Genomic DNA, 274,043 nt, shown 5'->3' on the forward strand with positions numbered 1-274,043 from the left:
CAGACAGGAACTCAATGATTCTTCACACCAGGCTACTATATAGTATATATGTTGAAGTGAAATATTCTAATGAATTCAGACCTGTCAAGCTCTCCAGGAAACAAAAAGAACCCATTTATCATTCCTGCACTAAAAGATCCACAAGATCTCAACATGCCTTTCTTGTTAAAATTTAAATACTCCATTAGCACAAATACAAACTGAAGCCATTTATGTTTCCAGGGAGACCCATAAAATTTTCTCCCTTATAATTTAGCCTCTTCTTAGAAATGTTAACTCTTCCATACCTGAATTCTTCCTATTGTTCCTTTGAGAAATTGCTGTTTCTATTTAGTGAGTATATATCTCTTTGAAAATATTCCTTATGGTTGAAAAGGCCTTTGGTATATGATCTGAGGATATTTTAGGTGAGAAGTGGAATGAGTTGCCAGAATCTTTATTCTCCTCTCTTTCTCTCTCTCTCTTTCTCTCTCTGTGTTTGATCTAACTACCTATCTATCTATATGCCCACACATAAATATTAATATATAATTATATATTATAACATTACATTTTTATATATAATATATAATACTGTATTATAATATAACATGATAATATATATGCATAATATAATATATACATAGTATATAATATAATGATATATGTCATCTTTGGAAGATAAGAAGGTTGAATAAATCTTAAAAGGGGGTAAATACAGATACTCATTAACCTAGAGGTATGTTTAGTACATTGTCATTTAACCTCCCCCAAATCTGATTGCAGACTAATGACAAACAAAAAGAATTAAATGGCTAATTGTTTAGGGTGAATTCACTACAGTGTTATACCCTGAGGTTCAGCCCCCTGCCATGAGGAGGTAGACAGTAAATGTTTGTTATTTTGGAGACTTGTCCTGGCAATTGAGGATGCTTTGTACAAGTATTCATGCATACTACCAATATAGCCATATTTTTGGGAGAAACTATGAGTACATATGAATTACATACTCTCCAGAGTTCTGAGGTTCCTCAGCCTTCCCTGGCTTGCTTTTCCTCTTTCATGTATGCTCTTGGGGTTTCCCTCTGAGCCATTGCTTTTGGGATGAGGAGGCGGAAGGAGGAGGAAGGAAGAGGCTGGGGAACAGGGCTTAGGCACAGGAAACCTCTCTCATTCCTTTCACCTCTGTACTCCTTTCAGTCTAGTGAAAGGACGTCTGATCTGAAAACAAGTTCATGGCTCCCAATTCCATCCAAGTTTTATAAAGTATAAAAAGTTAGCCAAGTGCTAGTGGCTTATGCCTGTAATCCTAGCTAATTGAGGCTGAGATCTAAGGACTGTGATTCAAAGCCACCCTGGGCAGGATAGTTAGTGAGACTCTTATTTCCACTTAACCCCACATGAGAGAAAGAAAGAAAGAAAGAAAGAAGGGAAGGAAGGAAGGAAGGAAGAGGGAGGGAGGGAGGGAGGGAGGGAAGGAGGGAGAAAAAAAAGGAAAGAAGAAAAATGCTCAAAATAAAGTTGTGGCTCAAAAGGTAGAGTGTTAGCCTTGAGCAAAAAAGGTAAAGGACATCGACCAGGTCCTGAGTTCAAGCCCTAGGATTGACACATGCATTTGGGTGTGTGCACACACACATAGAGGAATAAAAAGAAGAAAAAGTTTGCCACATTTCTTTCTTTCATGATAAGGAAATTCAGTACCGCTGGGCGCCAGTGGCTCACACCTATAATCCTAGCTACTCAGGAGGCTGAGATCTGAGCATCAAGGTTCAAAGCCAGCCCGGGCAGGAAAGTCCGTGAGACTCTTATCTCCAGTAAACCACTAGAAAACCGGAAGTGGCGCTGTGGCTTAAGCGGTAGAGCGCTCCCCTTGAGCTGAAGAGCGCAAGGACAGCGCCCAGGCCCAGAATTCAAGCCCCACAACTGACAAAAAAAAGAAAAGAAAAGAAAAGAAAATTCAGTACCACAAACAATTATGAATGAAAGTATTTCCTGCCAAGCTGGTCATCTAAAAACAGTGTCTAACTGGATACTTTGGGCATCCAATCTTGAGATCCAGCCTACTTATGAAAGATCACACCAATTCTATACTGACATCCAAGACCAAAAAACAGATGAGTTAGAAAAGAAATCCCACTTGTACACTACAAGATCATGCCACAAACAGAGGCCTGGGCTTGAGTGGCAGTCTCCACAAGGCATCTCCACCTGCTTTCTACATCACCCTGCCACCTACTAGTGGATTTCAAGAAAGCTGGTGATAGTCTGATGGCTGCTTAGTGGTTAAAGAGCTAGCCATTTTCCCATTCATTCTATTCTCTCCTAGAGGAGATAGTCTGTCATTTTCCTAATAGCTGTTTTCCTTCACTCTAACAGCAGTGCTGCAGTTACACTTTTATAAGTTCTGTCCTCACTGCTCGTCTGTCCCTCCCTTGTGGCCTGATGAAGAGACCTCCCCAGACTGCTCATTTTGTGGGGAGCCACTGCGATTTACCAAGCTCTGCAGAGAAGGATTTCCCACATCCTCCTGTAAAGCCTGAGAAATGCTTTCAGGGACCTTTTCCAAACCACTTGGAAATGACTGACTGAATGTCTGTCAACTGTCTTCCTTTTCTTCCCTAGGAATCCGATCATGGGACACAAACTTGATTGAATGCAACCTGGACCAAGAGCTCAAACTTTTTGTATCTCGACACTCTGCCAGATTCTCTCCTGATGTCCCAGGTGAGGCTTCCATTCAGTATTAGCTTAGGATTTGACAGTTTTGGGGAAAGGTCTCTGCCTGGAAAGCTTTGCCTGGGCCATGAAAATATGTTTCCTCTTATTGTTAAAGGAGCCTTTGTATTTGCTATTCTCAACTAAGCTAGCAGGTGGCCACAGTTTAAGAAAGTTGAGTCTACATTATTGTTGTGTGTTATCTATTTTGGGCATTCTTAATTTTTAAGGTTTAAAAATTTTAAAGCTTAATTAAAGTATTTCTTTCTTTGTTGCCATTTCACTGGGATTGCAAACTGTTAAAAAGTGTTTGCAAGCCAAGGGATTGCAAACTATTAAAATGTTGATTTTACTTCAGTGACTATATGAATACAAATTGGATGTTGCCAGAATCCCACAACTCCCTTTTCTAGATCATTGTGACATTTCCAAATGAAAGAACGTCTTCATCTCCTTTCTGCCCATCACTGCATGATCACCTCTCTTACTTAATGTGGGAAAAGAGTCTGATATACCAGACTACTGTAACAATAGCTTTTCTTGCAAAGATGAAAAAGAATACTGTAGAATTATTAAAGGTAAGGACACAAAATTTATCAGTGGTGAAGGTGTTCCTGCCTCCCTGGGGATGGGTCCTGCCCACGTCTCGGAGGCGGGCCGTGTATTCATGCCAACCTATTTCTTCCTTTTGTTCACATTTAGACATTATTAAATAGAGTATTTGGCTTATTAACTCTTCAGACTCAAGATGTATTTCTTAAAAGTTTGCCATTGATACTATTTTGTGTTTTATTTTCTATCAGTGGAATTTGATGCAGAAATTATTTTCTGTTTATATTTTCTTGTTCTATGAGTACTAATTTTATTGGTATCAGCAGAGCATCAGGAATGAGGTTCACACAATATTTTGGGTGATTAGATTCTATTAGATCTATTAGCCGGTATCAACTAAGATTTGAAACCACATGTATGGTTGATTCTTCATGACTCATGACTCATACTTGGTTGCAGTCATATGCCAAGAGGACTGCACACCATTCTTGCTATACATTTCCATTATTCAAATGAATTGTAGCTTTAAAGTATGGATCTGAGTGGATGTATTTAGGAAAACTTAGCAAAAATTGCTCATTTAAAGTTAAATTTGCTGCAAAGTCCTATGAAAAAATCAGCTTTTAAGTGACTGCATTGAACAAGAAAGAGAGAATGAGAATGGGCAAGAGAAAGACAGAGAGGAGAGAGAAGAGCAATGAAGACTTGTAGAGAGACAGACATATAAGGAGAGACAAGAGAAAAAGAAGAGAGACAGAACAGGAGAGAAGGAGACAGACAGATAGGAGAGAGAAAAGAGAAAGAGAGACTCAGACAGAGACAGTCAGACACAACTGTGGAGAAAGAGAGAGCATAGTGAAATTGTCACAGAGTCAAAGTCAACCTCCCCCTCCCCCATACAGAATGATCCAGAGGCTCTCAGGCAGCCCATGCTCTACTGAAAGAAGGTACAGTATATAGAGGTTTCTTTTGTTATTGTGTTGTATTTTGGTGTCTTACAAAATCTCTGTAACTTTTCCCCACACACACAAAAAAGTAAGAGAGGCACTCTTTGCCAACAAGTGTGTTTATTTCAACATGTAAAAGCCAAGCTTTTGTCCTTTCTCAGTAGGTTGTTCTGGCTACTATGCTGGTTTGTAAGACTGATTTTTTTTCTTTCTTGCTTTTGTAAATGAATCATGTTCGTTCATATTTGGAGTGTCTTTTACAATGACAACTGTGTATTACAAAAGGAAAGCCTTCAAAAACTGGTGAGAATTATCGCTTTTCGACTAAGGACCTAACTAGTACTATTCTGTGGACTAGGAGGATCAATCCTCCCAATTGCCACTTTGGGCTACTGTACCGTGTTCTCCCTTTTCTCCTGCTGTCACTAGTAGTAAGAACCGGCCACCAGAAAGAACCTAGTACCATCAGTGATGTGGTTGATGCTGTGCTTAGGGATGGGTGTCTGGATGATCAGCACCCTTAGTGTCCTTGCCCACTGCAGAGAGGGCTGATGTTAGACTGTCCCTCTCAAGCCCACATAGGTCCCAGCATTCTTCTGGGAACTACACATCAAGAATGGAGCTGTGGCAGTGATTGTTCCTTTGTGAGGAGCATGACTGTGCTACAGTGTGAATATTCTATTTGTTGTTGTTGTTGGTCATGGGGCCTGAACTCTGGGCCTGGGCGCTGTCCCTCAGCTCTTTAGCTCAAGGCTAGCACTTTACCACTTGAGCCAAAGAACTACTTCCAGCTTTTTCTGCTTATGTTTTGCTGAGGAATTGACCCCAGGACCTCATGCATGCAAGGCAAGCACTCTACCACTAAGCCAACTTCCCAGCCCCAGTGTGAATATTCTTTTTTTTTGGGGGGGGGGGTCCGGTAGTGGGGCCTGAACTCTGGGCCTGGGCGCTGTCCCTCAGCTCTTCAGCTCAAGGCTAGCGCTCTACCACTTGAGGCACAGCGCCACTTCCGGCTTTTTTCTTTTTGCTTATGTGGTGCTGAGGAATCAAATCCAGGGCCTCAGGCATGCAAGGCAAGTGCTCTACCACTGAGCCACCTTCCCAGCCCCCAGTGTGAATATTCTTTATGTGAAATTCTTGTGTCCAAAAAGCCCCAGCCTTTGCAGTTATTGGGTGTTAGAATATTTATATAGACTTTACCAGTTATCATCTCCAATTTGAAAAATCCCAATCCAAAATGCTTTAAAATCCTCATATGCTCAATCAGGTAAAAGCACAGGTCAGATCCACTTTTAAGTAAGTTGTTTGAGAAACATGTTAGAGGGCAAGAATACAAAGGGTGTATAAGGATCTTAAGATGATCTTCACATTGGGACCAAGGAAACCTTTAGGTTTTTAGGTCTAAGACCAGAGGTCTCTTCCCTACTTGGAATTCTATAACAGTAACCTTTTAATCCTCAGGTCCCCTAATGTGGAATTAGCTGAACCACTACATGTAGTGTTTGAAGAATCTTGTCAATTTAGAGGCAAGGAATAAGATGAATGATGGTTCTGTTAAAAAAAATAAAGCCATTGATATAATCAATTTTAAAATATTTCAGGGGCTAGGAAAGTGGCTCAGTGGTAGAGCGCTTGCCTTGCATGCATGAGGCCCTGAGTTCAATTCCTCAGCAGCACATAAACAGAAAAAACCAGAAGTGGTGCTGTGGCTCAAGTAGTAGAGTGCTAGCCTTGAGCTGAAGAGCTGAGGGACAGCGCCCAAGCCCTGAGTTCAGGCCCCATGACCAACAAAAAAAAAAAATCGATTTAAGAAAATATTTAAATGGCACCTGCAAAGTGCCAGGCACTGCTGGGCACAGTAGGTGAGGACACAGTAATTGAGACAAACATAGTCGCTACTTGTACTATATTCTTAGGAGAGAGAAGGTACTTAGTCGCTGTCTTGCACCTCAGTTTTCTTGTCTGTAGAAGGGAAAGATTATTTGTATCCCACAGAGTTTTCCTGCAGATTAAAAACAATTAACATATGTCAAAAGTCAAAATGATGCTTATCACATGGTAAATGAAATGCAAATTCTTATTATCGCCTTTGTTCCAAAGCTAGTTGATGTGCACTTGGTGATTACTATCATCTATGTGAGATAGATATTTGTTAGCTGTTTAGATATTTGGCTGGCTTCCTTGTGATGTTCTCAAATTTGTATTAAAGATGCTTCTCAGAGAAAACAGTTGCTTTTGGCATTCTCAGAAGGCTCAGGGCTTCTAGCCAGGTGTAGGGACAGCTATGTTCTACAGCTGGGTTTAGTAAGGTACTTGGGATGAGAACACTGTTCTGGTGGGCTGGAAGAGCAGGGTCAAGCAGGGTTGTAGGCTCTGTACAATGATCCTATTGGGACCCATGCAAGGATGCTGGAGTGTGGAGCCTAGCTGTCTTTCTCTCTGATAGTCCATCCCTGTGAGCATCCTCCACTCCACTCCCCCACTCAGATTTCTCTTCTGTTCCTTCCAGTCAACCAGTGACTAATAGATTAAAGTCAACTGTAGATATTGCCAGTTTTAAGACTCAACCGTTTCCTGTGGTTTCTTAGCTGAATAAATAGTAGGACCTTGGATTATAGAGTGAGACAGGAGAAAAAGAAGAAGAGAGACAGAACAGGAGAGAGAAGGAGACGGACAGAGAGAGAAAAGAAGAGAAAGAGAGACAGAGATAGACAAACAGACACAACTGTGGAGAGAGAAGAGAGAAGATAGTGACACGTTGTCAGAGTCATAGTCATGGTCACACACCCCCACACACTAGTTTTATAACTCTGAGATTACATTCACCAGACCTCCATGGGATGTGATTGACTTCACACACGCACACACACACACACACACACACACACACACACACACACACACACACACACACACACACACAGAGGTAGTTTTGTTTAAGAATCTGTGCCTTTTCTGTCCATAGAAGATAAACAAACCACAGCTAAGCATCTTTAGATTCATGCTGAGAGACTGGTAAAAATATCCTTCCCAGAGATTGCTTTTTGATAGAGAATTAACAGTAGCCCTTTGAATTTCAGTCATGTGAGCCCTACTCCCTTAGACATTAATGAGGTTTCAACAACTAATATTTGCCAGTAGCGTGAGAAGAAAATGGTGAAATGCTCCAAGAGAAGGTGTTAGAATATTTTTAGCCATCTTTCTCGGTCTAGGCATGTATATTTTGTCATCGTGGAGAATTATGCCTTAATTATATGTGCCTAGAATACATTACTTGATGAATGACTGGGAGTAATAGATGTATTTTCAGCCTTGCTCCTTAGTTTTGAACAATAAAACCTGCAAGCATAAGTTCCATTTGCATTGGAGGGGCTGATCTAACAACTCAGGGAACTGAAAGAAAGTGGATGCTGTCTCCTGTGTATTTTCTCTGTCACAGGTGCAAACACCCAGGTCCTAGTTCTTGCCCCTGTCCACATGACTCATCTTTTTCATGGTGTGTGAGGTGATGGAAGAAATCCTGGGATTAGAAGAAAATGTCAGAGAGCTGGATTTACGTTGAAGTAACCCGACCTCTATTTAATATCCATGGAGGTCAATGCTGCCTGCCTGGGAAAGAGACTTATTTTAATGCAAATCTCTAGCCTTTCTCCTACTTGCCCCCTGCCCTGAGCCTGCCTGGCTGGGTGGCAGGGGGTACAGCCTGATCCCACATCAGCTTCCATTCATGTTGCTGGTGGGTATCTCTTTGAAATAATCAAAGAGCTAAACCTTCTAAGGAGGAGATCTGGAGTCTTCTCTGAATCGACACAGGGCATAATTCCCCTGAGAATTACAACTTGCTCAACTTTGAGATTTGGGGCAATTCTTTTAATCCACATTCTCATATATGGATTTTTTTTTTCTTGGTGTAGGTGTGGCTAATGAAAAGGAAAAAGAAAAAAAAAAGTAGTGTTTCCTTATTTTGTTCTGCAGCCCAGCGTAGCTAACGATGGCTCATTCAGGTCACGCTAGAAATACCCATTTAATCTTCTTTCTTATTCTTTCTTTTTTTCTTTGAGTAGCAAGGATGTTTTAGTCTGCCGATGGTAATGGCATTCAAGCAGTTCATAATGGGCACTGTGGAACTCCAGATGGACAAGCACGGGCAGGAAGGTAGCAGGAAATTGGCTGCCTGGGCTCAGGAGCCATTTTAGGGAATGTCAAATCAATAACCCCTCCATTACCCTCCCTCCTCCCCTTCCCCTCCCCTCCCTCCTTCCTGTACCCATTAAGTGTGGTCCAACCCAGCCCCTAGCCCTGCTCACCAAGGACACCATTTCCACTGAATGTCAGTGCTTTTGTCTTCACTTTCAGAGACCAAAGCACTCCTGGGTTTTTTGTTTTTTGTTTTTTTCCAGTAGAGTTTTTAAGTGTGCAGGGACAACAACCCATGAGACAGCCCATTTCTGGGCTATGTAGCTCCTTCTTCTGGATCTTCTTTCTAGGGCTGGTTCAGCTTTCATGGCAGCCTGCTAGAAATTATGCTAGAGATATTGGTGGAAGATGATGAATAAAGCAAAAATGAAGTGATTCCTTGTTTGCACAAGATTTTTGAGTGCTTATTAATAAGCAAGGAAACATAGGGTTATATGGACAAGTAAGGCATCTCTGCCTTTCAGAACTTAGTTTGGAAAATATATCATTAAGAGTTTTAAAACACATTGTGCTTGTTTAGCAGAGAGTATCTTCTTAACTTACAAAGTTGTGTGTGTGCGTGCATGGGTGTGAAAGACAGAGAAAGAGGAGAGAGAGATTTACTCAAACTTCCGAAGAAGTGAGACTTCCGAAGAGGTGAGACTGGGAATTACATAAGCACTGCATAATTGATTGTCTGACCATGGACAAAGGTTACCCAGGTACCAGCACCCCACCCCCAATAGCAGACCAGGACTAACTAAATGTTACCAAGGTAACCATCAAGTATCCCCAGCCATCATATGCTGGAGCTTACCCTTTTGTCTTCTCACTGTTGTCTAAGAGTAATTTCTGTTATATGTGAAGTCAGATTCCCATGGTCCCAGAGGACTGTGAAGTTACAAGAAAGGCCCATGGGGAATTTATGCTTTAAAATGGACCACAGGGCCAGGCGCTAGTGGCTCATGCCTGTAACTTTAGCTACTCAGGAAGCTGAACTCTGAGGATTGAGGTTCAAAGCCCACCCCGGGGAAGGAAAATCCATGAAACTCTTACCTCCAATAAACTACTAAAAAGCTGCAAGTAGAACCGTGGCTCAAGTGGTTGAGCACTAGCCTTGAGCAAAAGACAGCTCTCAGGCCCTGAGTTCAAGCCCCAGGACTGGTGCATGTGTACATGTGTGTGTTCACGCACGTGTGCACACACACATACACATACACACACATGGACCCCTAGGGCTAGGGAAATTGCCATCAGTACAGGATAACAATATGATTTTAATAAAGTCTTCAATGTGGGTTAAAGGATTGTCTACAGTTAGGACTGGCAAAATAAATGCCCATAGAAAATGCACAAGAGAATCTGTACCTGACTTGAAAATAGAAGTAGGAAATTATAAATGAATACACAATGCGTAAGGAATGCAAACTTTAAAAGACTCAGACTGAGGTTGCCTACGGAGTAGCCCAAATGTTTTTTGGGGTAGGGGTGTCTAAGATAAGATAGGTCATCCCAAGAGCTGCCTTTGTTGTAGAGGAATGTTTCCTACACTTGCACTTTGCTGTTAAGCCAGGGAGTTGAACTCAGGACCTTGTGCTGTAGTTGCCTTTTTCCCTCAAGATTGGTTCTCTGCCACTTGAGCCACAGCTCCACTTCTGTCTTTTTGGTGGCTAATTGGAGGTAAGAGTCACATGGCCCTTTCTGCCCAGGCTGGCTTCAAACCTTGATCCTCAGATCTCAGCCTCCTGAGTAGGATTGCAGGTGTGAACTGCCAGTGCCTGGCTCCAGTCTTTTTTTTTTTTTTTAATAAAGGAGGTTTTCAATTCAGCTTTGAGTAGAAGAACCACTGCAGATATCCTGGTTTAAATTCACAGAGTCCCGTGTGTCTCTCACAGGGCTAGTGTGAGGAAGGACTAGCTGTGCCCTAAGCCAGGACACACTTTCACATAGACATCTCTGTCCACCCAGGACATGCTCCACACCCATATTGCTTTTTGGTTTCTAAAACGTCACTTTGGGGGATGTTCAAATTAAATTTAAGATGGAATAAATTTTGTGGCCTCAAATGAACGATTTATTCACAACTCTGGCTGAATGAAGAACCTTCTGAGTTCTGGGAATTATCTGTAGGTTGAATCTGAGGCACACTGTTTGTCATAGAGGATTAAGAATGGCCTGAATTTTAACAGGTAAGATCAACTTTGCTTATCTTGTCCTGTGAACCATCAATTAGCATAGTTAGGGATTCTTCCCTTTTTCACTTGCCCATTTAGAGATGATGGAGCAACTACTCTCTTATCTAGAATTCTAAACAGTTTCTTAGTGGAAATATTAAGAGGTTTTGGCAGTTTTTGACAGTGAAATTCAATACAAAGAGGTGATTAGTGTGAAATCCCATGAGCTCCAGAAGATGCTTAAATGATTATAATTAGTTTGGGGTGGGGTAGAGGGGGAGAGAGAGGGGAAAGGGAGGGAAGCAAAGGGAGGGCAGGAGGGAGTGAGAGAACTTTATATTCTAATCCACTGAAAAGAAGATAATCTTTCATGTAATGGTATATCTTTTTAGAAGGTGATGTTATCACTCAGTTTTTGTTCTACAGCAAGGTATAATCTGGTTTCTAGCTCTCTGAGTCATAACAAAACTTGTAAACAAATCTTGAGCTAAGAGTTGTTTACAAGTAAGTTCTTAAGTAAGATAACTAAGTTAATCTAAAGGATACATACAGGGTACAGAAAACCAAAACAGTAAAAATAGAAATAAGTGCGTACAGGACATAAGAAGAACCACTTGTTTCCAATTCTTGGAGTTCATGTGAATACACTTCATTATATATAGTCTTATGCACTTAGCAATTGGGCTATTGTCCCTGTTAAAAATAACATAGACACATTCTAGTTATTACAAACGAGGGAAACCATGCAACCTACTCTTCTTTTGGTGTGGCTTACTTCATTTAATATAATTTTTTCCAGGTCTTTCCTTTTCCTTATGAATGGGGCAATGTCATTCTTTCTGATGGAAGCATAGAACTCCATTGTGTATATATACCACATCTTCTTGATCCATCTAGCTACTGAGGGGCATCTGGGTCGGTTCCATATCTTAGCTATGTATATATGTTTATCTGATCCATGGAAGGGAAAGGGAATCACAGAAACAGCAATACAAATCTAATCTAATGCAACAATGATACGCACTTGACATTATGTTGAAAATGAATTATACAACTTGGGGTTGGGGGGGAGGGGAGTAGGGAGGGGTAAGCGGGAGAAAGGGAGGGAGGGGGTAACTGTTTAAAAAGAGATGTACTCATTACCTTACTTATGTGACTGTAACCCCTCATTCATCATCTTTACAATAAAGATTTTAAAAATTTTAAAAAAGGATACATAAACTAGAAACCTGTAAGGGAATCTCTGCCAATTGTCTTCGGGGATATTGCAAAATTATATGTGCATATAATGTGCACTGATACATAGTATCTATATAAATTGGGTCATGTCTAACAAATCCTAATTCATTAAATTATATGTATGACCTGGGAATTTTGAATCTAAAGTAAATCACAGTATTCGTTAGCTTGAAGATAACTTAAACCGAGCTGTTTGATTGAGTAGATGTTTTAACAGTTCATCTCCTGTGAGAACAGAGCTGCCGAACTGGAATGTATCTGCTTAATTTCATGATTGCCTTCCTCTTTGAGTGCTGGAAATTTGTCCATTGGCAGACTAGAAAGACACTAGGGAGAGAGTGTACAAGCATAAGGTTCTAAGGAAATTAATTTGAAATAATTGATTCACTGCTCCGAGGATAGGGTGGGCACTTTGGGGGCACCTGACTCAGCTCTTCCTTTGTCAGGAGAAGCGAGTGACAGCTATGAGTGGCTCGCCAGGACTTGTTCTTCTCTGGAGAATTCTGGCAACCTGACTCACGCGGTGACTCTCAGAGCTCCACGAGGAGTTGGTATCAGTTCTTCCCTGGAAAGTAAAGAGACTTTTACCAGATCAGGGCATGTAAACTTTATTCTGCTGCCCATTAGCTCTGCAAAGCATTATAGATTGTTGGTCATGGAAAAATATGTTGTACTGTGTGGCGTACTTGATTTTTGTGGAGGCATAAAGTATATTGCAAAAACTTGTTTATTTGTGTGTGTGCTGGTACTGGGGTTTGAACTCAGGGCCTTTTGTTCTTGCTTGGCTTTTTCACTCAAGATTGGTACTGTATCACTTGAGCTACCTGTGTACTTCTTGTTAAGCATTTTTTGTTCTTCTTGTTGTCGTCGTCGTCGGTCGTGGGGCCTGAACTCTGGGCCTGGGCGCTGTCCCTCAGCTCTTCAGCTCAAGGCTAGTGCTCTACCACTTGAGCCACAGCGCCACTTCCGGCTTTTTTTCTTTTTGGTTATGTGGTGCTGAGAGATCGAACCCAGGACCTCAGGCATGCAAGGCAAGCGCTCTACCACTGAGCCACCTTCCCAGCCCCTGAAGTATAACTTTTGACAGTCATTTCCACCACCCTCTTTCTATGGAGCCAGGTTTGGGAGAGGATTTGTGTTCCACAATTCTAAAATTTTTCACTAAATTGCCCCACAATAGAAATGTAGACAAGAACTTGTCCTACTTCAGTTACTTTTAAAATAGGTTTTTAAATGTCAATTAAATAATTTTCTTTCATTCTGTCCTGTCTACTAGGATTTTCAGTTTTAGAGGAGTTCTATGTCCTGTGGTATTGAGATTGGCTTTCCAGTCTGGCGATTCTTGGCCTTCAGATTTTCCCATCTGTCTTTACCATGCAAACAAACTAAGCAAGACAGAACTTCATCATGTTTGCACAACACCAAACACCTGCATGGAAAGTATTTTAAAAAGTCAAATTCATGGGTATTCTAATGATACCATGCCAAATGGGAAATAGCTTCATATTTTCCTCCACTAAGATGAGTGCATGCAGGTTGAAGTTTGCTCATGTTCTGAGCCTCCAATTAACTATTTTTACAGCTTTTTGGAGGAAGAGAGAACCTCATGAGTTCTGAGTGTGTTAGAAGTCCCAGGCATGTTGTTTGTCAGAGAGGATTGAGAATGGCCTGCATCTTAATAGGCTTGATCAACTATGCATATCTTGTCCTGTGAACCATCAATTAGTACAGTGTAATTTGACAAGTCGCTACATGCAGACATGAATGCCCTTGGGAAGCAATGCTCAAATAAAATTGTTACTGACAGCATACAACTTGCATGCAGGTGATCATTATCAGCAAACTATAATTATCCAGAAGGAAAAGTGACTTTTATGGTAATGCATCTTATATTTTATTGTTGCTATCTAATATCTTTGTTTGTTTCTTTTTTTCTCTCTTTCTCTCTTTTTTTTTTTTTTTTGGTCAGTTGTGGAGCTTGAACTTGGGGCCTGTTCTTGAGCTCTTTTTGTTTAAGGCTAACATTCTACCACTTTGAGCCACAGCACCACTTCCAGCTTTCTGGTAGTTAATTGGAGATAAGAGTCTCATGGATTTTCCTGCCTGGGCTGGCTTTGAACCATGATCCTTAGATCTCAGCCTCCTGAGTAGCTAGGATTACAGACATAAGCCACCAGCACCCAGCTGGTATCCAATATCTTTAAGATAGTTACTTCAATTTTCCCCATTTCTCTAATGATCATGTTTTGCAATAAATAAATTTATTCATTACAATCTAGTTGTGTTTAAATTTTAGAGCATATCAAACTTTGAAAGGAATGATTTATGTATCATATCATGAATAACAATATCTGTATAGTGACAAATCATCAAAGAGTTTGGTTAGTAGGGGATTTCCAATAAATTTTGTGGAATTATTAGTTTTCCAAGTTTAAAGCCCAAAGGAACAGTCATTTCTTTTAAACAGATATCTCAGGTTTATTTGGAATTAGTTTAGAATTCCTAAACAAAGTTTGTATATTGACCTAAGCTTTACTTACACTACTTATAGAAAACATGACCTTAGGAATCTATTATTCTTAAATTGGTACTAATTGGAATGAATTCCAAGATATGGAAAAAAAAAAAAAGAAATCTATTATTCCAGCCAGGTGCTCGTGTCTCTTGCCACCTAGCTACCCAGAAGGATCCGAGGAGATCTAAGGATGTCAGTTGGAATCTAGCCCAGGAAGAAAAGTCTGTGACTCTTGCCTCCAAATTAACCAGTAAAAAGGCCAAAGTGGGGGCTGGGAAGGTGGCTCAGTGGTAGAGTGCTGGTCTTGTATGCATGAGGTACCACATAAGTAGAAAAAGCAAGAAATGGCGCTGTGGCTCAAGTGGTAGAGCGCTAGCCTTGAGCTGAAGAGCTGAGGGACAGCGCCCAGGCCCAGAGTTCAGGCTCCACTACCCACCAAAAAAAAAAAAAAAAAAAAAGCAGAAATGAAGGTGTGTCTCCAGTGGTAGAGAGCACCCGCCTAGAGCAGAAAGTAAGAGGCATGTAGGGCCCTGATTTCAAAACCTAGTCTACCAGTATTAAAAACAAGCAAAGCAAAACCAAACCAAACCCATGATTCTCTCTCCATCTGACATATTTTCAAAGGGAAGGTATTTTGGGGAGGGAGGATAATACTGGGGTTTGAACCCAGTGCCTTGTGTTTGCCAGGCATATACTTTGCCAATTGAGGCATATCCCAAGCCCTGAGAATTTTTTTTTAAAGAGATAACACATTCTTAATTGTTCTTGGCCAGAGGGCTAGGAAGCAACCGTGAAATTGTACTGTTTAAACAAACATTGGCATTTATTTGAAGCACAAGCCAAGAAAGTCACTCTCTCATCGGAGAGGAGAATGCCCCCTCTCTTCGCTCCCCTCTCCCTGACTTGGAATGCAGTCAGAGCAATCCCTGTGAGTGCCCTCTGGGTGATGCGGGAGGAAGGCCTTTTCCTTGTACCTCAAGGTCCTCATTATGAAGCCTCGAGGTAATTACTCCGTAGATAAGCTGCGTGGCAGGTGCTCATTACTGAAACATCAGTGTGCAAAACATTTATGTTGAGGTAGCCGACTGATGGCCATCTCAATACTAATAAAATGGTATTTCCATATAGAACAAAGGCTATCTCCATTGGTTCTAGTGCAGAAGAACCTCAAATGTCTATAAGGAAAAAGGAGTATGGGGAAGAGAACATGGAAATCTTCCAGGTAACACTTTGAAGAATATTTTACCATGTTTACATTGTCCTTGTATAACAGATACCTTTCACTAAGTCCCAACTGTTTTTCTGTTCTGCTTCCTATTTCCACTTGTCTATGAAAAACATTTTTTTTTTTTTTTTGGGTCCAGTCGTAGGGCCTGAACTCTGGGCCTGGGCGCTGTTCCTCAGCTCTTCAGCTCAAGGCTAGTTCTCTACCACTTGAGCCACAGCGCCACTTCTGGCTTTTTTCTTTTTGCTTATGTGGTGCTGAGGAATCGAACCCAGGGCCTCATGCATGCAAGGCAAGCGCTCTACCACTGAGCCACCTTCCCAGCCGAAAAACATTTTTTTTAAGCGAGTTGTTTTTGAGACAGGGACTTGCTATGTAGCTTAGATTCCTCTAGAACTTTCTGTGCAGTTCAGGTTGGTCTCAAGCTTTCAGTCTCCTTGTTGAATGTTGGGACTACAACTGTTCACCTGGCTAAACATAATATTTTAAGTAATTGACGCTCACCTTGAGCTGAAGATCTCAGGGACAGCACGCAAGCCCAGAGTTCAAGCCCCACGACTGCCAAAAAAAAATTGACGTCCCCAGTGAATCATCTACCTTTATTAATAAATTAATAAACACAAAAATCCAAACAAGAAGGGAAAGGGGTGATCTGATGAAGAGGCACTGCCCTCACAAACTGACATGTTGAATTGAACCCCCTTTGCACAATTATGTACGGTAATTTTTTAAAAAGAGAGAAAAATGGGCTGGGATGGTGGATCAGTGGTAGAGCGCTTGTCTTGCATGCATGAGGTCTTAGGTTTGATTCCTCAGCACCACATAAGCAGAAAAAGCCAGAAGTGGCGCTGTGGCTCAAGTGATAGAGCGCTAGCCTTGAGCTGAAGAGCTGAGGGACAGTGCCGAGGCCCCACGGCCAACCAGAGAGAGAGAGAGAGTGAGAGAATATGTAAAAATTGAGAAGTGAAATTAACTCAAAAGCTTATTTTTTAAAAATATTATCCAATGTATCTTTAAATCCTAGGAATAGGCAAAAGTTTTGTAGCTCTTTGTAGCTATTGTGCACTACTTTTCTCCTCTCCATTGCTTTTCTTAGTGTGTTCTGTCTATACTCCAATAATAGCCTTCTTTTTATAAATAATGTTAGTTTGGGTTATTTTAACACATTAACCATGAGGTCAGTGTTTGCTTTTGAAAGAAGCATTACATTATGTATTAGTTATGCCTATTATTTTACTCTATCTTATTTTGCTTTATTTTAGACATAGAATAGAGATTATTTAGAGCCTTTGGAATAACATTCCAGCATATAAATATAATGAAATAATTTGGCAAATTAATTCATTCCCGGGGTCATCAAGAAATACAGTTCTATCATCAGCTAGAAATTTTCTATTGCTGGAGTGCTTTACTGGCAAATATATTTTCTATGTTCAGGAAGCAGACTCATAAAAAATTGGAAACTATTTGTCAAAAAATAAAAAGTTCTAATTTATGATTTAAAAAGAAAAGATTAAAAAAGAAAAAGAAAAAGAAAAACAAGCTGGGCACCAGTGGCTCATACCTGTAATTCTCACTACTCAGTAGTCTGAGATCTGACGATCATGATTCAAAGCCAGCCTGGGCTGAAAAGTCCACAGGAGGCTCTTATCTCCAAGTAGCTATCCCCCAAAACTGGAAGTGGAGCTGTGGCTCCAAGTGGTAGAGTGCTAGCCTTGAGCAAAAGGACTCCCAGACAGTACCCAGACCCTGAATTCAAGCTCCACAACCAACCACAAACAAGCAACAAATGAAAAACAAAACAAAACAACAACAACCCACATTACCCTAAGCTGGGTGCTGGTGGCTCACGTCTGTAAGTCTATAATCGTAGCTACTGAGGAGGCTAAGATCTGAGGATCACAGTTAAAAGCTAGTCTGGGCAGGAAAGTCTGAGTCTCTTCTTCCAATTAACCACCAGAAAACAGAAAGTGGAGCTGTGGCCCAAAGTGGTAGCCTTGAGCACAAAAGCTCAGGGACAGCACCCAGGCCCTGAGTTCAAGCCTTATGGCCGACAGACCAGAAAAACAAAGAAAACTGAAAGCAAACTAAACTTTCGTGGAGTGAAAAAAAAAAATAGACTTCAAAGAGTTTAATTGAAGGGGTAGATTTTGAGAATTCTAACTTTCTAAAAAGGCTTCTCCCCCCCACCCCCCCCCCCTGCAACTGACACTTGAGAAAGAAGGAATGTAGTTATCTTTTAGCCATAGAGATAAGGAGGATTGTGATAAAGAGCTTCAGGATCAGTCTGAGAACACAAGCCAAGCAGGGTGGCTGTGAATGCTGAGTGGTGGCTGGAAGAATTACTGCTATTACTTAGGTTTAAAAAAGCCAGGTAAAAAATCTTGTCCGTCATTGCTTACATTACTGTTTTGTGAGAAAACTTTAAAGTATCGCAAAGTGTTTATTTACAAACTGTCACTCAGTTGTAGAGACTTTGAGAAGAGCAATGATAAACATCTAGTCTCTTGAGAGCAAAGGACAGAGCTTTTAGGGAGTAGGGTTGTGGGGGGGAGACAGGAAATCTCAGCTCTTATTCCAGTTCTGCTAAGTAGATCTGTACTGTTGTGGACAAATTACTCAGCATTTATGAGCATTGGCATTTTCTGAACCTTATTTCTAAGTCCCTCTTATATTTGATATTCTGTTATGTAATAATACCAATCTGTAGTAAAAAGGGCTATTAAAATAATTTTTTAAATGGTTTGCATCAATAGTGGAAATGTATTTTGCTCAAGTGTCAACCTTGAGCAAAAAAGCCAGTCAAGAGTGTGAGGCCCAGCCAGGCAACAGTGGCTCATGCCTGTAATTCCAGCTACTCAGGAGGCTGAGATCAGAGGATCATGGTTCAAAGCCAGCCCAGGCAGGAAAGTCCGTGAGACTCTTATCTCCAATAACCACTCCGAAAGCCAGAAGTAGCACTGTGGCTCAAGTGGTAGAGTGCTAGCCTTGAGCCGAAGAGCTGAGGGACAGCACCCAGGCCCAGAGTTCAAGCCCAGAGCCGAAGAGCTGAGGGACAGCACCCAGGCCCAGAGTTCAAGCCCACAACCAACATTAAAAAAAAAAAAAAAGAGTGTGAAGCCCAAAAGATGGTTTTTGTGAAAAGTTAGCACAAAGATTATGCACATTATGCTAACATTAGCCAGGCCAACGTGCAGAACTAAGAAGTGGTTTTGTATAAAGTTCTTTGGTATTTATAGGAGAAGATAATTCAGTTGGCTGAGTTAAAAATATGTATACTTCATGTGTTCATTTTACAAATACAAACCATCTGACGGTGGAATTTGGTACTTTGTCAAATTCTGAGGTTTGTAACAGTAAGCAAAAGGAATTAATGAGACTGCTCCTACACCATCTCCTGTGGAGCTCTGAGCAAAATGAAGGGACAGATATTAATTAACAAATATCTGTCACAAGGACGCATCAGAGACTGCTAAGTAGGAGAGAAGAGTATATACTGCAGTTAACCAGCAAAAAGTTGGAAGTGGAGGTATGGCTCAAGTAGCAGAATACCAGCTTTGTGCAAAGAAGCTAAAGGACAGCCTCTAGGCCCTGAGTTCAAGCCCCATTACCAGTCTAAAAAGAATATTAACTGAAAAGAAACACAAAGAACATGGGAGCTAATTATTAATTAAAGGAAGTGAGTAAGAAATGTTAGCCATGCTGGGAAGGCTGATTCATCCTGACTCAGTGTTCAGTCAACTGTACCACTGGCCATTCTATAAAAGACTCTACAGTATTACTTCTGGATTGTGGTTTCTTCAAAGCATTATTGATTCACTATTGGAAGTTCCATAGAACCAGATATTTTGTTTTCTCTATTTCTAATCAGGACCTTTCCCATTTCACAACATATTAATCCTAGTCTTTCCTCCCCACCCCCTCCTCCCCCCCTTCTTCTTGGTGCCAATCCTGGGCTTGACCTTAGTACCTGGGTGCCGTTTCTGAGCTTCTTTTCTCAGGGCTAGCATTCTACCACTTGAGCCACAGCTCCACATATGGCTTCTTTTCTTTCAGTGGTTAATTAGAGATAAGAGTCTCAGAACAAAAGTCCAGGCTGGCTTTGACCTATGATCCTCACATCCCAGCTTCCTGAGTATTTAGGATATAGGCATGAGCTACTAATGCCTGGCTAATCCCTGTCTTCCTTATGTTTTCATAAATGTGTGTGCGTGTGTGTGTGTGTGTGTGTGTGTGTGTATGCGCGTGCGTGCGCATGCACACGCACGTGCCTCTCTGTTTAAATCTCTTCCTATCACTTCCATCTCCCACTAAAAGTGGTGCCACATCATTCTTACCATCAGTGTAGGAAAACTATGAATTGCAGCTTTTTCTTTAACCTTAGTATTTGCTGGATTTTGTTGTTGGTGTTGTTGTTGTTGGTGGTGGTGGTGGTGGTGGTGGTGATGTTGGTTGTGGGGCTTGAACTCAGGGCCTGGGCACTGTCCCCGAGTTTTTGTGTTCAAGGCTAGCATTCTACCACTTGAGCCACAGCACCACTTTTGATTTTTGAATGGCTAATTAGAGATAAGTGTCTCACTAGGACATTTCTGCCTGGGCTGGCTTGGAACTGTGATCCTTAGATTTCAACCTCCTAAGTAGCTAGAATTATAGGTGTGAGCCACCAGTGTCCAGCATTTTTTCTGTGTTTTGATTGATAGTTTTGTGTGTGCTTATCTTGTCTTTTGTGACACCCTCATTTGATCTGATTGAATGAAATAAATGTAATTTTACTTACATGGTTTCTTAGAGATATGTTTGTATCAGATGACCAAAGCCAGTCTCTGGTCAGTGTAGTAGTCCTTTGGTTTCTGCATTTTTTATTTATTTTTTTACTATTGTCACAGCACTACTCTACCACTGCATTCATAGATCCGATTGTTTCTCCAGGAAGGCCCAGTAGGAAGAGCTCAGCCTACCTCAGCCACCTCCCTTATCCTGAATATTAAGCCCTGTAATTACAGCAGACATTGCATTTATCTTCAGCCCCTGTGGAATGATGTCATTGCATGTCAAACAGGATTAGAATGAAGAGAGAAAGAGTCCTACTGATATTTTTATTCCCAGTAAGAATTTTGTTTTGCTTCATTGGGTTAAAAGAAACAGTAGTTTCTGCTATTTCATTGGAAAAACTTTAAAACAAAAGTAAACTAAACTAAGCAAAACCCAAAGATCAAGTAAAACTTCAAAACAGACATGCAGGCATGTGTACAGGCTGCATAAAGAGAGATGTGCACCTTAGTTCTCCTCTCCAAAAGCATCCAGGACACACAATTTGCTGGAGACATTGCCTCCTTGTCTTACAAAAGCAGAATGTCATTCTTCTCAAAGCCCTGCTGCTTGAAAATACCCTGAAAAATGAAGGCAGAGATGGAGCCACTGCTGGGTAGAAAGGGGACACAGGCAGCTGGATGCATCAAACCTCTGAAATGGTTCACTTTTTCAAGATGGCATTGATGAACTGTGTTTTCCAGTCTCGTTTGTTATGCCTCATGGTAAAAACTCAGGGCCTGAAGTAGAAGTCTAATGTCACAGATACTTTCAGTCCAGATTTGAGTGTATCAGTCATTTCCAACTCCTCCAATAAAAGTAAACAGGACAAGGGCTAGTGGCTCTTGCTTGTAATCCTAGCTACTCAGGAGGTGGAGATTTGAGGATCACAGTTCAAAGCTAGCCCAGTCAGAAAAGTCCAGGAGACTCTTATCCCCAATTAACCACCAAAAAGCCAGATGTGGAGGTGTGGCTCAAGTGGTAGGGTACTCGCCTTGAGTGAAACAGCCAAGAGGTAACACCTAGGCCCTAAGTTCAAACCCCAGTACTGACACATTAAAAACAAAAACCAACCTGGATAGGGAGTTTTCTCTCATTTGGAACAATCTTAACAATAACTCTGGATCTTTTGAGTTAAGTTCAAATACTTAACTCTGTAGTCTTGGGCAACTTAATTGAGTTGTTCTAAGGTCATCTGTTTGATAGTGTTAACAATAGCAACAGTGTCTACCTGTTTCTTTCTTGGATGATGTGAGGAAGAATGAATCTGATCCATATCAGGTTCTTCCTTGGTGATAACTTTGCATTCAGCTTGACCTGGGACCTTTCCATTTTCATTTTTGTTTTGCCTAGCAAGGTAGATAATGAGCTATGACTTCTCTTTCTTTAGGTGATTTTTGCAGGTCTAATCACCTAGCTGGTCAATGTCCATGAAGATGGTAGCGTAGGAAGAGAATTCTGAATGATGCTGGGTTTTCAGGTGTAGCAGAGCTGGATGTGATTAAAAGTCTTGAATTGCAGTTTCATGACCGTCAGTCTTCGTCATTTTCTAGGAAGGTGCTGGATATGCCAAACTCTGTATTCTAGAAAAACTAAGCCATCCAAATAATCTTTCTGTTGCCTTTGTGCAGAGTGAGTGAGTGAGTGAGTAGAGGCAGTAAGTACCTAACTGCTGTGATGTGAGCCAGGTGTTGCCCATAGCTGCCTATGGATCTGTGTTCTTATCTGAGCTTCTCCTCAGTTCTATTACTGAGTTGATGGAGTGTTGCCATTGTTTCTTCCACTCCTTCCTCAGGTACTTTGGGTTATTTGGAATAGAAAACTGCTCTTCTACCACAAGTCAGCAAGAGTCCACTCAATAGGAAGCCCACACTTGTTTTGAGATGCTGAAATTACTCTCTGGAGATGGTGGGATCTCCGTCTGCAGAATACTGAAGGGACAGCGAGGCCCATCTTCAGTTGAGTCCCCTCTAGGCTCTCAGCCTAGCCATCATTTGAGGCTCATATGTGGATTTGGTTCTATGGGATAAAAATTCTATCTCCCACACCCTCAGGACCTCCCAGCCTAGAGAGTGGAAAGGGAAGACATTCTCCGTGGCTTTTCATAAACTTTTTAATCCCCTGTCTGATCCTGACCTAACCAGACCTGACCTAATGCATTTACTCTTTTCATTCAATTGTTGGTAAGCTATTCTCTTCCCTTCCAGTTAGGAGATGTCCTTGAGTTGTTTTTATCTTCTTCATAAACTACAAACATAGAAATTTTGTTTACTGAACACAAGCTGACCTACAAGGAAAATCTTGCTTGGGAGTTGGTATTTTTCCCCCCAGTAATAGTAGCATTTATTTCTTTTTTTTTTCTTTTAGCAGTGGTGACAGGATGGGTGGGCAGGGCGGGTTGTTGGGGGAGGATTGAGTATGGAACTCAATGCTGGCCAGGTAAGTACTCTACCACTGAGATACACCCCAGCCTCTAAATGTACCCATTTTTTATTATTAAAATAGTATGCATTTGCTGGGTTCTGGTGGCTCATACCTGTAATCCTAGCTGTTAAAGAAACTAAGCTCTGAGGATCAAAGTTTGAATCCAGCCTAGGCAGACAAATTTGTGCAACTCTTATCCAGCAAAGAACAGAAAGTGGAGGTATGGCTCAAGTGGTAGAGTGCCAGCCTTGAGCAGTAAAGCTAAGCAAGAACAGAAAACCTTTAAGCTTAAACTCTAGTTTCAGCACCATAAGAAAGTAGTTGGTGTTGACTTTTCTTATATGAGAAAACAAAACAAAACATCAGCACTCTTGCTACTTTCATTATCTCTCATACCTCTTCATTTAAGCTCTCAGTAACAGTGTCATGCTTATACCAAAGAATTAAATCTGATTCTTACTATCTAATATTTTCTCAGTACTTCTACTTACTAAGGGATTCTTGGAAGTTAGTCACAGAATTAGAAAATAAACACTAGTCCCTCCGCAATACATTACATACAATACATTTTAGACTGGTTTAGAATTACCAGTAGCTTATTATAAAGCAAAGGAAAAGCAACATAACATGAGTTTGTGGTCTTTAGAACAGCTTGTGAAAATATAGTATAACAGTATACTCGTTTTTCTATTTTTAATATTATTATACAGAGGTATTATTCATGACTTTTCTTGATTAAGTGTTAAAAATTGCCCCAAACATTGACATGAAGGCATATCAAATAACAATTTTCTTTGGTATATTAAACACTTATAAACATTTAGTGTTTACAAATTTGTAATTTAATTTTCTTTCAAAGTTAATTTTGCTTTTGTCAACTGAAAAAAGAAATATGCACTTGGTTTTGAGTGTCTTACATTTGGTCATTTCTCTTTGTAAGATAGACTCAGGTTTCTACATCTCCTTCCACTCAAAGGACCAAATACCCCTTATTTTTATTGGGGGCCAGATTTCTGGTACCAAATTGACTGGCTTATAGAGGTGATTTGGGTTTTGTGTATATCAGAACTCTTAAGGACTGAGTAAAAATAATAATTAAAAAAAATCAGCCTGGTGTGTTCCTAAGCCTGGCTTCTTTTTTATGTGGGCCCTCCAACACAGGGCTTTGTGCATTTTTAGCTCAAGGTTGGTGCTCTACCACTTTAGCCATACCTCTATGTCTGACCTTTTGTGGTTTTAATTGGAGATTAGAGTCTCATGGATTTGTTTAGCAGGCCTGGCTTTGAACTGTGATCCTCACATCTCGGCCTCCTGCATAGCTAGGATTATAGGCATGAGCCACCAGTACCTGGCTGGCTTTTTACAAGTATAGTAGCTGTTCTACTTTTGTCTTCCAAGGGGTGTCAGTCCACATGATGTTGGATCTGGTACTTGGCTGCTCATATCCATCTGCATGAGTGAAACCATTGGCTGTATTTCTGTAGTTAGTTGATCATCTTGACAACCCAGATTTCTGTAGAACCTTTTCTAGATCCATTCCCAGTCATGCATGTAAGCAATGAACATGCATAATACATATTGTTTCATGTAGGCCACAAGTTAAATCCTAGTTTTCAGTCGAATTACATAAAAACTTTATGATCCTTAACTTTAGGACCTCTCTAGTCAGATCCATCTTCATCCAAAACAAAATGGCAGCAGTTTTCCTAAGTTATTTGGACAAATCAAGCAAGTACTGATTTTAAACTCTGTTGGAGAAGGTTTGTTTTAGGGATGTAGCTTTGTTAAAAGTAAATAATAACCTTTACCCCATTTATCTGATTATTTCATTTGGATTTTCAATTAGTATGATTCCTTAACACAAGATGTACATACTTATGTCTAAAATTGGCACCAGGGGCTGGGAAGGTGGCTCAGTGGTAGAGCGCTTGCCTTGCATGCATGAGGCCCTGGGTTCGATTCCTCAGCACCACATAAGCAAAGAAAAAAAAAGCCGGAAGTGGCGCTGTGGCTCAAGTGGTAGAGCACTAGCCTTGAGCTGAAGAGCTGAGGGACAGTGCCCAGGCCCAGAGTTCAGGCCCCACAACCGGACCCCAAAAAAAATAAATAAATAAAATTGGCACCAGAAGTGACTTTGAGATGATTTAGAGTTAAACTTGGCTTTCTCTTAATAGTGTTCTATACAAACACAGCCCCCCGTCCCTTGTTTAGATAGAGAAAATGTCAAAAAATTTAAGTGTGATCAACAATTCTTAGTCATAGGATCTGTGTGTATGGAATGTTGTAAATAGTTCCAATCAGCCGGTTATTCTTTGTTTCCAACGTTTAAAAATAATTGATATGGGAAAAGTATTAATGTTTCCTTCTTTGGAAACGGGAAGGAAGAATTAACAACTATTCTGATTTTTACCAGCAGGTGGCATGACTTTTGCTATGCTGGTGATGACCAACATACTTCTTATTAATGTTAAATTGTCCTATAATTAAGTCATTTCCCAAAGCATTTGCCCATATTTAAGTCAGAAGTTTAATATCCTAATTATTTAAAGAGTTCTTGCAAATAAATGCCAACATATCATCAGAGAAATGGGTGTAGGACATGAACATGCAATTGACACATATGAGACACACAATATGGTTCGTAAGTTTCTAAAGAAATGTACAACCTCGAGATGGGCGCTGATGGCTCACACCTGTAATCCTAGCTATGTAGGAGGCTGAGATCTGAGGACTGGAATTCAGAGCCATCCCAGGCAGGAAAGTCAGTCAGACTCTTATCTCCAATTAACCACCAGAAAAACTGGAAGTGGTGCTGTGGCTCAAAGTGGTAGAGCTCTAGCCTTGCACAAAAAGAGCTCAGGGACCCCAGGCCCTGAGTTCAAGCCTCATGACCAAGAAAGAAAGAAAGAAAAAAGATAAATGAAGCAGTATAAATGAACACAAGAAGATACAAATTTGAGCCTTTGAATCACAGAGCTTTTTTTTTTTTTTAAGGATCCTACTTATCATTAGCAAAGAAGGAAAGAAAGACTCCTTCATATTCTGCTGTTTGTGTAGAAACAACCCTTCTAGAATGGCGTTTTAAGATCTCTCAATGGCTTTTGTATTTTTCTTGGAAATGGAATTCGATAGTAAGTTCTGTGCATGTGTGTGGGGCAGGGGGAGGGGAGGGGGGAGATAGAGCCTGCTTGAGTCAGAGGTTAGAAAGCTCTTCTGATACTAACCTCAGAAGCCACAGATTAGTTCATAGTAGAGTAATGACAAGAGACCAAAAGCCACACATGTCAGCCTGAGTTAAGGGGTTTAGAAGAGATACAGAAAATCGTCATAAGAGGATAAAACCAAACCAAAACAAAACTCATCTAAGACCTCAGCTCTGATAACCTTGGGTTCACTGGGCACCTCCAGAGTGAATCTGCATCTCTCAAAGTCTGCTGTGTTGAGATCGGTCTTGGAAGTCTGCATTTTCAGTTTTGGCTGCTCTGCAGTTACATTTTGTACTTAAGCTTGGGCAAGTCACCAAACTCTCTGAGAACTCTTGAGTTTTCTTTCAGTATTGGGGTGGTGGTGGTGCTGCTGCTGCTGTTTGCTCCTCCTCTTCCTCCACCTCCTACTCCTCCTTGTGTTTGGAATTCTGTTATCGTTTCTGGCTCTATAGGATAAGGTGTGAGTCTGGGGGTGTCCACATGGTGTTGAGGCAGATGGAGCTTCTTTTTCTGCATTAAACCCTTGGATCTAGAGTGTCTGGAGTCCTCAGACCCTGGCCATGTTTGAGTCATAACTTACCGTGACACAAGTCCTTGGAAAGGGTGCAGTGGAAGGTGAGAAAGGTAGGTAAACTCCTGCTTGGACATCATCAATTAAAAGCAGAGGTGTGTCACAAAACACAAACAAACTCAGTGTATACTTCAATAATAGATTTTTCTTATATAAATATTTAGGTTTGAATCACCATCAGGGCTATAGATGATTGTTTTCTACTTGATCCATGAGAAGAGCTCAGTTTCGTGGATCTTATCTTCTAATCTTAAAGAGAAATTTCTATTTAGAGACATATAAGAATGTTTTGTAAACTTCTCTTTCCCTTGACCACAATACAGGAAACAAGTGGTGACCCACTCTGAGATATAAAATTAACACAGAAGTTTAACCAGACAATATCTATTCTCATTATCAACAAGGCATTATGGTAGTTTTGTAATCTACTGTATACTCACCTAGTAAAAGTACTGCTTTTGACCTAATAGTTTGATTTTATGACATGCTAAACTATTGCAACTCTATTATTGATTGATTTGTTTGTTTATGTATCTATGTTGCTGGTGTGTAGTTTGGTACTAGGGCTTGAATTCAGGCCCTGATTTGCTTACTCATGGCTGATGCTATACCACTTGACTCATGTCTCCAGCCCTATATTTTTGCTGATTATTTTGGAGATAGAGTCTCTCAGATTTATCTGTCCAGGCTAGCTTCAAACTGTAATCCTCCAGGTCTCAGCCTCCTGAATAGCCAGGATTACAGGTATGAGCTACTGGCTTATGGCTTCAACTCTCATTTTACAGAGCAGTGGTATAGAATGTTTGGAGGAGGTACCAGAATGGAAAGAAAAATTATTACATGTCCTGAGAACTGCTAAATATCACTTACAAATTTCTTTGCAGAGAAACAGGAAAGGAAAACAAATCCTTTCTCTGGTAAGCCTATTGTGATGAAGACAAAAATAACAGAAAAACCATGTGAAAGGGTTGGGGGAGGTGTAACTCAGTGATAGAGCACTGGCCTACCATGCATGAGGATCTGGATTCTGTTCCCAGTACCATAAAAGACAGAAGGAAGGAAGCAAGGAAGGCAGGTAGGGAGGTGGGCAGGCTGGCAGGCAGCAGGAAGACAGGAAAGAAGGAAGGAAGGAAGGAAGGAAGGAAGGAAGGAAGGAAGGAAGGAAGGAAGGAAGGAAGGAAGAAAGGAAGGAAGGAAGGAAGGAAAGAAGACATATATATATATATATATATATATATATGATATATGTACATATACATCAGTATTTTCAAATACGAAGGATGCCTCTGAAAAGAGGTGAAATCAGCTCTGGAAATCATCATTTCACACCTGTGCAGATAGATGAAATCATCATCAATTTTAGACTGTATGGAAAAATAAAAGAGCCAAGATCCTTGAGGGCTTGGTTTTGTTTCTCATGTTTATCTTGGATCTGTTCTCTTCTTGTGACAGCCCAGTCTTAGTGCTGGAGTTGTGAATAACACATACCAGTCAGGCAGGACCCCTGAATAATGAGTGGGTGTACTGACTACTTCCTGCATTGCTGCTAGACCGCTCAGTGGCCTTGGGTGCCTCCAGCACACCCCTGTCTCCATTCTGACAACATCCTATGCTTTCTCTGGCATCTATCTATCTCTTTCAGGGCCAGATAAGAACCTGTCAGGTCACTGCAGTATGTAGTAATCCTGAGCCTAGAGTTTTGCTCCCACCTTGGGCCATGCTACCTCCTTGGTCCCTTCCCACACTGTACTTCTGCCCTGCCCTGCCCTGTTTACTCCCATTTCTACTTCTTCTGCCTTTGTTCTGCCAGTGGCAGTAGGATTGTGGCCCCTCTGAGCCCTTTAACCCCCCTCTTGGGGGGCTTAGTGTAGTGGTCCCCATGCTTCAGGATGAGGTGGTTGGAAAACCTGGAACAGGACTCAGTAGCTATGAGCCTCTTGTGCCCAGTTCAAAAGAGATGAACAGATCTCAATTCAGAACCTTTGTCAATATGTATCTTGCCAGCAGACCCACCTTGACTCCAGGCCCCAAGGATCTCTTGAAATCATGACTACATTGCCCAAGGACCAGAAAACAGAGTAATCTTTTTCTGCTCACAGCCTGCAACATCTCTGAAAGGCTAGGCTGTGCTGTCTGTCTGTGAGCCACCTGCTTGGTCAGGCCCTGGCTCCCACTCACGAAAACGACTTTTTTCACCAAGCCCAAGAAATAGCACTTAGAAACAGTCTGTCTGGGAAGGCCTTATATGGAGAGTTTCTGAGACTATTTCATGTTTGGCTTGTAAGAGGATCACAGTTTAAAAAAAGAGAAAAGAAAGAAAAGCCTAAGGCAATGATATCATGTTACTAAAAGGCTTGGTTAAAAAATAAAATACTTCTTCCAGTCATTTCTACTCTAATTCTGGATTATGGTGGCGGTGATGGCAAAGCCATCCACCCCACTGCTTTCTGGCTAACCTCCCTCACCCCCAGCCCCCGCTTTCTGTGTCTTTGGACCAAAGAACCCTCAGTTACAGACACTGTCTGCCTGTTGGTCCCAGGGAAGCTCTGCAGGGAGGCTGTTTCTGCAAATCGGTTCTTCTTCTTCTTCTTCTTCTTCTCCTCCTCCTCCTCCTCCTCCTCCTCCTCCTCCTCCTCCTCCTCCTCCTCCTCCTCCTCCTCCTCCTCCCTCCTCCCTCCTCCCTCCTCCTCCCTCCTCCTCCCTCCTCCTCCCCCCCCTCCTCCTCGAACTCAGCCCCCATCCCTAAGTTCTAACATGCCGACAGGGCAAAGCAAAGGAGACCTGTGGAGCCATTTCATCCATAATCTGTGGTCTCCCCAACTGTGGCAGAACACTCAGCTTCACAGCCTGAAGGGGTGAGTGGTGGCAGCAGTGTCCTTCTTAAAGACGGTCAGACCTTCCTGTACCCATCCTGTGAGCTCCACCTACTCTCTTCCCCTAGGGTGGCTGGGACAGAGGGTGAATTGAAGCTCTTTTAAAGCCAAGTGAAGAGGAGTGACTTAAAGTTCCTCAGGGGATGAGTGCTGAGTCTATTGTGAAGACAAGACTCTGATGGAAATCTGTTCTGCCACTGGTTTGGGCCTGAGTTTCTACCTCCTCTTACTAGTTAGGAGGAGGGGCTAGCTATCTACAAAACTCCATCCGTGTTGCTTGACACAATAACACCCTGAACCTCTGAAACCACCTCAGTTGCTAGGAGAAAGATGGACAAACTATATGTGGGCATTTCTAGGCCAAGGTATTAGAGCTCACTGAAACATAATTAAGTGGAAGTATAAAGGAAAGCTATTAGAAGATAATTTTAAAGGTGTTTGAATCTTGTGCAGTTCTTTTCCAAAGATGATTTTAGAAAACTTAGGACTAAGTAAGGAAATATGAAATAAAGAAAAAAAAAGGGATTTCTCCAGGGGAAAAATGTTCCCCAGTGGAACAAGAGAAAATCTCTAGCATGAAACAAAGGAGAACAAAAGACAGGAAAAGGTAAACTGTCTTCAGCACATGATGTGGTACATGCTTTTAATCTCAGCACTCGAAGGCTAACGGGAAGATCACAAGCTTGAGGCTAGCTAGTGAGATCCTGTCACAAAACCAAACAAAGAAACAATCAGAGTAAAAAAAATTAATGGCTGATTTTTGTATGGGTTATAGTTCATATTTTAAAGATTTTTCACCTGCAATTTTATTTTCTGTTCCTTAATAGACGGGAGGAAGAATGTAGGCATAGAGTTTTTAAGTGATTTGAGAACAAGATATATTTATTCTAAGGCCAACTTCCTGTGTCTTCTACCAGAAATAAGATTTTCCAGTTCTTTTATAAAATCTATACTGAAAAGCTTGCTTGCTTTGGTGTCTTTATTAGAGTTCTAGTGAGTGATTCTATTCTGTGTAGTCTTTTTTTTTTTTTTTTTTAATTTTCTGTGTAGTCTTAAGAGTGTGTATGTGTGTATGTACATGTGTGTTGTATACAAGTAAAGCAAAGGGATACAAATTCTAAGTAGAGACAAATCTTTACACATATCACAGATAAGCTGTATAGTTTGTTCAAGGGTCATAGGAAAGAAGATGTATAATTTTAGTCCTGAGAATTTAGTAACAAAAGAATGTTGTGCTGACATGGCAAATATAAAATAGAATATTTAGCGCTCTCTAAATAGCAAATAAGTACATTAGAGCTGAGGGGCAGGGCAATGCTGTAAGGCCTTGTGGGAACACAAAGCAGAATCCAGCCTTCTAATAACCAAGTCAAGGTCATCAGTGTGAACCTGGTCCACACCTGGTGTCATTAACACCTCCCTGCCTTTTGGGAGAGGACTTGTGAGTTCCCAGCAGACAAGATGGCTCTGCTCTGGTTCTTTATGTCCTTCAAAAAACCTGTCCCTCCTTCCAACCTTCCTTCAATGGGCTTGTGTCTAATATTCTTCCAGTGGCCACATACAGGGTGGCTTCATGGTGACAGAAGATTGTGTAGATCAGAATCTGAAAGCAATGTGTTGGGAAGGCTGGAGCTTTCTAGAGGTTCTGAGAGAGACTGCTCTATGACTGTCTTCTAGAGTCTGGTGGCTGCTGGTCATCCTGGGTGTCCCTTAGATTGTAGAGCCGTCATCCCACTCAGCTTCCAATGTCATGTGGTATGTCCTCCCAGCGCATCTGCCCTTTGTCTCTTCTTGTAAGGACATCAATCCCTCCCACATGACCTCGTTCATTCCAGCTAGTTAGCTATCAAGACAAAATGTGATAAGATGTGATCATATTCTGAGGGTCCAGGTGGGTGTGAATTTACAGGGGAAACACTTCAGTACACTTGCCTTCGATTTTTCTGGTCTTGAATCTGCTGTAGATCACAAAATCCAGTAGCTGAGCTTATTATATACCCCATCTTCAGAGGAAGAGAAGAAAGAGGTGAAGTGTTGAGTCTTGGTGCCAGGGGTCTTCTTTGATTGACTCCTTGTGTTTTAACTCAGTGACTTGGTCTCGCTTGCTCCAAGCCTTCTCCTCCACCTCTACCCTGTTTCTGTTCTGTTTTGAAATTAGATTCTAAGATGCATTTCTTTCAGTTGGAGCTGCCAGATAAAGAACTTCTGACACAGCACAGGAAGTATTAAGCTGGGGTCTTTCAGATAGACAGTTTCAGGACACTAAGGGGACATGGGGAGGGCTGGTCCCGACTCTTCTACTCCTGACTAGGACCAAGAATGGTGGTACATGACTGTAATCTCAGATACTTAGGAGGTGGAGGTAGGAGAATTATGGTCTGAGGCCAAAAAGTGTGAGACTGGCAAAAGTGTGAGACTCTATCTGTAAAACAGATTAAAAGTAAAAGGACTAGGGACATGGCTCTAATGGGTAGAGTGCTTGCCTAGTAAGCAACAAGCCTTGGGTTCAAACCCCAGGGCCACCAAAGGAGCAAGAAGAAAGAAATGCCAGAGGACAGGGTGCATGAAAAGAGGCTAGAATACACTCCTTCTTCTGGCTGAAACACAGGTCCCTCTTTTCTCTTGGCCATCTGAGCTGCAAGAGACTGTTGCTGCTTGTATGGGATTACGGAGGGCCCATCCCTGCCTATCTCGGCCAGGCCTGTGAATTACACTCTGTTTTGGTGAAAGTCACATTCTGTCCAGCTGAGGGGGAATACTGTCTGGCACAAACTTCTTTCATGGCTCAGTTGATTGGTATTTATTTATTTATTCTTTCATGGTTCAGTTGATTGGTATTTATTTATTTGAGAACTACCTTTGTGTGGACTTACTCTGTAGTCTGTTGAAGGGCAGGAAAAGTGTTGGGAAGCCCAGCCCAAACTGCTTCCAGCCCAGGATGCAATTATAGAAAGATCCTCTTGGGGGTTTGAGATCTCTTACACCAACCTTTGTAATTCTCTGCTGAAGGAAAATGTGAAACCCCAGAGAAACACAAAGGAAGCAAAAGATATTAAACAGAATGATTTTAATCATTGGCAGCAGCTCACATCCTTTACAAAAAAAAAAAAGCCCCATTTTCATTGTCAGACACCTGTCATGACTGAATAGTTCTTTTTTTCTCTCTTGATGGATGGTAGTCTTAAAAACGTGCCATTTTTCATTAGCAAAGTGCCAGTGCTAAATGCTTTGCCGTTTTGGTGGAGTATAATGCGCAAATTGGTGTGATTATTTAGTGTTTGCATCATCAGCAAGATTTTGAAGGGGAATGTTGCACAACTTACAAGTGGCCTAATTTCACCTGACAAATACTCCATTCAGACTCCCAGCCTCTCCTCCAAGGAGCAGTGAAGGGCTGGTGGATTTCTGGATAGCCCCAGACAGTCTCTCATGAATGATGAGGTGTCTAGTGGTCCCATTCAGGGGCTTACTCTACATCTTGATGATGCTCGCCTTGATGGTACATTGTTTTAGAAATGCCATGTTTATTATGGATGAGGCATGATGTATTATTCCACTGGAGTCCAGTGATGAACCACTAGCCACACCCATTAAGCCTCCCTCAGGCTCAATTCAGACCCTGAGACGCGGGCAGTTTAGTAGACTCTTCACCAAGCCATGAAGTCCGATGGACTGAGCCAAACAAGAGTCTGTGGTTTGGGAGAGGCAAGTGGTTTGGGAGAGGCTAGCTAAGTTAACCCAGACTCTTCTTTATTTAGAGAGTCTCTTTTACAACCAAGTAGTATGTTCATTTGAGCTGTTTTAAGAGCCCTTGTAATGTGTCATTTGCAAGGAAGCCAGGCTGAATTTTTCATGAACTCATTTAAATCAATTTATTTCAGCCCAGTGTGATACTAGAATAGAGAATCTGAATAATGCCCTGGGGCTGGCTCTCAGTCACCCAGCTCATCTAATTTGGACTAGATTGTGGGTTTTTTTTTTCTTTCATTAACTCTAAAAGTAATTTCAGGCAGGTTATCTTTCCAGGGATTTCTGTGGGTGACTCATGTTCTCAGGTAGTAGTGGTTTTGTTCTCAGTAGAGTTGGTAGTATTTCAGATTGATCAATTCCCCTTGGCTATGTGAGCCCTACCTGCCCTGTTCATTATTTTCCTCCCTCATTCTTTCCTTTCCCCATTCTCTCCCCCACCCTTTCGATCCCTTCCTTTTTCTCTCTCTCTTCCTCCCCTTTCCTCCCCCCCTCTATCCCTTTTTTTTTTTATCCTCCTGCCATCTCTTTCTGATGGGGTCTCATTGTGTAGCCCAGGCTGGCCTTGAACTCAAAGACCTCATAGACTCCTAAATGCTGGGATTACAGGCATGCACCACTTGTGACTTTGACCTTAACTTTTTAAAAAAAGTTTCTTTTTGGGGGCTGGGAAGGTGGCTCAGTGGTAGAGCGCTTGCCTTGCATGCCTGAAGCCCTGGGTTGGATTCCTCAGTACCACATAAGCAGGAAGAAAAAAGCCAGAAATGGCACTGTGGCTCAAGTGGTAGAGCGCTAGCCTTGAGCTAAAGAGCTGAGGAACAGCACCCAGGCCCAGAGTTCAGGCCCCATAACTGGACCCCCAAAAAATTCTTTTTTATGATTATATCTTTAAGTAGCTGTACATATCAATATATCAATATATGAGTACAGTGCATCTTGAGCCCTTGATATTATTGAACACTCACTGAGTGCCAGGTGCTGCTCTAAGCCTTTTTACATGTAACTAATATAATCTCCAACCTCCGTCCCCCCCATGAAGTTACTCTTGTGCCTGTTTGGTCATGAGGAACCTGAGGCACAAAGTAGCTAAGTATCAAGTAGGAAGGCACACAATCAGTGAACAGGAGACATAGAGTTCAGGGCCTGGCAATCTTGAGCCAGAGCTCATTGTTCACTTTTAACGACCCTCAAATCCCCTGAGAAATTCATTGATTAAAAAAAACTCAAGTACCCCAAGGCACAGCTCCTGATGCCCTGGAGGTCTCATTCAGTGGGTGCCCAGCACAGGAATTGTTTTTACCTGCCACATCAGCCCCTTTCATAGTCAGTTAAAACCTGTTCCAAAAGCAGAGCCTGGTTGGCAGGGAGATGTCCTAAAGTATACTCTTAATACTGAATGATAGAAGAATACATTCCTTTCAAGTTTTTCTTTTTTTGTGTGTGTTGGTCTTGGGGCTTGAACTCAGGGCCTGGGTGCTGTCCTGAGCTCTTTTGCTCAAGGCTAGTGCTCTATCACTTTGAGCTATAGCACCACTTCCCATTTTCTGGTAGCTAATTGGAGATAAGAGTCTCCCAGGCTGGCTTTAAACTTTGATATTCAGCTAATATTAGCTGAGTAGCTAAGGTTACAGGCGTGAAGCCACCTGCATCCAGCCTAAGGTTTTCTTAAAAACAAACAAACAAAAAGCACAGCTTAGGACCAAACTGCTGGCATTGTTCTTAGTAAGGCTGCATCCGAAGGGCCTGGCTTTGTCTCTGGACCAACATTCAGAAGAACACCTGTGGCCCATCACCTGTTCTAGAGCTATCTGCGTCTCAGCTCGTGTGAGATATTGCATGAGCCCTTTCCAGTAATTCGAGAAAGAAATGAAGGCAGGACTCAGGTGAGCCTGCTGGGGGCCTGGAAGTCCCATGTGAGGCTGGCAGAGGACATTCCTGGTTGCACACTACTCACTGGGGGATTGGCCTAAAGTCAGGGACCCTAGGCTGCCCATCCTCTCCTGCTGCATACAGAAGGCCAGTGGTATGGCCTGGTGGCCAGCTGGGAGGGAAAGACTTAGGATAAGACATGTCCATTCCATGGCCTTGAGTTGCCGCTATTGCTTGGGACATATACTACAAGAAAATGCACCAGAGGGGATTGAGTTCGCTGTCTTCCTCTACAGATTGATATAGACTGCAAAACAAAGTCTCTTATGGTACCCCAGTGAAAAGTTAATGTGAGAAGTGAAAGGAGTCTGCAGAGTGCATTTCTTCAGGAAACTGATTTCTTTAGGCAACTAAATTCTTTCTTTTTCCTTCCTTTCTTTCCTCATCTTTTCTTTTTGGGTGGTATTGCATCTTGAACCCAGGATCTCAGATTTGCTTGTACACATGTATTCTGCTGCCCTTTGGCTTTGTTCATTTTTGAGATAGAGTTTCATTTTTTGCTTAGACCAACCTGAACCACAATTCTTCTATTTATGTGTCCTGCTGTAGCTAGAGTGGCAGGGGTACACCACCGCATCCAGATGATTCTTTTGAAATGGGCTCTTGAAGATTTTTTTTTTTTTGCCAGAGCTGACCTGGAATTTCAGCCCCTCTGGTCTCAGTTTCCAAGTAGCTGGAATTACAATGTGCACCACCACTTATGATTTACTTCTGAGGTCTGAAGTATCACTGTTCTATCAGACTTGAAAATAAATCTCCTGTTTCAACCCAATGATTTATCTTCTCTTGAAAGAATATAGTGGGTAAGCCTGTTGAAATCTTGGTAAGCAAAAGCCCAGATTTCTCTTTTTCTCAAAATAGCCATTTGTTTTTCACTATACTCTCAGCATCTATCTGATGAGCTCTGAATTTGATAGGAAGTGTTTGGCCATTTGTTGGCTTGGTGGGAAAGAGTGTTAGCTCATTAATGATACTCTTCATCCAGATTCCAAAGACTTGGAGAACTTGATTTTCCAACCAGATTGTTACAAGTCTCCTGGGAGCCTTGTGGACAGAATCTGTTTGCTTAGTGGGGATGTCTCAGTCCTCTGCTTTCTCTGCTATGTGCTTTGGTTCAGAACTATGGCCACACCAGGATGATGGGACAGGAAGCAGAGTGGGGGAGGGGCGGAGTGAAGGCCCTCCTTTCTTCTGTAGTTCCAGATGCACCGGAGATCCACAAGGAAGAAGCGGGACTAAGCAACTCAAGTAAGAACTTGAACTTATTCCCAAAGCTGACTTCTTTATGTTTCACTTTTCTTCCTAAATATTGAATACACCACAGGGAGGAAAATCTTTGGCAGGATGAAATTTATGTTAGGATTTGGCTCTCTGTGTGTGTGTGTGTGTGTGTGTGTGTGTGTGTGTGTGTGTGTGTGTGTGTGTGTGTGTGTGTGACAGAGAGAAAGAGGGAAGGAAGGAGTGTGGGGAGGAGAGAGGGGGGAGAAAGGGAGAGAGGGAGAGAGAGACATTTTCCAGTATAAGAGCTGGGCCTAAAGCCATTCCTGCATATTTTGAATACTTAGCTTTTCAACGTTTTCTTTTAAAAATTCCTGCTTAGTTTTTATAGAAATGAATGTGTTGTCTTGATAAGCATTATACGCAAACTGACTCATTTCAGACACCATCATTTTCTGGGTCTCCATGTTGTAAGTTTTTATTACATGCTAATTATTGATTCAGGGTTCACCTAATATTTTATACCATTACTATTCAAAGCACTTAATTTGACTTTTTTCTTCTCTTGCTTTAAGTTTTTCTCTGGTGATGGCTGGCCTTTGGTTTTAAGCATTAGTAACTGGCTACAACCTGTAATGCCTTTTTTTGTTTTAAAACCAGTAAGGGATAACTTAAGTCTAGAGAGAACAGGATACAGGAGGCATCCATCTCTGTGGAAATAGCCTAGAACCATAACTCCAGTGCACCTTAACTTTAGTAGAGAGTTGGCATATGGCTAGATGAGGTGTGGTGTGAGTCCGCAGTGGAGCCCATGGGCAGCTGTAGAACACTGTGTTTACAAAGCATCAGATTAGTGTGGGGAAGTTGTTTATCATAGAACAGTACATGGAAAAAACTCTCCGAAAACTTGTGTTTCCAGTTTGCATGTCACTATGTAAAAATCACCTTCTAGAAAAAAATGTGATAAAAGATGAATAATTGCTCAATGCTGGTGGCTCATACTTGCAATGTGAGCTATTCAAGAATCTGAGACCTAGAGGGCTAAGGTTCCTTAAGACCTTGGGCTTTCATCTCCAATTTACTAGCAAAATGCTGGACTGGAGGTGTGGTTGAAATGGTAGAGTATCAGCTGTGAACAAGCAAGCTGTGTGTCAGTATGAGGCTCTGAATTCAGACACAGTATCACCAAAGAAAAAGGTAGATAAGTAAATAAAAATTTTGAAGGATAAACACTAACCATCATTTCTAGTTCAAGTATTTGTTGGCTTATATAAGCTGCTGCTTCATTTGTAGCATTGAAATAAACCACAAAGAGACAGAAATTGAACATTTTCATAACGCTTAGCCAGGAGCCTGGGGCTCATTCCTATCAACCTAGCTATTCAGGATGCTGAGATCCGAGGAACACTGTTAAAAGCCAGCCCAGATAGGAAAGTCAGTGAGACTCTTATCTCCAATTAACCACCTAAAAAAGCCAGAAGTAGGATTCTGGCTCGAGTGATAGAATACTAGCCTTAAGCGAAAGAAGATCAGGGACAGTGTCTAGACCCTGAGCTCAAGCCCTAGGACTAGCACCAAAAAAAAAAAATCATAACTCTTTAAAGATTTTAAGAGAAAAAGTTGTCTCTAAGATTGAGTGCATCATATTCCCAAGCTGGTAGGGCTGAAGTGGAGAAACTGAGGCTTGGAGTCCCTCCCTCTGGGTTTTGCAGTCTCTACCGTGACATGACTGTCATTTCAGGGGACTGTATTCTTATTTTTGTATACATTTAGGTTTATAGAACAGTTGCAGAGACAGCTCTTTTCTCCCCTTTGCACAAGTTTCCTACCCTTAGAGCTCATTCTGTATCTTTTAAAAATCAAAACTAAGAAATTAGTATTGGTAGCATGCTGTTGATTCAACTGCAGATTTTGTGCAAATGTCTCTAGGTGGCAGTTCTTGGAGATGGAATCAGGCTGGAGGAATGTGTGTGGGTCACCTTCTGTGGATGTGTTTTCTGTTTCTGTTTTTCTTCCTGGAGTGGAGTGGGAGTAGAGCTAGTAGAAGGTAACCCCCCCCCTCCTGAAATAATATCTCTTGTTCTATACAACCCAGGGCTGCGACCCTGTTCCCTCCTCCTTAGTGTTCTATTAGGGAGTACATCCATGATGGAAAAACTGTAGAATAAAGAAAGTCTTTGGAAAAATTCCAAGCTATTTTTTTATTGTACTTCTTACCTTTCATTTAGAAATAAGTTTAAATGAGGAGAGCATGGTCCAACGAAACCTTTGCAAGCAGTGTGGTTGCAGCGGGGCCCTGGCCTGCGCTCACTTGCTGATCTTGCTGGAACAGAAAGCAGTAACATGGTTCCACAGGGAAACCACGAGGAAACCAAGGCCAACTGCAGTCTGAGAAGAAAGCTGCTAGGGCCCCAGGAGTGAATATAAGAAAACAAAATGTAGTCAGGAAATTGCACTGTGGCTGTGTCTGGCGTCTGGATCTATGAATTCTGACCAGACTCTAGCCAAGTATTTGCTGAGCTCCCTTGTATTTGCTTTAGATCTGTGTTTGCTGAATCGTTGTGCATAGATTTGTCTTTCTTTCCTTTCCCTTGCAAACATGAGACGACATGCTAGCTGGGCTTTGTTACCTAGCGACAGGATGTGTCGCTCTCCCTGACCAGAGTTCTCACACGGACAGCCAGGGCCCAGAGCAAGCTTCGATGTGCCAAGCCCATGTCATCTTCCTCTCTTGCAAACTGTCACAGGTATGCAGGGACCACATTTGCCTTTGCAAGAATTACTCACTGAAATTAATCGTGTAAAGGTATGAGGTCTGTTACTGGGTTAAATTCTGGAGCTGTGATAGCAATGATACTTCGCTATTTCTGTGGGTGCTAATCTTCCAGTACAATCTTACACAAAAGTAAATCAGAGGCAAGCAGAACTGATTTGTTATGGTAGTTATTTAGCTGTAGCAATAGATTAGAAGGGGGTTCTGAGGGATGCGACTTTGGTGGTGGGTAGGAAGGTATGTGCTTAGCAATATGAACCCTTCACACAGAGGGTTCAGTCACTATCTCCTCTTTATTCCCAGGTCCCCTTCTGCTGGCCTTCATCCAGGGGAGGGAGATCCCTTTCTTTGTTCAAAGACTACAGGGCTTGGAGTAACAAATGGGGTAGAAATGACCCAAACACATCCAATTTTCAGCTGTGGGACCTAGTGTGAAGTGTGTTGCACAAAGAACCCTCCAAAAGCCTGTGCTATATACACTCATGGTATCCATTTAAAAACATCTTTACTGAAAAAAAAAATAAGTAGTAAAAGCTGGAAGCAATGTGCCTACCTTACAAACTTGAGGCTCTGAGTTCAAATTCCAGTACAGTACTGCATACACACACACACACACACACACACACACACACACACACACACACACACACACACACACACACACACACTTTCTGCTGTATGTGGTAATGCACTCAGCAGACTGAGACAGGAGGATTATGAGTTCTAGGCCAGCGTGACCTATGTGGCAAGACCCTGCCTCAAAACAGCAATGACTTTTCTCCCCGGACTGACAAGATGAACAACATACAATTTCTCAGTTAAAAAAACTTAAGACAAAGCAATTTCTGACTAAAATCTGCAGGTGGAATTTGTAGATGGTTTACTGGTCCTGCAAATCTCTCCTTTGTGGAACTAAAGCAGAAATAAAACAAACTAATGTTAGTGTGGTGTTATGACTATTTTTTTCTTTTTTTATTATGTATTTTTTTATTGTGAAAATACCGTACAGAGGGGTTACAATTACATGGGCAAGGTAACGAGTATATCTTTACTTTTTTTTCCTTTTTGGTCGGTCATGGGGTTTGAACTCTGGGCCTGGGCATGCTGTCCCTCAGCTGTTCAGCTCAAGGCTAGCGCTCTACCACTTGAGCCACAGCACCACTTCCAGCTTTTTCTGCTCATGTGGTGCTAAGGAATCGAACCCAGGGCCTCATGCATGCAAGGCAAGCATTTAACCACTCGAGCCACCTTCACAGCCTAAATTATAACTACTTTTCTGTATCATTTTGCTTCGAGTCCCACTGGGGAATCTATTCTTTTTTTCTTTTTCTTTTTTTTTTTTGCCGGGGGGTGGGGGTTGGGGGGGGGCGGGGTCCGGTCATGGGGCCTGAACTCTGGGCCTGGGCACTGTCCCTCAGCTCTTCAGCTCAAGGCTAGTGCTCTACCACTTGAGCCACAATGCCACTTCCAGCTTTTTTCTTTTTGCTTATGTGGTGCTAAGGAATCAGACCCAGGGCCTCATGCATATAAGGCAAGTGCTCTACCACTGAGCCACCTTCCCAGCCTGGGGGATCTATTTTCTTTATTACTTGTTTCCTGTGCACTTCCTGTCACATCTCTGTTATATGGGGATGCAGTAGGCATCACGAATTTATAGAAAAACAGTGCCTATGAAGTGTTGACATGGGCAAAGGGAGTAGGGCTTAGGTCCAGAGACTTTGGATGGATCCACTCTGTGCCTGTGCATTGGCTTGTCTCCAGATGGATGGACGTCTCTGTGAGTAGAAGTTAGGATGACATATTTTTGGACCAGTTGAATGTTGTGGTTTTGGTCTCATTCCAGTGTACCATTAACAACTTGATCTATTTGTAAACAGACATGGAGGTAGTGGCACATTGTGAAGGCAGGATTGACAAGTTGCAGTTAATTTGGTCAATACAGATGGTTATGGGCAGGAGAGGCACAACCAAGTGTTGGAAGAGTGACATTCTTCATTCAGTGGGGTCCAACACCTGGCCCAGCCCCCTGCCCAGTGGAGGCATGGACCTTGCCAGCCAGGATTTTTCTGACTCAACAAGCAGGTCCTTGCTTGGATGGAGACATGCTTATGGAACAAGGCCTCCAGGCCTGGCAATTGTGCCACGCTTTGGGATCAGACTTGAAGCTGCTGCTTTTTTGCCAGGGCCTCCGGAGGCTCCCAGATAGATCTGGAAATTTTTTCCTTGGGCTAGGAACATGCTTCCTGACCATTCCTGTTGATCCTGTGCGTCTTGAGTGTCTTGTAAACTCTTAACTCTTCATGTGGGAACCTCTCCCTGCCAGAAATCCAGGTCAGGCCTCTGACAAAGACAGAGCCAATAGAAGACATGCAAAGATACTTTCATCTGTATGGATGTGTACCTGTATACACATACACACACACACACACACACACACACACACACACACACACACACACACACACACACACACAAGTGGGAGGGGACACTGGCTCACCCCATGCTAGCGATGAAGAAGTCCCATAACAGGTTATCTGGAGTCTCTTGGGTGTTGAAATTGTGTATCAGTCCAAGTTTAAAGACCTCAGAACCTGAGAAGCTGATAGTGTCAGTCTGAGGCTTGAAGGCCTAAGAACTACAGTGGGAATCCAGAAGTCCAAAAAGCCAGAGAGTCTAGCATTCTGATATTTCATGGCAGAAAAAGGTCCAGAGAGAGAAAGAGACAAAGAAGGAGGACCCCCCCCCCCCACTCCCCAATTTGCTTTTTTTCTGTTTTATTGTAGCGAGGTCCCAGCCCATTGAATGTACCACCCGCAGTGGGTGACTCTCAGACCTGGAGAAACATGTTCTCAGCCACCTCAGTAGAGAAGTAACACTTCATCAGTTTTCCAGGCAGTCCTTCATCCAGCCAGTCTAACACTTCAAATTAACACACTGGTGCACTGCACATCATTGAATGGCATCAGAGCAAACAGTGAGTAGGTGTTTTTGCAAGGAGACCATGACCGACTGAAGGGCGCCTGAACATTCTCATGGATGGTACATCCTCACCACATCTCTTCATTGCCTTGCCATGACCATGAACTAGCATATTTTCTTTTCTTTTCTTTTTTTTGGGGGGGGGGGTCCCGTACTGGGGCTTGAACTCTGGGCCTGGGCGCTGTCCCTCAGCTCTTCAGCTCAAGGCTAGCGCTTTATCACTTAAGCCACAGCACCACTTCTGGCTTTTTTCTTTGTGCTTATGTGGTGCTGAGGAATCGAACCCAGGGCCTCAAGCATGCAAGGCAAGCGCTCTACCACTAAGCCACCTTCCCAGCCCCACATATTTTATTTTCGCAATATTTCATAACCACAGCTGGCCTCACAAACTTAAGACATTAAACTCCTCAAGTGCTAATTCTGTGTTTTTCATGTCTGGGTCCTCCTAGGAGCTTCCTTCCTGGTGAACAGGACTTAAGTTCTAAGCTAGGAAGTGTGGATGTAACCCTGAGGGAACTGGGAGCCATGGATGGCTCTTACCCTATGGATGAATTTTTAAAAATGGAGATTGAGAATGTGATTTGAGGAGAGTGTGTTGGTAGGAAAATGGAAGCTGTGGCTTTGTGTGTTTTTGTCCCTGGAAGTTTCTAGCAGTTATACTAATAACAAAAATATGTGGTGGGTTAAATTTTTTTTTTTTTTAAAAATCTAAGTAAATAGGGTGGAGTATTTAACTTTGCACAAAGGTAATGTCCTTTATTGAGAAATTATGCCATCACTGCCTTAAACTCCTGCAGTGGGCCTTCTCCATGTCCCCAATCTCAGCAGTCATGACAATCATGATGTCCTGGTAGCCCCCGGTGGAAATTGCTGGTAACTTCCTAAATCACTTGGTAGGCTGCCAGTTCCCCCTACCTCCCCCCCTACCAACTTTAGAATGGCTCTGGGGGAAAAATGATGAAAAAATCCTAGAGGTGGTTGAAGGCTTTCATTTTGAATATGTGTGTGCAATCCTCTCCCTCCAGCTTCTCCCACTGCTCAAGATGGCAGAAGCGCTCCAGACAGGCAGGCAGACAGAAAGGCCGGCAGACAGAGCCAGACCTGCTCCCATTCCAACTTGTCATCCACCATGCTGTGATCTGCAGCCTCTCTTCCTTCTGTAACATGTTTCTTCAGCTGACTCTGGGGCTAAGCATTCAGCTTAGGAGAAAAAAAAACAGTTTTGTCTGGTTAAATGCACCATTTGCTTATGGGCTAAGAAGACAGGAAATGGAAGCCGGAAATTTCCAAAGCTCATTCTCTTAAAAAAAAAAAAACCAAAAAACGGCAACTTGAAAATGAAATGACATGGCCACAGAAGAGCCATTGTGAGCTAATAAAGCTGCAAGAGCATGAAATAGGATAAAGATGCTGAGGGACATAGGAGAGCTACTGATTTCTGATCTCCCCAAATGGTGGTTCAATTTCAGGGATATTTGTGGCAAATCACAGTTGTACAAATTCAGTTCTCACAGGTTACCTCCGTTAGGCCTCCGATTACCCTGAAGTTAAGAATCACCATTATTTCCATTGCATTTCAGGAAACCAGGGCTCAACAAGATTTAGAGACTCCAACAGGGTTCTGATTTTAGCCTCTGTGCGTGCATTGTTGCATTAAAGCATGGCCACAGCATGTTCATGGACATACCTGGGTATATAGAGCAAGAGCAAAGTGCCCAGACTTACCTCTGAGAGCAGAAAGGAGTTCTCAGCTAGCACCAACCTTGTGCCCTGTGAGCCCCACCCACTTTACAGATGAGAACTGGGAGGCAGCTGCCCTGAACCAGGCCTTGGGCCTTCCTTACCACATTGCTGTGGGCTTTTCTGTAGAGCGTCCAACTGGCCAGGGACCCAGTGACCAGCACTTAGTACTTAGTAAATGCCTGCTACACAGATGGTTGAATGAGGGATGCCTTTAGTTGTAACTCTATACAAATCAGTTTTATTTCTTTTATTCCTGTCCTGACCTACTTTTCCTACCTGAAGATGTTGTTTGCACTCAGTTTGGATCAAGTGGGAAACAGTTGTAAGATTCCCAAGACCAGCAGCTGAGAGGCTCTGAGTATTTATGAAGTACCAGCAGTGGGATGATTGAGTTACTTTTCTGTCCAATTGTGGGTTAATCAAAAGCCTTTGTCACTGCTGTTTTAAACACAAATCTCCAATTTATTATTTAGCCTGTTGCTTTTATTAACTTATTTGAAATGCAAATAGCTGCAAAACACAGGTCCACAGCTGCAGCTGTGGCTGTAGGGAATGAGAGCCAAGGGAAAAGATGGAGTAGGGATTCTGGGCTGACTGGGGACAGCGCCTTCCATTACAGGGGAAAGGGCAGGGAACAGGGCAAGTGGGTGACAGAACATAGAAGGAATTATTGATCTCAGTCCCTGAAAGTAGAGAAAAAAATGGCTAGCGAGTCCATAGTTGCTTGATAAGATTCATGGCTATCCCCTAATGGGTCTTTGCTCTAAAAGCAGTCCCCAACCTTTCAATAATTGCTTCTGGGCAGTAAGGAATGACAGAGCTGAGAGAAATAACAACATGCAAAGTGTTTCTTTAATGCCGCTTTGTACAGTGCCAGCAATGGCATTATTGAAAACATACACTAAATGTTCCTCTGGTATTTATGATCTTCCTTGTAATCAGGTGAATCGTCAAGGGTAATGGGAAGGCCTCTAAATGATGCAAATGTAGATTTGCCATTAAATCTTGGTGGTTAAAAGAGTTGGGGAAAGAGAGAGACAGAGAGACAGAGAGACAGAGAGAGACAGAGAGACAGAGAGAGACAGAGAGAGAGACAGAGACAGAGAAGTGGCCAGAAACATATGGCTCACAGTTGTAATCCTAGCTACTCAGGAGGCTGAGATCTGAGAACCGATGTTCAAAATCAGCCCAGGCAGAAAATTCCATGAGACCCTCATCTCTAATTAAGCAGCAAAAAAAGCCAGAAGTGGAGTTGCTCAAGCTGTAGAGCACCAGTGTTGAGTGAAAAAAGCCAAGTGAGAATATGAATATGGTTTCAAGAATATGGGTTCAAGCTCTAGTATTGGCAGGAGTGGGGCAGGGGGAGGGGAGAGAAAGTGTGAGAGAGAAAGTGTTTGGAGAATGTGGCAAGGCTGGGATTTGAACTGAGGTCTCCCAGTCTCTGAAGTTCTTGCTGCTGCTGGGATGGAAGGAGTCTTAATGCTATTAGGACTGAAAAAATAGAAACCAATCCCAGGCAAATGAGTACACAGAAGTGAGCATTCTTTGAAGAAGAATGTTTTGAGAATTTTAAGTAAAACCTTGTATTATGATTGAGCATACCAACATTTAGAATAGGACTCTGTTCTTTGGATTTCATTGGTCGGTGTTTGGATTCTCTTTGGGAGAACAGAAATGTCCCGAGTGTGGCGGTGAAGGGGAAGATGGGGGAGCTGTGTCCCACACTGGTGCACATCATTAACTGCCCACTTCTGTGGATTGAAGGTCACTGGCTGTCTCTTCTCCAGGCTGTGTAGATACACGTATGTGTTGAAGTTCACTAGTTGGTGTGGTCTTATTAGTAAACACCAATCTGGCTGTGATTTAAGTTGTTTCCTGGAGACAGACGCGCCTTCTCATTCTTTTAATGGGGTTGACAAGTTGGCATTGGTGGATTTTAGAGGAAGCCTTCAAGGCAGCCATTAAATGCTGGACGTAGCGGAGCACTTGGGGAGATTTGACAGGGGTGCCAGGGGCCCTCCTGGAACAGAAGGGGATTCATATTAAATTCACATTTGAGTCTGAGTTCAATTTTAAGGAGATCAGTTTTGCAGGACTGAACTGTGTGAGATCCAGGCCTTATGCATACTTTTTTGTTTCTTTTTGTTTTTGTGCCTGTCCTAGGGCTTGAACTCCAAGCCTTAACTTTTTCACTCAAGGCTTGTAACCTACCATTTGAGCCACAGCTCCACTTCTGGCTTTTTGCTGGTGAATTAGAGACAAGAATATCAAAGACTTTCCTGTTGGCCTGGCTTTGATTCATGATTCTCAGATCTCAGCCTCCTGAGTCATTGGTGTCCAACTGCATGATTGTTTAAATTGGGGGGGGAGGGGTGCAGCTTTAGCCCACTAGAAACAATGCTTTTTTTATCTTGTAGAGAACAGGCTCCATCAGAATTATACCTAACCGGGCTCCTTACCTATCACCTTAGTAAGTGCCTTCTGCAGCCAAAATGTTAAGACTCTTAGTCATTATGCAGGAGGGTAAAATGTGTTTTTGGATAATGGAAAGAAGTTTCAGCTACTTAAAAAAAAAACAACAACCCTCTTCTTCCCTCCTTTGTATTTCCATTTCCACTTTGAGTACGAATGAGAATTGAGAAGCAAGGAGAGAAGAATTTGTTTTTGTGGATTAGAGTCAGGGGACGAAGGGTGTTTTTTCATTCTATGTTGAGAAACAATAATAATAATAGTAATCTTCCCCAAACTCCAAACAATTTCCTGTAGCTACTGCACAGCCATTTTTGAAAAGGCCCTGAAGAGGAAATAACATCTTTAATCAGGAGCAATGGTAGTATTAGGTCTTTTACTACACATTCTATTTTTTCTGTGAGCCTGTGCTTATTTTGCCAGCTAGAAATAGCTGACGTTATTTAAACAACCATGACTATTGTCTAGGAAATAAGTGCAGGCTGAGAATAGACTGGCTGATTACACTGCTTGGAACTAAGCCTTCGCCGTCGTCGTCTTCTTTTTTCCTTTTGCACTCCTTTTAGGTAGGAAGTGTTGATGGTTGTCCCTGTGATTATTCCATGTGACTTCTCTTCACATTGGTTTGGTTGCCGAAAGCTATAATCATTTTATTCTATATCATTCTAAGCCTATTGTAGAGTAAGCAGGGCTAGTCCTATTCCTTGAGACAGATCAAAGTCAGAAGGGAAATCTCTAATCCTCTGAAAGCAGAGAAGTGGGCAAACAACAGGACTTCCATTCCTTCCACCTCAGGGGGCAGAACTCCTTGGTGTAGCTTGCAGAGATTCTCACAGAATTTTGTCTCTGGGATCGTCACAGATAAACTAGCCTGACCGTGGACATGGAGACTGCTCCTGCTCCTGAGTCTCTCAGTGATAACTGGATGAATACAACTGTTTAGTGTTAGGTCCAAAGAGTTGGGGATTTTCTTAAGCTGAGAAGATCTCAGAACAGAATCCTATTCTGTTGCTTAAGCCCCTGGACCTGAGCAGCACAGTGGCCCTGGGGTAAACCTGTTACTTCTTCTTAGGGTTTTAAGACAACTACCTTCAAGAATCCTAGGCAAGAGCCCATAATTCTAGCCACACTGGAGGCAGGAGGATCATGGTTCAAGGCCAGCATACCTCAAACAAAGAATAAGCTAGGTGAGATAGAACATGTGGTGGTACATAAGTGGGAGGCTTGAGATCCAGGGTTGGTGCTAGGCAAAAGCACAAGACTCTATCGAAAATATACATATATATATAACTAAAAAGCAGGAAGGGTTGGAGGTATGGCTGAAGTAAGTGGATGAGTACCTTCCTAATGAGTAAAGAGGGCCCAAGTTCATCCCATAGTATCTGTCTGTCTGTCTGTCTGTCTGTCTGTCTGTCTGTCTGTCTCTCTCTCTCTCTCACACACACATACACACACCACACACACCTCGGCAATGGAACAAAGAAGAGCCAGCTACAAGGCAGCCAGAGCAATAGAGCATTTGGCTAGTTGTGCTGAGGAACAAAGGTTTGAATCTCAACTTTGGTGCTCACCAGCAATGGAGCTTTGGAGCAAAATCTCTGCGTGCAATGAAGTCAATCATACAGCTCCTGTCAGAGATTAAAGTTAATATTGTAATACGCAAAAAACACATAATCAGTTGTCAGGAAATAGTAGCAGTTACAGCTTTTAGGAAAACTAGTACTGGCATTTCCTGTGACATTTACCATATGGGACACCATGACAGGCATAGACTCCAGGGTGCCTAACCGCTGACATTCTGTGATCAGGATTGAGGCATGCTGCTTAGCAAGCCAATGTGATTAATCAGATGGATACATGAGCTGAGGAGGAGGGAAGAACTAACACAACAGCAGTGGGTTTTATTTTTATTTTTTGTGATGCCAGTCTTGGGGCTTGAACTGAGGGCCTTGGGCACTGTCCTCTAGTTGTTTATTTTGGTTTTGTTTTGGCTTTTTTGTATGTTTCTTTTTTTCCCTCATGGCTAGCACTGTATCACTTTAGCCACACCTCCACCTACAGCTTTTTTGGTGGTTAATTGGAGATAAGAGTCTCTCAGAGTTTCCTACCCAAGCTGACTTTAAACTGTGCTCCTCAGACCTCAGCCTCCTGAGTAACTAAGAATTATAGGTGTGAGCCATGGGTGCCTGGCAGAAATGATTTCTTTCTCCCTTGTCATTATTAATATGGCAATTTGAAGATGTTTGTGCCTACACAGCTGTTTTCAAACTGACTGTTGAAAATCTTTGATGAAGGAGCTAAAGAGTAAAGATTCCCAAGGCCTTTGCTTCTCGTATGAGGTTACCCTTCTCTGGTGATCCCGGGCACTAGCTGACTACAGGCATTGTGAGCCACCCATCACAGGAGGGGCTTTGGAACTAGTAAACCAGCATCATTAAAACACACTTACTCTTCCACTTAGAGTCCTTTAAGTTTTATGAATGCACATGGGTAGAATATTAATTACAGCACAATGAGATTTTGCTCAAGAGTGGTTATACCACTCAGCTGGAAGCCTTCCTGTGGGATGTGAAAGGATTTTCATATGGCCCATCATTGGGAGTTTGCCACAAGGGGTCTCTAAAGATTAGAGAGCAAAATGTAGAGAGGGAAATAGGAGACTTAGTGGGCATGCTGGGTTAAGAGTTCCCTGTTCCCATTTGAAATCGTTTTATAAATAAGGCAGTTATATTTTCTAGAATATTCCTTTTCCAAAAGCAGGGAGGAAGTGTGACCAGCTCTAAGCCAACAGTTTTAGCCAAGAGGATGAGAGTGTCTGGTTTTGCCATTGCTGAACCCAATCGGTAATCTAAGAGCTGAGCTTAAGTTGCTTTTCTTGAAGCCAATCTGTGGCTTTCAATAAGATATTAAGTGATGTCTAGATTAAGAATGAAAGACACCTTTTATGCCACTTGAGATGATATCACTCAATAGAATGCTCCGCATTTCCCATGTGATAGAGGATAGATGTGTCTAGATCACAGCACCATAAGGTCCCCAAGTCCTGTGGGAGCCCCCTCAGTCTCTGCAAGGGTTGCTTTCAGAAAGATGGACTTGACTGTGTGATTTTGGATAAGTCACTTACTCTTTCTATTCCTTAGTATCTTTGCCTCTAAAACAGCGATATACAATGGATCCATCCAAAATTCACATTTCTAAACCCCCAGGCTTTCTATTTAGATGGCATTACCCCATCCCAGAGGAGCTGTGTCCTGTGGCTTGGCACTTCCTTGTTGGCTACTTCCTGGCTTCATTTTACCCATGAGCCTTTAGGTCCTTTCTAGATGCCATCTTATTCAGAAAGCCTTCCCAAGCCCCCCTCATCTCCACAATTTCTTCTGTCCTTCTTAAGTGCTTTAGCTTCCCTGCTACAGTATGTTCCTGCCAGAGGCAGGGGCCATCTGCCCCTTCATGTTGACCTCCTCTCCATAGAGCAAGGACGGCTCTGTTACTGTTTGGTGGGTTGAATCACACGCAACACAAAATAAATAAAGCGAGGTCTTTCCCAATTTTGTTTATCTCTTCTTACATCAGCCTCTGTTTCCTTTCCATCCTTCTTTGATTCTCTCTTTTCCTGGCATGAAGGTTTTTCTTCTTATTCTCAAAGGCTGCCTGCCTGCCTGCCTGTCTGCCTGCCTGCCTGCCTGCCTGCCTGCCTGCCTGCCTGCCTGCCTGCCTGCCTGCTTGCCTGCCTGCCTGCCTGCCTGCCTCCCTCCCTCCCTCCCTCCCTCCCTCCGTCCCTTCCTTCCTTCCTTTTTTCTTTCTGTGAAAACCCTGAATGTTTCATGTTAGCAATCCTAATGGTCATTTTGGTGGATGATGTCCCTAATTTAATTCAGGATCATTTGGAAGTTTAGAATTGTGTCCTTAGGATGCTTTAAGAAGGTGGGCCTAGGGCTGGGAAGGTGGCTCAGTGGTAGAGTGCTTGCCTTGCAATGCATAAGGCCCTGGGTTCGATTCCCCAGCACCACATAAGCAAAAAGAAAAAAGCCGGAAGTGGAGCTGTGGCTCAAGTGGTAGAGTGCTAGCCTTGAGCTGAAGAGCTGAGGGACAGCACCCAGGCCCAGAGTTCAGGCCCTACAACCGGACCCAAAAAAAAAAAAAGAAGAAGGTGGGCCTACCACTCAGTGTAGAGCAATCTCTAGAACAAAGACTCCCAATCTGCCTGACAATTAAAATCTCCCCACCCCATCTTTGAACTCCCAGACTTCAACTCTGCCCAGGGAAACTGTGTTTGGGCAGATCTAGATTAGGCCCAGCAGTACATGACTGTAACTGTCACCTATATTTCTAATGGTCTCCAGGACTAGAACCATTATTCTGTAACTGATGGTGGGTTGGCCAATGGCTTCAGTTCCATACCTGTCTTCATAGAGGGTACTTTGCTTTTTCATAAGGGGTCCAGCCCCATTTGCCTATCTCTGGCAGTATGACTAGACTGGAAAATACATTATGAATCAGATTTAGAAACCCATAGTTGAGGGGCTGGGAAGGTGGCTCAATGGTAGAGTGTTTGCCTTGCATGCATGAGGCCCTGGGTTCGATTCCTCAGTACCACAAAAGCAGAAAAAAAAAAGCTGGAAATGGTGCTGTGGCTTAAGTGGTAGAGCACTTGCCTTGAGCTGAAGAGCTGAGGGACAGCGCCCAGGCCCAGAGTTCAGGCCCCACGACCAGCCCCCCCCCGCCCAAAAAAAAAGAAACCCATAGTTGAGGTAAAATTTAGCAATGTATTTGATGACTAGATTAAACCAGAGTAAGTGGAATCCTAGCTTGGGTGGGATATATTTATGTACCTATTTTAAAAATATCAACAATGACTTTGAATCTGTGTCTGTCTCTATTCCCATCTGCCTCATTTGTAATCCATTTATATAATCAATATTATTGTACTTGTTTCAAAACATTCAGCCACAGCATCAGTTAAGAAGGCCTTTCCTCATAGTTATCCTCACTGATGAATAATTAATAAATGGCACACATCTATTTGTAAGAAAGCACCAGATGCCATCTTGAGATTTGATCTCCAACATCAGAGCAGTGTGGTATTTGTGCAAATAAGAATGGCCCCAGGTGCTCCAAGGGACAGGGCTTGGGAGGGTTCTCAGAAACCTGGACAAGTAGGGACAGCCAAAAAACAAAAACAAAAACAAAACACATAGGAAGAGATGCGGATTCTGGGTAGAGACCACAACATGTGCAAAGACCCAGAAAGACCAGATGGGATAAAGAAACTTCTGGGAAGTGCCAACAGTTTTCTCTCTTAATGGGGATAAGAAGAAGATGAGGTAGAATGGGTGGGCCAAATCATGAGTCTCCTCTCATGAGTTGTATAAATGAGTTTAGCTTCATCATACATTCAGATGTATGTATCAAGTCATGGAATGTTTCTAAGGAGAAGAGGGAGAGAGTGATGATGAGAACCATTAAACATAATGGTTGTACCTAACACATACATGGTGCTAACACTTTTTAAGAACCATCTTCTATTTACATACTACAAACAACTGCTTATTCCTTATCTCACCCCTGTGAGGGAGATATTATTATATGTAGATGAGGAGATGAAGTTATTGAGATGGTGTCTCTTTCCTGATGGTAGAGAAATTTGAACCCATAAAATCTCATTCCAGAATCTGAGATCCTAACCATAAGTAAATGCACACACAGAAAAATCTTTCTGGCTGTAGTTTGTAGCTTTAATGGTATAGACGCAAACCAAGAGACAAGAAGACAGACAAGAGGCCATGAAATACTTACCATGCAGAATATTTTTTGATGTTTTAAACTGTGGACCTCTAGTGTTCTGTGAGATACCCTAATTGGGTGACTGTTATTCTTTAAGTCAAATAAAAACAAAGCCAGATATTTAGAGAGTGATTCCACTTATGAAATTAGAATACAAAGACTTTTTATATTGACAACAAAATGGGGCAGAGAAGAGCAATATCCTTTTCCTTTATCATTAACACGTAAATCCTGAGTTGAAGTCCTGATAACTAAATTTTGCATCTTTCTCCAGTAACCCTTGATTCATCAATTTCAAAAAACAATGTCATTTATCCTTTAAAGCAGTTTTATAGATATTAAACATTTAGAAAATTTCATGATAAATTTGAAATTTCAAATAAATTTAGATACGAGTTTTTCCTTCCCAAATCAAACTACCGGTACACAGAAGATGCTAACCACACAATTGCATGTTAATTGGGAAACCCCTATGGGATCTAATGAAATCTCCATTTCTGCCATGTGTTGGTTGCCTGAGGGTGGCTGGGCATATTGTTCTTTTTTTTTAAGTGCTGTGTTTTGAACCTGGGACCATTGAACCATACCTCCCAACTCCCAAGACTCCTTTTGAGAAACTAAACTTGAGGCAGAAAGAGCAGCTGGGACTAGGATTTTGGTCCCATTTCAGTTAGGAACATGCTTACAGAGATGGATCAAGAGTAGTGAAGTCATGAAGGTTCTAGAATCTCTTCATTGACACAGAGGTCAGGTCCCACTGGGCTTTCCTTGTAGTAAGAAGAGCAATGGTCCCTTTTCTTCAAGAATATAACTTGCAGAATAACTACCTAGACTACAGTCACCCTTTACCTGGCTGTCCATGTAGGATGGCCTTGGGCTGAAGATTCCCAAAACAGGTTTAGAGAGAGTGCCAGGTACCTCTCAGTGTAGTTGGAAGCCCCCTGCATTGTGACCAGCACTCTCTGGCCTCTGGTCTTCTGCATATCAGTCTTACAGTCCGGATTGTAGCAGAGGGTTCTCTGTCCCTTTTAGAAAAAATTCCCAACCTCAAATGTAGCCCATGGCACAGGTCACACTTTCTTGGCTTAGAGTTCTTTTGTCCTTGAATGAACTAGAGCCAGGGTCAAGGTTAGGTTTTCCCAGTTAGCTGGGGAATCTGTGAAAGCAGGCCAAGCATGGACCCTCCTGTCTACCCTCTCTCCATCCCATTCTTGCTTCTCTGCCAAGGTGCCCAGAGATGAAGGCCCTCCACTTCCTCAGCTCCCGCCTTTCCCATCCTAGTTTTGATTCTCTGTGTCTTTCAGATGTGTCCTTTCTTTTTCAGAGCTGGCTTGCTTACCCATTGGCATTTTTACAGAGAGAAAATGTATGATACTTTATATGACAGAACAAAGAGTAATGAATTATGAGAACTTTGATTGACTTAATACAGATATTCACATACATTCCAGGTATATAAAATATATCCAATAACCAATTGAGGAACATGTAAGACATGTAGAAAGTAATTTATACATGTTCTCTTTCTTATGAGAAATTGACATGGAAATTATAATTCAGGGACTTCCTCATGAGTAAGTTTTTCCCAAGTCCCCAGATTATTTTCCTCTTTCATTGAACTTATTCTAACCTGAAATTTCAGCCTGCCTCCTCCTTCTCTCTCTTCTTCCTTCCCTCCTCCCCCCTTTCCTCTCTCTCTCCTTTCTTTCCTCCCTCTGGAAGTGCTGGGAATAGAACCCCACACCTGCTAAAGCCTCACATCTGCTTGGCAAGCTGTACCACTGAGCCATATCCACAACCTCAGTCTTTCTTAAAAGAAGATGGAAAAGGTTAGAATTTACTGGACTCCCTTGAACCATTTTTGCCTCAGGTTTCCTATCCGTGACTAAGAAGAGCTAACATGCCGGGCGCTGGTGGCTCACGCCTGTAATCCTAGCTACTCAGGAGGCTGAGATCTGAGGATCGCGGTTCAAAGCCAGCCCGGGCAGGAGATACCGTGAGACTCCTATCTCCAATAAACCACCAGAAAACCAGAAGTGGCGCTGTAGCTCAAGTGGTAGAGCGCTTGCCTTGAGCTGAAGAGCTGAGGGACAGCGCCCAGGCCCAGAGTTCAAGCCCCACGAACGACAAAAAAAAAAAAAAAAAAAGAAGAGCTAGCATCTGTTGGCTCAGAATACAGTACTCACTTAAAGATAAATTTTAAATAAATTATTACAGTAAAAAAATGAACCTTCAGCAAAACATATGTTTTGGGAGTATGCTGTGGAACCCCCCCCCCCCCCAAGAGTGACCTTGTTAAGACCTTGTACTTGAGTATAAAGTCAAAATGAAGCCTTCCTTCATTTGGGAACTGAAAAGGAAGGGCTGACTGAAAAATGGGAGGCAGTATCCAATGTGTTTGTGAGGGAGCCAGATAAACATAAATCTCTCCTGACATCTCTGAATATTTTAATTTGGGGGTCTTAACCATGTAAAAAGACCTGGATATTATCCAGGAACCAGTGGCTCATACTAGTAAGGAGACTGAGATCTGAGGATTCAGGGTTCAAAGCCAGCCTGGGCAGGAAAGTCTGTGAGACCTTTATCCTTAATTAACCACCAAAAAGCTGGAAGTGGAGCTGTGGCTCAAATGGTGGAACAATAGCCTTGAATGAAAGAGCTAAGGGACAATGCACAGGCCCTGAGTTCAAGCTCCAGGACCAGCATACACAAAAAAACTGCTCAGTGTTGTTTGAAACGAGACAGTGACACTAAGGATGGCACATGAGTATGTTTTTGGAGTCCCACAAGTAACCTTCCAGTCAGCTCACTTCTGAAGGTTGTTTGCACTCTTAGGGTAATCCTGTTCAGAAATGGGATGGATTGGGGTATAACTGAGGTAACCATATTTTTGGTTGTCCTGTTTTGAAAAAGGCTAGGTTTTAGAAGGCTCTGATCTAGACTTGGACTTATACAGCAATTGTTACCTTCTCAGGAAATTCAAGTAAGACACTGTATGTAGAAGTATGTGCAAGTATTTTGTTAACTGACATAATTTTGTTGGAGACAATAATTAGTGTAAAATTTTAAGCACCTTCTACTCAGTTATGTGGTAGAGATAACTTAACCACTGTCAGAATTGTGAGCAAAGAGAAAATTGTAGACGTTCGAGTGGCTAGAGTGATATTCCCAGAGGAAATAGCATGTGAGCTGGATCCATTAAGAATGAATTCAATTTAAATAGGGCTGATGTCTTAATTCATATTATCATCAAAAATGCCCTGCAAGCAGCCTTCAAACAAATGATCCCACTCGGGTAAAAACATGTATGTAATGGTGAATCGGCATTAATAATTGATTAGCATATAATATTATAAGTTACTGGTTTATTTCACGTAAGCTATTAGCATGCCTCATTAAAATGATATGGTGTTAGCTAAAAAAGGAAAAAAAACCAACAACTCAGTGGGTAGCTAGGCTCTGGTGGCTCAAACCTATAATCGTAGCTACTCAGGAGGCTAGATCTGAGAACTGTGGTAGCCAGCCCAGATTGTGAGACTCTCATCTCCAGTTAAACAACAAAAAATCCCAAATAGAGCTGTAGCTCAAGTGGTAGACTGGCAGCCCTGAGCAAAAAAGTCAGACAAGAATGCAATGCCCTGAGTTTAAGCCCCATCCCCAGCCCCAGTTAAAACAAAACAAAACAAAAATAAAGCAAAATCAAACACCCTCCCTCCCCCAACACATACACAAAACTCAGTGGCTAACTTGAAGAGTCAAAAGCTTCTATTTGAGCACCAAAGTCTACTTCATCATGGCCCTGAGTTGCAGCAACCTGGATCCTGTCTTTCCTCATTTTCTCTAAAAACAGTAGAAAAGGGCAAGCAAGAAGCTATACTCTGCATGGGATGTTTCTAAGAGAATACTGCATTTGTTCAAGCAATAGCTCCCCTTTACCATCTTAGAAAAAATATTTTACTGCTAAACTACCAGGTTGGATTTAGCTAACGGAGGAGAGCTGAGTTGTTCCATTAAAATTTTCCTGCCTCTTTGCCCACTGAGAGGAACTAGAACTACTTCCTATCATACACAGTGGCTCAGTAACTAAAAACACGGTCAAAGCAGCTACTTTGCAAGACTTTGTTGTAGGGTCCTCTTTAATGTTTAGTGAGTAAGGCCAAAATACCCACCTATGGTTTTTGTTTGTGGAGCTTATCAAGTGTCCAAAACATATTACACTTCTGCTGCCACTGAAGACAACATAGAGAGTAGGAAAGGTAAAGCGGAAGTGGGAGGGGTGATTTATTTCTCTGCTTAAAATAAGACAAAGGATCAACTGGATGTTCAAGGCTCACACCTGTAATGCTAGCTATTCAGAAGGCTGAGATCTGAGGACAGAGGCTCAGTCAACCCAGTCAGAAAAGTCTGTGAGACTCTGCTCTCCAATCAACCAGCAAAAAGACAGAGTGGGGATGTGGCTCAAGTGGTGGTAGAATGCCAGCTTTGAGCACAAAAGCTAAAGGACAAGTGCACAGGCCCTGAGGTCAAGCCCTGTTACTGGCACAAAAGAAAGGGAAGAGGGGGGAAGAGAGAGGAAAAGGGAGAGAAAGAAAAAGAGAGTAGTAGAGAAGAGGAAGAAAAGGACAATAGGAAGGAGGGCAGTGTGAGCGATGCGATGGTTTTTCTAGGACTGTCTGTGAGACTAGCACAGTAAATGATAGAACCTGAGGTGCAGGAGAGGTTGTGAAAGACCGTCCATAGGCCTTGGGTTTAAAGAGACAGGATTAAAGATGGAAGGTTCATGCTTGGAATTCACTCATACCCTACTGAGAGGAGTTGAGAGCCAGGCTGCAGAAGGAAAATGAAAGGAACCAGGAGGAGCTCTATTTCTGGTGTGCTGAGAATCACCTTTCAACCCTGGGAAAGGGAAGGCCAAGGTCAGTGAGAACCAGGAGTGCTTTGTTGGGCAGCCAAGCATCCAGCCATGAGTGAAGGGCACAGGCATAGTGCCGTGTGCAAATATCAGATGCCGAGTCAGTGCTCATGAACCAGTTAGCCATCCCACTTGACCTTTCAAATGTGGGATATAAATAAACACAACTTAAACAAACAACAAAAATCACAGGCCCTTTGGACTGAGCCTTCACGTGAAATGTTTTGGAGAGATGACCAGGTTTATTCATCTTGTCTGGAGCCCAGCCCTATACATTACCTGTGGCAGATGGCAGCCCCCAAGCCCCCACTGGGAATAGATCTCCAGCCTTTTGAGTGTCATCCTTGATCTTTAGAACTCCCTTTCTGGTGAATTGCTGTGTCCAGCTTCAAGTCACTACTGCAAGACTTCATTTCAGCCCATACTATTTCTCCCTGGTCCAAGGCCAAAGGTCTCCCAGGGATAGGTAATCGTTTAATGTGTATTATGTCAGCTTTGTTTGTTTGTTTGTTTTTGCTTTTCAATAGCTAAGGCCAGCTTGTCCCTGCTCCCCTAATTCCTCCCCTCAAAAAAAAAAAAAGGCTAATACAGTTTCTGTTTTAAAGGCTTTGGTTGTGAGAAGAACAAATGAAAGCAAAAGGTCAACCATTTCCATGGATCTGCTCAATGGCAGGAGTTTGATGGCAAATTAAATATCAGATAAACCTGTCAAATGATTCCAAGAATCAATACTTCCTAGAAAAATAATGTGGGGGGCGTTAATGACCACATTGCCTCCCAAGGGAAATCATTCTAGAGAATGTTCAGGCATTAGGATAGTCATATACAAAAACAGTGTGAGAATGATTTGAAGCAAAGCCACTTACCATGTTGTTATTGTCAAGAGAGAATTTACCTTCACACTGTCTTGTTTCTCGAAGAAGAGATCCACAGGTCCATGAGCATCACTGAGAGGTTGCTGAAATGTAGAGTCTCAAGCCTCCCCCATCCTGCAGAATCCAGAAAGTGTGAGGGTAGGCCATGCAGATCTGCGTTGGCGTGCCTCCGGTGACTGTGGGAAATACTTGTCTGAGAACTTCCACACTGGTTTTTCTCCACCCAGGTCTCTAACGGGAAATAAAGCTAGGCCCAGATTCCAGGTAATGTGTCACAGCAGTGTAGATGAAGGTCAGACCAAGAGTGTTTAGGGATCCCAAGTTTGTGTTTAACAAGGATGGTCTTTAAGACTAGGTATGAGCTGGGTGCCGGTGGCTCACACTTGTAATCCTAGCTACTCAGGAGGCTGAGATCTGAGGATTGCGGTTCAAAGCCAGCCTCGGCAGGAAATTTCGTGAGACTCTTATCTCTAATAAACTATTCAAAAAAGCTGGAAGTGGTGCGGTAGCTCATGTGGTTGAGTGCTTGCCTTGAGTAAAAGACAGCACCCAAGCCTAGAGTTCAAGCCCCAGGACCAGAAAAAAAAAAAAAAGACCAGGTATGAGTTCTCATTAGACTATTTAATGTCTGAAATGTCTTGCCTCAAGTCTCCTCCGTGCAGAAGTGATGTTAGCGTAGGGAACAGGACAGCACTGCAGGTCCTGGTCCCCTTGGGGTGGGGCAAAGTGAACTTGATTTGTCTCCATCACCTTGCTTTTGCCTTCCCTTTAGGAACATTTCCCAAGGCTGTGTTCAGCAAGAGGTTCTTCCTTTGCTCTTCAAGGGCATCGATGAAAGCACATCTTGCTTCTGACCCAATCTGTCATCTAAGCAGGCACATTTTTGCCTGTCCACAGGACCAAGTCTTCTGGGTGAGGCCCACAGGCCTCAGACCTAGACTGCCCCACACCAAAGTCACTGCCATCGGCCTACTTTCCTCCCTCTTAAAATGGCAAAGCCAGACCTGGTGGTTCAGGCCTGTAATTGCAGCAGAAGCAGGAGGACCATACGCTCTAGGTACATGTAAAAGGCCACCCTAGGCTACGTGGTAAAGGCTGTGTCTCAAAAACAAATATACAATAGAATCATGTCTCCACTATGATCCTGGGCTATACAGCTGGCCACCAATTCCTGTCTTAGCCCCATGAGTGACTATGCAAACCTTTGAATTGGGGTTGCTTCCCAGCCCTGTTTCCCTCATCTATAAAATGAGAGGACTGTCTTTCTGATCACACGTTAAATGAAGATGCAAACACACAGCCATCTTAGGTCAGTGTTCAACCCAGGACTGGTGTCCAATATAGCATAACCATTTTTATTATTCATTCCTTTATCAAATATTGATTGAGCTCTGCTGAGTATCAGACTCCATTTCAGACTAAGATTTCCTGACTTAGAAACAGACAAAACACTGAGTCTCCCCTTTTAAGCAGTATTCCTTTCAGGATGAGCATAGTGTTCCATTCATACTTTAACCTCTGTACTGTTTATGAATGTGGCACTCACTCCTGAATTAAGTTCCAAAATACTGTGGCTTCGTTAAGTAATTCACATTCTCTTGACAACATCTCAATACAAAGGTAGGAGAAGACCACTGAGATTTCTAAAACTTTCTCTGAAACCTACTGTAATCTCCAGAAAATTAGATCTTGGACAGGTACAGTCGTTCACAATTATAATACCAGGGAGGAGAAGCAGAGACAGGAGAATCAGTGTTTAGAGGACAATTCCAGCATAGTTATTGAGACCCCCATCTCAAGAACAAAATACAAAAAAGGGCTAGGGCATGGCTCAAGTGGTAGAACTCTTGCCTACTCCTACCTGTCTTCACTCCCTAACACCATGGGGGAAATTACTTAGGTTTAATAGTCAACCCATAACTATGTTGGTAATGTCCTGGTTCTGCTTAATATGTGGCAAAGTACCTAGCAAATGCTAAGTGTTCCTCAAAATAAAAATAATATATATATATATATATACATGTACATATATAATATATATATCCCAAATTCTGGAATAAAATATCTCAGAATTCTAATGAAAATATCTGAGATAAGTCTTATTTTTAAAAAGTGAGGATTTGGAGCTTGGATACCCCTAAAACCATCTGAGAAACAGTAGGGACAATGAAAGGCGTGGGGATAAGGTGTCAGTGGGCATGGGTTGAAGACCTAGTTTCATAATACATGGTATCTCTGGGATCAAGACAGTCAGCTCCCCTTAAACAGCCTGCCCGCCAGCCTCAGTTCCCCAGCGCTAAATAGGAAGAACATGCAAGTGAGGTCACATGCCCATCAAAACCATGTGACTTATAAATCACAAGGTGTACCACAAGGGTAGGGCTTGAGCTCCTCCCCCATGTAGAAGAACCTACATTTGTAGGAAATGCCTTTGGCAGTTTGTACAAATACAAGATTGTCACTTATGTCATCTGTGGCCACTGCTGTCTCTGGGGCTTCCTCTTCTATAGACACACATACACACAGACACACACACACACAGACACACACACACACACACACACACACACACACACACGGAGAGGGAGAAAGAGGGGAGGAGGATGCCACCCCCAGGCCTTCCTGAGGGCCCCATGTTGTGAGTTGAGGAAGTTGTGATTGCTTACACTATTGAGTGACTACTTCTGTGGAGGCTAAGGTCGGAAGAGGGAGCTTCCTTCTAGGCTGCTGAGAAAGCAGAGGAACAGGAACATTTTCCTTTGTCTCCAGAAGTTTTGTTTAGAGAACAGGGCACTTACAGTTGTCTCAGTTGAGGAAGCCTGTGCAGAGTGAAGCTCGTTGTTTGTAATCACTAAGTGAGAAATAGGCCCTGATCGCGTTAATGAGCCTGCGGCTGACTCCCCTGGCCGGTTAAACACCTTTCTGTACCAGTGTGCTTAAAAACAATTATAGTATCTATATATTGTCGAAGATCTGACCTGTAGGCTGTTTCTATTAGCCTCAACTGGTGCCCATATTAGTTTTTCTTTATTTTTTTTCATTTTTTTAAATTGTGAGAATACCGTACAGAGGAGTTACACTTACATGGGCAAGATAACGAGTACATTTCTTATCAAGCATTGTTGCCTCCTCTTTGTTTCCCCTTCCCATCCCTTCCCATACTCCCTCCCTCCCCTTACCCGATCCTCCCCCACCACCAAAGCTGTAAAGTTCATTTTTCGACATAACGACTTGTACATCTCATTGTTGCAATGGGTCCACCTGTATCCCTAGTTAAACGATTTATTTTTGCCCTTCCCCTCCACAAATTATATCAACATCAAATACAGTGAAAGCAGGGGTTACACCGTGGGGGAGGGACATACAAAGCAACATATAAATCATCTTATAAATATGTTAGAAACAATTACATGAAAGGAAAAAAAAGGAACATTTGAATACTTATCTTGGGGTTCATTCCCCTAACATCAACTTATCTGACATACTAGTTTTTTTTTTTTTTTTTTCTGAGACTGGGGCTTGAACTCAGGGCCTCACTCTTTCCCTTGGCTTTTTTGCTCACATCTTGCATTCTACCACTTGAGCCACCTCTCTCTCTAGTCCAGCATTTCAATGGTTAAATGGAGATAGAGTTCCTCAGATTTATCTGCTCAGGGTTGCCTTTGAACTCAGTCTCCTTAGTAGCTAGAATTACAGATAAAAGCTACCAGTGCTTGACTTGGTGCCTACGTTGGGCATTCTTCGTGTATTCCAGCTACACTTTTATTTTTACTCCTTCATAGTCTAGATTCTCATCGTTTTGCCTTGGGTCTCTTAAAAAAAAAAAAAATACAAGCCAGGCATCAATGGCTCATGCCTGTAAGCCTTGCTACTCAGAAGACTGAGATCTGAGGATTGTGCTTTGTCAGCCTAGGCAGGAAAGTCCATAAGACTCTTATTTCCAGTTAATCACACACACACACACACACACACACACACACACACACACACACACACACACACACACACACACACACAGCCAGAAGTGGAGCTGTGGCTCAAGTGGTAGAGCGCTAGCCTTGAGCAAAAGAAGCAGCTCAATGACAGTGCCCAGGCCCTCCTTCAAACCCCAGTACTGACACCAAAAGAAAAAGACAGGAGAGAAGAACCTTCCAGGAATATCAGGAGAAAAGGCTGGGGAGAACTTAGCTGGTTGTTTAGCAAGACAAAGAAGACCTTGGTCGGTGGTGTGGAAAAGGCCAGATACCTACGGTTCAGCAAGTGTTAGCTGCTTGTGTGAGGTATTATTGTCAGGAGGTCTTGCCATCAGCAACTTGAAAATTTTGAGGTTGGGCTGGAGTGCATCGGGAGGAGAAAGGGGGTGTGAGATAGCAGAATAACAAGAATCTCAGTCTTGTTTTCATCAGAGCTTGAAACTCAGGTCTGTGGGTTTGCAAAACAAAGTGATGAAGTAGAGAGAATAAAATATGCACCTTGTACACTTTCTGTGAGATTAAACATGGCCCCATCTATAGAACCAAATGCTCAGAAAACCCTAAAGCGCTTGAGTCTTTGTTTTCTTTTCAGTATTAGGGTTGAATTCAGTATATCCTCACCACCCAGACATTTTGCTTTTAGTTTACTCTTATACGCTTGCTCAGGCTGATTCTCCTGCTTCTGCCTCCAGAGTAACTAGGATGATGGGCATGCAGTACACTTAGTTCTAAAGCAGCTTTCTTGTGTGAGGTTTTATTGTAACATTTTGTTGCTGTAGTCTCAAGATGGACTTTCTGTTGTCACTAACGCCTTCCCTGTATCAGCAACTTAAAAGATGCTTTTGCTGGGCCCTGTGAATTAACTGAACGTTTTCAACAGTTGTTATCTGTGCTGTTTGATCTGAGCTTTCTCTGTTGCAGTCACTTTATTACCAGTTTGGGCTTCAGAAAAGAGCAAATCCATCAATAATTATCTTGTATGGAAGACAAATTCCCTCTCTGGCAGCTAATGCATGAATTCTTCCTTTTTATTTTAAAAATTATCTTTAAGTAATTGTACGAAGAAGTTGCCGTTTAATGAAGCAGCTTATGAATACAATTTATCATCCGTTCCAACATTCTCACTCACTCCTCTTCTACCTACCCCACCCTGACTTCTGAATTTTGTAGAATATACATTGCATTCTCCCCCTGTTCCCTTCATTTGTTCACCCCTTTTCCCTTGGCCCACCCCACTCCTTTTGAAAACCTGTTTCCAAGTGTTTTATTTTAATGAACTTTGCCTTGGCCTTTCTAAGGAATTATACTATTTGAGTTCTTTCTTGAATCTACTGTCTTTCAGTTAATACATTGTACACACTTGCATACCCTATTTACACATGTAAGTTTATAAATGAAATCCGGCTTCCACATGTAAGGGAAACATGCTTTCTTTGTCTCTCTGGGCCTGACCTACTTCACGTCACATGATTTTTTATAGGTCTTTTCATTTCTTTACAAATGGCACCATACTATTCTTTCCCTCCCTCCCTCCCTCCCTTCCTCCCTCCCTCCCTCCCTCTCTCCCTCTCTCCCTTCCTTCCTTCCTTCCTTCCTTCCTTCCTTCCTTCCTTCCTTCCTTCCTACCTTCCTTTCTTCCTTCCATATTATTCTTTCTAAGGGACAAGCCAAATCCTCTTATCATCTTAAAGAAAACATCCAAAAGCTCAAGAGATCACCCACTAAGCCTCTTGTCCCAATGGTAAACTGATGGCAACATGTCCCAGTTGGAAAGTGATCACAACATCTCTGAAACTTCTCTAGAGACAAAGACTGAGCGAATAGTTTACATGTTGCTCAAGACTGTTTTAACTGTGCATACTTTCTTCATCTTTTACCCTGATTCTCCTTGTTTAACCTGAATTCAATGTCTGTAACCCCAGAAGTTGGCTGAAGATGTACTGAAGCGCTATCTTCCCATGGCTGCCATGTATAAATCTCCTTCACCAAGTCTCTTTATTTGGCATATGGGAAAGAGTGGCCTCTGTATGGGACTCCTGGATTTGGGGCCTGGAGTCTGAAAGCCAGGTTTTACTATTGAATTACATTTTGATCCAGGTAGGCTGACAGCACCCACATAAAAAATATTTCTACGTAAGCATCCCTGTAAAGTGGGCATGCCCAACAGACTATATGTGTTCTCATGTTTACCTGTGGTCCCTGTCACCTCTGAAACACCAGTCAGAAAATGTTGTTTTCTAAGTCTCAGGCTGGGAGCTGAAGGGTAGATAAGTGGGAAAGGTTGAACAAAGTGACTTGAAGTCACCTAAACTCCCTTCAGGGTTAAGAGCTGTGTGTCCCTAGAGATGGATTCTGTGTAATGAGCTCCCCATTTTCTGTGTTGATACTGTTGGTCTTTGGGGATCCTGGCAATCAAGAGATACCAAGTACCCTAGCACCTTTCTGTATCCCCCAGAGCATCAGTGGCAGGGATAAAAAGACTTCGTTGTCTGCCCTGCTCATAGTCCTGCTATCCCTTGGGGCTGAGGTGACTTCTTGCTCCAAGGAACAGGGAAATTGCTTCTGGGAAGAGTGGGTTGCCTCAGCCTCTCTCCTAGATGCTTCTCCTGAGCCCTAACTCATGTAGCCTTGGTTACCAGGTGTCCTATGTTCACTTTCCTCTCTGATTTTTTGCTCACAAGTGCTGCGGTGGGCAGAGCTCAGGAGAACCAGGTTTGTCATGGCTCTCCCATGGCTCTTCCCTGCCCCTGAGAAGGGAACTTAGGGACCTCTTCCTGCCTGGCCAGGGTCTGCGCTTTGTCGCCCATTTTATCCCTCTACACTGCCTCCATTTCTGTTCCCACAGACCATGTATTTGCTATGTTCTGTGGGTCCCTGCAGAAAGGATGCCCAGGGATGATTTCAAGTAAAAAGCTGTAATTAAGAGCTTCTCTGGTCAGGGGCCAGTGGCTCACGCCTGTAATCCTAGCGACTGAGGAGGCTGAGATCTGAGGATCTCGGTTCAAAGCTAGCCTGGGCAGGAGACTCTTATCTCCAATAAACCACTAGAAAACCAGAAGTGGCGTTGTGGCTCAAGCGGTAGAGCACTCGCCTTTAGCAGAAGAGCACAGGGATAGTTCCCAAGACCAGAGTTCAAGCCCCATGACCGATAAAAAAAAAGAGCTTCTGGGGAACCTGTTGGTAATTACCTTGGTAATTTTCAGTTTCTGCACAGCACACCTTTCATTTCTTGCTTTTATCCAGTTAGCTCAATTTTACCTAGGGAGTGTAACTGTCCTAAGATTTCTGGAGTTTTGCTGGTATTGAATCCCAATATCAAGTGCCAGAGAATCTGCTCTGATTTTCACTGGGAAAGAGGCTGGAAAAGGTGGTAGCAAAGGCAGATAGCAGTGGCTGACAGAGCGCCTCCCCCTCAGTCCAGGTCATCAGTGAATCAGGACCTTCACCTTTTCTTTTCCCTGCAGAATAGAAATTGAAGGCTTTCTTTATTGTCCTCCAAATGCTATTTCTATATTATGCTTGCAAAGAAAAGATTATTTTTTAGGAAAAAAAAGTTGTAGAAATAAAGTTTAGGCTTGTGATCAGTCATGGAAAAGGAATGAAAATATTCATTCTTAACACCAATGGTTACTATCCTCTTAAGGGCAGTAGTTCCTGTTTTCTCCAGAGTTGGCTCGAGCTCCAGTCCCTCCTGCCTTGGAGCTGGCCTGTTCTCTTTTGCTCTGGGCAGTTGCATTAGCAGTCGCCTGTATTGACACAGAGCTGCTCTGGCCCCAGCCCAGAAGTCTCCCAGCTGACATAATAGTCTAGCCGAAGTTAAGGTCTTCCAGCTACTGTGTTCTGGGGCTGCTGTGTGTGAGAGAAAAGTCAGCCATGTGTACAAGACCACCAAGTTCTCAGGTTGGTGGGGTTTTGGTTGTGGCTCTGTGTCTGAATCAACTATAGTCAGCTTCTAAAAGAGTGTGGGTATATAGATGAATCTGAAACTCAATGACAAAGAGAGACCGTAAGAGTATCTTAGACTCTTATAGACATAGGACATACCATTTGGCTTTAAGAATTTTTTTGATAATTTTTTAATCCAGTGATTCATTTATTTGTTCACCTATTCAACTGCTTGCTTGCTTTATTTATTTATTTATTTGTGTGTGTGTGTGTGTGTGTGTGTGCGTGCGTGCGTGCGCACACGCGTGTGCACACGCTCATATGCCAGTTTAAACTCAGGGCCTGGGTGTTGTCTCTAAGTTTTTTTGCTCAAGGCTAGTATTCTACTACTTGAGCCATACCTCTACTTTTGGTTCTTTGGTGGCTAATTGGAGATAAATATCTAATGGTCTTTACTGTCCAAGCTGGCTTTGAATCTCGGTTCTCAGATCTCAGCCTGAATAGCCTGGTCTATTTAGAGCTATGTGCAGCAACATGTAGATATCTGTAGTTTACCAGACGTCAATATAACTAAAGGGCACATACAACATTTTCCCAGCTTATCTTTGTTAGGGGGATTTCATTGTTATATCTCTGCACATGTTTACACTGTGCTCCGAATAATCTCATCCCCTCTATCACACTCCTGGCCCCCACCCCCAGTAGCATTCCCAACAGGCCTGCTTGTTTTGTTTTCATAGATGGAGCTAATCTATTTCTACAATATTCAGCCTCCTTTGTCCTCCCTGCTAGCCCAACCCTCTCCCCTAGACCCTACCCCCATCCCCACAGTTTATTTCTCCCCCAACCCCTATTGATCATCAGCTTTTGTTGAGTTTCCCTATGCTGCTCTCATGTGTATTCCCAATGTGTTATTCATTTGTTTTCCATTCTTCTCTCTCTCTTCCTGAGTAGTCTCTTAGCTTGCTTCATGTTTTATGTTTAATAGTATAAATAATTAAATATATTACATATATATGTAGTATGTATGTGTTTTTTATATGTACACACATATACATATCTTAAAATATACACACATATATACACATATATATCTTAAAATAATCTGGATAGTGAAACATTACTAAAATTGCCCCAACTTGAAAAGATTCATCTGTCAGATTTTCAACAAGAAAATCATCCCAGTGATAGCTGAAAATGAAGACTGGCTTCTTTTTGAATCGTAGACATAGTGAGCACAGACAAAAGCCCCATTGTCTGCCAGGACCCTGGTGCCTCAAGGCTCTCCAGACACTCCTGCCTCTCTGATTGTGAGGGGGAGCAGACCCTTTTTGCCATATCACAAGCTTCTCGCTGTCCCTCACTCCACCTGCCCCTCACTCGGCCAGGCCAGGACCAGCTACACAGTTACATTCAGCTTCGTTTAGGTTAGAAGACATTTTCTTAGGTAGCCGTAGGCGACAGTCATTCTGTCTCCAGGCTCACCTTGGTTGCCTTCAGGCCAGCACTGAGTAAGGCTAAGTACTCATGGGTGCTACCCAGTGGTTTCCTGGTGAGGGTAAGTGGTCAACAGGAAGACTAGAATGATTGGAGCATGGCTCTTTCGTTCTTGGGAACTTTTTTTTTTTTCCTGAAGCCAGTGAATGAGACCTTTCCAGGCAAGGGTGGTGGCCTTTCCTTCAGAAGGCCTGGCCTGCTTCCCAGTGTGAGACATGCTGCAACTATGCAGCGTTGTAAGTGCCCCAGCCTCCTGCTGCGGGAGAACTGGCACCCACAGAGATGCTGGGAGGAGAGCTGGAACCACAGCCCTTTTGCCAGGCTGTGGCTCTGCCAGATGCTGGAAAGGCCCGGCCCCCAGTGACATTGTCCTGGAGAGGAATCTGAGGCCACTAGTCCAGCCTCCCTGAGATCAGGAGGCCTCTCTCTCCCTTGAAATTCCCTCCTTCATTTAAATCAATCCTATAAAAAGGCTTTTGTTAAAGGAGCAGCCATATAGCATCTTGGGGGACACGTCATTCTTCTCAGGACTTCCAAAGATGGACCAAAAGAAACCATTAGTTGAATTTCTAGGTGAACTGGTCTGAATGTTGGCTTGTGTGAGGTGGAGGTCATCGGCAGCTGTCATGTGGCATTTGATGAAGACAGAGAGGAAGGGGACGTCTGGTGGATGGTAAGAAGCCCCTGGTCAGGAAGCTCCCACTACAGGGAGCTGGTAGGAATGAGCAGGAGCTTGTGCTGCAGCTGGTGTTGCTAGTTTGTGTATTTTTCAGGGTTAGGGCAGCGGGTGGCTGCCTTTAGGAAAGGAAGGGGCTCTGATTTCTCTCTTGGAGGGGGGAAGGGACTATTTTGTTCTCATCATCTTGTTCCAGTTTGCTTTTGTGAATTCCTACAGAATACAGTCAGTGATGACAGTCATATTCCCAGGCATGGCACTGCCTGATGCTTTGGTATGAAGAAATAACCATTGTCTTCCTTTATCTTAACCTTCATCCTACTTTGTCTCAACTTCATGCCTTTTTTTTGTTTGCTTCTTTTTGCTGCCCTACCATTTGAGCCACGTCTCCACTTCCAGCTTTTTGTTGGTTAGTTGGAGATAAAGTCTCAGATTTGTCTACCTGGGCTTGCTAGGATTACAGGTGTGAGCCATCAGTACTTGGCATTCAACTTCATGCCTTTGGCTTTAGCATTTCAGCACGTGCTTATGAAAGGCAAAAACAACCTAAAAGCCCCAAAGTAATTTCCAACAAATTATCGGATGTAGCATCTCTAATAAATTGTTTTCCCCCATCATTATTTTATTTTCATGGGCTTTAGCTCTTTGCCTGAGTGAACTATGTGTTGTTGTTATTCTGATGCGAAGTTTCTTCATCTTTACGAGTTTGGAATATGACACAAAATACTTCTACTTAACTTTCCTTTCTTGTCTTGATTTTTGTTATTATTGTTCCCCACCTTTTTTGGGGGGGTCAGTACTCTTCCCCTTAATGCTTCCTGGTTTCTTTTTTTTTATGTATGTCTGGTTTTATTCCTTTGATCTGTTTCCTAGCTCCTCTTTTGGCATTTCACATAGTGCCTCATGTGTTTTTGCAAATCCTTAGCTAGTAACCCATTGTAAGGAGGTCACCTAGGAAAGTTGTACAGTGAGGCAGCTCAAGTCCAAACTCTACTGATCTTGACCTCTTACTACTTATGTGACATTGGGCTAATTAATTCTCTTCTTTTGACTCATTGTGGTCTCAGTGATGGCGGGGGGGGGGGGGGGGAAGGGAGCGAGAATAAATCATAGCACCTATGTCATAGAGCTCTTCAGGGATTATATAAAGTCTTAGAACATTGCCTGATGCGGACATTGTTTAGTTTGGGCTGCTGCTATGTCTAATTAGCATCTACTGGTAAATCCTAGCCGTTACAGAAGTATGGAGGAGGAGCAAGGGCTTGCTGATGGTCATGCTGGTGCAGTTGAATTTCAGCTCTTTGATGGTATAAAGGAAGAAAGCTTAACTAACAAGGGCTCCCTGAAGTGCTTGCTCTCTTCCTTTCCCTCCCTCCTCCCCCTCCCCCTTCCATCCTTATTGTTCCGTTTTCTGCCTTTCACCTGCATTTCCAGGTAGCAGATATGCTCTTTTCCTCTTCCCTTGTTCTGGGCCTCCTTCTCTGTCCCTTTTCAGTTGCCTGGAAACTTAGGCTACAGGAAAGTATATATTCACCAACTCTTGCTATAGCAGCTTTGTGGCTCCCATCTCATGGTTCAGGGAGAGAAGAGTTGATAGAAGGCCATCCACAGGCCTCTTGTCAACCTTGACTGAGGCTGGTTCAGCCACAGTGTAAGGCTAGGAGGTGTGGGAAGTGGCAGCTGCGTAGCGTAGGGCCCTGCATAGTTTCAGCCCTTTGTAGCCAGACTTTCTCATCCCACACAACACCTTGCTTTGTTGTTCTCTACCAATTTTGCTTGTTTCTTAGGGAGGCAATTTAGCCGCCCTATCCAGTGGGAGGGTTGTTCTCCACTTTTCTATGAGCAAGTGAATTAATTAATGAATACCCCAACAAAACGTAAGCTTGCCTCAGACAGCCATTCTAGCTGTTGAGGCTAATTGTTAGTCCTGGTTTCTGGATGTCATTCATTTTACAATAAGGCTCCTAATTAATCTGGGCACAGTTCTCACCAGAAGAAAGGCTGATAGGGAGAAACATCCCCAATTACCATGAGAAAGGAAATGTCAAGAGCCCTGTTGAGTTTTTCTGGCATCCACTGCCTTGTCTCTGATGAAAACCGCCATTAGGGCAGGAGGCTGCTTGGAGATCAACCATGAAAACGGGAGAGTGTGAGAGCCTGGCGAGCCCTGAGCCACACAGCCCCAGCTCTGGGACAGACCTGCGGTGTGCCTTCTCTCTTGTTCAGTAGCGCTACCGTGTTTCCCAAGGCAGTGTAGAAGGTCCTGGTACCTGGTGCTGCATCAGAGGCAGCGATTCTTCTGCCATCCCAGAAACAAGAAGGCAGCTTCCATCCAAAAAAGCTAAAGGCCTCTTCTTTGTGTGTTTTTGTGCCTGCAGGACAAAAGATCCTTCATCACCGAAGTGACATCTTGGAAACGGTGGTTCTGATCAACCCTTCCGACGAAGCAGTCAGCACAGAGGTAAGCACCTGCCTCCGCAGGGTCTCAGATGGGAGTCAGAGAGGGACACAAGGGGAGAAGACCTGGGCCCAGGGGTATTTCCTAACCCCTAGCCGGTGGCTGGAGGTCTGCATCAGTACCACTTCGGATTGTCATAGCCATGTAGCTGGAGTCATAATGTTTTGTTGAGGCAAAGAAGAATGTAGGCTTTGGGGTGTGCAGGGGGCACATGGCTGCAGGAGTAGAGATGAGAGGAAAGAGACTTCAAGTTATCTATATCCTGAAACATAAACGAAAGGAACTTTTTTTCTGCGACCTTTTTTTCTGATAATATTTTATGGAAAGAGCTGAGTTGTGTTGTTTGTTCATTTGTTTTTTAAAAAATTTTATTTTACTGTAAAGATGCTTTACAGAGGGGTTACAGTTTCACAAGTAAAGCAATGAGTCCATTTCTTGTCGAGCATTGTTACCCCTTCCCTTGTTCTCCCACTATCCCTTCCCTCCCCCACCTCCCTCACTCTTCCCTCCCCAGGAACTTTTTGAAAAGCAGCATCTTAGAGACAAGCTGTGCAACAGCTTCTCCTTCTAATGTTCCTACTTAATGTGCTTTGAGGTACCAACTACTCAGGAGAGGCTATGATATAACATGACTAAAATGTCAGTGTTGGTTATTGTTATTATATTATTATTACTTTTATAAAGGTGATGTGCAGAGGTATTCTATTATTACTGACACATGAAATTATTGCTAGAGAGAGTAACTGGAGCTTTGGAGCTTACCTAAGAATTTGGCTGAAGCCAAGAATCCCTGATTACCCAGGCCAAGTTGCTGTTACAGCTCCATTTCTACGTTGGTTTCATACCCTGGAGATTGAATTGCTTCTTTGGACATTAATGTAGCCAAAGATGCTGGGAGATCTGCAGTTTCTCTTGCCCCTGCTTTTTATCATTTCTGATAATGTCCTGGCTTAAAAAAATGGAACACAATTCATATACCACTAAAAACATCCTTTTAAAGTGTGTAGTACAATAATTTTTAGTTTATTTACAAAATTGTGCAACCATCACCACTACTTAATTCCAAGACATATGACCATCACTGGTCCTCCTTAGGCCTATTAGCTATCATTTCCCATTCTATCTGATGCCCTGGATCTATTTTCTATCTCTAGATTTGTCTGTTTCAGACATTTTCTATAAATGGAATTCTATAAATGGCTGGTTTTACTTAGTGTTTTTGTTTAGGAATGTTTTAGTATATATCAGAACTTCATTCCTTTTATGGCTATCTAATATTCCATTGTAGCTATTTATCCATACTTCAGTTGCTGGATAGTTGGGTTGCTTATCTATCTATCTATCTATCTATCTATCTATCTATCTATCTATCTATCTGTCTGTCTTATCTGTCCTATCTCTATGTATCTATCTATCTATCTGTCTGTCTGTCTGTCTTATCTGTCCTATCTCTATGTATCTATGTATCTATGTATCTATCTACCTACCTACCTACCTACCTACCTATCTACCTACCTATCTATCTGTGCTGGTCCTGCATCTTGAATTCAGGACTTGGGTGCTGTCTGTGAGGTTTTTCCTCAAGACTAGTGCTCTACTACTTGAACCACAGCTCTATGTCTGGTTTTTTGGTAGTTAATTAGAGATAAAAGTCTCACAAAGTTACCTACCTGGGGATGGCTTTGAACCACAATCCTCAGCCTCTTCAGCTAGGATTACAGACCTGAGCTACCAGTACTGCTTTTTTGAGTGACATGATGTTGACCCATGGATACCTGCTGCAGCTTAGCAGAACCTCTTTGCCAATCCATCTAAGAATGAGTTCACAAAAAAATGTTAGGATCGCAGTCTCCTTGTAACTAACAAAATTCACACATAATTATGATTTGAAAAGAACTGGAGGATTTATATGGCTAGACAGAATACCTAGAATCCACTGTGAGACATTAAAAAGGGAAAGTATTTTTTATTTTATTTTTTGAGAAATCCTGGCTTACCAGTAGATTGGATGGGCCTGAAGAAATTGCTTGGGTTGTCTATGATTAATCTGAAGAGCAATAGACTGTGTTCTGTTTACTCTGTGTGTGTGTGTGTGTGTGTGTGTGTGTGTGTGTGTGTGTGTGTGTGTGTGTGTGTGTGTGTGTGTGTGTGTGTGTGTTATCCAGGGCCTCATATTTATGGGGCAAGCACTCTACCACTTGAACTACATCCCCAGCAGCCTGTTAACTTTTAAGCCTAGTGTGATGTGTGGCACGTAGCATGTGCTGAACATTCGTGAACTGGGCTCTGAACCAATGTCTTGATGCTTACAGTGGTGTTTCTGTGGAAGTCCAACTGGCTTCCTGCCACTTAAAGTTCACTGAGAGTTCTTTAGTGAAAACCATTTGCAACTGAGTTTCTAAGATTTCTATTCAGGGGAAGGATTTTGTTGTTTGAGTTCAATGTCAGGTACCTGGTTGGTCCCACTGGAGACTGCGTGTGGAGCAGTGTGCTTGCTCTGTGGCTGGGAAGGGAAGGGATTCTGGATAGGACAGATGAGTGGGGGCACTATTTGGAACCTGTCCTTCTGAGAGGATATTTGGGGGACCCGGACTGTACATGGTGACAGCCTGCCAGATATTCACATGTCTTTCCCGGCCTCACAGCCTACATGCCATGAGCAGATACTTCTGAACAGCTGTGTAACAGATACTTGCCAGCTGTGAAGATGGCTTTGAAAAGGGGAGGAAAGTAAGGGGAGAAATCAGCCACCACTGTTGTCTTGGTTGAAGCAAAACTTTGAAAACTGGTATTCACTGGGGATCTAATGGCCACACTCATTAATTCTGCAGATAAATTCTACAGCCAGAGCTCTGTGCAACCCTCCCTGCCCCCATGCCTAGGGGAAGAAATTAGACTCTTAGAAAATGAGCGCCCTTTGTTGGGCAGAAGCTTAGTGTGCTCCCAAGGCTGGCACGGCTGTGGAGGGAGTCGGGGCCCTGCCCACACTCACATTCTGTGCCCGCTCTTTCAGGTGCGCTTGATGATCACGGACGCCGCCCGACATAAGCTGCTTGTGCTCACTGGGCAGTGCTTTGAGAACACCGGAGAGCTCATTCTCCAGTCCGGCTCTTTCTCCTTCCAGAACTTCATAGAGATTTTCACCGACCAAGAGGTGGGTTCCAGTTGTTTGGTTATTTTTGTGCCCCAGGCTGCTCTTTGAACACACTGGGGAGATAGAAGGAGGGGAGGGAGCATCACAGCCCCTGTGAAATAAGCAAAATTATGTGATCCAAAACAGGGTCCTATGAGTCACTGCCAAAGACTGGAGTGACCTCATTGGTAATTGGTTGGAACCATCCCTGCTGTGTCTGAGGTATAGATGGGGTGGTGAAGGGGTTGCCAGTGGCCCAGCATTGACAGAGAGCAAGTGTGATGGAGGATCTCTATGACAGAACCCCAGAGAAAAATCCAGGCTTTTTGTTTTCTGAGAGAATAGTCCAAAGATCTCTTAGACTTTGGGTAGTATGTCGTCCCCTTGGTCTTTTCTGGTATTTCATCTACTTGTCTTGGTCCAATTGTTTCTAATTTCTCTTGCTTCTAATACCTGGTGTTGATGTTTGAACTTGGGCACTTAGGTTGTAGAAACAGCCCACAAAACAGAGAGAGATCCAGTAAAGGAGACATGCAGGAAAATAGGATACATCTGTGGCCCCCAATAAAGTAGGCTAGAGCTGGTACTGATGTTTTTCATACATAAATCTTACTTATTCAAGGATGATACCTTTGAAACATTGACTATTGAAGGAAGTTAGTGACATTTGGTAAAATTAGATGAAACATTTGAATTTATTTCTGCTTGAGCATTTGTCCTAGCTGGAAACTCTTCATACACATGTACTTTTTACATTGAGTATGTTTGCTTGTAGCAATTACAGAAATGACTGAGGACTGTTCCCACAGCTGGGGGAACCCAGCTAAATGGAGAAGCTGAGGGTAGGCTGATACAAGTCACCACAGCACGTGACCTGTCTTCCATAGGCAGTGGAGTTAGTTGTCCATGTCCTGTATGCTGCGAAGGGCCATGTGCCTTTCTAGAGTTAAACTCCTTTTACCCCAGAGTTTTACAAAGAGGTATCTGTGTGCTTGTCCTCACAGACAAGAGCTGTAGAGAAACCACAGAGGCCTCACTTGAAGACCTCCATGAAACGCTGGTCAGATGGTTAAGACTTCTTAATATGAAATTGTGGAAAGGGACATTTTAGTTCGTTCTTGGTGACTTCGCAGCATCAGGCACGGTGCTGTCTGTGTCTGGAGGCACACAGCACTCGGTCCCCCTTCTCACTGCTGGCCTGTGTTTACCCTTGTGAAATGAAAGCTTCTCTTTCTCCTATGATTAGGCTCTCTTCTTCCTCCATGCCCCCTTGACTCTGATACATTACACTCACAGGTAGTTAAAAGCCCAGTAAACCATTGCACAGTTGCATTGAGCCTGAGCTGCAATTCTCACTTGCCTACTGCTCTGAATTTGGGATGTAGTCATGGCAATGTCAGAATCTTTTTCAAGATTATATTTTCAAAGGTGGACACAGGTGGTTCTTGCCTATAATCCTAGCTACTCAGAAAGGTGTGATCTGAGAACTGAGGTTCTAAGACAGCTAGGAAAATCTGTGAGACTCTGATCTTCAATTAGTCACCAAAAAGACAGAAGTGGAGCTGTGGCTCAAGTAGTAGAGCATCAGCTTTGAGCAAAAAGATTAAGGGGGGTTTTAAAAGAATTGTATCTCGAAGTTAATCTCACACACAGAGAGCCAGGGCAGTTGGCATTTGTTTAGCAGCTCAGAGGTCTCTCTCTGTCTCTGTCTGTCTGTCTGTCTGTCTGTCTGGCTCTCTCTCTCACACATACACATACTTCATCCACATCTTGCCCCAACTACAGAAGAGAGCTGCAGAGGCCTGGAAGTGGCTCAGACTGGATGAGCAGTCAAGTGGTCTGCTTGTAATCTCAGTTCTGCCCTGAGCCCTTAGCTCATTTGTATGCACATGTGCACATTTCTGAATTGCTATTCAGTTCTGTAGTTTGTTTCTAGTGGCTAGTTTCTACTCACATTGTTGTTGTTGCTGCTGGTGGAGTGTGTGTGTGTGTGTGTGTGTGTGTGTGTGTGTATGTGTGTATGTTTGCCATAGCACCAAACAAAAGAAATATGTAAAGCAAAGCATTTATCATTGCCAAGACTTTATATAGAGAAATATCATATTTCTTCCATCTTGACCCTAAGTAATACTGCCCTTTTTAGATTTTATTTTTGGCGGTCGTCGGGCTTGAATTCTGGGCTTGGGTGCTGTCCTTCAGCTCTTCAGCTCAAGGCTAGCGCTCTACCACTTGAGCCACAGTGCCACTTCCAGTTTTCTGGTGGTTTATTGGAAAGAGTTTCACGGACTTTCCTGCAAGGGCTGGCTTTGAACTGCGATCCTCAGATCTCAGCCTCATGAGTAGCTAAGATTACAGGGGTGAGCCACCAACACTCAGCAATACTCCCCTTTTTAAATAGGACCAGTGTTATTAATAGTAAAAATTACTAGTTAATTAATTTTTATGAATGATGGAAGCTGAGCTCTTATACAATGAGCTGTGCTTGTGTCAGATGTTATCATTTACAAAAAGACAAAGAAAGATGTACTTGAGGAATTTGGGGTCTGTGGAGGGCAGATTCCCCAGAGTTTTTCATCATAGGGGCAGATTCCTTGTTTTGCTTAGACAGGCATCATGAGGTCAGAGAGTAGGTCCTGGAGTGCTCTGCTGCCTTCCTACCTGCCACCCCGATACTGATGCTCAGCACATGTGAGGAAGGATCCCTATAGTTTTCTCTAACAGCTTCCTGCCCGTCAATGATGTCAGGGCAGTAGGGAAAGGAGAGGTAAGAGAAAACACCAAGTAGATTTCACTTTCTTCCTCCTACCCCAACCACAGCATCTCAGAGCATTATCTCTCTTTTTTTTAAAAAAAAATAAATTTTTATTGTGAAAATACTGTACAGAGGGGTTACAATTACATGGGTAAGATAATGAGCACATTTCTTATCAAGCATTGTAGCCTCCTGCTTTGTTCCCCCCCCCAAAAAAAGTTGTAAAGTTCGTTTTTTGACATAATGATTTGTATATCTCATTGTTGCAATGGGTCCTCCTGTATCCCTGTTTTAACGATTTGTTTTTTCCCTTCCCCTCCACATATACCAGCATCATTTATAGTGAAAGCAGGGGTTCTACCATGGGGAGGGACATACAAGGCAACAAAGACATTATCTTACAAATATGTTAGAAACAATCGCATGAAAGATCTCTCTCTCTCTCTCTCTCTCTCTCTCTCTCTCTCTCTCTCTCTCTCTCTCTCTCTCTCTCTCTCTCTCTCTTTTTGTCAGTCGTGGGGCTTGAACTCTAGGCCTGTCCCTGAACAATTCAGCTCAAGGCTCATACTCTACCACTTGAGCCACTTCTAGTTTTCTGGTGTTTTTTTTTATTGTGATTAAGTGATGACATAATTTCCCAAATTTCACAGTATTGTGGAATAATGATGCTCAAAGTCACAAGCTCATTCTAACTTTCCTGGAGCAAATTGTCTATCACGGTCTATAACATATAACAGTGTACACATGTTATACACCATACATGTGATCAGCAGCATGGGGCTATTTAGTAGTGGTTCGACCAGATGAGTGGAAGTTCTTTGTTTCTTAAGTCCTGTTAATTTTGTCGTATCACCTAACATTTTGGATTTAACATCCACTTATCAGGGAGACCATGTACCATTTGTCTCTTTGCTCTTGGCTTACCTCGCTCAACATGATTTCTTCTAGCTCCATCCATTTCCCTGCAAATGCCATTATTTTGTCATTTCTAATGGCTGCATAATATTCCATTGTGTATAGATACCACAATTTTTGGATCTATTCATCTGTGATGGGGCATCTGGGTTGTTTCCATATCCTAGCTATTGTGAACAGTGCTGCAATAAACATGGAGGTGCATGTGTCTTTGTATATTGGTTCCTATTGTTCAGGGTAGATGCCTAGAAGTGGTATGACTGGGTCGTAAGGGAGGTCAATCTTTAGCTTTCTGAGGACCCTCCAGACTGCTTTCCAAAGTGGTTGTATAAGTGTACATTCCCACCAGCAGTGTAATAGGGTTCCTCTTTCTCCACATCCCCTCCAGCATTTGTCATTGGCTGATTTGTGGGTGTGGGACATTCTGACTGGGGTAAGGTGGTATCTCAGGGTTGTCTTTATTTGCATTTCCTTCACCACCAGGGATGGTGAACATTTCCTCATGTGTTTCTTTGCCATTTTTATCTCTTCATCTGAGAAGTCCCTCTTTAGTTCCCTTGCCCATTTAGTAATTGGTTTGTTAGGTTTGGGAGGGTTTCTTGAGTTTCCTGTATATACTGGATGTTAACCCTTTGTCTGATATATTGCTTGTAAATATTTTTTCCCAATTAGTTGGTTGTCTTTCTAGCTTGGTTGCGATAGATTTAGCTGTGCAGAAGCTTTTTATTTTAAGGTAGTCCCATTTGTTGAGTCTCTCTCCAACTTGTTGTGACCCTGGGACTCTGTTCAGGAAGTTCCTTCCTGTGCCTATTAGTTCAAGTGTCTCTCCTACTCTGTCCTGTAGTAGTTTCAGAGATTCAGGTTTAATGTTAAGGTCTTTAATCCATTTTGAGTTGATGTTGGTGCATAGTGATAGGCTGGGGTCCACTTTTAGTTTTCTGCATCTGGCCGCCCAGTTTTCCCAGCACCAGTGGTTGAAGAGGCTGTGTTTCTTCCATTGTATGTCTTTGGCTCCTTTGTCAAATATCAGCTGACTGTAGGCCTGTGGATTTATTTCTGGATCTTCTATTCTATTCCATTGGTCTTCGGGTCTGTTTTTGTGCCGGTACCATGCTGTCTTTGTTATTATAGCTCTATAGTAGAGTTTGATGTTCGGCATGAATATCCCTCCCATGTTGTCTTTATTCCCTAGAATTGTTTTGGCTATTCTAGGTCTTTTGGCTATTCTAGGTCTTTTGGCTATTCTAGGTCCAAAAATATGAATTTTTGGACTGTTTTCTGTATTTCAGTGATGTACGTCATTGGGATTTTAATAGGAATTGCATTGAATTTGTATATTAATTTTGTCAGTATTACCATTTTCACTATATTAAGTCAGCCTATCCAAGAGCATGGGAGGTCTTTCCATTTCCTAGTGTCTTCTGCAATTTCTTTCTTTAACTTTTTATAGTTTTCATTAAATAGTTCTTTTACATCTTTGGTTAGGTTAATTCCTAAATATTTTATTTTTTGGGAGGTTATTGTGAATGGGGTAGAGCATTATCTGTTTTATGTCATGGGCACTGTAGTAGATTGGAAATGACCAGAGTATATTAAAATATTAATTAAAAGCTCCTTAGGTTCCTAAAATTTCCTTGGCGACTCTCCTTTGTCAAGAAATGGAGTGATAGGTCGATTATAGGGGAAATGCAAAAGTTCGGCCTCAGGTATGCTTTGCTGACTTGACGTTATCAGACAGTTGGGTATTTCAGTCCAGAGCAGGAAAACTCAGGCATGCAGTTGGAAATAAGAATTCTTAATCCACTTGTGTAGTAGAGTATTTACTTATTTAACAATACTAGGGATTAAGCTCAGGGTCTTGTGCGTGCTAGACAGGTGCTCTGCCACTTGAGCCACTCCCCCAGTCCTTTTGTTTGGTTTTGCTTTTGGCCTATACTGGCCTGAAGTTGTTATGTAGCCCAGGCTAGCCTTCAACTGTCTTCTCGCTTCCACTTTCCAAGTGATAAGATCACAGATGTGCACATCATGTTTGGCTTAGATGTATTTAAAGCTCAGAAGACAAATGTGACCTAGAGAGGGAAGTGCATTAAGAGAAGGGGCTTGGGCAAAGCATGGAGATTCAGGCCAAGAAGAAAGAGCCAGCAGGGGAGATTTTAGGATTTTTTTTTGTCTAGTTTCTCTAAAATGTCTTGACCTGGGTTGGGAGTATAGCTTAGTAGTAGAGTACTTGCCTAGCAAGGACAAACAGAATAAACAAGTTAATACACGAACATAACTATAAAAGTGTCATGACTTCAACTAGACACAATATTCCAGAAATCATCTGACCTGATTAAAATTGCAAGAGTCAATGGCTTCTATACCTTTCAATGCAGCCTTTTATTAACTAAATCTAAAAGTAACTGTTGGCCACCGCTCCACATGATTACACGTCAGTGGAAAAGGAAAATGAGCAGGCTTTGAGGAGCTCTGCAATGTACATAATTTGGGGGCTCCTGTTAAGGGACAGAAAATACCATTATTAAAACATGATTAAGTACAGAGCTTTAGTTGAGGACCAAGCCAGCAAGAGTCCTTGAAGTTTAAGCTTCTTTACTTCCTGATAAATCCATTTGACTGTCAACTAAAATCCCTAAGGTTTTTCCCCCATGATTGTTGCTGCTAAGCCACATCGCCCAGACCCATACTTTACTCTGCCCACGTGATGAACTTGATTTTATCCCGTTAGAATGCCATCCTGTTAGAGATGCCTTAGCTGTGATCATCCCACTGCCAGAAATTTTCATAAATACCTTAATTCTGCCATCTCTCATTCTGTTCCGCCCCTGTTCTCTGCCACTGCATGTGACAAGCATGGCCGTTTTCATCAAGGACAGAGGCAGGCCCTGGAGGCAGCTCATCACAGCCCTGCACAAGGTTGACACTAAATAGCACTGTTTATCTGGCTGCCCACCAGCCCACCTAATTCCGCTATCACACGGTTCCCAGTGTCTATTAAATGTCTTGCTAAAGCCCAAGAGTAACTGTCTACAGTATTTCCTCCTTAGCCCAGTAACTAAACTAATCAACAAAAGGAAATGTGGTTAGAAAGCCATGGTTTAGAAATTCAAATCTTGTGTCATTAATGTCATCTTGCAGTCAGGCCATTTATTTCCTTTATCTTCCTCTTCCGGTATGCCTGCATTTAATCAGGACAGGTCATTCACAAAACTGATGACTATGGCCACAGAGCAGTATTTCTCCTACCCATCTTCCATCCATCTTTTTTTTTTTTTTTCGGTCATGGGGCCTGAACTCTGGGCCTGGCCGCTGTCCCTGAGCTCTTTAGTTCAAGGTGAGCACTCCACTCTACCACTTGAGCCACAGCGCCACTTCCGGCCTTTTTTGCATATGTGGTGCTGAGGATTTGAACCCAGGGCCTCATGCCTGCACGGCAAGCACTCTACCACTGAGCCACCTTCCCAGCCCTTCCATCCATCTTTGTTAGAACCACGGGAACTTCAGAGTGTCTGATAAGCACCAGCAAGCTCATGTCATTTCCCAAGTGCACCCTCCAGGAAGACAGAAAGTCTTAAATTAGACAAAGTTAGAGCAATTCAGCCTGGTATACAGAGCCTAGTTATGTACTGGGGAAACAAAGATGACTGAGATGCAAAGATACAGAAGATGGGTCTTACTAACCTAGAAACTTGTATCGCAGTGGACTCTAACAGTTACTGATTACTATTAGGATGGTTTTGTTATTCATTTAAAGAAGCTTCAGTTTCTAAGAACTGGCCACAGGTTTCCTTGCCATGATTAACATTGCTAGATCCTCCTTATTGATTGCACCCACTCATCAAATCAGTGTTGATTAAGCATGCCCATGGCTGGGCACTCTTCAGACACAGTGTTCTCCAGGGTGCTTGTTACTCACTAGCCTGGAATCAAGCTATTGGAGCCCATAGGGGCTTTGTTTCTGTTGTGGAATGGCTGGTCCTCCCTCTATCTTCCTTGCCCCTCCCACTGCCTCTCTTACTGCCAGTCCTGTCTCTGCATTCAGCTATTTTTCCAAAAGGACCCAGTTTTCCCTCAAACAAAACAAAATAAAAACCAAAAACAACTTGTTCAGCAGTACAGCTCTGCCTTGAGCATTCTTGATTCCCACTGACAGATCTCTCTTATTGGTTTTCCATGCCCCATGGCTTCCTAAGAATTCTGTGCAACTTTGTTTTATTTTTTTAATCATTTTCTGCATTTCCTAGAAACTCTCTGGGTAGAAGTGAAACAATGGAATATTTTCCATGAGATGGTCCTTTCTCTTTGAACTTGGTGATTGCTTGTGTCACACAGCTAGAGCTCTAGTGATCACCCTCCCACCCCACAGAGCTAGATTGTTAGACCATTTACTGCCCCACTGCTCAGCTAGAGTGGAATTTCAAAGATTAAGATGGGCAAAAACTTAATTTTCAGGCTTTTCTATTAATGAGTCAGCAGTTTGATTTATCCTGGATTTGTCCCCTAAAATGTGTTATAAAATATGAATAGTTGGATTTGCAGAAGTCAGCACTGAGAGGCTCTCCATTGTACTTGAGTAATGTTGACGAAGGTCTATATGTTAATTATTGGGCAGCGATCTAGATTTGGCAGTCATGTATGCTTTGAACAGCAAGTAATTTAAGCAAAGATTAAATGACTACCTTTCAGTTTGCTTGGCTTCCAAAATAGGAGTTCATTCTTATGGGAGATTGTGAAGTTGAGTCAGAAGAAAATTTGTTTGCTGTTTTGTGGTCTTTTACATGTTATGCTTAGGACAAATAGGCTAACAATACAAAAATAACTTTCTTAATGCTAGCCATTTAGAAAAATTCAGATTCCATACATTATCCTTACATCCACACATGTGACCTTAGAATGTGAATCTTATAGAACTAAGGAGACAGAGGAAACAACTCTAAGACTAGAAACAAGTAAAACCTGACTAGATGGTCAGGTGTAGTGGCACATACTTGTAATCCTAGTCATTGAGGAGAGATCTAGAGTATCAAGGTTTGAGGCCAGTCAGGGCAAAAAGTTAGTGGGATTCCATCTCAATTCACAAGCCTGGCGTGGAGGTGTGTCTGTGATAACAGCTATGGGGAAATACCCCTCTATGTAGGGTGTGAGACCATACTTGAAAAATAACTAAAGTGAAATGGCCTTGGAGGTGTGGCTCAAATAGTAAAGCACTTGCACTAACAAGTACAAGTCCCTGAGTTCAAACCCCAACACCTACATGCAAACAAACAAGAGAGTAAAAGTTCAAAGTTGAGGCTCATTGGCTCAGAAATTTCTGGCCCTCACAGACCCCTTGCTTTTCCCCATTAACATTTATATGGAGGATCTAGAGTCCTTGTCAATACACTGTAAGATGATTGATGAAGTTTGTAGAAACAAAGAATTTCTGGTATGCTTCTCCTTTGCTGGTTGCTGAACTAAGACCATGAAACATATGGCTTTAATAAGGAGTAAGGGGGAAAGAAAGTAGTGTTTTTATTAAACCACAATTGCTGTTTTGGTCCCGATGCCCTGATCCACATCCCCATCTTTGGGAAATATAAGCAGCATGTTAAAGCAAATGTTCAAGCCAAATGTGGCCTTAGCCACCCATCCTCAGCTTCTTCCGAGGAGAATGGAAGCAGGGAGAGAGAGAGCAATGTCTCACCTTGGATGTGAACTTGAGCCATGGGGAATGATCTGGCCACTGGTTGTATAATTATTCAACCACTTCAATCATCACAGCCTCAGTGAGAGCATTGGTATTTGCAGAAGTCTTGCTGGGTAAACCTCTTATGTTTTAAGTAGTGTGCACTGGTGCCAGAAACTAGTAATTTTTTTGTTGTAATGGGCAATCTATAACTTCCTGTCTTCCAGGGGAAAAGCCTACTGAGTCTTAGTCTTTTGTGCCTATTGAATTCTTAAAAGAGAACTGTTACCGGAATTCCTTTAATGTGTCCATCAAGCCTTTTGAGGGGAGGAAGCTGAGGGGAGTTCAGTAGGTTGAAAGTAAACGTTTTATATCATGGTGACCTGATTCGCATGTCTTTCTCTGTGATAGCTTAATATATTTTATTTTTGTTGTTGTTGTTTTTCATGTGTGTGCTGGTACTAGGGCTTGAACTCAAGGCCTCCTTTCTTTTTTTTTTTTTTTTTTTTTTTTGGGTCCAGTCATGGGGCCTGAACTCTGGGCTGGGCGCTGTCCCTCAGCTCTTCAGCTCAAAGCTAGCGCTCTACCACTTGAGCCACAGCGCCACTTCTGGCTTTTTTCTTTTTGCTTATGTGGTGCTGAGGAATCGAACCCAGGGCCTCTGGCATGCAAGGCAAGCGCTCTACCACTGAGCCACCTTCCCAGCCCCAACGCCTCCTTTCTTTTGCTTGTCTTTTTCACTCAACAGGTGCTCTACTACTTGAGCCACACCTTTAATTCATGCTTTTTGCTGGTTAATTGAAAATATTCTCTCAGCTTTATCTGCCTATGCTGGCTTTCAACTGCCACCCCCAGGCCTCACTCTCCTGAATAGCTAGGATTACAGGCCATGGATAATTTGTTGTTGTTGATGATATTTGTGGGGTTTTGTTGTTGTTTGTGGTGGTGTTTTTGGTGCTGGTCCTGGGGCTTGAACTCAGAGACTGTCTCTGAGCTTTTTTGCTCAAGGCTAATGCTTTACCACCTGAGCCACATCCTACTTCTAGCTTTTTAGTGGTTAATTGGATAATCTCATGAACTTTCCTGCCTGGGCTGGCTTTGAACCATAATCCTCAGTTCTCAGCCTCCTGAGTCACTAGGATTATAAGCATGAACCACTGGTAACAGTTGATAGCTTAATATTTTTTTAAAGGGTATCTTTGCAAATATCCAGGAGAGCTATTCAAAGCACTTTATAACTGCTATGGCACCAACACCCATCATTTGTCACTGGTTTTGGAAGTAGAGCAGAGCCTTAGAGTTCCCCTGCTGGGCCACGGGATATGGAGAAAGGGTCAGAAAGAAGAGTGTTAGCAGTGGCAGAAGAGGGAAGTAGGGGGGCTCTTCATCTTCACAGTTGTGTCAGCATTTACACAGCCAGCAGTGCTACACAAGTGCTTTTTGGAAACTTGTCCTCTGTGCAGTGCCCTCAAGGGTCCTGGAATCACTGGGAATAGATGGGCCAATGGTGGCAGCCACATAAACCTTTTTTTTTTCTGCCTTTTTTCTTTTCAATCTAGATTGGGGAGTTGCTGAGCACCACCCATCCTGCCAATAAAGCCAGCCTAACTCTGTTCTGTCCTGAAGAAGGGGACTGGAAGAACTCCAATCTTGACCGACACAATCTCCAAGACTTCATCAATATTAAACTCAACTCAGCTTCTATCTTGCCGGAAATGGAAGGACTTTCTGAGTTTACCGAGTATCTCTCAGAATCTGTGGAAGTCCCATCTCCCTTTGACATCCTGGAGCCTCCCACCTCGGGTGGATTTCTAAAGCTCTCCAAGCCCTGCTGTTACATTTTCCCAGGCGGCCGGGGTGATTCCGCCCTGTTCGCAGTGAATGGATTCAATATGCTCATCAATGGAGGCTCCGAAAGAAAATCCTGCTTCTGGAAGCTCATTCGGCACTTGGACCGAGTGGACTCCATCCTGCTCACCCACATTGGGGATGACAACTTGCCTGGCATCAATAGCATGCTGCAGCGGAAGATCGCAGAGCTGGAAGAGGAGCAGTCCCAGGGCTCCACTACCAACAGTGACTGGATGAAAAACCTCATCTCCCCCGACTTAGGCGTTGTATTTCTCAACGTACCTGAAAACCTAAAAAACCCAGAGCCCAACATGAAGATGAAGAGGAGCATCGAAGAAGCGTGCTTCACTCTCCAGTATCTGAGCAAATTGTCCATGAAACCAGAGCCTCTGTTTAGAAATGTAGGCAATGCCATTGAACCTGTCATCCTTTTCCAAAAGATGGGAGTGGGCAAACTCGAGATGTATGTGCTTAATCCAGTCAAGAGCAGTAAGGAAATGCAGTATTTTATGCAGCAGTGGACTGGTACCAACAAAGACAAGGCTGAACTGATTCTACCCAATGGCCAAGAAGTAGATATCCCAATTTCCTACTTGACTTCAGTCTCATCCCTCATTGTATGGCATCCGGCTAACCCTGCTGAGAAAATCATTCGAGTTCTCTTTCCAGGAAACAGCACCCAGTACAATATCTTAGAAGGACTGGAAAAACTCAAACATTTAGACTTTCTGAAGCAGCCGCTGGCCACCCAAAAAGATCTCACTGGCCAGGTACCCAGCCCTGCCGTGAAACAAGTCAAACTCAAGCAGAGAGCTGATAGCCGAGAGAGTCTGAAACCAGCTGCAAAACCACTGGTCAGCAAAACAGTACGGAAAGAGTCAAAGGAAGAAACACCTGATGTTGTCAAAGCCAGCCAAGTGGAAAAGACCCCCAAAGCTGAAAGCAAAGAAAAAGTAATAGTGAAAAAAGACAAGCCACTGAAAGCAGAGACCAAACCTCCAGTGACAGAAAAGGAGGTGCCCAGCAAAGAAGACCAGCCTCCAGCCAAAGCCGACATAGCTGAGAAGCAAGCCACAGACGTCAAACCCAAAGTCACCAAAGACAAGGTGATAAAGAAGGAAACAAAGCCAAAAGCCGAAGAAAAGAAAGAGGAGAAGGAAAAGCCCAAGAAAGAGGTAGTCAAGAAGGAGGACAAAACACCTATCAAGAAGGAAGACAAGCCCAAAAAGGAGGAGGTGAAAAAGGAAGTCAAGAAGGAAGTCAAGAAAGAAGAGAAAAAAGAGCTCAAGAAAGACGTTAAGAAGGAAACACCACTGAAAGACGCCAAGAAGGAAGTTAAGAAAGATGAAAAGAAGGAAATTAAAAAGGATGAAAAGGAACCCAAGAAAGAAATCAAGAAACTCCCTAAAGATGTAAAAAAACCTTCAACGCCACTATCGGAAGCTAAAAAACCAGCTGCTTTGAAGCCAAAAGTCACCAAGAAGGAGGAGCTCATCAAGAAAGAGTCTGTTCCTGCCAGCAAGCTCAAGGATAAAGGGAAAATTAAAGTCGTGAAGAAGGACAGCAAGACGGCAGAGCCTGCGGCTACTGCCATCGGCACAGTGACCACCGCGGCAGCTGCAGCCGCAGCTGGAATGGCAGCCACCGGCCCCGCCAAAGAACTGGAAGCTGAGAGGTCCCTCATGTCATCCCCTGAGGATCTCACCAAGGACTTTGAAGACTTAAAGGCCGAAGAGATCGATGTGGCAAAAGACATCAAGCCTCAGCTAGAACTCATGGAAGGTGAAGAGAGGCTAAAGGAAACTGAGCCAGTGGAAGCCTACGTCATCCAGAAAGAGACTGAAGTCATCAAAGGTCCTGCTGAGTCCCCCGATGAGGGAATCACGACCACCGAAGGCGAGGGAGAGTGCGAGCAGACCCCAGAGGAGCTGGAGCCGGTGGAGAAGCAGGGGGTGGAGGACATTGAAAAGTTCGAGGATGAAGGAGCAGGTTTTGAGGAATCCTCCGAAACGGGAGACTATGAAGAGAAGGCAGAGACAGAGGAGGCTGAGGAGCCGGAAGAGGACGGAGAAGAAAATGTATGTGAGAGCATCTCAAAGCACAGCCCGCTGGAGGAAGAGGAGAGCGCCAGGGTGGAGGCAGACGTGCACCTCCAGAAGAAGAGGGAGTCTGTGGCCAGCGGTGGTGATGACCGAGCAGAGGAAGACATGGACGAGGCAGTTGAGAAGGGAGAAGCTGAGCTGTCGGAGGAGGAAGGTGAGGAAGACAAGGCAGAGGATGCCAGAGAGGAAGACTACGAGCCTGCAAAACTCGAAGCTGAAGACTATGTGATGGCCGTGGTGGACAAGGCCGCGGAGGCCAGCGGTACAGAGGACCAGTATGGATTCCTCACTACCACCACCAAGCAGCCCGGAGCCCAGTCTCCTGGCCGCGAACCTGCATCTTCAATTCATGATGAGACTTTGCCTGGAGGCTCAGAGAGTGAGGCCACAGCCTCCGATGAGGAGAATCGAGAAGACCAGCCCGAAGAATTCACAGCCACTTCTGGCTACACGCAGTCTACTATTGAGATCTCCAGCGAGCCCACCCCAATGGATGAGATGTCCACTCCCCGCGATGTCATGAGCGACGAGACCAACAATGAAGACACGGAGTCCCCCTCCCAGGAGTATGTCAACATCACCAAATATGAGTCTTCACTGTATCCTCAGGAATACCCCAAGCCTGCAGTTGCATCCTTCAATGGGTTATCTGATGGGTCCAAAACAGATGCCACCGACGGCAAGGATTACAACGCCTCGGCATCTACCATATCACCACCCTCCTCCATGGAGGAAGACAAGTTCAGCAAATCGGCCCTGCGCGATGCTTACTGCTCTGAAGAGAAAGAAGGGAAAACCAGTGCCACGTTGGACATCAGAGCTTCTGTCTCACCAATTCCGGATGAAAGACTCAGCCCCGCCAAGAGCCCATCCCTGAGCCCATCTCCACCATCACCCATCGAGAAGACCACCCCCCTGGGTGAGCGTAGTGTCAACTTCTCTCTGACGCCCAATGAGATTAAAGTCTCTACGGAGGCGGAGGCAGTCCCAGTGTCTCCTGAGGTGACCCAAGAAGTCGTTGGGGAACACTGTGCCAGTCCTGAGGAGAAGACTCTCGAAGTGGTGTCACCATCTCAGTCGGTGACCGGCAGTGCTGGTCACACCCCTTACTACCAGTCTCCAACCGAGGAGAAGTGCAGTCACCTCCCGTCCGAGAAAGCACCGGCAGTTCCCGTGAGTTTTGAATTCAGCGAGGCCAAAGACGAGAACGAAAGAGCTTCCATCAGCCCCATGGATGAGCCGGTGCCCGATTCAGAATCTCCTATCGAGAAGGTTCTGTCTCCCTTACGCAGCCCTCCCCTGATTGGGTCTGAGTCTGCCTATGAAAGCTTCCTAAGTGCCGAAGGAAAGGTTGGAAAGCCAGGATCTCCAGACCACTTAAGTCCAGAGTCAGGGATGACCTCTACTGGCCTTTACCAAGACAAACAGGAAGGGAAAAGTACAGATTTTATACCAATCAAGGAAGACTTCGATCCAGAAAAGAAAACCGACATGGAAGCCATGCATTCGCAACCAGCACTGGCTTTGGATGAAAGGAAATTGGGAGGAGATATTTCGCCAACACAAATAGATGTCAGTCAGTTTGGCTCCTTCAAAGAAGACACGAAGATGTCCATTTCTGAAGGCACTGTCTCAGACAAGTCAGCCACGCCTGTAGATGAGGGTGTGGCAGAAGACACATACTCCCACATGGAAGGGGTGGCCTCCGTCTCCACTGCCTCTGTGGCGACGAGTTCATTTCCTGAGCCAACAACAGACGACGTGTCTCCGTCTCTGCACGCTGAGGTCGGTTCCCCGCACTCCACAGAAGTAGATGACTCCCTGTCAGTGTCTGTGGTACAAACACCTACCACTTTCCAGGAAACGGAAATGTCTCCATCTAAGGAAGAATGCCCAAGGCCAATGTCAATTTCCCCTCCAGACTTCTCCCCTAAGACAGCCAAATCCAGGACACCCGTTCAAGACCACCGATCTGAACAGTCTTCTATGTCTATTGAATTTGGCCAAGAATCTCCTGAGCACTCTCTAGCTATGGACTTTAGCCGACAGTCCCCAGATCACCCGACCATGGGTGCGAGTATGCTCCACATCACCGAAAATGGGCCCACTGAAGTGGACTACAGTCCTTCTGACATGCAGGACTCCAGCTTGTCTCACAAGATACCCCCGATGGAGGAACCTTCCTCCACCCAGGATAATGATCTGTCTGAGCTCATCTCCGTGTCTCAGGTGGAGGCCTCTCCGTCCACCTCCTCTGCTCACACTCCTTCTCAGATAGCTTCTCCTCTTCAAGAAGACACTCTATCCGATGTCGTCCCTCCCAGAGAGATGTCCCTGTATGCCTCACTCACCTCTGAAAAGGTCCAAAGTCTGGAAGGAGAGAAGCTCTCTCCAAAATCTGATATCTCTCCACTCACCCCCAGGGAGTCCTCTCCTTTATATTCACTCGGCTTCTCAGAGTCTACCTCTGCCCTGAAAGAGAACTCAGAGGCCTGCCACCCCTCCTCCTCTCCGCCAAGAGATGCCACCTCCACCGAGTCCTATGGCTTCCGGGCCTCCATGCTGTTCGACACCATGCAACACCACCTGGCCTTGAATCGAGATTTGACCTCATCTGACAGTGGAGGAAAGACACCTGGTGACTTCAGCTATGCCTACCAAAAGCACGAGAAAACCACCCGGTCCCCAGACGAAGAAGACGATGACGATGACTACGAGTCTTATGAGAAAACCACCCGGCCCTCAGATGTGAGTGGCTATTATTATGAGAAGACAGAGAGAACCATAAAATCTCCATGTGACAGCGGCTACTCCTACGAGACCATCGAGAAAACCACCAGGCCTTCCGAAGTTGGGGGCTACGCCTGCGAGATCACAGAGAAGACCACGAGGACCCCCGAAGAGGGCGGGTACTCCTACGAGATAACCGAGAAGACGACGAGGACCCCAGAATTGAGCGGTTACAGCTATGAAAAGACCGAGAGGTCTAGAAAGGTCCTGGATGACATCAGCAACGGCTATGAAGACTCTGAGGATGGAGGCCACACCCTTGGGGACTCTAGCTACTCCTATGAGACCACAGAGAAAATTACTAGCTTCCCCGAGTCGGAAAGCTATTCCTATGAGACATCTACAAAATTGACCCGCAGCCCTGAAACGTCCACATACTGTTTTGAGACCATGGAGAAAGTCACAAAAACCCCCCAGGCATCTACGTATTCCTATGAGACTTCAGACCGATGCTACCCTGCGGAGAAGAAGTCTCCCTCAGAGGCCCGCCAAGATGTGGATTTGTGCCTCGTGTCCTCCTGCGAATACAAGCACCCCAAAACAGAGCTCTCACCTTCCTTCATTAATCCCAACCCTCTGGAGTGGTTTGCCAATGAAGAAGAGCCCACTGAAGAGTCCGAGAAGCCCCTCACTCAGTCAGGGGGAGCCCCTCCACCCCCGGGAGGAAAGCAACAGGGGCGTCAGTGTGATGAGACCCCTCCCACCTCAGTCAGTGAGTCAGCGCCATCCCAGACAGACTCCGACGTGCCCCCAGAGACAGAAGAGTGTCCTTCCATCACAGCCGATGCCAACATCGACTCTGAAGACGAATCCGAAACCATCCCCACAGACAAAACTGTCACCTACAAACACATGGATCCTCCTCCGGCCCCCATGCAGGACCGCAGCCCTTCTCCCCGCCACCCGGACGTGTCCATGGTGGACCCAGAGGCCTTGGCCATCGAGCAGAATCTAGGCAAAGCTCTGAAGAAAGACCTGAAAGAGAAGGCCAAGACCAAGAAGCCAGGCACAAAGACCAAGTCCTCTTCCCCCGTTAAAAAAGGTGATGGGAAGTCTAAGCCCTTGGCAGCTTCCCCCAAACCTGGGGCCTTGAAAGAATCCTCAGATAAGGTATCCAGAGTAGCTTCTCCTAAGAAGAAAGAATCTGTGGAAAAAGTCACGAAAACCACCACCACTCCTGAAGTCAAAGCCGCACGTGGGGAGGAGAAAGACAAGGAGACCAAGAATGCCGCCAATGCCTCCACATCCAAATCCGTGAAGACGGCCACTGCAGGTAGGTGCGGGCTCCTGGCACTATGACTCGAGCCACAGCGCTGCTTTTCTTTAGAGCCTTTCTGTTTCCTGGAAGACCAGAGAACACAGCCTGACACTTCATCTTCCCTCTGCTATTGTCCTTTGCTTAAAGGTAAATAACTTAGTGAGCCCTCAGGCTTGAGCCTAGCTCAGCCTATGGCACCAACCAACTGGGTTGCAGGGTCTACTCTGTTCTGGAACACAACTACAGCCCTGTTAGAAACCTTAAGAACTGAGGATGTGTGTTTGGAGTGTCTGCTTCAGGCATGGCTGGCCCCAGAAGCAAGCCGAGGTGATCCAGGCTAGGATTGCACAAAAGCCTAGGGAAAACCAGAATTCCTTGACAAACCTGGAATGACCAGCTTAGGCTCAAGATAAAGAGTCTTTTTTTTCTTTAATAAATTAACAAAAAATAAGCTTACATATAAATTTAAAATTTTAAGATTGTTTTTAAATTCAAGATATCCCCAAGAGTTGGGGATATGACTCTTTGGTAGATTGGCTGCCTAGCACACACAAGGCCCTGGTTTTAATCCCCAGCACCACAAAACCATAAATTAAAAAAAAATAGCCCACTACTTTGGAGATACATGGAAATTCCATGTGGAAGAACAGCTGTCTCTGGCTTCTGGTCAATCCTAATTTATTGCTGATGCCCAGATGTATCTGCTTCTCAGCGATGAGTTGGTCTCTGGCAGCTCAGCTTCATTGAACTATTTCCATCGTTCACAGAGATCTATGTTAATACAATTTATTTCCTTTAAACAATTGGCTAAGGGAGTTTAGGCTGCACTTTATAAAGTAATATAAATTGACCCAAACACATAATGCAAAAATAATTTAAACATTTCCTTGATTTATTAGGGCAAATTTGGGATATGAACCTGTCTCTCAAATTCAATACATTTTAGCCTATATTTGGGTTACAGCTATGGATTTTTGTTTTATGTGGAACATTGAGTGTATGACTCAGATTTGGTCTTTTTATATACACAAAGAAAACAAATTTAATTTGTTCATGTTTAAAGTAAAAAACACCAAGTAACCCCTTGGTCCAAAAGTGTTGACTAACTTGCATTAGAAGAAAGCATGACATTATTCAAACAGATAAAACTCAACTGAAATAGCCTGCCACCTTTACAGAACATACATGCTGTAACCTACACAAATGACTTTGAAGAGAAAATAAAAGCATTTGGGGGCATTTAAAGAGCTAGTTTAAAGGTAAAGTAGTAAGTTCATTTTAGCTTACTTTGACAGGGTGTGGTGGCATATATCTTTGCATATATCTTTAATCCCAGCACTAAGAAGGCTGAGGCCAGCTTGGACTACATGATTGACACCCTGTCCCAAAACAAAAATAAAATAAAATTTACTTTGAAGATGCTTTTAGGTTTTTTTTAAAATGCAAAGTTATACAATTTGTTGATTTTAAAAACAAATGTGTGTGGTCTTTTGACAATTTCCAAGTTGTGCTTCTATGAACAATATACACTTGATGTCAAGAAAAAATTGCAGACATTTTTAATTTTTGTGGAAACTTGTGAGCTATAATTCAGAATTCTTTAGGAGATCCCCACATGGATATTTTGAGACAGGTTCAATAGAATGCCCTGTCAATTTATTTATAAAATGAGCTTCTTTATCCAAATAGCAGTTTGACCGTTTCTCACCACCAAAAGCAACAGTGGATGGCTGGTGGAATTCCCAGTGGTTCTGACTCCAGGGTGAAAGTGTTCACCATCCAATGAGAAACGAGAGAAGGTTAATCACAGAACATCAAATGTGGCATTTTAAATAGCTCTACTGCAATGGTCTCCCAAACCAGCTGCACATTAGAATCACCTGGGATGCTTTTAAAGGACAGTGGTACCCAGACCCCAGCCCTGATCCAGTTGTCATGTTCTGGAGGATGAAGTCTTGTCATCGGGAAGCACTGGAAGTGACTAATTACACAGTGGGTGAAGGACCATTACTGCTGAATGATACTTAAATATTTCAGAATCCTTAAGCCTTCTAAGTAGAACAAGTTAGCAAGCTAGCTCGCTGAATGTAGAGTGACAGAAAACTTCAGGGTTCATCCTAATTTTCACGTTTCTCAGGCCTTTCTGGTTTAGCCTAGGAAATTTGGCTCCAGGATGGCTCTTTCCCCAGGATGGCATGCCTTGATTAGTTAGCAACATCATGGGCTTTCCAAACTTACCTTTGCCAAGTGTTGATGACCAGTCCTCTCATCTCACTTGGTAGAACTCTGTGCTAAGGAGAGAATACAACTCCACTAAGGCTGTATTCTCAGCTTCATCAGGCTGAAATGAGGAATGGCCTGGAGATCACATGGGGTTAAGATCTGAAGCACTTACTAGGCCAAATGTGAAGGTATGCCAGTTCGCCATGGGTGAAATAGCCCTAAAAGATTAAATGCGACCCTATAGGACAACCAAGACAACTTATTATCATTTCCTAATTGCAAGCACTTCCTTTCAACTTTGCAAATGTTTCTTAAATCACTTGTAATTAAGATGCAGGTTCTTTGGAAGGTAAGTCTTCCTTATGTAGTCCTTTAAAAAAGGCCTTAAAATTTGTCTTACTTTCTACTGAGTTTGCCCACAGAGAGCTCATCCCATTCCTCATTTCTCCTATTGGCAATGATAAACAGCCATGGCGTTTCTTCCCAAATTGCTAGTGTTTGATGCCTCCCTATGGAAATGTGTGGTCCAGAGGCCCTGCTTGGGGATCTGAGGGGAAGGTGTGCGGATGTATGTACAGGTTGTTTCACAGTGCTGTGATCCTTGCTTTGTCTTCTGTTTAAACCAAAGGACTAGGAACCACCAAGACAGCCAAGTCATCTGCTGTGCCTCCAGGCCTCCCCGTGTATTTGGACCTGTGCTATATTCCCAATCACAGCAATAGTAAGAACGTTGATGTTGAGTTTTTCAAGAGAGTGCGGTCGTCCTACTATGTGGTGAGTGGGAATGACCCTGCTGCTGAGGAGCCCAGCCGGGCTGTGCTGGATGCCTTGTTGGAAGGGAAGGCTCAGTGGGGCAGCAACATGCAGGTAAGCGCTCCCAGGACTGTGTCTGTGCTGCAGTTAACTTGGGTCAGAGGTGGAGAGAAGGGATCTTATTTAAAAGGATGTGTTGTTTCTTAATTCCTTCATTTTTTTTCTGTAATAGTGGAATAAAAAAATTAAAAGACATGTTGAGCCAGTGCTGGTGGCTCATGCCTGTAATCATAGGTATTCAGGAAGCTGACATCTGGGGATCATGGTTTAAAGTCAGCCTGGAGAAGGAAAGTCTGTAAGACTCTTTTTATCTGCAATTAACCACCAAAAAGCCAGATGTGGAGCTGTGGCTCAAGGGGTATAGCACCAGCCTTAAGCACAAAACTTAGGGATGGCACCCCTCATGACTAGCACATTGAACAAACAAACAAAAGTGACTCATACCTGTTATTCTGGCTACTTAGGAGGCTAAGACCTGAGGATTGCAGTTTGAAGTCAACCCAGGCAGACAAAGCCAAAAGACTCCTATCTCCAGTTAACCACCAAAAAAGTTGGAAATACAGGTGTAGTTCAAGTGGTAGAGCACCTGCCTTACTTCTGGCTCTGCCCTTATAACAGCAGTTTTTTCTCTCCCTGCAGGTGACATTGATTCCAACTCATGACTCAGAGGTGATGAGAGAATGGTACCAGGAAACCCATGAGAAGCAGCAAGACCTCAACATCATGGTCCTAGCAAGCAGTAGCACAGTGGTTATGCAAGATGAATCCTTCCCTGCATGCAAGATAGAACTGTAAAAATCACGGCCAGCCACCCCACAGGATCTGAACTTTGTTTCCAGAAAATTCTTCAATTTGAAACTACCTTTTCTAAAACATCCATTCATCTAATTAAGTCGCCGAACAATTACCTGCCAAAATGCTATACTGTGTCACGGTGATACGAGTCACTAATATTTCTCAGTTTTTTGCTGATTGCTAAGGGAAATAACAGTATTCCCATAATAGGGTTCAAGTTACTGCAAAATTACCTGCCCCCCTTCATCTCTGCTGAACATTTGAAAACCATGCACTAGCAAACCCAACTGTGACTTCTGCTAGGTGGAGGCATTTGTCTTAGAGTGAGCAAGAAAGAGGGAGAGAGAGGGAAAGAGAGAGGAGGAGGGTGAGGGAGAGAGGGAGGGAGTGAGGGAGTGAGCGAACAAAGAGAATGCAGGAGAGAAAGAGGGAAAGAATAAGAAAGAAAAAGAATGCTAGAGGAGAGAGTTCTGGTGAGACACCCAGAGAGAGAGGAAAACAAAAAGAGAGGGCTGGGTGGGGTAAAGAGAAGGTAACCAACAATTAGGTCTGCATTTACTCAGGCCACAGATATTCTGAGTCTACCTAGGCAAAGTTTTCCACTTTTATCAGTCTGTGTCATCAAAAAAAGGGTCTTAATTTTCTAAAGCAAGTTGGCTAGAGCAAAAAAGAACAAAACTTTGTGGTGAGGGCTTGTGAGATTCTTTTCACGCCTTAATTAAGCTCCTTCGGTTTGAAGGCTGCACACTGACATAACGTAATGAGTGTAGACTGGGAAAGCAAGTGGTTTGAGCCCCATTCAGAACTCTCGGACTCTTTGACACACGAGTAGGCTGATCTAAGGCATGCTCCCATGCTCCCAGCATCTGTCCACTCACTTAGTCCACACTGCGACAATTAACCTGCATGCAGCAACACTCAAGGCCATCCCAGTTAACTGAAGCAAATACCAAAGCAGTTGGGAGTACATACAGTAGACAATTTGCCTTAGGAAGTGACTTGAATGTACAAAGATACTTGATGCACTTATTTTTTAATGTGAGACAGCAAGTTTCTAAAACATCCATGTAGGATTATAGATACTCCAGTTAAAGGAGCATGTGTGCATGTGTAGGGGTACTAGAAGCGGATCTGATTGGTCCAGCAGTTTGATGCTGAGACGTGCTTTGAATGCCACTCGAATGCATCTATGGCCCCTCAGCCAAACAATTTGGGCCTTTCTTAGCTTCTTTACCACTGCAAGTTCAAGACTGAAATGGCTTCTAGGATCAGAACTGAGAAAACTGAATCTTATGGTGGAAGAAAGATCTCGGCAAGTGTACAGTATTTACCTTCCTTTGTCTTACATTGGCTTTTTAAATTTTCCATTGATTTCAACATAATTATGGGAACAAGTGTACAGAAGAATTTTTTTTAGCTACGTGAGAACTTTTCATAGATGAACTTTTTAACAAATGTTTTCATTTACAGGAAAATGCAAAGAAAAATTTCAAGAGATAGTCTTTTTTTTTTCTTCTTCTTCAGTGTTTCGTAAGACAAAAATTGAAGTTTTTTTTTAAGTTCTGGCAAGATTGAAGTCTGATATTGCAGTAATATTTATTAAAAACCTGTAAACTACCAGGAGTAACAATACCTCCCATCCGTTGATTCCCATAACGTAAAAATCTGAGTATGTCCTATTGAGAATGGGAGAGAAAAGCATTATAGGCTACTTTTCAGGGCCATCCAATCTGATCACTCAGTGGTATCCTACATACTTCTTTCAAGATCTTCAACCAGGAGGTAAAAGAGCCAAATTCAAAAGAACCCTTGCATAAATTTGCTTTGGGATTTTTCTTTTCATGGTGGGGAGGGGGAGGGGAGGATGAAGTAATAGATTGAAAACAACTGATTTCCTAACTCTTGCATTCATCATGTAGAGTTTCAGACATCATGTCCATCATTGCATCGTTGAACCGCGAGCCTGGGAAGGCAGATCATGGTGAAAGCTGCCGTCCAGTTTCACATTGCAGATCAGTGTCCCCAGTGTTCAGATGTGGCAAACTTCTCAGTGACAACTGTGTTATGCTGTCACGTCATGTTTCCTGCAGACTCGAAGATCTAGGGAGTAGTGAACAATGACCTCATTTTATTTTCTACGCTAGTTATTTATTTCAATATTAACATTTGAGTTTAGCTGTGTCTGTGAAGTGTATGTTTTGCACTGCTAGTGATTATGAGGGTTTAAGCAAAGCTTCTCCAGGGTCCTTTTGCAGAGGACTTTGGCAGTCTACTTAATGCTGTGAATTACATTTTCCAAATGTTTAATTTTTTAAAAGAAAATTAATATTCTATTTTTGTTAGGCTTCTCTAGGAATGCAGTTTTTATTTATTACCCTATTTTTCCCCAAGTTTTTGAGACTAACACATTAAAGGTACAAAACTTTCATACATGATAGAAAAGTCATTGTAATGAAAGTAGATTTCCTTGAATGTAAACATATCTACTTCAAATTCCTTTTACGAGACAACTAAAATACTCAAGATAGTTATTTAATGGTTAGCTGTTGAGTTGGTCCACATAATACATGGGAAGAAAAAAATGATTCTAGCCTTCTTGCCAAATCTAAACCTCTGGTTGATTTTTCTTTGATAGAAGATGAAGTTATCTTCCAATTCTCCAAATTAAATTTATTTAACATATATTATTTTGCTATAAAAATACAAACATTTTAGAAGAATAGCCAGTCTTTAGCTAAGACTCTATTCTGCTCCATCTCCCTTGATTTCTTTTTCTTTCCTGCTAGTAGATTTAATGGGAAAAATATTTTTAAAAACTGTCACTTGTCAGCAGGCTCTTTTTCCTACGAAATCTATCAGTACTCTATCTACTCCCAACCATTGTTCTCAATGATGACCATAAAACCTGAGTACAACAGGAAAAGTTAATATTTGCATTACAGGTTGCTCCTGTCCTTCCAGATACCATTCCTACCTGTGTGACTAACCTAATTTTACTAGTTCTATAAGTACACAATTAATTTAATACCAATCATCACCAAGCCATGTACATTCATGGTGAGAGCTAAAAACCAACACCGACTTCTAAGAGCTTTGTTCATACTGATTCCTTGAATCCAGTTGTATAGATTGAATATTTGAGTGGAAAGAATCTCCACTTTGTTTAAATGATGAGATTCTATTGAGATAGAACTCATGATCATGACCTTTTTGGTAGTATTCTTGAACAAAATTCCACAGACTAAACATTAGAGATGATCCTCCATTTTCAATTTTAACCAATTCTGTCCCTTCTCCCGAAGTCCCCCAACCTTGTGCATGCTTTCTCAGTCTTGTGGTGGGACTGCATACAAAGACTGACCCTCCCCCTCCAATACCATTTTCCATGGCATTCAAAAGGAAAGATTTTTTTCCCCTTAACGTTACATATCATAGTGAATGGTTTTCCCAGTGTATATGAGTGTTTTAAGTGTCTCCAATAGCTGACCAAGTTTAGGAGCTTTCCAATACTCATTTAATAAGACTTAATCATTTGCTAATGGCAATTTTATCCCCTTCCATTTTCCCTCTGTTACCAAAATCAGCTCCCTGGAGCTGCTCTACGATTCTGGAATTGCTTTTCTTGCTTCTCTTTAGTCATCGGTCACAGGAGATTTCCTGCTCAATAAAGATATTGTGAGTTAGGATAATGATTTCTTTTTTTGCGCTTCAGATTTAGGAGAAAAGATCTTGTTTCCATTGGAAAGGAACTGTGTGAGCTTTTATCTCTTCACCAACTGAACCACACACCCAACGCAGCCTAGAGATGAGCATTCCTACCACAGCAATTAGGTTATTCACCTGGTATTAACACTATTCACTCTTACAAAAACTGTGACTTTCTGCAGTTCATTTAAAAGGCAGCATCACAAACTGAAAAGGAAGGGAAACCAACCAACAGCTTCTCTGCTCTTGTTTGGAGCATCCCCAAACAGGAGCCTTGGGAAGAGGCTCAGACCAGGCTGCCCTTTGGACAGCAAGCAGTTTGGAGTCAACACTTTCCAGCCCTGGAAAGAAGTGGGCCTGAGCCAGGCCGGGCTGAGAAGCATTTCGCACTCCTCTCTCTTGTTCTGAATGGTGTTTGTGTCAGTCTGCAGCTGTGTATGGTATTGTCTTATAATCCTGCATCACTTTATCCTATCCCGTCATATCTAATGTAGAAAATTAGTTTCCAGTGAAAGTAATATGTAGTGCTTTTATGATATTTGTGTGCAATATCCCCTCTTCCATTGAGGATATTTGATGTAAAGGAAAAAAAAAAAACCCTCAGTTCCACAATAAAATACAAAAGTGGCAAAAGTTCACGTGTGTGTGCTGTGTAGTCTTTGGCCTTGTGGTCATGGTTGGGCTTTGCCATCCACGGCAAGGGTGAGGTATTCATTCTTTTCAGGATGGACTTCCTGGCTTTCAGGGAGGCGCTGAAAGGGTCCCACTAAATTTTGCACCTCATTGCCTTCACTAGTCAAGCCTTTGAGGATGTTGTTGCCTAAGGACACAAACTGGGAGATGAGAGAAACAAGTTAACATGTCACCTAACATTTCCGCCCCCATATTGCAGACCAGTAGATATAGAAGACTGGGTTTCTTGAACAAATAAAGGGAACAAACAGGGCTGGGAAGGTGGCTCAGTGGTAGAGCGCTTGCCTTGCATGCATGAGGCCCTGGGTTTGATTCCTCAGCACCACATAAGCAAAAAGAAAAAAGCCAGAACTGGCGCTGTGGCTCAAGTGGTAGAATGCTAGTCTTGAGCTGAAGAGCTGAGGGACAGAGCCCAGGCCCAGAGTTCAGGCCCCATGACTGGAGCCCCCCCCCCCCCCCCCCCCCCCCGCCAAAAAATAAATAAATAAAGGGAACAAACAGATTTTAACCTAGTCTGTCACACTCAGCTGAATGATCTGGATTTAATGATCTTTTAAAATACTCTTGACTCCTGAGTTCTTGGTCTCTTGGGTAATCCTAGATCATTTCCTCTTTCATCTACCATTGTCTGTCTTAGAAAGTCATTAGAGTTCTATCTGTGGGTTTTGTTTGCATGCAGTATTTACTTATTGTGTCAGTTTTGTGTATTGAACTCAAGGTCTGGGAGCTGTCCTTACTTTTATGTTCAAGGCGAATGTCTTGCCACTTGAGCTACAGTTTCACTTCCAGCTTTTTGGTGATTGATGTCTGTGAGAATCTCACAGATTTTCCTGCTTGGGCTGGCTTTGAACCGTGATTCTCAGATCTCAACTTCTTGAGTAGCTCGGATTATAGGTGTGAGCCACTGGTGCCCAATGAGTTCTGTTATGAAGAGCAGTTCTGCTGGTGCAATCTGGGGTTGCTGGCAGTGTCTCCCTGATGATAGCACTGCTGCATATACACGGCGCACCAATGTTTATATGCAGTGTTATTTTGTGCCCAATCCATCCCCACTCAAACTTGAAAATGCAAGCTATTCTAAGGCAGTCTGTTTCCATGCCTCATATAAACTGACTTTCTGTGACCCTATTTTCTGATCTCCAAGCTCATGGACCTAGCTGCCTAGCAAGATCCCCATCTTAATCTCAAACACCCCAAGTCAAATTGACCCTGCTATCAAACAAACCCTGCTCTTTCCCCAACTGCTCCCTCTCCCCCTCCTGCCCAGCAGCATGGGCTTTTCTTTGTAAGTGGTCAATACTTAACTCCAGTTTCTAAGAAGTTATTTAAAAGACAATTTTCAAGACATGTTCATTGGAAAGCCTTCCTTGTTCTTTTTATTTCCCAAAGTAGACTTAAAAAAAAAAGTTATCATTTTTATCATATTAATTAAAACCTGGCGACACCCCAAAAAACATAGGTTCCATGGTTTCCCTCATCTGTAATAATTAGTATATGCCTAGGATAGTCATCAGAGGTTCACAATAGCCAGCCTAATAGCTATGTACATATGACCACTTACACCACAATATGGAAAAAGAGAAATTTTTTGGTGTGTGTGGTTATTTTCTTTTTATACTGTACTGCTTGCAGTTATTTCTTTTGTCTTTTTTTTTCCTCCTCTGGTTTATGGTTTCAGATTTCAGTATCCTTTGTCTTGTACATAAGTTTATCTAGTTTGGGGAAGGGAAGGGGAATCACAGAAATGGTGAGACCAAGGGTGATACTCACTAGATACTATGTTGGAAATGAACTTTACAACGGGGGAGAGGGGACGTGGAGGGGGAGGGAAAGCAAGAGAAAATGAGGGAGGGGGTAACACTGCTCAAAAAGAAATGTACTTATTATCTAACTAACCCCTCTGTACATCACCTTTACAATAAAATTTAAAAAATAAAAAATACCATTTTTAGTATTTGAAAAGCTCATACAAACACAATCACAACACTTTTTCTGTTTTAATGATGCACTAAAGTCAAAGCCTTCCCAACCCATTTTTATTTCATCCCTCCCCCATCCATATCCAATGAGGACATCAGATGATACGGAAGTGTTTCTCCAGGACTCACGTTGAGGTCCTCTCAAGATTCCCGGTCCAGTTCTACCTAATGAACCCATCAGAGACAGCCCTGGGTTATCAAGTTCGGGCCTTGAGGGTCTCCATCTCCCAAGCCACAGAGGCAGAGGTGGGGTCTTCACCTGGAGGGCTTTTCCTGTCCTTTTCTCTCACAGGAAATGCCCCTCAAACCTGCTTGCACTCAGACCTCTGACTTGGCATTGGCTTCTAAAAGACACATGACAATGTGAAAGACTTTCTGAAAGTCTTTCTCATAGCTATTGCAGAGTTCTTTGTTCCTTTGCAGTGGTTAAGGTTTCCCAGAGGTCATAATACAGCTGCAGCAAAAAGGGAAAAACAGAACGCTGGCTTGTGTTTGGGGGACATCCAGTCAGCAAAGTGCACACACTGTAAAGGCTGTTTTCATTCAGAGCCAAGTGGCTTTAATCAATGTATTTTCAAGGCCTGTGACTGCTTATTAAATCACCCACAACCTCCTCACACATAGATCTTAAACCCTTACCAACTAGAGGGCAGGAAAGGCCAGGCAAGGTTAGTGACAAAGCATGAGCCTCAAGGTGGGATGTGTGGACATTCTGGACACTTTTACTTCACTGTTGCTTTTCCTTTCTTCCCCCAACTTTACCTTTTTTTTCAGTCTTTTTTTTTTTGTACTAACGTGCACCTAAGTGTACAGGTTTAGTCTGAATTGGTTTTAAGTTGAAGAATCCATTAGTTGGGGAAAAGAGCCGTCCCTCCCCAGAGCAATTTGAGAAACCCATGTGACTAAAGTACAATGCAGAAGATAGTTCCTAGAGACTGGTGCTTTGTGACCTCCCAGTCTGCAGAGTTCTTCCTTTGAACTCTGCCACCCTGCCTTGACCTGTCTCTTTGACATCACTTAACTGTTGACAGGTACAGATATGCTAGCCCTTTCCTCAGTGGACCTAAAGTTATGTGAGGGTAGGGCCTGTGTTACTGATCTCTGTCAACTCTGTGGTGCTTTGTAGTTATGTCAAATGCTTGTGAACACACAAAAGCAGTGCTGGCACACTTCTGTGTGCTGCAGACCCCCAACTCATAAGGTGAGTGAAGCCAAATGGAATACAGTGGGCAAGAAGGGAAAGGACCATTGCCACGGTAGCCCCGTTGTGCATCAGAGGCAAAGCTGAAAGCTCAATTCTCAACATCTAAGGAAGGAGACTCCATTCAATCAGTGGACAAACCCTTTGAGGGAGTTTGGTGACACAGGGAAGGAGCTTGCTTGGTGGTAGGATGAAGGAAAAGGTTCTTGAGCCACACTGACCACTGGGTCCAGATGAAGCAGGAAGGTGTGGTGTTGAGGACACTAAGGAAATCTCACTTTGACAAGGAGGAAGAGAACAGCTGGGACTAAGTAAGGTGGAGAGAAATGGCAAGGACAAGCATTGTGAGGAAGAAAGGAGGGATGCGGAGGCTATGTTAGGTGGCTTATATTATCTTGATGAAATGTGAAGGAAATTCTACTCATTGTTCTGAGGCCAGGGTCTTAGGCTCATGTAAAGCTGCTGAAGTAAAACTGAATTATGGATAAATGGAATGACTACTGGGTTGAAGGGGAAAGCTATGACTTTGTAGAGGAATTTAATCAGCATGATATGACTGTATATTAAAAGGCCAGAAGCAAAGGAAACAAACTGGTGTATCAGTTCCTCTTAAGGTTGCCTTTACAATATTCCAAAATTTGGGAACTTAAAAGAACACAAGAGCTCACAACAATGAACAATCCAGTCAGCAGGGCCATCCATGTCTTTCTGAAGGGAGAATTCTCCCTTGTTTCTCCTGGCTTCTGATCTTTTCATAGAAGTTCAGCAACTCTAAGCTTGTGGAAGTCCCCTGTGGAAAACACCTGGTCCCATGGTGTTTTCACACTGTCTTCCTCCTACGCAAGCCTCTGTCTGCACTCATTCCCCCCTTTCAAGACCACCTCTCATACTGGACTAGGGCTCAATCTAATAATCTCATTTAAATTTGACAAAAGGACACAACTAAGAAAATATTCTAAGGTTCAATCTACTTTTTGGGATAGTTCAACCCTTCCAAAGGGGCTGAAGGATGTAAGCATGGCATCTGGACCTGGCTAAATGGAGAGGAAATGAAAGATGCTAAGAAGAGCATCAGTGGGATGGCTAACATGGGCCCAGGCTGGGAGGCAAACAAGTGAAACTGAAGTCGGGAACTAAAGTTTGAATGACCAGTAGAGGCAAAGAGTTTACATGTGGGGAGTAAAAGAGACAAGAGGGCTCTTGGCATGACAGGAGACTGGAGAATGGGACTTTGGGGTGTAAAGCCCTATATTAGTGCTAGGAGGTGGAGATTTGGCTGTGATTGACAGGTTGGCTAGAGGAAGGGAATTCCCCCACAGGCTAGGGTACTGAAGTGCCCAGAGCACAGGTGTCCAGGAAAGGGAACAGAGAACAAGCAGTCACAAGTCACAATCCTCAAGGATGGGAGAGGACGCTACAGCTCCGAAGACAGGACTGTGGGGAGGAGATAACAGAGTTGGAAGAGGAAACAGGTTTATTTCCTTCTTCATAATGTGGGGCTAATACTACCTCCTAAGGCTGAGTTGTTGGCACATTGAAAGGACTATGGGCCTGGGCAAAACCCTGAGACCATCTCTAATAACAAATTAAAACAAAAAGAGCTGGCAACATGGCTCAAGTGGTAGGGTGCATGCCTAGCATGTTCAAGTATAGTACCTATGTCCCAAAACCCCTCTCAAAAACTCCCTAAAAAGTGTACTAATAATAATAACAAAAACCACTTCCTCCATCTCCCCAAAAGTAATTGTTCTGAGATTATTGTAATATATTATCTCCACAGGTTCTTAATAAAAAAAAGTACAATCCTGAATAAAAATACCACAAGCAAAAGCTGTTTGTAATCTTTTCACAAAAAAAAACTCAAGAAGGAATTTTCTACCCTCTGACAGTTTTACAATTATTCATTTTGCACATCAAGCACCATCCCATCTTTCATTTTCTCCAACGCCTATAACTGTGTTTACAAGTTGTGCGTGTATGTGTATGTGCGTATGTACACAAAAGTCCATTCACCCCCTTGATAAGGAGCTGAAACAGTGCTCTGGAAAATATGACAGAAAAAAACAAGCCACAAAATCATTATAGGCAGGGCATAAGTTTCTCCGTGGAAGTCCTTGCATTCTAGAAATATTGCCGAGTGCCTAACATCTAGAATCCAGTAGTGCTGTGGTCTTGAGGTCACTGCTATCCTGAACATTGCCCAGAGCAGAGCATGGTGGGAAGGAGGAGTAGGAATATGGGGCAAAGGGACTCCTGGACATGAGGTCTCAGGACCTGTACTCATTCACCTTGGTCTGGTGTGCCTGTGTCAAGGACAGGGTAACCATTGAAATGCCTGTATTAGAGACCTGACTCCAGCTACAACTTCTCCCTCCCATACCCTCTCAAAGTACTAGAAAGTTTCCATGCTCACAGTTGATCTTTGAGCCCAGGACTCTACCGTGTGCCTCAAGAGCCTATAGGGATTGGGCTGGTGGCTCGATTCCAGCCACTTCCTAGTTCTCCACCCTACTTGGCACCAGGACTGGCATTCACAGTGTCATGACATGGAGCACATTGTGGCTTTTGAGAAAAGGAGAAGCTGGATAGAGGAGGCTGAGTCTGAGTCTCTAGCTTGTGTGCTGAATGCTGGCAGTCTGTTAGGCTGCTGTCTTCGCTGCCATCCAGGCCTGGTACTTCTGCTTTGCTTTCTCCCGCTGCTCCTGTTCCCTCTGCATCAACTGTACCCGCTCCAGGTGCCACTGCTGCAGTTTCTGCTCATAGGTGGCGAGGTCCTCAGCCTCACAGGCAGGGAGCTTGGCCTTCACAAGCTGGGTGGTCAGAGTCAGAAGGCTTTCTGCCTCAATTCTGCCCAGAGCCTGCAGCTGAGAGCGTGAGGCCTGTTGGAAACAAAGGAGGAGGGAGAAAAAGGGGAGAAGGGAAGCGATTAGGTCCCCAGCACAACAACCACACACTGCTTGCAGGAAGAGGCTCTCAGTTGGGAGGCTGCGGCTGCCTTTTATGCATGCACCACTGCTTTTGCCCTTTCTCTCAGCTCAGCAGTTTTGCCAAGATGCAACAGGAAGTGGAACTGCCTATGCTGGGACTCCCTGTGTGGTTTTCCTTTCTAGATTCAGAGCACAGAAACAGCACAGGTAGAATACATGTTCCCACTTGCCCCTATTCCAAACCAAGCAGCCAAGCTCCAAGTACCAGAATTGTAGGATGCAAATGACATGGCCCAGACATCTGGTAGACTAGAGTAAGCCCACTGGATCTTTTCCTTCAAATAAGTGCTACAAATGTCTGCCTTGCTGGTGTCCCTTTCCACAGATGGAAATCATTTCAAGGATTCCTCACTAATAGCATTCTGGACAGCTCCCATGAGTGCCTGCACTATCACAGGATTCCACCTGCTGAGCTCCCCTGCAGGCTGGCCCTGACATCCTGCCAGCTTACAGCTCCATCTGAAATGGAAGCCCCGTTTGGTTAGTGCTGTGTTCCTGGAGAAGTAAAATATGAAAAACATTAATCTTCCTAAGTGTGTCTCAAGTAGAGCATCAGAGAGCACAATGGTCCCAGCTGTAGCTGACACCACACGTTCCACAATGCCAATGGCACAGTCTATGTGCCAATGCTATTGGGTGGCAACAGGGATGTGGTCTCCAGTTAAAGGGTCTGGGTAGGGGCCCATGGGTTCTGATAAGTGGCCAGAGGCCTAGTGATGGGTCAGTCATATGGAAATGGACCTCAAACAAACTTCCTCAGAGTAATAAAAATCAGGCAACAGGAAGAAAAGGGAACATAAAAGGAACATGATTCCTTTCTGACATTACTCTCCAGGTGTTTTGAGGCCAAGGAGACGGGCCAGGACACTAGAATGGGGACTTAACTCTTGAGTCACCAAACTTGGTCAGATCCAAATCCAGTCAATCATAGGCCAGATTCTGTGGCACAGCCTGCAGAGACGCTCCCATGGAGACCTTGAGGAAGGAAGCGCTGTGTGGCCAGCACAGCAAGCAGCACAGCAGGCAGTCAACAAAAGTCTGCCTGGTTTTTTTTTTCTTGGCTTTTATAAAGGGAATCTGTGGAAGTGTGAGCAGAGGATGTAATTATAGATAAGGTCTCTATCCTTGGAGATGCCATTCATATGACACAAGAGGCAAAATATGCTTTGGGAGTGCTATGTCAACTCAAATCATGTGAATGGGGTAAATGAAAATCTATAGGGCTAAGTAGGTTTTTAAAAAAATCCTTCTTTAGCCGGGCGCTGGTGGCTCACGCCTGTAATCCTAGCTACTCAGGAGGCTGAGATCTGAGGATCAAGGTTCAAAGCCAGCCCAGGCAGGAAAGCCTGTGAGACTCTTATCTCCAATAAACCACTAGAAAACTGGAAGTGGCGTTGTGGCTCAAGCGGTAGAGCGCTTGCCTTGAGCTGAAGAGCTGAGGGACAGCGCCCAAGCCCAGAGTTCAAGCCCCATGACCGACCCAAAAAAATCTTTCTTTAGTATTTCTAAACCTACAATTAGGTGAAGAGGAAAGGACAGGCACAAAAATTCTCCATTTAGATGTACTGCCAACTGTCTATGACCTAAGGAACGCAAGTTAACCTTTCTCTGTTTCAAATTATGAAAGAGTGACCTTTCAGAAATACTGGGAGATTGTTGGTAGGAGTGTAAATTTGTTCAACCACTTTGGAAAGCAGTATTTCACATAGAGCTCCCCTATGACCCAGCAATCCCACTTTTGGGCATTTACTCAAATGTTCACAAATAAGACTACACTAAAGCTACCAGCACGACTATGTTTATTGCAGCATTATTTACCATAGCTAAGATATGGAACCAATCCAGATGCCCCTCAGTAGATGAATGGATCAAGAAAATGTGGTATATATACACAATGGAATTCTATGCCTCCATCAGAAAGAATGACATTGCCCCATTTGTTAGGAAATGGAAAGGCTTGGAAAAAATTATATTAAGTAAAGTAAGCCAAGCCCAAAGAAACATAGGTCCCATGGTTTCCCTTATTTGCAATATCTAGTATATGTATGAGTCAAGCAGAAAAGGTCAGATAAGGTGATGTTAGGAACCCTTAGATATGTATTTAAATGTTTTTTTCTTTCATGCATTTGTTTCTAACGCATTTATAAGATTATTTCTTTATTGTATGTCCCTCCCCCACAGTATAACCCTTGCTTTCACTATATTTGATGTCGGTATAATTTGTGGAGGAGATGGGGAAAAAACAAGTCGTTTAAGGATATATATAGGTGGACCCGTTGCAACAATGAGAAGTACAAGTTGTCATGTCGAAAACGAACTTTACAACTTTGGTGTGGAGGTGGGGGGAGAATTGGATGGGGTGGCGGGGGGAGGCTAGGAAGGGATGTGAAGGGTAAACAAAGGAGGAGGCTGCAATGCTTGATAAGAAATGTACTCATTATCTTGCCCATGTAATTGTAACCCCTCTGTACAGTATGTTCACAAAAAAAAAAAAAAAATACTGGGAGAAATAAATGCTTAAGATTCAACAATGAGGAAGCAGTGCTATGGCTCAAGTGGTAGAGGGCTTGCCTTGAGCTAAAGAGCTGAGGGACAGCATTCAGGCCCATGACCGACAAATAAATAAATAAATAAAAATTCAACAATGATCTCCCTTAAAACAAGGGGAAGAAGTTTCCCATAACGGTGTAATAGCATTATGACCTAGACTTAAATATAATAACCTAGCAAAACTTCTGTCTTTTGCAACAGACAGGCCAGCTGGCACAGACGGGAATGCTTCCTGCTCTGTACACAGTTCCTATTCAGGCAGCACTTTGTTTCTTCTCTGCCTTCATGGACAAGAAACAAAGAAGGAGGCCATGGGTTTAAGCACTGCACATGGTTCTTCCTGACACTGATCACAAACTATTCTGGGATACATCATTGAAAGCGACCAAAGATGGCTTAAATGCCCAGGGCTGCTCTGGAAACCTGTATACATATTACATTCAGTCTAAGACAGTATTTCTAACGGATGGAGTGGACTGAACAAAGCTGTCCACAATGACTGATAAAGTATGTCTGCATCTTGCCTCTCCCTGCTGAAATGTGGCTCTGTCATATCTGCTAGGTTTCTGACCAAGTACATTCAGTATACTAGGGGAAAATGACCAGACATTTTACACCCAGCGTGGGAGTCAGTTATTGTTAGAGGAGGCAAGCTGTTATCCCCCTAGGAGGTGCATACCAGCAATGAGTACCTTAGTGAACCAAACTGTGACTGATGAGCTCAAGTGCAAAAAAGAAGCATAAAAATTCCATTGGTTCTTGTTAAGGCCACTTCCTGTGTGAAGGAATAAAAACTGTTTTCTTTATGTCAGTTTCTAATGCTTTTGTGTGTGACATTGATGTAAGAAAAGATTGCCTGTCAGTCACCACAGGAGAGGAACATGTTTTATGCACACCTTAAATCGTTCCAGGTACTGGGGAAGTTTGGACTCTTCAGGCTCCTCTAGATCCAGCTGCTCTACCAGGTTTACTGAGCCCTGGTTGTCTTCGCCTTCTTGAGACTGTGTTTCTGAGGCCTGGTTGGCTGTAGAAGTCAGTGTTCTCAGAACTCTGTCCAGCACATCGAGCTGTGGGCAGAAGAGAGAGGACTGACACATCACGTGACCTCACAGCACTTAGTGAAGAAAGGCAGAGAAAGTGAAACAAAGGGGAGAAAAAGCATGAGATTTTTTTTTTTCTCTGATCATTGTAAGAAATAGCTGGGAGTGTAGCTCAGTGGGTGAGCCCTTGTTAAGCATGCATGAGGCCCCGGGTTCAATCCCTAATATGACTAGGAAAAAAAATAGCAACTTTTATTTTTTTGCACATCAGATGGTATGGAAAACAGTACAAAACAAAGGGTATATAAAAACAAGCTGAGGGCTATTTGTATGAAAGAATCAGCACAATAGTATATTCAGGTTTGCTTTAGTCACCAGGTAGAATTGCTCTTCATAGGAATTAAATAAAGTACCTTCTCTTTTAGGTTTTCTTTGGAATCAGTTTGGAATTGGGACAAAGTGGGAAGACCACCACAGATCTCAAACCAGCAAAGACCATTGTGAAGCCTCCTTCAGGGACAGATCTGGGCTCAGAGAACTATTACACAAGCTGTGGACAGAGGCCTACAAGGCATTCATGAAATTCCTTTTAGTGTGCTGATTTCTGAATCTTGCCCAAAAAGCAAATTAAAGAACTAAGTGTTTTTTTCCTCCCACTGCTTCCATTTTGGGGTACAGTGATCCCTCACCTATCCAAGGAGTTACGTTCCAGATACCCCCGGATAGGTGAAAATCTGCGAAAGAGCAGTGTTAGACAGTCGCCCCTCACTATATGGCAGTTCACTTATTGCTACTTTGTGGATTTTCACCTATAGTGGGGGAGGGGGGTGTGGGGGGGGGTGGAGGGGTCTCTGGAACATAGCTCCTGAATGAGGTGAGAGATCACTATGTATTTCTTTTTTAAGCTTGCGATACAGTGAAGATGCAATAAGTGAACTGTGATATCACAAGGATACCCATGGAAGGTCTATGGTCAGAGATAGGACAGAGATATCAGCAAAGCTATCATAAGCATCTGCTCAGATATCCATTTAATTCTGCCCATATCATGTCAGGACATGCTACTTCTAATACATTCTACCCAAACTGGATGCAGAGCACATTCTTGCTGATACAAGTAAGTTAGAATAAGAGAAATGTAAATGTGGCTCAGATTGGAAGGAATATTTCTCTGGCAAAGAGTTTATGTGTAATTTTATGTCTGCTGTCACCAGTACTGACTACAATAGGCTTAAAATGAACTTATTTAGATATGTTTCTTTCTTTTTTTTTTTCTTTCTTTTTTTTTTTTTTTGGGTCCAGTCATGGGGCCTGAACTCTGGGCCTGGGCGCTGTCCCTCAGCTCTTCAGCTCAAGGCTAGTGTTCTACTGCTTGAGCCACAGCGCCACTTCTGGCTTTTTTTCTTTTTGCTTTATGTGGTACTGAGGAATTGAACCCAGGGCCTCATGCATGCAAGCGCTCTACCACTGAGCCACTTTCCCAGCCCCAGATATGTTTATTTCTATTGGAAGTATTTATTCTTTTGTTACAAAAGTCTGGCTAAGAATGTAACTCACTAGTCATTGGTAGAAGGTGCCAGTGTACACCTGGACCTGGATTTCATGACTGAAATGAAATTAAGGGTGAGCCTTAGTTATCAGAGTCAAGGCTAAACGAGTAAGTGGCTCCAGAGGGACCTTTCACCTTGGTAATCAGTAAAACATCATGGTTCAAGACAAAGAGCTATACATCAACATTACAGTAGTCTTATTTTCTAGTGTTTTTTTTCAGTATTATTGAAAATGTGTTTTACTTTTCATTCCCTTTCAAATGGATTATTCTGTGTAAAATACAGAAATCAAGGAAGGGAAAGACAAGGAGCAAATTCAAAACTCTATTTACGAAGAGGAACAAAGATATCTGAATGTCTTTGAGCTAAGACGAGGGACCCACCGCTTCTCCACACAGCTTCAGGTCCTCCGGAGAGGCAGCCGCTTTCTCCATCACTCGAAGGGCCCTGTCAAGGTAGCCTGGCTTCCACAGGAGAGGCATGTTATGGTACACATCCCGTAGCCCTCGCTGCAATTCCACCTTCCCTGGAGCCAGAAAGAACAATGATGAATGTTCAGCCGTGTCTTTCTGCTATGGCTGAGACCAAGGACTTCAAGGTATAAGTGGATATTAGCTTCCCAGCTCTAGACCAGAGCAGGATCATTTTAGATCTGCACCAACAGCCTCATCTTGTCCAGTGGCCCAGAGGAGGAGGAATGCATAGGAATCAACCAGTACATTTTCCAAGTGAGAAATAACATAAACCTTATCTTTCTCTTGAGTGTATGAATACCCAGGCTGAGAGAAATTTCCACAGGCTGACATATCTGCCTCTAAGGAGGATACCCTTAGAATACAAGATAACGGAAATACTATTTTCAGGACCAAAAATCTTCCTCAGGAAAAGAAATCCTACAACTTTCCTACAGTAAAAACTTCATCAACTTCTGGTAACTTTCCTTTGCCAGGAAAATGTTTGACATTTTTTTGAAAAGTGCTAAAGCACCCAGTCTACTGTCTTAATGAGGAAAAAATGTTTCCTTTCTCTTTTTCTTTGTTTGAGCTCATTGGTACTGTATTAATTTATAGCATTCTGGAGATCTTTTTGGGTTTCAGGACATGAACATTCCCTTGGGGCTCTTCAAATGATCAACCAAAGCTTCAAGCTGCAGGTTTCCTGCAGGGACAGGAAACTGTCCCTGTGGTAGAGCAGGTCACCTTGAGCTGCCAGGTCTTAAACTTACCTCCACTTATCTTTTCTGGGAAGGAGGATTTGAGAAAGCTATAGCAGGATACAAACAGACAAAGCTTATCAGGCGACTGCTAATTTTAGACCTTTAAGATGCTTCAGGCTACTCAAAGTCTCATTCTGGCTACTGCTTATGGGTTGAATAAAGCTGCATAGCATAACACAGAGAGCAAAGAGCTTCTCATTTGATGGGGACCAATCTCTGCTCATAAATAACCACAAAATACATTTTCCTAGACTTGCCAACTTCCTGAACATTCATGCAAATCGAAATGCAAATGAAAACACATTAAACTCAATACTAGAAGTAGGTGGCAAAGAAGGAAAAAGGGATTCTTTTTTTTTGGTCGGTCCTGGGGCTTGAACTCTGGGCCTGGGCGCTGTCCCTCAGCTCTTCAGCTCAAGGCAAGCGCTCCACCACTTGAGCTACAGCGCCACTTCCGGTTTTCTGGTGGTTTATTGGAGATAGGAGTCTCACAGTCTCTCCTGCCCGGGCTGGCTTTGAACCGCGATCCTCAGATCTCAGCCTCCTGTGTAGCTAGGATTACAGGCGTGAGCCACCAGCGCCCGGCGGAAAAAGGGATTCTTAAAGAGTTGTCAGGACAGGTATGGTAGAACACATCTATAATCCCAGCATTAGGGAGGTGGAGGCAAAAGCCAGAAAAAAAGGTGCTCCATTTTTGTGCTAGTTTAACAGCCTGTCTGAAATATCTGTTACTTTATATCAAAATCAGAATTCAATATTGCCACACTATATTTTGTTGACAAAGGTCAATTTTAAAAGCTACTTAATGCTAGGCACTGGTGGGTCATGCTTGTAATCATAGCTACTCAAGAGGCTGAGATATGAGGATCACAATTTGAAGCCAGTCTGGGCAGAAACTTTTATCTCCAATTAAGCACTCAAAACCAGGAAGTGGTATGTGGCTCAAGTAGTTGAGTGCTAGTTGTAAGCACAAAGAGGTTCATGGAAAGTGCCCAGGTCTTGAGTTCAAGCCCCACAACTGACCAAAAAAAAAAAATCAATCATTTAACTCTTACACCATTGATGATTTTCATAGTGCAAAGGTAGGTGTGCAGAAACAATGAATTGTCAAGAGAGGCCTAATAACTATGTAAGAGAGAGTGAAAGAATAACAAAATAGCATACATTTAACAAACTCCATTTGGAACACATTTCATGCACATTTAGGTTAGACTCTAAAAACCCAGGTGCTGAGGCCTCTCCTCTGGACCTGTCTCATTGTCAAAGCAATCAGGACACTAAACTTAAGCTACTACCACACTACTCCGTACAGTTATTCTGGATTAATGGATGGCTCATACTTCTCTCAAATTTGTGCTCTCTGCATTTCTCTTCCCTTACCTGAAAATAAAGTCAAAGACAAGTTCAGCCCAACTCTTCATTTCTTACCTCCTGGACTTTGGGTAGAAAAAGACAGAAAGATCTCTGTTAATAGTAGAAAAGATCTGGCTGGCTTTCTCCATAGTGTGCTGGAATGTTCTTCCCTCTATTCCTTCCTCTTGGTAATTAAACTAAATCTTATCTTCAGCCACCTGTACCAGTTCTCACCTTGTCAGTGGAGAGGTAGGATGTTATGTCATAACTTTAAGGCCACTTAAAATTTTTATGTCTAAAATTGAAAGATGTAATTAGAACTTCACAAATCACAATTTTATCACAAAATAGGACTACAGCAAGTCTATCCATGAAGACTCATATTTATAAGAATCACTTAGCTTACCAAGAAGTGCATAGCCATATAACTGGGAACTTAACCCCACTGAGTTCTCTTGTTTTAGGCCAGGAAGTAACAAGGATGCACCAAAGTTCCTCTCCTCTTCCCACTGCAACAGAACATGCCAGACATAAGGGAAAAGAACTTGTTATAGCCTTAAGTAACAAAGTGTATGTGGAGAGAGGGGGGGGCAGGGGGGGAGAGAGGGGGGAGAGAGGAGAGAGAGAGGGAGAGGGAGAGAGAGGAGAGGAAGGGGGAAGAAAGGGGAGGGGGAGGGGGAGGGGGGGAGGAGGCATTTATGAGCTGGGCACAGTGGTTTGTGCCTGTAATCCTAGTTATTCAGGAGGCTGAGATCTGAGGATAGTGATTCAAAGCCAGCCTGAGTAGAAAAGTCCCAGTGAGCCTTTTATCTCCAATTAACTACTCAAAAACCAGACGTAGAACTGTGGCTCAAAGTGGTAGAGGGCTAGCATTGAGCAAAAGAGCTCAGGGACAGTTCCCAGGTCCTGAGTTCAAGCCCCACAACTGACAAAAAAAAAAAAAAAGGCATTTATACTTCAAGAAAAACATATAACAGAAATACTGTACATATTTAATGGATTTCTAGAGTAAACATGAGTACTTTTCATTTTCTTCTTTGTACTTTATTTTCTAAACTTCAGCAATGATTAAGAGCTCCCTTTTCAATCAGAAAAAGAAAACAAAATGAACACAAAGAGTGCACTCTGGATCCATACTAGCTTGGGGGAATCAAAGAAGATTCCACATGCTGTCTGCTGTCTATTCAGTCACACTGCAATGCAGCAAGCTTTTAATTTTTCACAACTCAGTAATGGTAGGACTTTTCCTTCACAATGTTAAAATAAATACCACTATTAAGTTGCTTTTAGATAGATTTATACCTTTTAAAAACAAATTAGGCAACCAGAAACACTTAGTGATCATTTTTTTTCAACCCAGGATGCCAAATTATACTTCAATAAAATCAAAGCCTTTGAGCCATTAAAAAGGGTGGCGGGGAGTGGGGGGAGGAGGAAGTAACAGTAGAGATGAGAGGGCTCCTTGGAAACAGAGGGCCCAGGGGACAGCCCTGGCAAGCCCTCCCCCGCCCCACAACAGGAGCTGTGCTCTCCTCAGTGCCCAGTGAGCTCATGCTGGTAGGAGCCACAGCACTAGGTCTGGCTTCTAAACAGAACACAGAGCCCCAGCAGCTCAGTCTCTGTACTCAGGCCAGGGAGGAGAGGAAGTAAAACAGGAACAGAACTACAACTGCTGCTAGGTCTGAGTGAGGCACCCAGATGTTTACAGGTACTCCAACCTCTTAACTATGAACAGCACTGTGTAAAACAAGGGCCACTTCTTGGTGTTTTTCTAAACTTCTGAAAAAAGCAGATACCCTGGGAACTTCTAAAGCAGACAGGTAAAGGAAATGAGCTAGGAATTAAGGATCAAGTAATTTTACCCTCAAAAGTAAGCCGTTTTAGTCTTGGGAAGCTTTGATTTCCTCTACAGACAACCTGACAGACTCAGTGAATAACAAATAAGGAAGCCTGAGGTTCGTTGTTGCTGTTATTGTTTTCTGATAGGGAAAATACAAGCTAAGCATTTGCATACACTAGAGCCAAGCAAGCAGCAGAGCACATAAGCCACAGCTATCCTTGACATGCTTGGAATCAAATGCGTAGGGATGGAGACTGAAACAATATGGCTGACTATCCATAATCAAAAAGTCTGTAATGCTCCAAAATTTGAAACTGTCTGAGCACATGATGCCACACATAGAAAATTCTACACCACGAAAACATTGGCTCTTGCACAAAATTACAAAAAACCTTATATAAAATTACAGTTAGACTATGTGGATAAGGTGTATAAAAAAACCTTAGCATGTGCTTAGAATTGAGTTCTACGAAAAAGTAACTAACTCATTATGTATGTACAATTAATAAAAAGCTAACATCTAGCATTTCTGGTCCCTAGCATTTCAAATAGACATTCAACCCACATAGATGAATTCAGCTGCTACTGCAAGCCCTTATCCACCGCCATTCCCTTCTCCTGTCAGACATCTCAAGCATTATCTATGTGCTGTCTCCTTTCTGTACCTCTAATTCATTCCTTAATCCTCTTCAATTTTGTTTCCTGCCCTGTTATTCTATGAAGCCACAGGTTATAACCTTCTACTTCCGTGTCACAAAATTCAATGAACTTTCTTACTCTACTCTCTCAGATCATTTTTTCCCATGAATTGTGGATCCACTGCATTCCTGCTTTTTCTTCTTCTTACTTACTGAATTTTTAGTTAACACAATATTTGTATATATTTATGGGGTACAGTGTAATTATTTAACGTGTTGTATAAGTTAATCTCCAAAATCATATCCCTAATTCACAACTTTCCATTAAGTCCCCACTTCCCCCTTGAAATATTTTTCTTAATCTCTTGACTGTTTCAAAGCATCTCAAATTGCAACACGTTCGGAGGCAAATTAATGATTTTCTTCATTAATCCACTCTTTTCCCAGAGTTCCCTTAGTGAACATATGGCACCCCTTCAGTTCAGATGAGTCAGGAACTGGGAATTTGCCTGATTCCTGCCTCCAAATCTTGCTTCTCATCCCTTTATTTACTTCCCCAAAAGTCTGGTGGGCCATTGCTGGGCCAGACTTCTGCTCTGATCTCTTATCAACATTATATCCTGGGGGGTGGGGAGATCTTTTCAAAACACAGCTCTGATCATGATACTCTGGTTTAAAATTTTCCAGTGGCTCCTCACTATTTTTAGGATGAGGAGAAATGGCCTAGCTTGGTCTATGTTCTTCAACTTTCATCATCTAAGGCCTCCTGTTGTAGACATGATCACCTTTCATCACCCTCTTTGATTGTTTGAGACAGTCTCACTATGTGGCCCAGGCTGTCCCTGAACTCCTGGACTCAAACAATCTCCGTGCCTCAGTCTCCCCACTAGTAGAGAGGCACACACCACTGTGCCTGGCTTCCTTCAGCCCCTTTGTGCTTCCCATGTTCTTTCTGCCACAGGAAGTTGGAACATCTTATTATGTTCTTTTGGACTGTTCCTCCCTTCTTCCACCAGTTGATGACCATTCATCTTTCAAATATTAACCCAAGAAATACTCTTTAAGGAAACTCTTCCTAACCAATTCAAGTTGAAAATACAAATACCAACTTCCTATAATACAGTTGTCATAGAATTTTTTCCAGAAGTGCTCATTATGGTCATCATTTTGTAGCTAAATGTTTCTTTTCAAATCCTAGATTGTAAGCAGGAAATGCTTGTTCAAAATGCTTTGTATAACTAGTACTTGGCAATGTATGGAATGGATAGGTGTTCAGTATTTATTGTAGGACTTAAAAACAAACCTGGCATACATCACAGGCTATGACATTTATCTAAATAAGGCATAACATTATCACTTCTTTAGAATGTGGGCTGCTTAGATAATCTTTTCAGTTCCTATCCAAACTGAGATTTTCTGATGTTACATTTGAGGATAAGAGCAGACTGTAGAGCCAGACTGCTTGCATCTCCTACCTGCTGGTGGTTATTCTGTACCATCTCTAGCCTGAACCTTGTTGGCATGGAGTTATTGTGAAGATTAAAGACATTCATTCATTTATAATACCAAGAGCACAGTTTGGTATAAAGAACCATGACTGTTGCTACTACTTATTGTTATTCTTAGACTAGCAATAACAATGACTAAAAACATTCTAACTTCAGAAGTGAAACCAAAAAACTTGGCATTCTGGATCTCAGTATACCTGGCCTAGAGCAATGTTGGGAAAATTACTTACACTAAGTAAATTATATTTAGTACCTAGATCACAGTCAAAGTTAACTGCCCACAAGCTGACTCTTTGATATACGTGTCCCTGTCAGGTTAGTGCTCAATTGTTAGCAACAATCCATTTCTGAATGTCTGAGGTCACTCAGACTAGTGCCAAGTTTCAAAGTATACACATGGACTGGGAGTATACTTCAGTGGTAGAGCAGTTACCTAGCATGAATTAGGCCCTAGATTTAAGTCCGGGTCCAAAAAACAAAACCAAACAAAAGTTGGGCACTGGTGGATTATACCTGTAGCTTTAGCTACTAAGGAGTGATCTGAGGATCACTGTTTAAAGCTAGTCCAGGCAGGAAAGTCTGTGAGACTCTTATCTCCAATTAACCACCCACCCAAAAGCTGAAAGTGGACGTGTGGTTTAAGGGGTAGAGTACTAGATTCAAGCAAAAAAGCTCAGGGACAGTGCCTACACCCTGAGTTCAAGACTCAGAACTGATACAAAAAACAGTCTTCAAAACAAACATGTACAGGGGCTTTCACTTGGGATTCTTTCAAGTAGAGAAACATCCAGTTCTACTTTGCTAAAAAACCCACAAAACTAAAATGTACAAAATGAGGACTCATTTCTAATTTTTCATGGCCACAGAGCTGTATTTCAGTATTCTTTTCCAGACTGAGAGCAGAGACACCCCCACCCAACTGAGCAGCCACTGCTTGCTCTCCATTCACACTCTCAGGACTGCTTATGGCAGATCACTTACACTGAAGCCCGTCTTCTTTGACAGGCAATGGTATAAAACGTAGAGGGAGAGCAGCTGGGTGGAAGGCACTTCAAAGGCTTCTTGCATCATGATCTCAAAAACCACAGATAAAGCATCTGGTAAGAAGATGAAAATGAAAACAGAGGAAATCAGCTGTAGGTAACATTACCAGATTTCTAACTGCCAAGTATTCATAAAAAGCAGAACAATGCATAAAAATTAGCAGAATTAAACAGTTAAAAGAAAAAGTGGACTTGGTTCCTACTTCTTTTATAATGTAGGTCTTTCCCACACCTCTATTGGACACACTGTAATGTGCTAAATCAGGTGCTATTTCATTGATATAGTACTCATGGATACTAAAAACAAAAACACGTTGTCTTGGCTCCTACTATCTTTTTCTTAATGCTAACAGACTACCTGCTTTATCTGCTTCTAAAGAATTTTAAACAATCCAACAAGATGATACATATGAAAATGCCTCACAAATCGGGCAGCTTACTAAAGGCACCGTGTCCATCAGCTCAGTGCTAAGGCATACAGAAAGGAGGCATACCATTTTCATGGTCACCCTGGCACGCAGAGCAGAGGCTGGCTGTCTCCTCATTCTCTGCTCTAGCGCCTCCCTGTTGAGGCAGAAGAGGAAAAAGGCCAGAGGACATTCAAATCCCAGGTATTCTTTCAAAGATAGAAAACAAATGAGTATAACAGGGAAAACCAGACTGGGTTCAAAGCACTTGAAAGAAGGAAAAGGAAAACGTTTATTTATAAATTATAAGCTCTAGATCACAACATAAAATGTAGGCTATTCACCACATGAATGCTGGGAGAGCAGGACTTGAACAAGTTTTATTTTCCTTTGATACTCTACAACCTAGATGAAAGTTAAAACAAAGTTCAAATAATTTCCTGTCCTTAGATGGAAAGTGAAAGTGGATGTTAATTATCAGTTTGAAACATAATGCCTGCACATAGTACAAACACAAGAAATGCTTTCAACTGAGTTCTTCTGTTCACTTTGCATATATTTATAACTATAAAAGAGTGAGCATGATTTGCAGCTGTTCCTAGCCAGCTGGTTCCTAGCCATGTGCTCTCCTGGTCCTGAAGGAGGCCAAAGGCATCACTTTTGACGTTCTTCCTACAAATAGGGAAACTGAGATAGACAGGCAGACAGGAAGTTATCAAGGAAATCCAGTAAAACAAAAACCTGGTAGAGATTTTCTTTTAAATAAACAAACCAATAATATTTTAAAAGAACACAAGGCTAAAAATCTGTTTTCTTTTTTTAAAAAAAAAAAACAACCAAGTTCTGCCAAATGTTCATTACAGAATCCAAAATGACTTGTGAAAACTTTTTTAATTTACTTAATCCTTTATTTATATCTTGCATTTCAATCAGCTTGCATAGATGATAATTTTTGCATAGATGATAAAATCTTCATTAAAGTATTTCTGACTAAAAAAGTGATATAAAAATATTAAGAAATTAAAAAGGAGCTGGGCACTGGTGGCTCACGCCTGTAATCCTAGCTACTCAGGAGGCTGAGATATGAGGATCGTGGTTCAAAGCCAGCCTAGACAGGAAAGTCCATGAGAATTATCTTCAAATAATCACCAGAAAACTGGAAGTAATAGAGCACTAGCCTTGAGATGAAGAGCTGAGAGACAGTGCCCAGGCCCAGAGTTCTAGACCCATGACCAAAAAAAAAATTACAAAAGAGAAAAGTGACTATATTTATACACTCCCCTTTGGGGGCTGAAGACACTCTAATAAAGAGCTGAGTCTTTTGTTTTCTTACCTTTGTAATTTTCTTTCTTTATGAAAGAATCTATCAGTAAATTGAATGTAAAGTTATCTGGAAAAATTCCATACTGAACCTGTAATAAAAATGAAGATAAAAAGAAAAACAGAAGAAAAACACATCTACTTTGATTCAGTCTGAAACACATACCTATATGTATTATTCAGGATAAAACTCACCACCACTGGCCTTAATCTATGTGACTATCATTTTACAGCATCTGTGACAGTGAAATAGAAGCTGTGACTCATAAGGTTTGGTAATTGGAACTGTTGGTCAAGGTGAGAAAATCGTGAGTGGGTGTCTCACATATGACAATTGATGTGAAAAATAAAGCTCAATACTAATAACTCATCACAGTTGAAAATAAGATTAAAAAAAAACACAAACAAAACCAAGAACACCAACAAATCAATAATGCCTCCACTGGTTCATGATTCTTTTTATAAGGTGTAACTGACAAGGCAAAACTGGGTTCTTAGTTTCGAGAAAGCACACATTTGAATAGCATTTTCTCATGCTGTCTTTTAAAGTCTCCATAAATATAAGAACAGTTATGTCTTCCTAGCCACACTCCTAGGATACTGTGTTTACCAGCAGCTGAGTATGTGACAACTCAGATAGAAAATTTAAGAATAAATGTGGATGCTCAGAATTTTCTAGGAGTGCTTAACCCTAGTGTCTTAACCTTCCTGCCCACAGAATCAGAATCTAAAATTGGATATGGACATGAGTTTCTTCTTATGTGATTTTCATGTACATACATTTCTCAAAGTAGTCAGCTAAACCAGAAAGAATCCCTAGGTGAAGGGTAAAACAAAAGCATCTTGGGATAATAAATCATTAAAGTTGAAAGGGACCTTAGAAATCAACTGGTCTTTGATTCCCATCCCTTACCATAAACTAAAATCAAGTGGGAACTTCAAATGATAATACTAAGAAGCAGACTACAGTAGTTTTTTTTAAAGGGCAAAATCCATAAATATACAACATTGAGAATGAGTTCTAATGTAAGGCATGGGCTTTGGGTGATACATTATGTTAGTGCAAGTTCATTAATTCTAAGGGATGAGTCATTCCAGCGGTGTGATGTTGGTTATGGAGGAGGCTATGTATGTACTGGGGCAGGACATATTGAGAAATCTCTTTCCACTCAGTTCTTTGGTAAACCTGAAATGGACCTAAAATACTAGAATTTATTTTAAAAAGCAGAAAACCCACAAGAACAATTAAATTAGAGTCTGAAGGATAGAGACAAGCATCTGTTAATTTTTTAAAACTTTCCTGAGTGACTAATGGGCAGCCAGAGTTGAAAATCAGTATAAACCACTTAAGTTGGAGTTGGAAAAATGAAGACCTAGAACGAAAAAATTATTTGCTGAAGTTCTGCCATTATGTTGACTATCCCATGTCTGCGGCCTTGCTCAGTTTCTTACCACATCCCTTACTCAGTCCCCCTTCGCATACCTTGTACTCCAGGAATGAGGGAAACATGTTATTGTTCAAGCATGCATCTTTTGCTAACTAGCTTAAAAGGAACCTCACATCTTTTTTTGGTTCTTTCTTCCCAACTGGACTTTTTCATCTCAACTTTCTTTGGACAGGTATTCTTGTGTAGTACTTTTATTTACCTAATATTAGTCTTCTCACTGAATCTGCTTATCAGCCCTATTAATTGTCAGCTTCTTGAGTGCAAGAACGGGCTATTGCTCAATTTTTTATCTATTACCAATTCAGTATCTTACACATAAATTGGGTCAAATGTATGCTATACTGAAGTAGGCCCAAATCATGGGAATGAAAATCACTCCTCATAGGGGTGACCCAAACGTAAAATCAATACTCTGTTTGAGCATTAAATTTCAAGGTCCAGACACATTATTGTACATTTTGGTAAAAATATCGCTAAAATACTTTTGTTGTTCAAATAATTGTTTAGTTTGAGATTGAACCAACAAGACTTTATACTTTTATTTTGATCCCGTTTCTAGGAGTGTAAGGCAAACAGCCAGAACTTAATGACAGAATGAATTACCTAGGAATACTGTCTCCAAAATTTGGCCAGCTTTTTCCTCTCCTAAACTTTGTCAAGGGAAACCAGGCAAACAAAATCCCAGGTTTGGGGATAAAGAATGAATAATCACCAGTTCAGAATTCTTCTGATTGAACTACCTTTCACTTTAACCCCACCTTTCCTGGGTCACTCTGCTTGGAAAATAAACAGCCACAGGAATCATACTCAGCCTGATCTGAGGGCAAATAATTTAAAAAGTGATTTCCAGTCCTTAAAAAAAAAAAAAGCTGTACTGTAATATGTACAAATAGTACATTGTCTAAATTGGGGACACATCCCAGGAAACCACTCACCTTGTTGACAAGGGTATATAAGGCTTTGTCTTGTGCACCATACTTTAGACACTGCCTAATCCAGGTGTGGACAGTCCAGTCTTTTAGGTACCAGCAGTTGGGACTGTGTCGAAATCTAAATAAAACACAAAAGTGGTGTTATCACTTAAATGTCAATGTTAAACACAACTATTAGCAGGCCCTCATCGCAAACATATATTGAACATAGTCACTGTGACCAAAAGTCATGAAGGTCAACAACTAATAAACCTTAGAGGTTAAAACTCATTAAAGTTTATTTTTATTTATTCATTTTTTTGGGTCCGGTAGTGGGGCCTGAACTCTGGGCCTGGGCGCTGTCCCTCAGCTCTTCAGCTCAAGGCTAGCACTCTACCACTTGAGACATAGCGCCACTTCCGGCTTTTTTCTTCTTGCTTATGTGGTGCTGAGGAATCGAACCCAGGGCCTCATGCATGCAAGGCAAGTGCTCTACCACTGAGCCAACTTCCCAGCCCTAACTTTAAGTTTGAAATGTGAAAGAGGAGGCAAAATCATAAGGAGATTACAAAAAAAGAAAAACTCCTCATTCAATTCCCCTTGTTTCACTATCTTGTTGTAATATAAGGTTTAAATGAATAATTGAGAAAATGCTAACCATGACATTATGTAAACATGTATTGTATTAGAAGGGAGATATGAAGTTGAACTACTACTGCAGAAATAAAATAAATCATGAAGACAAGAAAAGAAAAACAGAACAGAATAGCAACTCTAGAAGGAATTCAGCTTTGAGTAACACTGACATTGTTTATGGCACTTAAAAGACTGGTATACTCTTTAATGACTTGAAAGAAGAAAAAAATTAAAAGTGGAGCAAATTTCACGTTCACCTGTCCAGACCCACGATTTCTATTCCTTACGGCTTAAGGCTTCAGTCCTTATCTTCTTGCTTCCAACAGTGCCCCATATGGCACTTAAAGGCCCTACATACATGTACCTACCGAAAGAGTAATCCCACACAAAGGAATGGTACTTGGAAAAGAATCCAAGTGCTGGTATGTTGAGTCCATTTTGCTAACACCTGGGTGGAAGCTGCTGCCCCTGTTTTCCATGAAGAAAGAGGAAGCTGAAGTGGAGACTAGGCTGTAAGGAGGGTTTACAAAGGGCTTCAATGACCTTCTTCTTGTTTATTGGTTCTGATTAGAAGGGATCCTCAGATAGTATGTATGATGTCAGCTAAAGTCCCTGCATTTTCTTTAATCATGGAGGAAGTAGGCCATTTTCTGAGCCCCACAAAAGATTAAACAGAAAAAAGGTTAAAGAGAAAAATGTGGAGCTAAAGAATTTTGCGCTATATTTAAGAGTTGAAGACAGGCTAATACTAGCATTTTTTGAGGCTGATTATTCAATCTGCCACCTGCTATTTCCTGCCATCTGCTATTGGGACAGTTTCTTTCAGAATAAATGCCAAAGTAAATCTAAGGAAAGGAGAGAAAGTGAGAAAATAGTATTTAATTTAGCTATTAGTGCTCTGGTGGGGTATTTGCTGAAAATACTATCTGAAGTTTTATAAACTTGGGGCTATCTAGCTTTTTGTTGTACTTTTTTCTTTTGTTTTCCCCTTTGATTCTTTTCAGGCTGGCCTTCAGCTTTTGCTCCTTCTGACTTAACTTTCTGAGTGCTGGGATAATGAGCATGTGTCATCATGCCTAACTTCTCTATATTTACTGTTTTAATATCTTAGGTTTGGCTGGAAAAATGTCTCTTTCACTCTAACTTCCCCCATAGAATTAATTTTTTTTTTAATCTGAATTTTAAAATTCAGAAAATTTTAAATTAAAAAAATTTTAAATGTGAAATTAAGTTCCAGATAAGTGTCAACTGGCCAGAAGAAGGTAATGTACAGGTACTTCAGATACTTGTTTACTGATATCCTTTCCATAAGAGTCAAATAATACATACCTTTTAGTGTTCCATGAGTTCTTTCACATTTTAAAATAAACAGTGGAGCTATTTGAGCCCCTTTCTTTGCTACTGAACAATTTTTTAGATTTAAAGTATGAAGGATAATTAGAAGATGTTCTTCTTATATTTATTTATTTTTGTGATGCTGAAGATTGAACCCAGGGTCTTTTGCATGTTAGGCTAACACTGTACCATTGTGCTATACCACTGCTTACCTTCTACTAATTTTTTAAATGCCAAGGGAATGCCAACCAAGTATCAGCTCCACGACAGTGTTACTTCCTCCTAAGCTGCCAACTCCCCGTAAGTGTGGCAACTACAGGATTCTTTAGTGTCTGACACAATTCTTGGCCCATGTAGATTACAGCAGATCAAAATAAAGTGTCAGTCAACATTAACTACATACATAATATAATTAACATTTGTGGTAAGAATGTTATATACCATTACAAAAACAGCACACATACGTTTAACAATATGAGATGGGTATGGTTTTCTAAGAGAATTGCCAGATGCTTAAGGATTTTGGGTTGTACTGATGATTAGGTTTAGTCCCCTTAAAATTTTAAAGGAAGCACAAATGCCAATTTTCACATTCACCCAAGCATACTTTAAACCTAACTACATTTACTTATTTAGTTATTATTAATTTATTTGTGGTGCTGTGACTGGAACCACACAATCTGCATTTTAAACTTAATCTTTTACCTTAAAATGTCTCCACTGACCACTGAAATTTTACTTTTTTAAACATTGTCTTTAAACCATATCTATCAACAGCTCTCCTTGAGAAAGAGAAAAAAATATTTGGATGGGTATGGTCATGTATATGATTTCCTCATATTTGTTATTTGAAGAATAACAAAGATTGGCAGTAATGACCTGCCTATAAACTTTTGAAACTCAAAAGTGATTTGAAAGCATTTAATAATATTCTAAGGCTAACTTCAACCCATGGAAGAGCAGAAAAGTCTGTTCCTCTCAACCATCTTCTCACACTTTATTTTTTAGAAACCTGGACGGAATATTACTCAAGACCTCTCATATCTAATATAACCATTTCTGCCCAGCATCCCTGAGAAGTTAGTCAAGAGACTCACAGGTCTTTAGTAAGTCTATTCCCTATACCAGGGTGAGTGAGATGTGGCTACAATGCTATGACCTCTGTTCTCTTTGTCCTAACAGTTACAGGTATAAAAAACATCTAGGGCATTTTCAATGAACTGTCAATATTGTAGCATTTTAGGAATGACGTGAAGCGTATATATATTATAAAATACACTGCCCCAAAAAGTATCCCTATTGTTTTTCAGCCAGATAGCTAGTTAACTCCTCTTGAATCTCCCATCAATGATATAAAGAGAAATTAGTGCTAATTTATATGATAAACTATATGCAACATGAACAAGTCAAAACAGTGGACCAGTACAGGTTCAATTTTGGATGGTGAGTATAATAGAGATCTCTTAGTCAATTCTAAGGGATGAAGCAGTTTGCACAGGTAAACATGGGCCCTTTTTAGAACTCCACTAACTAATGTGAAGGCAGGTAAGGCTCTGGAATGGGTCTTTGCCTAGATCATTCTGTAGATTGTTGGCCTGCAGAGCACTCTCCCTTTCAACAAAGATAAAGGCAAGGGGAGAAGAACACAAGCAACACATTAATTTTCCAATTTGCTTGCAAATAGACTAACTTTTGTTCTAGCCTGCTCTGACCACCAGCTTGGCAGATTACAGCCAGCCACTGGAGGAGTCCCCTCAGCATCCCATGCCATCAGCTGCTTGTACACCTCACAGAGGCTTTATTATTGCCTAAGTCAGCAGGCTGCCAAGACAGGCAAACCCTTTGAGTATGGAAAAGATATACAAATACAACCCAAATAACCCAACAATATTGTGTTCATGAAGGCAAGAGACACAGAATTTTCAACTGTGGGTAAATTCTCAATTCTAAGGACCTGTGTGTTTCTTGGAGGAAACAAAGACACAAGGGGGAGAGAGAGAGAAGAAACGTACCCTCTGGCTCTACCACTGCTTCTAAAAGTTGAAAGAAGAGATTTCATCCCTAGTACTGGGTGGGGTTTTTGAAGCTTGCCTAGGAGACCAAATCATACCAACAAATGGCAGGAACTAAGAAGTTCCTCTCTTCCCAACTCAAGCCACACTCAGAAATGTTCAGAGTGCCGGACCATACTGCATTTTGCTAAAGACTGATGCCACTAAGAAGGAAGGAGAGCAGAGCTGCAGGCTGCAGGCTGCAAAACACAGTAGCAAAAGCCTTGGATGTTTTAAAGATGTCTTAGCAGGGAAGAGAGGACATTAAAAAAAAATCAAGAGTAAAACAAAAAACACCAGAGACTGTGATGATACAGAAGGCACTTTACTGCATGTAAATGTCACTTGTGACCAAGTTTTGTCACTCAATTTTTTTAAATATAATTTTATTACTATTAATTTGTGTTGTACAGAGGGGTTACTGTTTTCTAAGTCAGATAATGAGTACAATTCTTTTTTGACAATGTCACCCCCTTTGCTTAATTTTTTTTTTTTTAATAAAAGTAGCTTTCTTCTTGGGATTAAAATTAAGGTTTTGTTATTGTTGAATGGCTTAAGTGGCAATGCTCATCAGCTTTTAGGATCACAAATAAAAATGCTCCAGGCTGAGCAGGCCTTGTGTACAAATGCCAATACCTGAAGCCCGGAGGTCCTCCGCTTAGCTGCAGTACTGGTTCTTGCACATGAGTGAGCAAGCTTTCCACACTGTTTACCTGATTATGAGAGCCACCCAGTTTACCATATGCACATGGCTTTCCCATTTCCCTAGTGGATTCTGTAGCCTGTGGCAACAGACTTTCCAGATGGGTCCTCTGCCACTGAGCTGGGTGGACATGGAGAATGGAGAGGGTAAAGAAAGAAGCAAAGAGGCTGAGAGTAAAGAAAGAAGGAAACGGTTACCAAGAAGAAACTGCAGCTGCTCTACAGCCTAGAGCATGGACTGCAGAGCTATCCACAAAGCAAAGATTGCCATTATTAAAAGGGCTGAGTGCTTCCCTGAGCCAAGAAACAAGAGTGCTCAAATGACAGAATGTGATTCAACTGCTACTATCTGCTTCCTCATTCTGAAAAAAAATCACAAAGAGAATTACTACCAATTTCAGACTTCTGGAATTTCTGCTTTCAGAAATTATTAGTGTCAGAATTCACAATTACTAGTTATCTCCATCTACCACAAATAAAACAAAAAGCATTACCATCATAAAAATCTCTTTGATGCTTGAGATCCTAGATTCTCAATGAGGAATTTCAGTTAGTGTTAACTTGCAATAAATATATATTGAGTATATATTAAATAAATGTGCTATATGTAAGCACCTTCTTCCATTCCATCACCAAGAAAAAGCCAGTCAGGTCTTGAAAATGTCTGGTGAATTTTCTATATATCTCACAATGTGCATTAAATTTTTCTAGCATTTTTTTTCCCTTAAAGCCAGGTTTATAGAGATATAATATATAAACAATGAAATCCTACATTTTGGTTTATACTTCTATATGTCTTAGCAAAGACAATTAGCAAAGACAGCAAAGACAATTGTACATCTACTACTACAATCAAGATATAGAACAGCTCCACTATCCTCAAAATTCTCTACTGTACCCTCTTGTAGTCAACTCCTCCAGGATTTGCTGGTCAATTTAGATGCTTTTTTTTTCCAGTCTTGGAGCTTGAACTCTGGGCGTGGGCACTGTCCCTGAGCTTTTCTGCTCAAGGCTAGCACTCTACCACTTGAGTCACAGCTCCACTTCAGGCTTTTTTGGTAGTTTAATGGAGGAAAGAGTCTCAGACTTTCCAGCCTGGGCTGGCTTCAAACCAAAATCTTCAAATCTCAGTCACCCAAATAGCTAGTATTATAGACATGAACCACTGATGGCCATCAGTTTAGATGCATTTTCTATAGGTCATTTCCTTGGACCCCTTACAGTTCCAGAGTTACTAATTTCCTAAGAAGAATTTCTATCTGTTGGTAGGTTTATAATTTATACTGTCAATATAATAGCAGACTGCAAGTAGCTCTCTTTGAATTCTATTTATAGTCCTTAGACCTTATGGTATTGCTGTCTGCCATTCTAAAAAGGATAATCAGTGGATTCTTTGTGGAGAGTAACACAAGCATAGAATTTTACAAATGTGAAGTGCTAAATAATGCAGCACACCAACACATTTTTTTGAATGAAGACAGATAACAGAGAGGCTTGTTAGATACCAAAGTTAAAATCCAAATTTGTCAGATCCAAACTTACATATGAACCACTTGGCCTGGAAACATCCTGGTGCCATAATAACATAAGAAACTATCCTAAGAGAAATGCTCCTGTTTCCCATGTCCTCCCATGGAATGGAAAGCAATGGACTATTACATCAACAAACTATTCTCTCTCCTGTCTAATCTGGCTGCTGTTTTGCCAGATCTACCCCTCCCAGTCCAAGCAAGAGACAAGGAGATGGACAACTCATTCAAGAGAGGAGCGTTGGCCAGGCTCTGGTGGCTCACATCTGTAGTCCTAACTACTCAGGAGGCTGAGATCTGAGGATCATGGTTCAAAGCCAGCCCAGGCAGGATAGTCCATGAAACTTATCTCCAATAAACCACCAGAAAACTGGAAGTAGTGCTGTAGCTCAAGTGGTAGAGTGCTAGACTTTAGCTGAAAAGCTGAGGGACAGTGCCCAGGCCTAGAGTGCAAGCCCCACAACTGGCAAGGAAGAAAGAAAGAAAGAAAGAAAGAAAGAAAGAAAGAAAGAAAGAAAGAAAGAAAGAAAGAAAGAAAGAAAGAAAGAAAGAAAGAAAGAAAGAAAGAAAGAAAGAAAGAAAGAAAGAAAGAAAGAAAGAAAGAGAGAGAGAGAGAGAGAGAGGGAGGGAAGGAGGGAGGGAGAGAGAGAGAGACAGAGAAAGAAAGAAAGAAAGAAAGAAAGAAAGAAAGAAAGAAAGAAAGAAAGAAAGAAAGAAAGAAAGAAAGAAAGAAAGAAAGAAAGAAAGAAAGAAAGAAAGAGTTAACCAACTAGCTACCCCATGGATGGTTCAGTGATTCATCTTCCATTCCTGTTAGTCTACTGGTTTCTTAACTCCAGTCTAAAGAGGACAATCTCTATAGACAGACCCTGTATTCTACTCTTACTTTGATGGTATGGAGAGAAACCAGCTGGGAAGGTGGCTCAGTGGTAGAGCACTTGCCTTGCATGCATGAGGCCCTGGGTTCGATTCCTAATCACCACATAGCCTTGAGCTGAAGAGCTGAGGGACAGTGCCCAGAGTTCAGGTCCCACAACCTGAACCCCCCCCCCCCTCAAAAAAAAAAAGAGAAACCAGTTATAATGAAGCCAGTTGTTCTTCAAAGCCTGGAACAAAGGCAAGGTATGTAGATAAAAAGGAGGAGTACTTGTGGGGAGAATGGAAGAAAAAAGTATTTACAGTGATCCCTGAGCTGCAATGGCCACCAACTGATGGTAGGTGAAACTGCACCCAGAAGCCCCTGGTAGAATGTCTATGGCTACTCCAGAGCTACAAAGACACTGGCTTTCAGCTCTGCAGGAAAGAGGCAGTCATGGAAGGCAAGGTTAGGCTCATGAGAGAAGGCTTTTGAATCCTGGAACTACTCTTACTTATAAGAGAATATAAAATTGTGAAACCAGGCTTGGTTTGGGCAGAGATAAAGGAAGTATTTTTGGTTATGAGTAGGAAACCTATGAGCAATGAATACGTTTTTTTTAAATGATATAAATATGTTTCAATGCCTTCTAAAGTTCTGACTAAGCACTCTAGACAAAACTGAAAATCATGATCATGACTAAGACAAAATAGTCAGATACGTTAATTTATCATTTGGTATATCTAAATAAATCTGAAGAAGAGGAAGTGAGACTAAAGAAAGAAAATGAAGAAATAGGATTTTCATTTCACTGGAAAAAAAAAAATATCAGTGTTTCTGTAGTAGTCTAGGCTTAGTGGGGTTGTCAGGATTAGGCTTGCCACAAAAGAAATGAGCAGGCAAAGAGCCTGGCCAGGAGATGAGGGACATGGGTATAAAAGCAGAGAATTAAGCCACTGGAGAGAAGATTTAGATATGTTTGGTGTGAGATTATGGATTTCTTTAGGGGTATTTCTGAGGCAAGAGAAGCTCAGCACTAATCTGATTTCTTAAGAATCAGGTTTTCTTTTCTTAAAAATTCCCCCCCCCCCCCCAAGTAAAGCAGAAAAGCATTTCAATGCACTCAACATTTGGATTCTTTATTTCATGACACAGCTGAGCCCTTAAGGATTCTTCTTTGAGAGCAAAAGACTAGACTTAAGTTTCAGTTACACAAACCCACATTTGGAGCTAGTTTCTGTTACTATAACTCTTCTGACTTCCCTCATTAATCTTATAAGCTGTTAAAAGGCAGGGAGTATTGTTTTCTATCATTTTGGCAAGAATAGCTAGACCCACCAACATTTACAAATTCCAATAATGTATACTGAAATTATTTGTATTTGAAACTGTAAGCTACTTCTGGTTTTGAAGTATTACCTTATCTATTAATAGAGCTGAAGCCAGAAAAGAAATGCTGGCTTCTTTTGTACAAGGGAGGAAGAGATCCAAGCTGATGGTAGAGGAAGTAGACTTAATATGTGGTCATTGTGGAAAGCCACCTACTGTTTCCTTCCCACAGTACACAGAAGGATGACACATGGATTCTGTGAGGCAAGAAGTTCAAGAAACAGACAAACTTAGGGGAAAGTGAAATCAACAAAATCAGAACTGAAGATGGAGGATGGATTCAAAGAATTCCTTAACAAGTTCTGAAGCAAAAAAGTCTCAGACTTGTCAACACTGATACTGTTTATTTGCTTAAGAAAGTACCTTGCTATATAACCCAGGCTAGCCTGGTAACTTTCAATGTAGCCCAGTTTGGCTTCTACCTGTCTCAACCTCCTCAATGCTGAGGAAGATACTTTAATTTTTTTTTAAGATACTTTTGATTTTTAGCTTGTATTTTTTTGATAGTACTGGGGTTTGAACTCAGGGCTTCACTTGCTAAGCAGCTGCCACTTGAGTTATGCCCTAGCCTGAAAGATTCTTTGAAAGTGATCTAACCCAAGTAAACTGGGAATTGGGAGCAAAAAAAAAAAAAAATTCATATAGAATTAATGAGTCTTAGTAATTTAGTGTTGGGAGGTACCTCCAATATCTATTGTTCATTGAACTGTTTGTTGAGAATGTACTATTTACTGGACCTTACACTAAGAAATGTGAAATTCTTTAATTCACTGATTTTTTTTTTTCCTAGTCCTGAGGCTTGAATTCTAGACCTGGGCACTGTACCTTAGCTCTTCAGCTGAAGGTGAGTGCTCTATCAATTGAGCACAGTGCCCCTTGAGGTTTTCTGGTGGTTTACTGGAGATAAGGGTCTCATGGACTTTCCTGCCAGGGCTGGCTTTGAACTGCAATCCTCAAATCTAGCCTCCTGAATAGCTAGGATTACAGGTATGAGCCATAGGAATTAGCCAGTTCCTGGCTAATTCATTGATTTTATATAAGAGGTATCTAGAGGTATCACTGGAAACAGTGAGATGAAATAATTTGCCCAGGATAAGCGGCAGGTTAGAAGACCCTCTACTTTCACTATCTCAACCCTGCCTCTTTACTCTTTTTTTTTTTTTTTTGGGTCTGGTCGTGGGGCCTGAACTCTGGGCCTGGGCGCTGTCCCTCAGCTCTTCAGCTCAAGGCTAGCACTCTACCACTTGAGCCACAGCACCACTTCCGGCTTTTTATTTTTTGCTTATGTGGTGCTGAGGAATTGAACCCAGGGCCTCAGGCATGCAAGGCAAGCGCTCTACCACTGAGCCACCTTCCCAGCCCTACTCTTTTATTTGTAGGATATTTTCAAACAGCACCACAGCAGTTTTAAAATGGCATTTAACATGATGAGAAATCAACAACAGCATTCTCCAGGGAAAAATATTCAGGCTGTAAAATTGCCTGAACTACTATTTAATTTCAGAGTTAATGATCCTGCAGTGCTTTGCTTTCTCTATCTATAAAATGAAGAGGTAGAATTAATAGGACCAGAAACACAAATGTCCACAAAAGCTGGCTGGCTAATATAAATGCAGGACTCCTGTAGGGAGCTAAGTGCAAAGCTATCCATGTTATGATTGGCAAAGTAGCTTATACCTCCTGCATATGAAAATGTATTACATATGCCAAACAAAATACATCTACTCCAGATTAGACTAGACTCCTGAAACTCCAGCAATTAAACTTAATGCCTTTAGCAAATACTAAGCTTAGTTACTGGGTACTGGTGACCCATATCTATAGTGCTGGCTATTCAAGAAGATGAGATCTGAGGATTGCAGTTCAAAGCCCGAAACAAGCAGGAGTCTGAGACTCTTATCACCAATTAACTAACCAAAAGCCAGAAATGGAGGTGTGGCTAAAACCTTGAGTGAAGAAAGTAAAGTAACAGTGCGCGCGCACACGCACACACACACAATAAGCCTATATTCAGTCATTAGAACATCAGCCATTAAACATTTTTATTAAATCAATGATACATAAGTGAATAATCTTATCTGAAAATAAACGTTCTGAAAATAAACGTGTTTTTCAGTCAACAGCTAATTCTACTAACCTCCATTCTTTTGAAGTCAACAAAGATTTGTGTGTGTGTATGTGTGTGTGTGTGTGTGTGTAATGTGGGATTAAACCCAGGGCTTTGCGCATGTTAGACAAGTGTTTGGCTATTGTGATGCATCTTATCAAGAGATCATTATGAGATGGCAGAGCCTGAAGCTGTAATCTAAAGTTTTAAGGTAGAATAATAAAATTATGATTTAAACGTAAGGTCCCTCAAGTACATTTTCATTAAAGATCAATTTTGTAGGAAGTAAAAATTCCAAGAAGTACTCCATTAGTATTTTCTACTCAAATGAATAATTCTTTGTGTATGTCTAAGGAGTCAGCCACCCAAATTAATTCTACATAGAATCCAATTTACTGTTTTGTATATTGTTACTTTAAAAAAATTCTTTTTTTTTTTTTTGGTCGGTCGTGGGGCTTGAACTCTGGGCCTGGGCGCTGTCCCTCAGCTCTTCAGCTCAAGGCGAGCACTCTACCACTTGAACTACAGCGCCACTTCCGGTTTCCTGGTGGTTTATTGGAGATAGGAGTCTCACAGTCTTTCCTGCCCGGGCTGGCTTTGAACCGCGATCCTCAGATCTCAGCCTCCTGAGTAGCTAGGATTACAGGCGTGAGTCACCAGCGCCCGGCTTTTAAAAAAATTCTGTAAGGGGGCTGGGAAGGTGGCTCAGTGGTACAGCGCTTGCCTTGCATGCCTGAGGCCCTGGGTTCGATTCCTCAGCACCACATAAGCAAAAAGAAAAAAGCCGGAAGTGGCGCTGTGGCTCAAGTGGTAGAGCGCTCGCCTTGAGCTGAAGAGCTGAGGGACAGCACCCAGGCCCAGAGTTCAGGCCCCACGACCGGAACAAAAAAAAAAAAATTCTGTAAGTAAATTACTGGTAAGCAATTATAATCATCCAAAGAAATTTCTATCAATTTTTTTACTTTTTGGTATCAGAGTTCTATTATCTGGTAGTTCCTGGGAAAAATAGGTAAACGCTTTCAAAAAGAAAGAGTGGAAGCTGGGCGCCGGTGGCTCATGCCTGTAATCCTAGCTACTCAGGAGGCTGAGATCTGAGGATCACAGTTCAAAGCCAGCCCTGTCAGGAAAGTCCATGAGACTCTGATCTCCAATTAACTACAAAAAAAAAAAAAAAAAAAAAAGCTTAAAGTGTTAGGGCACTAGCTTTAGGCACAAAAGCTCAGAGACAGTACCCAGGTCCTGAATTCAAGCCTCATAACTAGAAAAAAAATATAGGGTATATAAGGATATTAAGGTTTCTAAAACCATTAAAAGGACACAATCATTATGTGCACTTCAAAAATGAAAAACGTAAAATTTATATTTTTATTTGTTAGCGAAATTGGTTAGAAATTTTAATTTACTACTTTTGAAAAAAATCATTACTTATACATGAAGGTAATCAAAGTGACTACTATACATTGGATCTGAACTGTCCCCCAGAGGCCCAAGTGTTGGAGAGTTGAGGTCCCCAAGGAGGCACCAACAGAAAGAGGTAAGCCCTTTAAGAGGTGGGGCCTAGTGGGAGGTCATTGGGAAAGTATATCCTTGAGGTGGACTGTGGGACCCAGGCCCTCTCCTTGCTTTCTTTCCCTTCCCAATCATGAGGTAAGTTGTTCTGCTTTGTTACATGATCTCTGTTATTGTCATCAGGACCCAACTGTGAGCCAAATACCACATCTCCCTTTTTTAAACAAGTTGGTTATCTCAGGTATTTGTTATAGTTATAAAAGGCTAATACTGGTTTCTTTTTCTTTCTTAATCTGCCAAATGGCAAAACTCCATTTAATAAGCAGCTCCTCTATTTAACTCAAGCTAACCTTATACCAAAACCTAACCTTTTAAAACTGATTATTTGAAGCAACTCAATCTGCTAAGAAAATTCTTTTTTTTTTGAAAATTCTTAAGAATAATCAACTATAAACTTCATGTTGCAGAAGAGCTAATAGAGACAATTCTTTTTAGTACCAAAACAATCATAAGAAAAAACGTACCAATTTTGAATGTGAAAGAGCTATATTTCTTTAGTAATAAACCAAACACAAAGATCTGAGCTCATCTGTTCTAGCTGGCAAATCCTCCATAAAAACAAAAGCTCTTAGGCTGGTCCAGAAAGAAAGAATGAACAATCTAAAAAACATCTTTTATTAGCTGAGAAAATTAAAATGATGTATGAAAGTACCAGGAGAGTGTCTTCAATGTGATGTAGACAGCTTTCCAAAGTCCCTTTGGTTTTCTAAAAGCATGAGTCATAGGAAAGAAGAGACAAAGCTGCCTGGCAAAAACATAGCCTTTCCTCCAATTCTAATCCTGCATATTTCTCTCCTTCTCCCCCTTCCCCCTCTTCCTTTCTTTTAGGCTTTGATGGGTAATAGTTAAATAGATTCCAGACAGGCTTAACTGATGTGATATGAACAGCAGGGAGGCAAATTATCTTTTCAGAAATGTCTATTGTTTGGCACTGTAACTCACAGACTCAGGGAGGCATTTTCTGCATTCTAAAAAGGGCTGGGCCCATCGAACATGTGAAGGAGTGAGAAATAAGCTATTAAAATATCTCTGTGCCATGAGCTGCCTAAACTTATTAGCTCACTCACTGCATGGGCAGGATGTGTGGAGCCTGTCCTTCACAAGTGTTCAGGAAGTGGAATCTCCAGGGTGGTAGCCTGAAAGCTCTCTGTGCTCATGGCTGCTAATGTTCTCACAGCTCTCAGCAAACAGGCAGTTTTTCCCTCAGTAATTTCTGACCAAAATCAAAAACAAAACCATAGAAGCTTTTTGGTTCACCTTTTTCTTTTTTAAAAAGTAAGATATGTTGAGCTAGAAAGAGAATAGTTCTACTTCTGTACTCATAAAGAATTGTTTATTATAACCAAATAGACAAAGGCAGAGCTCCTCTCTTCTGCATCTATCTGATCATTCATGAGCCAACAAGGAATGGAGATATTATTTATGCTGGGTACTCAGCACTTGTCTACAATGACAGATGTGGGAATGTTAAAAACCAGGCTAGCAGATAGCTCTAGTCTGCCTACTCGGAGGCTGAGATCTGAGAATCACTGTTCAAAGCCAGCTGGGGTAAACAAATCTGACAGATTCTCATCTAACCAGCAAACCAGAAGTGGAAGTATGGCTCACATGATAGAGTGACAGCCTTGAATGAAAAAGAGCTAGAGCTTGAGGTCCTGAATTCAAGCCCAGTACTTTTTAAGCAACAATAAGCTTTAGATGATTCTCTTAGATGGAAGAGTCATTTACACTAATTCATTGTTTCAAGACACTTTGGCACAAAGATTCTAAAAATTAGCTCTCAGTAGAAAAATCAATCCAACTTTTCTCTTTCTAATAATCTTTGTTTCTTTGGCTATATCTAAGAAATAAATAGCTACAGATATGGATAATGCAGGGCCCTCTTCTAAGTTTCCAGAGCAGGAAAGCTGGTACCCTCCTTTCTCATTCAAGTTTTTATCCTTTACTATTTACAGTTGTGTCCTGTGGTGAATACTTGATGGTACATGTACTTTTACTTCTTATAACAGAAAACTGACCCCAAACTCAGTAAGCGTAGTGACAGAAGGACAGGAGAGGATCTGCCTTTACTATGGAAACCCATGAACACTGCCACAGGGCTATAAATACCTGACAAGGTATTCTCTTTATCTAAATAGAATCCAGCCCTGACTCACTCACTGAATTATGTTATGTATCCTGAGAATTATTTTTCTTATTTATAAAATATAATCACTAGGTTACTACCAAATTCAAATGAGAATTAGACAAGTATTTTGATAGCTTTTAATACTTTTTGGAACCAAGCAGAGTACAACCACATGCACATACAAACATTATTATGATAATGATTAAACACTTGATGGCCTTATGTCTGGGACTGTTTATCTGCATCCTTAATAAGGCCAAGTGTACCTATTAGCTTTCCATCACTGTAGTGAAATACCTGACCCATATGCTTAGGCAGTAAAGGGAAGTTTTATTTTGGTTCACACCTCTGGAAGTTTAAGATTGGGTGGCCTCATTGGGTTGAGATGCTGGATGGAGGCATATCATGGTGGAGTAAATCATTCCCATCTTTGGGCAGGAAGGGGAGAAAGATAAAGAGTTCTGACCCCCTTTTCTTTTTCTTCCTCTGCCCTTGCAATGCTAGGAACTGAATCATATTAAGCATGCATTCTACCAGTGAGCGATATCACAAGTCTCATAATTCTCTTGGCCAGCATGTCCTGAATGAACTAAGGACCTCTTAAAGGTCCACAATATCTCCAAATAGTGCCAATCTGGGGACTAAGCTCCTATAATGCACTTTGGGGGACACTCGTCCAAACCACAGCATGAAGGCCCTTTTCATAGCTGTCTTTGATAGCACAGATATAGTTAAAATACAAGATTTGGCATTTGACAAATTGAGTTCCAACTTTATGACCTTAGAATCCCTGATCTTTAACCAAGGGTTAACACATATCCTTACTTCATAAGGTACAACTCTGGATGGATATGATGATCTAAGAGATGAAGATATATAAATTGCTGTGCACATACTTGTAAATTGCTGAGCACGTAGTGCTTTCACTTGGACAGGGCAGTCAATAGCAGTGGTATTCAAAGAGCCACCAAGCTAAATGTGAGAGCTCTTATGATGGTAACTACCCACAGTGCCAGCACAAATCAGGCAGCAAATGCCTGACTTCCATTAGCCAAAGTGGATGGCACAGGTCATCAAGAGAGTGAAGAGTCCCTTGCTTCCTCACTCCTTTTGAGGCACAATGAAAGGAGGAGCTGAAGTGCAAAGCAAGGAGACCAGAGGGGCTTTTAGCAACATAAAGACTCAAAGCCAACAGACTAAGTGTGTGCTAGTCAGGCTATAACTAGTAGCAGGGGTTCTGATCTATTTATGACATAGGAAGGTCTAGGAAAGAGAAGGGTATGTGTGGTGGTAAGGGGACAGTGACTTAGGGAAGAGTTAATTTTCCCAACAGTGTTCTATCCTTGGACTAGTCTCCAAAAGCTTGGCAAGGCAATTACAATATAATAGAGTTTCTATCTGGGACCTGTTCCATCTCAGTTCCCACCAGCCTCTGGTTATAGTAAACAACTAAGGTAGGTGATGCCTACAGAAGAGGAACTGAACCACTCAAAAAAGAAGCTTCCAAGCACTGCTCCTGGCTCAACTGGGCATGGGGCAAAACCTCAGGAGGACCTAAGTATCTGTGTAGAACATGCCAGTCACTCATGCAAGGCTGGAAATAAAGGAAATGATCAACAAAGATAAAGCATTTGCTTAGAATTGCCAAAAGCTCTCTTTCTCATCATTTCCCACCAGTACGAACCTAAGAGACACGTAGGGCTGAAAGCTCTGGTTGCTGTTCAATATAAATGGAGCCGTCTGTTACTCAGACACTGTGGACAGAGCAGCCTGACAGCAGTCACGTGACAGCAAAGGGCCACTGACTTAATGGAGTATCTTTGAAAAGCAAATATACAATAGTTTTTTTCATGTTGAAAAAATATGGATACAAATAACCACTAATAACTGTGTTTTAGGATGCTGTGTTCAGACAAGCTGAGAAAAAAATGAGAAAGAAAGGGTAAGCCGTTGCCATGGTGATCACAGAATCTGATTATCTCTAAGGTTCTCTGCAACCCTCTGCAACCATAAGAATTTATTAGCACTACTGGCACTAAGTATATTTCTGGGAATGAATAAATACTTATAAAAAAAGACATAACATAATGAAGACCTTGCTTTTAAAAACTGGAGACTTGAAGCCTTTTTAAAAAATCCAACTGAAGCTCAGCCCTCATCAGTTTGTGCAACATATTTAAGTATGACTGAGACTGGTGATGGAGATCATGAGATAATATTATTAACTCAAATGTATTGGAAACTTAATACTTGTCAGGCATTCTCCTAAGTACTTTATATATATTTATTCCCTTTTACAGAGTAGAAAATTGAAATTAAAGCAGGTAAAAACAGCCCAAGGGCCAGCAATGAATCCAACACAGGATGTTTTCCTCTAGCGTTTGAATCTGCTGGTCTACTGAGTACCACAAATAGTGACCCTGCATTTAAATACCCTGCTTTATAAAAATGTGTCCCTCTGAATGCTAGAATTGCACCTGGAGTGGCAGAATGTTCGTGACAGGAATGAAGAATAAGGACAGCAAGTTCTTTTCATCTCATGCTTTTGTTAGGTAGCCTGGCAGTGCTATTTCACTAGAGGAACTCGTTAGCCTCGGCTGGTCAGTTTCCCCAAGAAAGACTCTTCCAATATCCTCACTGAGAGGCATCACCAACCTTCTATTTCCAAATCCAGAGTTCTTCTGGATCAATCGCTACAAAAAGAAAAACAACTGTCTTTTGTTAGGGTTGGAGAGAAGTGATCCAGGAATCACCAGTTCTTATCTAGATTATCTAGACTTCTAAGCCATCCTGTTTCAGCTCCACAAATATCTCTACTTTATCTCAAATATATGAGTCTTTTTGGACTCTTATGGTATGGAAGCTCTCTTTTGGATTTCTTCTCCTGTCAGCTAACATCGTAGCCTTTCTTGTCCTGTTAAGTAAATACATGAATTTTTGTCCACTTGTTTTCTAGCTTCCAATATTTTCCTTCCTATTCTTATTTGTTTAGATTTTTTGTCCCACTTTACCCTTTACTGTCATATTTATGGATGCTTCAGTACAAAGCAAGGATTAGGTACTTATTCAATCTACTTTTATGTTTAAGCAGAAGAATTTACAAGCTATTATGTCTATGGAGCTGTGGCTCAAGTAGTAGAGTATTAGCTTTGAGTGAAAAAAGCTTAGGAACAACACTCAGGATCCAGAGCTGATGTGGGGGGCGGGGAGGGGGGAAGCAAAGAGGGGAAGGAAGAGGAGGAGAGGACTGGAAAGGAGGGTAGAGGGAAGGGAGGGGAGAAGGGGAGGGGGAGGGGGAGAGGAAAGGAAGAGAGGAGGGGAGAGGAAAAAGAGAAGGGAGGTAAGGGGAGAGGAACAAAGAAAAGCCAGCCTGGGCAAGCAAACCCATAAGTCTTATCTCTAATTAACCACTAAAAACAAAAACAAAAAACAGAAATGGGGTTGCTTAAGTGGTAGAGTGGTAGCATTGAGCAAAATAAGTTCAGGAACAACAACAGGCTCTCCTGATTTCAACCTCTAGAATGGTATATGCATACACACAGGCACACATGGACACACACACACACACAATATCTCTCTTTCTCACATACGCATACACATATACACACAGCTAGATAGGATCTTCAAAATTTTTTCCATTATTATTGTACAAGTGATGTACAGAGGGATTACAGTTACATAAGTCAGTTAATGAGTATATTTCTTTTTGGACAGTGTCACTCTTTCCCTTGCTTTTTCCAAGTTTTTCCCTCCCATTTACCACCCTCACAAGCTGTACACACTGTCCAGTGCTATATTTGTTCACCCTTTGTCCTTTTGTGCCTCTCTCTTACTTTTCCCCAAACAGATAAACTTACAAACAAAAGGTACAGAAAAAAAAAAACAGTAACAAAGAGGAAAAAAGAAATAAACCTCTTGCTTCCATTTCTTAAGAGCTAATTTCAATAAGTATCATTTGATATGATCATATGCACATAGCTATTGTGCCTTTGTGATCCTCTCCTAAGAATATCCTCCTTTGTTTTCACTGTGTGAATATCTAGAATACTGTAAAATTTATCTTGTCCAAGTGTCTTTTTTGTCTTTTACCATCCAGTGTGTTTACCTGTAGATTTATAGGCATATTCTAGTTAGGACAAATGAGGGAAACCATGCAACCTATGTTTCTTTGGGTCTGAATTACTTCACTTGATATATTTTTCCAACTCTTTCTATTTCCTTATGAATGGTACAATAATCAGCCCAGTTTAGAATGGCCATTACCAAGAAAACTAACAATAACAGATGCTGGTAGGGTTGTGGCCAAAAGGGAACTCCACTACATTGTTGCTGGGAATGTAAACTTGTTCAACTACTCTGGAAAGCAGTATGGAGTCCCTCAAAAGACTAAACACAGGGCTTCTCTATACCCCAGCAATCCCACTCCTGGGGATTTATCCAACAGAACACAAGCAAGGTCACATTAAAGCTACCAGCACAGCCATGTTCATTGCAACATTGTTTACCAAAGCCAAGATATGGATGGAATCAACCCAGATGCCTCCCAATGGATGAATGAATCAAGAAAATATGGTACATATAGACAATGGAATTGTACCCTTCCATCAGAAAGAATATTATACCATTTGTAGGAAAATAGATAAGATCTTTAATGATACTTCCATCTCTAACATCCTTCAGCAATAGCCAGAACCAAATCACACTTGGAATCCTTTGTTTAAGCTAAAATATTTTATTAAAAGCATTTACACAATGGCAGAAATTATATACAAGACACCTAAAGTTATTTTAAGCCAAAAATCACACCTGTAGTAAGATCCCAGTAAATCCTCTAAGTGTTTAAGAAGATTTACAGGGCATGCTAAACGTAAATGAGAAACATTGTTAAGTTACAATCTCTAAACTGTAATATTATCTCTTTTGGGAAGGTGGAACAAAGGATAAGCATATGTAACAATATGATTCAGAAGGACAAAAGATAGTAAACTCAAGCTTAGTAAGTTAATTCTTAAAAAAGAGGATGGTATATAGTAATTGTATTGCTTATATACATTTATGTAATATTACAACCTTATTTATCTACTTGTTTATTTAAAGACAAGGTCTCACTATGTAGTCCAGGCTGGACTGAAACACTAGATCCTCCTGCCTCTGTTTCCCAAGTCTGGGAATACAAGTGTGAGCCACCATACCGGGCACATTTTCTTCATTCAAAAGCAGTAAAACTTCAGTCATATTCAAGGGATCTTCCTACTCTGATGATCAAAAATAGGAGGTTTATCTATATATGAAGGGCCAAAAAGCTTACCAAAAAGTAAAGAGAAATGCTCCAACATGTGAAAGCAAGACAACAGGATTATCTAACCTAAGAGGAAGGCTAGCAGAGCAAGCCCCAAGATACTCATGCAACTTCTGGTAGCAGGCTGTATAAACATGACAAATTAGGGAGCACAATAATGCCACAGTTTAGTTTCTTGGGGGTGTGTGCATCCCAAGTTTCTTTAGTTTCTTGTGTGTGTGTGTGTGTGTGTGTGTGTGTGTGTGTGTGTGTGTGTGTGCATGCACGTGCATGTGATTTATAAAAGGGAAGGAAGGAAATAAGGACTGAGAGGAAAATAGGGGAAAGAAAATAACTACTTCCTTAGTGTCAACACCAAGTTAAATATTGCCCCCTCTGGAGTTACATATGTGATGCAGAACATTAGAGCAGGACATGGCAGGTGACTGCACTTTTCATTACTTGCAAATGGCATGGGGAGTGGGGTGAGATATTACACACAACCATGTCATTAGATACATTTTATTATGTACCAATTCAAAGGATAAAAATTTGACTCGTGCATTTAGTTCACTCAAAAATCAAGACTGCCATTTGAAACATTTAATAGTCTTTCACTTTCTGGTTACCTATGTTATTTTCTTCAGAGAACTGTCTGCTGCCAAGAAATATGTCATTTTTATTCACCAAATTAATGTGCAGAATTAAGTAGCTCTACACAGAAGCACTTACTGGTCACTCCTAAAATAAATTATATTTCTTGATATGCATTCAATATTCACAAAAGCCTTTGAAAATAAGAATACCAAGGCAAGGGATGTGGCTCAGTGGTAGACCACTTGTCTGGCATACAGGGTCCGGCACCATAAAAGAAAAAAATTAGAAGAGGTGAGATTGACTAGAATACATTCTAAGCATGTGTGAAAATGTAGCAGTGGTAATTAATATAAGCTAAAAAATGTATAGCTAATTGTTAGTGATAACAATGCATGCTTAAAGAAAAAAAGAACAGCAGAGGTAGGCTAACGGCCAACCTCTTGCAAGGGCAGTGTTGTGTGCCTATACTCTTTACTGTAGGCTTGTAGCCCTTGTTGTGTGCCTCTAGACTTTTTTGTGTACCTACAGTCCTTGCTGTGCCAGTAGTCTTTACTGTATGCTTGTAAGACCTTATTGTATGCCTGTAGGTGTTATTGTTCAAGAGGTTGAGGCTGGAGGATCACTTCTGCCCAGGAATCTACAGTAGCTTGGTCAACATAGTGAGACCCTGTCCCTTAAAAAAACAAAAGCGAGGCACTGGTGGCTCACACCTGTAACCTTATCTACTCAAGAAGCTGAGATCTAAGGGTAGTGGTTTGAAGCCAGCCCAGGCAGTAAAGTCCATGAGACTCTTCAATTAATCACCAAAAGACTGGAAGTGAAGCTGTGGTCAAGTGGTAGAGTGCTACTGTTGGGTAAAAAAAACTCAGTGACAGCACCCAGGCCCTGAGTTCAAGCCCCAGCACTAACAAACAAAACAAAAGAACAACAACAAACCCAAAAGGTGAGGAGTGTAGTATTCAGTCAGTATGGATTGGCTCCTATTGTAAATAGTCACCAGAAAACATGACACAACTTCTTAATGCCCATACTTCACATTTGTCTTCAGGCACTCAAAATGCCAATACACACATAATATAGTCAATAATAAAAATTAGTTTCTCATCACTCTTATAACTCATCTGTCCTATTTTCTAAAAGTTATTTTATTTGCTTATTGAAACAATTTTTTATAAGTTAGTTGTATTACCCCCATTTTCCCATTGTGGAGCCTGAACATCAAAAGGGTAAATAACTGTCTCAAGATCACATAGTCAATATGAAACAAGGGAAAAATTCAAATCCCAAGAGTCTGACTCTAATGCTCTTGACCTTGGGACTATACTGCCTGATATTCAAACTGTATGACTTAGAGACAAAGTTTCTATCAACCTTCTGTTGATAGAAGTTGGAAGTCTCAGTCAGGTGGCAACAATAAAGCTGGAGGTTCTATGTCAATTAAGACTACCCTTTGGAAGGGGATATTTGGCAAGAAATCAATTTGTCATTTCAGAAGTTAAAATCATTTGATTTCAATGACACGGAATGGAAGTCAGTGTCTCCCAGTCCCATCTCACAAATAGATGGAATAAGCCACCTCAACCCTGGACTTCCCACTACCAGGTACTAATGACACCCAAAGACCACCATTTCCTAATACATCCTTCAGTAACTATCCTCAGGAAGTCACAGATGGGTTTTCTGTGTATTTGACATATTCCACACATTACAGAATTATGTGTGTTGGTTCCTGACAGATTTCTACATATGGCCTCAACTGCTACCAAATGAAATAACAAGCATCTTATAATTAAGAAGAATAGCTGCAGCATCTCTAAAAATTTAAATCCCAGTAGGTATAACAAAAAGAATGATGAAAATACAATAAGGGCGCAATGGGCAAGAGAAACGACGCAAGCTGCCTCAGTGGCAATACAATCTAAGAAGGAATACTATAGCTTTAGGATGTCTCTTCACATTATTGTTTCATTCTTTTGCTTTCTTCATTTATAAGCAAATGTGTTTAGGATGACTACACAAACTTGGCCCAGAGTTCTTTGACAATTTCATTAGGTATATTAATTGGCATATTTCCTTTTTAGCCAGCCAGCCAAAGTCACTGAACACGCAGTAGGTAAAATAAATAGGCAAGGCAGACAGGCGGAATCTCCCAGATCAGGGAATTAATTACTCTGTGTTACCTGATTTGGGGTATTTGTCTAAGTGATCCTCAAAAAACAAAAACAAAAACAAAAACAAGGAAGTGGCGCTGTAGCTCAAGTGGTAGAGCGCTCGCCTTGAGTTGAAGAGCTGAGGGACAATGCCCAGGCCCAGAGTTCAAGCCCCACGACTGACAAAAAAAAAAAACAAAAAAACTATATAGAGCACTCAGAACCTCGGCGATTTAAAACATTATTGTAAAAAAACAAAAACAAAAACAAAAACTGGCCAGCTATTTTCTCATTTCCTTGGAGCCTCTATGCTGACTCATGTTATTATACCTCCAGAATAAGATATAACATTCTGTAATTCACAGCCTAATGCATTTCTCCACTGATCATCAGAAATACACTGCACAGAACAACTAGACATGCCTCTTATAAAGTTCAAAAATCACAGAAGCCCCCAAGATGATTTCCAAAAGAAATACAAATGAAAGACTAGTGCATTTGACGTACAATCATATCATTTATACACCACTGGCAGGAAGGCAAATAACAAACAAGATACCTAAAACTCTGATCTCCTCCAACCACGGCCTTTTTTTTTCCTTGTCTTTTTTGCAGGGCTGCAGATGGAACCCAGGACATGTACATATGCTCCACCTCTGAGCCATCCACCACCACCCCCAAACTTTCCCAATGAATTTTATTTACACCTGCAATGACGATTAATGGGATTTTTCATAAAACTCCAGGACAGCCCTATTACAAATAGCTTTGCACCTTTGGGAAAAATCTTCTCTTCCTTTTCTGATACACTTTCCATTTCTGTGAAATGAGCAAGTTAGAAGACATGATCTTGAACAGCTTGAACTGATTAAGAATCTACAGTGAGAACCAACTTTGTACGAATTTCAAGAAATGATCTTTCCTGAAATAAATATAATTTTCATGCAAATTTAACCAGAAACAAGTCCAGAGAAGTAAATCATTTGGAGTCTTGTCATCCAGAGTTGGGACTACATTGTTCACCTAATTCCTCAATGATGGAAACTTAAATGTTTCTACTTTGTCACTACTACAAAGCTACAGCTAATTTCCTTGATGTATATATCTATTTCTCCATAGGATTCATTCCCTAAAAAATTACCAGTTTAAGTTCCTATGATTGTTTTTTAATCTTTACCAACAGGATAGGCAAAAAGTATTTCATTATTATTATGTACATATTTATTTAATGGCAAATTTGAAATCTTTAATAGATTTTAGAAATGCCCTTTCTTATTCTACTGCAACATTTGTATTTTGATTAGTAATGATTTAGACCTCATTTTGATTAGTAATGATTTAGACCTCATTTCTCCAATGAGGAACACTATTTTTTCATTTCACATTTTACTTTAAGAAATTGTTACATTTGGCTTTTAAATTTTTCACAGAAAGGTATGTTGTCCTCTATTAATATGATTTTGGACATATGTGTTATGCTTAGAAAGTTTCCATGCTTTAAGATTACAACAAAGTTTCTATATTGTATTTTCACATAGATAAATTAGTGTGTGTGTGTGTGTGTGTGTGTGTGTGTGTGTGTGTGTGTGTGTATGCATGCTGGGGTTGTAACTCAGGGCCTTGAGCTCTCATTCAGTGTTTTGACTCAAAGCTGGTGCTCTACCACTTAACTCACACTTCCAGCCTAGCATTTCTGCTGATTAGAGATCAGAGTATCACAGACTTTTCTCTGCTTGGACTAAACTTTGAAACTTGAGAATAATATGCCTGAGCCACTGGCACCCAGCTGAATTTACTCTGTGTGTGTGTGCGCGCGCGCGCACACACACACGCACACACGCACACACACACGCACACACACACGCACACACGCACACACACGCACACACACACACACACACACACACACACACACACACACACTGTCTTGGGGCTTGAACTCAAGGCCTGGGCACTATCTCTGAGCTTTTGTGCTTAAGAAAGCACTCTCCTACTTGAGCCACAGCTCTCTTCTGAGTTTTTGTAGTTTATTGGAAATAAGTACAGACTTTCCTGTCCAGGAGGCTTTGAACTGCAATCCTTAAATATCAGCCTTCTAAATAGCTAGGATTACAGGTATAAGCCACCAGCACCCAGCTCTAAATTCATTAAAAAAAAATTAATGTTGAGGGGCTAAATCATATGCTATATAATGAAATGTAACATTAGTGCTTAAGGTAAATTTCACTTGGATTATATGGGCAGCACATTCAGAGATTCTCAGGAGTAAGAAACAAATGGTCACTAATGTCTACACAACACAGCTATATCAGAAAAAAACAACAAACAAACAGTGCCTTATAAACTAAGTCTAAAATTAGAATATTTTACTGGTTTAAAAGTTTAATCATAACAGAGTAGGATATTGTTCAGAGAAAAAATTCTCAACAAGTAGGCATTTATAAGGTATAACTATTATTCCAAATAAAATAAAAAGTTCATGCCTCTAAATGAACCCATGTTTTTGAATCTAAAAGGCAATTGTAAAAACTTTATCAGAACTAAAGTTGGATACAATCGTTACTGACAAAAGTTTCTTTTCATATTAATTATCATGAAAACCCAGTTACCAGACATTTTGTTTTGAAACCTATGACAGAGCTGGATCTCTAAATTATTGGCAATAGAATACTTGTAAAGTTATCTCTTACTAGTAGAACAGCTACAAACTACTAACTACTAAAACACTACTTCCACTTTAATTTTTCTTTATACACTTCCATTAATACCAAGAAAACCTCCAAGTGATTTGAAAAATAGCCCCTCTCTTTTTACCTTTCCTATCTATTAGTCCCATAGTCCTCAAATTTATTAAGCTCCAGACTTTTGACCTTTATAACATTTCCAAATTTAAATTTCCTTCTTGAGCTCAACACTAGCTCAAAAAGTAACCTATGTATTAATGAATCTAACTGGATCAATAATCAAGATTCTCGGCCGGGCGCTGGTGGCTCACGCCTGTAATCCTAGCTACTCAGGAGGCTGAGATCTGAGGATCGTGGTTCAAAGCCAGCCCGGGCAGGAGAGACCGTGAGACTCCTATCTCCAATAAACCACCAGAAAACCGGAAGTGGCGCTGTAGCTCAAGTGGTAGAGCGCTCGCCTTGAGCTGAAGAGCTGAGGGACAGTGCCCAGGCCCAGAGTTCAAGCCCCACGACCGACAAAAAAAAAAAAAAAAAAAAAAATAATCAAGATTCTGTTCCATCTATATTTAATACAAATAAGGTACAACATATAAATGAGCATTGTATTAAAAATTGTCAAGATCTTCATAAAAGCCTTAAGAAAAACTCCTAAAGAATTATGCTCTTTTATTTAGTTAATATGGAATAGACAGTTGTTATAAACCAAAGGTTATATATTTAGTTTTGCTATACCTTAACATGCTTTCCACAAACCCTTAAGATTATGACTTTTATGAGTGCAATTTTCCTAGCAGGGAGACCAAATATATAAAATTTCTTTTTATCTGCAACTAATTAAGAGGGTTAATTTAGACTACAGATCAGGTACAATTTAGTCACAACTCCATATAGATATCCAAACAGGAGTTGGGGATCTAGCTCAGTTGAAAAGCATTTGACTAGAAAGAGCAAGGTGCTAACTAAGTTCAATCACTAGCAACAACAAAAACACACTTAAAAAAAATTATTGCTTAGTTTTATAAATGGTGAATTTTAAACAAATTGTTACTTCTATAACTTTATCTACATTTCTCCTTTCCAATCATAGTGTTTGGCACGTAATGGTTTTTAAATTAAATTGATTGCAAACAAATTCTCATTTGGTAGCCATATATTCTCCCTTAGCTTCCTATTTACTATCTTAGGATCAGTCCTAAAAAAAGAATTAACTACCGTAGGAAAACAAGAAAGAGCAGCTTTTCTTTAAGATTTTCAAGCATTACAGGAACAAAAGATCCATGAAAAAAATTTGATTGAGATTTAAACATTTCACCTTAATTCCTAATTATGGGATAACAGAGATGTGAAAAAGACAAAGGTGCCTTTTATTTCACTATTTAACATAATAGAAATATTAAGAAATACTGCAATGATGCTATTGAGCAATTCTCCAGCTTCTTCAAGAATGGGGTCAAAACCAGTGAGGAGAAATGAATAATCAACATTATAGCCGGGCACTGGTGGCTCACGCCTGTAATCCTAGCTACTCAGGAGGCTCAGAGCTGAGGATCTCGGTTCAAAGCCAGCCTGGGCAGGAAAGTCCGTGAAACTCTTATCTCCAATAAACCACCAGAAAACCGGAAGTGGCGTGGCTCAAGTGGTAGAGTGCTAGCCTTGAGCTGAAGAGCTGAGGGACAGCACCCAGGCTCAGAGTTCAAGCCCCTCGACAGATAAAAAAATAAAAATTAAAAAAACCATTATAGAACTTAAAAGGAAATGGGAGGCACAGAAAAAGAAAATGACTTTGGCTTTGAGAACCTCATGTTGACCCTGAAATACCAGATTTAAAAACAACAACAAAAAGATTACAGCAGCAAGCCATCACTTCATCATACACTACTAAGTATTATGAAATTGCCATAGCTTTTGCTTTTCCCCATTAATCTGCAATCTCTTTTTATTTTTCCTGCTTTTTGGTGGTAGATAGTTCAAGATTTGCCCATTGCATGGGCTCTGCTTTTCTCCTGGTGATCTCAATCTTAGTTGTAGTCATAGTTACAAAACTTCACTTCACTTCAATCATACCCTATAATTTCACATTTTGATGAAATACCTTCTCTTCTCCAAACACAATGTATACATTTAACAATGTACTATTTGCTTCTACTGGACTAAGGTCTGGAAGAGAAATTTTAGCATAGACTGAAATTGTGACTGCACCTCCAATCTGATGCCAGTCATGCCTACATGGAACACTTTTTTTCCCAGCAAACTTTTTGCCCACGTTTTCCTGTTGTACAACCTTCTTGAGCCAAGAATGTATTAAAATCAGATGTCTTCCTCCTACAACGGCTCAAATATTTCATCCCTTCATGGAAAATAGGTACTCCAGAATGCTAAACACTAGACTTTGCAGACCCTGATATGTCTTTGAACAGCCTCCATTTTTACATGAGGTCCCAACCTTAATTTCATCACCATCTTCTTTCTTCTTCACTTCCTGATGACAATTTAAGTTTATCAAGTGCTTGTTTTAGGAAGGCAGATTTTTTTTTTTTTTTTTTTGGTCGGTCATGGAGCTTGAACTCTGGGCGTGGGTGCTGTCCCTGTACTCTTCAGCTCAAGGAGAGCGCTCTACCACTTGAACCACAGCGCCACTTCCAGTTTTCTGAGTGGTTTATTGGAGATAAAGAGTCTCACGGACTTTCCTGCCTGGGCTGGCTTTGAACCGCAATCGTCAGATCTCAGCCTGTGCCCGGCTAGGAAGGCAGGTATTTTTAATTCCAAATTTGTCATTGGTTCATCGGGGCTTGGTCTTTTTATTGCTTCTGCTGGCTTGGGGGCTTGAATGATGTGTTCCTGAAACCTGGGTTTCAATTCAGATAGTTCTTTCTTCTTAGTAGTCTTTACTTCAGGCTTGACTGGTTCAGGTGGTTTCTCACTATTATGTCTACCTTTAGTACAGCCCACAATGCTTAAGAAATCAGAAAAATCAGTTGTTCTCTTATAGCAAGACCAACCTTCAGTGCATCATGAAAGACTGGAATACCTGGGTTGTATGTGCAAGCATCGTCCACACTGGCCTCAGGATTGAAGCACTGGCCGCAGCCCCAGTTGTAGCAAAGCAAGGTCATTTTCTTTTTCCTGAGTTCTGGGATGGGCAAAATAAAATGGTGCAACCTCCACTCCCAGGCAGCTAGACTCCGTCTGACCGATAGGGCAGATACCAGCTTCTCTATTTTTTTTTTTTTTGTCAGTCATAGGGCTTGAATTCTGGGCTTGGGCACTGTCCCTCAGCTTTTCAGCTCAAGGCGAGCATTCTACCACTCGAGCCACAGTGCCACTTCCAGTTTTCTGGTGGTTTATTGGAGATAAAAAGTTTCATGGACTTTCCTGCCAGGGCTGGCTTTGAACCGTGATCTTCAGATCTCAGTCTCCTGAGTAGCAAGGATTACAGGTGTGAGCTACCCACACCTGGCTCTAAATTCATATATTTAAATAAAATCATTCTGTGTTTAACATGATATAACATAAAAACACAAGATTAAAAAATCCCTTCCTAATATATGTTCCTTACTTTATATTTCCGTCTTCCAGGAACTGATCTTTATTTTACTAATTTATTTCTACTTCACATTTATAGACCCATAATTTCAAGATAATCACATTTACTTTCCAGGTGCTATGGTCTGAGTGAAACAAGGCTATGTTCAAACTATATATGACAGAGAAATTTTACCACAGCAAAATCAGAAAGTGAAGAGAGCATACCTCCTGTTACAAATCTCTCTCTCTTTCTCTTGCTCTCTCTCTGTCTCTGCCGCTCTCTCTCCCTCTCTCTGTGCTAGAGCTAAAAATCTAAGGCTTCAATCTAGCCACTTAAGTGCTCTACCACTGAGCTACAACTCCACCCCCACTACCCCCCTATTTGTGGAAGTACTGGAGTTTTAACTCGGGCACTTGTGCTTACTAGGCTGGTGATCTACTAGTTAAACCATGCCCCCAGTCCTTTTTACTTTCATTATTTTTGAGATAGCATCTTATTTTTTTGTAGGAGTTGGCTTGGAATAAATTTCTTCTTTATGCTTCCCACACACCTAGGATAAAGTTAACATGCTCCTACTCCTAGCTTTTCATTGGCTTAGACAGTCTTTTCTCCCTAAGCCAGCCTTGAACCCTTGTAAGCTTAGCCTCCCAAGTTGTTAAGATTATAAGTGTGTGTCACCATGTTCAGTATTCAAAAAAAAATTCTTCTTAGTTTTTGCACTAGAAACAATACCAAAGGAAAATGGATATCCATTGAGATAGAAGGTAAAAACCACTATGTAACATGTATCATATGGAAAAGAGTGTGGTCTAATGGTAAAATAGTCAAAACATTATTACAAGTAATCAGATAGTTCAAAATATATGTGGAATGAAGGGCTGTGTTTCCAAGGCAACAAGATGCCAGGTTTCATTTACTTTTGGCAATTTTTAACTAAATCATTTATATTTTAAGTGGCACCTTCATAGGCCTCTGACAATTGTTTCACTGATGCGATAATGCTAACTAGAAATTGATTTTTTAAAGCATAAAACAAAAATTGGTACTGGTAATGTTTACCTATAAGCACAGCTACTCAGGATGCAGAGATGAGGAGGACTGCATTTTGAGGCAGCTCAGGAAGAAGTTAGAGAAACCATAACCTCAATAAATGAACTGGTGCACAGGCCTACACTTTGATGTCAGCTATGCAGTAAGCCATAGGTAAAAGGCCTTGAGTCCTTACTCTATTTATTTTCCCCAGCTGCCCTGAAAAATAACTAAAGCAAAAAGAGGAGAAGGCATGGCTCAAGAGTCTCTCACTAATATGCTCAAACCTGAGTTCAAATTTCAGTTCCATTAAAAAGGTACAACAAAACAAACAACAATGTTGAAAATATGTATGAAAAATACCTTTCAGTAACTGGGATGCTGTACTGCACTTTCATACTGTACTTGGTTTTAAGAGTAGATTAAGAATAGAAGTTTAGCCAGTGTTGATAGCTCATGCCTATAATCCTAGCTACTCCAGAAGCTAAGAACTGAGGGTTGGGGGGTCAAAGCCGGCCCAGGCAGGAAAGTCCATGAGACTCTTATCTCTAATTAATTACCAAAAAGCCAGAAATGGAGTTGTGGCTCAAAGTGATAGAATGTTACTCCTGAGCACAAAAGCTCAGGACAGCACTGGACTCTGAGTTCAAGCCCCAGGACTGACACAAAAATAAAATAAAAATAGGAGTTGAAAAATTATTTTTAAAGTAGTCATGGCTCTGACATTATATTACTAATTGAATACAATGTCTGTGCCATGAAAGAGAATAACGATTAGTCATCTTTCCTGTCAATTTCCTACTACCTTACTTTCTTTCATGGCTGGAAGACAAGCAAAATGGAGATTTTATTTGTAGGACAATCCAGTCTATTTGAAATGGCTGCCATATTGATGAATACAGCAGGTTTCTGAGTCTTGGTCAGGAGCCCCTAAACACTCCCTAGTCAGCGAATTCTAGCACATATGGCCTTGCATACTACACTTCCTAATCTCTACTTGGAAAAAGTGGTATGGCATAATGGTTAAACATGCCTTCGGCTCTCTAACCATCTATGCCCTTGCTAGCTGTGTGTGTTTTCAGGCAAGCTACTTAATGATTCCTGATCCTTGGTTTCCTTACCTATAAAATGAGAAGCAGCATATACATTAAAATGGCTGTCAGTGGACTCAGTAACATGAGATCATGTGGTTAGTACTTGGCAAAGGCTTTGAGTAAAGCCTGTTATCTTGTGGTACTCCCCCACCCACCCATCCACCACATAAACAAACAAAGTCAGAAAGATGGTTCCAAGGCTCAGTAGTAACAGCTCAGCAAACCATAAATAATCAGTATACATTGGGCACTGCTGAATGCTAGTGATACAAAGAAAACACCACAGGGCCACTTCTGGCCTGCTGCTGGACACAGTATTAGAGGATAAATGGGAGTTATATGAAACAACTACACTATAATCAACAGTAATGAACCAACTCCCTATAAAGAATGGGACGATGGAAGAAAAAGATGAGAGGGGTCCTTCTTGTAGATCAAAGGGAGGATGAACACTGTACTTCCAGAATTTTCCCTGGAACAAAGTATAGGTCATTATTTTGTACTGAATAGAATCTCTACTTGATTCGACCATGTTCACTATCTATCCAGATGAAAAGCAATGCAGAAACCAGGTGTTCATGTTCTCTGGCTTCTGATATCTAGGAAAACAAAGTATCTCACCTTGATTATTTTCTAAGGCTTTATCAGTAACAAAATAAACAAGAAAACATGAGAGCATGAAGTCCTCCAGTGGAGGTATTTTTCATTATCAGTGCTTAGTATCTAGCAATGTTGCACAGTAGTAATTCAAAGTGGGTCAGTAACCTAGTCCTAAGACCCGAAGTCATACAATTCTTAAAAAAAAAAATAGGGTAAATCATCTTGACATGGGATTTAGCAATGTCAGAGATGATACTAAAAGTACAAACAAACAAAAGAAAACTGGAATTCATCTAAACGTAAAACTTTTGTGCACTGAAAGATATGAAAAAGGGAAAAAGAACCTATAGAATAAGTGAGACTTAAAAATATTTGCAATTCATGTATCCAATATGGGTTATATTATGCAGAATATATAAAGAATATATAAAGAACTCTTGCAACACAACAACAAAGACAAACAATCTATGAAATAAGCAAAGCACTTTGATATATAGTTCCTCCAAGGCCAAACGAAAAAGAAATACGAAACCTGAACAGACACTCAATATCATCAGTCATCAGGGAAATGCAAATCAAAACCACAATGAGATATAACCTCATAATAACTAGAACAGCTATTATCAAAGACATAAAAATGCTGATGAGGATGTGTTAAACCTGGAAACTTGTATATTGCTGGTAAGAAAGCAATATGGTTCAACTGTTATGAAAAATAATGTGGTAGCTGAACACAGAAATAACATGCAACTCAACAAATCTATCCATAAATATATACCCCTCAAAACTGACCAAGCTAATCAAACAAATACATGTAGATGATTTTTCAGAGCCACACTACTCACAAAAGCTAAGAGATGGAGATAACCATAGTATTCATGAGCAGATAAACTGATAAGCAAATTGTAGTATATATACATAACAGTGGAATATTATTCAGCCACAATAAGGAATGATGTGCTGACTCATGCCACAATGAAGAAGAACCATGCAAACATGCTAAGGAAAAGAATCTAGACACAAGTAGTCACATGCTATACGATTTGATTTACATGAAATGCCTAGAGTAGGTAAATCCATAAAATCAAAAAAGTAGACTAGGAATGTTAAGGGGTGTGAAGAGTAACTGCTATACTTGGTCTTAGCTAAAAGGTAGAGAAGTGATTAGGATTAACTGCCTAACGAGTACCAGGTTTTCTTTTTTTTCTTTTCTTTTCTTTTTTTGGGGGTCCGGTTGTAGGGCTGAACTCTGGGCCTGGGCGCTGTCCCTCAGCTCTTCAGCTCAAGGCTAGCACTCTACCACTTGAGCCACAGCGCCACTTCCGGCTTTTTTCTTTTTGCTTATGTGGTGCTGAAGAATCGAACCCAAGGCCTCAGGCATGCAAGGCAAGCGCTCTACCACTGAGCCACCTTCCGAGCCCCAGTACCAGGTTTTCTTTAGGGTGATGAAAATGTTTTGGAACTAGACAGAGGTAGTTATTACACAAAATCGTGACTATAGGGAGCTGGGAAGGTGGCTCAGAGGTAGAGCTCTTGCCTTGTATGCATGAGGCCCTGGGTTCGATTCCTCAGCACCACATAAGCAAAAAGAAAAAAAGCCGGAAGTGGCGCTGTGGCTCAAGTGGTAGAGAGCTAGCCTTGAGCTGAAGAGCTGAGGGACAGCGCCCAGGCCCAGAGTTCAGCCCTACAACCGGACCCCCCCCAAAAAAAAATTGTGACTATAGTCATTGTGACAGAACCATTCATTTAAAAATGGATAATTCCAATCAGGCATAGTGGTTCATGCCTATATTCATATCTACTCAGAAGGCTAAAATCTGGAGGATCAAGGTTTGAAGCCAGAAGAAGCAGAAAAAGTCCACAAGACTGTATCTCCAAAATAACTAGAAAAGAGCAAGGCTGAATGAACAGCTCAAATGATAGAGCAACAGCTGACTGAGTAAGCAAGCTGAGGACCTGTGAGACCCCGAATTCAAATTGGCATCACAACTAACAATAAAGGTTAATTTTATGTTATGTGAATTTTATTTTAAAAAGTGTGTGTGCAAAAGGTAAAAGTTGAACTGTGCACTGTGCACCCTCTCCTAAAATTATGCTGGTAGACTCAGGAGGTTGAGATCTGAGGTTCACAGTTCAAAGCCAGACCACATAGGAAAGTCTGTGGAATTCTTATCTCCAATTAATCCCAAAAAAGTCAGAAGTGGAGCTCAAATGGTAGAACTAGTCTTGAGCACAAAAGCTCAGGATGGTGCCCAGGCCCTGCATTTAAGTCCTGGGACTCCGAAGTGTGCGCGTGCACGCACGCACGCACACACGCACACACACACACACACACACACACACACACAAATATGCTGATACTCTACCCATGAATGTGGTTCTATTTGGAAATAAGGTCATTTGCAGATATAATCATGTTAGCTTGGACTACTTTTGGGTGTTCTAGTCCAGTAGTCCACTGGTGTCCTTAGAAGAAATAAAATCACAAGTAGAATGTCATGTGATGACAGACAGGGACTGGAGTGATATAGTTAAAAGGAAGGTATGGAACAGATTCTATCTTAGAGACTTTGGAGAGAGCATGGTCCTACTGTCATCTTCATTTTAAACTCCCGGCCAGACTGTGAGAGAATTCATTTCTATTGTTCTAAGTCACCAAGTCTGTTATATTTTGTTATAACAGCTCTAAGAAACTAATATACATGGACAAAACAAGGTAGGTAGGAGGTTCAGAGCAGGAAGTTAAATGAGTCATGTGAAGCAACTAGCCAGTGAGGAAGGCTCAGACACAAGATTCAGTGTACTTCTATGGGAAGAACCAGAGAAAATCATTTTAACTCCAGGATGACAACAAGATTTTATGCAGGAAGAGAGGCAAATACTGTTTGTTGCCTGTAAGTATTTGAAGGTCCTATACCAATGTGAAGTTTTAGGCCACATATGACCAATGTAATCTGAATGAGGACAAATAAATGCCATCACTATGCAAGTTGAATCAGTGCTGCTGGCTGGAATGATGTAGCATCATGTAGTCTGGGCACTATTAAGATCTGGCAGAGTTTGAAAAGGAAAAGAACAAATTCCCAAGGTTTAGTACTGTTTAGTTTGGAGAGGAAATACAATTAATATGAGCAATACTAAATAAGCCAGGAAAGATAATTCCACAAATGTGGGGTTTATATTAGGGATTAGTGATATCTGGCTGGAAAAAAGTAGGTTGAAACAAAATTATATAAACAGTCTGGGCTATCCTTGAAATGTGTAGTATCAAGAATGGGACTGAGTCTTGAGGACTGGGGAGACTGGGTAACCAATCATTTTATCTTCCAATTTCTAGTAAATGGCAGTAGGTCTTCTAATGACTATCATAACATATGAGTCACACAGCTTTATCACCTTAAGAAAGTTTACTTGGACAGATGTCTCACAGAGTTAGAAAATATGTGGATAATGTTGTTCATGTCTGTTTTTCAACTGAGAATCACAAAATCTAAGAAGTTATGAATATAATTATAAAATAAAATCTTTATCTAGTGTCTTAATTCAAACAGGCGCCTGGTTCTTTACCAGCATACATCTTCAAGCATACATCTTCAATACATACAACACTAGTGAAGTTAACTAAGGTAGAAGTACTTTATTTTAAACTCATAACTAATTTACTAAAATGAAAGCAAAACTCTGATAGGAAATTTTTTAAGGATCCCTTTCTTTGAAGAATCTTGTCCTTCTTTGAAGCCAAAGCTGATAAAACATTGAAAGTAAATTGTGAAGAACAATAAAAAAGGATGACAATTAAAAGAGTCTACATCTAGTCATGAAGTTTGTTTCCAAGAATCAAAAAGATAATTGGATAAAAAAAACCATGTATCCACGCTGCCTCTCCATCCTCCTCCTAAGGCCCACACCTTCCCTGCCTGACTATTTCTGAATCTGCTCCAAAAGTAGGATCTGTATCAGTTTCAAGGATCATGAGAAACAGCATAAACCTGTCTGGTAAACAGCAGTCATCTTGAAACCTGGATTTTGAAGGCACATGTTTAATGTGCTTTTTCATGCTCTACCTGTCAGCTCTGGCTCAGTTCCTAGCTGAGAAAAAGGTCAGGGACTACAGGGTGAGCAGCAACATGGATTGATTCAGAGATGTGCTAGTCCTAAGTTTACCAATCTCACCATAAAAAACATGCTTTCCCAAAGTGAGGCTCAGCCAACCGGTGTCCCTTAGTAGCAAGTTGTATGTAGTCTTTCTGGACACTTCTACAAGAGATGGCTGGTTCCCGTATAATTTCCCATCTTTATTCTAAAGATGAGGAAGCTGCGATGAACAAGGCTAAGTAACCTGAGAAGAGTCTGACTGCAATCATTTGGTTGAACCACATGGATCTTCCAGTTCCAGCCCATGTTTAGTGCTAGCCACACTACCTCCACCATTGATTTTCTGCACTTCATTCTGTAACTTATTTGAAGTCTAAAAAATTTTCTCAGTAAATGAGTTCTTGTACTATACAGATAGTCAGGACTTTAACATTAGCTTATAGACTTCAATCATTCCTTCAACAATATTTACTGAAGCTCAGCTATGTTCCAGGCATGTCTAGGTGCTGACAATTCAAAATCAAATGAGATAAAATCATCCTCAAAAAGTACAACTTAAGCCGGCCACCCTTGGCTCATGCCTGTAATCTTAGCTACTCAGATCTGAGGATCTCAGCCTAGGCATGAAAGTCCCTGAGACTCTTATCTCCAACAAAACACTCAGAAAAAACAGAAGTGGCGCTATGGCTCAAGTGGTAGAGCGTTAGCCTTGAGCTGAAGAGCTAAGGGACAGTGTCCAGGTCCAGAGGTCAAGCCCCATGACCAAAAAAAAAAAAAAAAAAAAGCACACCTTAGTTAGTTCTTCAGAAATATATTGTGTCCAAAGTAAGAAATGCTGACAGCCAAAATCAAATTTACTGCTGCCAAATATACAGATATCAGAACAAATGAAAAACAATCTGTACTATCTTACTGTTATAAGATCCTAAAAAATAGTGTGCTCAGATGTCCCTTCCAAATAAATATCCAAGAAACTATGTGGGTCACTACAAAATACTTGGCCAAAAGATCTGAGAGTAAACGCCAAATGATTACTATCTGAAAAGAAAAATAAATCTTAGAAATTAAAAAAAATGAAAGGGAACTTTTTAGAGACATTAAATGCTACTCTCACAGAAGTGCCAACTTCGACAAACATGCACATGAAGATCAGTCTCACAATTTTCCTCCTGATTTCAAATCTCTATTTTGCTCAGAGTTGAAAACTAACTTTGCTTCTGTCGTGGGGAAAGAGGATCCTTAAAAAAAAAAAAAAAAAAAGTAAGCCTCTAATCTCAGATAATTGGGAGAGAGCAGGAAGAAAGAAGTTCAAGAACAGCCCCCACAAAAAGTTAGGGAGACCTCATCAGTAACAAGCTGAGAACAGTGGCATACATTGATAAGGGTAATAGGACAGTGTTCTGAGGCTTCAAGGGCAAAAGGCACCCAAGGCCCTATTTGAAAAATAAAGAATTGGGGAAAATGGTAGAGGTTTGCCTAGCAAGCTTGAAGCTTTGAGTTTAAACCCCAGTACCACCACATGAAAAGCAAAACAACAACAAAACACAAAAAAGCACACCAAAACTGTATATCAACCCCTTAAAATAAAACTTCTAATTAAAGATGATAAGCCATATTTACAAAGCACTCTATCAGAATACAATCAGATTCTCAAAATCATTCTCTTTCTTATAATCTTCTACAAGCCCAGAGGATGAAACAAATTATAGTGATTCTGTAATGATTTCAATTTTACCTGCCTGGACATTTGTGGAGCTGATAAATAATGCTTGCATGAGAACAGGTGACATGGGAAGTAATTGTTCCTTTGGGCTTAAGGGAGGCCCTTGACCTTGAAACAATCTGGAATAAGGCCTCTTGTCAAATTCACTACTTGTTTACCCTTGGAATGTTTCTTCTTCGGTTTAATTCCTTCATCTACCAAAGAACAAAAATAACATCTTCACCTGGAATTTTATAAGTTCTTTTATGAAAATGATAAAATGAAATGACAATGTGTTTGTAGAGGAATACGTATTTACTTGATTATTAGTACTTGATGTTCACCCTGATGACACACAACGTAACTGTAACCGATGGGTGGCCAGGTGAATCTGAGGGGATTTGGACCAACCTCAATCTGAAGGTACAGTGTTGGTGGCACAATCACTTGTACTGGCACCCAGGGAAGCTCATTTCCTAGGCCTGTAGGTAGTCAGCAGTGCAGCTGGCTCGATGGGAAGAAGCAGCTTGGGAGAGAGCATAATATGCATCTGGCTTTCTTGGTTCTCTGACGACATTACTTGCATAGTACAATACAATCCAGGACTGCTGCATGTAAGTCTGGCTTATAAAGATGTTTAAATAGTGCCCTTGAGTATGAAGAGGAACCAAATTTGAATCTAGAAACTAAATCAGGTGCAAGGCTGCATCTTTAAGAAATAAGGTACTTTCTTCCCAATTATCTATCTAGAAGAAACAGCCTTTTCTTATCTGTACAAAGATGTCTTAAAGATTGAAAGGGGTTAACAGATTGAGCAAAGAGGTAGGCAGAACTGTAGACTGGTTCTTATATTAAACCATTTTAGCAAGTTATAATAATTAAAATAGATGATATTGCCTGGAGGGAGACCATGGAACAACAGGAAAATGCATAGACCCAAGTGTAAAGTAAGTACATAAAATAGATGGATTAGTCTGACAATGACATTAGGATAACTGAGTAATCATTTGTTTTATACATGTGTAAGGACATGTAATGTAGGAATCTGCACCCCATACAAATCAAAATAACTGTTTAAATTGTTTACTTATGTGTTAAAAAAAGAAAGCATACATTTACTATGTAAAAATATGGTAAAATTTCTTGGAATGGAAAATGCCATTTCTTAATCTGATACAAAAGTCAAGTGGTAGAGCACTAGACTTGAACAAAAGAAGCGCAGGGACAGCATCCAGGCTTTGAATTCAACCTGAGTTCCAATTCAATCCAAATAGCCTTTATTAACCAATTCACTCATCCCCTCGAATGTATAAAAGAATACAAGTTTCTATACATAGAGGGAGCTATTTCTGGGTTCTCCACTCTATGCCACTGGTCTGTCTGAATCTAAGCAGATGTCTCATTTTTTTATTTATCATTATGTTCTATCAAGTTTTCAATCATTTTATCTCATTCTTTTAGGTCTTAGTTATTCTTAGTCCTATATTAGTTCATTTGAATTTTAGGATTATCTTTCTAAGTTCCACAAAAAATTTTGCAGGGATTTTGGTTGGAATTCTATTGTTTATAGATGGAATTCTGAGATTGACTGTTAAATGGTTAAAACAAAATGTAAAGATACAATAAAGTTTGTGAGAAAGCACACTAAAGAATAGCAATTTTCCCCCTTTTAATTAAAAAAGTAACTACTTTTTTCATAAGAAATAATTCTTAAAATACGGAAAATATTGTATATTTAACCATAACCTTCAAGGCCACAGCAGCCCAGTTTTCTGTGTAACAGTGAGGTACAAAAACCAGCCTTCTTTCTCAGTTTCTCCAGTGGAGAAAGAAAAACAGTTTTAAAAAAAATAGTGGGAATGCTGACAACATTAAATAACTCAAACCATTCAGAATGGCTCTGTGAATCTGAGATATTAAAGCTGGAAGCAGTCATTGACTTTCTACTTCAACTGTTTAAATGTCCTCAGCCTTCAAAACTCACTTGTATTCTATCTCAAATATACTTTTATTGCAGACAGGGAAACATCTTACCAGTTGGTATAGTTTGCCTGGTTGACTCTTTCGACTTCTTTCTGAAGCAAGCAGATGGCTTCCTGCTGCCCCCTTCTGGATGACTGTGGCTGCCATAGCTTAACAACATGGTGGACTGCGTACACTAGTAAGTTGTCTTTTAGGGTCTTTCCTCTCTGGGTATTAAACTCCTATGTCCATAAGCAATTATTTTCCCTATTTCTGAGACCCAGTGACTCATACACCCAGATGCCTTCAGGGTGGGGAATAATGGTCTTAGAAACCTTAAATTCAAATTTGAAATACATTTTCTCTAAAAGATAAAGTATAGAGAAGAAATAGTTCTTGCTTTCCAAGATGTTAAAATCTAATGAAGCCAACATTAAAGCACTAACTTTCCATTTCCCAAGCCTATTTTAAGGACTATGAAACATAATTTCTCTAACTATCCTACCAGCCTAAGACAGAAGCACTATCTGAATGCCTGCCAATGTTGAGGAAGAATCAGCGGAGACTGAGTAATACAGCTACAATATGGCATGTGTGACACTCACATCCTGGCATCTGTGCTGTAATCTCTTCTACACTGCTTCTTGCTTTAAAAAAATAAAAACAAAAACAAAAAGTTTTTTGCCTAGTCAAAAGACAAAAAAAAAAAAAATAAGCATCCCTACATAGCTAAAATATAATGCTACAGGTTGGAGATTACATTTAAATGGTGAGAATGAAAATAAGTTTATGGACATAGCAGAATTTGGGACAGTCCTTAAAACACAAGTTGTATTGCATAGAAGAGAGGTGAGGGAAGATCATAGGCAATGACTAGAAAATAAAATGGCAGATTCAGAGATGAGCATGAAGTAAGAAGGTCAGGTCTGGTGGGTGCCATATTGGCCCATGGTGGATGGTAGAGTAGGGTCTGGCATCCTGTCTTCATGCTGGGGTAAGGACCTTCCCCCCCCCCCCCCCCCCCCCGCCCCATCACCTGCCTCCCAGGCAATAGGCATGCCCGGATCACTGGAGGCAGGGGCAGGCACTTGGCTGAAAGGTTACTGAATCTGTCAGTCCAGTGCCTGGGACTGGGAAATTCCTGAGGATCTGCCCCCTGCACTATTTGGGCCCCAACCAGCCTAGCTGCCACACATCATGCCATGTGTGTGTCTCTGTGATTGTGTCCTGTGTCTGTCTCCTGGCTCATCTCCAGACATCATGGCGTCCCAATTTAGCTCTCCATTGGAGGTGAATTGGCTTGTTGGTATTGCTTTTGTTATTTCTTTCCTCTTTAGCATGTTTCCTAGCTGTGTTATGTGTGTTTGCATACTGCAGGCCTTTGTACTTTGTACTTTGCAGCCTGCAGCCTGTTAACTGTATAATAATGACTCCAATATTCTATATTTTAAAATGTGGTTTCTGGGATGATTTGCCTTACAACAAGCAGCCCAGCTTAGCTGGGATCTGAGAACATTAAGTGTGCTCTAAGTAACTCTTATCACCTGTAGTAACTCAGCAAATGAGGGTTCTATAGTCTGTGCGTATGAGGTACATAGAACTTTCATTAACTATTCAGTATTGTTCCTGTAACATCTATAAGGGCTTTTACCAAGGAAGATAATAACCTACCTGTATGATTTTACCTTTGGGCAGCCTCCATCCCTGAGCTATATAACCTAAATACCAGTGTACAGTGCGTTTTCATGAAGCTGGAGTAGAAAAACCTGATTCTAAGTTCCAGCCCTGTTCATAGCTATTACTCGCTCTGAAATGGTGGTACTATTTGTCTTTAAAACAGCATTGTTATTAAAAAGGACAGAAGGGACATCAAAATATAAAATCGGCCTGTTCAAGACAAGCTTAATGGGAAATATATCACGAAAAGCACCCAAAATTACTAAAAAGTATTCACATCAAATACTTGTAGCTCCTTAACTGTCCTCTTTGTAAACACATAGCAGCTGGAAACACTCAGAAACTTACTTGCCATTGGCCTCAAGAATCAGGATGGGATCAGCAGGAACTTGTGCTAGCAGACTTCTCAAAGCTTCTGTTTATCTACCCAATTCTCCTTTAAATGCTGTACTGTTATCTTCAAACCAAACTGCCTTACATGCAAACCTCTGTTAAATCAGGGTTTGTTTATATAATAAATAAAAGACTACATTTCACATATGTCTTTCTCTCTGCCTATGGCTGTAATTCCTGGTACCTTGATTATGACTTTATAACTATGGAACTAGCCAGTAGGAGAAGTGTTCAGTCAAAGGATTTTACCCTGTTGGAAAAATGTGTTTTTATATAAAATTTTAATGTGGTTTTTTTAGATTTAAGCTAAAAGGATTCTGCAGCTACTAGAAGAGATTTACTTTCACTTTTTCCATTTAAATCCCATTTATACACAATCATTAAAAAATTGTGTTTAAAAAAAATTGTGTTTTGTGGGCCTTTCAGAGACAGATGATAGGAAAATGTCAAATACATATGGCACAATAATTGTTTCCTAGAAAGTAAGTGTGAATACACAACTTCTAGCACCACAAAATTTACAAAAACATATTTACAAACAAGATTGGAGGGCTGGGAATGTGGCTTAGTGGTAGAGTGCTTTCTTAGCATGCATGAAACCCTGGGTTTGATTCCTCAGTACCATATAAACAGAAAAAGCTGGAAGTGGCACTGTGGCTCAGGTGGTAGAGTGCTAGCTATCTAATTTTATATCCATTAGTTTCTCCGTTCTATGCATGGTTAAAGTGGTTGAAGTTTCAGTTTCACTGTTGAAGGGCTAAAGTTTGTGAGAAGAACTTTGTGCTTTCGGTGGTACAGCTGAGCTTCTATCTCAAAGAGACTGCAAAAAGAATTTTAGATGTAGAATGTAGGTGGGAAGGACCTAACACTATCTGTCCTTCCAGAAAGCTGATGTCCACTGTCAACTGAACTATTTCCAAGTGGTAGATCAAAGTGGGGACTAAACCAGTTTAAAAAATCCAGGTCACCTTTTCATTCCATCCTATCTGATGGTCTCTTCAGTACTTTTTTTAAAATTGTTGAATCTCTTTATATGTTTTCTTTAATTCTCTATTTCTTTGTTATGAAGTATGCAAATACCATTGAGTCTGTTTTCTGGTTTATTACTGAGACTGCCTTAGGGAGAAGAACTGGCACATAAAGAGTCATTGGCCTTAGCTGATGAGCCCAAGTCCTGAAGAAGTCAGGCTTTTATCCCAGCTGCTGGAACCTGGACTTGTAACATGGGTTTAAGGAAATTGCTTAGTCTGTCCATACGTCAATGGCACAGGTTTTGAAGGTAGCAGGGCTTCAGAGGTCACGTAGTCTAACATTTCCCAGCTGGTACCAGGACATGAAGGAGACCTAATGGGTATGTTTTGCCAATTCTCTGTCCCAAGTTCTGTAGCTAATTGCTCTCACAGTCCACAAGCATAAAACACAGTTTAGAGAATGTAAAAACCTATATGTGGATAATGAAAAGGCAATACAAGCCCAGTCTCTTGCCTTCTAAGTCTTCCAATTCAATACTTCCAGCAAAACGCTATTTTTTCACTAACTAGGGCTTAGTTTTCACTTCATTTATTTTTATTGTGAAAATACTATACAGAAGGGTTACAATTACATGGGCAAGATAATGAGTACATTTCTTATCAAGCATTGTAGCCTCCTCACTTGTCTCCCCTTCCCATCCCTTCCCATCCTCCCCCACCCCCCACCAAAGTTGTAAAGTTTGTTTTTGACATAAGGACTTGTACATCCCATTGTTGCAATGGGTCCACCTATATCCCTATTTAAACAATTTGTTTTTTTCCCTTCCCTTCCACAAAGTATACCGACTTCACTTCATTTTTTATCCTTGTTTTCAACCTTCCATTAGTCCCAGTGACTGATTTTTTTTCCTCCTGGACACATTTCTCTCTTCATTTCCAATTCCAACTACCACAAGATAACCCTTTTCTCATTGCACACAGAAACAACTAATTCCCTCCAACATTTACCCTTTCAAAGATTTATTTTGTTATTAATTCTCCTGGAATACTTTGGCTATGATGTATTTCTCAGGAATCTACTGGTAACTAATTATCTTGAATATCTCAAAAAAAAATAACCTCAAAACTTAAGTAATATATACCCAACAATATAAAATTTAAAAGGTACAAGAAAGAATTCAGATAAAAGTTTCTTAGCTCTCTCTTTGAAAAGAAACCATGACTAGTTTTTGTGTGAAAGTGCATTATTCTGAGCTATTCTGTGTATGCATGAGATCCATAAACTACATATGGTGATGCATACTTGTAATCTTAGCTGTTCAGGAAAAATAGGAGACTAGTGGTCTCAGGCTAGCCCAGGAAAACAGCCAACTATCCTATCCATAAGATAACTAAAACAAAAAGGGGCTCAGAAGTGGCTCAGGTGGTAGAGTGCCTGCCTTGTAAGAGGCCCTGAATGCAAACTCTAGTCCTAAAAAACAAACAAAGCAATGGAGGACCTAGAACTGCTGGGATTGTAAAATGGTATAAACATGGTCTTAGCAGCAAGGACTGCTGTAGATGGTTAGAACAAGAGCCTCAAGAGGTGCCTAGACATCACATGAGAGGAATAGAAGAATAACTAGGTCAGACCACCAAGAGCAAGTGAAAGAGAATTAAAACTAGGTACACATCTTGAAGGTTCCACTGTATATACCTATGTCTCAGCTCCAGTTTGAAGTAAAAGCACAAAGGTAAGCAAGAAAAATTGAGTCTGAAGTAGCAGAGGTCAAGGGTTCTCATCACCAGGTCATGGCTATACCTCTGACAATCTGCTATTATCTAACACTGAGCTACCCACAACAACCATCTCCCAAGCCTGTGTAAGAATTAGCAAATAACTAGCCAAAGTGAAGCATAAAAAGTATTACTAAAACATGCTCTAGGAGTTGCTTACCTTCCCCTTTCTTAACATTAAAGCAAAAGGGGCCTTGGCAATGTGCTAAAGAAAAACATGTGTGCTGTGACACGCACATCTATGTCCTCAGTCGAGAATGGGTAATCTCCAGTGATAATCCTTTTCAGCAGGCAGAAATGGGCTCTTACAACATAGACCCGGGGTGATATTTTCAACCTCCAAGGAACCATCAGGTATTCTTGCTTGTTGAAAAATGAAGCTATTTTGGTCTTTCTTTTCAGGCTAGCTGCCAACCAGGGACCTGGAGACATACAGGGTGCCATCTGCCATCCCCCAGCTGTTCCTGACCTGCCATCCGTCTCCAACCAAGAATGCCTGTTGTCTGCCAGGTCAACTAAGCAACCTGTGAAGGATGCTGGAGGCCAGGCTACAGCTGGATAAAGTGATAGCAGCACCCAGACTGCCATGCATCTCCACTTCTCTGTGTTAATGGGAGGCAGGCAGGCTGCTCTCCATGACAACATGGAGGACCGCACTGTGAAAACAACACCTTCCCAGGGAGCTTGGCAACCACGTCTTTTTATTGTAGGACAATTCAATATTCACCACACTTTTGCTGGAAACCAAAGGCCTACTTCAAAAACTGTTAAATTCTTTGTAAAGAACACGTTGTATATATTCATTGGAAATTTCTATCACTTATCCTTCAGAAAGACTGTTACTGTTATATTGCAGATTAAATGATCAATTCTGAAGACTGATGCTGACAGTAAGAGGAATGAGTTTAATAATATGCTTCTGTAAACTACTATGGCTCCCAAAATGATTCCAAAGTCAAAGTAAGCCTTTAAAAATGCAATCTGCAGGGGCTAGGAACGTAGCTCAGTGGTAGAGAGCTTGCCTTGCATGCCTGAGGCCCAGGGTTCGATTCCTTAGCACCACATAAGCAAAAAGAAAAAAAGCCGGAAGTGGTGCTGTGGCTCAAGTGGTAGAGCGCTAGCCTAGAGCTGAAGAGCTTAGGGACAGCGCCCAAGCCCAGAGTTCAGGCCCTACAACCGGACCCAAAAAAAAAAAAAAATATGCAATCTGCAGGCATTATCATGGAAGAGGACAGCAAAGGGAAAGGAGGAATCTGTAAGGCTTGAGTTTGCATTCCATTAGCACAGTAATCAACTACTAATCCAGGAACTGTTAAAGCTACTTAAAACTATAAACACTATGGCTTTTACCGAGGCACAATTTCCTAAGAATGTGTACTTTGGTCTCTTGAAAATGGAGTCAGCTCACCTCCAGCTCATTTGTCTGCATGTGGACAAGGCCTGGGGGAGCCGAGCTCATAACTAGGCTGCATGACCCAGGAACTATGTTCTCCACAAAGTCTAGAGGAAGAAGATGCCATCATAGAACTCTAGAGCTGAGGTGGTGCTACCCACAATCTCAAAATGCAGGAAGCTCATGAGCTTGAAGCTAGCCTGGGCTACCTTCTGAGACCTTGCTTAAAAATAAGTCTAACAAAAAGTTACCATAAAATAATATTGACGGGGCTGGGGATTTAGCTCAGTGGAAGAGCACTTGCCTGGCAAGTGAAAGGCCCTGGAGGCATAATGATAATGATAATAATAGTAACAACAACAACAACAATAATATTGACCCAAGACATTCTCCAAAGTAATTCTTTCTCTCTCTCCTCCTTCTCTCTCTCTTTGTGCCAGTACCAGGCTTAGGGTCTTGAGCTTGTGCTTGGCTTTTTAACTAAAAGCCTTGATATACGACTTTTTACTATTTAATTAGAGATGAGTCTCACTGACTTAGTGCCCAGGCTGGTTTTGAACTGCAATTTTCAGATCTCAGCCTCCTGAGTAGCTAGGATTACAGATGTGAGCCACCAGTGCCAGCTCCTAGAGGAATCTTTTGTAGAGAAAAGTCTTAGATGAAGCCGGGCGCCGGTGGCTCACGCCTGTAATCCTAGCTACTCAGGAGGCTGAGATCTGAGAATCGCGGTTCAAAGCCAGCCCGGGCAGAAAAGACCGTGAGACTCCTATCTCCAATAAACCACTAGAAAACCGGAAGTGGCGCTGTAGCTCAAGTGGTAGAGCGCTCGCCTTGAGCTGAAGAGCTGAGGGACAGCGCCCAGGCCCAGAGTTCAAGCCCCATGACCGACAAAAAAAAAAAAAAAAAAAGAAAAGTCTTAGATGATAGTCAAAGAGAAACAGCAACAACCCATAGATTACAGGCACTATGACAGTTCCTTTGCTTTTGTACTTGACCCCTGATCCCTGATACTCTACACTACAAGAGCAATTTCTTTTTTTTTTTTTTCTTTTTGCTTATGTGGTGCTGGGGAATTGAACCCAGGGCCTCATGCATGCAAGGCAAGTGCTCTACCATTGAGCCACCTTCCCAGCCCAAGAGCAATTTCTATTAGAAGTATCAAGGTATAACCTCATGTAAAAGTGTGTAAAGTTATATACCTGCAAGTTTAGTAATTCTAGCACTGTAGATTATATAATAAGAGAAAAATGTAAAAAGTCCTTTAACAGGTCATTGGTTCAAATAATATATTTAAAGCACAAATATGACACAGGTAAAATCTGAGAAAGCTCTTCATATATTGATAATGAAAGGTCTCTAAAACATAAATTTTACAAGGCGTTAAACACTAAATACAATATATACCATCTGTTTATGTCAAAGGAGGATGGAGGTAGGGCTATAGTACAATGACAGCAGCAGTAGTTAGCATCAAGAGGCTCAGGTTCAATCCTCAGCATCCCAAAATAAAAATGGGGGAAAGAAAGTTTTAAATGAAGGTGTGAAATCAGAAAATACACAACCAAATACAACAGAAACTTACTTGTAAAGGTAATACTCTGCATGGTCTATTTCTTCTCGAGATGAAATGTTGTCTACAAACTAAAAGAGAAAAAGAATCCCCTGGTTAATACAAATTAGGGCATATACTTGTCCAAGTTCATACACTGCTCTTTAAAAAGGCAGAACATTCATTTTATTGGACACTCATTTGGTATGGCTCCATCCTGACAATCTCTTCATGCTGACTCTAAGAAAGAATATACAATGGCTTCTCTTTACTATGTGCAAGACAATCTTGGACAGAAAAACTGATTAAAAGCCAAATCTAAACTTTGCTCAGAACAAGCAAAAAGCCTCTTCTATTATGTTTACAATTAGCTGTCATCTATTATCTCTAGACCCTTATCTTTTCTCCTAAGCTCCTAAACTCCAACACCGGGGAACACAAAGCTAAGGGGATAAAGACTCTTAATAGCTAAAGAATACTGCTCAGAACATAAAACTCTAATTTAGAGAACTCCCTTTTAGTCATAAACAACAACAAATTTTCCAAGGATGGATTCTACCCGAAAGTAGAGACTTAGAGGCAAAAGAAAAAAAAGTAGGAGATAATACATGTTGTGAATATAATTAAAACCTCATGAAGACAGAGAAGAGAGGAAAAAGAGTGATTTGCTAAAAAGAACCAAGACTTATAGAATGGATTTATAAATGCATAATGTAGTGCAAACACAGGCCCAGAGCTTTCAAACCAGCTCTCTTGAGAGCTTGTTGTGTGGCAGAAGCAGATGGCTCAACCCTCTGGGACTTAGTTGCTCCATCTGCATAAACATGATAAAGGCTCTCTGTCCCCAAAAGTACGGGGCTCCAGTGACAAAATGAACACAAAATATCCTTAAACCTTGAAGTACTATCTAAACTAATATGGACTACAGCCCACAGAAGGTTTTTCCCATCATGAAAGGGATGAAGCAGTGATGCTTCAGTTCTGCTCCAACGTGCCAATTCTGAATGCAAAAACTGTGTGATGACTAATTGAATTGTTTCCTTACTAAAATAAGAATACCAAGAAGAAAAAACTAGACCTCTTCCTATCGTGCTCTAGATTTAATAGTACCATGAATTTTATGATGCTTTTCATGTCTACAAAAAGCCCCCATAAGATCTCATTTTAACACCACAATCTCCCTAAGGAGATACGATTGCCCTCATATTGGAAAGGAGAAAATAGAGAAAGGCCCTGCAACCCACTACCACAGAGTGAATCCATGATCGAGAGAAGACCAAAGGACCTCTGAATGAGACAATAAAAGAAACTAGTCACAAGTATATGGGTTTGAATCCCAAGCTGTGCAACCTTGGAAAATTACTAACCCATTTATAGCTGACATAACTACAACACTTGCACAGCTGCTGTGAGAATTAGCAGAAACAATGTATACTTAAACATACACACACAGTGGCACAGAAGACATTTTAGTAATGGTTAACACCAATTACTTCCTATTCCTTACTCCCAGCCTGATCCTCTTTCACTCTATGCTTGGCAGTAGTTCTTCCATTCTTTTAAAGACTTTCTTAGCTACCAAAACCACTTCCAACACTAATCACCAAATATCTCTAATGGATATACAGTATTAATTTTATATCAAATATGGCACAGTACTAATTTCAGACTAACATTAGCTTTTATTTTAGCCCAAATCAGTTTCTACTATACCATAAAATATCTACTAGATACAAACACATGCCATATTATGGAAAAAATATTTTGTATGAAGACTATCCTTTCTTAACACAGCCTCATCTAAGTCTTTCCTATTTTCTTTAATCTTTTTTGAATACATAATTCTATTTAAATGTTCTTACCCGTGATATTGTTAAAGAGCTAACAGGAAACTTCCTCTCATATGTTTTGTCCATTAAGGATGCAAGATCAGCTGTGAAGACAAGGAGAAAGAATCTTGTTAAAAACACACAATCCTTAGGAAAAACCTAACAGATACAACTTCTGCCAGATGGCTGCTAACATTATAAAGTCTATAATAAAACAGATGCTCATTCTTGCTCTTTTTTAGAAATTGTTTTTATAAAAATTAAAGAGGTGGAATCTTTAACTTCCATTTCCTGCATAGGGAACAGGAAATGTCTCTTCTCCATTTTTCCTCCCCTTCCTCTCTCATTCTCACCCTATGATCAGAAACTGGCATCTGTATCTATCCTCTGAATCCTATTGCTAGAAGGGACAAAAGGTATTTAAAAAACAAGGTGGCTGCATAGTAGCTCATGCCTATAATCCTAGCTACTTATGAGGTGGAGATCTAAGGATCTTGGGTAAGGAGCCAGCCCAGGCCGACAAACTGGAGACTCTAATCTCAAGAAAGGTTAAGTGGAAGTGTGGCTCAAGTGGTAGAGCAGACTGATGAGTAAACAAAAGGAGTTCAAGAGCTGGTACTGGCATGTGTGACAGTATGCATGCATGCATGCACGCGCACACACACGCATGTGCACACGCACGCGTGTGTACACACACACATCACAAACACCAACATCTGCTCCCTTGCCCTTATCTTCTATGTGTCCCCTTTTCTTTGATCCCCTTAAGAGCAACACTGCTTTGAAGAGTTTTGTTCTTATTGTTGTTATTGTTACTGTTTTTTTGGTTTTATAACAGGCTGTAATATAGGCTGGCTTTAGACTCACAATCTGCCTGCCTCTGCTTCCCAAGTGCAGGGGAATGGCAGGTACACCCAGCAAAAAGTCATCTTTGATACAACTGTTAACTGCTTCCTAGTTCCCAGTCTTCAACTCTAACCAAATTTTGGTTTCTGTTACTCCACTAACACCAATGATCACTTCCACACTGGGAAATTGAATAGCTAATTGTCCACCCTCACCTTACTTTTCCCTTCTATTTGTGGGAGACCATTCCATCCTTCAAGAAGCATTTACTGGGCTGGGAAGGTGGCTTAGTGGTAGAGTGCTTGCCTTGCATGCCTGAGGCCCTGGGTTCAATTCCTCAGCACCACATAAGCAGGGAGAAAAAAAAAAAAACGGAAGTGGCGCTGTGGCTCAAGTGGTAGAGCACTAGCCTTGAGCTGAAGAGCTGAGGGACAGCGCCCAGGCCCAGAGTTCAGGCTCCACGACCGACAAAAAAAAAAAAAAGTATTTATTCTATTTCTCTCTTTCTTATTTTTTTTTTTGGGGGGGGGGGGGTTGCTTGTTTTTTCCGGATTCTTCTTTTTGACCTCTAGATGTTGAAATGGACTACATCTTAGTAACAGACTCTTTCCTATACTATCAGTACTCAGTCTCTAGGTAATTTCTCTATGATCATCACTTGAAGACTATTGGCTCCATGTCTCACTGTGACTTAAACCTTTAACTGCGTTTCAATTATATAGTTGTTTTTTCATTTGGGTGACTAGTAGATCTTTAAGGATTATGTGTCCTTTTAGTTCTTCAACCCTCCACTCTAAACCTGCTTTTCCTGTCTTGGTATAAAGGGGATGAGAAACCACTGGAGGTCAAAAAAGAGATATCACCCTAGACTCCATTCTTTTCTATCCTTTAACCAACTGATCAACAACTCCTATAGGTTCTAGAGTATATAAAACAAATATCATCACTACTACCACCAAGCTCCAATCTCTCATCTCCCCGCTTTACTCAATAACCACCTTACACTATAACCTCTACCAGTAGGCTGAGTAAGGCTTTGAAAAGACAAATCAGATCCTGTGATTCTCTTTCCTTAACCAGCTAATAACTTCTATTATACTTAGAATAAAATCCCAGAGTATTTTCTAGAAATGACAAATGCCTACCAAAGTTAGTCTCTTGATTTTTGATTATCCCCCCACCCCCAGCTTATAATAAAAAGTAAAAATTACGCAGACAAGGGCTGAATCCACTAATATATTCTCAGTCCTTAGAACAGTCCCATGAAAAGTACTCAGAGAATATTTAAGAAATGAATAAAAGGAGAAGGGGAAGAAGGAGACACCAAGATCATCAATGAATGTGTTCACAGATAATCTCTTGCTGTGCATTTAGCTATTTTCTTTTCTCTCTTCCCTAGAGTAATAACCACAGTGACTCAGTAGCAAATAGGGAAAATAACTTCCTAAGCCTTTTAAAACCTGACAAAATACAAACATTAATGGTTTTTCTTATAACTACCTTGAAAGGGCTGAAACCAAATGATTAAAGAATATAAAAAAATAATAATGGCCCTAAACTCTTTTAAAGAAGGCAATCAATGTTGTCAAAGCTACTTGCTCAAACTTGATAGCAAACAGCTCTCTCTGTTCCAAGCCTTTATGATCATCTCCTGGTAGATGGAGGCTCTATGCTGTAATGACAGGCAATACTAAAGAATGACTTCCCTTTGCTTAAAATTTATACCTTAAAAGCATTTTGCAAGCCAGGCGCCAGTAGCTCATGCCTGTAATCCTAGCTACTCAGAAGGCTGAGATCTGATGATCACAGTTCAAAGCCAGCCCGGGCAGGAAAGTCCGTGAGACCCTTATCTCCAATAAACCACTAGAAAACCAGAAGTGGCGTTGTGGCTCAAGGGGTAGAGCACTCGCCTTGAGCTGAAGAGCACAGGGATAGCGCCCAAGCCCAGAGTTCAAGCCCCATGACTGACCAAAAAAAAAAAAGCATTTCAGGTGCTAGTGGCTCACACCTATAATCCTGGCTACTCAGAAGGCTGAAATCTAAGGATTGAGGTTTGAAGCCAGCCCAGGGAGGAAAGGCTGTGAAACTCTCATCTCTAATTAACCACCTAAAAACTGGAAGTAAAGTTGTGGCTCAAAATGGAAGCTTTGAGCCAGAAAGCTCATGAGTTTAAGCCCCATGACCACCACCAACAAAAAAAGCAGTGAGGGAGAGGGGAGGGATAACAAAGAGGGGGAATGAGTATTAATTATGGTAAATGTAGCTTACTTCTATGTACAGAAATGGAACAAGGAAACCTGTTGAAATTGATTTGAGAAGTGTGTAGAGCACCAGAGGCTCACATCTAATCCTAGCTACTCAGGAGGCTAAGATCTGAGGATGGCAGTTCAAAGCCAGCTGCATGAAACTTTTATCTCCAATTAACCACCGAAAAGCTAGAAGTGGAGCTGTGTCTCAAGTGGTAGAGCATTAGCCTCAAGCAAAAAGCTCAGGAACAGTAACCTGGCCTTGAGTTCAAGCTGCAGGACCAACATACACACACACACACACGCACGCACGCACGCACAGAAAAGGGAGTAAGATGGAGGTGAATGAGGGGAGATCACTGTACACACACACACACACACACACACACACACACACACACACACACAGAAAAAGGAGTAAGATGGAGGTGAATGAGGGGCGATCACTGTACATGTGTGGAAATGTCACAGTGAAATGTACAAATAATACTAATGCTAATAAAAAGCATTTCAAAAGCAGGCTACTGGCTGAATAAAAAAGGGCTTCCTGGCCCCCTTCCTCGTGGCTTTCACACAGAACATGGTGTCTATCTATAACAAAACACTGGACTGAGGTGTCCTAACTGACCACCTGAGTGTGGCAACCAGAGTCCACCAGAAGCCGTCACATCATGGAATCTTCAGTCAAGTGGAAGTGGCCAGGCCCCAAAAAGACAACAGCTGCAGAGCCAGTATCTGATGAGAAACATTTGCATACTGCAAGTCAGAGAGCAGTTTACTGCTCAGTATCATGTGACCTCACATTATAGCACTGGCGTGATGAATGAGGCGGAAAACAGCACTGCACGGAGCAGGGAGGGCCGGGACAGCTGCAGCCTGCAGAGGGCTGGCACCCCAGGCTTCTGGAGCGTGGGCTTCCACCATCAAAGTCACACTTCATGTTGGCCCAGTGATGGGCCAGCAGATGCCCAAAGGGAGGTGCCAAAAAGATGGTTTCCAGCAGGCCCTGAACACATACTGCAGTTTATGGATGTGAACAAAGGGAAGACGAAACTGCAATAAGAACTCTTCATTGATCAAAATTAAAGGCTGAACAAAGTAGAGTTAAGTTTGAAGATGAAAGGCAGGCTAGTATGAAATGGCTCTAGCTTGACGACCATATTATCACTGATGATACAAGAACACAGAAGATTTTACTGAGGACTGAGCTAGTGTAAGTAATAGAGTGGGATGGAACTTTAAACTGGTGGGCACTTGAACCTCCCTGAGGGACTTTAAAACTTTAGATTCATAGGCCTCGCATCCAGGAGATACTAAATCTGTGGGTTTGAGGTAAACCAGAAACATCCACATTTTTAAGCAACAGCCCTGGTAAACTCTGGTGCAGCCAGTCAAGCACTATCTACTGTTATGTTTGAGAATTATCATGGCAGGAAGAAATACAAAACAGGTTTTTAGGTATTTGCTTCTAAGCTCAACCTCAAACAGGAATCCTATTTCTGGAACAAGCTCAGCTATCCATCCTTTCAAAAATACTTCCCACAATAAAAATAAAACACTAAGATATTAAACATTTCCCCCCAAACAAGTGGCTGAGTTTTCAATTAGACAGAAGTAAGATTGCTAGGAACCAGAGACCACATGAAAGCACAAACTCTGAGGGCTTTAAGAGAATACTGTGTGTGTGCACCAGCACATGGATATGTACATATATGTGTCAGTAGTGGGGACTGAACTTTTGTGTTCTTGTTTGGCGGTTTTTGTTCAAGACTGGTGTTCTACCATTTGAACCACAGCTCCACTTATGGCTTTTTGCTGGTTATGGAGATAAGTCTCATGGATTTGGCTGCCCAGGCTGACTTCAAACTGAGAGCCTCAGACCTCAGCCTCCTGAATAGCTAAGATTACAAGCATGAGTCATTGGTGCCTGTCTTAAGGGAATATTAATGGTGACTGGCATCCTGAGGATATAAAATCAAGATTTGTGTAAAATAAGGTGATTCAGAGATCCTCAGGTAGAACCAGGCCAACTAGGACTACACCTGTAAAGAAAACAATGCACATTGCGAAGTAAACAGGGGCTATTTCCCCCAAAGACCTATTTTTTTTGCAAGGAGGGGGGAGAGGGGAGGCTGGATGTTAGTAGAGTTTGAACTTTTGCTGACCAGGTAGACATGCCACTTGCCTATTTCTGTGAAAAATGCCACTGGAATTTCAGAAGTGTTGACTATGTCAACCTCACTGAATAGTATGGACATCTCAACAGTACTGACTGTCCTAATCCAGGAACAACAACAAAAAACAAACAGATGAGACTAATAACAATTATACAGATATCTAAATATATCAGTAACTATGAATGACTGAATGACAATCTAAACAGACTACATCTTCTACCAAATGACAATGATTATGTGATTGGCTAATAAAGCAAACATCTAGCTATATAAACCATATACACACAGAAGAGTTTAAAATAAAAGTATATGAACAAGATAAACAGTAGCCAAAAGAAAGCTGGTACAGCTATAATCCAGACTTAATAGTCTCAGTGTTTTTATAGAATGTATCACTACATAATGCTTTTATCAGGAAAGCCATTTTAACCTGTTGAATACTGAAGTTCCAAGCTTCACAATGTTGATAAAACCTTCAGAAAAGAATGGCAGCCTTCTTAGTGACCACAAAATCTACAGTAGATGAACTAGAAAAAAAAGCCTCTTCTAAAAGTAGGTGATCTCAAGGTCAGTGCTATGATGAGGAAGGTCACCAAAAGGGGTTCACATGTAGAGGCTGGTAGCTGTAGTGAGAAATTATTCCAGTTTTAATGACTTCTATGTAACTATACATTACTGTTACCCTATATAGGCAATATTAAGTTCTTTTAGGCTTGGGGACAAATATGTACCATATCTAATTTAGGTAATAAATCATTATAATTCTAGGACTGATCTTGAAAAACTTATGTTGAAAATAGGTCTTTCTTCCATTTTAAAAGAAAAGTAAGAACAGATAACCCATCATGCATAGAAGCAAGGAAAGTAGGAAAAGTTAACCTGGGAACCAGTTTGATGAGAGGTTTGTAGATTTCCTACTACTTATTTTTCTGAACAAGAAGCTTTAAACAAATAGGTTCAATAAAAGATAACTATGACAGTAAGTTGTGTATACATATAACTAGGAAAATGACTCATCTCTAGAACTGTCAATTGATGGTAAATATTAAAAGTCTAATAGATGTCACAGAAATGCAAATACAGTACTGACAGGAAAGCAGACTTCAGAAAATATACATAAGGTCTTCAAAGCAGGATCTGAAAAATTACTCAGTCAAAGCTTTCACAGAAAAAATTGTAAAAGTAAACCTCCACTGAAATAGGAAAGCATCTGTAATACACAGACCTGAACTCAAGCCACCAATGATATACTACTCTTTGGATTGAGGAAGGAAGGAGAAAGGAAGGGAGGAAGGGGGTGGGTGGGGGGGGGGGATGTTCCTTGCTTTGTGATCATTTGCAAACAGAAGTCTCAGAAACACAAATTAATTTCGGCCCATAAATCCAAGGATCAGGATGGGGAAACAGAAGAAAGAACAGAATGACTATGAGCTGATCACTGTTGAAGCCCCAGGCGGTTCAGGGGCCGGGTACACTGGTCCACCTTCTTGTGTGCCTTCCTGTTCCCGTTCCCTTTCTCTTATGGCCCTCAGTGCTGGAGGCACTGGCCAGGCCGCTGGCGTGGAAAGAATGTTCCATCTCCTGCACAGGTTTGCTCACTGTGTGACAATTCGCCGATCACTCACAGATGATGATCGGCGCGTGTTGGTAAGCACAGCAAATGCAAAAAAGCACTTATAGATGAGAAAGCCTACCACTTCAGTGCATGGAGCTCAGGTCCTACAGCCTTCCTGAGAAGGCCACAAGGCAAAACCCGCAGGGCAGATGGCTCCACTCCCACACTGCCCAGCTCCAATGGGGACGGCAGGAATGAAGGCCTCACATCGGCCCTGCTCCCTCCTCCAATCAGCGAGCCCGGCCAGAGCACCTCACGGCCCTTCTGCTCAACGGCGTCCAATCACAGCACTCCACATGCTGATCGCAACTCTGTGCCCCTCACCCAAAGGCTGCACTGCAGCCCGGCGGGTTCCCCCACAGGGGCCGCACTGCCATCTACCGTCCAGTCTAAAGAATGCAGGCGTGTCTGAAGCCCGTCTCAAAACTTCTTCACCTCAAACGTTTTCCATAAGGAAAAAAGAAAAAAAGAAAGGAACACTGGCTTCTAAGTCAGGCCACTGGGCAAGCACGACGGCTGTGCCTGATATACAGGTGCAGACACCAGGGGTGAAAATGGAAAACTGCAGACCTCGGACACAAATGGATGTCTGCCTCCTAGGGCAGATTTCACATCACACTGCCTGTGGAAGGCACAGGCTTGTGGGCATGCAGAGTAAGAAAGGGATTAAGGCGGGGTACTCTAAGAAGAGGGGCCTGAGTGGCAGGGAAGCACTTGGTGATTGGCTGCTACTGCTTCTCCAAGTACCAGTCTTATCGGAGGGGGACACACTCCTGCACGTGGCTTTTGTGTTATAGATAATTATCATTTTTTGGCAAACAGCTTCTGCTTATTCAGGTACCTGTGACAAAGTCCCTAGATTTGTGTTGGGATAACAGAATTGACTACAACTAACCCCAACACCAAACATGGCAGCCTCATGACCCCATCTTTCCTTCCTATCTAGGAAGGTGACAACAATTAGCTTTCTGGAGTTCACCAGGCATTTATGGGTGCTTCCATAAGTACTTGGTTTATAATCCATTTATCGCACATTAGAACCTCTGCTACATCATGATTTGAAGCTATCTTAGTGTCAGCACAAGAACAGTTGCTCCTAGAAAAGAGTAACACGTGCTCTAGAGGGCATTTTAGTATGAGGGGTCTTTTTTGACTGTCACAATGACTGGCATTACTGGCACTTTGGGAACAGAATACAGAGAAGTTGGATAACCTACAATGTTGCAACTTCCATGTATTGAAACAGTTTCTGTTGGAAGGCAGGGCTCATGGTACAGAAGGGGATACAAATAGGCAAGGAAAAATCCTATGGAATGGAATGGATATTATATGATCTTTGAATTTAACTTCAAGAGAATAAATGAAGAATACGTATGCAAAGTATTGATTGTAACAGGCTCTGGGGGATTCATAATGAGAACAAACTACAAGCTCCTTTAGGAGCAGCTAGGAACCCTCATTTTCAGATCCTCCAGCTGTTTCTGCTCTGCTGGGACTGCTCCCTGCCATGCTCTCCTTCCAGAGCACACAGCCTTCTCTGCAATCACATTATCAGTGGAAAAAATGATCACTCTGAAACACAGTACAGTAGCCATTAGTGGGAGGATGATCTCCCACTAATGGGGCAAATCCACAAACAAAGGGAGACTTTATTCTTATCTGACACAAGCCCAAAGAAACAGTGGGAGAAGTCTGGGGGAAAATATTAGATCAACACTGGAACTGATTCAAAAGTGACATCAGTCTCATAAAACTATCACCAGTCTATTAATTTTGCCAATGTCCTACTGATGTTACATGGACTAAAGGACAAGTAGAATCTACTGCTTTCAATATGGATGTTTTTAAAAGGTGCTCATTGAACCAGTGACTTCTTTTAGGCCTTGGGATTTTATACAAAAAGTCTATTATCTGTTTGATAATACACAAACATATAATGATGACCTTTTGCCTGGGAAGATGTTTGCTAACATTTCCTACATAGCTTACATGAGACTCCCCCGTTGATTTCAAACTTATCACTTGATACTAAAAATGAAAAGAGCCAATAGGGTTGAAGACCACAAAAGGAATTAAGGAAATGAACAATCAGAAGTCAGGCAGAGTGACACACTAATCCTAACTATTCTGGAAATTGGGAAGATCGCTGTAATCCTAACTACTCAGAAGACTGGGATTCAAGACTGGCCCATGTAAAGTTTGTAAGAAGTTATCCCTATCAATTAAAAAAAAAAAAAAAAGAGCATGTTGGAACATGCCTGCATTTCAGCTATATAGGAAACTAAGTACCAGGATTATGGTCCAAGCTGGCCAGGCAAAAAGTGAAACCCTATCTGAAAAACAAGCAAAGCAAAAAGTGATGGGAGCATGGCTCAAGTGGTAGAGTACCCGCTTAGCAAGGGCAAGGTACTAAGTTCAAATGCTTGTACTACAAACAAACAAAAAATATAAAGAAAGAAAAAGAGTAAACAGATGAAAAATTAAAAAGGTAAAAAGAACACAGTAAAATAAAAAAAATGTAAAAGGGATCAAAGTGTAAAAGTATACAGAATTCTATAAAACAGACAGGCTACATGAAAACTATATAATCAAAATAGACAAAAGCACAAAAAAGACAAGATATTTATAAAGCTTTACATAATATTTATAAAGCTTTATGTAACTTCAAAGCAAAGTGAAATATTAAAAATGTAGAAGAAACCAGGCACTGATGGCTCACACCTGTAATCCTAGCTACTTAGGTGGCTGAGATCTGAAGATCAGGGTTTGAAGCCAGTCTAAGCACAGAAATCTGAGACTCTTTTTTTTGTTTTTTGGTCCAGTTGTGGGGCCTGAACTCTGGGCCTGGCCGCTGTCCCTCGGCTCTTCAGCTCAAGGCTAGCGCTCTACCACTTGAGCCACAGTGCCACTTCTGGCTTTTTTCTTTTTGCTTATGTGGTGCTGAGGAATCGAACCCAGGGCCTCATGCATGCAAGGCAAGTGCTCTACCACTGAGCCACCTTCCCAGCCCAAATCTGAGACTCTTATCTCTAATAACCAGCAAAAAGCCAGAAGTGTATATATGGCTCAAGTGGTAGAGTGCCAACCTTACTTAGGAAAACCTAAGGGACAGCACTCAGGCCATGAGTTCAATCTCCAGCACACACAAAAAAATACAGCACAGCAAAAAATGATTTTGCCATGTGTAAAAGTCTAATTCTTTTGTGTGTGGGGGGGGGGGGGGGGGATAAGTTCTTTCTTTTATCTTGTAATTGGAAAAAATGTGAATGCTGGATTATATTCTTTTTTTTTTTTTTTTTGGTTGGTTGGTCATGGGCCTGAACTCTGGGCCTGGGCGCTGTCCCTTAGCTCTTCAGCTCAAGGTAAGTGCTCTACCACTTAAGCCACAGCACCACTTCTGGCTTTTTCTGCTTATGTGGTGCTGAGGAATCAAACCCAGGGCCTCATGCATGCAAGGCAAGCACTCTACCACTGAGCCACCTTCCCAGCCCCTGGATTATATTCTTTAAATATAATTTCATTACATGTTTTTCTTACTTTTCTCAGACTTCTTTGAATCCTATGCAAAATCAGAACTATGTAAAGATATGTAGATATAACTAATGACTAAAGTTTAATTTGTCAAGTGAACTGTCACTCTTGATCATAAGAATACTGTTATAGTAATTGCTATAGGATGGAAGAGAAAGCTTGTAGTGTAGTAAATTAGAGATACATAACCTTATAACAAGAAAAGTTTAAATGTAACCCATAATTATTATTATATTTTCTTTTTTTGGGTCCAGTCTTGGGGCCTGAACTCTGGGACTGGGAGCTGTCCCTCAGCTCTTCAGCTCAAGGCTAGAGCTCTACCACGTGATCCACAGCGCCACTTCTGGCTTTTTTATTTTGCTTATGTGGTGCTGAGGAATCGAACCCAGGGCCTTGAGCATGCAAGGCAAGCACTCTACCCCATAATTATTTTTAAGTGAAGTAAAACTAATTGTTATTTAAAAGAAATTATATTTTTTCTATTTTTTCTTTGTAATTCTATTTTTCTCAGTGTAATAAAAAATAACAAGACCAAAATCTCCGAGACATTGCTGTTTGAAATTTCTATTTAAAAAAATCTTAAGCTGTTTTTTTGAATTATCTGAGTGTTTAATATATTACATTTTAGTCACATATTTTTAATCTAGTAAGAGCTTACTGAAGTTATTTTTGAGAACAAGTTTTAATTATTTAGTTCTAAAAATGCTAGGAATTTCTTTTAGTCAAACACAATAGTGTTAATTATAATTTGATTATTTTTCAGTTCTAAAGACTCAGATGAAATGTTAAATACAAAATTCATTTTATATTTATATCAAAGTATAAAATGAAAAAAAATTAGTATTTGAATTAACTGGTATAAATGACTAGCAATTAAAGTCAAATTAATTACCTAAATTGACTTTTCTCATTGTTTATTGTTAAATTTATATTTGTTAAATGCTTATTTTACACATGTAAATATATGTATACATATGCATATATTTTTATGTGTATATATGTAGACATTGTATATAAAATTGTAAGGCTATGAAAATTTCCAAAGATAAATTATGCTATTTCTCCTTTAAAAGCTTATACAGGGCTGGGAAGGTGGCTCAGTGGTAGAGCAGTTGCCTTGCATGCCTTAGTCCCTGGGTTCGATTCCTCAGCACCACATAAGCAAAAAGAAAAAAGCTGGAAGTGGCGCTGTGGCTCTAGTGGTAGAGTGCTAGCCTTGAGCTGAAGAGCTGAGGGACAGCACCCAGGTCCAGAGTTCAGGCCCCATGACCAGACCAAAAAAAAAAAAAAAAAGTGTATACAATTTACATAATTTTCCTAATTTTTTTTTTTTTTTTGTCAGTCATGGGACCTGAACTCAAGGCTAGCGCTCTACTACTTGAGCCACAGCACCGCTTCCAGCCTTTTCTGCTTATGTGGTGCTGAGGAATCGAACCCAGGGCCTCTATGCATGCAAGGCAAGCGCTCTACCACTGAGCCACCTTCCCAGCCCAATTTTCCTCAATTTTGATCCATTTAAGTCATAAGTGGACTCCTAACTGAAGTTATGTATAATGAAATATGGAAACATCAATGTTATCAAGGTATCTGTAAAAGTACATAAAATTAAAAAGTCTAATTCTTTATGAGACTTAGAATATAGTTCTCTCAACTGAATCATCAGAAAGTACTGTTTCTTAATTGCAACATGAGTATTTGATAGGAAACACATGGGCTAGATAGAATACACAATAGGAAGATACCTACCAAGATGACAATGTTCTTTTTCTCTTGCTTCCCATTTGTGGCTGTCTGAGTAGGCTGCAGAAAGCAGGAATCGCTTACCTAAGAGAAAATGGCAAGGATCTCAACAGGTCGAATTCCACAGCAATTTTATTTATTTACTTTAGTAAACATGTTCTCAATCACTAGATTATATATTTTATGTCTTTTGTTGCTGTTGTTATTGTTGTTGTTGTTTTGCTTTTTTCCCCAGGCTTGAACTCAGGGCCTGGATGCTGTTTTTGTGCTTTTCGGATCAAAGCTAGCACTCTAACCCTTGAGCCACAGCTTCACTTTTGGTTTATTTTCTTTGTTATTTTGAGAGAGAGAGAGAGAGAGAGAGAGAGAGAGAGTGTGTGTGTGTGTGTGTGATCTATGGAGATAAGAATCTCATGAACAAACTCGCCTAGTCATTGTGTTTGAATTGTGATCCTCAGATCTCAGCCTCCTGAGTAGCTAGGACTACAGGACTACAGACATGGGCCAAAATTCTGATATTCAGCTTGTGTGCATGGCGTCTCACACCTGTAATCCTAGCTACTCAGGAGGCTGAGACCTGAGGATCCCAGTTTGAAGGAAACCAGAACAGGAAAGTCTTGAGATTTGTTATCTCCAATTAACTATCAAAAAGCTGGAAATAAAGCTGTGGCTGAAGTGGTAAAGCTTCAGTCTTGAGCAAAAAATGCTCAAGGACAGCATCCAGGCCCTGAGTTCAAGCCCCAGAACTGGCATACTAGTGCTCGCGCTTATGTTCGCACGCACGTGCACGCACGCACACACACACAAAATCTACAAATCTAGTATGACACTGTAATCAATACCACACAGTTCACAATTCAGTTTACAACAAAAAGCATTAGATTTCTAACAAGTAGAAAATGTAGATAAACACTACTATATCATAACCCAGATGAGCCCTAGGACACCCCCCACCTCACCCTGCTTTGAGACTGAACTCACAATCTTCTGCTTGCCAACTAGGAACTCTACTACTTGAGCTACACTTCTGGCCCTAGAACTCCTTTCTAGAACACAAAGCACTTGCTGAGCTATTGTCTAACTCATTAACTGACTATTAATATTATTAGACCTGAAAATATCTTCATGTGACTTTTACTAACATATTGACTCCTACTTTACATAAAGCAAAAGAAGTATCTTACTCAGTGACCCAGCCCCCAAGGAGGACAAAGAGAAACTCAAAGAACCAAATCTGTGCCAGCACACAGGAGGGCCTGCTGGATTCCTAGCACCTTGTGCAATGTCTCTTTCTTCATAACTTCAGTACACAGGATAGTACAACACTGACCACTACTATTCTGACCACTTGGGATTTGGGAATGCTGGTAAGTAGCTTGACTTGGAGTGGTTGAAACAGTTGGTCCATTACAGAAAAAGAGGGGAAAACTACTGTGCTTTGTACAAGTTCATATCAAATCAGTATTTGAAACACTTTGATGCTTCTATGCATTGTTAGAATGGAGGTACAGAGCCCCAACAATCAAGGGGAAAGGAAAATTAGTGTAATACAAATGTTACATTAATAATTTTCTGTTTATGGAATAATGACAAGGAAAAAAAAGACTGAACTACAAACTGTGCAGATGCAATTTAAAGAAAAAACATTTTCAATTTGTGGTTGAAGCAGTGAATACAGAACACATATGGAGTACTGAATGTGTGCATACATATTTATGGCACGTAGATAGTCAATAAGTACGTTTCTGGAAAGGAGCTTAATATCATTTGCCAACAAGGAAAAGGAAACCACATGGAGATAGGACATCAGACTCATTATGGTTACTATAATGAAAATGACAACCATTGGTGAGGATGCAGAGAAACTAGACCCTCACACATAGTTGGTGAGAATGGAGAATGATGCACCTGTTTTGGAAAAGTTTGGTAGTTCTTCAAAATAATATGGAGCTACCACAGGATCTGATAATTCTACTCCTAGATATGTATAAGAAAAATGAAAACATGTGCCCTCACAAAGCTGTACACAAATGTTCCTGGCAGTATCACTAATAAAAGGTAGACACAAAAATATCTATCAGTTGATAAACAGATATCGGTAAGTGGTATAGTCTTACAATGGAACACTGTTTAGGAATTTAAAAGATGTCAATCTCAAAAGAAATAAATATTTTAATTCCAAATATATGAAATAAAGAATAGGCAAATGTATAGACAGAAAGTAGATTGTTGTTGGAAGCTGGGTACTGGAGGCTCAGGCCTATAATCCTAGCTACTCGGGGGCCTGAGGTTAAAGGATCTCAGTTGGAAGCCAGCCTGACAAACCTGAGAATTCTAGCAAAAAGCCACTAATGAAGGTGTGGATGCAGTGACAGAGTACTATCTTCAAACAGAGAAAGCGAAGCAAGAGCAGGAGACCCTGAGTTCAAGCCTTAGTACCAGCACACACACACACACACACACACACACACACACACACACACACACACACACACACACACACACACACACACACGTAGGTTGTGGATGCAGTGACAGAGTACTATCTTCAAACAGAGAAAGCGAAGCAAGAGCAGGAGACCCTGAGTTCAAGCCTTAGTACCAGCACACACACACACACACACACACACACACACACACACACACGTAGGTTGTGGATGCAGTGACAGAGTACTATCTTCAAACAGAGAAAGCGAAGCAAGAGCAGGAGACCCTGAGTTCAAGCCTTAGTACCAGCACACACACACACACACACACACACACACACACACACACACACACACACACACACACGTAGGTTGTGGATGCAGTGACAGAGTACTATCTTCAAACAGAGAAAGCGAAGCAAGAGCAGGAGACCCTGAGTTCAAGCCTTAGTACCAGCACACACACACACACACACACACACACACACACACACACACGTAGGTTGTTGGCTGCCTTTGTTGGCTGCCTAGGGCAGGGAGTAGAAACTGGGAAAGACTGGATGACAAAGAAGACTGATAATGGGTATGGGAATTCTTTATAGAATGATAAAAATGTCCTAAGATTGGTTGTGATGGTAGCAAATGTGATTGTGGAAATGGACAAGCTTTAACGTTAAAAAGTAACTTTGAGTCCTTGCCTTGCTAATAATAAATGCTATGGAAAATTGGGCAAATTATACAGTATCCCTCAGTCTCTTTCTTCATAAATTCAGAAAATAATGCCTATCTTAACTTGGTTGTTTGAGCATATATTTAATATCCACTATGAAATGGTGCCCAGTAAGATTCCTTTCTTTAGCCAGTTCACATATATAAATCAATTTGGGAGGTCCATCTCAGCTAATTTTCCTTTCCCCTTGATTGTTGGAGCTCTGTACCTCCATTCTAACAATGCACAGAAGCATCAAAGTGTTTCAAATACTGATCTGACATGAACTTGTACAATGCACAGTAGTTTTCTCCGCTTTTTCTGTAATGGACCAACTGTTTCAACTACTCCAAGTCAAGCTACATGCCAGCATTCCCAAATCCCAAGTGGTCAGGATTTGTGATCAGAATAGTAGTGGGTCAGTGTTGCACTATCCTGTGTACTCACTCTGCTTCCCTTGGACTGCTCCTTTGATCTAGTGTTTGTTCAATGTAACTTTCTATAATGATGACAGCCACATAGGTCTACCGAACATCTAAAATAAAACTAGTTTCACAAAACTGAATTTCTGGGGAGGGGGAAAGGAGAACAACTCACAGAATGGTTTGAACACATAGCTTTGTGCTTGGTAGGCTGATGCACTACCACTTATGCTACACCTCTAGCCACTTTTTAGTGATTATTTTCAAGGATCTCATGACTTTTTCCTCCCAGATTAGCCTCTAACCTTGATCCTTCTCTGTCTTTGGAGTAGCTGTAGCTAAGATTACAGGCATGAGCCACACAGGCATAGGCATGGAACTAAAATTTTAACTTTAAGTTTAAATTTTAAATACAATCAATGCTATTGAATATGCATAGGTTAAACTTGCCAGAAGTCCACCAATTCAAACTAAAATCAAAATTTCCACTCCCTGGTTAGAATGGTTGCCCCAAATAAGTTAAGCAGTCCATGATAGTCTCTGATTAGCTATCCAGGGTCTTTAGTCTGAGAAGCATTTACTAGCAATCTTAATTAGAAAATGCTAACAGTACCTACTATAGATAATACTAAGGCGTTAGGCATTGTGCACACTAATTTGCCAACTACCAGGTAGTATAACCAGTTAATCTTCAGAAAACTTCTAGTGTTTTCAAGTTCATAGTTGATTTTTCTTCCTGAAGAAGTGCAAGAATGTGTGTTGCTTTTCTTTTTTTAATAGAGGCTAAAGGAGTTTGGTTGCTGCAAGCATCGGAAACATCCGTGTAATCGCGTAATTTAATGAAATATCCAGGCACACGACTGAAATCATTAAAAATTTGGCTTTTGTAAACATAACTTTTCCCTAATGTTATCATTACCAGCTCCACTAAAGGTTTGGGTGCGGTGCAATTCAACCCAGACACTATTTTACAAGCAGTAACTATTAGCATTTGCCATTGACAGGTGGAAAATGATGTGAAGAAAGCAAGAAATCGGGGGAGGGAGAGAAGGAAAGGAGGGAGGGGGGAGGTGGTGGGCGGGCAGGGGCGCTGGGAGGCAGGGAGGCCAGGAAGCAGGGGGGAGTTCATCAAGAGTTGTGACCCAAGTCATCAGACAGAATTTGTACTGGAAAATTCTACGCATAAAGATCAGGGTGTAGACGACCAAGTTATGAGCTGGTGGGGAACACGTTAGAAGAGAGAAAAATGTCACACAGCCCCAGGGGTAACAATTCAGGTCTGTCAGGATCACCCAAGACAACCTAACAGGGAAACCCAACCACACTGTACCCCACCCCCAGGAAAGCCCCCGCCTCTGGGCTGCCCCCCGCCTCGGGGCTGGCAGGCATCCGGACCGTGGGGGAGAAGGTGGGTCTCCCTTTTCAGTGGAAACCGACACCCTTTCAAACGGCTTTTCAAGCAACTAAACCCCAGGACCATTTATTCCGTTTCTGAAAGCCCCACCGCTCTTCTCATGCAATTCAACTTTCGTTGGGAGGCCCACGAAGCTTCCCCCTAACTACCAACCTGCCGGGGAGAAGTGAAGAGGGATGGCCATTCTCCGAGCCTGAAGGAAGCCGTGCCGCACCATGGGGGCCGCCATCTTGGCGCGTACCAAGAGCCACGCCGGGCCGGGGGAGTGAAGGTCAGCGGAGGGGGCGGGACGTTCCGGACGCGGACGAATCGCGTTCGGCGCTCCGCGCTGTCAGGGCCTACGCTGCGTCTCTCCTCCCCTACTTTTGCAGTTTGGTGCGGCCTAAGGGAAATATGGCTGCGGCCTTTCGGTGCGTGGAGCGAGCTCTGCTGCAGGCGCCACGAGCTTCGGCTTACTCTGATGTGGTCGGCTCCGGCACCACCTGCGGCCGCTGCCGCCTCCCCTGCCCCGTCGGAGGTACCCGCAGCCTCAGGCCGTGGAGGAGGGAAGGGTGGAGGAGCAGGGGGCGCTCAGCCCGGGCGGGGTCTCTGGAGCAGCGGCGCTCTGGCTCGGAGCGGGCCCGCGTCCTTGGCTGTGCCCGGGGGGCAGCAGTGGTCCCGGGGGGCAGAGCGCCCCCTTCGCGGCGCCCCGAGCCTGGAGCACGCCCGGGGCCGGACCTCGAGGGTTACAGCGCAGCTTCGCGGGGATCGGCTTGGTCTCCCAGAATTCCCCTTCCTTTTGGGTTTGCAATCCATGGAGTAGGCTCCTGGAATTTGGGGTCTCAGCTCAGGGGTCATCATTCTCGGAATCATCCCTTAGCCTCTTTATAAAAATGGTTAGGTTCGAGAAGGTAGTGAAGGATAATAAGAATATTTGTAACCTCGTATCAGGCATCGTTCTAGGGCTTTACAGACATTGTTTAGGTTCCTTCAGACGTCATCATTGGGAGAGTAAAGAAATAAGGTTAAGTCTTCTGCCCAGAGTCACAGACAACTGATTGCTACAGGAAGGATTTGAACTTGGCCTATGGTAGAGAGCAGCACCAGATTACTTCACTGGACTGCCTTTTCATAAATAAATAGCAATTGTCCCCTTAAAGTATGTGTAGTCATGAATGCAGTGCTGGGAAGTGAACTGATGAGCTTATTTCCCCAGTTCTATATATAGACGTAGCAGTTTATTATTGTTTCCCTGCTATTGTACCACACAATTTTAGTGCATGATTTGGCCAAACTTCCATCTGTGCTCATGCACAGCCAAGGATCCTAATGAAAGGATATCATTTCCAAAACTTACTAAGCAGTAATCGGTGATTTCTAATTTTATTTTAAGGATACCAAGTCCAGATCTGAAAGGCCACAACCTCTTCATTTTGTAAATCACAAAATCGAGAGTTCCAACTGACACACAGTAGCTTTTACCCCTGCTGATGCTTCTTAGGTAAACCAAACCTAAATGGGTTTGTTTTGCATTTAAATAAAAGCTATTAGGAGTTTAGTTGTTCCTTTACTGCACTTAAAGCAGAAAGCTTACTTACTAGTCCTTCAAATCCCTGCTTCCTGACTGCCAGTCCTGTACCCTGTAATTTGTAGCTTTCAACCCCCCAAAAAAAACTTGCTGCTAATTTGTATTCTGGTAGTTAGGCCTTCCCCCAGCCCTTCCCCAGGGATAAAATCATGTAACTGATTATATATATTAGGAGAAATAAGGTTAGTTAGAGATGACCAAGCTGTACTCCCATTATTTACTAAGTATAAAACATTCTAAGTTACTTTTCTTCTTTTAATTTTTAGCTAAAAGATACCTACTTACAGATAATATTGTGAAATTAAAAGAATTTCAACAGAAGAAGGTGGTTGTTGCCTATAATCTTCCTGGTACCAAAGGTAACATAACCTTTTTGTTGATATTTTTTCATCATCTGTTATTTGAACTTCCTCTCTCTGTCCCTGTTCTCCAGTGATGACCTGTGTCATAAATAGAATCGGGAACATTTATTTAGTTTCCTATTCTACCTTTCACCCCATATGCTACTACCATAAAGTCTACAGCTCTATTTTAACCCATCTGCTATAGATCTGTGCTGATCAAAACGTGGCTTTTAGATCATCATCATCAGTTGGGAGATGGGTAGAGATGCAATGGAAAGGCCTCAATGATTCACATGAATTGTGTAGTTTAAAAACTCCAGGAAGTAGCACTGTGGCTTAAAGTGGTAGAGCTCTTGCCTTGAAGGAAAAAGCTCAGAGACAGCCCCAGGCCCTGCATTAAAGTCCCATGACCAACAAAAAACAAATGAAACAAACTCCAGATAACTTAAACTTCATTGTAACAAGAAAAACATCTGAAATGAAATCATAGGAAACAAAACAGTGATGTTTGTGATGGTGCATTTTGATAATTTTTACTCTGCTGGAAAATTCCACAGGTTCAGAAATTTGTATGAACTGTGGAATTTACTAGTGTGTTTGAGGAATATGGAGAAAACAAACAGGGAATGTTGAGAATGTGGCCTAGGGATAGAGTACTTGCCTAGCATGCGTGAAGCCCTGGGTTTGATTCCTTAGTATCACATAAACAGAAAAGGTTGGAAGTGGTGCCGTGGCTCAAGTGGTAGAGTGCTAGCCCTGAGCAAATGAAGCTCAGGGACAGTGCCCAGGCCCTGAGTTCAAGCCCCAGGACTGGGAAAAAAAAATAAAATAAAAATAATGTACTTATCCAAGCTGAGTGGTCATTATATTGTTTTCTCTACCTATAGATATGTTTGAATTTTTATTGTAAAATAAAATGAAACCAGTACAACCCAACTACCCTAGGTTCCATTCCCCCTCCCCCCCACTTTTTTGGTCGGCCATGGGGCTTGAACTCAGGGCCTGGGCTGAGTCCCTGAGCTCTTGTTCAAGGCTATCACTCTACCACTTTGAGTCACAGCTCCACTTCCAGTTTTTGAGGAGTTAATTGGAGATAATGTAATAACCCCTGGGGCCACGATAATCAACGAGGCCCCAATAGGCAGCAGGGTCCCGTGGTCTGGCCTGCTGGAAGGGGCAGGGCATCATGAGGCGAGCCTCATGCTCCACAGACCGGGCCACGGGACAGAGCAGGACATTGAGAGGCTGATGTCACTGCCCCATGGGGCGTGCTGGGGACGCAGCCTGCGTGCTTTGAGCGGGGAGCAAGGTTAGGGGGAAAACAGTTCCGAGGGAGGAGTGGGGAGTCTGGAGGAGACCTGGAGTTCTGAGGAGAGGAGAGTAAGAAAAAGACCTAGAGCCTGAGGGAGGAAGGGAGAGTGACAAGAAGAGTAGTAGGAGTGGAGGGAGAGACGGCAGGAGGGGAAAGCCTCCCGGAGCAGAGCAGGGCAGGCCTGTGGAGGTCAGGGCAAACCTTGAGAGGCATTTGGGGCCTCCTTGAGGGGCCATTCAGAACCTCCTCCGGAGGCCATTCAGGGCCTCCTCTGGAGGTCATTTGGGACCTCCCTCTAGAGAGGCCTGTGGAGAGACTCCTCCTAGAGCAGAGCAGGGCAGGCCTGTGGAGAGTGGAGGGGCCTGCAGAGAAGGAGGAAGAGAAGGAAGGGAAAAACCTTCCCCTTTGGAGCTTTGGAGGTCTGAGGTTTGGAGGTTTGCAGACCGACTAATTTGGTGGTTTGTAGACCAACTAATAAAGGTCGGGGTGGGGGTGGAGGTGGGGGTCAGGTTTGGTGGTTGAGGCTGCTCTTGGTTCTGGGTATCTAGCCCAGGACAAGTCTCAGGACCCCTTTCTGGTGTAAATAGTGTAAATAAACTTCGTTTGTTCACCTTTCACTGTGCCTCGATGGATTGTTTCACTCTACAGAGGTCATAAGTTTAAGAGTCTTACAAGGGACTTTTCTGCCTGGGCTGGCTTCAAACCATGATCCTTAGATCTCAGCCTCCTGAGTAGTTAGGAATACAGGTGTGAGCCACCAGCACTGGACTCTTTCCTCTTTTGTAATAGATCTTGTTTGTCCCTGTTGACTTTTGCAGGTACTAACCAGCTCTCCTTAAATGTCAGCACTTGCTTAACACTTCCTGTCTCCATTCTGTCTCTGTCTGTTCTTAAAGAAATCAGTCTTCCCTTATTCCGCTGATCCTAGTGCCATCTATGGGACGCAAAGATGGGAGTGGGGTGGGTATATTTATCTGCTGTTTAATTCAGTCTGCATTTCACTTCTCTTTTAATTTTTCCCTTTCTGTTTTTGAGCTGTGTGAAGTTTACAGGCAGGGCTCCAGGTCACTGTCTAGACACTGTTTCTCCTTTGTCACAAACAAAAACTACCAGTCCTTTAAAGAGCAGCAAACCTATTTAGTGATGGAGTGCTTTCTGTTTAGAGGATTGGTCTTTTTGTCATGTACCATTGAATAGTAAAGATACCAAGAGGATTCAAAAGAGGGAAATTGCCAGGCACCAGTGACTCACACCTGCAATCCTAGCTACTTAGAAGGCTAAGATCTGAGAATCACAGTTCAAAGCCAGCCCAGGCAGGAAAGTCAGTGAGACTTTTATCACCAATAAACCTGGGCTAAACTCTGAAATAGTAGTTCTCAAATTTTAGTATATCAAAGGATCATCCAAGAAATAAAAAAATGCCTTTTCTTATTCTCCTGTTCCTAGAGGCTATGTTTTAGAGAAAACCTTGGGTCATGTAGCCTGTAGCATGTATGCTTTGGGAACCATCTCTGGCCTGAGTGCTCTAGAGGAATCAGCAAATGGGCCCAGAGCTCCTCTCTGTGCACTTGTGGCCTAGATCAGACTTCTTGCAGTCTTACTCTGTCTGGATGATGACCACTATTCTATACTTTCCAGAAACCTATTTTAGAAAACTGGAAGACAAATTGACCCAGAACAAACTCATCTTAAAGGAAGAGTTGCAAACTTTGCTTCATTTGTGTCAGTCCCGGGATGATGTGGAGCTAGCAAAACATGTCATTTACAGGTAAGGCATTTCCTTAGAAGTCTGCCAGCTCTTCTCACTGTTCCTTTCCCAGAGTGGTCTCATCCAAGATTTTAACTATGACTAATACACTGATGACTCCCAGATATCGTGTCCACCTCCCACCTTTAACTCTGGACATTTATACTTACACATTGTGCTAATACTTACTGGGTTCCTACTGCTTACATGACAGGAGTAGAGGATATTGAAAATATATAAACCAGTTGCACAGGGCAGACGTTTGGGAGTCTTCCTGATAACAGAAGAAACTCTATTGTGTTTTACTCTCCCCAGTACCTTTCCCTATCCCCTGTTCAAATCAAGCTTCAGTGTCTTTTCTGTGGACCCCTATAGTGGGTTCCTAATTCTTCTCCTTCCTCAGTCCTTAAGCCCATTATGCCTTTCTGAGCCACTATTAGAGTTCCTGTGTGAGAGAGAAGGTGCTGGAGATCCTAGGGCTTCTTCACCTGTAGTTTTGGAGACTCAGCATTCTATTTTATCCCAGCCTCTCCCTCTTCCTATCATCCTCACCATTCATTAGCCTAGCTCTGGCTGCACTAACCAAAACATGTCTAGAAACTGTCAGACCGTGGAGATACTGCTGACCACAAATGGCCCAGTCTTGACCAGGCCATGTTATTTGGCCAGACCAAAGCCAAGCCTGGGGAGAAGTAGATCCCACCTCTGGATGGATTGTACACATACAGGAAGGGAAGGAACATACACATACAAGAAGGGAAGGAACTAACCACAGCTATCTTTGAGACCCATTTAATGTTTTCATATTTTTCTCATACAAAGGATTTATGCTTTTGATAGGTTTTATTTCACATCTCCAATTATTATTATGTATATTGGTATTTTGTTTTCTAAATTAATATAGGATAAATATTTGTCTTGAATATTTAGGTATTTTAATTAATTGTGCCCTATTGTTGGACATCAGAATTACTATTTTCAGTTTTCACTAATATAAATAATGTCACAATGAGACCATTATGCATAAAATTTATTCTTTGTTTCTGTTTTGTGGTCAGAGAGCATATTAGTCAACTTTTCAAAGTACTTGAGGCAAGCTACTTATGAAGAGAAAATACATATTTAGCTCACAGTTTTGAGGGTTCTAGTGCATGGGACTGACACTGGCTCAGTTCTAGTGAGGATTCTCTTGACTGTATCACATCATGGTAGATGGCAATTATGATAATAACCAATCACATGTTGATACAGGAAGACAGAGATGGTGGAAGCAGGTCCAGGCTTTTATAATAACCCTCTCCTGAGAACTGGTGTAGGACATATGGGAACCAGTATAATCCCTTTCCATTGCAGCAGCATTCTCAGTTGATCTAAGGTCCTCCCAATTTATTCCACTTCTTAAAAGATCCATGTCACCTCTCAGTATAGCTGTTAGTAAACAAGCCAGATCCAAACTATAATAGGACGCAAACTTTTTAAGGCTTGTAAATGTAAAGTCTCAGATTATTTTTACAAAAGGATGATACCGTTTTATAGTCAAGCTATCAAAAAGCAAAACTTTTGTTTCACTTGACAATGACAAATTATTTGAGACCCTCCAGATAATATTCCTCACTTTTCTTTAAGTTGCCCAAAGCTAACAACTGGACTGGAGGTATGGCTCAATTGTAGGGCTATCCTTGAGTAGAAAAAGCCAAATGAAAATGCAAGACCTTTAGTTCGAGCCCTGGTGCCAGCAGTAAAAAAAAAAAATATTTTTCAAAAGTGTATTTAATTTGTTTTGCTAGGTGACTGTAGCTCACACATGCCTTTTGAGCTTAGAAAAGCAAAGATTGCTATATATTAAAAATATGTTATTTGGTTTATTTTTGGGTTTGTTTTTTTTTTGTCAGTTGTGGGACTTGAACTCTGGGCTTGGGCGCTGTCCCTCAGCTCTTCAGCTCAAGACAAGCGCTCTACCGCTTGATCCATAGCGCCACTTCCAGTTTTCTAGTGGTTTATTGGAGATAAGAGTTTCACGGACTTTCCTGCCCAGGCTGGCTATGAACTGTGATCCTCAGATCTCAGCCTCTTCAGTAGCTAGGATTACAGGTGTGAGCCACCGGCGCCCAGCTTGTTATTTGTTTTCTTGTGTGGGCATGAACCCAGTTCCTGGGAGTACAGAGCATCACCCAGCTCCTTCCTTTTATTCTCCTGTGGGGCTGTTCTAAGGAGACCACTATTCCCTAGCTTATTTCTGTACTCAGTCCCAGCCAGTTGTTGCTTAATACAGAAGATGATTACAATGTACATTTTTATTTTATTTCACAGACTGTGTTGGCCTCTAAGAAATGTTTGTTTAGGGCTGGGAAGGTGGCTCCGTAGTAGAGTGCTGGCCTCGCATGCACGAGGCCCTGGGTTTGATTCATCAATACCACATAAACAGAAAAGGCCAGAAGTGGCACTGTGGCTCAAATGGTAAAGCACTTGCCTTGAGCTGAAGAGCTGAAGGACACCGCCCAGGCCCAGTGTTCAGGCCCCACATCCAACAAAAAAAAGAAAAAAAACTTTGTTTAAATGCCTGCTGTATTGACTTCTGCTTCTTCCCTTACAGGTAGAGTCATTCTTTATTCTGTCTCCATCACCAAGCAGAGTGCACAGTATGGTCTGTGTTTCCCTTCTGCCGTGCCACACCTTTGGGCTCATTAAATCACTTTGATTGCCAGGTACCATGCAGAAAACAGAAATATCACTATGGGGGAATATAAATTTGGACCACTTTTTATGAGGCTGTGTTACGAGTTGAATCTTGAGGAATCTGCATTGGAGCTCGTCAAAGATCAGGTTATTGTTCCCTGATTCCCTCTCCTGCCTGTGTGATTTCCTCAAGGGTGCTTTTGGTATATCACAAAAGACATCTTTTCAGTACACATTATACTTGGATTGAGTAGTCAGAGAAAGGCCCCTGAGCTGAATAAATCAGATAATCACTGTATTTTTAGAGGGTTGCTTCAAGCTGGTTTATATGATGAACTTGTAGGTCTCAGGTCAAAGAAGTAGGTGCCTACAGGTATATGTATTGATGTCATGATGTCTGCCCACTGTGGATGTATTGACCTGGGCGTGCATCCTCTCAGGAGTTTTCAAAGGAATATGCTTTAACATAGGCTGTCATTTTATGACTGCTGTTCTGTCCTGCATCTGTGCTCTCTTGTTGTTGAATATTTATTTTTGATCAAAGACTACATTTGTAAACTACTTGCCCATTTTCCAAAATGTTGTTTCATTTGATTTTTTAAAAAATTGCTTTTGTAGCCGGGCATTGGTGGCTCACGCCTGTAATCCTAGCTACTCAGGAGGCTGAGATCTGAGGATCGCGGTTCAAAGCCAGCCCGGGCAGGAGAGACCGTGAGACTCCTATCTCCAATAAACCACCAGAAAACCGGAAGTGGCGCTGTAGCTCAAGTGGTAGAGCACTCGCCTTGAGCTGAAGAGCTGAGGGACAGCGCCCAGGCCCAGAGTTCAAGCCCCACGACCGACAAAAAAAAAAAAAAATTGCTTTTGTAATTATTTATTGAATATCTACTATGTAGTCAGCATTTTGCTTAAGCCCTTGGCATACTTCATTGTTTCCCACAGTGGCTCTGAGGAGGTAGGTAATAGTTGCTATTTCCCTTCTACAGAAGAGGCCACTGGGACCTCAAGGGTATTATACATTCATCCACAGTCAGAAACACTTGTTAAATTTTGAGATAGGTGCTAGACACCATGTACATGTTAGTGCATTTAGGAACCCCGCCATAACGATTTAATTTTTTCTTCTCTTTTCATTTAAACAACCAAATTTTTATTTGGTTGTTTAAAATACAGTACCTTGTGGGAATGTACACTTATACAACCACTTTGGAAAGCAGTCTGGAGGGTCCTTAGAAAGCTAAAGATTGACCTCCCTTACGACCCAGTCATACCACTTCTAGGCATCTACCCTGAACAACAGGAACCAATATACAAGGACACGTGCACCTCCATGTTTATTGCAGCACTGTTCGCAATAGCTAGGATATGGAAACAACCTAGGTGCCCCACCACAGATGAATGGATCCAAAAATTGTGGTATCTATACACAATGGAATATTATGCAGCCATTAGAAATGACAAAATAATGGCATTTGCAGGGAAATGGATGGAGCTAGAAGGAATCATGTTGAGCGAGGTAAGCCAAGAACGAAGAGACAAACGGTACATGGTCTCCCTCATAAGTGGATGCTAAATCCAAAAGGTTAGTGATACGACAAAACTAACAGGACTTAAGAAACAAAGAACTCCCGCTCATCTGGTTGAACCACTACTAAATATCCTCATGCTGCTGATCACAAATATGGTATATAACATGTGAACACTGTTATATATTACAGACTGTGGTAGACAATTTGCTCCAGGGAAGTTAGAATGAACTTGTGACTTTGAAATTATGTAATCATTTAATCACAATCAAAAAAAAAAAAAAAAAAGAACCTCGGGGAAGGGAGGGAGGGAGGGGATGGTAGGGGGAAAACAATGGAGGGGGTAACAATGTTCAAGAGGAAGTGTACTCATAACCTCACTCATGTAACTGTGACCCTCTGTATAGTAGCTTTACAATAAAAAAAAAAAAAAATAAAAAAAATAAAAAAAATAAAAAAAAAAATACAGTACCTTGATATGTGGCCCATTGTGGTCTTGTACTTCAGATTCTCTTGCCTCAGTATCAAGAGTGCTTAGATTACATGTCCTTCTTTAAGACACCCTAGATGACCAAGGTATATTAGTGAGTATATATTAAAGGTAGTTTCAGACTAGTACTAATAATTGATCTTCTTTTCTTAAGCAAGAAATAATGCACTATACTGTCTATGAAAAGTCTGGAGAATAAACTGTTTCGAATTTCTCAAAACTCACTTTTTACTTCATTTGTGTTGTTTGATGTTGTTTTTGTGCTGATACTGGGGCTTGAACTCAGGGCCCAGCGTTGGCTTTGCTTTTTCACTCAAGGCTGGTACTCTACCACTCGAGTTATACCTCCATTTCTAGCTTTTGCTAGTTAATCAGAGATCAGAGTTTCTTAGATTTGTCTTCCTGGGATGACTTTGAACCTCAGTTTTCAGGTCTCAGCCTTCTGAATAGTAGGATTGCAGGTGTGAGCCACTAGTGTTTAACTATTTTTAATAAACTTGCTTTAATGTTGTAATTAAAGAGAAAGAAAAGTTTCATTTTAATAAGCAGACGTCATGAGTATAACAATAAAAACAAATTTAAATAAATATAAGTAAAGTCTTTTTAAACTACTTGGGTATGAGAAGTTCATGTCTAAGTAAACTTTCTAGAGGAATATAATGAACTGAATCAAAAATGAGTGACTTAAGACTATTCCTGCTCCACCAATGACATTCATCTGAAGTCTTACTATATCCCCACTCTCTTCTCTCTCTTTATCCTGTTTTTCTGTTTGTCATAGCCCTACTGGTACTTCAAATTGCATAGCTTTTTTTTTCAACTTGCTTATTTGCCTGTTTGTTGTCTCTCCCACCACAATTTTAGCTCTCCTAGATTATAAATCCAACTAGAGGTTAAAGAAGAGTGTTTGTCTTCTCATTTCTTCATTTTCATCTAGAATAGATTCTCACAAAAGAAGAAATTTGAGCCTTTTAAACTTGAGTCCTTTGAATGACATCTTTGAATATTATGTATCATATTATTATAGCACTCACAGTGCTAGAAGGATGGCTGAAGAAGATATTGGTCCAAGACTACACAATTTGATCTAGAAGAAATTAACAGTTAATAAGTTATATATCTTTTAAAAAATGACTGAGAGCCAGGTGCCAGTGGCTCACACCTGTAATCCTAGCTACTCAGGAGGCTGAGATCATGGTTCAAAGCCAGCCGAGACAGGAAAATCTGTGAGACTTTATCTCCAATTAGCCACCAGAAAGCCAGAAGTGGCACTGTGGCTCAAGTGTTAGCGCACTAGCCTTGAGCTGAAGAGCTGAGGCACCCAGGCCCAGAGTTCAAGCCCCATGACTGACAAAGAAAATGTCTGAGATCTGATGATTGCATTCGAAGCCAGCCTTGGCAGGAAATTCTTTAAGACTCATTATCTCCAGTTAACCAGCATAATGCTGAAAATGGAGTTGTGATTTAAGTGATAGAGTGCCAACCTTGAGGGAAAATGCTAAGGACAGTGTCCAGGCCCTGAGTTTAAATCCCAGTACTAGCCCAATAAACAAATACATTAAGTAATTAAATATTTAAAAATTGTGATGAGAGTAGATTTTAAGTGTTTTACCACAAGGAAGTAGAAGAATATAAAGTAATACACGTAAACTTGACTTAACTATTCCATAATGTCTATCCAAAACTATATGTATGTAATAAATAGATGCAGTCTTTATTGTCATTAAAAATAAATAACAGTTGAAAGAAATCTTGAGTATCAGGTGTTGGCTACAGTAGTTCATACTTGTAATCCTAGCCACTTGTAAAGTAGAAATTAAGATCCATAAGATGGCAGTCAAGACAAGTCAGGGTAAAAATGTTGCAAAGTTCCATCTCAGCCAATAGCTAGAGACATAGTATTGCACTGTCACCTCTGATAGGAAATATGAATAGGAAGATCATGGTCCAGGACAGCCCAGGGATGAAAGTGAGGCTGTATTTCAAAAATAACTAAATCAAAAAGGGCTGGGGATATAGCACAAGTGGTAGAGTGCCAGCCTAGCAATTTACAAGGACCTCAGTTTAAAACTCAGATGATGTGGCTCACACATGTAATTCTGGCTAATCAAGAGGATGAGATCTGAGGATCACAATAGAAAAAAAAACAACAGATCACTTACCATCTAAAAGCTAGAAGTAGAACTATAGCTCAGGTGATAGAGCACAGGCCTTAAGCACAAAAGAACAGTACACAGGCTCTTGATAGAATAACAAAATAGAAATAACAAAAAAAAAAGCTGAGTAGCATTGAGAACCATTGCACATTATTTTCAAAAGTTTGTAACCAGTTCTGTATTACCTGTTTGTGAAAGGAGGAATCCCTCAGCCTAGTTCTCAAATGTATTTATAGTTTCCATTTCATAGTATAGTTGGTTCCCAGGCTTCCGGGCCACTTTCAGGGTTACTTGTTAATTGACTCAGATGCTTATTTTGAGCATAATAGAGCCACATTTAAGGGCTCTTCCCTGTATTTATAAAACAAAGAGATCTCTTGCCTCTTTTTCAGTACATCATTCCCAAAGCATGACAGCCAAGACAGTAGACAGCAGTTGAACTTGTTCAGAAATAAATCCTTGGTAGATCAGATTATAGAGAATTCAGGAGCTAAATTAAAAAGTATTCAACAAAATAAGAGCTGTATAGAAAAGGTACAAGATATTTATATATAACCCTTAACAGTTTCAAATTTTAATCAACCTGTATTTTTTAAAATATATTTTTTATTGTAAAGATACTGTACAGAGGGGTTACAGTTACATGAGCAAGGTAATGAGTCCATTTCCTATCAAGCATTGTTAGCCCCTCCTTTGTTTTTCCCCTACCATCCCTTTCCTTCCCACCTCCCCACCTCCTCCCCGACACAAAGTTGTAAAGTTCATTTTCAACATAGTGTCTTGTACATCTCATTGTTACAATGGGTCTCAACCTGTTTTTTTTTTTCATTAGCATTTGCAGGGTTTCTTCTCAGATTCCACATCTTTCAATATTTTGATGGATATGTTATTTACCAAAGGCAAATATGAAAGTAAGTACTACAATCTTTGGTTGCTGGAAAATTCTGCTGTCTTTGCTGAAATAGGAATTGGAAAAAATGGCCCAGACAGAAATGATCCTTGTATTCTTTATGAGAGGTAAAATTATGGAAACTTTATTCATTAAATTTGAAAATGTTACATTTTATGTCACACCTTAAACTAAACAGCTTCAGATTTTGCTTTTGCTAAAATTTTGTATTTAAAACATTAGGTCTGCAAGGTGCAGGTGGCTCACACTTAGAATCCTAGCTACTCAGGAAGCTGAGATCTGAGGATCGAGGTTTGAAGCCAGCCTGGGCAGGAAAGTCTGTGAGACTTTTATCTACAGTTAACCACCAGAAAACCTGAAGTGTCACTATGACTTGGAGAAATAGCTTTTAGCATGCTAAAATATACTTTTCAGTGCTGGTACTGGCAAGAGTAGAACTGTGGAAGCTAGCTATGCCTGTGTTTTAACACCACTGTGGTCTCTGTTCACAGGTGCACTGGAAGTATTGCTAGAGATGAAAAATCAAGATGTGAAGTTCATCAAAGATACCTATGTGCTTGCATTTGCAATTTGCTACAAACTGGTAAGATTGTTTCTCCTTAACCTTCAGGGCCTTATATATAATGTCTAACAGAGGATTTGTTTTTATCTCTCTGCCCAATTTTGCCCAAGTTCGCTTTCTATATGTTACAAATATTTCCATTTTAAATGTATTTGGTTTTAGAAAGCTCAAGTCTTGTCAGACAGTTTTATCATGGAGGAACTAATGATCATCTTGACCCTTCTCTGATAATCATGTAAATAGTAGCAAGAGACAGTTGTGATGTTTCAGCACTACTCCAGAGTAGTCTTATATGCTAGACTACTAGATTTGTCTTTTCCTGTTCTCACCTCGAGAAATTTTAGAAGCTTCTGGGGCCAAGTTTAGATTACTTTAGCTTCATCTGTGAAGTTTTTCATGATCACTGTAGCTAAGGGCAGCATCATCTCCTCCACTATCCTTTTCCCCTGTTTGTGTCACTTATTGTATTTCTGACTCTGCCTGATACTGTGCTCAGTAGATGGAGATTCCATCTACCTCTTCAGAGCATGAGTCTGTTGGTATCCAACAAGCCTTTAATAATGGTGCATGACATTAAAATGAACCCTTTGAGGCTAAAATCCAGGACTTAAAAATGCTTATGTCATTACCAGGATTACATCTAGCACATAGAAACTATTTCTTTAGTACTCACCAAATGAATAAACGATAACTGAAAAAAATAAAATGACCTAAGTTCAGTATTTATTCATGCCATTTAGACTTTGTATACCTGGATAATGAAACTTTTTTTTAAACTGAAAATAAAGAACCTCAAACAAGAGAATAGAGCAGGGGTCATTGAAGAACTCCTCTAAAAGAATTTGTAAAGGTTCTGCCTGCTTGAGGCCACTGTTGTAGGGAGACCCCCAGGTTACATCACTGCCACCATGTCTGACCAGGAGGCAAACCTTCAACTGAGTATTGGGGACAGACAGAAGAAGAATACATTAAATTCAAAGTCATTGACCACGATTGCAATGAGATTCACTTCAAAGTGAAAATGACAAGACATCTTAAGAAAGTCAAAGAATCTTAGTGTCAAAGACAGGGTTCTCTTTGAAGGCCAGAGAATTTCTAATAATTATACTCCAAAAGAACTGGGAATGGAGAAAGAAGATGTGGTTGAAGTTTATCAGGAACAAACAGAGTCATTCAACAGTTTAGTCTTGTTATTTTCCCTTAATCCTTTTTTTATGTTTAAAAGCAATTCTTTTGTAATGTGGTATTCAAAATGGAACTGAATACTGTCACATCTTTAAAACATCTGTTAATTTGAATTCTAGTACTATTCATTATAGTTGTTTTCATTGTGCTGATTTTTGGTGATCAAACCTCAGCACCCTCTTTTTTAAAAAAATTGCTTTCTCATTTAAAAAAAGACATATATGTGTAGAGAGGCCACATTTTTCAGGACTGCATTTTCAGGTAATACCAACCGATGAGAGTGTTCACAAAGACTTTCCAATTGCTCCTGAAGTTCTAGCATGTGATAGCTTCACTCCTGGACCATGACTTCCAGTGGTAGATACAAGTTTTTCATAGAACCGAACTGCAAGAAAATGAACTTTCCTTGACTTGAAACTACTTTTAAAGACTGTGGGTTTGAACCGAAAGAATATATCAGAATATATAGAATGAAGCTGGCAGATGTGATAAAAGTCATACTTAACTCCAAAGATGGCTTTGCTGAAGAAAAAGCGTTTTAAGATTAAAAAAAAAACTTGTCAGAAGAACCCAAAAAAGTTCTAATTTTCATTAAAAGTTAATGAAGTTGTTCATGTAAAATTGTATACAAAAAACAGAAACAAAACTACTTCCCCTAAGGAGTGCATACAGTCCAACAGAAACCAGACTGGAAACTGAGAAACTTTAATCTCTACTTTTGTAATAACTAGCTTTGAACAACTACTTACCTCACATCAGTTCATCTGGCTTTCTCCTTTTCTTTCATCTTTTCCTTCTCTTTTTTCTTATTTATTTTTGAGATAGAGAGTTGCATTATAGTCCAGGCTGGCCTTGATTTTGAGATGCTTCTGTCTCAGTCTCCCATGTACTGGAATTGCAAGCCTATACCACCAGGCCTAGCCTACCCTTGTCTTATTTGTAAACTGATTTGGAGATAGTTAGATTTTTTTCTTTCCCCTAATGTAAGAGAACATAATAAATATTTTTGGCTTCCAGCCGGGCACCAGTGGCTCACACCTGTAATCCTAGCTACTCAGAAGGCTGAAATATGAGGATCACCGTTCAGAGCCAGCCCAGGCAGAAAAAGTCCATGAGACTCTGATCTCCAATAAAAACCACTAGAAAACCAGAGGTGGTGCTATGGCTCAAGAGGTAGAGTGCTCGCCTTGAACTGAAGAGCGCAGGGACAGCACTCAAGCCCAGATGGTTCAAGCCCCACGACCGGCCAAAACAAAAACAAAAAAAATATTTAGGCTTCAGACCACACAGTTTCTTCCATACATGATTTCTGTCACATATGGTTTTGTTTTAGTAGCCTTTAAAAAAAATGCTGGTGCTAGTGGCTTATACCTACTATCCTAGCTACTCGGGAGACTGAAATAGAGAGAATTGCTTTTTAAAAAAAGAAAAAATGGGGGCTGGGGGTTTAGCCCAGTGGAAGGGCGCCCGCTTGGCGCGCACAAGGCCCTGGGTTCGGTCCTCAGCCCTGGGGAAAAAAAAGAAAGAAAGAAAAAGAAAAAATGTGTTGTTGTTTTTTTTATTATAAAGATGATGTACAGAGGTGAAGAGTACATTTTTTTGTTTTTTTTTTTTACAGTATCACCCCTTCCCTCCCTCTATCCTAGAGAGAATTACTTTTGAAGGTCAGCTCAGGCAATAAAGTTCTCAAGACCCTTTCATAATGAAGAGCTGGACCTGGTACCATGCTCCTGTTATCCTCACTACAAAAGAAAGTCTAAATTTAGGCAGATCACACCCATGTGTGCATCCAGGCCAGGAGAGAGACCTTACCCCCAAAGCAACCAGAGAAAAATGAGGCTAGAGCTGTGGCTCAGCAATAAGACTGCCTGCCTTAGCAAGCACAAGGTTCTGAGTTCACAGCCCCCTCCCCCCCCCCAAGGCTTGCCTGAGGCCCTGGGTTCGATTCCTCAGCACCACATAAGCAAAAAGAAAAAAAACGGAAGTAGCGCTGTGGCTCAAGTGGTAGAACGCTAGCCTTGAGCTGAAGAGCTGAGGGACAGCGCCCAGGCCCAGAGTTCAGGCCCCACGACTGGACCAAAAAAAAAAAAAAAAAAGAATTCAAAACCGTGTCTTAGCTGATGGCTAGATTTGGCCACAGGGCTATGATTTGCTCATCCTGGATTAAAAAATCCTTTCCAATCATACATCATTCTGATTTTGTAAATAGAACACCAAGAAAATGCACAACAGCAGAATGTCAGTTATTCAGCACCATGGGTCCTGCTTTTCTGGCCTACTTAGGGATGCCTCCCCAAGTGTGAGTTGAAGGGAGGAGAATTTAATTCGACTACTTTTCTCCTGGGTCATGCCCAAGACTGGTCAGAAAATGGAGCTGGGTCAGCCCCTACAGATTCCAAGTCATCTCCAGAAACAGCCTCTTATCTGATTCAGTGAACCGTGTGATGAGCCTTATTCAGCTACAGTTGATGTCTTGTTACCATTGATGTCTTGCTGCTTTGTGTGTGTGTGTTTTGCTCAGATTTGCGTGGAGCTTTTTTTTTAAGGCTTTTGTTTTCATGACATTCTCAAATAATTTATGCTCAAATTTGCACTCGTGTTTCCAAATACTAGATTTATCTAGATAGTCTCAGAATGGAGATTCATTGTAAGAAAAAATTCCTGGTGTTATTAAGCATTACTGTATTATTTAGAATAATATACTGCATATATATATATATATATATATATACACATATATACATATATACATATATATATAGTATAACAACTATACTTATACATTATGAGGACTGTGTTTAGAAAATAGCCTGCTAGACACACCGACATTAATGTTTGCTTAGTGAAACTGTTCCATGACAAAAATATTTTTTTTTTTTTTTTTGCCAGTCATGGGGCCTGAATTCTGGGCCTGGGCGCTGTCCCTCAGCTCTTCAGCTCAAGGCTAGTGCTATACCACTGGAGCCATAGCACCACTTCTGGCTTTTTCTGCTTATGTGGTGCTGAGGAATCGAACCCAGGGCCTCATGCATGTGAGGCAAGCACTCTGCCACTGAGCCACCTTCCCAGCCCCGACAGAAATATTTTAAAAAATAAAGATTTAGAGGTTGGAAGTGTGGCTCAGTTATAGAGCACTACCCAGTGAGCAAAAGTGTCAGGTACTGGGTTCAAGTCCTGGTCTCAGACCTGAAAAAAAAAAAAAGGTTAAAAAAAAGAAAGAACGAAAAATACATAGATAACTTGGTATATTTGCAAATAGACTCTGTATGGAGCTTGCTTCTTTTAAATGGTTTAAGGAAATTTTTACACTGGGAAACCTGAAATACTGTTAATAATGTTATTAAACTTGAAGGCTCATGACATTTACTGTTTCCTCGCAGAATAGCCCAGAATCTTTTAAAATCTGCAATACATTAAGAGAAGAAGCCTTAATGAAAGGAGAGGTTCTCACCAGGAGAGCAATGTGCTTCATTGTGGCACTAGCACTGAAACAGGTAAGGTTTTGGGGAACATGTAAGTGAATTGGGAGTAGACATGCTTCACTTTCATTTATTCTTGCTTTTTAATTTACTTTTTTTCCTTCTCATTGTATTGAAAAGAAACGTCCCTCAAAGAGAGCCAGAGGTTGCTATGGCAACCTACACTTCCACCTATGCCCAAAAAGAATTTTACGTATATTTGAGAACCCAACATACATTTCTATTTAGAATGAGTTGACCAAGATCATGTGAAGAGTCAAGGAGAAAAGCTGCACTCTGAAAGTGATTTTGCAAGTAGTTACTGTGTAATATTCTCAGAGAAGTTTGTCTTTTTGTTCTCCAAAGCTGATATGACTGTAAACTTATGCAGACAGCCCATTGCTACAAGGAGGTTTCAGAGTCAGACCCAGCTGTTAAGGTCTAAGTATGGTTTGATTGAAGCTTTGGCATTCACTTAGTTCTCCCACTCACTAAACTCAGTTGGAGGTAGCTGAGGCCCAAAGAAGGGAGACCTCTATGCTATCAGACCTCAGTGAAGGGAGGACAATGAGCTAAAATCCTCAAATACCTCCTCTGTTAGATTGCCTTGAAGCCTACTTCTAAGATGTCCTATTAAAAGGCCTAAAACATAAGAAATGCAAGTTTGCTCTTTAGTGAAAGGAAATGTCATACCAGAAACATTCTAACCAAGCCAGGTTATTTATCCAGCTGGCAAATAGGGCTATAGAGCTCTTACGGCTAATTAGAAATCTTATTCTTATCAGGGTGATAAATTATCATATACTGGTAGGAAAAGTCACCAAAGAAGAAAGATGTTAAGAGGCTACACTTAGCATGCATCCACCCAGCCATGTTCATTTCTCTAACTTCCTGAAATTAATTTCTGCCCAGTAGAATTATTTTGTCCTCATTAATCTGACAGGAGCTGAACAAGATGAATTAATTAAAATCTCTTCTAAGTCATGTGCAACCCATTTCTTTTTGTGTACTTTTGTACTTTTTCCTTTATGAAGTGTAAGAACACAGTTTGGCGCACAGACACATTGTTTCATCTTTGAGAACAATATTATACCCACAGTATCAGTATAACATTTATATAAGGGGCAGTCTTAGTTGAGTTTACTGTTTTTACCCTGAATTCACCCTTGTTAAATACTGGTATTACCACCCTTGGTTTTGTTTCTGTTTTGAGTTGATCAGATTTGAATTTGCTCTATATATACCTTTTCTTACCCTTTTGTTTGTAGTCTTTCTGAATTGTTTTAGGTATACCTTGTACGTTGTCTAAATTTTCAGTTTGCTTTGCAATATAGTGCTGGTTTTTCTTGTTTATACTAATATAATATAAGTATAATCTTAGGTATCATTTTATTTGATGCTTTTTTATCACTTAAAATTTCTTATGTCATTTTTTTTCCCTCTGTGGGTTTTACTTTTTCTCTTGTGGCTACTTAATGACAGACCCTGGGTTGCAATCCCCCTACTTGTGCTACCCTGTATTGCTAGCAGTGATAGACATGTGTCACTCACCTAACCATTGCCTTTTTCCTGTGGCTCTGATACTGGCGTGTATACTACCATGCCAGCCATTGGTTGAGGTGGAATCTTACCAAACCATTTCTGCCCAGGCTGGCCTCAAACTGCAGTACCCCTGTCCCCATCTGTTCCTCTCAAGTAGCTAAGATTACAGGTTTGAGCCACCTTACTGGCTTACATACTTTACTTTTTAATCTTCCCTTGCTTTTGATAGTACTGTCATTTCTTCATTTCCAGATCCATAACATATATACTATTCTGTGATCATATTCCTCACTTTCATTCTAATTCTCTACATGTAGTTATATAGGCTCATTGTTTACTATTAGTTAATCTAGTATTGTTTTCTCCAGTCTTCTCTGTGTTGATTGAACTTTTGCTTCTGGTAAATTCTTCAGAGCAGATAATAATCTGTGTTCTTGATATTTAATATTATTTTGTCTTTCATTTCTGTATTTTATCTAATTTACCAAGCTTAATATTTTGAGATGATTCTTGCTTTCCTTGAGGTTTTGCAAAAATGGTTCTTTTTCTCCTACTTTGGAATATTACTGTGGCTGCCCTGACTTTTCTTCCGCTTCTAATGGATGAAATCTTGTTTATTTTTCTCATTTCTATTTTTTGTATCCATGAAGACTTTTTTTTTTGTATTGGAGTTTTCTCATCTACTAGTTATTCTCTGATTTCTGTTTTATTGTACTTCTTTCCTCCATTTTTATAAGGCATTATCCTTATGGAGTTCATGTACTATTCTTATTTGATTATTCATTATCGAGAAATATAAATTTCTCATAACCAAGTATAGGAAATTCATATGAGGGAGAGAAAGAGAGACAAACCAACAGACAGACACCAAAGACCTGTTCTAGACTATTAGGCATTTTTTGTTTATATAACAACCCCATATACATTGTAGTTTGGCCCACAGTTATGCACAGGTTTGTTTCTCTCTAAGCATAAGAGGGGTTTCATTGAACTGCCTCTTCTCTGTACAGCTGAAGGGAAGTAGTCTGATCTATGAAAACCATTGACCAGTTTCTCTGCTATCACCAGAAACTTCCCCTTCCTGATCCTGAAGTCTCCCAGCACTGTAAGCAGGACCTGGTTTGTGTACTTTAGGGTGTGCCCTCTGAGAACCCTGTTTAACAGCTGTACTTTGTGGAGCATTTTGATGCATGCAGCACTGTCCCCTCAGAACCTTCTCCAGCACTGCACTGTCCTCTTCATAGTGTGGTCCCCTCTGTCTACCTTTGGTTCAGTGCTGTCCCTTCTGCACAGTGCCCCCGTCTACCTGCTCCTAGACAGCATTGTCCCCTCTCACTGTCTTCTCTTGAACTTTCCCAGGCTCCATTGCCAGAGTCTCTGGCAGCATTCCCACCTCTTCTATGATTTGAAGCTTCTCTGTTCTAATTATGTCAAAGACGGGGTTTGCATTCCTGTTTCTCATTCCTGTTTTTCTTAAAAGCTAGTTTTAGTAGGAAGGGAGATTCTAACTTGATGCTTCCATTTTAGAAACTACACTTACTAAGAAAGAATAATATGCCACTGGATGAACCATTTTATGACATTTATTTTTGATTACTAGAACTTTGTTAATTTTAAAACTCTGGAACCCCAAAGTAGGGTGGGAATATTTTGCCTACTTTAAAAATGGTTTTATGATAGAGATGTTCATATGACTTGGAATGTTACCCTTTTTTCTTCCTAGAACCAAGTGGAAAAAGCTATATCCATTTTTTCCAAAATCATGAATGCAGAGAGTATAACCTGCATTAATTTAAATGTAAGTGACTCCTTTATGGTTTAAGTGACTTAAGGTATGGTGAAATGTCTGCTTTCTTTCTTTATATATATATATATATGTTTTTTATTGTAAAAGTACTGTACAGAGGGGTTACAGTTACATGAGTAAGGTAATGAGTACATTTTTTATTGAGCATTGTTACCTCCTCCTTTGTTTTTCCCCTACCATCCCTTCCCATCCCACCCCCCCACCTTCTCTCTCACCCCTCCCCGCCCCCCCCCTCCGCCAAGTTGTAAAGTTCGTTTTCAATATAGTGTTTTATACATCTCATTGTTACAATGGGTTAACCGTATCCTTATTTCAGCATTTTGTTATTTCCCTTCCCCTCCCCAAATTAAAAAAATGTATATACAAGATGCAGGGCACCGGAATCAAACATAGTGAAAATAGGGATTATACCATGGGGGAAGAACATACAAGAAAAAAAAAAAAAAAATCACATAGTGCATTTTAAGTATGTTAAAAACAATAGCAAGAAAGTAAAAACCCTGGTGTCCCTATCTTGGGGTTCATTTCACTTAACATCATCTTATATGGTCATATGTACATAGCTTTTGACCTTTTCTGCTTTTCCTAGTCTTATACTAGTTATTGCAAATAAGGGAAACCATGGGACCTATGTGTGTTTGGGCCTGATTCACTTAATATAATTTTTTCCAGGTCTTTCCATTTCCTAACAAATGGGGCGATGTCATTCTTTCTGATGGAGGCATAGAATTCCGTTGTGTAAATATACCACATTTTTGTGATCCATTCATCTATTGAGGGGTATCTGGGTTGGTTCCATATCTTAGCTATGGTGAATAATGCTGCAATAAACATAGTTGTGCTGGTAGCTTTAGTATAGCCTTGTTTGTTTGGGTAAATGCCCCAAAGTGGAATTGCTGGGTCATAGGGGCGCTGTATTTGGAGTCTTTTGAGGAACCTCCATACTGCCTTCCAAAGTGGTTGAACAAGTTTACACTCCCACCAACAATGCAGTAGGGTTCCCTTTTGGCCACTCCCCTCCAGAATCTGTTGTTATTAGAGGTCTTAATTAGAGCCATTCTAACTGGGGTAAGGTGGAATCTCAATGTTGTTTTGATTTGCATTTCTTTTATGGCTAGAGAAGTTGAACATTTCTTCATGTGTCTATTGACTATTCTTATTTCCTCTTCAGAGAAATTTCTCTTTAAGTCTTTAGCCACTTATTTATCAGGTAGTTTCTTTGAGGATTTGTTGTTGGGGGATTTAGTTTACTTTCTTTTTCGTGTGTGTATAATACTTGATCTCAGTTCATCAGAACAGTCATTAGTGGAGTTCTGCTGAGTGTATGTTCACCCATGAGGAGAGTCAGCACAGAACTACTCCAGCAGCTTAGGATCAGGTGGGAGACATAAGTATGTGTAGGTGTCAGACAGGTTTGAGGTGTGAGGTTATGACTAGGAAGTCTGTGGAGGTAGAGAAGGAGACTAATGGAGGCTGACCCACCAACCTCTCTACCCAGCCTCTATCCTACATGCTACTTGGATCATATCTCTGGTAGCAACTATAATGTCATTTTGATTAATGACCTAGTATATCTTGGTGCATTAGTGTCTGACACCTGGTGAGCACTCAATAGATACTTGTTATTGTCCTTATTCTATTGCCAGTCTACCAGTGCTCAGGACAGCCTATGCTATATACCCTATCTCAAAAAACAAACTAAACAAAAGAAATTTCTTTTTTTTTTTTTTTTTGGGTCCGGTCGTGGGGCCAGCTGGGCCTGGGCGCTGTCCCTCAGCTCTTCAGCTCAAGGCTAGCGCTCTACCACTTGAGCCACAGCGCCACTTCCGGCTTTTTTCTTTTTGCTTATGTGGGGCTGAGGAATCGAACCCAGGGCCTCAGGCATGCAAGGCAAGCGCTCTACCACTGAGCCACCTTCCCAGCCCCAACAAAAGAAATTTCTTTTCCAGGAAACTCTTGCAAATGTCTAATCTCAATTCTTCACATTGCAGTGTAAGTCTATTTCATTATTTTCGTGGATGATGCAAAAGAAATGGTGGCCAGTTATTTAGTAGCTTTCAGGAGCTAGGTCTCCTGTGAGACTTTTGTTGTTGTTGTTGTTTGTTATCAGTACCAGGCTTGAACTCAGAAGCATGGGCTCCCAGCTTTTTTGCTCACAGATGGCACTCTACCACTTGAACCACACCTCCAGTCTTTCATTTCACTGTGGAGTCTCACAGACTTTTCTACCCAGGCTGACTTTGAACAACAACAATCCTCCAAGTCTTAGCTTCCTGAGTAGTTAGGATTACAAGTGTGAACCAGCAGCAACCATTTTTTTGTTGTTTTGTTGGTTTGTTTTTCATGGCTTAGTGGGCCTTGGCTTTTCCAAGGCTGTCATCTACTTGGAACCCTTACATGTGATTAGAACTATGGAGAAACATTAAGCTAACATATAAAGTGACAGGAAAAGTAGACAGCTTGTTAAGTAAATATTAGCAAAAATAAATTAAGTTTTTGTTTTCCTTATCTACTTTAAAAATTAATGCCTTGCACTAAAATCTTTTACCCACTACCATTTGGAATAGAAATTAACCTAATTTTCTCCCACCTTAATTTCTCTTATCTAAATTGTTCCTGCTGCCTATTTGACCCAGAGGGTCTGGTTTCCTATTTTCCAAGCTAATATTTGCTATGTACTATATTAATCTAGCAGATGATTCCATCAAGACCTACACTGACTCTGCTCTGTCAGTCTGAATTTAAACCCATCAATATAAAAAGAACCATAACCTCTTTCACAGGGCTGTTCAACATCAAAAGATTAATTTCTACTTCTGAATATGTCTGAACACAGGATGACTTCCTTCTGATTCTATTTGAAATCTAACCATTCTCTAGAAATCTGGTGTATCATCAAATGGGGATTGGTTTTGGAATTGAAATTACTTTGCTAGGAAATTGAGCGTGATTTTCTTCTTTTTAAATCAGTGCTGCTTTTATCATTTATTTGTTAACTGCTTTTATCATTTATTTGTTAACACTGGTGAATGTCATAGCACCCTTTCTATTCAGTAAGGTCACTTTAAAGTTCTAGCTGATTCTTATGCTGGGAATTGTAAGCTGCACAAGTAGCGAAGAGACAGACTCATTTATCATAGAATCTCTTTGGCTACTCCTCAGCCATATATATTAAGTGAGAAATTGTATTTGGTTGGGAGCAGCATAAACTAAAACAAACAAATGTTTACAACAAAAAAACCCAGTCTGTAGAAATTAGAGGTTTTGGTTTTCTTTTATGTAGAAAAACCAGGTGCATAGTGTGGCATTCTATGAAGTCATCAGGAACCTGGCCTCTCTCTATGCTACTCTGCCATTGTAAACAGGTGACTTCCATCTACTACACCCCTTCCAGCAAGAAATAGGAGTGATTGAAAACAAAAGTTGGTCCCTTTTAAAGATGTTTTTCTACATCTCTTCCAGCAACTTGTTCTTAATACTAATCCCATGGTCATCCCTGAGTGCAAAGCAACCTGAGAAATGAACAGCTTTGGGAGAGTTTGTTCTGTTACCAGAGAAGAAGTGGAGAGTAGATATTGGCTAGAAAATAGTGATCTTTACCACATATGGTATTCTCCTTCAATGAAGCAAACTTCTAGAGGAAATATAAGAAACCAGAAATTGAATTTCCATCCTCTCAGGGCTTCTATTTCTTTGCAGGCCAAAGATATAGTGTAACTATCATCATCTGAGACCTCACAAAATCAGAGGGACAAAAAGATTAAATTCCTTAAATAGTTTTGTTTACCAAAATAACCTTTGTTCCTTGCTAATCCGGTTTCTCTAGGAATGTATATTAAAGCAGTATGTTATACCCTGTTTTAGTTTTTCTTAACTGCATCCTGAAGTTTGAGACAAGTCCATCATTTAAACTTGTCCTTGGCTTTTGGTCAGTAATGAACAGTCTCTTGGGGATTGTTCCTCCTCAGTGTAGCTGAGAGTTGTAAACCTTATTCTTGAAGCTGCTGCTGAATCAGAGATTGTTGCTGTGGCAGGAAGGGAAGCTGAGATAACAAATGAAGTACAGTAACACTGAAATCTTCAAGGGGACAGGTCATTTCAGGCACAGGACCCCAGTGGTCTGTCCTTGTGCATAGCTAGGGGCCCATCCTTCCATTTCCATTGATTGTTGTCAAGGGTTGGCTTCATGCCAAGAACTAGAGACCCAACGCTCAGCCAGGAAGGTTTGTCCTTGTCCTGAAGAGGAAGACTACTGCCAACTAAATTGGGACTCATTTCTATTAATAAAAGTACTGAGAACTGAAGGGTTAGGGATTTCACCCTACTGGCAAGCTAATGAGTTATGGGTGCTGTCTTATGAGTGCTGGTGAAGTACTGCACACACACAGCTAAAGGACAGTTCATCACAGCAATAGCAGTATCCAGAGTGTTGGTGTTTTTACATCAGTTCACTGAGCCCCAGTTCCCATGGCGAGATATGAAGATGAACAGGTCTGTTTGCCTTTTGTACACAAAGAAAGTGTGTTTTAGGAGAAGAACAGTCAGCTTAGGGAGTTAAAAGAAAATATCTCTTATAATAGGCAGTAAGCATGTCTGTTGGTTATACAGACATTCTTTAAAAGATGGTCTGGAATAAAGGCAGTCAAGTGATTGGACTGGCAGGACATGGAGGGATTGAGAGCAGGCATGGTAGACCTGTAATCTCTGCTACTCTAAAAGCAGAGATCAGGTGGACTACAGTTTGGAGTCATCCTGGGCAAAAAAGTTATGATGACCCCCTCTCCCCAGTCTCAACCAACAAGCTGGGCATGGTGGTATGTGTTTTTTTTATCTCACCTACACAAGTAGCTTAGGTAAGGAGATCACCAGCTGTTTATCTTGGGCATAAACAGAAGACCCTATCCAAAACAAAAACAAAAACCATGGATGTATGACAGCATCCTTCCTCATAGTAAGCACAAGGCTCTGAGTTTAAACCTTAATGTATTGCTTAAAAAGAAAGAAAAGATACAGAGAAATTTCAGAGAACCCTGGGATGTTGTGTCCCAACAGAGTGCTTATGCTTTAGATCAGGGCCCTTAGATGAGATTCTTTGTATTGAGACTGCTCAAGATCATTTCATTCTGTTCTTCAGGACCAAAGGTAAACCCTTTGTCCTAGTAGAGTAGTTGTCTAGTAGGTAGTTGTCTTACTAGGCCTCAGCTCTTCCAATGCTGTCATCCACTTCGAAACCTTAAACAGGATTGGTTCACTACTAAGAAACAAGAACCTGGCCTTGTTGTGCTCTGTGTCTTTCCTGTTTATGGTGTGATCCTTCCATTGCTATGTGCTGTGGCATGACCCAGACAAGAGGACCTTACTTAACCCTTGCTGAGTTGATGTCAGCTCCATACCTTGAACCAACCTCCAGAACTGTGAGCAAAAACCAGCCTTTTCTCTTTATAAGAAGTCTGCTCAGGGCTGGGAAGGTGGCTCAGTGGTAGAGTGCTTGCCTTGCTTGCATGCATGAGGCCCCGAGTTCACTTCCTCAGTACCACATAAGCAGAAAAGGCCAGAAGTGGCACTGTGGCTCAAGTAATAGAGCATTAGCCTTGAGCTGAAGAACTCAGGGACAGAGCCTAGGCCCATGACAAAAAAAAAAAAAAGTCTGCTCAACAGACTGTTAAAACATAAACAGCCATAGAATAGCTAGTTCATGATTAAAAAGGAAAGCTTCTTTCAGAAAACCTACCTTTCGTAAGCCTAAAAGCCTTGAAATGTTCATCCCTTTGACTTAGTAATTTTATTTCTGAAAATCAAGTCTTAAATTACCAGACTTCTTTGAAAATATATATATAACAAAAAATAGAATTTTCCCATGATTAGTTCCTATGTATTTGTTAAAAATGAGGTTTTGTTTTTGTAATTTTTTATGCGTATGTATGTGTGTGTGCACTGGTACTGAGGCTTGAATTCAAGGCCTCAAACTCTCACTTGGCTTTTTGTTCAAGGTTGATGCACTACTACTTGAACCATAGCTCCACGAATCTTACAGACTTTTCTTCCCTGGCTGGCTTAGAACTGAGATCATCAGATCTCAGCCTCATGAATACGATTATGAGTATGAGCCACCAGCACCTAAGTTTTTTGTAATGTTTCTAATTGTTGTGAAAGATTATTCATTGAATAACAATTGGCAAAAAGAGCAATCAAGTTTTGAGGAAGCTAATATATTTGAAAGATAGTAAGTCAAATTGTAAACTGGTTAACATTGATTGGCAAATTCTCAGTTACTCTCATTTCCTCTTTTCTGAGGTTCAGATTGTACAGTAAATATTGATAACTAGGGGAGATGTACTCTGTTTTTTCTTGCATTGAATGTGTCAGTCTGAGGGAAAGTAGTTAGTAGCATTCTAAGTGTAAATGGGAGGGTCTCTGTAAGTCTCCTGTCAGCCTCCACTCTGCCTAGGTAGCATGCTAACAACTTCAAATGTATCATTTACACATACCCAATTTTAGGAGACTGACTGTCATGATCCTGAATACAGAGGAAGAAAGGAGGAACTTTTTATCTTTGCTGAATCCCTCCTGTGTGCTAGATTTTCACTTAATGTTCACAGTAACTCAAATGTGGGGTTTGACAATACTTTTCCCATTTTACCAATGAGGAAATAAAATTGAAATTAAGTGCTTGGCCCTGATTCTTTTAGCTGGTAATTGCCAGTAATTGCCAGTGTTGAAATTTCAACCTATATTCCAAAGCCCATGCTCTCTCCATTGTTTCCTGTCTGCAAGTTTTGCAGTTGTGAAATTCGATTTGCCATGGGAAAGCAAGTGTTAGCTAGTGGGCACCCATTCAAAACACTATTTTGGACTGTAAGCTAATGAATTAGGAAATAGCATCAAGGTAGAGTGAATGTCTCTTGTTACAGGCTTATCTAACTAGATATGGTTCCTGTCATTGAAATGCTGGCTCAGTCTTGTTTTTGCTTATTTCTTCTTTTTACTCAGATTGTAATCCATATCCAATCAAATATGTTAGAAGCCTTGATAGAGGTGCTACAGGGTGCTGCAGAAGGAAATTTATCAAGGTTTGTGAAAAGAAACAAGTTCTCAGAGGAAGTGGTAAGTAGGCATGTGCTGCATACATCTCTTAAAAAATGTTCACCAGTGACTTTTCTTTGTGGCCTCCAGGGCTTGAACTCAGGGCCTTGTGCATGCTATGCAGGCACTCTATCATTTGAGCCATATTCTCAGCCCTCTTTTTTCATTTTTTCTTTTCTTTTCTTTTATTGTTGTGAAAATACCGTGTAGAGGGGTTACAATTACATGGGCAAGATAATGTCTTTTTTTCTTTATTGTTTTTTTCAGGTAGGGTCTCACATTTTGCCTGGAGTGGCCTTAGACCACCCTCCTCCTACCTATAGCCTCCCAAACAGGTGGGATCACAGACACTTACCAGCGTACCTGGCTTATGATTAGATGGAATCTTGCTGACTTTTTGCCTGAGTTGGCCTTGAACACAGTCCCCTCCAGGGTACGCCTCCTGAGTAGTGTGAGCCACCATGCCCCTCCTCACCTGGTGTCTTCATTCTGTAACCCACCTCTTTAGAGACATTGTTGACTATGGTACCTTTTTTGTTGCTCCTGTTTTAAGACTTGCATGTGTCTTAAAAAAGACTTCTTTTTTTTTCTTTTTCTTCTTATACAATATCCTCCAAAATGTTTCCAATTTGTTTCCCTGCATTGTTATTATGGTTCTAATCTCTCTTTTTTAGTGGACCACAATTTTATGCCTTTTACCATCTTCCCCTGAAGCCTCCAAAACCTTTTCTCTACTTCTTACTCTCAGTTAATGACCTTGTTTTCCTGTTTAATGGAGAAAATAGATACAGTGAGAAGAAAATGACTACCACATTCAAGCTTCTGGCTCATTTCCCTACATGCACATAGTGTCTGGCAATTATCTGTCAGCCTCTAATTACTCACTAGATCACATCTCCTCTGCCCCTATTCCAGGAAATCAGTCTAAACATGTCTCACTCTTTTGAGCATCATCAATATCTCCTCCCTTGGATCATTTCTATCATCAAATAATACGTTATCGTATCTTTCATCTTAAAAAAAGAAGAAAATGAACCAGATGCTGGTAGCTCATGGCTCTAATCCTAGTTGTTCAGGAGCCTGAGATCTAAGGACCATATTTCCAGTCAGTCCCAGCAAACAAATCTGACAGGCTACTTATTTTCAGTTAACCAGCAAAAAGCCAGAAGTGGAGGTGTGGCTCAAGTGGTAAAGTGCTAACCTTGAGTGATAAAGCTAATTGAGACCAAAAGGCTCTGATTTTTAGCTCGGGTAGTGTCACCATAAAAAACAAAGCAAAACAAAAACCTTCTATCATGCCAATGGAAGCAAAGCATGTGTTTAGCTAGGAAAGTTGAACCTCATAAAACGTCAATTCTTCCCCAGCTAAGGTAATAAAATAAGGATACAGTCCCAATAAAAATACCACTATGTTTTCTTCTGTGTCTTCAATTTAGTTGAAAGAAGAACCAAAAGAGAATAGCTAGGAAGAGCCTGTGAAAAGAGAGAAATAAGAGGTATAAGGTAAAAAAACTATAGTGTGGCTTAACTCGACAGATTAATCTGTGGGACATAAGAGCAAGTCCAGAGATAGACCCAATTGCATGCCCAAATTTAGATGGAATGACCAGCATTTCCGATCAGAACGGACAGATTGGTACTGTGGCTCAAGTGGTAGTGTGCTAGTCTTGCGCTCTGAGTTCAGGGGCAGCACCCAGGCCCTGAGTTCAAGCCCCAGAACCGGCAAAAAAGAAAAATAGACTTGAAGAACTAGATGGTCCCTGTACATTTTGCAAGTTTGTTTCTACTTCTTAAAGGATATGAAGAACAAAGGACTCTTATAGAAACATAATGACTTGCTTTTCTTTTTTTCCAGCTAGCCAGAGTAAGGGAAAAAGTGAAAGATGTACCCACTCTTATGGCCAGATTTGATGAGATTTATGGGAAACTGCACATAAATGGCCAAGTCACCACTTACACCTTGGACGCTCTGCTCTGCCACACCCCCAAAGATAGGACATCCCACACCTTGCTACTAAAAAAGAGGACTATCAGCCATCGAACTCTTCAACCCCTCAACCAGTCCCTGCTGGCTGAGTAACTATTTTCAACCTTCCTCTTGGTTTGAGGAGCCTGAGAGGCAAGGCATCTTACTTCACCAGACATTTTGCTAACACTTGGTCTTCTGCTTAAATTTCAAGTCCATTGAGTGGTGACACATTGATTGAGAGGTTATGCTGCTGTGCCACTGTGAAGCTGCTCTTCAGTATCAAATGCCAATGGAAGAGCAGGGTCCTGTTTCCAGTACAAACCTCAACACCAGAAAAAAAAAAAAAAACCTAAGTATCATTGGGAAGGAATTTCACTGGAAGCCTAGTTGACCCCGACTCATTTTTCAAGGGAGGAATTACTTGAAAAATTAAACTTTGCTGAATTTAGATCTGAAACCCTCTTCTGCCATGATGGGAAATAACTAAGAATTGTTCCACTGTTCACCATCTTTTATCTGTGATCCTAAGCAAGGTACTTCAGCCCTCACTTTTCCATCTACAAAATAATGGTGTCTATGTGCATTTGCATATTGACTTGAAATTGTCATTCAAGGTTCAGTAGGGTTAAACTTTACCCAAAGTCAAGGAAATAAAAAAATATCTGACCAGACTTCTTGAGGTTGTGTTTATTTTCTTAGCATCATAAACAAAATCAGAATTTAACTTTCAGGAATATGTTAGGCCAGACATGTTGCTACATCACTTGGAACATAGGGGCAAGAGGATCACAAGCTCCAGGCCAGCCTGGAAGCTAAGTTTTTGAGATTCTAGTCCTACCCACCAGCTCAAAAAAAAAAAAAAAAAAAAGAAAGAAAGAAAAAGAAAAAAAATGCAAATAACACTTAAGGCATTTTAATAAAAAGTGCTTATGTTTTTACTGCATTTAAAAAAAGGAGAGAAGGTAAACTGTGTTTTTCAAAAGAAATGCCACTATCAAATACCAATGCTTATTAGTCTTCTATGTGGATTATAAATATTTGGTGGTTCATCTTGTTAATGCTTTTCCCTTTGGATGCGATGTTAGTTCTACAACAATTTGAAATACAGTATCTGGTCAGTTTTGCATATCAGGTCACTAGTGTATGGGAAAAGATACACAGCAGCTCCACACCTCCCCCTCCCCCAACTTGGCCTTTTGTTTCTGTAAGCCTGGAGGAGCTCCTTTGTGGCTTCCATGTTAGTGCTCATTACAGAGTAATCTAAGTTCCACTCAACAATAGGCTTAATTGTGGAAATAGGCTAAGCCTTAGCAATTTTTGTTAATAGCTTTATTGAGGATAACACAAAAATTCCACAAACTTTTAACCAATTCATAATAAATATTACTAAGAAGTTATAGAGCAAGTGAATATTTACTTGATACAAACCAGGTGCCAGTGGCTCATATCTGCGAGCTTAGGTACTTAGGAGACTGGTGTGATTCCAAACTAGCACCGGCAGAAAAGACTCCATTGCAGTGCAAGAACCTGGACAGGAAGTGAGATTCTGTCTCAAAAATAACCTGTACAGATAAGAGGCTGGAGGCATAGTTCAGTGGGAGAGTGCCAAGTCTTTTCTTTGAAGTAAATGTTTTGTATCCTTTTGGTTTTTGGTGGGTTTTGTTGTTTTTCAGAGACAGGGTCTACCTATGTAGCCCAAACTGATCTGGGACTCATGATCTTCCACAATTAGCCTCCTAAATGTGTTCACAACCATGCCCAGCCCCTGTTGCATCTTTTCAGTTTTCTGGTTTTTGTGGTACCAGTGCATCTAACCCAGTGCCTTGCACATGTAAGCAAGTGCTCTACCTCTGAGCTACATCTCCAGCCCTGTTTAATTTTTTTCTTATGTCTTAACATCTCAAGATTGTAACAGTATATATACTCACAGAGAACTGGTTAAAATACAGGCTGCTGGGTTCTATCTCCATTTCTAGTACTGTACATCTGAACTAAGGCCCAAGAATTTATGCATTTGAACTAGGACCAATGAGTAGAATTGCTAATGAATAATTAGGGCTCACCTGGGTAATGAAATTCAAGAGAAAAAGCTGTGTATCTTCATATAGATAGGAGGCTCAACTTTCGTACCCATTCTTGGTTATCTCTGGTCTCTGGTGAGGAGATGGAGGAGGAGGGAATCACCTTGTCTGTGGCATCTGCTGGGTGGCAGGGTTGATCCCAGCAGGCTGTGAGAGACTAGTGCTGGCACTCATTTCTGAGGTTTGCAACCTCTGCCATCTGCCCGACACTTAAGTGTCTTACTCTACTCTTGCAACAACCAACATAAAGTCATCCACAGGGTTCTTTGATAAGGAGTCCCAAGGCATTATCACTTAAGGATGATAAAAGTGTTTATGTTGCTTTCAAATACACAATAAATACATGCAAACTAAAAAGACAACATTTAGTAAAAACCATACTTTATAACATTTCTAGCTATAAGTGAGGGAAGGGGTGACATTGTCCAAAGAAAGAGTAAAACAAAAATGTATTCTTTACCTGACTTATATAACGGTAACCATTCTGTACATCAACTTTATAATAACAAAAAAATTTTTAAATTTCCATCTATAAATACGACTTGGAGGAATTAAACTTGGTAGATAAAATAGTCACTAAAAAAGTTACAGTGGGCCAGGCACTGGTGGCTCACACCTATAATCCTAGCTACTCAGGAGGCTGAGATCTGAGGATTGTGGTGCAGTTCACAGCCTGGGCAGGAAACTCCATGAGACTCTTATCTCCAGTAAACCACCAGAAAACTGGAAGTGGTGCTGTGGCTCAAGTGGTAGAGTGCTAGGCTAGCCTTGAGCTGAAGAGCTGAAGGACAGTGCCCAGGCCCAGAGTTCAACCTCACAACCAACAACAACAACAACAACAAAAAAGTTACAGTGGCAAAAGCAATTGGTCAGTAATACTTGATTTACATAAAAACTTTGTCACCAACCAAGTCATTGTAAAATAGATACCAATGCAAATGACTTAAGAAAAAAAAACTATTTCTTTAAAAAGGAAATGGCTCAATTACATTGCATAGAAAATGAGTCAAGGGATTAAGTTGATTTAAATACTATTTGCTCAAAAGGTATCTTCTCAGCAAAGAAGTGATTGTTACTGCAATTCTGGTGCATGTAGTTTTATGCATTTAACATGGAGTCAAAACGAGATCTTTTAAAAATGCCCTTATTCCTCATGGAGCTTGCATTATGCAAGTGCTAGCAACATCAAATGGGGAACTGGGCTGTTAGCCACATGACTACAATTGGGGTAAGTGCTGAGTGCAGGGTACATTCCATCAGTGGCCTTACGTAATAAGTAGTGGGCATTTGCACCCAGCACACTCCCATCCTAGGGACCACAGATTGTGATTGTTTTGACACAGAACGTACATTGCCTCGTGTCACTGCAGAACTTTTTCTACCTGTGTATATCTAGTCTCTCCTGAAGCTGATGTGTTTTCCTTTTCTAGTATATGATCCTCAAATGCCTATGAAGCATAATAAGTAGGGCCTTCATATTTTTTTAAATAAGTGAAGAAATTAATGGCAGGCTTTTGTTCATTGGAATAGTCTACCATGATATACTTCCCAGTTTCTCATACGCTGGTGGTTGTTTCCCCATTCACATAAGACAGAGCCAAGATAAGAAGGAGAAGGGGTTGGTTTGCACAGGAGACCTGGGCCCACCACCATATTCCTGTAGTGGCCCAGAGCCCCTCTCTCTGGCTCTGCTAGACCATGAGGGCTTCCTCAATAGTTTCAAGTACTCAACTAATCTGATAAGTGATTTGGGGAGAGATGGGGAAGCAGGGATTGACCACAAAGGTTCCAAGTGAAACTTTGCAAGCGCTAATGAAAGACAGTTAGATGCCACTTATGCTCCCCAACCCTCTTGCCTGCTGCGGCCTCCAAAGATGGAGGCCTTCAGGGAGGAGCCTGAGAGTCAGGCAGCAGCATCATGGCCATAAAGATGAAGGTGAGGGAAAAAGAAAAAAGTCCCAGAATGAAGGCAAACCACTACTTGCCTGGTTATCACTGGCCTGTTGCTAAAATGCCCCAAAGCTGGCTATTTTAGGAGAAAACATCCTCATTAATCAGACTCCCAAGAGGAATAAGAAGAGGGAAGACAGCTCACAAAGCCTCTTGGTATCATGGGCTGTAAACCAAGTCACATTCTTGACAGCCAAGCAGCAGAACATGCTGGTATAACCCATTGTGCCCCCAGCGGGACACATTCTGTAGGCATGCAAGCCAAGAGGATTATGGTGATCACCAGCTTCATAGCTGGAAATACCATACTAATTGTCAGGTAGCATGATGGGTGTGTTCTAGTTGCAATTGGCAAGATGGTCTCATGCACATCAAGGACAATTCTATTCCAATTGTGCTCACTGAGAGTCAAGGAGAAAACCAAGCAACAAACATGAGGCTTTAGGGCCAGAGGGTTTGTCTCTGTATAAAACTAGAGAGTGAACAAAATACCATTTCCAGTTTGGATTAACAGAGTTGCCTCTGCTGCGTTGGTGACAAGAAGTTCAACAGTAGTAGAGCTACTTAAGTCAGAGTTTATCAAAAGAACACATCTAATAAATAAGACGCCATTTCTCAGGTTTTGTGCACATATCTCACTGAGTTCTCAAGAAAACACCAGGAGGGACTTTGACCCCATTTTATAAATAAGGGGTCTAAACCTTAGAGATGTTAAGACGTTTGCTCCCAGACCCATGCAGACCCCAGGCAAACTCCCAGGTATGTGTGAACTTGTTTGAAGTGCAGGCAGGGCCATCCACCTAAGCCCAGCTGTAAATATCCCATTGTGGGCCCAACCAAAAGGCCCCCACCTTCCTTGACCTAGTGGCTTTTTCATTCACCTCTGCCTCCTTGCTCTTATCTCCTATAAAAACCCAGCTCCTGTCCCAACTCTTAGGTGCAACCTCCAAACTGCAGGAAGGTCTGTGCCCCTCGCTGTTCCTCAATAAGCAGTCCTCCCCTGTTGAGTCCTCCCCTGTTGATCAAGTCGGGCCTATTTCTTTCCCGTTCTCCTCCATTTTCCTAACAGAACAGTGTTTGAAAACAGACAATTGAATGTCAGAGCTTGTGGATCTATTGTCCATTTAAATGGTGCCTCTGTGTGTGTGTGTGTGTGTGTGTGTGTGTGTGTGTGTGTGTGTGTGTGTGAAATATACCCTGGTTATTCTTCAGTTGACGATCTTAGAATATGACAGTAGAGGGCACCCAAAGCCCCTATTTTGTAAAAGGTGCTATTTTTTTTTTTTTTTTTTTTTTTTCAAAAATGTCTTCCATTTTTTGGAATTTCGAGAATAGAGGCCTGCACAGGCTACACAGAAAAGCTGCTCATAGATAGACTTTAGGGGTAATGTAGGAGGTTGCCTTTATTCAGGGTAATAATGAGCTGTTGTTGAGAGGATTTAGGAGAGAGAAAGCAAGGAGGTTGATTCTCTGCAGAAAGAACATGAATGTATATGCGCACACACAAGCCTGGTCGTGCACATGAAACACAACAGATGTTTCATGAGAAAACATTGTAAAAGAGAAAGAAAAAGGATGGTGACTCACCCAAGCTGAAAAGAACTTTTCTTCTAAATTAACAGGACAAAAGAGTCATAATTAACTGTTAACCTTTATTTGCTAACGTGCCATTGAGAATTGAATAAGAATTAGGATCTTAACAATTTTGATTGTCATACCAGATTCATCAAATGACAGGCATGCCAAATATTTCATTTTGCAAGTTTCTTTCCATTTCTATTTTTAACCTTTGAGACAGTGGCACTATGTAGCCCATGTTGGCCTTGAACTTGCCATCTCCTTACCTATCCCTTCCAAGTGTTGGAAATTACAGGTGTACTCCACCATGCCCCACTTAAATTCCCTCCTTCTTAATGGTTCAGAGACTAGAAGATGACATGGGTCTCCAGCATTGGCAGCAAGTGAGGCATATCAGATTCAATTTTGCCTTTTGTCCATATTTCAATAAAACAATGTCTTAGGGTTTGTTTTCTTCTCCCTAAATTCTACTTCCTCTTTCTCCTCTCTCTGTTCTTCTGTGTTTTTTTTTGTCTTCCCCATTATTTTGTTAATGCTTCTCCCTTTGAAAATGAATATATTTTACGTCCCTTTTTTTGGGCTGGTCATGACAGAGGTTAGCTTCCTGTGCTGTCTTCTTCCAAGCACTGACTCAGAGGAGAAGCTGACTGCCAAGAACTTAGGAGAAACCCAAAGTTTGCTTCAGTCCTGGTTTTTTTTCTCCCCCAAGCTCCAAACCTCTTATTCCAAAGACCTGAACAAGTCAAGTTGAGAGAAGCAAGCAACATGTCTGTAAAAGAAGCCTGGCTACTTGGAGCTGTCCAGGACAAACCAGTCTACCTACCAGACACACCTACCATCCCTGTGTCTGTGGACACAGTTACATCCCTGACAGTATAGCATGGGCTGGAATTGCCAGCTCATACATTTTACTGCACTCCAAGGTTCATTTAATAAAGAGCGTTTAGCAAGTATCTATCTATTTACTTACTTATTTGTTTGCTAATTTATTTGCTGGTACCGCAGCTTGAACTCATGGCCTGGATATTGTCCCTTAGATTTTTCACTCAAGGCTGGCACTCTATCATATGAGTCACAGCTCTACTTCCAGCTTTTTTGGTGGTTAACTGGACATAAAAGAGTTTCTCAGATTTGTTTGGCCAGACTAGCTAAAAACTATGATCCTCAGATCTCAGCTTCCTGAGACTACTGGCTCATCACTGCTTTAATTTTTACTTATTCACTTATTTGTTTGTTTGCTTGTTGTACCAGTCACTGGACTTGAACTAAGAGCCTGTGTTTTGTCACTTAGTTTTTTTCACTTAAGGGCTGGTATTCTGCCACTCCAGCCATAGCTCCACTTCCGGCTTTTTGCTGGTTAATTAGATATACAGAACTTTCCTACCTGGGCTAGATTTAAACCTCAATCCTCAAATCTCAGGGCCCTGAGTAGCTACGATTGCAGGCACTCATCTTTATTGGGATTTAGTGATGATAATAGAAATATCTTTTCTTCTTCGCCCTTAGCTATCAAACTTTCCCATCCAAAAAAAAAAGTGCAAAGGAACAAGATCAAGTAACACAAAGTGAGCTTGAGGCTGGATTTGTTCCTGTCAGTTCCAATAGAACCACATGGAGTTACTAAGGACATTTACCCACGGGCAGTAACAACAGCACAGCAGTGAAGCAGTGACTCAGGTTTTGAGAAATTTAACCTGCGTGCAAACACATGACAATGTTTTCCTGGCAACCTGCAGTTTAACAGAATAGGAAATGAAAATCATCATTATCACTATAAGCTTCCTTTTTATGAGTTTCCATTACTGGGAGAGGTACCTCTGCTATTTATTGCCTGTCCCTCCCCCCTTCACTCTTTCCTTCCTTCCTTCCTTCCTTCCTTCCTTTTCTTTCTTTCTTTCTCTTTCTTTCTTTCTTTCTTTCTATTTCTCTCTTTCTTTCTCTCTTTCTTATTTCTCTTTCTTTCTTTCTTTATTTCTCTCTCTTTCTTTCTTCCTTTCTTTCTTTCTTTCTTTCTTTCTTTCTTTCTTCCTTTCTTTCTTCCTCTCTTTGTTTTGTATAACCTTCAAATAAAAAACAGAACATTTCCTCATGATTAAAGGTCTCAGGAGGGGCTGGGAAGGTGGCTCAGTGGTAAAGCACTTGCCTTGCATGCCTGAGGCCCTGGGTTTGATTCCTCAGCACCACATAAGCAAAAAGAAAAAAGCTGGAAGTGGCACTGTGGCTTAAGTGGTAGAGCGCTAACCTTGAGCTGAAGAGCTGAGGGACAGCGCCCAGGCCCAGAGTTCAGGCCCCACGACTAGACCCAAAAATAAATAAATAAATCTCTCAGGAATTGGCTGACCTCCTCTCAGGGGAAAAGGAAGGGGCACCCCTAAATTAGCTGCCCTCTGATCTCTGGAACAAAGAGACAAGAAAGAAAATGATCTAGAAGCACAGAACCATTTTCATGACAATAATTTGCATACCAAATCTATCCAAGCCCTAGAAAGCCTTAAGACTACCATTTGATCAGAGTGTCAGTCACTTGGGCAGCTGTGTTAGGTGTCTCTTAACCAAGAGGGGAAGCCAAGAGCAAGACTGCTCCTTCCTTAAGAAGAGACGGCTTTTGGGCTGGGAAGGTGACTCAGTGGTAGAGTGCTTGCCTTGCATGCATTAGGCCCTGGGTTCGATTCCTCAGCACCACATAAGCAGAAAAAAAAGCCGGAAGTGGCGCTGTGGCTCAAGTGGTAGAGCGCTAGCCTTGAGCTGAAGAGCTGAGGGACAGCGGCCAGGCCCAGAGTTAAGGCCCCACAACCAGACCGGAGGAGGAGGAGGAGGAGGAGGAGGAGGAGGAGGAGGAGGAAGAGGAGGCGGAGGAGGAGGAGGAGGAGGAAGAAGAGGAGGAGAAGCAGAAGGAGGAGGAGGAGCAGAAGAAGGAGCAGAAGAAGCAGAAGAAGCAGCAGAAGAAGCAGCAGAAGCAGAAGAAGCAGCAGAAGCAGAAGCAGAAGAAGCAGAAGCAGAAGCAGCAGAAGAAGAAGAAGCAGAAGCAGAAGAAGCAGAAGCAGAAGCAGAAGAAGCAGAAGAAGCAGAAGCAGAAGAAGCAGAAGCAGAAGAAGCAGAAGCAGAAGAAGCAGAAGCAGAAGAAGAAGCAGAAGCAGAAGAAGCAGAAGCAGAAGAAGCAGAAGCAGAAGAAGCAGAAGCAGAAGAAGCAGCAGAAGCAGAAGCAGCAGAAGCAGCAGCAGAAGCAGAAGCAGCAGCAGCAGCAGCAGCAGAAGCAGCAGCAGAAGCAGCAGCAGAAGCAGAAGCAGAAGAAGCAGAAGCAGAAGGAGAAGCAGAAGCAGCAGCAGAAGCAGAAGCAGAAGCAGCAGCAGAAGCAGCAGCAGCAGAAGCAGCCGCAGCAGAAGCAGCAGCAGAAGCAGAAGCAGAAGCAGAAGAAGCAGCAGCAGCAGAAGCAGCAGCAGAAGCAGCAGCAGAAGCAGAAGCAGAAGGAGAAGGAGAAGGAGAAGGAGAAGAAGAAGAAGAGACAGCTTTTACTAAATCATCCATGCGTACTCTTTGGATTGTGCTTGCCCCTCAGCTTGAGAGGGAAAACCTGGGCCAGACTAGTCCTGCTCTTAATCTTGTTGACCATCAAATCAAGAATAAACTCCAAAGTCCACATGGTACATGATCTTCACCACTGACCTCTCCAGCTGCAGCCCTCATCTATTTTCCTTGCTTGTCTTATTCCTACTACCCAGGCCTTCTGACTGTTCCTGAAAGACCTCAAGTACTTTGGGGTCTTTTCATTCTGGTTCTCCCTCAGAGTTGCCTTCCTGGATGACCCACTCTAAATAACATTATCTCTGTTCCTTCTCCATCATCATGACCTTTGAAAAATAGAACATTTATGAGCCAGATATGATGGTGCACACTTGTAACCCCAGCTACTTGAGAAGTAAAGGCAGGAAAATGGCAATCCATAGCTGATTAGGGAAAAGTTAATACAAAGCTATCTGAAAAACAAACTAAAAGCAAAAGGGCTGTTTGGCTCAAGTAATAGAGTTATTTGTCTTAACTGAAGTGTGAGGCTCTGAGTTCAATACCCACTACTATACTCACAAAAAGGCATTTATTGCTCTAAATTTATATTTTTTGCCAATTAGTTATCATCTCTGGAAAAGAGATTGGCAAAGTGCAATGTAAGGACCAAATCACGCCTGCCTTTGGCATTTTTCATCACAGTTGTAGGGCTGAGTCACTACTGGCAATGTAGAGACTACATCGTCCACAAAGCTGGACATATTTATTATCAGGTCCTCTACCGAACAAGTTGATTAATCTATGGTCCAGAATGGAGGCCCCCTGAGGACAGGACTTTGTCTCTGGTTCACTCCTGTATCTTCCGTTCACAAAATATCGGCTACTATTGAGTAGGTGTTTGACAAATATTTACTAAAAGATTGAACAAGGGGATGAATGAATAAATAATTCAGTGTGTTTGGAAAATGCTTTTCTTAATTCAAAGGCTACTTAGTGAGCCCCAACTTACATCTGCTGTTGGACTGTGAGCAGAAGACATCATGATTATGACAGACCAGCAAATTCAAGGCACTGTGAAGAATCCCACAGTACAGGCAAGTGCCAAGGACTGTGGGAGCTATAAAGACAGAGACTTGCCCCAGGCATGTGCAGATGGTGAACTAAAGGTTGGTTCTCCAAAAGAAGCATGAAGGTTGCTGCAGGCAGAGTAGATGGAACTCTGTCCCAGAGGAGGTCCTATAGTTCTCTGGGGAACAACAGGCCATTTTGGATATGAATAATTGGAAGGAGGCTTGAACAATTTCTTCATAGGATTTCCATATCCACCATCTCCACTCTCAATACCTTTCTGACACTTCTTCTTTTGTTGTCATTTAAAATTTGGAAGATAATAATAATAATTCTTTTCTCCTGAGGCTTTCAGATCCAACACAATGTACACTTTATGCATCTTTTGAATGGACATCTGGGACTCCATAAGATCAAGTTTTCTCAACCTTGGCACTATTGATAATTTGGGCCAAAAGATATTTTGTTGTGGGAGACTCTTTTGTAATGTGGTCTCAGTCTCTGGTCTCTGCCTTCTGGATGCCAGTTATATCCTGTAGTCATGACAACCAACAGTATCTCCAGGCTTTGTTATTTGTCACAGGAGGTGCAATATCATTACCTCAGAGAGAGAGTGTGTCAGCAAAACACATAGGTAACTCACAGTTCAAGCTCTTAACAACTTGTAAATGCTGGCTAGAAGGAGCTTTTGTTTTAATTTTGAGATAGAGTCTTGCTAGCTTTGCCTGGACTAGTCTTGAGCTTGGATCATCCTATCTGTCTCCTGAGTAGCTGGGATTACAAGCATGGACCACTGTGCTTTGGTTAGAGGGAGATATGAAAACCTGAGGTGCTGAGGCCTGTGCATTCCCTACACTTCTTTTGTTCTTGAATAAAATTTGCCTATTCCTCTTCATCTCCCCATGATCACCCAACTATGACAAATATGACGAGCAACCCAAGAAATGGAAGAAAAGACTTTAGTTTCTTCCTCACCTTAGTTGGGTTACCTCACTGGTAGCCTTATACTTCCTGGCATTCATGGGATCTGTATTAATCCGAATTATGCTAATTTAAATATGCACCGAACAGTAAAATACTACTCAAGAATTTACAAAAAGAACTAGCTGAGAAACAATAAGCACATGTTCTCTCTTATATGCAGAAGTTAGATCTAAAATATACTGGAATATGATAAATTGTACAGGATTCTAGACCTCACACACAGGCCAAAAGAGGATACTGTTAGGGAAGAAACACAAAGGCACAATAGCTATGTGCCTCTTTATATTTGTAGAAAGTTTAATATATATGTATATATATATCAAAGCAAATTCTAAGATATGGAAACAAGAGATCTCTTTTTGTTGTTGCAGTTATTGGTTCTATTTTCTTTCCTTTCTGTATGGTTTATCTGTGTGTCCATCCTTGGTGAGGGGAGGCACAGAACTCAAGGGAAAAGGGGTGAAAAGTGCCTCAGTGGAGCTCACTGAACACTGTGAAGAAAGTGGACTCTACAATTTCTGGGTAGAGATGGGAGGGAGGGACTGGGAGACAATGAGGGAAGGGAAGACACTGTACAAAAGGAAATGTACTCATTACCTGACTCAGGTAATTGTAATCCCTGTATATCACCTTTATAGTAACAATAAAGTAAATAAAAAAATAGTTGTTGATCAACACAACAATATGAGTGACTCAGAGGGTGATGCTGAGGGAAAGATGTCATATTGTCTGATTCCATTTACCTGATTTTCCAGAAAAGGTGTGATCATAGGAAAGATAAGGGGCTGGGAGGGAGAGAGGTGGACTTTAAAGAGTGAGTAATGAATGCATCCGGGGTAATAGAAATGTTACATGCCCTTATTTGAATATACATATGCATATGTATGTATGTATGCATGTACATGAATTCACACATATGTTAAAACTCAGAAAATGAACATAAAATTATACACGAAAGCATAGTCTCTGAAGAAGATGATGCACTTTCAATATTCACATGTTTTCCTCTAACCACAAAGTATTTAAAAAGTACACCAGGTAGCCAAAGCTTTTACCATTGGTGGTATTACTTGCACAGAGCTCAGGAGAGGGAAGAAGAGCAACATTCTGGAACTAAATGAAGAGCTGATGCTTCCTTGCTTCAATTCCTCTTTCACATTCCATAGAGCAAGGTGATCTTTGCTTCTCAGTCCCAGGTTACCAAATTTCACCCTGAAATCCTCTCAGCCTTCTTGCCCAGAAGAGGAGGAAAGGTTTCCAGAAATTTGATAGATATTAGAACATATTGGCCAGGGTCAAGAGGCGACCACAAGATCCCAACCTTGTGTCTGATACTCTCAAGCAGGTGAAAAAGGCTCATGGAAGTGTTAGGTGGGGCTTTTCTGAAGGAGCCTGTGGGATTCTCTTTCCAAGGTTCTAGGCAAGAGAAGGAAAAGAGCATCATGAAATAATAGTGGCTTGATTCTAAAGGCAAGTAATATCCTTTATGTAAATAGAACTCTACTTTTTCCATCAGAGCATGGCATTGCCCCATTCATAAGGAAATAGAAAGATTTGGGGAAAAAATTACATTAAGTAAAGTAAGGCAGACCTAAAGAAACATAGGCTGCATGGTTTTCCTCATTTGTAATAATTCAATTGTGACTATAAATCTACAAGTAAGTCCAATGGATAGTAAAAGACAAAAAATTACACTTGGACATGACTAATTAAGCAGGACTCTAAACATTCACACAGTGAGACCAAAGAGGATATTGCTAGGAGAGGATCACAAGGGCTCAATAGCCATGATCACACAAAATGATGCTAATCGAAATGAACTCCAAGAAAATGGAAACAAGAGTTGTTTTTTTTTTAAATTGTACTGTTTGTGGTTCTTTTTTTCTTTGTTAGTCTTCTGCTTTCTCCCCCCTTTTGTCACTGTTTCGTATTTCTGTACCCAATGTCTTGTATGTAAGTTTATCTGATTTGGAGAGGGGAAGGGGAAGCACAGAACCAATTCAGCAGTAATACTCACTAGACACTAGACACTATTGGAAATGAAATATACAACTTGGGGGAGGGTAGGGGCCAGGAGGGGAAAAACTAGGAGAAAATGAAGGAGGGGGAGACACTGTTCAAAAAGAAATGTACTCATTACCTGACTTTTGCAACTATAACCCCTTTGTATATCACCTTTACAATAAAAAAATGAATATAAGGTTAGAAAAAAATCTTATGTGTATTATTTATGTGAATAAGGTCACAGATGTATGTGTACTGTGATTAATCTGAGAGGGGATTTGTCTCTCTCCTTCCATTTCTCATCTTTTATCTACACTGAGGATTGTGAGAATGCTGGAGATATGTAGGAAGGTAGCAGTGACTTCCATGGGGCATGTGCACATATGTGTCAGTTGAGGGTACAACTATCCAGCATTCATGTCCCCTTTTAATTTGAGGAACTACACAATGTGGTTTGCATATACATAAAAATGTTTTCACAGGAAAACATTATTCACTGCTTATGCAATAATAATAATAAATCACAGCATGATCATATCAGAAAAGAATGCTTGGCACCCCACAGAATGAAATACATGGCAATGACAAGAGACATAAAATGTCATCTACTGATGGTTGTCCTGAAAGAGCCTGCTTGTGGTTACTCAAAGCAAGCCATGACATAATTATTGATATTATACTTCTTCCCTATTTTTTTTAATCATCCAGAATCTGAAACAGACAACTGGAGGTCTCTGAGTGTTCATAGGTAGCGAGTACATGGCCACCCTTGGGGAACTGTTGGCTCTTTTCCCTCTCAGGTGAATATCTACTGAAAAGATGAGCTAGATATCTCAGCCCCTCAGTGTCTACACTGTTCAGGAAGAGGGGTTGGCAAAGGCAAGAGGTAGGTGGCAGAGAGTCTAAAGCTCGTGGTTTCACATGGTTTCATGGGAAGGAGAGCTTTGAACTGCTGAGGAGCACATTGCATCATTTATCAAATTTGATCCTTACAACTACCCTTCTCTCCACACCTCTAACGGCAGGAAAGACTTTTCTAGAAGCTGGAGACAGAGCATATGTAGGAAATTGCCAGAAGCCACGCAAAGGCTATCGAGAAAATAGGATGTCTGTAAAACTTGAGTCTCTGGATTTCAGAGCCCCTGGCCCCCTTCAATCAATCACGTGGTAGGTCACATAGACCATAACCTAGAAGGTGAAGATGAGAGCTTCCCTCAGAACTCCCACCACTACCTCAGTATCCCAGGCCTGGAGACAGGGAGCATACATACTTGAGAAAGTGCCTGACCCCCTGAAGAACTATGTCAAACCTCAGCTCTCTAGGAAGACTGTTCTTGCCCACCAAGAACACTAGCTTTACATACAAGGCTGTCTTTGTACATGAAAGTTTTCACATGCCCCAGGGCCTGAATCTTCCTGAAGTGTATCCAGATCCTACAGCTACAGCAGTGCCTGAACAGACCCTGAACTTCATTCCTTAGAAGTTAAAATCAAGGGCTATTTGGACTTAACTAAGTCTTAGGAACAGCCATTTACACTGTGTTCTGTAAAACTGAGGATCATAGGATAATACAATCCTTGCATGTATGGTGATTGTCAAGGTACCTGCCTTATAATTAGCTTGTGATAGACAGTGGCTCTTTGGGTTCACCAGCTTCCAGGGTAGTCTCCAATGTTTTTCATCTCCTGTCACACATACCCTTGAGAGTCCTCTCTATCAAAGAAATGGCATCATAGGATGACTTCTTAGATGAGGTCATAAAAATGACGGAAGCATCTACCTTGCTCTTCTTGGATCATTTAATCTGGGGGGAAAAAGACACTTAAGCATGAAGACCATGATGACACTTCAGCAGCCATATGGAGAAGTGTAGGTAGAGAAGAAACAGGCCCGCTACCAACAGCCAGCAATGAACCACCATGCATGTGAGTGAGCCATCTTGGAGACAAGCCCTCCAGCCCCAGTTGAGCTTTCAGATGATTGTAGCCCTCGTTGACACTTTGACTGCTACCTTTTGTGAAACTCAGGGCCAAGTAAGCTACTCTTAAACTTCTGACCTATGAAAACTCTTTACAAAAGTATTGACTGCTGTTTGAAGGGAACTTGACATAGAGCAATAGATACTAAACAGGTTATTACTGTAATGACTGTGTGGGTATCAATAGATAGCTCATACATGGTCAGTTCTGTGTTTTGAAAAATCTTAATTCACAAGAGGCAAGAGAGTTGGTTTCTCACAGATTAGGGGACAGGTGAGAAGGCGAGAAGATCCTCTTAGTTTTTTGTGCAATAGTAGGTAAACATTCCAAGACTATCAGAAAACACCAAAGTGGATATTCTAACATTAATGTGTCCACATAGTATTACAATTCTGATCTTAACAGCTAATCTTGGAGTACCCTCTCTATCCTCTACCATTAACCAAGTGCCAGGACAATCTCTTGCTTACATTCTTGTTGTATCTGTAGCATTCTAAAATTTGGATGCGAATGGTTTTCTCCAAGTAGCTACTACTGGATCAAGTTGACAGAAACTCTTGCTTCTTCTAGCCAGGCAGCCTTTGGCTGATGGGCACAGATGTATTTGGCTATGAGTTCCCATGTGGTTGTTTTTCTGTAACTCCAAACTCAAGTCCCCTCCCTTCCCCACTATCTCCGTGGAGTCTTGGGACTGCTTCTGGGGCATTCCATTTCCTAACAACTGGCTTCATTCTTGGCTGTCCCTAATTCTCCTACAGCCCCTGATCTGCCCTGTGTCTGTCAAAACTTAGAAGTTTTAGACCCCAGTCCCACCACAATACAATTCTTTCGGATAACCTTGAATTGTCTGATCTTTAAGTGACCCTAGACTTCTAAGACCCCTAGAGACAAATTTCCTAGGCAGAAAGACATGGCTCTTTGTTGTACCCAAAACTATCCATTGACGGTGAGAAATGAGTGTCTCAGTATAAGAACCAATTATGTCCCTCCTTCACCCCAGTGGGCAATTCTCTCTTTCTGAATGGTTGGCATAGACTGAGCCCTCTTTGTTTTGCACCCCAAATTCCTGTCATTTTTGTTGGTTTTTGTTGGTCTTGGGACTTGAACTCTGGGCCTAAGCGCTGTCCCTGAGCTCTTCAGCTCAAGGTGAGCACTCTACCACTTGAGCCATAGCACCACTTCCAGTTTTCTGGTAGTTAATTGGAGATAAGCGTCTCATGGAGTTTCCTGCCCGGGCTGGCTTTGAACCGTGATCCTCAGATCTCAACCTCCTGAGTAGCTAAGACTACACGCGTGAGCCACCAGCGCCCAGCTATTTCCTGTCATTTTTAAATTTGTTTTTTTTTAACCAAGGAGTTAAGACACCAGTAGTTATCAGTTCTATTGTGTCCAGTCTGCACTGAATTTCTAAATTCCTAGTGCTATCAATATATACATGAGACCCCACCATAATCTTCCTGGATATGAACTTGATACCAAATAGGACGATGCACAAAGCTTGCCTGGATTGTCAATTGTGTTTGATGAATGCTATTTCTTTTTCTTTTCTTTTTTTTTTGTCAGTTGTGGGGCCTGAACTCTGGGCTTGAATGCTGTCCCTCAGCTCTTCAGCTCAAAGCTTGAGCCACAGCACCACTTCTGGCTTTTTCTGCTTATGTGGTACTGAGGAATCGAACCCAGGGCCTCATGCATGCAAGGCAAGCACTTTACCACTGAGCCACCTTCCCAGCTCCTGATGAATGCTGTTTCTTACACTGTACTCTACCTGCACTGATCCAGTTGTGATGAGACCAAGTGGGGGACACAATGATCATAATCAGCAGAACATTCTAAGGTATCAGTTTGGAGGAACAGGCAGCATCTCCTCTGCATCCACACCTGACAGCAGAGCCCCCATGGCTTGTCAGCCGGGGTTAGCTTTTACATCTGCACGGTTCCCTGAACATGTTGGGAGGGAGGGGTTGGTGGTTGTTTTTTTGCAAGTCTATGTGTAGAGCCTAGTGGCCTATATTGTCAATGCTGGAGAATGCTGGGAGTTCATGTTAGCACTCTGCAGAGAAAGTACTGGGTATCATGTACCCTTGGAGTCTTTAAATGGAATTTGAAATCTTTAACAATTCACCTCTGCTTTGACACCGATTTTTGCAAATATAGCAGGTGGTTTCGCTGTCACTAAACTCTTAAAAATGTTATGCTTCCTCCTAGCACATTGGCTTACCCGTGAAAGGCGGCCAATTAAGGGTTTTGATTTAGGTTTTATTAATATTTCATGAGGTGAACGGATCACCCACTTGACTTTTGCACAGGAGACTTCTTCCTGTATTTAATCAAAATTGCAAGTTAGTTTTATTACTTCATATATGTCAAGGAAGAAAGATTCCAAAGTTAGCCCGGGACCAGAGGAAGAGCAGATCCACCTGTCACCGTTTCTATTCACAGGGTTCCCAGCCTCATAATCACCGACCTCCTCAGGGTCTTGGGTGAAAGTCTTTCACCTTCAGTTTTCTCACCAATAAAACTGACAAATGAACTCATCTCCAAACTTTATACCTAATCCCTGATGACAGAAAGAGATGTTTCAGTGCCAAGAGCATTTATGCTATTTGCATGCCCAAATGAGATAAATATTCTCACAAGTGCTGTAAAATGCATAGGGAAAAAAATTAAATTTGCTGATTTTCTTTCCCCTACTCTTCCCAAGTGCTGTTGCCATGTTGACAGATAGTTTTACGTTGGAAAATGAGAAGTAGAAGGTGAAGTCCCAGGAACTTCTCCTTTATCTTAATCATCTTTCTTCTCATACTTGGAGTGACAGGAACAGAGAGTAAGAGTGGAAATGATATGATTGATACACATACAGAATCTCATCAGTGGTTGAGACTTTCAGGGGAAATTTAGACCACAGCCTCAGCTTCCCAGAACTTGCTACCCTCTGGAGTAGTTTTGTTTTGAAAAGTCAAGAATGAGCCAGGTGTCAGTGGCTCACGCCTATAATCCTAGCTACTCAGGAAGCTGAGATCAGAAAATCATGGTTCAAAGCCAGCCAGGGCAGAAAAGTTTTTGAGACTTTTATCTCCAAAACCTACTTAAAAAAAAAAGTCAGAAATGGCACTGTGGCTCAAATGATAGAACGCTAGCCTTGAGCACATAGAGGTTCGGGGACAGTGCCCAGGCCCTGACTTCAAGCCCCATGACTGGCAAAAAGAAAGGAACAGAAAGAAAGAGACAAAGAAAGAGAGAAAAAAGAAAGAAAGAAAAAAGAAAGCGAGAGAGAGAGAGAAGGAACAAAAGAAAGAGAAAAAAGAAAGAAAAAGAAAGCAAGAGAGAGAGAAAGAAAGAAAGAACAAAAGAAAGAGAGAAAAAAGAAAGAAAGAAAGAAAGATCAAGAATGCAATCTTTGGAAGTTTCAAGGAAGATTTACTTGATGCTACTTGGCAAAGACCAGTTTCTACAAAAATCCAAGATAATTCCAAGCTTGAGATCATCCCAAAGAAGGGAAGGAAGGACGTGGAAAAGGTTCCTTGGAAAATGAAGCTCCGTTGTGGAACATTCTCTAAGATGACAGGGGCCTCCAGAGCTACTCATGCATAAATCGCCTTGATCTTTTCTTATTCCCAGCCATCTGACAGCCTACCTCCAGACTAATCCCTCTGATCTAAACAGCTGTCCTGGAGACATCATGCCTGGCCTGGCTCGACATCCTGGACTGCCAAAGGCCTTCAGAAATGTCAGCTGTTCCCAAGCTTGGTCTTTGAATTGTGGAAGAATCTGAATCTGGCTGCCTCTGACATCTCATCAAATCTCCTTGCAACCTCAAAGGAATTGCCTGTCAGGTCAATAGTCTCTGAGACTTTCTATTTGCTCATCTCTACCACTTAGCCTGTGGTGGTTTTCTCTCTCTTCAACTATCAACTCCAAGCCATGATACCAAGAGTAGAATTTGAAATTAGGAAGATCTGCCTTCTGTCTTGGCTCTTCCCACTGCCTCTTGGGTATTGCTGTGTTAGTGTCTTGTCTTCTCAGAGATCATGAAAAAGACTGATCTTGGTAGAGGCCTAATAAAGGAAAACCTTTCCTCTATATGGCTGGTGATACATCCCTCAAGCCCCTAAGTTTTGTCACATGGACTATAGAACAGAGTTTACACATGAGAATAAGGTTTGGGTACAGTATTCCAGAGTTTCTATTTATTTAAGATGTCATGAAGGAACAGGCTGGGGCAGGAATGCCGAGATCAGAAGACTTCTCAGCACAGAGCTCAGAGGTCCAGGCACCTGGGGTTGCTCTCTGTTATTGCTACTCTAAAATCTCAGTTCCCAGGGAGGGGAGCCCAGTACAAGTTCTTGGTAAAGAGCCAGCTGGCTCACAGATGGAAATTATAGCATCATCGTGACTCACTGTAAGATAGTTGAAACATATCCTGAATAACATATTTTTGTAAGTCATGAGAAATTTATAAAGGATGCCAATGAATAGATTCAGTTCTACAACACTTGAAGCTTAAGATTAAAAAACAATGTTTTAAACATACATACAGTGCCTCTACTGCTATTAAAGAAATTGTTCTACCTTATACTCCTAATTTGCCAGATCATTTACCATGTGATGGAATCTGTCTTTGGCTATATCAGATTGGTGTAAAGATTAGTTTCCTGGGATGTGGAATTTTCAGTGCAAACATGGTAACAGTCCAGGAGGAGTGGCATGGTGGGCCCACTCTACTAGGTATGCCAGAAGATTAGATTTCCCAAACTCCCTTGCAGTTGAAGAAAATCAGTCAACGGGTTGTGGGTGGATGTGAGAGCCTATGAAATCCCTCTTGACCCTCTCTGCACTCTTCTCTCTGTGTGCCTGAAAACAAACATCTCTGAGCAGGTGCAGCCATTCACTGGAAGAGCCCTCACCCCCTCACCCTCTCTAGAAGCTAAGCCTCACAACCTTTCTCCCATATGATGAGAGTGATGAAAAAGGCTTCAAATTGCACAAAGCCACTGAGAACAATGTGGGGATTGTTTGTCTCTGCAGTGAGCTATACTGAGAAACAGCACTACATCCTCTGTTAGGTAACCTGTGCACCTGTTGCTGTACATTCAGATCTAGCCTATAAATAGTCATACAACCTTGGACCAATCACAAACTATCCAGAGGCTTGATTTCCTTGTACTTTAAATTAAGATTCAATCAATGGTTCCTAAATAGCTTCGGGTCACACTCTCTAGAAAATCTGACAAAGGGCAAAGCTTTAAGGGATTCCATATTTACCTCTAATCTCAAGCTCTTTGCCACTCTCTGAAGCTGTTTCAAGTAAGTCTCCCTGAGTGAGAGATAGGCTACTTTCAACAGGGAAACTGCTGCCCTGGGTGTAAGGAATTTGCTGCCATGCCAGCCACACCCCTCCTGCGGGCATTGGTCTCTAACATCACCATTTCCTTCCTCTTCCTCCCATTTTCTCTTCTCACTCCCTGCTGGACCCTTGCCTAGTCACTCATCTGAATCTGCATTTGCTGAAGTCATTGATGACATTTGTGAACCTACATCTGCTGAACCAACATTCGTCCCTACCAGCACCACAGGACATCCACTCCAGGCCCACATCGGGGCTGGTCTGGAGCATACTTCCTCCCCTTCCCCAACACCCCGCTGCCATGCTGTGTCCTTTGCGTTTTTCAGGATGACTTGGAAATAAGGGACTGCACATGTCACCAAGTCAATTTCCTTCATAGAGTCAGTCCATCTACCTTCCCGCATGTCCTAGTTCTTACATCACAGCTGTCACCAGTTATCATGGTATAGGGGCTGCTCGGGTCTATACTGAGAAACACTGTCACTTTCAAAGTTTAATTGTCAGAGGCCATTCATTTAAAAACTGTCAAATGAGCATAGTGGAGTATACCTGTGATTCCAGCTACTTGCGAGGCAGAGATAGGAAGATCATAGTTTCAGACTAGCTCAGGAAAAGTTAACTTGAGACCCTAGCTGAAAAACAAACTAAAAGCAAAGGACTAGAGACATGGTTCAAGTACCAGAGCCCTGGCCTCACAGATGAGAAGCCCACCTCTGGTGCCACGAAAAGAAAAACCACAAAGTATTCCTAAGTCCTGGGAACGTGAGGAAACAAGCAGAGAAAATGAGAATGGTCCATTCCTCATAAAATTCACAATCTTCTTGTGTCATCTTAGTTTTGCATTCCCAGGGAACACCTGAATAATATTTCCCTACAGAAGCACATTTTTGATGGTAGAAAGAGCTCTGAGCTAGAGTCAGAAAGATCTGAGTGAAATCGTACTTCTCCCACTTACCAGCATGGTTTAAGTAGACAAGTCAATGAATCACTGTGGTCTCCTGGTATGTAATGGTAAATAACTATGGAGTGTAAGTGCAGGATCGTAGAGTAAGGATGAAAGAAAATAATGCATGTAAAATCTCAGCAGAGAACTAGAAAGTTTAAGCATCTAATAAATGTCAGAAGGCATCAACTTATGGAATAACTATAAAATATCGTAGTCTCTGAATGCCCTCCCCGTTTTGAAGGCTAGTCCTGTCTTAAGGCTATGAAAGACACTCAATAACTCAATAACTATCCATTTGAATAGTTAAATAGGATTCATGGCAAGCCCTCATCTTAATCAGTCTTCTATTTTGTTGGTATCAACCATCATGGCTGTTTTTAATTTTTTTTTAAAACTGTGTAATAGAGATAAAGTATATCTTGCAAGAATTCATACTTAATTTGCTATATCCCCATCAAATAATAACTCTTAATTTGGACTTTGACTGAACCTTCAAATATACACATAAATTTTATTATTAAAAACTAAAGCAATTGAAGCTCTGGAAGTATTTATTTGTATTTAACAAGCAATCATCATGACAGTGTACATGGGAAGGATACATTTGTGCCAATGTGACAGCAAGGTTAAAATAGTCTCCTTATTTGAGAGGCCAGATTACCAGTGATTCTGAATTTCTTCTGGTTTCACATGAACGATGACGCCATTGTGAAACACTTGATTTGGGTGCGAGAAACTGCTTCTTCATCTGGCTCTGCTCCCTGTCCCCTCCTCTTTCCCCACAGCAAAAATGGCTTCTATACCCCTCACATGGATGAAATGCTCCAGTAATCTGAACTCTTGTCTCGAATTGTCTGTTTTCTGTATCCTAGCTTCCTTGCTATTGACTGGAAATTATCACTTGTTCAATATTTTTTATTACTTTTTTTATCCCAGTAGTTATACAAAGGAGTTTCAGTTCCACAAGTCAGGTTATTGCTAGGTCTGCTCCCTCCTGGGCAGACCTAACAATTATGAGCATCTTGATCAGTGTTACCTCTTCCATCAATCTACCTAATCCTATGTCTACTCTCAAATTATGTAGCTCAGTTTTTCTATAATGTACACTGAATATAATCACTGCATTTGCTTACCCTACCTCCCTCCACTCATGTGTTCTCCCTTCACCCTCCACTACTTGTTTAATTTTAACTGGAATATAACAGATTCTAGAACTGGGCATTGGTGGCTGATGCCTGTAATCTTAGCTGCTCTAGGAGGCTGAGAGCTGAGGATCAAGGTTTGAAGTCAGCCCAGTAGACAAATCTGTGAGATCTTATCTCCAATCAACCAGCAAAAAGTCAGAATTAGAGATGTGGCTCAAATGGTAAATCAGCAGCCGTGTGCAAAAAGCCAAGCAAGACCATGAGGTCTTGCGTTCAAGCCCCAGTGCTGGTCCCAAAGATTAAGAAAATAAATAGTTAAGTTAACAGATTTTAGACTGTTGGCAAATTGTTGTTCCATGTGAACAGTATGGAATAAAAAATTCCTAGAGTATAAGTAACATTTCCCTTCCACAGGGATGTGTAGATTTGACTGATCAGTGTTTGTCATTTGCTCCACCCACTGGGCAGCCGAACCTACCCACATCAACCCCAAGCATAGGAAGTCAAAGATGGTGATGTCAAATCCTGCTAAGCCAATTCCTGCTCTCAGTGATTAGCAGAGGCTCAGTCACATGACACCAAGCTGTCTTCAATAGGTTGTACCACTGAGGGAAAAGGAGGAAAAATCACTCACAAGTTATTCTTACAAATCTCCTGTGTGAGCATTGGTGCAGGTTGGAGAGTTCTGTTATCAAAGATGTATCAGATTACCCTGAGAGGGTGCTGTGAGTAAAGTGTGTGTGTGTGTGTGTGTGTGTGTGTGTGTGTATTAAAGTACCCACTCTTTTAATAGTCTGTGTATCATCATAGCTAGCTATAAACAAGGCAAGTTCATAGAAATTCCACTGGTGAAAAAGATCAGAGGAAAGTGGCTTTATTTGGTGATATAAGTATAAAACCTCACTACAATAAACTTCATGGAACACTGACATTTCTTGGCAGCAAATAAAGCAGGTTTGAAGTCAATGACTTGGTAAACTCAGTCTACAGAAGCACTGCCTTCAAGGCAGAACTCAGGCCTGTTCCCTACATAGTGAGTTAACTAAATAAATAGTACATTTAGGATTGAATCCAATAAAGAAAAAAGAAAGTTCAGAGCCTGGGCTGCACTCAACCTTTAAACTCACTTCCTTTCTCTTCTCTCAAGGCCCTGTGGCTTGCTAGGTTTTGGTTAAGTGATTAAGATGTTTGAAGTGATAGGAGAGAGAGAGAGATAGAGAGAGAGAGAGAGAGAGAGAGAGAGAGTGTGTGTGTGTGTGTGTGTGTGTGTGCGTGCACGCGCGCGCAGGCACATACACAGGATAGCACTGGGACTTGAATTCAGAGCTTCATGCGATTGCTTGGCTTCCTTGTTCACAACTGGTGCTCTACCATGTGAGTCATACCTCCAGCCCAGCATTTTTGATGGTTAATTGCAGATGGAGATTACAGACTTTTCTGCCCAGGATGGTTCCAAACAACAAACCTCCAGATCTCAGCTTTTGAGTAGCTCAAATTTACAGGCCTGAGCTACTGGTGTTCAGCTTGTGATAGGATTTTTATCTGAATATTTAAAACTCATTGAGTGATATAAACTGTAAATTACTTGAATTTATAGAAAACTGAAGTCTGAAGCACTAAGGAACCCATTCACATTCTCAGGACACTGAGCCGCCTGCCTAATTCTTGGGCTGGTGTCTGCCCTGAGGAGCCAGTGGGTGCCCAGTGTCCTCTGGGGATGGAGAGGATGCTGAGCTAGGGAAGAAGCTTGTTGTGGAGAAAAGAATTCAAGGAAAGGAGACAGGAAAGTGACACAAGCTCAAGGGAAGAGGGAAGCAGAGGGAGGAGGAGGCTGCTCGACCTTACCAGGCCCAGTGGAGATGATGGAAGGTTCAGGAGTGGCAGGGGAACTGTGCAGGGCGAGATCCTGGTGCCAAAGAATAATTTGCTGCCAAAATAAAGTCCAAGGGAGAAGCCACAAAGTATTTCCATAGGAAGGACATTGTGAAACCTGGATTAGGTTCTGTGGTGGGTTTAAACATTGACATGACTCATGGCAGAATGTAAAGGGCATGAGGCAAGCTAGGAGGAGAATGATTTTCCATGTGGTTATTCTGGGATTTAGGTATGCCAGTAATGGTTAACAGAAGGAGATATATGTTCCTTACAGGCAAAATTACAAAGGGGTGTGTGTGTGTGTGTGTGTGTGTGTGTGTGTGTGTGTGTGTGTGTGTGTGTGTGTGTGTGTGTGTGTGTGTGTGTGTGTGTGTGTTACTAGGGTTTGAAATCAGGGCCTTGTGCTCACTAGGCAAGTACTCTACCACTTGAGTTATACCCCAGCTTTTTTTTGGGGGGGGGTCCAGTCGTGGGGCCTGAACTCTGGGCCTGGGCACTGTCCCTCAGCTCTTCAGTTCAAGGCTAGCGCTCTACCACTTGAGCCACAGAGCCACTTCCGGCTTTTCTTTTTTTGCTTATGTGGTGCTGAGGAATCGAACCCAGGGCCTCAGGCATGCAAGGCAAGCGCTCTACCACTGAGCCACCTTCCCAGCCCTGCTTCAGTTATTATTTAGATAAGGTTTCACATTTTCACCTGGGGCTGGCCTGTGATCCTACCTGTGTTTCCTAGTAGCTGGAACCACAGGCCTACGTCACCAAGTTGAAATGGGGTTTTGCTTATTTTTTTTCCTTAACCCTCTATGCTTCTGATCTGGGATGATAGGTGTGAGACACCACACCCAGCTCAGGAGCCAGTAGTGACCTTCCATTTTACTTTTCTCCCAGGTTCTGAGGTAGAGGTTGGGGTATCTTTTCATTTGTCTTCCACTCCCAAATCCACTGTCATAGAGGCAACTCCCAAGCTTCTACAGTAGAGAAGCCAAAGGAGAGCAGCTTGGTAGAAGGGAAGCTAGTGCCCAATCTTGGAGTTGCATCTATGAGGCAGGAAAATCATTTTTGCCTTCTACATGTTATTTTTTTTTTTTTGGGTCCGGTCGTGGGGCCTGAACTCTGGGCCTGGGCGCTGTCCCTCAGCTCTTCAGCTCAAGGCTAGCGCTCTACCACTTGAGCCACAGCGCCACTTCTGGCTTTTCTTTTTTTGCTTATGTGGTGCTGAGGAATCGAACCCAGGGCCTCAGGCATGCAAGGCAAGCACTTTACCACTGAGCCAACTTCCCAGCCCTCCTGCTACGTGTTATAAAGCAAAGGAAATATTTTTTTTAAAAGTTTCCAAAAGATGTTTTCACACTAAATAAAATGAAGAGCGAATCCATCTTCCTCTCAAACATTAGTCCTCTTATTTAATAGGGGTAACTTAGGGAATGATGAAGAGAAAGATGCTCTTGAGGGCAGGCCACAGTTTTGACCCTGTGCTACTCTGCCCTTTCAGTTTCCTTCTTATCAGAAAGATGACAACGCAGCCATCTGTCACAGTGACCTCTTCTGTGGATGATGCAGGGTAAGAACATTCTGGAGAGACAGTCACTGGTGCTTTTAGCTGTACTCTTAAAGGGAAGAAATGAGATTGCCCTTGGAAAGTTCATTCTTTTTTAGTTTTTAATTTTCCCTTAGGGAAGTTAAAGAGTAGGCTATGGTGGCAGTTCAGTCCGGTTGTTGATGTACAACTAACCCCTCTTTCCCAAGCAGACACGGGCCAGCAGGGGTCAGCTGCTAGAAGCTGAAACCACTCTAGGTATTCTAATCAGAATGATATTGAATCCAAGGGATTTGATGTTTTGGACATTGTAGAAGGGTGGAAGACTGGATTTCAAGCCAGGGCTATCAAAATGACTTTTGGAACAGAACCATGGGGTGAGTTTTCAGAGAAGCTGGCACATTAGCCACCATGCAGGGATGGGGAGTTAGGAGCAACCATCAGACTCTAGAACATGGATAGCCAAAGTCATCTCACCACAGCTGTGACCCAGAGGAAAGGCAACCTTTGGGGAGATAATGGTGAGCCCCTGAGCACCAAGTGGAGGGAAATGTCGTTTCCAGTTCCTAGGCCTTGAAAGCAGTAGGAAAATTCCTCTCCACTTCCAGCTGTTCTGCCAACAAATCTTGTTGAGGAGCCCTCATCTGGTAGAACCTAGTTTGCATCTGGAATCCTATCTGCAAAAGAATGTGAAAGTCATTATTTTAAATTTTACAGTAAAGAAAGTGCACACACACAAATACACAAAGAGATTGGAATTGATGCCAGTTCAATCGATGGTTCAGATAGAACTGAGGTGAATTCATTTATAAGATTATTTCTTTGTTGCTTTGTATGTCCCTCCCCCACAGTATAACCCCTGGGAAGGGGAACAAAGGAGGAGGTTACAATGCTTGATAAGAAAGGTACTCATTATCTTGCTCATGTAATTGCAACCCCTCTGTACAGTATTTTCACAATAAAAAAATTGTAAATAAAAAAAAGAACTGAGGTGAATTCATCATAACTGGGAGATAATTCCTCTCCCCTCAAGTTAAAAGAGAAAGATTTCAGAGACACTACTCAGAAAACCAGTGTTCTCTGCAGTATGTATATGTGTGTGTCTGCGTGTGCATGTGCACACAGGCATGTGTGGGTGTATGTTTATGCCAGTACTGAGGCTTGAACTCTGAGCCTGGGCACTGTCCCTAAGCTTTTTTATTCAAGGCTAGCACTCTACTTACTTGAGCCTCAGCTCCACTTCCGGTTTTTAGCTTGTTTATTGCAGAATAGAGTCTCACAAACTTTCCTGCCCAGGCTTGTTTTGAACCATGATCCTCAGATCTCAGCCTCTTGAGTAGCTAGGATTACAGGCATGAGCCACCTGTCCACACACTTCTGGCTTTTTAGTGGTTAATTGGAGATAAGAATCTCATAGGCTGGCTTTGAACCATGATCCCCAGATCTCAGCCTTCTGAGTAGCTAGGATTACAGGCATGAAAACACTAGCAATCCAGCATCCTCTACACTTTGAGAAGTTAGGGAAGGAAGGATTCTGGTTTTTGCTTGAGGAATCTACAAATGAGAGATGGTCCAGTTGCAGGGCATAAACAATCTTAGTGCTGCATTGTGACTGTTTTGTCCTCCCACAGTCCAGGGCTCAAGAAGACCAGAGTAAAAAGAAGCATGAGGGTTTCCAAAGGATTTGATGGCCTACACGTGAAAGAGAGCTGGATGGGCCTGAGTTGTGTCCATGGCAGTGGGTTCAGCCAGAAGAGGCTTAAGGTCAGCCATGGAATTCCTAGGAGCTGGGAAACAAGGCTCCACACGGAGCTAGAAGAGAGCCCAGCATTCATAAGCATTCTCTCTAACAGAAGGGAGCAAGTTTGCTGTCTGCTCCCTCAGCTTCAACACTACAGATGGTGCTGTCTTCTCAATCTCCTCTCTTCCCAGATCTTGTGGGTCAAAACTAGACAAGAGAGGAGGGAGGAAGAGATAGATGCAAGGTGGTGGAATTGAACACTCCAGGCTTAATTGTGTCCTGCAAAAAAAAATGTGTCCTGTATTTGGAGATAAGACTTTCATGGAAATAATGAAGGTCAAATGAGATCATAATGCTTGATGTGATAGGACTAGCATGTAAGTTGGGGTTGTGGAATGAATCCTAGCCTAATTTCATCTATTTCTGGCTATTGTGTCCTTGCTTAAAATATCTGCCAAGGAGAGTTACCATGGTAGGAGATATATTTCATGGGTGAAGGGTCAACAGGTGTGCAGCACAGAGCCCAGTGATCACCTGTGTGGAAACATAGTTGTGTAAATAATATGAAATAATTTCATTCTAATTGCTTGTATGTGTGTGTGCGTGCACACATGTGCGTGGGTGCACAATCCCAAGCACATGTGTACCTCCATGCATGAATACACTTGTCCTGGGGCTTGAACTCAAGGCCCGGGTGCTGTCCCTTAGATTTTTTTGCCTAAGGCTTATGCTCTTCCACTTCAGCCACATCTCTACTTTCAGCTTTTTGCTGGTTAACTGGAGATAAGAGTCTCACAGATTTGTCTGTCCAGGCTGGATTTGAACTTCAATCCTCAGAGCTCAGTCTCCTGAGGAGCCAGGATTACAGGCATACCTAGTAGTGCCTGAATTTATTTTAGAAAAAAAATTATTGCCTCTTCCTACCCATTTGTTATATCTTCACTCTGCCCTTCGCCACAGGCAACCATAATCTAATTTCAGTCTCTATAGATTTTGTATAAATGGAACACAGCATGTAGTATGCTTTTGTACATCTGACTTCTTTCAGTTAACAGAGTATTTGGCCAGTATGGATAATCCTGCAATGAACAATGCATATGAGTCTTGTATAAACGGTTCCTCCCATTTCTCTTACACATAGATACAGCAGAGTAAAGTTGCTGACTTGTATGTAACTTTGTTTGGCTTTTTATGCAACTACCAGTCCACTATGCTAAGTGGCAGTACTATTTTTCATCCCATCAGCAAGCGGGAAGATTCCCATGCTCTGTGTCAAATATGTTATTGTCTGTCATTTGTGTGAGCCAGTGAGTAGGTATGAAAAGGTCATGTTTTGTGGCTTGAATCTGCCTTTTCCTACTGAGTAATGACATGAAGCATCTTTACAAAAGCTTACTAAGCATTTCTATATTTTTGATGAAATATCTATTGTTCTGTGTGTGTGTGTGTGTGTGTGTGTGTGTGTGTTTGTGTGTGTGTGTGTGTGTGTGTGTGTGTCTGTGTGTGTGCTGATACTGATACTTGAGCTTAGGATCTGGGCATTGTCTCTAACCTTTTATATTGAAGGCTAGCATTCTACCACTTCCGCCACACCTCCACTCCTGGCTTTTTTGGTAGTTAATTGGAGATAAGAGTCTCACAGACTTTCCTGTATGGGCTGACTTCAATCTGTGATCCTTAGATCTCAGTCTCCTAAGTAGCTAGGATTACAGGCATGAGCCACCAGTGTTCAACCTGCTGTTCATTTTTTGATTGGGTTGAGTTATGAGTTAGTTCTTTGTAAATTCTGAATATAAGTTCTTTACTAGATACATGATTTGCAAATATTTTCTCCCAATGTATGATTTGTCTCTTCATTTTCTTAGTGGAGGAGGTTCTCTTAAAGAACAAAAGTTTTTGTTTTTGAACAAAAATAATTTATCATCTGCACAGTATCTTTACAATAAATATATATAGTTATAAAAATAATTTATCAATAATTTTATTTTGGTAGGAATAGTAACTGTTATCACTATTAATAAATTATGATTCTAATTTCACTTCATAGAGGACTTGGGCCGAGGGAGAGGAGTGGCAACCCAGCAGAACTACCATAGAGTTTGGGGAAAGTCTAGGATCTGGGAATATTAGGGTAGGTTAAAAGTGCACAGGCAGGGCTGGGAAGGTGACTCAGTGGTAGAGCGCTTGCCTTGCATGCCTGAGGCCCTGGGTTCGATTCCTCAGCACCACATAAGCAAAAAGAAAAAAAGCCGGAAGTGGCACTGTGGCTCAAGTGGTAGAGCGCTAGCCTTGAGCTGAAGAGCTGAAGGACAGTGCCCAGGCCCAGAGTTCAGGCCCCACGACTGGACCAAAAAAAAAAAAAAAAGTGCACAGGCATCAGATCCCAGAAAACAAGAACCTGGCAACATTCTACATTCCTACTAGAAATCTAGAAAATACTGAGAACAAATAACTCTTCAGATGTAGGAAAAGCTTCTAGGGGGAGAAAGAAACCCACTGTGTGTGTGTGTGTGTGTGTGTGTGTGTGTGTGTGTGTGTGTGTGTGTGTGTGTGTAGTATGTGTGTTGGTCTTGTGGCTTGAACTCAGGGCTTGAGTGCTTTCCCTGAGATTTTTTTTTTTTTCTCGGTCGTGGGGCCTGAACTCTGGGCCTGGGCACTGTCCCTCAGCTCTTCAACTCAAGGCTAGCACTCTACCACTTAAGCCACAGTGCCACCTCCGGCTTTTTCTGTGTATGTGGTGCTGAGGAGTTGAACCCAGGGCCTCATGCATGCAAGGTAAGCACTCTACCACTGAGCCACCTTCCCAGCCTCTCTGAGCTTTTTTGCTCACAGCTAGCACTTTACCATTTGAGTGACAGCTCCACTTACGCTTTTTTGATGGTAACTTGGAGATAAAAGTTTCTTTCCTGGACTGGCTTTGAACCACCATCCTCAGATCTCAGTCAGAAGAGTTTCCAGAAAACACTAAAAGGTAGTTCATGGGTTTCCTAAGAGTGAAAGCAGTTTGGATGTAGTAAGAAAGCAAAAGTAAAAGAATCCATACCTTAAGATACGTAGGATCTGCTTCAAATTTTGCATATAAAATATGAATACTCTCATTTATATACGAACCTAGAAAAGTTGATATTTTAGAATGTGCTCGTGGGGATAAGAACATGGTATTAGGCACCGTAATGAAATGCATAAAGACTCTGAGATTTGTAACTAGGTACTAAGAATTGGGAAGGCATCCAAAAAACAGATCACGTAGAGTCTGGGCTTATACCTGAGCTTGGAGGAATACTGTGACCCACATATGTCACCATGCAGTAGATGTCACTGAAAAGAATATTTTCAGAGACTGGCAATTTCCCCTGATTCTGTAGCCTGCAAATCTGATTATTAGCACCCAGCCACTTAATTCTACCAGCCAGACTTATTTGTGGCATACATTAACAGCTGTCACTGAGTTTTAAAATAGATGTTTCAATACTGGAAGGTGATGTATAAAAAATATAACTACTTAAACAACTTAGATATTCATATCCATGACTGGATATTTTCTGCTCTCCTTTACTTGTCTCTACAAAGAGGCTTTTTGCCTGGAATATGGCCCAGTATGGATCATGGATCATGATGGGTCGTTTGCTTTCTGATTTCCTATGGAGACCCTGATATACAACATTTTTATGCTGGGCATGAATAAAAAATCTTGATTCAAGTCACTAACCTGAGGAGCATTAAAGGCTTTAAGAAAATGTGTAGTGTGTGTGTGTGTGTGTGTGTGTGTGTGTGTGTGTGTGTGTGTGTGTGTGTGTGTGTGTGTGTAAGGGAGAGAAGGACAACACAAATAAGTGGGCCTCTATTTGTAGTTAATTGCAGCCCTGCAAGAGGATCCTTTGTGTTGTGGGCACAGGGCTCTTTGTCCTCTGTTCATGAAGTAATGACTGTTTTATTGTGTTGCCAGGCGCTGGAGGTTCATGCTTGTAATCCTAACTACTCAGGAGGCTGAAATATGAGGACCCACGTTGGAAGACAGACTGGGCAAAAAAGTCCATGAGACATGTTTCTCCAATTAACCAACAAAAAGCTGGAAGTAGCAGTGTGGATTAAGTGACAGAGTTCCAACCTTAAGTGAAAAAGCCAAAGGAGAGCATGAGTACCAGCACAAAAGAGAAAGAGAAAGTTTTATTGTGTATTCTAATGATGGTAATACATACAAATTACAAAAACTCTATGCAAGTTATAAAATAACTGTATAAGGTGAAAACTATTTGTAATCCACTAATTAACACTGGCAGGGGGCTGGGAAGGTGGCTCAGTGGTAGAGCGCTTGCCTTGCATGCATGAGGCCCTGGGTTCGATTCCTCAGCACCACATAAGCAAAAAGAAAAAAGCCGAAAGTGGCGCTATGGCTCAAGTGGTAGAGTGCTAGCCTTGAGCTGAAGAGCTGAGTGACAGCGCCCAGGCCCAGAGTTCAGGCCCCACAACCGGATCCAAAAAAAAAAAAATAATAATAATAATTTAACACTGGCAGTTTGAGTATGTCCCTCCAGACTCTCTCCTTTTCTACGTGTGTTATGTGTATGTGTGTTTTCTTTGGAAGGGGAGGTATACTAATTACAATAACAATACACACTGATTCTGAAAACATTCTGCATATATCATTCTGTATAGAGGAAAGCTTGAGAATTATCATCTTCCTTTGAATCAGAAGTTTCTGAAAGGACATTAAAAAAATCTCTTATTTTTAGACAGCATCTCACTGTATAGGCAGTCCAGGCTGGCCTCAAACTCATGGCCTTCTGCTTCACTTCCCAAGTGCTGAAATTACAGGTAAAAGGCACTTCAATGGCTGCTTTTGCTGGGTCCATGAATTGACTAAAAGCAAAAGGAAAGCTTGACATCCCTGCCTCCATTTCTGTATGTGTGCTTGCTCTGAGCTATTCTGGCTTAAGTCACTTTGCATTCACCCTGGCTTATAGAAAGGATAGCACATCTATAAGGAGGAAGAGAAGAAACTTCCCCAAAGGAAGAGAACCACCAAAAGCTCAGGACTGACCTTCCTCCCATGAGACAAGTGATGAATCCATAACAACTTTTGCAGAACCTCTCAGAAAACCAAGTATGAAATAATGCTCAGCGAGGCTACAGCTGGGACTGGGACTGCTTAATCACTGGGCATACCTCCCCCGCTCCCATTCTCAATTTAAACCTATCACTCAGATGTGTACCCCAAGGATGGCCGAAGATGGTCTACAGTACTATCTTTAGTAGCTTTCATGCTATGTAGTAAGTTTCCTTCCTTGGCCCTTCACCATGTGTCTTTGTTTGGTACATTATTAGGGTGAATGACATGTAGAACTCCTAGATTTGGGGGCGTAGGGCTAGAAGATCACTACATGCTCAGCTCAAGTAGTTTAAATATCTTATTTCATAGTGATCTAAACTCTTTCCACATTCAGCCTTCAAAGTGTTAACCTCACGGCACATAGTCATCTACGCAGTCTATAAGCTGCTTTGCATAACACTTGTCTCCTAACTTTAGACACCCACACACTGTTTCTTCTCTCCTTTCTTCAATGAGTCACACTAGTGAAAACCTAGATAATCATAATCTTAGAGGGTGTAAAGGCATTAGGTAAGAATTCTTTCCCTTTCTGAGCAACATAAAGATGTTTTCAAAGAAAAGAAATAATTTTTCATTATAAAAGTTCATTATATAATTACTGTAAGTTTCTAGTAATAGAAACGTAGTTAAAATCAAATATAACCTTTTAGTTTTATTCATTTGTTTGTTTAATTTTTAGAACCTAAGAAAGTTTACCAGTAAAGCAAAGTGAAGCAAAGTTGGGAAGATAGTACACAACCCAGCCATGGGTACAGGCAACACTGATAATAGGTGCAATGAATGTTCAACATCGTGAGTGTTTATGATGAAAAAAGTTAAAGTTGAGGGTTGGCTCAAATTCACATTAACTAAGTGTTTGCCTTTGTTCTTATATTTACTTGGGCTCAGATACTTGAAGATTGACCTCCATGTTAAGGTTTGGCCATTGATGTCTGGGCATCTCTTTGAAGAAAGGTCCGATTTTGCCACATATTCCTTTTAAGACAGATACCCATCCTTGACATAACTAAAACTTTAAAACACACTGTGCCAAAAAGAATCATTTTCCCCTGGGCATGTTTTTCCAGATGAATGGATAACCTAGCTATATTTCCCATCTAAGAGCATTCAATCACTTTCATCAGTAAGCAGATAAAATACAGATTTTTCATTGATTCTTTCTTCTGTTTAACCCATCAATTGAATTTACTCACTTTTTTTGTTCCAGAATTTCCATGTGTTTCTATTTTGTTTCTTTGTTCAGTTTATTTGGAGACTTTCTATTCTTCTATCAAACAAGTGCATAGAATTTTTGTTTGATGTAATATTTAAACTTAACATGTTCTTCCTTAGGTCCCAAATTCCCTTTTATACTTGCTTTCCCCCCCCCCCCTCCAAGTTATGTTGTGTTTACTTGTTTTTGTTTCTTGGTCAGTTGTGGGGCTTGAACTTCAGGTCTGGGCTCTGTTCCTGAACTTTTTTGCTCAGGGCTAGTGCTCTGCCACTTTGGTGGTTAATTGGAGATAAGAGTCTTATGGACCTTTCTGCCTAGGCTGGCTCTAAACCACAATCCTCAGATCTCAGCCTCCTGAATATTATTTTTATTTTATTGTATTTTTTATTTTAAGTGTGCCTGTTTTCTTCTCAGTCTTTATCCTCAAGTCACCCCAATCCCCACTTCTCATGACTCTCTACTGATGAAATATATTATAAAAAGAACTGAGTAGAGAGAGGGAAATCTCTTCAGATATCAAGACTTTTTTTTTAAGTTGGAGGAGAATTAGCCTACATCTTGCCCATTTAAAATAGGCAGAGTGGGGTTACACCTAAACAAAATGGATTCAGGGTTAGAAAGAAACTTAAACATTGATAGCCAAAAGAAAAAAGAGGTCAAAGCAAACAACCATTCAGACAGAAAAACTGTATCATAGAGAATTCAACTTGTTGGAGGGAAACTAAGAAGAAATTCAGTATTACCATTTTAAGAATTGAAACTTCCAGAGAGAAGTAGAGATAGAATGTGGTTCACACGGCATGGAATGAGGAGGGCTTCTGCAGGGTGATGAATGTCTCCTCAGCCAGCGGTAGACATGAGGAGAGCTGGCTTTGGTGGTTGGCATTTGAATTTGAAGCACAACTAAATACAATCTATTTAGTGAAGAGAGAGAAAGGAGTGATGGGAGGGTCCGAAACAGTTGGTTTTTAGAAAAAAAAATATGAGTTGAGGATAGAAAGTTGATGTGAGAAGAAAGACCCGGTGACCCATGGTACATTGTTGTAATTTTAGGATTAAAGATGATGATTATATTTAGAAGGTGTGGCCAAGAACAACTAAGATGTTTACAAAGTAGTCCATATGTTAGTTTATGGCTATTAGAGTCCCAAAACTTTCTAGAAATTTGAAACTGAGATCCTCTCTCTCTCTCTCTCTCTCTCCTCTTAATTAGTCCTTATATTTTTAGAGATCATTGAGTTGGCATTAGAGCGCCAAAGGCAATTTGTATGAGAAAAGAAAAAAAAGTGAGATCTTGCACCAGCTTTCACAGAACTAATTATGGACTGAGCCCACTTAGGAAAGAGAGACAAATCTTTAAGGGGAAGTGGGAAGAAAAATGAGGAACAATACTGCTAGAAAGAGGTAGAGGAGAGATGTTTACTGTTCACTAATTTTGTGCTATCGGTTTCTGAGTGGGGTGTGAAAATTTAATAGAGGATGATTGAACAGGAAGTGGAGAAGTGGAGAAAAAAGAATGAATTGTCCAAAATAGAATTGAGCTATTTTTGTTATTGTTGTTAAGTGATTAGTATTCATTGTGCTAGGTTTCTCCCCATTTTTTTCTCTTTATGTATAGGACCTAGGAGGATTTAAAAAATGGGATAGCTGGAAAAACATTTCCTTGTTATTGTATTTAATTTCTTTCTCCAGTAAAATATGTTGCATCATTGGGTAGAAATGTGGCTTTGAGAAGTCAACAACCAGCACCTGCCCTCGCTGTGGGTAGAGAGATGCTCAGCTGAGGAGAAAGGAAGACGGCAGAGCAAGTCTCTCCCAGAGGGCAGATGGAAGACAGCAAGAACAGAAGGAATAGCAGGAAATATCAGGCCAAAACTGAATGCTTCCACCTCTAGTCCTCAGTGGCTTGTTCGTAGCCAGACTGTCAAAATGGCAAAGTCTAATTGAGCTCTTCAGCATAAACCACAGGCTTATTAGCTGCATTTTTTTTATATTTATTTTATTTTATTTTACAGATAGTCTTGTCATGTAGCACTGACTGGCCTGGAACGCCTGGGCTCCCATGATCCTCCTGGGGAGCTCCCTCAGCAGGCTGCCTATCAGCTGTATTTGAAAAGATCAAAAGGCCTACTTGCATTTCAGCCTGTAAATATCAAGTGTCCTTGTTAAGGTTAGAATTCTTCTGACAGTAAGGAACAGCCTGGTCCCATGCTAGTACAGGAGGAAGCCCTGTTCTACCACCAAACTCCAGGGTAATCTGATTGCTGGGCTATGGAGAGGTTGAGAACCAAGGTAGTTTGTAGCTGGGGCTACATTCTTACTTCTGCCCTCCATTTTCTTGTCTCTTCCACAACTTCCTTTCTACCCTTTCCCTCTTCTTCCTTTCTTGGCTACTTCCTTCTTTTTTTTCTGTCTCTTCTTTTTTCTGTCTTTTCTTCTTGATTTATAGTATCTTCTTTTGAATACCCATCTTCATTCCCTCTTTTGTTGGTACTTGTTGGACAGTTCCCTCTCCTTCTCTTATTCTGCCTAGATCCTCTCTGCTTGCTGAGAGTCTTCTCAGGTACAGCTTCTTCTCTTGATGCCCAAGGCTAGAAGTGAGCTCTATGGAGCTTTCCTCTTTGTACTATAATTGTCTAACTTCTGCAAGCCCCTGGAAGACAGAGTCTGTACATTTTCCCTCAGTCCTTTGTACTGACATGCTCTAGTATAGTGCAGTACTCCCTCTGACCAGGAATTCATTAAATGCATTCATTTTTTGAATGAATGAGTAACAGAGTAATTGAATCTATCATTCCAGTTTCTGGAATGTATTGGTTTGCCATTTACCCTTTTCTTGCTATTGTCTGCATCAGATTAGCTCAGGTCTAGAATTTGAGTTTAGTATTCTGTCGTGCATATTATTGCAGGGCTGGAACTAAATATATCATCCCACAGAAAAGCTCCTGAGTCATTTCTCATCCTGGATCACTGACTGCGACTCCCATGGCTGATGGATCCCTGTTCGCTAAGAAACAACACAGCTCCAGAGAAGATGGCTTGTCATGTTGGCTTTGTCCACATCCAAGAGTAGAGCTGTGCTTTGGATGTCAGGTGATTCAACTGATCTGTGTTCCTACTGAAAACCTTCACGCTCAACAGCAGAAATTCACAACGTGAAGGCAATCAGTGGCTTGTGATTCAGGGTGCTGTGATCTTCAAAAAATTCCAGGAGGCAGATATCTTTTCACAAGATTCTAAACTCTTGCTTTGGGTCTTCTGCTAGACTTCAGAAATTGATTTTTTTTTTTTTTTTTTGGTCAGTCATGAGGCTTGAACTCTGGACCTGGGGCACTGTTCCTAAGCTAAGTCAGATCAAGGTGAGTGCTCTACTACTTGAGCCACAACACCACTTCCAGTTTTCTGGTAGTTAACTGGAGATTAACTGGAGAGTCTCACAGACTGTCCTGCCTGGGCTCTTTGAACTGTGATCCTCAGATCTCAGCCTTCTGAGTAGCTAAGATTATAGGCACGAACCACCAGTGCCTGGCTAGAAATTGATTTTTAATAATTTTGATTTGACTTAATCTTGATCTATGAACACCACACATTAGCCATGCCTAAAATGTAACAATGTTCGATTTCACTGTTACAGCATGTTTCTCCAAGAGTTCATTACCACCCACACCAACCTGGGCTAGGCTTACCTGCAAAAGGAGAGTAAAAGTGGTTTTGAGTCCTGACATATCTCAGTCTAGTACAGATAATCTCACTCAAGCTCTTTTCCACAAGCCCCAAATCCAATTTCTTATTCCCAATGGGGCTTATAAGAAATTCTTGGGATTCCAACATTGGGAAAAATCATGTTCTATTTCTAACTGGAAGTAGAAGAGATAATCTCCATTTCTTTGTTAAGAAGATTACCTCCACAGTTCATAAAGACATTGTTGCCCAACCTCATAGGTCCAAACATCTTCAAGTACAAGAATTTCATGTCTAGTGTTTGAACTCTGTATCCTAACTTGAGAAGTAGTTTCTACCTTGGCTAATTTCAGTGTCCCTGTCCTTCCTTCCTTCCTTCCTTCCTTCCTTCCTTCCTTCCTTCCTTCCTTCCTTCCTTCCTTCCTTCCTTCCTTCCTTCCTCCCTCCCTCCCTCCCTCCCTTCCTCCCTCCCTCCCTCCCTCTCTCCCTTCCTTCATTCCTTCCATCCTTCCTTCCTTCGTTCCTTCCTTCCTTCCATCTTTCCTTCCTTTGTTCCTTTCTTTTTCTTTCTTTCTTGTTAGCACTGGGAATTTGAATTCAGGGCCTTATACTTGCTAAGCAAGAACTCCAATATTCTACCCTTCAAATCACATCCCCTGGCTCCTTTTGCTTTAGTTATTTTTCAAATAGGGCTTTGTGGGTTTTTTCCCTAGCCAGCCTAAAACTATGGTTGTCTTATATATGCTTCCCATGTTGCCGGGATTACAGGTATACCACCACACACATTCCAACAGAGATTGTTTCTCTCAAACATTCTTTACTCAAAATAAATAAATACAAAAAAAAAATCCATGGAGTCCTGAAGGGACTTGTGCTCAGGAGGAGTTTCTAAGAAGCAAATAAGGTTCTAGAGAGGGAAGGTCAGAGAGAGAGAGAGTCAGGTCAATCATGATTAAACATTGAGCCTCCCAAACAGGTAATTGCATGGAATTTTTACATCTAGGATAGGGAGAAGAGGATGGTCACTAAATATTTTGTTTTGTTCATTTCAATCCTAGCATTTAGTTCATAGAGCAGAAACTGAAGAAGTAACTTGGAGGAAGTTACTTCCTTTGGTAGTATAAATAACCCAATGGTAACATGTTGGCCAAAGGCCATCACCATTTGTGCAGGTCTTAGCCAAGATTTGTTCTTTCCTGGGTTAGGAGTTTTCCAGAACCATGTTTAGGAGCAACTTCATGCTTCCCTTATTAAGGCACAAGATATAAAAGAAGGAAAGGAAAGGGGCGGGGTAGTCTGTCAACATGATCACTAAATATTCCATTCCAGAATGCCAACTGGCACTTGGTCAGCCATTCAGAGTTGAAAGGCCACAAGACACCTGGATCAGGTGTATCCTTTCTTCAGTTAATAGTTCAGAAGCACATATTCAAATGATACCAAGTGCCTCCCAAATTCCCATGCAAATCACCTATCAGGTATCAGCCAGTGCTAAGAATAGTTTTCTAGGCAAAAATATCTGTCCCACTTTCTTATCTTAGATGCTTGAAATACCACCATTAAAGATTTCTATCTTTGTATTAAAGAGATGACTAAACAAACCTGAGACTTGGGACCTGTTCTGTTGCTATAGCAAGTCATTTAACCCCTTCAGTTTTTTTCTCATCAATAAAATCTAACCAATAATACCATCTTTTAGGTTGGTTTCAGAACTAAGCAAGATAACTTTGGTATGTGTGGAAATTGTCTTAGATATTTGTTAAAAATATTTGTTCTTAAGTCTCTTTCTGAAGACATATATATCAGCTTATCTTATAAGTATTAATAAAAAAACTGCATACAAAAGCAATTGCTCTTAGCTGGTATTAGTGGCTCACTCTTGTAATCCTAGATACTCATGAGGCTTGAAATCTAAGGATCATATTTTTAAGCCAGACCAGTCAGGAAACTATGAGACCGTGATCTCCAACTTACTAGCAAAAAGCTAAAATTGGAGGTGTGCTTAAGTGGTAGAGTGCCAGTCTTGGAGGTGAAAAATCCAAGTGAGAGCACAAGGCCCTGAGTTCAAGCCCCAGTGCAGGCACACACACACACACACACACACACACACACACAATTTATTGTTCAAAAATTCAGAGGTTCAAAGGAGCCCAGGTAACAATTCTCCCTCCCACCATTACCTTCCCTAACTAGCCACCCCCTCTCTCCATAGGCTACTAAGGTTACTACTTCAGCATACATCTTTCTAGAGGTCGTCTAGACATTTAAACAATGTTACGCAGATTTCAGCATGCTATAGAATTTTCTTCGCTTTATTTCTTAAGCTTACTATGTATTATCTCTCAAACCATTAGATTGAAATACTCGATATAAAAGTATGAGATAATTATCCATGTGCCTTCCAAAAGAGTGTTGCCAGAATAAAAGAACATTCTCATGTAATTTGCTCTTGTAGGAAGTAGTGCTGCCTTTATAAGCTGCACCATGTCTGATTCTGCCATCTCATAGTGGTTTCCTTGCTGTTCAAAAGTTGCAGATGAATAGATGTCCGTGAGGCTGGACAAGGGAGATGGTCATGTACCAGCATCCCCCTTTCTTACCAGGAGTTGTTATGGTTTAGTGAGACTCACAGAAGATGTATAGATGCCTTCTCCTTGTTAACAACACTCAAGAGTCAAGTGCACTTCTATTAGTTAACGAATCCTGTCTTTCCACCAGAGGAGCTATCTAGGATGCCAAATTACTATCTAGAGGGTACTTAGTAAAAGTGGGCAGACCTGAGACATTGGTTGGTAATGTCCCTAGCCTTTGTCATTGAGTTACTCTTTATCTTTTGGCAAGGAAACTCAGTCTAGCTTTTTTTTCTGGTATAATTATGACTTAGTGCATGTTATATACCAAGTACTGCACTACTATTATTACATTCAATGCTTACACAATGGGATATACCTTATTTATGATACAGATGAAGAAACTGAGGTTAAAAAGATTTAAACAACTTGCCAAAGCTCCCATGCAACTCATCAGTTCACTCCACTGCCTGTTTATAATCTTAGACAAATCTTTCCACTCCTTCATTTACTTTTCATACAAGCTAAAGAACCCTGAGAGTCACAGTTTGCTTTGTTATACCTCAGTTCTGATTGCTCACTATGGCTCTTTAGCAACCATTTTCCACCACCCTCTAACATCTTGTAGCTCTTCAGATGTGCCTACTCCACAGGGGAAGGAAGGAAAGAATACAATGAAGATGCCTTTATAGAGAGATATAGCAAACCTTTCCTAAGGATGACAGGAAATGGTTTAAAAAATAGCTAATGTTTATTAACACTTTACCTACAATGCTTGGTGTTTTTATTTTATTATTTTTATCAACATGAACTCAGGGCATAGGCACTGTCTGTTAGCTTTTTATGCTTAAGACTAGCGTTCTACCACCTGAGCTATAGCACCACTTTTGGCTTTTTTGGTAGTTGATTGGAGATAAGTTTCATAGACTTTCCTGCCCAGGCTTGCTTTGAACCATGATCCTCAGACTTCAGCCTTCTGAGTAGCTAGGATTATAGACATGAGCCACTAGTGCCTGGTTATTTTTATTTTTCATTACACTTATTTAATTCTCTTAACAATCCTCTGAAAGAGGAAGTATTATAGAGATAACCTTCTGCTGCTGATGGCCATAGGGCGCTTGTGTAACTGACCTCCATGGTATACAATGTGAACTAAGCATCGCCGTTGGGTATTTTCCTTACTTCAGTTCAGAGGATGACAAGTGTGAATTCTGTGGTATCTTCCAAGATAACTATGTCATTATAGCTAATGCTTGACAATGTGACAGCTAAGGTAACTTCTATAAAGAAAGAATAAAACACAAAACTATTCAAAGACACCACTGAGATTCTTTGAAATTGTAACTCATTACATTTCAGGACATGGATTCCATTCCTGGATTCTTTCTTCCCTCTCTGCACTGACCAGCCAGTTTTTGTCCTTTCAATGGGCAAAGCCCTACTTCAGGGCTAGTCATAGACTGTCTTCCCCAAACCAGTCAGTTTTCTCTTTAAACTGTAATAGCTGTCACAAAGGAAACTAGTCTGGGTGAGTCAAGACCTGTCATTGCCACAAGAAAAATAACCCAACCCAGAGCTCGTTATATCTGATTTCCCAGTGTCTTTAAAAGAAAGTCAGAAGTGGCATGATGTCATTCATCCTAAAGGAGTTCCCTTTGGAAAGGGGATTTCACAGCAGCACAAAAATGAGCAAGATACATAAAATTCTATGCCCCACATGGGTGGGTCAGTGGGAGAGAGGACTCCAGGAGACTTTGTAGAATGGGCTAGTCTGAAAGGGGGCGTGGAGAACAGGGAAAGGGAAAACGGAATGGCTTATCCTAGAAAAAGACTTGAAGTCTGTTTTCCAGTTAAGTGTCAGGGAAGAGAGTACAGAGAATAGAAGCCTCTGGCAGCATTGTCTCTTTCTTAAGAACTCGCCTCCATTCCTATGGGCGGGCCCCACATGCTAGTCTGATGCACATAAACCTATTCTCACGTGAACCTAGTCAGCACAGCTGATCTGAAGGGGCCAATCAGGTTTGTCTATGCAGAATTTGGAAGTTTAATGTGCTTTTGAATAAAGTTATGGTTTGATCCGTTGCTAATACTAATGTCTGAACCTGTCCTGGGTTCCTTCATCCCTCATCCTGGTTGTCCAGCTCTTTGCTTCCTTCCTTCTTTTCTTAACATATTTAACTTGAAGTTCTGGTTTCTAGAATTTGAGATTAACAGAGCCTTATCCAAGACACCACGAGTCAGGCAAACACCTCTTCAGAATTCAATGGTATCTTCTTAATTTCAACAGAAGGAAACAATTTCTTCTAAGTAAGATTAACAGGTCAATTAGTTGGAAATTAAGGATCTGTTGAAGAGTGAAACAACCTAAGAATGGTAACCAAAAAAAGTGGATTTCTTCTTCCTCTTCTTCACCCATGAAAAGTTTAAGTCAGGTAATGCAATGAGGGTCCAGAGAAGCTGGGTCCACTGGAATGACTTCTAGAATATACTATTGACTATAAAACCAAACTGATTGCGTGTGGGTAGGGTCCAGGAATCTATGTTGTAAACATGCTTCCTCATTAAGTTCTATATTCTTCTTTAGGTTATTGTACATAAATATAAAAATAACCTTGGGAGGGTCAGTTCCAGGTCTTCTAAGAGATTTACAACCATTGGCTCACCATATTGGCTTTCTGGGGCTGCCTAAATAACCAGATGATGTAAAAGAGCAGAAATGTATTCTCATAGTTTTAGGCAAGGGTGGGAACCATTTTTCTGCCAATGGCCATTTTGACATTTACAACATCATTTGAAAGTATGTATTTATTACATTCTACTTTGAAAAAAAAAAAAACTCCTACTAGATTTATTTAATTTTGAGTCCAGCCCTCATAGGGCCAAAGCAAATGATTTTACAGGCCTTACTACTCGCCAGCTCAATGTACCACACCCTGCTCTAGAGGCTGGAAGTCTGAAACCCAGGTGGGGGCAGCATGTGCTCCCTCTGAAGGATCCAAGGTAGAATCCTTCCTTGCCTCTTGTAGCTTCTGCTGACAAGCCTTAACTTGTGGCTGAGCCACTCCAATCTCTGCTTCTGTTATCCCTGGCCTCTTCCCTATATGTGTAAGTCTCTATTTCTCTCTTCCTACAAAGATCCCGTCATTGTCAAGTGCCTATAATCCTAGCTACCCAGGAGCTTGAGATCTGGAAGATCAGTTTGAAACCAACCTAGGCAGAAAAGTCCTCTAGATTTCCTCTCCAAAATAACTACCCAAAAACTGGGCTGGGGACTTGTCTCAAGTGGTAGAGCGCAAGACAAGTAAGCAAGCTGAGCAAGCATGAGGCCCTGAGTTCAAGCCATGATTACAGCAAAAACAAAAAAACAACCCAAAATTCATTGGATTAAAGCTCATTTTAACCCTGCATGAGTCATCTGAACTTCATCCATCTGGAAAGACCCTATCTTAGTAAGGTTACAATATCACAGATGGGGCATAAAACTTGAACATTTCTATTTGGGGGGAGGGGTGTGCATAATTCAATCCACAGTTCTTGCTGTTGGACACTTTTTCTCAAAAGATCATGTTATAATGAACAATACTTTCCTTAAGTCTTTGATGTCCCCATCCTGAGCTGTTTCTCTATGAGATTACAAGGCGAGACTGATGTCTCACACTGAGCGAGTACCTATTAGTCTAGCCAGGGAAACAGGACACTCTCTTAAGGTTTTATAACCACGCAGAAATAATTTTAAAAGTTGATTATACAGGTGCTAGAAGTCGCTGTGGAGCCATCAGAGGAGGTGTCCCACCTCAAAATTTAGGAGCAAAGCCACTTTCACCCCTCTGAGCATTGTGGGTGGTGGGATCTGATGGGACAGGGCCATGGCCAGCCTTGTGGGCAAGAGCTGGATCCCTAGCACTGACTTTCAGAGGTGTCACCTGAGCTAGAAAGTAGACTCATTCCCTTTCTTCCCCTAACTCCTCAGCCTCCCAGTGGCACTATAACAGCCTTTCCCCTTGAATTACAAAGGCCACGCACTCATTGCGAAAATTTGGCAACTAGAAAAACCAACAGAAATATATGTACATCCCATTTAACCTTCCCATTCAGAGACAATGACTATTAGTGTTATGTGTGTATGAGTGTGTGCATGCACACATGCACAGATGTATATGTGTGTGTGTATTTCTTCTGTATAGTTGTGCCATTCTTTATTTGTATTTGGTATCTTCACTATTTTGTTTGTATCAGATAAGATCTCACCATACAGCCCAGGCTGACCTCAAACTCATGATCCTCCTGTCTCCGCCTCCCAAATGCTGAGATTATAGGCACTCAACACCACCCCTACAAGTTCCCTTCCATTTGAATCTTACATATACCGAGGAAAAGTTTTTTAAAAATTGGCTTTGATACTAAACTGTTTGATGGCTGCTTAGCATTAGATCGTATGGACAGGTTGAAATTTTATCTTGTCTTTTAATATTACATTTCTCAAATGTCTAAGCTGAAAGAAGATAGTTTTAGATAGTGCTCACTGCTAGGAGTATGAAGCTTGATAAGAAGGTTAAGAAACCACTGTAGATTGGTCAGGGAAGGCCACGAATGGCAAAGCTTTAAACATATTCTGCAGTCATTTGTTTCAGCGTTGTTACTTGATGAGACAGGTGCTGCTATTTCATCCACTTTCCAGGTGGAGAAACTGAAGCACCAGTAGCATTGTACTTGCCTAAAGTCATGCCATGTGACTAAGTCAAGATTTGAAGGACAGAGCCACCATCCTCTCCCCAGAAGTACTGTAAATAACTGCCAGAGTCTTCCTGCGGGCAGATAGCTCCACTGGGTTCACACCAGCCCTTACAACTTTGTTCAAACATCTGTCCAAACATAAGTACATGTTGCTGCTGTTTATCCCTGTGTACTCAACACCATAGTATACACATCTATTTGAGGTTCTCATTTTACTCAAATATAATATTATCCAATATAGTATTTTATATTGACACAAAAATCTGGTTTTTATTGGAGAGAAAGAAACTTTAATATGGATATTTAAGACAAACCAGAAACTCAGACAAATGTGCTGCAAGCAGGCATTACCCACTCAGACCCCAGTCTCAGACTCTGCAGGGCTTCTGTTCCTTGCCCTGGGCCCTTTGGAGCACATCTGTGTGGAAATCTGAGAAGACCGGCAGGCCTGCCAAGCCCCCCACTCTCCGTGGTGGGTGTTTAGTGAGTGGAGCGACTGAGTGCAATTCTGCTTTTGGTGCCTTTCACATGTGAAATGAGAGTCATTCACAGCTGTCCTTTCTATTTCTGAAAGTTGGAATTTCTTCTGGACTTCAGATTTGTGCTCTGAAGTCAAACTTGTATCACTGGTAAAATACATAGAGTGATACAAAACTCAAAGGTCCTCCAAGGAATTCCACAGACTTTGCCTTGTGATTCCCCATCTCAGTGACTCAGCTTTTGCTGGATGGCGTGCGTGCAGAAAACCTTTTCCTCTCAGCTTCATATACCAAGCCTAGCTCAGTTCAACAGGCTCATAGGAGTTATATGTATGCAGTCAGCCCTCTATATTTTTGGATCCCACATGTATGAATTCAATTGGATAGAAAATATTGGAGTAAATTATGTACTAAACATGTAGGGACTTCTCTTTGTTTTCATTCTCTCTCTGTCTCTGTCTATCTACCTCTCTCTCTCTCTCTCTCTCTCTCTCCCTCTACCCTCCCCCTTTCTCTCCCCCCCTTCTGTCTGGAAGCTTGTATTGAGTCTGGGTGCTATTCCTGAGCTTTTTCCACTCAAGGCTAGTGCTCTACAACTTGAGCCATAGCTCTACTTCAGGCTTTTTGGTGGTCAATTGGAAGAGTCTCACAGACTTTCCTGCCTTGGCTTTCTTTGGGTGATACTAGGTATTATCTTCCATCTAATGATTGTAAGGTATATTAAGTAGGTAGGTTTCATTAGGTAGATAATGAAGAAGAGAACACCACACGCTATTCAGGCAGGAAAAGAAGCTTATTTATTGAACTAGGCCGGGCACTGGTGGCTCACGCCTGTAATCCTAGCTACTCAGGAGGCTGAGATCTGAGATCATGGCTCAAAGCCAGCTTGGGTGGGAAAGTCCGTGAGACTCTTATCTCTGATAAATCACTCAGAAAACCAGAAGTGGTGCTGTGGCTCAAGTGGTAGAGAGCTGGCCTTGAGCTGAAGAGCTGAGGGACTGTGCCCATGCCCAGAGTTCAAGCCCCATGACCAACCAAAAAAAAAAAAAAGTTTATTTACTGAACTGCTGCTTTGCTGTGCATGGTGGAAAGGCATGGTCAAAAGGGGAGACCCCACCCCCAGATCAGGACTTATGTAGGCCAGGGACAGTAAGAGGTGTGACCAGGTGGGGGAAAGGTGTGGCCACATTGGATCTGGATGAGACCTCAGGGCCTGGGACCTTCCTAGGATCAGATGGGAGGCATGACCAGAGGTAGCCCAGGATGTAACCTAAAAGGAGGGAGAGGTGACTATTTCCAGGTGAGTCACCTAGGTAACAGATACTGGACAGACACTTAGCCAAGAAGTAGGGAGGTGTCTGCACAGGACCTGCATGGCCCTGGCAGACCTTACAAGGATGACTTGAAGCCATCCTTATAATAGACACTGATAAATACTATAGTTTTATATTTGGGACAGGAATATAATGTCTATGGATATCAAGTAATGATTTTGTGTATGTATGTATATGTGTATGTGTGTGTGTATATGTATGTATGTATATGTGTATGTGTGTGTATGTATATGTATGTATGTATATGTGTATGTGTGTGTGTGTTTGTATAAAAGAGAACGAATGTCTGAATGTTCTCTTTACCTATTGCTATCCTGATATAAACTGGAAAATAAAGTAGGATATAATTTTCTCATAGAATGCTATAAGAAAATCACTGCCCCTTGGTAATGTGCTCAGTAACAAACACTTGTCTCAAGATCTAAAATTCCTTTCTGGGGGGGTAGTAGGGAGGCAACTTTCCAAAGTCTGGGCCTAAACAGATTGCAAACTAAGCAATCCATTAATACCTGGAGGAATTAAACCAAAAGACCAATCCACCTTCGGCACATAAAAGCTCTAAGAGCCTTCAGAAAGGAAATAGCAGAAGTGGGGCTCCTGTCCATGCAGGTCCATTAACCACAGCGCTGCACAAGCGGGCTCTCTCTGCCCTCAGGCTCCCTCAGGGCTTGGTATCAGAGGCTGACAAATCAAAGGCACAGGCTGCCTTCAGTTCCTGTTATTGGACTTGACTTGTATTTCACTTCCCCACATTGCTGAAGTGATGATAGAAAGGGCCCATCATCACCATAAAGGCTCAGAAGCATTTTTCAACTTTGTAGAACCTTTGAAATAATAGTAGACACTTGTTTTTCAAAAGGGAGGGGCAAGCTCACCACCATGCTTGTTCATATGGTCAGAAAAAGCTATGTGTTAGGAAGGACGGAAAAAAGAGAAAGGCTCTGTGTTCAGTGTAGGAAAAACATATTTTGAGTGTTAGGTCCAAACCAAGAAGGGCTGGCCTTTGTACCATGAATTCTATATTTATGATTTGTAGCTTTACTGAAGAAATACCAGTGTTTTCCCTTGATATTTGCCCTAAATGATACAGCATATCAACTATTTACAAAACTCTGTTAGGGAAAAGGATGGATTTCGAAAAGGCGGGGAGAATGAAAGCAAAGATACCAGCCTCGACAGACCAGAGCAACTTTAAGGGAAAGCTGAGGAGGGATGCCATCCTGACCTGAAGAGAGTCAGGAGAAACAAGGCATAACGGGGGCAGAAGAGGAGGGATCTAAGTAGAGTCTTAGGTGGGGCAGAATCAAAGGTAGCTAGAGAGCTACAAGGAGTTCTGAGATGTGCCTTGAGAGTTTGCAGTAATAACTTGAAATGGCCTGGTTCCCAGAATCTACTGAGTAGATTAATTGCTTGGCCAGGTGTGGCCTGCCGGGAGGAACTCAGATGCCAGACAGGGATAGGGGTAGGGAAGTGGGCTTTCACATTTACATTAAGATTCAGGGCTGGAGAAAGGGCTAGAGAATTTTGGGAAGGTGTCCAAGGGGGGAGGTTAGCCAGTGGTCCATGCCACCAGGAGCAACATTGAGTTATGAGAACAGATCAATTTCCCATCAATGTCTATTGCATTCAATTTTATAGGTTAGCCACAGGTGTTAAAAGTATTCGAGAGGATGTACACAGGTTATGTGCAATAGCTACATCATTTTATGTAAGGAACTCGAGTGTTCATTGTTATCAGTATTCTCAGACATTGATGGTCCGAGGCATTATTGCATTTCCTAGGGAACCCGTGGGACTACCGCTGGACCAAACCAAACAAAACAGAACAAAAAAACAGAATCAAAATAGAGAACTGGGGCCACTCTTCTATGGGAATGGACAAGCAAGGAAGGATTATTTGTACTTCAAACATACTGAGCTGTTCTGGGCTCCAGTTTCTATGGGATTAAATTCATCTTCCTCAAATGATCTAGTAATTGTGGCTTAAGAGTATATCTTTTTTCCTTTCCTCCCTCCATTTTTAAGCTAAATTGGTTAATGGGAAACCCCAGCAATCAATGCCTACGTTCAGAGGCCCTGCCCCCAGCTCCACTGGGGGTGTCAGCACCTTTCCATGCCCTCTCACCTCAGTAGCCTTGTAATTGTCACAGACTCCCAGAAGGGGGATATGGCTCATTTTCCTTGCTCTACCTTCTTGAACAGCACTGTTAGCCTGACCCCCACATACTAGACATTAAGACATTAAGACAGAAACAGAAGAACATATTAGATTAGGCAAGTCATTTATTTACAAATCAAGTTCTGATCCTGGCTCAGGCTTTGTTCTAGGTGTTGGTGCAGCAGTAAACAGAACACAAGCTGCTCCAGAGGCTGATGACCTAGTCAGGAGAGACAGACAATAAAGAAAAAAGTAAATGTATGGTATGTTGGATGGCAATAAGGACTGTGGTAAGTGGGGATGACAATGTGATATTTTATTATATTTTATTTTTTATTTTATTTTTTTTTTGGGGGGGGGGTCCAGTCGTGGGGCCTGAACTCTAGGCCTGGGCGCTGTCCCTCAGCTCTTCAGCTCAAGGCTAGCACTCTATCACTTGAGCCACAGCGCCACTTCCGGCTTTTTTCTTTTTGCTTATGTGGTGCTGAGGAATCAAACCCAGGGCCTCAGGCATGCAAGGCAAACGCTCTACCACTGAGCCACCTTCCCAGCCCCACAATGTGATATTTTAAATAGGATAGAACAGAGAACCAAAGAAAGCAAGAACATAAGCCATTAAACACTTGGGTAAAGAATATTCTAGGAAGAGGACATAGTAGGTGCAAAGGCTTGTTCCAGAAACAGTGAGGAGCATAGGGAGGCTGGGATGTGGTGAGCATGGGAGGCTTGTACAGGAGCTCTATCTGACCTGGCTTCAACCCAGGAGGTGGAGGTGATAGTGGTGGTGATGGTGAAGACATGGGAAGATTTATGTTATATTTTGAGGACAAGGCTTTTGTGGTTTGCCAGGGATATAAGAAGAATGGAGGACCAGTAGGTTGGAGGTAGGAGGAAATCAAGAATTAAAATATATATTTATTAGTTTGTGTTAGTTTTTAAAAAGAGGTAGCCGAGTAAGAACAGCATCACGCACGTGGTATTCAGGTAAGGGGCAGGTTTATTCATCGTTCCAGCTGACATCAGGCCATCTTGGTCCTCCATGTGGTGGGGAAAACCTGGGAAAGAGAGCTGGGAGAGCTGGGAAAGAGAGAGAGCTGGGAAAGAAAAGGGAAGGAAAGAGCTGAGAGAGAGCTAGAGGGGAGAGAGAGAGAGAGAGAGAGAGAGAGAGAGAGAGAGAGAGAGAGAGAGAGAGAGAGCAGAGAGAGCAGAGAGGCAGAGAGAGGGCATCTGGGCCTGGGCTAGGCCTTATTGAGGGTACGGGTGGAGAAAGGTGTGGCCACATCAAATTCAGATGTGACCTCTTCCAGGTGTCCCAGTTGCCTAGGTAACTCAGGTACTGGGTGGAGACTTTGCTGCAAGGAGGGTGGAGTCTGCTAGCCATCCAGGAGTGGACCTTACAGTTTGAAATCTCATGTACATTTTCAATTGGACCAGTCAAGAAAGCAGTTGACCCTGGAGGTCTGAAATTTGGAGAAGATACTAGTTTTGAACTTCTATGGGAACACATATAGATAGGATTGAGAGTAGACAGAAGGAGTGACAAAGACTGAGCTCCAGGATCCCAACAATAGAAGGTCAGCAAGGCAAGAAGGGATGGGCAGACGAATTTGAAAGGGAGTATAGGAGAGAGGAATAGAAGGAAGGGGGGACTGCAAAGCAAGGGCATATTTCCAGAAGGTGATTGATACTCACTCTGTCCAAAGCTGAGAAGAATCTACAATGATGCCAGAGGATAAAGTAACACTGAGGTAATGGTGAAATGTACAGCAAGATTGTGGGTGGAGTACGGAGGAGGCTCAAGGGACAATGGAGGGAAGTTTTAGACATGAGGAAAAGCTTTGCTGTTCTCATAGCAAAGCTCCCTTCCTAAAACTTTGCTCACTTGGCCAGAAAGTAAAGCAGAAGCTGGCAGAGACATGGGGCCAAGGGAGTGCTTCTTCATGGAAACCAAGTGCTGGTTTTTCTCTTGTTTAGTATTCATTTACTTATTTGTCACATAAGGAAGACAGATTGGTTGGAGCCACATTAAAAAACAGGGATTAAAACACATTTTCAGAAAACAGGAAGAAGAAATTTCCTGAAGAAACTCTAATCCTACCATGAAGACCTATAGCCTCTATAAGCATGTCGTGACTTCTCTCTCTGCTGTGCAAGCTGTTAAGTAACCTACTTTTGAAAAGTATAATTTGAATATCTTTTCATGTCAATGTGCATTTGCATCATCTTTATTAAATGGCTCACACTCCATTTATTTGAATATTCTTAGATTCACTTAGCTAGCCTCTTATTGTTACACATTTATATTGTTTTCTTCCTTTCCCTATTAAAGGGTTTCTTTGTATATACATCTTTGTGTACCTGTTCAGTGAAGTCCTTAGAGCAAACTTACTTAAGAAATAGAGCAGGGCTGTATGAACATTTACAAATGCTGTTTAGTATATGGTAGACCATTTTGATTGTATCTGTATCTTATTTACTAAGACCCTAAATTGCAGGCTGTAAGGTACATTCTCTAGGATCACTATAAAATGGAAATTAAGTCTCAAAATTTTAAATGCAGAAATTAAACCAAAGGTAAAGATCACAAGGTTTTAAGTAGCAGTATCTCCCAAGCCCTACCCTTTCCTGGTATCTGATAAGAAACTTGTCCCCTAGGCTGGATGCTGGTAGCTCCACCTATAATCCCAGCTGTTTAGGGGAGTGAGATGTGAGAATCACAGTTTGAAACCCACCTGGGCAGAAAAGCCTGCAGACTCTTTTCTCCAATTAACCAGAAAAAAGTCAAAGTAGAGGTGTGGCTCAAGTGGTAGAAAGCTAGAGCGAGAAAAGACAAGTGAGAGCATAAAGTCCCTGAGTTCAAGACCCAGTGCTGGAACAAAACAAAGAAAAAGAAAAAGAAAGAAAGGACAAAAGATAACAAAAAGAGAGGAAGAAAGAAAAAAGAAAGATCCTCCTCCTCCTCTTCAAAACATGAGTTTCTCCATGTAGAAGCAGCTCTAATTTTTTTTTTTTAACTTAAAGAAGGCCTTTGAAGCTTTCTCTCTCTTCCCTCTAACCCTGCTCAGGGTGTGTGTGTGTGTGTGTGCGTGCATGCATGTGTGTGTGTGTGTGATATGTGGAGATGTCTCTGTGTGCGTTTTCACTGATGTGTGTAAAATGGCATTTCTTTCTTGAGAAAAGTCTAGAGTCAGAAGAACAAAACAAAACGGCCACACTCATGAGAACTTCTTTTCATACATATAAATTCACTCCACACTCAAACCAGCTCACATCTGCATTGAAAGCTGAAATTGATGTGGGCTAAGAAAAATGACATGCAATAAGGGGTACAGGAAGATGTGTGTATGTGTGTGTGTATTTGTGTGAATGAAGCTGGCTTCATTAGGAGGAGATCAGGCTTGGGGCAAATCCACATACTAAAAGCTGCATTCTTAGGATCTAAATGTCCCTTCCCCACAAGAGATCGGTGTCTGGAAGACCTTGCAAATGGTCACTTTATCTCAGACTGGAAATATGGAATTGGCTCATTCTATCACAGTGTGATTCTAATGAAGTTTAAGGTATTTACTTATCCTTTTATGGTGGAGCAAGGATTTGAACACAAGACCTTACACTTGCCAGGTAAGTGCTCTACCACTTATGCCACACCTCCAGTCCAAAGTTCTTCTTTATCTTAAATTGAAAAATGTCTAAATTCCATGTTCACCTTAGTTTTTCTCTTTAGGAATATTGTGGCAGAAGAGCTGTCCTGTGTCCAGTTGTTAGCCTCCACTTCCTGGCTCTAAGTCCTCCATTTCCGCAGGTGGGATTGCCTCCTTCACTGCAGGCCAGGGAGGGACCCAGATAAAAGGATTCCTGAATTCCAGCCTCTTCCAAATCAAGCGGTATTATGGGGGTCCTAGTTCTCCTCCACAATCTAATATTGGTTATGAAACACTGTCTCATTTGTTTTATAGAAGTATGGGCCTTGGTCCACTTGATTTCATGGTACCCTAATGGGTCATGTCCTGGTGCTTCAAAAACCATTCCTGTTTATGCCACCCCTTAGTCCTAAGGCATAATTCAGGTGTTTGCCTTGGGTAATAAGAACCTCAAAAGCCATTGTTATCTGTCTACTAAATTTTGCTTTTCCTGTACAAGTTAGTCATTCCTGCTAAATGTAATGGAAGCGACGTTGTCATTTGTGCGTGCTCTGGCAATGTGATAAGAGCATCTGGAGCTGCCATTCTGTTTGATTGTGCCATCATCATGATAGGAGAGATGATTTCCTTGCAGGTGCCCTGGGATGGGTTTCGGGAAGGGAATGAAATGCTTGTTTGCCCTGGAAAGATCTGTCTCTCGCAGCTGATGTGGTTCTAGGCAGGGAGGAACAGATGTCTGATCTGCTCTGTGGGGATGCAGGAGAAGAAGACAATGAAAGGGTGCAGACATGGGAGCCCTGGGATTATGATCTCACATTCGTGTGAAGGCCAGGTCTGAGATGTTGGAGGGAAATGACCATGGCTGGTGAGTCATCTGTGTGTCAGGCCATACCCTGGGCCTGCTGTCCATACAATGTGCTTTGAATTCTTATTTTGCATCAGGTTTTTTATAAGTGTTGACATTCCAATATGGCAATATTTCGAGGAAGCCAAGAGATACGAGGAAACAAGACTTACAGAAGGCACATCCTTGACCCAGGGTTTCATAGTTAGTGCAACATAGAGCCAGGGTCAGAGCCAATCTGTGCTTGTCATTCACCAACAACTATCATTTGCCTTATCTCTAGATTGCAGGTGGAAAGCCAGTTCAGAAAGAATAAGTCGGTGTGTGTTCAAAGTTCCATAGCTAAGAAGGGGAAGAGCGAGGGTCCATCCCCAAGTTGCCTGTCTTCAGACCTAAGACAAGCTCTTCCCCTAGAACCATTCACTTCCATGGCTTCTTGGGTCCACAGTGATCTGGGAGAATTTAAAGAGAAATGTAATGTTTTCCTCAGGAATGCAAATTTGAGTATGGTTCAGGTGAAAGATTCCAGAACAGCTATAGAGAAACATATAGAGTTAATACTCTATGTTTTCTTGAGTGGAGGGCAAGGAGGGAGCATATTGGTTATAACGTACCTTTACTCAAATAACTATGCCAGCTTGTGAACCTTCCTAAGCTCTCTAAGGATCAAAATTAAAAGTGTGAGAGAATTGAAATCTTCTAAGTTGAATGTACATGTCAGACTTGACTTTTACCATCCCTTCCTGAACCATGCACCTTATCAGAGGCCAAGAGCAATGTATACTCCATTGCTTGGATACGTAGAAAGAAACTGCTTATGGGGAGGAGACATATAATAGGGTCTTTGCGAACTTATTAGTCAATCCTTTCTCTGCAATTACTCGTCAAGTCTCAGAAAAGGAATTTGTGACTGGGAACTAGTGGCTTACTTCTGTTATCCTAGCTATTCAGGAGGCTGAGATTTGAGGATTGCAGCTCAGATTCATCCCAAGCAGACAAATCTGTGAGGTGGTTAGTTCCAATTAATCAGCAAGAAGCCAGAAGTAGAGCTATAGTTCAAGTGGTAGAGAGCCACGCTTGAGCAAAAAGGTAAAGGAGAGCACCTAGTATTGAATTCAAGCCCCAGGACTGGCACAAAAAATAAAAATAAGCCGGGCGCTGGTGGCTCACGCCTGTAATCCTAGCTACTCAGGAGGCTGAGATCTGAGGATCACGGTTCAAAGCCAGCCTGGGCAGGAGAGACCGTGAGACTCCTATCTCCAATAAAACACCAGAAAACCGGAAGTGGCGCTGTAGCTCAAGTGGTAGAGCGCTCGCCTTGAGCTGAAGAGCTGAGGGACAGCGCCCAGGCCCAGAGTTCAAGCCCCACGACCGACAAAAAAAAAAAATAAATAAAAAATAAAAAAATAAAAATAAGAGGAATCAAAAGGCAATTACTAACACTGGAGAAGACATTTACAATGAGTTGACATGGGCAACCTCTACTGATACAACTAGAGACATTTAAATAATCATAGTAGTTGTTAATATTATAGTTAATATTATATATTATATATATTATATATAATATTATAGTTAATCTATAAGAGTAGAATTCTAGAATCATTACAGGAACTTAATATTATACTCATAACTTGGGAACTTTCCATATAGCTGATGCATTGTTTATTTGGATATCCATACGAATGGTAGTTGTACAGAATGGTCTAATGGCTTCACCTAACTATCAGGATTTAGGACAGTAGCTATCTATGTCCACCATGTTCATTCTGGTATCCCCAGAAGCTCCTTAGCACAGTGTCTGTCACTGCAAAAACCGTACATCCAATGAGTGAGCAAAGTTGCTGCTCCTCTTGTTCTGTTATCAAATGAAAAAGTCAGTTGTGGGGCTTGAATTAAGAATCTGGGTGCTGTCCCTGAGCCTCTTTGTACTCAAGGCTAGCACTCTACCACTTGAGCCACAGCTCCATTCCTGTTCTGGTTTTTCAGTGGTTAGAGATAAGAGTCTCACAGGGACTTTTCCGCCCAGGTTGGAACTGTAACCACAATCCTCAGATTTCAACCCCTTGAGTAGCTAGGATAACAGGCGTGAGCCACCACCAGTGCCCAGCTAGAATTAATGGCAGGGTTTTTTTGTTGTTGTTGTTGTTGTTTTAATGTGATACTGAGGATTTGAACCCAGGACCTCATGCATGGTAGGCAAGCAGTCTACCACATCAAGTTTTGATGAAAGAACGTCAGTGCCTATTTTAACTATGTATAGTTTTATTCTCATGTTGGCTCTTAGTCTTTAAACAAGCAAACAGATAAAAGCCCACTGCATTTTATTTTCATCTGTTTGCTATCTCTCTGACATTTTTGGAGTTTAAAATGTGCAAGCTTAGATGAAGGAATAGATAGTTTCTGAAAGTTGAACCCTAGCTGGATGCATGTTAGGGTGCTTTGGTACGAACCACATCTCCATCCCCGTC

The 274,043-nt window shown here is 41.4% G+C and overlaps 3 protein-coding genes and 2 pseudogenes across 3 annotated transcripts; 3 read left to right on the forward strand and 2 right to left on the reverse strand.

The window, feature by feature from the left end:
* Positions 1-2,606: 2,606 nt before the first annotated feature.
* Map1b (microtubule associated protein 1B) lies at positions 2,607-95,053 on the forward strand. Its single transcript, XM_042690680.1, has 6 exons — positions 2,607-2,703; positions 70,245-70,327; positions 73,338-73,478; positions 84,349-90,805; positions 93,642-93,880; positions 94,466-95,053. The coding sequence occupies exons 3-6, from the start codon at positions 73,347-73,349 to the stop codon at positions 94,619-94,621; spliced, it is 6,984 nt and encodes a 2,327-aa protein (XP_042546614.1). The 5' UTR covers positions 2,607-2,703; positions 70,245-70,327; positions 73,338-73,346; the 3' UTR covers positions 94,622-95,053.
* A 5,948-nt stretch (positions 95,054-101,001) lies between these two features.
* Positions 101,002-187,975, reverse strand: Mrps27 (mitochondrial ribosomal protein S27). The gene is made up of 11 exons (XM_042690681.1): positions 187,897-187,975; positions 182,779-182,856; positions 170,651-170,721; positions 168,822-168,880; positions 122,035-122,149; positions 119,665-119,743; positions 117,863-117,978; positions 113,302-113,404; positions 110,710-110,852; positions 108,633-108,803; positions 101,002-105,078 (listed from the first exon to the last, which is right to left on the reverse strand). Exons 1-11 carry the CDS (start codon positions 187,970-187,972, stop codon positions 104,839-104,841), a joined length of 1,251 nt encoding a protein of 416 aa, XP_042546615.1. The 5' UTR covers positions 187,973-187,975; the 3' UTR covers positions 101,002-104,838.
* LOC122117139 lies at positions 149,329-150,134 on the reverse strand (annotated as a pseudogene).
* A 161-nt stretch (positions 187,976-188,136) lies between the features above and the next one.
* On the forward strand, positions 188,137-218,748 carry Ptcd2 (pentatricopeptide repeat domain 2). The gene is made up of 10 exons (XM_042691055.1): positions 188,137-188,260; positions 189,577-189,669; positions 192,605-192,734; positions 195,419-195,536; positions 200,394-200,472; positions 200,963-201,054; positions 205,599-205,712; positions 208,942-209,016; positions 216,016-216,129; positions 217,964-218,748. Exons 1-10 carry the CDS (start codon positions 188,137-188,139, stop codon positions 218,186-218,188), a joined length of 1,164 nt encoding a protein of 387 aa, XP_042546989.1. The 3' UTR covers positions 218,189-218,748.
* LOC122117284 lies at positions 201,942-202,295 on the forward strand (annotated as a pseudogene).
* Positions 218,749-274,043: the final 55,295 nt, after the last annotated feature.

Source organism: Dipodomys spectabilis, unplaced genomic scaffold (genome assembly GCF_019054845.1).
Source record: "Dipodomys spectabilis isolate Male_0828 unplaced genomic scaffold, ASM1905484v1 ptg000140l, whole genome shotgun sequence".
NCBI classification, from domain to species: domain Eukaryota; kingdom Metazoa; phylum Chordata; class Mammalia; order Rodentia; family Heteromyidae; genus Dipodomys; species Dipodomys spectabilis.

Coding starts and splice junctions, on each gene's coding strand:
- Map1b (XM_042690680.1), top strand. CDS start 73,347: ATGATCACGGACGCCGCCCGACATAAGCTGCTTGTGCTCACTGGGCAG. Junction 90,806..93,641: donor CGTGAAGACGGCCACTGCAG/GTAGGTGCGGGC, acceptor TTTAAACCAAAG/GACTAGGAACCACCAAGACA. Junction 93,881..94,465: donor AGTGGGGCAGCAACATGCAG/GTAAGCGCTCCC, acceptor CTCTCCCTGCAG/GTGACATTGATTCCAACTCA.
- Mrps27 (XM_042690681.1), bottom strand. CDS start 187,972: ATGGCGGCCCCCATGGTGCGGCACGGCTTCCTTCAGGCTCGGAGAATG. Junction 168,881..170,650: donor GCTCTTTAACAATATCACGG/GTAAGAACATTT, acceptor TTTCTCTTTTAG/TTTGTAGACAACATTTCATC. Junction 105,079..108,632: donor AGTACCTGGAACGATTTAAG/GTGTGCATAAAA, acceptor TGTTTCCAACAG/GCCTCACGCTCTCAGCTGCA.
- Ptcd2 (XM_042691055.1), top strand. CDS start 188,137: ATGGCTGCGGCCTTTCGGTGCGTGGAGCGAGCTCTGCTGCAGGCGCCA. Junction 195,537..200,393: donor TGGAGCTCGTCAAAGATCAG/GTTATTGTTCCC, acceptor TTTTTTCATTAG/CATTTGCAGGGTTTCTTCTC. Junction 205,713..208,941: donor TGGCACTAGCACTGAAACAG/GTAAGGTTTTGG, acceptor TTTTCTTCCTAG/AACCAAGTGGAAAAAGCTAT.